The sequence below is a fragment of the Phlebotomus papatasi genome, chromosome 2 (genome assembly GCF_024763615.1).
Source record: "Phlebotomus papatasi isolate M1 chromosome 2, Ppap_2.1, whole genome shotgun sequence".
NCBI lineage: Eukaryota > Metazoa > Arthropoda > Insecta > Diptera > Psychodidae > Phlebotomus > Phlebotomus papatasi.
The window spans coordinates 9,319,992-9,531,414 of NC_077223.1; the positions used below are offsets into that span (position 1 = coordinate 9,319,992).

Sequence of the window (211,423 nt, forward strand, 5' to 3'; positions counted from 1 at the left end):
AAGACTCTAAGACCGTCTTCAGACTAGAGGTTTAGCCTAGTTTCCGAAGGTCGCAAAATCCTAAATAGCAATCAGTTTGATTTGTTCTTCTAATTCAAATAGATTAATTCTCTTTAATAGTCCATTTCTAAGTCAAAATTTCCCAAAAATTTTCGACTGATAATAATCTAGAAAAGTTAAGCCTTATGGCTAAGACTTAGGTCTGAAGCCCGTATAAGGTGATGCCTTTAAAGTCTTTAAAAGAAAGAACTACGAAAAAAGATTTTAAAAAATTCCAAACGTTAAATACTTATAGATTTTTTAGTCTACGAAAAATTGTTCCTTTTGCTATTTTAAAAACAATTTTCTTAAAAAAAATATTTTTGAATTAATTGGGCGTATTTGAGTTTTTAATAAAATTTAATCCATGGGCATTTAGGGTAATAGAAGACTCAATAAGTCTGGAAACTATACCGACCGACAGCTCCATTAGGGAGAAGTGGGGTACCTTTAAATCACGTTTGAAAGAAATTTTCTACTCTTTTCAAATGAAAATGAGCCTTATAATAATATAATTTAAGCTTCACAATAGGTTTAAATTATATCATAGTAAGGTTCAGTTAAAATAAGAGAAAAAAAAACTATTTCAAAGGTACTCCTCTTTCCTCTACGTATTATTCTAAATAAATTTAAAATTAAATTATACTTTGAGAGATATTTTAACCCTTTAAGGACGATTGGAACACCGGTGTTCCATAAAGATAATTATTTTTCCTGACTACCTAAAATTATTTTTCCCTTATGTTTGTACGTTTTTGCTGAGTAGAAGGTTGAAGGAATCTAGGATATTTTTTGCAAGTCACCATTTATTTGTTATATGGTAAATTTTTAAGCTCAAAAATGACGAATTTCTAAATACCCATATTGAAAATTGATTTTAATTATTTTTTATTACTTCCAATTTTTTTATGCAAAACCGTTTTGGAAAAACAAACTACAATACTCAAACACAATATTTTTCATTAGACTGAAAATTATCATTCATTGGTATTCTCAGAAAAATTACTTTTTTAGGCTATTGTTGTCCGTATCGCTCATAGAGGTTAAAAATACACCGAATCAGACTCTGTTGGATTTTCTAAGGCTAGATGTTAAACCTTTTACTGATTTTGTTTATCGGTTTCATTTTTATTGCGTATTTTCGGTCCGCAAAAACTGTCTCGTCGTTAAAGGGTTAATTCAGATATTGAGATTTAATGATCATTAGGAGGAGTAATATGATACATTTTTGGAAATGTATTGAAAGCACAGAATTCACTTTTCCTAATTTCAAATGACTTTCTAAAGTCAGGATACTCTCTTATACTAGGGGAAACTGGGGCACCACCGAACATGGGGTAAAACTGAACACTAATTTTAATTTCTAAACTACTTGGACTATCTCAACTATTTTCACAGTGAACAGGCATCAGTATAATGCCTATAAATTCCTATAGATCTCGTCCTCTGAAGTCTGATTAAATAATTTCTGATTAAAAAATCTCAGAGTTCAGTGATGCCCCAATTTCCCCTACTAAAGCGCCCATTTAAACGGATATATTTGGAATTGCTTTTTTGTGCTATACCCGGAATTTATCTCTGAAAATCTTCCCTAGTGGTTTGTTCATTAGATAAAATCTTTCCATCTCCCTGCTGTGTAGTATAATCTTCCCCAGTGCGTCTTGGCTAAAATAGAAAATCAAGAATATTTCTATTTAATTTCGATACCTTCAAAAGTTGTGGAAAAGCATATTAAGAGAAGTAAATTAAGGGAAAAAACTTGAAATATTATAAGGAATTTAAGATCAGATACTTAGGGGCACCTTTTAATTGGGGCACATCTAAAATCTGGCATAATCGAGCATAAAATCGGGATGTCATTCGGCTTCACAATTGATTTATGTAGCTAAATTATATTGTTGTAAGGTCCAGTTCTATTTAAAAATATTGGTTACTAAGTTCTCGAAAAGGGATATTATTATTTCGAAAGGGGGATTTCGAAACAAAATAGGTGTGATTAGAAGGAATCACATCTAATACACTTAATGAAATTTCGTCATTAAAACTAGAAGTTTTTCAGTTAATAAACACACTGTGAGTGAAGAGTAGAGCAGTATCATTTTTAAAATTATAAAAATAATCTATTAATATTTACAAATTGTACTGGATTTTTTCAAATTCTTAAAACACTAAGGTCATAATTTGTCATAATTAGTTTACAGTACAAGTATATTTTGTCAGTAAATAAGATGATTTGTAAATTAAAAAAAATATCAAGTTGATCAGTAAAACGATTCAGTTTTAGATTGAACTGAAATTACGGATATGATTCATAATTTTTTTAAATTTTTCCTTTATGCCTCCAGCACACATTTTAGACCGGTAAAATTACATGAAATCAAAATTCGTAACCCTTTCTTTCTCAAAAGATCTACATAAGTCTAACTCCAATCAATTTCAATTTCAATTTACCAATCAATTTCTAAATTTATTATTTTAATGTAGGGGAAAGTGACCATGCATGATACGATCCAAGCTTGATAATAACTATTTTTTCCTATGTTAATCAATAGTTATGACTCATCGCAAAATATTTCAATAGCTGGTGCTAAGCCTCACATTTCCTAAAAAAAATTAGGATCCTAGCTCTTTTTTCCTAGTTTCAGGAAGCAAAAATCAAAAATAGGCCCACAACTGTAATTTCGATACATGATATTTCATAAGTATTTCTTAATTAATGTCGCTGTTCACGAAAACTACTATCATAGGCACATAGAGGGGTTATCAGTACTAATATTTATGTAAAAATATTTTTACTTGGTGGACACTGTTTTTGTGGGTGATAACAAATTCATAAATTCTACTTGTGTCCATCCTATATTTTAAGAAGGGTCCATGAATGATAATTTTAATGTGGCAACTATATCATTAGACGTGATTATTTCATAATTACACATATTGCAATCCGCCAATTTTATCGACAATTGACATAATCTTCAACCCTGTTGCGTGAATTTTAAGGTTGCAGAGTGACATTTTCATGGACTCAAAGTGAATAAATGGTTTTCGCTAGCGCCCTAATGTCATAAAAACATGGCTTAGAAAAATTACATAAAAGTGATTTTAAAACTAATAACCACTCATATAGACGATTTAAGCAGATAGATTAGAGTTCCGTCTAAATATTAATGTGAAATTTTTTGTATTCGGTGAATTTTTTGCAGTGAAAATGGGCCTCCGAATTGTTGAATCAATTATTATACAGGAAGGCCCCGGAGCCAACTTGTATAAAAATCGCAACTGAATTTCCATTTTCTTCTTGAGGAAAATCTAAGGATTTCCAGGAACTATTTGAGGTTGGATTATGAACCTAATAAGTGAGACATTTTTTTGTCATAGTGCAAGAATCGCTTCGGTTTGTGTGTTAATCAGAAAATAATCACAAACCTTGGACATCATTTTACAGTATCAAGCATGGTCACTTTCCCCTACCTCTTTTTGATTTTATATCCGCCTTCAAACTCTATTAAAAGTATCAGAAAATCCCTCAAATTGTCCAATTGGGCAGCGATTGACGATGTTAAAATTGAATTTGGTATATTGACATGGTTTAGTTGGAAGTTCCCCATAATTTTTAATGGTCAATTCTTGATCCATTGAGTCATGGAGATCAGAGTGTTGCAGCATCTGGAACATCAGCAAACAGCCCACGCAATTCTGAGTCAGTTGTATTGCAGAAAAATGCCTTGTTTTCCGATAAATGTCCCTCTTTGGCAAATGACACCGTTTTCTTGCATAAACTCTCCCAAAAGCAGAGAAAGACCTCCTGAGTGGGTGGCTTGAGACTTGTCGCGGAGACTTGGCTTGAGACGCTTTTGGTCTATGACGTGCGAATTGGGCAGCACAGGGTTTATCATTTTTGGCGCGAATTTGCAAATCGTAGAGATATTTCTTTGGTTGCGGGGAGAAATGCTGCTGAGACACCCAACAAACAACGAGGTGGAAATCACATAATATCCACCTGTGGATGCCATCATCGAGACACAGAAACTTTCATTTTCACTCTGGGATCCAACGATCCTCCAGCACAATTGCAGTTAGTCAATCGAATCGATCACACGTGGAACATTTAGTGCAAAGGGAAATAACAAAAAAGAAAGAAGTAAATAGGTTGCCAGAATCCCGCAGTGTCAGGCCCAATTTTTGCAGTTCCCCACAAGAGTGGCTTTTTGGGGCCCCCACAGTAACCGTGTGTCGTGGTGAATGAGAAGAAATTGCAGTGATTGAAAAGCCGTTAAAATAATGAAACAGTTACAGGTAAGTGAAGAAGTCTTTCACCTACTTTTGCACCCAATTTTTCACCCGTGCAGCCAATGTTCAGTTCCCTTTGAAAAGAAACCTCTTCTTATTAGTTTTATGCCACGAAAATTCCCGCTGGATTTTACGACATGCGGTTGGGAAGATTCTGTTATGATCACACGCTAATCAAGTGGCAAAGAATAATCCAAAACTGTAAAATGTTCACTTCATTAATTTCCTGATCTTGTCCCATTTCACTTTCTCTCCCACGAAGAAGACTTCAATAAAAAAAAAATCAAAATCAAAAGGTAATTCATCAAAGGCATGTCCACGTGATTTTTCTATCAAAAGTCCATTAATATTTACCAATAAAAGACTTTTTTGTACAGTTAATCTGGGCCCATTAAAATGCATTTTAGATGTGATATTTCTGATCAAAAGAAGCAATTTCACCACAAGAAGCCGCAATTGCAATTAAAAGCCAACTTCCCATGAAATATGAGCAAATATGATGAGTTTTTATCATAAAAGTAATTTTCAACTCAAATTGCGCGCGCTAAAGCCTTACGATCAGATTACATTTTCAATTGGGAATTAATCTCAGCTGTTTATGGACTCCAGGAAATTTATTAGAGGCATATATTACTCCATAAAGGTGTACTTTGCAGCAATAATTAATTTCCTTCTAATTTCCGAAGGGATTGAGATGCAGGAAAAAGAATTAAAAATTTTAAGAGCTGAAGTTTACTTTTACACAGGAAGTTCTCCATGTGTATCCTGCGTAAAAGAAGAACTTGATGAAGACAACACTGAGCTCGTTCAGAAAATTAAACTATGAATTGAATTTTGTAGATAATGGCTTCGGCACACCTTTTAGATCCAGGAAAATTTCATGAAATCGAAATTAGCATCCTTTTCTTTCTCAAACCTTTTGCAAATTTGACTGGTAAAAAAAATTAAATTAAACACCCAAAATTAGATTAAACTAAATTTCATTTGGATTGAAGTTAGAAAGAAAAAGAAAGTACGAAAGAGTAAGATAGACATATGGTAAGTGTGCCAAATTCCGGCCAGCTTGCAATTTCGGCCACCTTTTTTGTTCCTCGAATTTCCATGATCTTTTAGATTTTACGTACACTAGAGATTATATAATGCAAAAGAATAACAAAAAATGTAGCTTCGACAAACGAGATGACGTGAAAAAGACATTGGAAGAATTCCCGAAGGGCAAGGAACTATGAGGATGAAGGTGGCCGAAACAGAGCACCAAAGCTATGTCTACATTTTTATTCATATTAAAATGTATTAAGAATGATTTTAGAGTAAATAGAGACGGTAAACTTTTTACAAGGTTCCAAGAAACACTTTTTAAGAAGAAAAGAATAAAAAAATCAATTTGAATTTAAAATATTACATTTCAAACTTTAGACTTTGACGCTTGCATGCAACCATGCCGAAATTTGGCACACTTACCCTATTCAGAGCTTTTAAGAAATAATGGGATGTAAATTTTGACTTTGTGAAATTCCAATCCTTTTCTTTCTTACACGCTTTGAATGTGTCTATCTCACTCTTTCGCACTCTTCTTCTTCATTTAAACATCATAACAAATTGAATTTAGCTCAACCGAATTTTGAATGCGTAAGAATGAGATATGCAAAACGTTTGAGAAGGAAATAGAAGTGTATTTTGATTTCATGAAATCTTCCTGATCTAAAAAAAAAGGTGTCGGAGCCATAAAGAATTGCGTTGGAAAATTTATCCAGCGATCTTAGTGCCTCTAGCGGTAGTCGCTCGAAGCTTTGTTGTTCTCAAAAGTTACAATATTTCCCAGCACCTTTCATTTGAGCTATAAATGATAAAATTTTGACAATTTCAATGGAAATTATGACTAAATCTCAAACAAAAATTAAATTTCAATTAAAAATTTTGTCTATAGTTTAAAATTAATTTTCCACAACAGCAAAGAAGTCGAAAAGAATCTCTCAAGCATTAATGTATACACGAAAATATAGAGACAATAAAATTCACAATCAAATGTAAATAAGAAAATGTGATACAAATTTTTTATTTTCGAAATTTGTTCTAAAAATTTCTGATAAAAACGATTTTTCTAAATCCCCTATCTAATCTAAAAGGCCCCATGTGTCAGCCTCATAAACTTGATATGTATCAGAAAGCTACTAACTAGAACAAGACTTTCAATTTACCGCTGAAAATTACTGGAATCAGTAAAATAGAATTAGGTAGCGTATTGAATTAAGTCAAATTTTACTTCTTCTGCTAATCCCTTACCTTTTAAAGAACACCACCCAATTAGAGAGTAAAATTACTAAAGAAAAAAAAACTTTTCCTGTCATATAAATTTGCAGAATCTAAGGAAAAATTGTGATTTAATTTAATTTAGCATTCAAAACTACATTTAATTTTTGAAAAGTTGAATTTCGATTTCGAGAAATTCAAAAGTTTCTATGTTTTCTTTTTTCTTTGCAAAATGTTCAATAAACAGTTTTCAAGTTTAGGAAGCAGACTTTCGTTCGGTTTCGGAGACTGGTCAAGAACCCTACTGCAAGCTTTAGACTGGAGATTTAGCCCAGTTCCCGAAGGTGCCAAAAATCCTTGCAAAAATCTATATAAAAAGAAATTTAATTGATTTTTCAAAATCTAATAGATCATAATGTTTTTAATATCTAATCTTAAACAACAATTAACAAAAAAAATCTTACCTCATAAGGAAGTCGAGGAGTTCCCTTATACGAACTAGAGAACCAAGGCTTAGCCATATGGCTTAACTGCTCTAATTTCTTATCAGTCAAGACTTCCTGGAAAAATTTAACTTCGAATTGGATTTCATAAAGGATAAATCATCTATTAAATTGAAAAAAAAAACAAATAAAATTGATTGTATTTACGGTTTTGAGACCTTCAGAAACTGGGTCAGAAAAAGTCTGACTAAAGACTGCTTTATGTCTGAAGACTGTATAAAACGGCTGCGGACGCATAATAAAGAAGAAATAATTAATAATAAATAATTAATAATAGAAATAAATAAATAATACAATTCGAATAAAATTATTTTATTATACTATCAATAAGGGCAGAATCACATTGAAAGTAAAATGCTCATCGTCACTGTCAAAACCTCACCGTATTTCGTTAATTTACGCATTTTCATTGCAATTCTTACGCAAATTCCCAATTACCGTAACCTTATCTCATACTCGGTTGCCCTAGGTGAAAATAATATAAGAAAATTGAAGAAATAAAACGAAAATACGATAACGGTGAGCAAAAAAACTGTACGATTAATTTCTCTTACAGTTTTTTCTTGCTCGTCGTTTATCGCATTTTCGTTTTATTAGGTGAGATTCTTAACAATCTCACCTACTATAATCCTAACAAAATTTCATGTCGTCCGATCGACCTCAAACTTGGCCAAAATGTGTTTCAGCACTTCCTGATCACGAATATATATGTGGCTATTTTACGTTCCCGGCCGGCCGGCCGGCTGGCCGGCCGGCCGCTCTTTGGAGCTTAATAGCTCCTAAACTAAAAGAGATATCGACTTGCGGTATTCGGCAAAGGTTATATATCGGGTGAAAATTGCAACTTGGTGCATTGACCCCCCACCCCCCACCCCTCCTTCCGCCATTTTGAATACCCCCCTTTTTTGTTTTCTCAATAGCTCCGCCCCTATGGCATCGAGCGGGCTCAAATTTTAGTATGTTATAGCTGGGCCTTAGAGCTTTCCATCAATACCAAACTTAAGGTCCCCCGACCCCCCTGACCCGAGCTATAAGGGTCCAAAAAAAATTTCTTAAAATGGCCATAACTCCGGTTCTAATTGTCAGAATTTAAAAAGTGAGGGCTTTTCGGAAAGCTCTCGTGAAATGCCACTTCCCCTTCTAACATCGCAAGTTCATAAAACCACCGCTAGGGGCGCTTTTTTTAAAAAGAAAATTTTTAAATCTTAAAAGTTAAATAACTCAAAAATTCCATTGTGCATCGGGCTGAAAATTTAGTATGTTGTAGCCGTTGATTATACCTATCAAACAAAAAAAACCTTAAGTCGATCCATAACCCCTGACCCGAGCTATAAAGGGTCAAAGTTCGAACATTGACCGGCCTCTATCTCCGGTTCTAATTAACATAGCGACCTAAATTTTACCTTTTTGGTTTCGTCTCAATGAGCACTTTCAGATGGAGGTTCAAAAAGTCACCACAGGTGGCGCTGTGATAGCGTCAAAATTCATCGAAATTCAAAGTCACTTTTCTCAAAAACGGCATTGTGCAAGTTAATGAAATTTTAGTATGTTGTAGTCCAGTCTAGGACGTTTCCAAAATGGTGCGTATGTGCGCTGTGGTTTCAATAGAACCGGAGATATGAGGGGTCAAAGTTCACGAAATTCAAAAAATCATATCTCCGGTTCTATGTGACCGATTTTGATGAATGAGGGCTTAAACGAAAGATCTCACCAAATGCTACAACTTTCTAGAATATTTTAACTTCGTGGGACCAACACCAGGGGCGCCACAGTCGAAAAACCAATTTCAATATTACATAACCTCAATTATCTCGACTGTCGCTGAACCGATTTTGATGATTACTTCAACATAATTGTAGAGCACATTTGTCTCTACATTTCGTCCATACATCATTTTCCGCTCAGACTACGCTATCACTCCGATTTTGCCGTTTATGTGTGAAAAAATTGATTTTTCCCATAATAACGCTTTCAAATCACTCAGATGCCAATTTGACTGCCTCTACTCCACCAAGACACTTAAAATAGGGGTTTAAATGGAAAGTCCCGCAAAATACAACAATTCTTTGATTTAGTTGAAGTTCAACAAATGACTTCTTGGGGCACTCTGGATGAAAAAACAAGTTAAGAAACAAAAAACCTCGCTTATCTTGGCTTCTGAGTAATCGATGAGTTCAAGTTCTACGGCAAAATTATAGAGAACATTCTGGTCTACATTTCACCCATATAACACTTTTCTGTCAGTTCATCCAAATCCTTGATATTTTGGTTTAAATATAAAATTTGTATAATTTCACGAATTTGATTCAAGATAACTGAATGGCGTCTCCCAACTTCAGCTCCAAATCGAATTTGCATGCACTCCGAGTTAGCTCACGTTAAGAATCTCACCTACATAAGCCGGTTAGGATTATCTGTCCCTTTCTTCATATATTATTAGGTGAGATTCTTAACAATCTCACCTACTATAATCCTAACAAAATTTCATGTCGTCCGATCGACCTCAAACTTGGCCAAAATGTGTTTCGCCACTTCCTGATCACGAATATATATGTGGCTAATTTACGTTCCCGGCCGGCCGGCTGGCCGGCCGGCCGCTCTTTGGAGCTTAATAGCTCCTAAACTAAAAAAGATATCGACTTGCGGTTTTCGGCAAAGGTTATATATCGGGTGAAAATTGCAACTTGGTGCATTGACCCCCCACCCCCCACCCCTCCTTCCGCCATTTTGAAGACCCCCCTTTTTTTGTTTTCTCAATAGCTCCGCCCCTATGGCATCGAGCGGGCTCAAATTTTAGTATGTTATAGCTGGGCCTTAGAGCTTTCCATCAATACCAAACTTAAGGTCCCCCGACCCCCCTGACCCGAGCTATAAGGGTCCAAAAAAAATTTCTTAAAATGGCCATAACTCCGGTTCTAATCGTCAGAATTTAAAAAGTGAGGGCTTTTTGGAAAGCTCTCGTGAAATGCCATTTCCCCTTCTAACATCGCAAGTTCATAAAACCACCGCTAGGGGCGCTATTATTAAAAAGAAAATTTTTAAATCTTATAAGTTAAATAATTCAAAAATTCCATTGTGCATCGGGCTAAAATTTTAGTATGTTATAGCCGTTGATTATACCTATCAAACAAAAAAAACCTTAAGTCGATCCATAACCCCTGACCCGAGCTATAAGGGGTCAAAGTTCGAACATTGACCGGCCTCTATCTCCGGTTCTAACTAACATAGCGACCTAAATTTTACCTTTTTGGTTTCGTCTCGATAAGCACTTTCAGATGGAAGTTCAAAAATTCACCACAAGTGGCGCTGTGATAGCGTCAAAATTCATCGAAATTCAAAGTCACTTTTCTCAAAAACGGCATTGTGCAAGTTAATGAAATTTTAGTATGTTGTAGTCCAGTCTAGGACGTTTCCAAAATGGTGCAATTGTGCGCTGTGGTTTCAATAGAACCGGAGATATGAGGGGTCAAAGTTCACGAAATTCAAAAAATCATATCTCCGGTTCTATGTGACCGATTTTGATGAATGAGGGCTTAAACGAAAGATCTCACCAAATGCTACAACTTTCTAGAATATTTGAACTTCGTGGGACCAACACCAGGGGCGCCACAGTCGAAAAACCAATTTCAATATCACATAACCTCAATTATCTCGACTGTCGCTGAACCGATTTTGATGATTACTTCAACATAATTGTAGAGCACATTTGTCTCTACATTTCGTCCATACATCATTTTCCACTCAGACTACGCTATCACTCCGATTTTGCCGTTTAAGTGTGAAAAAATTGATTTTTCCCATAATAACGCTTTGAAATCACTCAGATGCCAATTTGACTGCCTCTACTCCACCAAGACACTTAAAATAGGGGTTTAAATGGAAAGTCCTACAAAATACAACAATTCTTTGAAATAGTTGAAGCTCAACAAATGACTACTTGGGGCACTCTGGATGAAAAAACGAGTTAAGAAACAAAAAACCTCGCTTATCTTGGCTTCTGAGTAATCGATGAGTTCAAGTTCTACGGCAAAATTATAGAGAACATTCTGGTCTACATTTCACCCATATAACACTTTTCTGTCAGTTCATCCAAATCCTTGATATTTTGGTTTAAATACAAAATTTGTATAATTTCACGAATTTTATTCAAGATAACTGAATGGCGTCTCCCAACTTCAGCTCCAAATCGAATTTGCATGCACTCCGAGTTAGCTCACGTTAAGAATCTCACCTGCATAAGCCGGTTAGGATTATCTGTCCCTTTTCACCTAGTGCCACCGAGTATGAGATAAGGTAATACGGTAATTGTGAATTTGCGTAAGAATTCCAATGAAAATGCGTAAATCAACAAAACACGGTGAGCATTTGATTGTCAATGTGATTCTGCCCTAAATATGAAATATTAAATTGAAGGTGTCTTAAAATGTAGCAAAACCAAGAAAAAAACAATAAAAAAATAAATTTGGTTAGCATAAAATTGAATTTTGGTCAGTAAGACACCAATAAAAACGGTTTAGTTTATTATAATGAATTATTATAATATTTATTCTAATGATTCTAATATTTTTATTTTTAAGTAAACTGAAAGCTTTGTAGTTCTCCCTTTTCAAAACTTTGGATAATATTTTCACTACTTAAACTAAAAAGTTTTCAAATGAATACATATCAAATTTGATTTTTGTTTTCATTTGCACACACAGATGGGTGCTCGGGTACTATGTAGATCACGAAGACTAGGGGAGACTGGGCCAAAAAGTCACAAATCGAAAAATTCAAAATTCAATATCTTCCAAGGTAAAAAAGATAGCGGCTCAATTTTTTTCTATATATAGCCTCCATAAACCTTCTTCAATGTCGTAAGTCTCTTAGAATTCGAACAAGGAATTTAGAAAATAAAAAATACCGAAATTTTTAGCCCTATTTTTGAAATATTTTCCTTGCAGAAAATAACAATTACTACCTACATACTTATTTTCCAAATTTGATGCACTGGTGAATATTTTCTAAATAATTTGGATTTTTTGAATACGAATCCCCTATCTATTTTAGAATTTCACAAAAGTTCTTTTCTCCAGAAATCCTATTATTAAAAATGGCCACTTGGGGTAAAAAGTAACAAAAAGCGAAGCAATTTCTGATATTCCACGGTGAAAAGAAACGTCAATGCTATGTGTCGCCGCTTGTTGTTTGCATTGCTCAAACGATTTGCAGTCTTTTATGTGTTTTTTTTCTAAAATATCTTGAAAACCGCTTTTCTCGTTTTCTCACTTTTCTCGCAGAGAAAACAGTGTTTTACAAAGGTGTAGATGAATTAAAATTTCTATAAAAATATGTCCTCTAGGTATTTTTTCAAATTTACGGAAGCCCATAATGAAGCGAATCAAAATATGATAATACCCAATGTCTGTTACTATTTGCCCCAGCATTTTTGAAAATAGTCCCAAAATTACCTTTTAGAAATCGGCTCGATAAACGTATTTCCTTACAAAATAGAGGAATATTACTGACACAAAGTTGTAGTGTGTTAAATTTCCTATAAAACTGCGCTAATTAGAAATTTTTGAAGCGCTCGAGTAGCTTGTAAAAAAATAAAATATCCGTTTTGTGACTTTTTGCCCCAGTCCCCCGTACAGATATAGCATATTTTCTAATTTTTTTCTTCAACGTTTAATTAAGCTTTTAAGCACATAAAAAAATAACACTTAAACCTTTTTTTCGAATAAACTTAATTAGAAATCAAAAAATAAATATTTCTTGTTAGAAGGTAAGTTGAATTCCTACTTGAACGGCACCTCTTGTAACCTACGCCCCTTATTTTTTTTTTCATTTAAAGAAAATCGTCGGTTGTCTATCAGGAGCAATTGGGAAAATTTTTCATTTCCAAAAAAAAAAACTCATTATTTTTCAATGTTTCAAACTAAATTTACAACAAAATAGAAGGAGGTGGGGCCAGATATACAATTTTTTGCGCATATTCCTTAAAGAAGCTGGGCCTTAGAATTATTTTATTTCAAAAAATTGTTTTATAGAGCTACATAAAAACATTACAATTAATCCTTTAAGGACAAGAAGGGCAAAAATCAAAGGTCAGAAAAAACCTTTTTTCTAATTTTTTAGAGCAAAATACAGCTTTAGAAGACCGTAGGAAAAAAATTATTTTTGGGTCACGGGTGACCTAATCGTCCTTACAGGGTTAAGCCCAGTTTACTTTAGAAATATGCGAAAATATGTATATCAATGTAGCCCTAAAGCTTAAATTGCCCTACCTTTCCCTAATAGGTGTTAATTCTAATATATTTTTTTTTGTTATCTTATGCTATAACAAATACTTTCGTATTTTCTTTTTACTTAGCATACTTATAGCCTTTAAAATTAGTTAGGAATCAACTATTTTTTTTCTATCTCTAAAATAAAACTGAACCTTACTATGACATAATTTAACTCCACAAACTAATTATTGTGAAGCTAAATTTCAAAGTGCTTCAAAGTTACCCTACTTCTCCCTAAAAGTATTTTTATTTAATAATTTTTGATTACAGAACAACATAAGGTAAAGTGCCCTCAAGTTGACCGATTCCTCAATTCGACCGGTAGAATTATATATTCAATTTATTTATATTTGCACCAATATTTGGTGTATGATCTAACATTAATAGATCAATTATTCCATAAATAAATACGAATCAGTGACAATTTTATAGAAATTCACTATCAAACATTTAAGTATTGACCACCGGTCGAGTCGAGGAACCGGTCAACTCGAGGGCACTTTACCTTAATTCTGTCAAAAATTAAGATTGAGATCATTTTGTTGAAATATCAAGCAGTTCAATAAAGCTAGACAATTTTTAACTAAATCGAAATTAATTTATTATTTTTTTAATTAAAATCTTTTTCCTCCTGGATCATTTATTGTTCTAGTAATTTAATCTAAATTTTCCCAGACTCATTGAAATCATCTCAGCAGAAAAATTAAGATCTCTAATCTCTCTAGAGAATCATGTCTGAAATTGCCAGTTGTGAACGCAATGATCCTCTTATCTTCTTCAAACCACGTCAATTTTCAATCTTTGTGATAAGATAGATTTTTCAGGGGAAATCTTTCGCGGAAATAATTGTAAAAAAAAAGTTGGTAGCTATCGCGCAGCCGGTAGGATTCGAACCTACGCTCCCAGAGGGAATCTGATTTCTAGTCAGACGCCTTAACCGCTCGGCCACGACTGCCCACAATCCCAGACTTTCCGCGAGACGCCTCCACCTGGGCCAGCGATTTGGCGCGAATTGACTAAATGGCGATTAACTCTGCTTCTCTCGCAGATCTGGGTCATTGTGTTGCTTCATGCAGTCACAGTGTCATCCATTCAGTTCCCAGACGACAGCAGACACAGGCAGCAGCCGCACCAGGCACAGCAGAGATCTCTGAGTCCGGCTGAAGAGTATCGCGTCCACAGTTATCACAATGTTAACAATTTGCTGGGGCTGGGCGGTACGAGATATCCCAAGAGACGCAGGAAGCCCTACAAGAAGCATCCATGCCTCCCTATGGCCTACAGTCGCCAGACAGGAGGCTATCAGGATGATGAACCCGATGAGAATGTCAACTCAAAATTTCTGGGCTTCAATCTCTTCCTCACGGATTTCAATTTCGACGGATCCCCACTCTATAATCCCTTTGGGGGCTATCCATGCAGTCCGGGATTATTCGGGGATAATTCTGGACACAAGCCCCAGAAACCCCATCGACCTCAGAAGCCTCTAAAACCAATAAAGCCGGAAAAGCCAGTCATTGAAGATTACGATGATGGTAAAGTTCTCTTTTATTTCATTGAAGAGTTTTTTTTCTGATGCCCTGAAATCTTCCTGCAGTGATAGTTGATGATGTTGTGACTCCGTCGAGTCCTGAGAGACCAACGCGACCAGGAGGAGGACCACTGGGATTCTTTGGAGAAGGAGGACTCTTTGATTTATCAAATTTTGGCGGACTGAATCGCCCTGGAAGTCTTTTCAACACCATCAGCAATCTCGGTTCCCGACCAGCTCTGACCGGAGGGAATGTCCTGGGAGACTCTGTGGACAGTCTTCAGAAGCCCATCATTGAGATTAATGTCCCAGATACCATCAACAGCCTGGTAAGATGCTTCTTCCGAAATATTTGTTCAATAAAAAACTGAAGAGTCAACCTTTTCAGAGAAACGGTGACTTTAGCGCCAGGAAATTCTTCGAAGGTGTTCTGGATTCTTTCTCATCCCTCACGTCACTTGTTTTTGGTGGATCAGAATGATACTAGGATCAGAAGAAGGATTTTTGTGCCATAAAAGAAATAAATACACTTGAGATTTTCTATCAAAAAAAAAACTAATTTTATTCACAAAAGAAAATTTTTGATCTCGATTTAGCTGATGGTTGGGTTCTCACTGCCCATGATGATTATCTAGTTCTAAAAAATGCCAGGAGTGTTCTGGTAGTTCTTCGGCAGGGAGAAATCCCAGAAATGGCAGGCTCATAATGGGTAGCCAGGGAGAAGAGACGACAGGATCACTTAAGAGCTGAACTGCAAGAAGAAGAATGTAAGAACCATCAGTTTTTAATCTCCGGGCTGTTTTTCGAGAGGGCAAGAAGGGTACCTGATTGTTTGCCGGGTAGACATCGAAGGTTGGCGCTCCCACGAGATCAAATGTTGGCGCTCCCACCAGGTCAAATGTTGGCGCTCCTACAAGATCGAACGTTGGAGCACCTACGAGCTTTTGGTCACACTGCCCATCTTCTTCACAATTTCCGTCCATTGAGCGATAGTGGGAGTTCGAGTAACCACCTTTGCCATGTCCTAGAAACCCAGAATGAATTCATCAGGAATTAATTACTTTATAAATGGATGGTTGTTGTCAGGAAAATCTTTTATCTCTCCCCAAAATGCCAGTATTTTGCAAAATTGTGAAGCTTCTGTGATGGCTCTTTAAATTCTTCCTCCTCTCTCTCTCTTAAAACACGCTAATTGACGGTTATTTCAATGGAAATTAGTGCTAAATAAATTATTCTCACCTCCTCCAAAGCCACCACCGTGACCACCATATCCTCCTTTTCCTGGAAAGCAACATAAAGTAATTATGCAAAACCTTTTTGAACTTTGGGCAATAAGAAATTCCAAATGGCCAGTAAAATATTCCATTTAGATCACTAAATCTTCCGTAACTTCTCAAGTTAGGGAAGTAAAGCACCCTTGCAACCTTTGCCAAAATCTTTAAAGTTTTTGAATAATTAAATTATTTATTAATCTATTAAATTTAACCTTGAAAAATAAGTATTCATCACAATCAAGAGCATAGCGAGGAGCTAGCAGGAAGAGGCCGTTGTCGCCTCTTATTCCAGATTCAAAAATTCAAAATAAAAAACACTACAAATAATTCAAGAATTACTAAAGATATGCCCTGCCGAGGCACTTTCACCGAAAAAAAGCATTTTTACCAGCTTGAAAGGTCTTTTGTCAATATTATGAACTTTATAAAAAAAAAATCCAAAATCATCAATTTGCCTTTAAAATGGATTAGGGTAAGTGTGCCAAATTTCGGCATAGTTGCATATAAGCACCGAAGTCCTAAGTTTGAAATGCAATATTTTTAATTCATATTGATATTTTTTGTTACTTCCTTTTCGAGAGGATTGTGTGGAACCTTGAAAACCAGTTTAACATCTTTGTTTTCTTTAAATCAGATCTTAAAATATTGAAAAATTAATAAAAATATGGGCATTGCTTTGGGTAGTATTCCGGCCACTTTGAGTGAAATACCGGCCACCTTTTTTTCTGACCACCTTTTGTGACGCAACGGATAGAAAATCTCAAAACGTCAAACGAAACAAGTTTAACATTTAGTTTAATACGTTTATATGACCCACAAGCCCTGAAAACTTTCGTGTAATTTGTCCTGAAGACCTGAAGAGTAGCATCTCAAATTTACGCGCAGATTCCCGTAGCAATTTGCCCTTCCTGAACTCTTCCAAGGCCTTTACCACATCATCTTTTTCATAGAAGCGATGGTTTTTTTTTCTACGGACATTGTAGAACTTAGAAATTGAAAAAAAAAAAACATAAAATGAATGAGAAATTTAGGAAAGCTAAAAATGTTGCCGGAATAGGCAACATTACCTCACCGGAGAGACGCTAACAAAGTATATACTTTTTTAAGCGAAATACAGGATCCAGCTGGGAAATTATACGCGAAATTTAAAGAATGATTCACTATTAACATAAACAGAAACAATCTTTAATGAAAACTAATCAATTTTCATGAAAAACACCGAAGGAAAACCTCTTGCACTTCACCACAAATCACAAGACTGCTAGAAACACAAGTGATCTGACATATTTTTTGTAGGATTCTTTCCACACTGAGTTTTTACAACACAATTTAAATTCGAATTATACCTAAAATTTAACGGTCTTTGTGTTAATACATCCTAAAATGAATATTTAAATTTAAAAGCAAAATGAATTCATTGACTATTCAAAGATAACATACATAATTTTAATTAATTTATTTGCTTGGCCGAAATTACACTCAAAGTGGCCAAAATTAGAAGCTGGCCGAAATCTGGCACACTTACCCTAATGGTGATTTTTTGTAAAGTAATCTTGCACAAAATCTTATATAAAAAACTAAAAACTTGATTTTTGGGATGAATGATTCCTGAATGTTCTTTTTCTGGAGTCTGAGGGTAAAAAACTAAATCAAAAAATAATTTATTATGAATTAAAAATCGAATGAATAATGCTCTTTAGAATCTCAAAAATTTCCAAAAATTGTGCAACAAGATTGCTACAGGTCCCATACCAGAACATACTGGAGCACCCTTCATCGCTAGCCTTCCGGAATTGAGCCCCATTGACCATTCTAAGGGCCTTGACAGACCTGAGGATTAGCCGAGAGAAGGCTTAGCGTAATTCTATTAGAAATAAGGTTCAAACTACATTTCTATCATTTTCTACTAAGTCGTCTCTCGGCTTAAGTCGTAAGTGTGTCTAGGGCATAAGACAGCCATGAATCTGATCTCCTCCTTTCTTCAGTGATGAAGACTGACTGAGCAGACGATTCGATTGTCCCTACGAAATAACTTGTCGAACACTCACAACCCCAACTAGCGGAACTATAGCGGTATTGTAACTTGTAGTTAGCCGCCGTTATAGCACCCCTCAAGTCACCACAACAGCTGAACAGTTATTGGTACCGTTGGCTTAGAACAGTCTCCGTCAGGACGGGCTTTCTCCCTCCAACTCCTCTAGGCTCAACAGTTCTACTACAATTGCATCAAATAATTTAATACAGCACCGATATTGACTATTTTAGAGCAGATGCGGAAAACTTGAGAGATTCCCTAAAATAAATAATTCAGGAATCTCCTCAATTCTTCCGGAGTTTGTCAGAAAAATAATCCACTTTCAAATTAAAAGAATCAGGTGTGACATGATAACCTTTTCGATAGTATCGACATCGACTGTCGATTCTGAAAAATTTAAACGATAGCTGCATTTTCTGTAACTAATATAAATGTTTATCAACAGTCTCACATTTTTGAGAATGTCGTAATGAATAGCCCAACAATCCGTCAAAAGTCGACATTTACTTAATCCAACAGAAGATTTATCGATACTTCCGATTCAATAGTGTCGAAAAGTTATCATTCCACCCCAGGTTTTGCCCCGAAACTTTCAACCGAAGAAGGCCCACATCAAGGCTAGAAGAAAGCTTTGGAGAAAAATCTGATTCTTTTAATTTGAAAGAAGATTATTTTTTGACAAACACCGGAAGAATTGAGGATGAGGAGATTCCTGAATTATTCTTTTTAGGGTATCTCTCAAGCTTTCCGCATCTGCCCTAAAATAGTCAAAATTGGTGCTGTATTAAATTTTTTGGTACAATTTTTGAACAATTTTGAGAGTCGAAAGAGCATTTTCCATTGAATTTCTGTTCAATTTCCCGGCATTTTCTTCAAAAAATATTCTTCTTGATGTCTTTAGCAAGCTTTCGGCTTACAAAATCCGCAAGGTTCATTAAGATAAAGTTAAAATTATTAATTAATTAATTCTGGTATCGCAAATTTCTTGTAAACTCGTTTTATTTTTCTCAAAAATTGCCTCATATTTATCTTGAAATTGCCCCGCAATGGGGGACTTTCACACATTCTGCCTTTCAAGTCAAATGAATTTCTCCACATTTATTAACACATTTATTTATTTATTTATCCACATTTTATTAACCCTAAACCCCCTAAACCCAACTGTAATTCACAGAATATTCAAAGTTTTACTTCTGTTTATCATCTTTTTGCAAAATGGTCCCGAAATTCATTTTGCAATTTAGGGGTGAAACTGCCCCACCCTCCCCTAAAATATTTGTAGAATGGAGAGATTTTTATTTGTATTTTGCTTTAGGTATAAATTGAATGTTTTTCTATTAAAAAAAAATAATAAAAATCATCTGGAAAATACCAGTCACCTCTAAAGCGTAATTCAATAAAATAAATATGCCTTTTAATTTAAGCCATATTCTAAAAAATATTAAATAAATGAAGTAGAAATACCGTAAACTGAATATTTTGCTGAACAATTGTTTCTGTTGAGAAGCATTCTGAATGCTTCATTAGAAATTAATGTGAAATAATTGAAACAAGCCATTCTTGACAATAAAATGCAATAATTAATATTATATAAGAGGCTTTTAATAAAACTATAAATCTTCCTCATGTCACAGTAATTGCAGAAAACTTACAAGTCCGTACACTGAGAGAAATCCGAAAAAGTTAAAATAACATTCCGGAAATGATAATTTTACCCTGCATTATTGATCCAAAATCGGAGTAAATATTACCCTTTCTAGGTGTATTATGGGTTAAAGTTACCCTTCTTTCATGTTAATTTCACCCTTAAAAAGGTGTAAAATTAACATTAAAAAATATTGATATATTTTTACACCTTAAAAGTGTTAAATTTATGAGGAAAAAAAGTTAATCGCACCCTCTTTTTTTCTCAGTGTAGGATTTATTAAAAAAAAATAGAAGTCTTTATTATTGAAACACTTCAAAGTTCAAATATTATTTTTTAATTGTCGTTCTTCATAAATTTATAATAAAAATATCCATTCAACAAGTTTAAATGAATATTTCAGTCAATTCTCTCTGGGAATTTGCTAAATGGCAATTAAACATTTAACTTGGTAATTTTAATAAAATATTTAAGAGTTATGTATGGTTTCCTTCCACAAAATTTCCATCAAAAAGGACTCAAAAGTCCTTCCTATATTAGAAATAATTAACTGAGTTTAGCAATTTCAACCCACGAAGAGGAAAACTCGAAGAAGGAACAATTTGCCTCTAACAACTTAATTGGGGGAAATTTGGTAAGTGATTAATTATTCAAAAATAATGTGAAAATTTCTTTCATTAGCATTGATTTTCCGTTCAAATCAAAAAGTTAAACCCTCAATTTGTACATTTATCACTGGCTCAGCTGTTGAATTTAATTTTGAAATATTGTGAGACAGAGCAATAAAATATATTAAAATGCATTTCATGAATAATTCAGTGTATTTCACTATTTTAATTATTTTAATTGTTTATAATTTGGTTATGCGGTTTTTCATTTAAATATTATATTCCCAAATTCCAGCAAAACCACAAATTTCCAAGATTCACCCAAAAATTCTAATAGAATTCTCTCTCTCTAATTGACTTCTATTCCTCGAATGGAATTTGTGTTGTGGATGATGGTAAACCTCAATTTCAAATTCAGTTTCCCATTGTACCATTTTGTGATATTACATAGAAATTATTAGCAGTATTACTCACCACCACCGTGGCCCCCTCCACCTCCCAGGGAGTACACTAAAATGCACAAAATAAATAGGAAAAATACAAATTAGCAATGTGGAACATCCTATTTCAACATTGACAATGAGGAAAAGTCGAATTTATTAAAAGTTAAACAGATGCAAAAAGCATCCTCATTTTCCCATGAAAATTTCCCAGAAACATCAAAAACTTTTACCCCACAGAATCCCCATCAAATGGTACAGACAGAACGACGCATTTAAAAGCCACAATAATGAGCTGCAGCAATTAATTATAATAGTTTAGAAATTTGAACATTGCAGGAAATTGAATTTGAACGCGGAAAAAAACGAGAGAAAATAATATTCACCTTTGTATTTCAAACCACTTCCGCCGTGCCCAGAATATCCTGCAGAATATGATGGAACAAATTAATTTATAGTGCTTCAAAGCAAGGCAATTATCTTTTTTTTTTGTTGGAAATATTAAAGGTCAGTGCAATATTGAAAACTTTGAATATATATTTAGGGTAACTGTACCAAATTCCGGCCAGTTTGCAATTCCGGACACATTTTTTGTTCCTCAAATTTCCATGATTTTTTAGTTTTTGCATACTCTAGAGATTATACAATGCAAAAACTAATAAAAAAATATCACTTCGACGAGCAAGATGATCTGAAAAAGGCATTGGAAGAATTCCGGAAGGGTAAGGAACTATGAGAATGAAGGTGGCCGGAATAGGCGACCAGTGCTATGTCCACAAGACGATAAACTATCTACAAGGTTCCAAGCAACGCTCTTTACAAAAAAAAGTAACAAAAAACTTCAATTTGTAATTAAAAATATTAGATTTCAAACTTGAGACTTTGGCACTTGCATTCAACTATGCCGAAATTTGGTACACTTAAGGTAAAGTGCCCTCAAGTCGACCGGTTCCTCAATTCTACCGGTAGAGTTATTTATTCAATTTATTTATATTTGCACTAATATTTGGCGTATGATCTAACATTAATAGGTCAATTATTCCATAAATAAATACGAATCACTGACAATTTTATAGAAATTCACCATCAAACATTCAAATATTGACCACCGGTCGAGTCGAGGAACCGGTCGACTTTAGGGCACTTTACCTTACCCTAACAGCAATAATTTTTCTATTTTTTTAACACAGGAAAAAAGCTGTTTGAAATGGAAAATTATTTGTTAGAGAAGCTCACCTCCGTGTCCACCGTAGCCTCCATGTCCTCCGTATCCCCCATGTCCACCATAACCTCCGTGTCCACCATAACCTCCGTGTCCTCCATGGCCTCCGTAACCACCACCATATCCTGCAGAAAATTTGTTATTTAATTAAATTTCCCGGAACTCTCAGACAAATGGCGATTCCTGCAATTTTCTCAATTGAAAAGTAGCAATTCTAAATAACCATCCCAAGAAGCAAAATAGCTGCCTTAAAGAACCAAGTATTAAACAAGTCTTTTAGTGCACTCTTAAAAGACTTAAAGTGAGAATTTTCTGTTGAAATTCCTATAGAATCTCTTAAGATCCTTAAGAGTGCGCCACTTTACTTATAGTAATCTCAGTGATGGAACCAAGAGCGTTATAAGCAAATAAAAAATATTTTGGTTCTATAGTGCCTTACTTAAGGAATTCTATAAGACTATATTAAGAAAAAATTGCTTCTTGGGATACGAATAGGCACACCCTGACAACAAAATTTTGCAAAAATGACAAGAAAAGTTTGTCAAAAGGATGTTTTTCTAAACTCTGCAAAGAAGTTTTGTAAAGTAGACAAATATACCTTGTCAAAATTTAAAAAAGGGCGTTTTTTCCCAGTTTAACAAAACTTTTTCTAAAATTTTATATGGAAAAAACATCCTTTTCACAAACTTTTAACAAGGTTCAATTGGCTACCGATTTGGCAGAACTTGTTCATATTTTACATTAAAAAACATCCTGTTGACAATCTTTTCTTGACAAAACTGTTTTTTTTTTTCAGGGTCTAACTCTAAAATGTAGGAAAAAGTTTTGTCAAATTCATAAATAACATCCTTTTGACAAAATTTTAACAAAATACATTTGTTGTGACAATATTGATCATAGGCCGAAAATTTGGCAAAGAATTTTGTGTTTTTCTATCCTGAAAAGATTGCACCTCCTTATAGGGGCTTCAGACCTAAGGTTTAGTCATCTGGCTTAACTCATCTAATTCCTCATCAAGCATAATTTTTTAGGAAATTGTTGTTCAGTATTGAATATTAAGGGCAAATGATTCAATAGATTTTGAAAAACTAATAAAATTGTTTGTTATAAAGATTTTTGAGATCTTCGGGAACTGGGCTAAACCTCCAGTCTGAAGCCGGCATTACGCATCCGGATGGAATTCATCTCCTTAATTTCTTGTGCTATTGCTTCCATCAATATTCTACCAAAAATAAAATAAAACACTGCTCTTGAGCTGATAGATAAAATTGTCAGATCATACTCAAAGAATTTTAGCTGCGACCCAAACCAGTTATCCCGTACAAAATACTATTAATTCGAAATTCGCTCCTGAGTATAATAAAAGTAAACAGGATAAATTTTGTCTATAGTCATCTCAATCTTAAATAGCTCTATACACAATTTAGTTCTTGCAGAAACATCGCCTAAATGGAAAACTCAATTTTTAAATTTTCCTGTGAATTCTGTAAGTTCAAAGTTTTTAGCAAAAGAAATTACCGACAAAATTTAGATACATTTGTAGAAAATTTAGTTAATTTTGAATGAGTATTGGCAGATTCTGATAGAATTCCTGCTTCACAGTATTGAGGAAATTGCGCAAATATCTTTCCTAAAACCGTTTAAGGGATTTTTACCTGAATGTCCACCGTAACCTCCGCCGTGTCCTCCATATCCGCCACCGTATCCTCCACCGTGTCCTCCTCCGTATCCACCACCGAATCCTCTGAAATGTCCACCGTGTCCACCGTATCCACCTCCGTGTCCTCCATATCCTCCACCATATCCACCACCGTATCCGCCGCCGTATCCTCCATATCCTCCACCATGTCCTCCGTGACCTAATAAAATCATAATAATTAATCTATTTTAGAGAGATGGAATAGAATTTGCCATTTAAGTGTAACTTATTTAATGAAAAAAATATACCTCATAACGTTTTAAATAAACTATTAAAAAGCCTGCTGAATTGTGTAATTTAGCCCAGACACACTTAGGGGTATTATAACAGACAGCAAGGTAATATTATCCCATAAAGGAAGCCTTAGGCAGCATCTAAACGGGGGGATTTTATTTCGAAACCGCCATTTTGAAACAAAAATCCCCCACCGAGCGTTAGACCGGTGCATTTTTACCTATCTTTCGGCGCTTAAAATCTCCCTCTTCGAAAGCTCAATTTGTTTATGTTCGAATATTTTGACATTCCAAGCGATTTTAATTAATTTTTTTTTGTTTTCCAAGAGATGTTTTTCTCGTGAACTATTTTCAAAGTTATCAAGAGTCGGAAAGCAGATGAAATAGCGACACGGTATCGGTCACTCTTCTTAATGTATCGTTTAATCTTCATTAGAATATGGTCGAATTGTTAAATAGACATCCTTAAAAAGAAATAAAGAAATAGTTAAATAGAATAAAGTAGATTTATAGAAAAATAAAAACTTAGGATATTTTATTAATTTAGCAACAATATTGGCATAAAATCCTACGGTAGGACGGTTTTGATATAGATGATGGGGATGGATGTCCAATCTCCTCTTCCTTATAAAGTGTTCGTATCCAGGCATAAATAATAACTTTACCACTCTTTAACAAATTGTTTGATTGTAAAATACTGTGTCATTGACATTTGAAACGTTTCGAAATAAAATAGAAAGTCTTCCAGACTATCTATTTTAGTTAGAGCACACTTGGAGAATTTATAACAGAGGGTGGATAATAATTTATCTCAGGAATGAACCACTAGGGGAGATTTCTCGAGACTCACTGGTGCATAGCACAGTGGGATGCATTTCGAAATCCCCCCGTATAGAAGACGCCTTAGTGGACATTTAGGCGTCTTCTATACGGGGGGATTTCGAAATGCATCCCACTGTGCTATGCACAGGTGAGTCTCGGGAAATCTCCCCTAGTGGTTCATGCCTGAGATAAATTTTCTCCACCCTCTGTTATAAATTCTCCAAGTGTGCTCTAACTAAAATAGATAGTCTGGAAGACTTTCTATTTTATTTCGAAACGTTTCAAACGTCAATCACACAGTGTTTTACAATCTAAGAATTTGTTAAAAGTGGTAAAGTTAATATTTATGCCTGGTTTATATCAAAAAGGTCCTACCGCAGGATTTTATGCCAATATTGTTGCTAAATTAAGAAAATATCCTAAGTTTTTATTTTTCTATAAATCAACTTTTTCTATTTAACTATTTCTTTATTTCTATTTAATGATGTCTAGTTAACAATTCGACCATATTAAGAACACTAAACGATACATTCAGAAGAGAGATCGATACCGTGTCCCTATTTCACCTGCTTTTCGACTTTTGATAATTTGAAAATAGATCACGAGAAAAACAGCTCTTGAAAAACAAAAAAAAAATTATACAAAATCGCTTAAAATGTCAAAATATTTGAACATAAACAAATGGAGCTTTCGAAGAGGGAGATTTTAAGCTTCAAAAGATAAGCAAAAATTAACCGGTCTAAAGCTCAGTGGGGGATTTTTGTGTCAAAATGGCGATTTCGAAATAAAATCCCCCCGTTTAGATGCTCCCTTATAGAATATCTAAACGGGGGATTTTCATTCGAAACCTCCATTTCGAAATAAAAATCTCCCACTGAACTTTACCCCGGTGCATTTCTGCCTATCTTTCGACACAAAAATCTCTTTCTTCAAAAGCTCTCTGTTTATCTATATATTCAAATATTTTGATAATCATTTTGATACAAGGATGGGCTAGTTATTCCCATGTCCTGTTAAACTGAAAAGAGTAACGCTTTGTGAACTAAAGATAATTCAAACCCCGGTCAATTGCAGAATTTAGCGAACGTTGTACGAAGCATTGCGTTTGAAATAAAGGAAATAAAGTTACTTACTGTATTCAGGAACAACAATGTGAAGTTGCTGTTTGTGACTGTAGTGATGATGATGGTGCTCCTCCTTCTTCTTCTTCTTTTTCTTGAAAGTCCTGGCATCATCGGGCATGTCATCTTCAAAGGGATCAACTCCGTAGTAGGGTTGAGGATCTCCCACAAAAGGAGCAACTGGCATCATCATTTCCCCCTTTAACATCACAAAATACCAAAAAACTGAATTAGGAATAGGAAATAAATTAATCTTTAAAAAAAAGCTGTACATTTGGGATTTCATTAAATTCACTCCACTGTTCATCAAGGGGGTTGCCTGAGCCAAGGATGGATCCGCCAAAAAGTTTCGGAGCTAGTTTAACACCGGAAATTCCGCCAAATCTGAGCCTTCCGATATGTCCTAACTTCAGCCCACCAATTCCAAAAGGACCACCAACCTCAAAATCGCACAATCCATCAAACACTACCATCCCACTTTTTAGTGTCTCTGTTTTAGGTACTTACCATTGGAGAGTTGTCTACGGCCTCGAGATCATGGTCAAAATCGTTAAAATCGCCTCGGACCCCGGAGAAGCCCAAAGTGACCAGGAGACCAAAAATGGTCAGGAAAATCTGCAGAAGGGATGAAGAAATGAGAAAGAAGTTCATCGGATGAGAATTTCGTGCAACTTGCCATCTCGATTCACTTAAAAACCTTCACTGTCACTGCACTTAGCACAATCCGTCTTCACGGGAAGTTTGAATAGAACTGATTGTGATCGACCAGCGAAAGACCTCACCAAGGAAACCAGGGAAAATGCTACGTAGCATTTCCCAGTGCCAGACAGACATTGATCGCTTCTTGCAGACCCAAAAAAAAAATTCTGTGGATCTCAACATTTTCGGTTCTTTGGGAAATAGGGAAAGAAAATTGATCGAAGATTATGTGATACTATGATAAGCAATACGGGCTTCAGACCTGAGACTTAGCCATATGATTTAACTGCTTTAATTTTTCAACAATCAAGATTTTTTTGGTAAAAAATACCTTAAGATAGGATTATTAAGGACATGACCTATTAAATTCTGAAAAAGCAATAAAATTGGTTGCTATTTTGGATTTTGAGACCTTCAGAAACTGCCCTAAACCTCTAGGTCTAGTCTGAAGACCGCATAACTCTATTAACTGAAGTAACTCGATAGCCAAAATCCCGAATGCCAAATACCCAAATATTTTTATGTTTTTGTTATTATTTATTATTTATTATTATTATTTATAATTTATTATAATATATATATATAATACTCCCTCCGTTCCGAAATAAGTCGTACGTTTGGGAAAAATTCTTGTTCCGAAATAAGTCATACGTTTCGGAAAAATTGGGATTAAGGGAAAGTTTGTTGATAAATGTTTTGTGTATCAACAATCATTTCTTGTAAAGAACTATTGTTAATGTTTAGCACTAAAATTGGGGTCCAGTCTTCATGGTAAGTTGAGGAACGAATGTCTTAAAATGTCCTATTTTTTGCGTTTTATTTTCAATCTAAAAGAGGTGCAGAATGGTGAGAGATACAGACTTGGGACCTTCGGGGGACCCCCCCATAAGTTGACCCAGGGACCATTAATATGTCCTTCATTTTGTTCCCACCCCTCCCCTTCCCCTCCAAAATCATGTTTTTTGGGATTGCTCGAAAACACGTCGTGCGATTTTTTTTTCAATTCTGGTTAGAGAAACATATTAATGGTCCCAGGGTCAACTTGTGGGGGTCCGCTGAAGGTCCCAAGTCCCTATCTCTAACCATTTAGCACCCAGATATTCGTACACATAAAAAAGAATGTTCTTTTTATTGCTTATTCTGCAAAATTTGAGATATAAAAAATGTCGTATCAGTAATAAATGTTGAGTTCTACTTGTGCATACTAAAAATTTAGAACAAATTCTAGCCTGTAATGTTAATCACAGTCCATTTTTTAGTAATTAACTATCTACCGGAGCTCTTTGAAAAAACGCGAAAAATGGACAACTTCAACATATAGATTCCTCAACTTACCATCGTGATAGGATCCTCATATTATCCCTGAACATGGAGGATAGTTCATACACAAGATATTTGCAAAGAACAAGAACATTCTCTGAAACCATTGCTTAATCCCTAATTTTTCGCCAAACGTACGACTTATTTCGGAACGGAGGGAGTATAATATATATAATATATAATATAATATATAATAAATTATTATTTATAAAAATCTTAATTTTTCCTTTGCCATATTACATCTATCTTAGGGGGAAGTGGGGCACCTTTGAAATAGGGATTTTTCACCTAGTTTTAAATAAAATTAAGTCTTATCGTGATATAATTTAGCATCTCAATCCGTTTGTGCTCCTAAATTATATCTCGATAAGGCTCAATTTTATTTGAAAATAGGTGAAAAATCCCAATTTCAAAGCTGCCCCATTTTCATAGGTGCACCACTTCCCCCTAGGTATTTTACATGATTTCCCATTCGGCATTTCAGCTCAATCGGAATTTCGGCTTTTGGGTTTCCGAATAGCTATTCGGGATTTTGGCTATTCAGGATTTTGGGTACCACGATTTCGATATTTTTGGATTTTGCCTTTTGGGATTTTGCTTTTCTGGAATTTTGGCTTTCGGGATTTTAGTTTTCAGGTTTTTGGTGTTTAATGGCTCCGGCACACCTTTTAGATCAAGAAAATTTCATGAAGTCGAAATTCGAATTCCTTTCTCTCTCACATGCTTTGAATATGTCTATCTCATTCTGTTGTACTCTTCTTCTTCTTTTAAACATCACTCCAAATTCAATTTAGCTCAATCGAATTTGCTGTACGAAAGAATGAAATAGTCATATGGAAAACATGTGAGAAAGAAAGGGATTCGAATTTCGACTTCATGAAATTTTCCCGACCTAAAAGGTGTGCCGGAGCCATAAGGATTTTGTTTTCTTTTGGTTTTTTTTTGGTTTTCTGGGTTTCAATCTTTCAAAATTTTGGCTTTCGAGATTTTAGTTTTTTGGGATTTGCTTTTCTGAGATTATCGTTCTCGGGATTTTGGCTTTCAGGTTTTTGGTTTTTAACTCTGTCGCGTCATTAGAGGATCATAAAGCATTATGAAAAACTCAATTTTACATGAATTCATCTGCTGAATAAAAGTGTGACGCGAAAGAGTTAAGGATTTTGGTTTTTTTTTTGTGGTTTTTTTGGCTTCCTGAGATTCTATCTTTCGGGATTTTGGCTTTCGAGATTTTGGTTTTCAATGATTTTGGTTTTTTGGATTTTGTCTTTCGGGATTTTGATTTTAAAGATTTTGGCTTTTCGGGACTTTGGCTATTAGCATTTTGATTTTCAAGGACTTTAGCTTTTATGGTTTTGGTTTTTAAGGAATTTGTTTTTTTTTTTTGGGGGGTTTTCTTTTTTGACTTCCTGGGATTCTATCATTTACAATTTTTTCCTTTCGCAATTTTGGTTTTTTGGATTTTGGCTTTGCGGTTTTTGGCTTAATCGGAATTTTGACTTTCGGGATTTTGGCTTCGAGGTTTTAGCTTTCGAGATTTTGGTTTTCAGGATTTTTGCTTCGGGATTTTAGCTTTCGGGTTTTTAGCTTTTCGGGATTTTGGCTTTTCGAGATTTTGGCTATAAAGATTTTGGTATTCGGGACCTTGGCTTTCAGGATTTTGGCTTTTTCATATTTTGGCTTATAATCGGAATTTTGGTTTTTTGGATTTTGGCTTTGCGGTTTTTTGGCTTAATCGGAATTTTGACTTTCGGGATTTTGGCTTCGAGATTTTAGCTTTCGAGATTTTGGTTTTCAGGATTTTTGCTTCGGGATTCTAGCTTTCGGGTTTTTAGCTTTTCGGGATTTTGGCTTTTCGAGATTTTGGCTATAAGGATTTTGGTATTCGGGACCTTGGCTTTCAGGATTTTGGCTTTTTCATATTTTGGCTTATAATCGGAATTTTGGTTTTTCTGATTCTGACTTTCGGGATTTTGGTTTTCTGGGATTTTGACTTTCGGGATTTTAGTTTTTTTGGGATTTTGCATTTCGGGATAATGGTTTTTTGAGATTTGAGCTTTGCGACATTTTGGCATTCGGCATTTTGGTTTTTTGGGATTTTTGGTTTCGGGGAATTTAGTTTTTTTTTTTGGATATTGGCTTTCGGTATTTTGTTTTTTTCCAAGTTTTTACTTTCGGGATTATTCTTTTTTCCAAATTTTAGTTTTCGGAATTTTGGTTTTTTGCGATTTTAAGCTTTTCGGCATTCTGGCTTTTAAGTTTCTCATTTTCTGGGATTTTAGCTTTCTGGATTATGTTTTTTTTTTTTAGATTTTGGCTTACGGGATTTTGGTTTCTTTAGGATTTAGCTTTTCGGTATTCTTGGCTTTTCGGGATTTTGATTTTCTGGACTTTTGGTTTTCGGGTTTGTGGTTTTTGGGATTTTATCTTTCTGAATTTTGAGACTTTAGCTTTTAGGCATTTTGGCTTTCGGGATTTTGGCTTTCTTATTTTTGGCGTTTAAGATTTTGGATTTTTTACGATTTTGGTCTTTTTTTACGATTTTGGTTTTCTGGACTTCAACTTACAGGACTTTGACTTAGAGTATTTTGCCTTTACGATTTTAGCTTTATGAATTTTAACCACAACCCAATAATTTTATAGAGAAAAGTACCAGAAAACTGAAATACTGATATTTCAGTATTTTATTTTCAATTATTTTTAAAAATAATAAGTAGGAAAATATGGAACACGCGATCCGTTATATGAGTTTTCTATCGTTTTTCTGATGAGACCGATTATGCTAAGCTAGCGGAAGCCGCATTCCAGCCACAATTTTAAATGGTTATGTTTGTATGAGAGCTTAAATTTTTTTTCAAAGATTACACAGCCAATGAAGAAGCATTTCTGCCGTTTGGCTTCGGAAGCTGGTCAACAACGCTAAGACGGCGGCAGACGCATAGTAAGAGGGGAAATGTAGAGCTTGAATAAATTTATTATTATATATATACATATATATTAATCGAGAATAGGGAATTTGTAAAATCAAGTTAATCACAGTTTGATAATCGCTGATGGAACAAAGATCAATGGATTGAAATGTGAAAGAAATGCAGAAAAAATTGCAAAGGCAATCTGAGGACGGAATTGGTGAAAAACGATGCGTCAAGAAAAACAGCAAAATATTCATTTGAACATATACATACATAATTGTATTTATAAGTAGGTATAATGATCAAACATAACATTTTTTCTCAATTACATTCTCATTTTTTTTTAACTGTTAATAAAACTCCTTTTTTCTCATGTTTCTTTTTTTTATATTGTAAATCATGTAATTATATACATAATATTTATATAGTTTTCCATTAATTCTTCCATTTGTTTTACATTTGAATTTTAAAATTCGGTAATTCACACCCACTGAAAGATTTATGTTTTTTTTTTATTCTTTTAAACTTTCGACAAACCGAAACAAAGGAGATATTTAAATGGGGTATTTAACCGATTTTTTTTTGGATTTTCAATTTTTTAACGAATCAGATAGAAGCATATACGTAATATCCGCCGTAATTTCCTCAGAAAATAATAATAATAATAAGGTTCTTTTATGTCCTTACGATACGTATAAAGAATGGAATGCTTTTTTCACTTTAATCTTAAGAGAATATTTGTTACACATTTTTCATTATGATTTTTTTTGGTATAGATTTCCTTTCATTTTTTTATACGATATAATGAATTTTTAAAGACATTAATAGATTTTTCTTTGACATTCACAGAGCACTGTTCTATATTTTTTTCCATTGTGATTTGTTTAATCTTCTTAACTTGTTGTGTTTATTAATTTATTGTTTATGTTTATTTCCATGTAACCAGCAATTTATCCTGTTTGTGAAAATCAGCATCACTGTACATTGTTTTCACGTTTTATTTAAAAAGCTGATAAAATTTGTATCTTCACTCTCGGGCTCGTGAATTTTATGATTGATTCACGTCTTCAATAAAGTTTTTTTTTATTAAAACAATTGTTTTTTGTTATTTTTCAAAACTTCTAAAATGATAAATTTGTGATATTGGAGTAGAATTTCCAATATTTATTCTTTCTTCTTCGTCATTCCCATCATCCCAACCACAATATGCAATATTATTGACAGAATTTATTTTAGACTTTTTTTCATTTTGCTTTTTTAAGAGTTGCTTAGCAAACATCAATTGCTTGTTTTTATAAGAAAAGTAAAGAACGACACAAAGTTTTTTTTTCTTGGTATTTTACAGAAATTCTTGTAACCCATTTCTTTGTCTTTCTCTTTTTTTTTAGGTTAGAGGTTTCTCTCGAAGAAGGAAGCATGAAAGATTGTGTGCAATAGAAGAATTTCTTATTCAATTTTCCTCATTTTTTCTTTCACCCTTACTTAATCAATGAATAATTTTTATTTAACATTTTTTTTTTTTAATTTTCATTGACATTCTAACTAGTGTTTATATTTTTTTTTCGCTACAAAATAATTTATTTTCATTTGTTTTTTAGAATTGCCTTTTTTTTGGTATAAGCAAATGAGATACACTTGTTCATAGATCCTTCTTTCGCTGAGGAATTTTCTCAAAGTCACTAAATGAAACATTTTCATGTGATAGAACTCTTAAATAACCTTCAAAAATAGGGAATCTAACCTTAAAAAATCCCTTGCCAAAACCTCTCAAATCTGCCCTTTCAAAGAATTTTTAACCAATAAATTATCCAGGACGAAAAACTCATTTGAAATTCCTAACCTCAAAAATAGGGTAAATTTCTCTCGAGGTTAAATTGCACATAACCTCAAACTCTAAAATAACTTTTTTGCGTTTTAGTTTTAAAAAAATCCTTCCAGTGCCTCAAATTTGAATCCCATCCTAATTCACGAAAAATAATACTATTTCAATTTCGATTTAAAAGAGAACTACTAAGATATCAAAATCGTTATTCAAGAGCTTTCTACTAACTTTAAACTTTTGAGGTTAAAAAGTTAATCGGAACTAAATTATTTCATCAAAAGATGTCCTTTGGAGAACTTATTGCTCTTAAAAAATGCATAAGACATCATTTTCTTATGCAGTAAAGAGATCTTTTTGGAATGTAAGGTTATATTGCGGCGAACCACAAAAATAAATTATAAACAATGATACAATTTGAGTTAGGCCATTTAAATCAAAATTTGACTGTCTAAGTTAAGCTTGCAAGTTGGACATCTGAAATCCAGATTTGAAGTCGAAACTTCTAAAGTTAAGCTTCGCAGTTGGAAATTCTGAATCAAGCTTTGAATTTGATAACCCCAAATTTAAGCTTTAAAATTAGACCATCCTATTCGAGCTTTTATGCCTTAAACCTTAAGAATTTGGTAGCTTATGGCACAGGCACGCTTTTAAATCAGAAATATTTCACGAAGTCAAAATTTACATCCGTGTCTTTCTTAAAAGTTTGGCATACGTTTATCTCACTCTTTTGCACTCTTCTTCTTCTTTTGAACATCACACCAAATTCAATTTAGTTCAGTCCAAATTTGAGACTGAAAGAATGAGATAGACTTATATAGATCTTTTGAGAAAGAAAAGTACACGAATTTTGATTTCATGAAATTTTACCGAAATCCAAATTCAAATTTAGACCTAATGCCTCCGGCACACTTTTTAGATCGATACAATTTCATGAAATCAAAATTCGCATCCTTCTCTTTATCAAAAGATTTGCCTAAGTCTATCCCACACTTTCGGGCTCAAAATTGAACTGAACTAAATTTAATTTGGTGTGACGTTAAAAAGAAGAAGAGTGCGATAGAATAAGATATACATAGACGAAATTTTTAAGAAAAAGTGATGTGAATTTAGATTTTATGAAATTTTCTTGATCTAAAAGCTGAGCTGAAGCCATAAAAAATAGTTTTGCAATCTAAAGTTCCAAAATAAAGCTTTAGAGTTGAATCCTCCAAATTGAAGCTTTAAACTTGGATCTCCTGAAGTAAACTTTAAAGTGGATATTGAATCTTCAAAATCCAAATTTGAATATGAGATTTCCAAAGTCAGCTTTGAAGTTTGAGCTTCTAAATCAAGCTTTAATCAAGCTTTCAAGTTGTACATTCGAAATCTAACTCTAATTTTGAAATTTCCAAAATAAAACTTTGCATTTAAATCTTAAAAATTTAAACAATAAAAAACTGAAAACACTCAACTGCTACCGTTCGAAACGAATCGAAAATTTAAACTAAAATTGGAAATAATTGAAATCTTTGGCCAATGAGAGAAAGCGAAGCTCTTAAAAATATTTTTTGTCCCATGAAATTCGTTACTGGATACAGCTTAAAAGCTTTAAAAGCTCAAATAGCTTTCCAGTTTTTTAGATAATCAGAAAACTCGATTTGCCTAAAATATTTGAAAAGATGGAATATTTCATTTCCAATGTGTTACCTCATTGAGTCAGCTTTAGAGCTTTCAAAGCTTTTAAAACAATCAAAGCCATACCCAATCAGAGAACGCGATTGGACTGAAGCCTTTGACAGGATTGAACATTTTAGTCTCATCGTATTTTCTAATTGGCTAGATCTTAAAAGCTTTCAAAGCTAGACTAAAACTTTAAAGCTTCCTATGCATTCAAAGCTCTGTCCAATCAGAGAATTCAATGGATGTAAAATACTTAATGGAATGCAATATTTTAATATATTATTTTAAATATTGGGTTCTTGATTGGCCAGAGCTCTAAAGGTTTCATAGTATTCAAAGCTCTAACCAATCAGGGAACGCGAATAAACCAAATCATTTGATGGGTTTAAATATTTTAGTCCCATCGCATGTTCTAATTAACTAGAGCTTTAAAGCTTAAAAGCTTTCAAAGCTTCGTTAGCTTCAAGCTTTTATATTATCAGAGAACGCAATAGAACTAAAATATTTAAGTCATGTCGTGTTTTCTGAATAGCCAGAGCGTTAAAACTTTCAAAGCTTCGTTAGCTTTTAAGCTTTCAAGCTTACCATAAAACGTAATCAACTTCAAATATTTGATAAGATGGGATATGTTAGTCTCATTGCGTCTCAGAGCTTAAAAGTTTCAAAGCATTGAAAGCTTTGTAAACTTCCTAGCTTTCTAGCTTATCATAGAACGTAATGTACCTAACATATTTGATGAGATGGAATATTTTAGTTTCATTGCATTTCCTAGTTGACGAGAGCTTTAAAGCTTTCAAAGCATTCAAAGCTCTATCCAATCACAGAACGTGGTAGTTTATATTTGATAACTTTAAATATTTTAGTCTCACTTTGATCTCTGATTGGCTAAAGCTTAAAACTCAAAGCTTTGTTAGCTTTCAAGCTTTCCAGCTAATCACAGAACGCAATGGGCCTAAAATATTTACCGGGATAAAATATTAAAGTAACATCGCGTGTCCTGATTGGCTAGAGCTTTAAAGCTTTTAAAGCATTCAAAGCTTTATCAAATCAGGAAACGCAATGGATTTAAAATAAATAATTGATGGGATTAAATATTTTAGTCTCATTGCGTACCTGATTGGCTAGAGCTTAAAAGTTTCAAAGCATTGAAAGCTTTGTTAACTTCCCACAGAACGTAATGGACTTAAAATATTTAAGATGGCTTATTTTAGTCCCATCGCGATTGACTAGAGCTTTAAAGCTTTCAAAGCATTCAAAGCTCTATCCAATCAGAGAGTGCGATGGATCTGAAATATTTTATGGGTTTGAATATCTTAGTGTCAGTTTGATCTCTGATTGGCTAAAGCTTAAAGCTCAAAGCTTTGTTAGCTTTCAAGCTTTCTGACTAATCAAAGAACGCAATGAGTCTAAAATATTAAACGGGATAAAATATTTAAGTAACATTGCGTTTACTAATTGGCTAGAGCTTTAAAGCTTTCACAGCATTCAAAGCTCTAACCAATCAGAAATCTTTAAAAATCTGTGAAATCTTTCCCTTGGTGACTTTAGAAAATTCTTCAGTTATTATTCAAAGAGATTATTTTAATGACTATTGCAATATTACCGCGACTAAAATTACATAAACGTCATTTTCCATCCGCTGTGCTGTTTTTTTTTTTTCGGGGCAGAAAAAAATGTAATGACCGCAATGAAACAAGTTGATGAATCTCCTATATTTTCCACGCTTTTTCTCTCACATTTCTCCCTCATATTAACTTACATAAGCAATTTTTCTAGATACAGAAAAAAAATTCGCTGTTCAAATAGGCGCGTTTTGAATGTCATCCTTAAAAAGTGCATCTTCATCAATTCAAGCAACTCCCTTTCAACCATTCATTTTTTTTTATTATTATTTACACAAGCATTTATGGACATATTCTTTTATTTCTTTTTATATTTTGTTAGAAATAAAAGAATGATGAAACTGCGAAATAAATTATTTGTCAAAGAGCTCTTTTTTTTGTTGTAATTAATCAACTTGTTTCATTTCCACATTGATAGATTTTCTATTTTATGATTCCCAATTTATTTGTGAATGATTTTCTCAATTGAGAGTGACTTGAATTGTCTTAAATTCATCTATTTATTGTTACTATTCTTAACTGATTTTCCATCTCGCGTCGAGAAACGAGAAATTGGATATTGGAGGGAGAGGAGATACTTTTAGTTCCTCTTGTTCAAATACTTCTTCCTCGTCATCCCCCTCGCGACCCATCCATTTGTCCTCGAATCATGGCTCTACAAATTATCTCCCTACAATTTACATTGTTGTCTGTAATGCAATTTAATAGATATAGAATATTACATGTAATTAATTTTAATTGTTTATCTGATTTTTTTTTAATTGTAACATCATATAATATACAAATGTATACAACAGGATATCTCATGTCAATCATGTATTATATTTGTATAATTATATGAATCAGTTTTTTTTATTTACTTGTCTGTTTTTCTTTTTATTTTTAGTCACTTAATAAATTTTACTATGTTTTATATTTCTTCCTTTTTAAGTAACTCTTCACTCACTAAAAGTGTTTCCCGCCTTTTCTCCTGATAAATATTCTTCCTTTCGAGCTTCTCCTCTTTCTTTTTCACCTTCTTGTTTATATATTTTCAAAACGAACTTCAAATGACACAAAAGTTTATGCTCAAATAGTTTTTTTTTCTTCAAATGCAATTTTTTTTTTCTGTAAATATAACTATTCACCTAAGTTTAGGATTTTTTTTTCTCTTTTTGGTGTTTGGATCCAAATGAATAAATATATATATATATATTTTTTTTTTCCTAAATATCTCACGTTTATTTATCCTGAGCAGCAAGAAAATAAATAGCAGAAAATTTCGTAAAATTGAGATGGAGGTAGATAGAAAATAGGCAAACTTACCTTGACCCCTCTCTAATTCTCTGTCTCCTGCAATGGATACCTCCTCCTCATCCCCCCCAAATGCTTACTCCTCAGGTGATCCCTGACCCACCCCAGACTCCGTCCCCAGAGTCCCCAGTTCGGCTGCTTGGCAAATAAGCGAGACGCGGTAGAAATAGTTGCGCCAGAAATTTTCCTCTGTGATTATTTTGGGCACCAGATCGAAGCGCATCTTCTCGAGCGCCGGATCCTCAGCCATTATGGCCTGAGCTACAGTGTATGAGACATCATAGTCAAACTGGAAGTCCACACCGGCTGGTGGAGCGCGGACAAAGTTACGCCTGTCCGAGGACAGACAGATGATCTCCTCCTTCACTTTCTCACCATTGGCAATACCGACCCATGGAGGCTGACCAGAGCCACCTTTTCCAGCATTCTCCTTCATGAAGGCCTCCTGTTCCTTCGTGAAGTCTCCCAAAATGCTCTGCTGGGGGTATCACAGAGAAAGTGTTAAAAGAAGACATTTTTTTTTGCCAGTCAATGAAGCATATGCTAAATGCGGAATTAGCAAGGATCGGACTGGGTTTCGAGTGCAGGGGATGACCGGGCAACATTATACGAGCCTTATACGAGCTTTAGACTTAATACCCTAGCCACACTTACAACCAGGGGCGTAACAACGGGGATGGGCAGGGGTACATTGCCCCCCCCTAACCTGTCTCTGCCCCCCCCCTGAGAAGGCCAATCTCTGTTTCAAAATTTGCTAAAATTGTCAATTGTTCTTCTGCAAAATCAAAACTCGGTAAAATATTGCCACATTTTTGTGATAAATTAAGAAAAATGTAATAGTTATTTGGTATTCATGTATTGATCTTTAAAAATATACTATTTTTCAAGTTTCAAAGCAATATATCAATAAAAATTATAAGTTTATGAACTCGAAAGCGCCTTTGTAAAATATATATAAAACAAAACTTTTTCAAATTTGCCTCTGTGGTTAAAGACTTCTTTTAAATGTCAAGGCCTCTACACATTATTGGGAGCAATTTTCGTCAAAAATTGCATTTTTGACAGAATTTTTACGTTTCTATCTACAGCATTGCAGACACTTTCCTTCAAAAACGCAGTTTTTTAAGAAAAGAAATGTTTAGAGTTCATAAGGAGGAATTTCCGTCGAAAGCTGTTCTCTTAACAGATTTTTTGTACATTTCTTCCTGGAGGAAATACCGTCAATTTCTTAAAATAAAACAATTTTTGACATAAATTACTATTATAAAATTTTTGATAATATTTAATTTTTTCGGAGCAACTCGATCTGTCAAGTATTTTTCTTCATCATCGCAACAATCAAATATCATAATTTCTGCATCTATTTACTCTTAAAAAAGTTTGATATATATTTTTTAAATGTAAATAAAAACTCTATACAAAATTCATTAATAGATTTTAACTTTGAGAAGTACAATAAAAAAAAAACAAGAAAAACACAGTTTTGCAATTTGAAACCATGATCAACCCTTAAACATTTATGAAGCCTCTTGGTTTCGTTGATTTTATTAAAAACGATTTTTAATAAAATAATAAAAATGATTGTATTTTCGAAAATACAGAGACGAGAGCCAAAGACTGTCGAGTAAATTTGCATGCACTTGAGCAAACATCAAAAATTTTGAAGCACTGATTTCAAGATTTTTTCTAGTTTTTCTTGGTTTAAATATGAAACAAACTTATGAAAATCGAAAATTATTTTAAATTTTCTTCATATAAGAATTATCAGATACACATTTCACGTTAATTAGGGAGTGCTGCGACAAAACGCTCGAGTATACTTTAGACAACCATTTTGTAATTTTTTTTCGTATGAAAGATCGCGTAAAACCAAAAAACAAGAAAAGTTAATTTTTGGTCTACTAATTTAGACTCCCCCCTAATGCATTGTGAATTAATCGGGGAGTGTAAATAAGAAGGCCAAAACTTAGCTGTTTTTCGGATTTTTTCTTTAGAGGAGAAGGAAACGGTCAAGATTTTTGAATTTTTCTTGTGTGCCTCGTCGCACTACTCCCTTATTTCAGGAAAATCTGCAGTTCGTAATTTTTATCTGAGAAAAAAATCAATTTCCATTAGTGTATTTTATAGTTTAACTATGAAAACCCGAACAAAATCGTAAAATCGGAACTTTTTTTTTCAAGGTTTTGGAAAAAAGATACGTTTTTGGGACAAAATTTTGACTTTCACATGTTGTAAAAAAATAAAGAATAAGTTTCCATCATTTTTTTTTAGTTCAACTAGAAGAGAATTTAATGTTGAAGAGAATAAGCCTTTATTCATTTCATTTGGTCTATAAGTTTTTTCTTAACCTTTCCCGCAAATTCGACAAAAATTTAAAAATGAAAAGTGGAGAAAACACGCCTCAAATTTTTGGATTTGCGTTCCAGCGTATGCTATTCTGATCGGCGCTCATTTGCTTTCAGCTCTGTTACTTAGAATGTATTTCGAATAAGCTTCTGAAATATTTATGATAAATTCTAAGATTGTTTATCTATCGATTTAAACAATAAAAAAATATAGACCACTTTAGATCTTATAATTTACAATCCTCCTTATGACCTCTACACACTAGAGAAATTTATGTTCATATTGGAGCAAATTCCCTACACTTGTGTAGGAAAACCTCTTTAATATGGACATAAATATCTCTAATGTGTAGAGGACATTAAGGAAGAGTATATTTTCAAAAATTTGAAAAGTAAAAAAAAAATTTTTGCCCCCCCGTGAGCAAATTTTCTAAATCCGAACGCTCGGGGGGTATTTTTGACATTTCGTCAGTTAAGTCAGCATTTATCGTAACTTCATTTTTGCGATTTTGAGATATATACATATTTGGAATCGGCGTAATATTGTTTATTAAATGTAAATGCACTTAATTGAGAAAAATGTATAAGAATTTGTAGTAACTTAAATTTTTGGAGAAGTTACGAGAAATTTCAATACAAAATTTTCAGTAATGAGCATTTGCCGTAACTTCTTTTGCTCGTTTGCGTGGTTCGTAATTTGCAGCAGAATTGCAATATTTCTCAATAAAACGTTTACAAACTCTTCCAAATATCGAAAGACAGTGCGAATAATGCAACATTAAATCATTTTAATTCAATAGGGGAAAGGCTCATAATTTTGTCCAGTTTCTTATTTTGGACACTTTGAGGATAAAATTGGACACTAAAAATAAATTGATTAAAATGATGGATTTTTATTCCAATATTTGATGAATAATGAATTCTATCTAAATATTTGTTCTTTTTGGAAGATTTTAACACTAAATACGTTAAATTTTGAATATGATTTGAGTTGAAATTGCTTTGTTGAAAATTCAGTGTGAGCAATTGCTTACGAGAAATATGACAGAACTTCTTGTTTACATCAGTTCTTATTTAGCTGTAGTGAAGTACTAACAATGTTTCTTCGGTTTTTTTGAGTGATATTATTGAATACTCATTGAATATTGTGTTGATTCTCGTTACTGGTGATTTGTACATTTGATCTGAAGTGAGATTTGCCTTGTGAATTAGATTTTTCGTGTGAAAAATGGGAAATGTTTTAATACATTTACCAGTGAGGTAATGGCTCTTATTTTGGACAGGTGTTTTTCTCACGAAATTTCGTTAAGTTTTAGCTTTTGTGATGACTAGGTTGGACAAATGCCTGGAGAAACAAAGGAGCATCATCTCTACGAAAGAGATGTAGCGAGAAAAACCTTGAAAGGCTCCCGGAAAGGTCAGGGAATGAGCGAATCCGCACGTACTTGGAGTATCGAAGTCAACTCACTTTAATGAATGATATGGAAAGTTTCCGAGCTTCTGTGACATTCTACGTTTCCCTTACATGAACAGGAAGAGGACTTGGTAAGATTGGTTCATCAAATGAAGAACAATGGGCATCCTATTGAGGCGGATTAGCTGTCCAAATTTACAGCCAAGGTGGACAAATTAATAAACAAGTTGTCCAAAATAAGAGCCAAAGTCACCTCTACATATCAATTCATTTTTAAACGTATTAAAACTAATTTTAATAAAAATAAGACGATAAATAGCTTGCTAAGTTTCTAAACAACCCTTCTGATAAGAAAGTAACAAAAAAAGTCAATTAGTATTAAAAATATCGCACTTCAAACTTGGAACATCGATGCTTATAAGCAGACTGTCCAAAATTATAAGCCCTTACCCTATTTGTGAGAAAAAATCCCTACCTATCTGTCATTAATTCAAAACAAAACAAGCGACACGGCGCACAAAATTCATTCTATAAAATCTATGAAATAAAAGCTTTTAGGGACAGGGCTAAGAGTTTAATTGATTAATTTTGTCAAATAAAGGCGCTTTTATCACTAGAATAAATCAAATTGATATAATGCATTTTCGAAAATTGTCGTAACTTCCAAGATCTCTATACATTGAAAGTTACGGCTTTATAAACGATGGAAGTTACGATAAAATATTATTGTGTTTCTTCTAACATATATCTCAATATTTCAGCTTTTAACCCTTTAAGAACGATTGGAACACCGGTGTCCCATAAAGAAAATCATTTTTCCTGACTACCTAAAGTTATTATTTTCTTTTGTCTGTACATAATTGTAAAGTAGAAGATTGAAGGAATCTAGAATATTTTTTGCAAGTCTCTAGCTATTTGCTATGTAGTAAATATTTAAGCTCAAAAAATGGCGAATTTTTAAATTCTCAAATTCTTAATTGATTTTATTTATTTTTTATACTTCCAATTTTTTTTTAAAGCAAAACCCTTTTGGCAATAAAAACTACAATACTCATACGTAATATTTTTCATTAAAGCGAAAAATATTATTCATTGGTATTGTCAGAAAAATTACTTAAATTTTTGGGCTATTTTCGTCCCTATCGTTCATAGAAGCACAAAATACACCGAATCAGACTCTGTTGGACTTTCCAAGGTTAGATGTAAGACTTATCATTGATTATGTTTCCCAGTTTAATTTTTATTGTTGATTTTCAGTCCTTAAAAAGTGTCTCGTCGTTAAAGGGTTAAATCATTTTATAAAGATTTTCTCGAGTTAACTTACAGTTTATTAGTGCCACTTTTACTATTTTGACTCAAAAGCATCACATTCGGGACTCATTTTTAAGAAAAATATTGCTGAACTGAAAATTTCGTCTCCTGAAAAGTTGTCAAAAGGAAGTTACGACAAATGCTGATTTAACTGACGATTTCTCACCTCCCAAATTCGAACGATTTTTCCAAAACTAACGAAATTTATGTGAGATTAAATTGTACTTTGAATCAAATTCCTGTACTTTCTCACAAGTTTTAGTGGTAACATACTTCTTTTTCATCTTATACGATCATAATGTATATAAACATTCAGGAAGAAGCACATAAATATGATTTTCATTCATCCAGAATACAAATTTTTTAACATAACCCCACAATTGACATTTTGAATCCAAACGTCGTTCGAATTTGTGAGATTTAGATTTGGGAGACTCTACTGTATAATCAAAATAATGATCAGATCACATTTCCATCAGTTTCTTACTAATCCGTCTCTCGGATTAAGCCGAGAAACGGCTTAATTAGTTAGAAACTGATGGGAAATTAGTCAAATCAATATTTTGATTATAAATACCTTAAGCTAAGTCGCTAATTATTTGTAATTAATTTAATTTGTAATTTTCGTGGCATTGTCACGCGTGATTTCGAAACCTGACAATGCCAATCGAGCTTTTTTTTCATATCATATGAGTTCGAAAATTCAATTCATTGATTTTTTAATGAAATGCCTGTACTTAGTGATATTATACAGTTCATCTTGATTGATTTGTTTAACAAAATTCATTGTCATTATAATTGCCAGAAATGTCAAATATGTGACTTCTGACAATGTCCTGTGAGCTGAAATGACAATGTCACGGTTACAGAATCGCATTTTCGAAAAAGCTCTCCTGAGACTCAAACCCAGTTTGTCATATGCAAGCGCCTGGCAAGTTGGCCTTTTTATATGGAGCTATTTGAAGCCAATTCCTAAATTGATCTCGGACTCAGCTCACAGTGCTCCAAGGAAAAAAATTATTTAAACAAAAATTTAGTATATTTTATCCCTCCATACGGAAAGGTATCTTATAATGCGGAAAAACTTCTCACTTTTTAAATATTTAGCATGACGATCAAAAAAGCAGAAAAATTCCCATACGCATTTGTATGTGAAAGTAAAAAATTGGCTTCAACTTTGAAGGCCACTCGCCAGGGACTAGGTCATATGGCATTGCCAGAGCCTTACAGAATTCCGTTACAGGTCAGTTGTAAACCAGTTATGAACCAATATGCAATTTTTGTACGAAAATCAATTTTATTACTCTTAAAACTGTTTTGTGGGATCTTTTGACTGATTTAGGAATCGGTTTAAATCGGTTGATAACCGATAAACGGTAAATGATGCAAAAGTACCTCAAAAGTACTCATGTGTTTTTTATACTGACAATTTTTAATTTATTTACTAATGGCATTGGCATACCTTTTAGATCAAGAAAACTTCATGAAATCTAAATTCATATCCTTTTCTTTCTCAAATTGTTTGCATAAGTCTGTCTTATTCTTTCACACTCTTCTTCTTCTTCTTTTAAACGTCACAAAAAATCAATTTAGATCAATTCAATTTTGAGTGCGAAAGAACAGGATATACGCAAAACGTTAGAAAAAAGGGGACAAGAATTTTGATTTCATAAAATTTTCTGCTGCAGTCCTGCTGCATGAACTGTCCCATTCTCCCCTATTACAGAACCTTCCAGATGGTTCATTTTCATGCGGGAAAAATTCCAAAAAAAAAAAAAGCAAATGCAAAGCAGCACAATTGTATAATTTGTTGTTTTTATTCAGTTGAACAGAAGACACATGCATGGCATATTTTTGTATTTTACTGAATAAATTCAATGGAAAATTAGATCTACTGGCAATAGAAAATTGTACACATCAATTTTCTGATGATTCAATTTCATCTCTCAAGGAAATAACATAAAGAGTTATTCTAGGGTGAAAGTACGACATTTGTGTGCGATTTGTCTTAACGACATACACTCAACCAATCCTCGATTTCTCATATAATCCAATATCGCCTCATCCAATCTTTAATAGCAATATTGAGTTGCATATGCTCTATAAAAGAGCAAAGACTTCAAAAGAATTCTTTTTAATGTTGCCTTCGTAATGTAAAAAGAGCATTATTTGATTTATGGATTTTCATTGTCTTTCAATAAAATTTTTAAGTAAAGGGTTAGTGCATTATTGGAAGGGAAGTAAAATAAGTAAATATTTATATTATCACTCACATTATCCTTAACGGTCTCTTTAATCTTGGCCCCAGCCTTGTTAACCGATGAGTAGAGGAATGAGCCAAAACTCTTAACCCCTTGAGTCACTTTTGTTGTCACTTGCCCAATTTGTCCCGCCTGATCATCCTGTGGAGTTGTTGGCCCCGATCCAGGCTTTGAATCTGCACCCTCTGTTGCGCTACATTGTTGCAATTTGCAAGATTTTTTTTCATTTAATATTTATCAATACAGAAATAATAAAAAAGCAATCACAAGAGAGAAAAAGAGCAATTAAATAAGATAAAAGAAGACATGCAAATTGCAAGATAAAATAGTAATAAAATAAAGTGAGGAAAAAATGCAGAAAATACTGATTACTCCTCTTTTTTTATACAATCAAATACAAAATTTATAAATAAAGCCAAAGTTGAAGAAAAAGAAAAATAACTAAAAAACTTTGTTCTAATTGAAGAAGAAGCATGAAGGAAAAATCAGAGAAAATAAAACAGAGACGAAATAAACTTATTAACTAATACACTACGCAGCATTGATTGTATCCGAGGTATCATGCTATTTTTATGTTGCTTGAGTCCAAAAATATACGAAAATGCTTGCAATTTTTATTTAAATTTGCTTTTGCGCCTGTAATCTAGGCAAAATCGTTTTTCCCATCTTTTGATACTTAAGTGACATTTGCTCCAATTCTACTGAACCGATTTTATTCTTCACTGGGAAAAAGTTAAAGGTCTTTGAATTATTGACAAGACTTTAGAACAAGTGAAGTTTGTAAAACCAACACTAGAGGCGCTGTGAAGATTTTCATTAGTTATAGTCTCTACACCCTAGAAGCAATTTTCGTCAAAAAATGCCTTTTTTAAAAAATTCTGACGTTTCTGCCTACAAGGATAGGGGAAATTTTCTTTAAAAATGCATTTTTTAAAGAAATTTCTACTAGTGTGTAGATGACATTACGCCAGAATTCGATTTGTAAAATTGTCTATACATTATAAGAAATTTCTATCAAAAATGAGCTTCAAGAACTGTTCTTTAAAAAATTTGCATAGATAATTGTATGAATTTTTGACAAAAAGTTCGGTTTTTGAAGAAAATGTGTCTATAGGCCTCTACACACCAGGAGCAATTTCTTTAAAAAAAAATGCCTTTTTAAAGAAAATTTCCCCTATCATTGTAGGCAGAAACGTCAGAAAAAAGGCAATTTTTGACGAAAATTGCTTCACAAATCACATTCAATTCAAGGTGATTTCCATCAAAAATTTTTGAAAGAAATTACCCGCTACACATGGGAATAAAATTCAACAAAATAATTTTTGACAGAATTTTTGAAGGAAGCCATCATGATTCGAGATTGTTCTTCATAAAACCTTGTTGTTTTCTGCTAGAAAAACTCAGAAAAGCGTTTATGCGTTTGGTAAATTATCCAAAAATGCAAAGGAAGAGTGTTTTTTCTGGAGATGTCGTTCCTAGGCTTCATAAACGGCTAGGAGTAGTGAAATATTCACGACAGTTTGGTTGGGTCTCTTATAGCCCCAACCAAACGTTTTGAGGAGAAAATTGCACTATAATAGTGGCTTAAATGTAGTTTTTACACTTAAACCCTATAATTCTGGAGGGCAGTGCTTATGCGCTTGAATAACAAGGGAATTAATAGTTGTGGGATACTCCCAAGCCTTTTCGACAATCATTTTTAGGGTGAAAGGCTGATATGTGGCCCTTCTACCACAACTGAAACCACATCGTTCCTCAGCCTGGGCTCGATTTTGTCTCGGAATCTTCTCTAATGGACTTTGGCAAACACTTTGCCGGGCAAACTTAAGGTGTCTACACATTGAGAACAACTTTCGTCAAAAATTGCTTTTTTGAAGGAAATTGGCTGCAGTGCTGTAGGCAGAAACGTCAAAATTTTGTCAAAAATGCAATTTTTAACAAAAATTGCTCCCAATGTGTAGAGGCCTTTACAAGGGAAATTTCCCAATAATTGGAGCAATCTTTCTTGTTTCCGTCCTTGAATATGGGTACACTGATAAAAATAAAAGGTTTAAATTGACCCTTTCGCGATCCTTTCGGGGGATCAAATATGATCCACCCTTTCAAATGTTTTATTTTGATCTTTAGGCCTCTACGCATTGGGAGAAATTTTCATCACAAATTTCATTTTTGACAGAATTTTGACGTTTCTGCCTACAGCACCGCAGCCAATTTCTTTCAAAAAAGCAGTTTTTGACGAAAATTGTTCTCAATGTGTAGACACCTTTTCTTTGAAGGATCATATTGACCTTTTACAAAAGTGTCAAATTTTGATCCTTTGAAAGGTTCACTTTAAGGACCCTTTTCAAAAGGATCACCTGCTGAAAACACTCAAAGTACATGAAATTTCTGTGAATTTTTTTTCAGTATTTCTGAAATACTTTATTTCCATGGAAATAATAATTATAATTTTCATTTTTTCGTCATTTTTGCACAAAAAACGCAATTATGCGAATAAATTCAATAAATAATGCATAATTTGCGGTTTTATTGCGATTTGTGTAGTGATTATGTGCAGGAAGTATCTCAACAAAAATCGGTGAATGAAATTAATGTGTTTGTTTGAAATTCCGTCACTGAGGGGCCCTTTCCAAGGATCACTTTTCCGTTTCAAGTGAAGATTTTACACAACAATTTCTTCTAAAATTTGTGCAGTAGTGATCAATAATTACTTCTGGCACCTTGATTAAATCCAAGCGAACGAAATGTTTTCATTTTCCGGCATGATATTGTTTTTCTTTTCTTGAATCACATTAAAATTTTAATGTGCAAGTGTGATAATGCCGTTAGGTAGAGCGCGGGAGGGTCTTCGTTAAGGTTTACCTTTGTGGAAAACTCGAACGTCTTTTAGACAATTCTTCTATCAACACAGGGAACAAGGAGAACAAATACTACCCCAAGAAACTTCCACAAACACTTTACTCAGTTTTTCCAGCAGAAAACAATGAATTTTCATGAAAAATAATCACAAGAACGACTTGGAAATTATAGTAATCTGTCAAAAATATTTGAAAGAAAATTTACTCAGTGTGGAGGCGTTTTTCTTCAAAAATTTCTTCAAAAATATGAATTTTTCTTTCAAAATTTTTTGAAATAATTTTTGATGAAATCAGCTTCAATGTGTAGACACCTTAAAGCGAAATGTAGCCAATGAAAATATCTACAAAATGCAAAAGAGGATGAAAATGTTATTTGCTTCACGATCTCTGTTTAAAACTTCCAACACATAACAGACTACAGCGCTCCTGGTGTTGGTTTCACATACTACACTTGTTTTGCAGTATTGTCCGTCTTTTCAAGACCTTTACCTTTGCCTCTGTAGAGACTAAAATCGCTTAAGTAGAATCATAGTTATGGCTGTCCAAGTATCATAAAACAGCAAAAACAATTTTGCCTAAATTACAGGCGCAAAATCAAATTTCATCAATCATTTCCGTAAATCATTGAACCTAGCCAACAAAAAATTAGCACAAAAACTCAAACACAAAAAAAAAACAATAGCTGCACAGTGTCAATGAATGATTCAAATTTACAAATCCCAACATAAAACCAAATTAAATTTAGGAAGAAATATTAGTAGAAAAATTTCAATAAATTAAATATTTTACAAATAACTACAAGGTCCAATTAATACTAATAAAAAATGTGATTGATGAAGACCCCCATAATTTGAATTTTTTCATCTAATCATGATATTCATTCTCTTTTTTTTTTGGTCGCAAATTTTTTTTTTGTTATGCTGATGTTTTATTTTCTCACTAATAAAATGACAATATGATAATATTCTCAAAGAGAGATTTGAAAGAACGTTCAAAAGTCGAAATATACATTTTGCAAAAAACTTTATATATATAATGTCTGGAATCATATATATGTATATATGGAATAAATAATGTACTTGAAGAGAGAGGCATGAGAAACTTGTGCTTGAAAACACTTAAGAAAATGTCGATTTTGTTCGTTAGCAGAATTTTATTAGGGGGGCCCATACCTAATATACCTAGATTTATCTTCATCATCCACCGCTGCCGCTTCAGTTGCCTCCGCTACAGCTCCGCCCTCGGCCTCCTTGGTAGCCTCTCCGGTTACTTCGGCAGCAGCACCCTCCTCGGACTCGGCATTCTTTTTACTGAAGCCCGGAATTGTTGGCATTGACGGCATTGAGACGGTTGGCATTGACGGTATTGAAGCATTTCCCAGCCATCCCGTCATCTGACTCTTCACATTCGAAAACATCCCGCCACCGGCCTTCGTAGGACTGCACCAATGCATCAATAAGATAAACAAAACACAATTAGTCGCTGTATCTTCCTACGCAATTCCCTAGTTGAACACCAAAGAGTATTTTCCCATTCTTAAGGCAGAAAGATCGATTTTCTTTTGTTCCGGATTTTTTTTATTAATTACAAAAGATTTTAATTAGAGAATACCATTATTGAGAAAGAACAATTAAGTAAGGACACCTCACTTAACCCTTCAGGGAGCATTTCGAAATCTCCATTTCTTTATGTTCAAATATTTTGACAGACGAACTTGGGGTACATGTACCAAATTTCGTCCAGCTTGCAATTTCGGCCACTTCTTTTGTTCCTAAAATTTCCGTGAATTTTAAGCGTTTGCATATTGCAAAAGAGATTGTAAAGAATCTCAGCTAAAAAGAACAAAAAATATCGCTTCTACGAATGAGATGACGTGAAAAGGACTGGAAGAATACCGGAAGGGCAAGAAACTATGAGAATCAACGTGTCCGAATCCGAAACACTACCTAAAGCTATATCTATATTCTTATTCATTTTGAAATGGAGGGTAATTGTGTCAAATTTCGACCAGCTTGCAATTTCGGCAACATCTTTTGTTCCTAAAATTTCCATAAACTTTTAGCTTTTTTATACTCTAGGGATTATACAATGCATTCAAATAACAAAAAAAAATGTCGCTTCCACGAACGAGACTATGTGAAAAAGACTTTGGAAGAATTTCGGAAGACCTAGAAACTATGAAAACCAAAGTGTCCGAAATATTACTCAAAGCTATCTCTATATTTTTATTCATTTTGTAATGTGTTAAGAATGCTTTTGAAGAAAAACATAGACGATAAATTACACAGGTATACAATGAAAAAAATTCTTAAGAAGTATTAGTTGATTATTATGCTATTGGGTATGCTGATTCAAAAAATGACTTTAATTTTTTTCAATCACATCGCAATTCTGAGAACTTAATTATTTTGCATTTTAGCTGTTTTGTTTTACTTTATTAATTATATCTCCGGTTCTAGTGAACGGAATTTAAATTTTAGATATCCGTTGGAAAGCTGAAGAGTTGCCCTACAACTTTATATTAATACATGAAATCTGTAAAAGTACCCCTTGAGGGTGAAATAATGAGGTTTTCCTTAACAATCTCCAAAAAATGCTTTGGAATGAGAATTTAAAAAATCATATATAACAAACTAAACCCGATATTTCGGTGCTCTCTTCGGGAGAACATAGAGGGTCCTTGGGGGTATGTATTTGACTATAGAGACGTCTCCTGTGAATTCTCTTAATGTCTCATTTATTGACCTTAGTAATTTTTGAAAATACAAAAATTCTATCTTACAGCAAATTGTTCTAGGGATTTTTGAGATTCGATTCTTTACCCACCGAAAAGAAGCCTCAAAGTTGTCCTTCTTTATCTCGGAATAATCCCAATACCCAATCTCGACTCACAAAAAACTTCGCGCCTAAATTTGTCGTTCATTCAGAAACTCTATTAAAAATTCAGAAGATAGAATGTTTAGATTTTGGAAATATTTTCGTCCAGAGATGACTTTTTTGTAAAGTAATAAAAAAAACATATTAGGTGAGATTCTTAACAATCTCACCTACTATTTATTTATATGACGCGAGGAGCTCTCTGTCTAGCCATATGCATAAAATTATGTGTGCTCAAAATTTATATTATTTCAAAAGGTATAGGGAAATATCATAAAAATGCACTTGAATGTAGTATGAACGTGTGTTTCATAGGTGTCTCAAGTCTAGGTCTCTAAGGTTTTAATAAGTCTCTATGGTCTTCAGTCGAAAATTAGGTCCTAACGGCTGGATTTTGAAAATGTTTCAATGAACATTTCAGAAAAAATCTTATATGGCCTCTACTGAGATTATAAAGTATATGACCATATTGAAGGAAATTTCTTATGCTTTTGCAGGAGAAACTCTTCAATATGAACATAAACTTCTCTAGTAGTTAGAGGTCATTATGGTGTAATTTATGTGTATGATTAATAAAAAAATCCCTAGAACAATTTGCTGTAAGATAGAATTTTTGTATTTTCAAAAATTACTAAGATCAATAAATGAGACATTAAGAGAATTCACAGGAGACGTCTCTATGGTCAAATATATACCCCCAAGGACCCTCTGTGTTCTCCCATAGAGAGCACCGAAATATCGGGTTTAGTTTGTTATATATGATTTTTTAAAATCTCACTCCAAAGCATTTTTTGTAGATTGTTAGGGAACACCTCATTATTTTACCCTCAAGGGGTGCTTTTACAGATTTCAGGTATTAATATAAAGTTGTAGGGCAACTCTTCAGCTTTCCAACGGATATCTAAAATTTAAATTCCGTTCACTAGAACCGGAGATATAATTAATAAAGTAAAACAAAACAGCTAAAATGCAAAATAATTAAGTTCTCAGAATTGCGATGTGATTGAAAAAAATTAAAGTCATTTTCTAAAACAGCGTACCCAATAGCAAAATAATCAACTAATACTTCTTAAGAATTTTTTAAAAAGATAAATTTTGTAGACCTGTGTTATCTACAAGGTTCCAAGCAACACTCCTTAAAAAGAAGTAAGAAAAAAATTCAATTTATATTAAAAAAAAAAATACATTTCAAACTTAAGACTTTCACGTTTGCACGTAACTATGCAGAAATTTGGTACAATTACCCTATATTAGCCATTTTTTGTTTTTTTTTGTTCTGTAATCTTGTGTAAAAAGAAGTTGGCTCACTCTAAAATATTCAATTGGAATCGCATCTGCCCCAGACTGCGCTCCATCATCTTTTTTATATTCGTTATTTGGCCTATTTATTAAAATTCATCATTTTTCAATCAATTTTTTGATCGTAAAACACCGTACAACTGATGATCGAATTATTTCGAAATTAATTATAGAATAGAAAGTTTTCCAGACTTTATATTTTAGTCAGGACACGCTTAGGGAAGTTATAACAGAGATTGGAGAAAATTTATCTCAGGAATGAACCACAAGGGAAAATTTCCCAAGACTCATCATTGCATAGCACAGTAAAGTGCATTTCTAAATCATTCGCTATAGAGATGCCTGAAAGACTATCTAAACTTATCAATTACAAGTAGATCTTGAAAAACTCGAAGAACTATTTGAAAAGACGAAAAAGAGACATTCTTACATCTTGATACTTTCGAAAGGTGGTTGAATTTCGAAGTGCTCAAGTGTCAGAAAGTCTTGGTCTTCACTTTGTTGTGAGGAAAAACACAAAGCAACAAAATTTATTGTTTCTGTCCCATTATTTAATCACTAAATAATCACTGAGTAGCTCTTTTGCGAGCTTTTTAGTGTGCTATTTGATAAATTTTCCCCACCTTGTTCAAAATTTTAGTATGAAAATTCGAAATTGAATTTGAATTCTTCGAACATCAAGGACTTTTTGTGCAAATAGAACAAAAAACAAAAAAAAAAGAACAAAGAACAAAAAAAACCATTTACCTTTTATCCAAGACACTATTGGAGAATCAAATTCTACTTGTGTTTGCACTCAAAAGGGGAGATTCTTGATTCGAAATCTTTAATTCGAAAGCCTAAACTAAGCTTTAGCTTTGTTTAGTTTTGCCCACGTTTTTGGCGGATAATTCGAAAGTTGAACCTGTTCTGATCACCATACAACTGCGTAATGTTTTGAAATAAAATAGAAAGTCTTCAAAATTTCCGATTTTAGCCGGGACACACTTGTGCGAGAATTTCTGAGACTCAACAGTACATTAGGATATATTTCAAAATTCTCCCGTATAAACCTACAATGGGTTTCCGTCGATAAATATTGTTCCTTGGAAAACACAGGGGATCAACACATTCTGAGCAATTTCTCAGGAAACAGCATCACAGATTCTTTTTTGTTTAAAAAAAATACCTTGTGCACTTTTCCTGGCAAAAAAAAACAATAAACAACGAAAATTCTACGTTTATCCCTTTAAAAATATATCTTTCTGCTCATTAAAAAACAGCTACAGTGTTATCATACTTGCTCAATTGCTTAATATTTAGAATTGATCAATTTTTTGATAAAAAGGTAGATTTGGCCCGCAAAAATTGGTTTCAATTGACTTAAAGCATCAATGCGAAGAATAAATGCGATTTTCATTAATTTTTTTAATGTGAATTCATATTTATGCTTGAGGTCCATTTTAAACAATTTTTTCGGGCTAGTGGATCATAGTCTAAATAAATTATGGCCTCTGCGCAATAGTGAAATTTATGTCCATATTGACGAGTTTTTCCTACACATGCGTGCGTAGGGAATTTGCTTCAATATGGACATAAATTTCTCTAGTATGTAGATGCCATTATGAAAAAAAAACATTAAAATTTCAATGAGGAAGTGTTACTCCAGAGTTATGTCCTCTACACACTAGAGAAATTTATGCCCATATCGGGGAAAGCGCTCATGCTACGTACGGTACAATCCCAAGCTTCGTAATGACAATTTTTTTCTTATCTTTCTGAACAAATGCTACTCCGCAATATATTTTACAAACTGGGAACTTTCCCCTAGTTTTAAAATAAGGATGTGATGAGTCACATGTATTGAGAAACATAGAAAAAAATTAGTTATTATGAAGCTTGGTATCGTACGAAGCATGGGCGCTATACCTATCAATCTTTAAACTTTAAATGCCCTACTCGAAATAAACCTAGTAGATAATTGATTTTTATCCGCATTTAAATTACACTGAATATGATCTAAAATTGTTTAAATAATTAATTGATCAACTAATTGTAACAAAGCTATATTCAACGATTCTTTAATTTATGCTAAAGTTTAATTATAAATGACATTTCGCTAAGAACCCAATGAATTTATTAAGCCCAATAAACCCATTCAAAATAATGATTCTGTTAATTTTATAACCCAGAAATTGAAATCACGCGAAAGTTAATTACGTATGAAAAGGCTTTGTGTTAATCCTGATACTTAAGTTTGTTCAAATGGAATTGACGGGAGATGACAACAGAGTGCAACAGTTTTCTCCCAAAAATTCTACACAACAAATTCAGTGAAAAATGTCACTCAACTTAGCTATGGTCCAATGAAAAAAGCAAGAACCATTTGTATTTGACGAATCCTCAAAGCTTTGTCTCACTCATCAAAACTCAATGAAAATCCTCCCTTTTTATGCTCCTCTCCCAGTTCAATGGATGCTCCAGCATAACAAAAAAAAAGTGACATCAAAATATCCCGTGTCAATAGAAAAAAAAGAGGAATGAGAGGAAAAGAAGGACAATTAGTGTATATCGAACTTGCTGAAACAATTTCCGCCACAAGTTTCCCTTTAATCTTTTGTAAAATCACTGAACTTGATACAAAATAAATCGCTGTCAATATCAGGAAGCACATTCCAAAAATACTCCTTAAAAAACCTTGATGGAAATAGGAATGAATAATCTTCGTAACAGTTCATTACTGATTAACTTGTGAACAATCTGGAGACGATATTATTCTATAATTGGATTATAAACAATCTCAGCTAACCATAAACAGAATTGAAGATTAATTTGGAATTCCGAACAATGCGGAATTCAGGACAAATCAATTTATAATTCCAGAAGTTCAAACTTTCAAGTTGGTTTTTCGCACAACTCCGCTATGTCCAGAATTCCTAAATTTATCTTAGTTAGGGTAAGTGTGCCAAATTCCGGTCAGCTTGTAATTCCGGCCACCTTTTTTCTTCCTCCAATTTCCATGATTTTTTAGTTTTTACATACTCTAGAGATTATACAATGCAAAAGAATAACAAAAAATGTAGCTTTGACAAACGAGATGACGTGAAAAAAGACATTGGAAGAATTCCCGAAGGGCAAGGAACTATGAGAATGAAAGTGGTCGAAATAGGGCACCAAAGCTATGTCTACATTTTTATTCATTTTAAAATGTATTAAGAACGATTTTAAAGTAAATAAAGACGAGAAACTGTGTACAAGGTTCTAAGCAACACTCCTAAAGTAGAAGGAATGAAAAAAATCAATTTCTATTAAAGATATTACATTTCAAACTTGAGACTTTGGTGCTTGCATGCAACTATGCCGAAATTTGTAAAGATTTCAAACAATATGTAAAGATTATAATGCTACATTATATTTTACTGCTCGAACTCAAAGAAATCGCAGTATATACAATTCGCTTTTTTCGAATTTGTCAGCGATTTGGAGCTTAAACAGTAAAAGATATCGACGTCCCGTCTTCGGTAACCCCTCCCACACTCCCAAAACCGAGCTCTTTCGTTTATTTCGAAAATCGCTCCCATCGCTCCTATCATTTATTTTCGGATGTTTTCAGGATAGCCTAGGTAAACATTTCGTCCACAAATACCTATGACCGAAAAAACTTTCGCCATCGAATTTTCAAAGATCAGAATTTTACCACTCTGGAGGATCAACTTTTCAACCGATTTGCATAAGTTTAGATTTTTGGAAAAACCCTGAAACTTTCTATTTATATGCAGCTGTTCCAACCGGTAATGAATCGGTAAAGTATTCGAAATTGGTTTATCTTTCTCAGGAATCAAATATTCACTTCAATCTTTTGTGACCCACTTAAGACAGGATTATCTCAAGACGTTCTTTCCTTGTTTCTTCTAATTACTTGTAACCCTACAAAACCATATTTTTTGGCTTATTTCGAAAACGGCTCCTACGAATTCTTTTATTTTCGAATTTTTAAATGTTAAATGTTTAAGTAACTTTAAAATTATTTCAGGTTGGACTAAAGTTTGAAGGTGAAATCCTTAAAAAATTGCAATTTATTAAAAATTATAAATTTTGAGACGATTTTTTCTTTGTTGAACCGGTTCAAAGTAAACCGTAATTTCGTGAGTTCGAACATTCCTCAAAGCTGGAAAGATTTGATATTTTTCATGTTCAGTGCCTTATAATCGTGCAAAAACGAAAATTTAAACACTTCATACATAACCTATTCCTTACCATAGGGATAGGCATGCTGTCGGGAACAGATTTTTAAGTCACTTTAGTCCTTCAATTGCTAGGAAAAAAGTATCCCGAAAGAGATGGGAATACGTTTTGCTGTTCTTTTCTCGCTTCATGGAAAGTAAATCAATAGAGTTTGTAATGAATTAATTAAAAGAATTTAAATTCAGTGACCGTTAAGATGCGTGCTTGAGAGCGGCTCCCTGCGACCCCATAATAGATAAAAATATTTTCTTCATCACATATTTAAGGCACACTTTGAAAACATAATATTAAATGAGATTTTCATAATAATCCTTTTGAGACGGCTAAAATTACAAAATTAAATTCAGTATCTGATACAAAATAATATCAAATAATATCGGTTTATAACCGATTGGAATTAGTTTAAATATCTCCGGACTCAAAGACCTTTCAGATTTATCCACATTTATCCAAATCGGTAAAGAATTACGCTCTCCAGAGATTAGTAATCATTTGACCTTGAGAAGACATTAAGAGGAACAATTAGCGGTCATTTGAAAACCTGAAGGAAATGCACCCAAAGTGCATTGAAACCTGATTTTGTGGAAAAGAGATGCAGTTGAGGAGAGCATAAATCGTCGAAAATTCCAAATAGCTATCTCTTACTGTTTCACCTTTGCCTTTTAATATCTTGCCAAAATTTGGCCTCTAGACATCTCTTAATTAAATTCTAAAAATTTTACTAGCAATTTGGATTATTTCAGGAGTGCTCTAAACTCCATCAATGCCCTTCAGTAAGAAGATATTCTTAGAAAAATAGTTTAGTTTAGATTTAATTTAAATGCTCCTTAATATATTGAATGGCAAATTGAGTGCTGAAGGTGATTCCTTTAAAATAATCACCTTTCCTGAAGAGAAAAACCTTCAGTTATTTTGCGTATTATCTAAATCAGGATGTTCCCAATGAAAATCCATCACTTTTCTCATCACTCTTTCCTTTAGCAGTTTCCTGGAAAAACTCCGTGGAAAGTCTCTCTTTGACGTTGTCGTCATGAAATTAAATATTGGTTGCCATTTTCACTTCTTGAGGGAAGAAATTGAGAGACAACTGGGAAAAATCAAAGGAGAATATAAGATTCACAAGAAGGGGAGTGCAAAAAAAAAGGAACTCAAGGAGAAACCCTTCTAGTAACTCAATTTAATCCATCTCCCGTCGAGACGTAGGATATCTAACATAAAAGTCTCTCAATTGTGTAATTCTCACATTAAAATACATTTACAAGGCATTTGCTTCCAGCATTATTTCAGCACCATTGCCACTGATTATTTCGAGAGCATAAAATATGCTCTGTTTGTTTTTCGACTAAAATTTGAGAAGTCCTTTTTTCCCATTTTCTAGGCTCTATCAAATTTCCTGCGGTGCAATTATTAAAGACAGATGATAGTTACGATGACTAAATAAATTTATTGAACGGTAATGAAAATGTTGTTCATACTGCCACTCGATCAAATTGAATTAATTACCATCAGCATCTCATTTACCTCAAAAGCAATTTGAGCAATTATTGAGGCCTGAAAGAGTTAATCGATGCAGAGATGGTAAAGGAAATATCGTATCAAGTTTTGAGTGCGAAAAAAATGATATATTTGCACGCACTTTTTTTTTATCAAGTGTTGTAATATTGATTTCTGGTTGAATTTTTTACACAACGACGAAACACAATTTTATTGTCCAGAGTTGTAGGGAGAATAGAAAAAAGATAAGATTGAATTGTGAAGCTGATTGTGATTACTGCTCAAACTCCATGGAGTGAACAATTAGGCATACAATCCCTCGATTTTCTCGCCACCCAAAATTTCCACCTTTCACGTTGTTTGTCCGTCTGTCCGTTCGGCTGTCGCCAGCTCTAGAGGCCAAACGGTAAAAGATAGCGACTTGGGACTTTCGCGGACCCTACCTCTATAAGTCGACCCAAAAATCACCCTCCACGCCTCCCCTTCCCCTCCAAAACCATGTTTTTTTCCCCAGGCGAACATTTCGTCTTTATACGAAAATACCGTTGAACCATTCCTAATAACGGTTTTTCAAGGTCAAAGTCAAAATTCCATATTACTCCTGAGGTGTATTTTGTGCAAGGTTTTGTGTGATTTATAAATCGGTTGTGAACCGGTAATAAACCGGTTATGAACCGATAAGTAATTAATAGTTAATAAACGTCTCATTTTTTTTTGCTCTCTCTTTTCTGTCTTATTCTCAGGCCATACTCAGTGACAAAAATACGTGTTCTTCAAGAGCCCGTTGCCACTTCAATATCAACTGTGTTTCTTCTACGTTTATTTTCCTATTTCCATCCCTATGCCAATTTTTTCCCCTCTTTGGTTGGTCTTTGGCCAGGCGGCTTAACGTAACTATAATTAAAATAATGGCTTGACTGAATTCCTATCAATTTTCCCCTACACTAAATCGTTTCTTGGCTTAAGCCGAGAGATGGCTAAGTCAGAAACTGATGGAAATGGAATCTGAGCATTAATTTGATTCCAATTACGTTAATTCCCTCCAATTACGTTCGAAGGGAGGGTACTTTCCCCTATTTTTATTTCAATAGAACGATTTAGAATCAAAATAGGAGCAGGTTTTGCAGCTTCATAAAAGTTGATTTTTTATTTTAGTTACTAAAGGAATTTCATCCAAGAACACATATTCTAATAGCTAATCCCACATCTCACATTTCCTTAGAAACTTGAGAGCTTAGGTCTTTTTTCCTAGGTTCAAAAGGCAAAAATTAAAAAAAAAATGGGCCAAAAATCGTAATTTAGATATGTAATATTTTATACATTTTTTCACACAACAACTGTCTTTTCAAAGAAACTACTATTCCACGTTATTGAGCATTTATCCGAGTTGATATTTACCGTGAAAATCTTTTGCACGAAGGAGGTCGTTTTCGTGAATGGAGGAAAATTCATAAAGATTACCACCTTTGCAGCACAGAAAAATTGAATTTTGCAGCTTCGTAAAAGCATTTGTCAAAATTATTGACCACCGACTGAGAATTCCTCACTGTTTTGAAGGTTTTGGATCACCACACTGTACACGCCGCTCTGGGATATATGACCCATCAGAGATTCCACTGAATACGTTCACAAGAAAATTGGGATTTTAAACGATTTTCACGAAAATCTCGAAGGAAAGCACACACTTCCCCCATCAAAATGAGACTTCATGAGATATTTTTGTTTTACTTCTGTCAAATCAAACATTAAGCATAAGTCTGCTTATGGTAGGTCTGAATCTTTCATTGCCCATGCGGTGCGTTTTAAGCATTTTTCATTCAATTTGCTTTGTTTTCAAACAGAATTTTCCACATTTTACTTTAAATTGGTAATTGATCATTTTCAGAATGAGTGATGTTCAAAGTAATGTTCTGTAAGACCAATTGGAAGTGTTAGAGAAAATCCAAGGATTATAATAAGTGTGATTATGAGAGAATCACACTTCAACAAGCACTTAACTGACTGTCAGAATGCAGTGCAAAAATGGTTTTCCAAGTGTCACAAAAACAAGTCTTAGAAAAATAGCATAAAATTGATTTTTAACGCATGATACCTCCTACAAACGGTGAAAACAAATAGATAAAAGTTCCATCTAGGCAGTGATGCCCAAATTTTTGTGTCCAGTGTAACATTTCGGGGGAAAATGAGGTCTATATAGGTGGTCAAAATGTTGTACGAAGCTGAGAAAACCAAGGGCAGCTTCGTAAAAATTTCCACAAAATTTAAATTTTCCTGTAGCGGAAAATCCAAGGATTTCCAGAAATTTTATGAGGCAGAATTATGGGCCCAATAAATAAGAGATTTTTTGATATAGTAGTATAATCGATTTGGTTTGCGTGGCTTTCAGTAAGAAATCTTAAATCTTGGACACCTTTTTCAGTACAAATCTGCAATATCGTCCCCTATCCTTGTTTAGAAGAGCTTTCAGGCAGATTATTTATTTAATTTAGAAACCACCGTAATCAGAAGGAGCGTTTATTAACAGAATGTTGCACTTTCTAAATACAATTACAGTAGGCTCTCTCTCAATTGGGCATATAGGGCAAAATGTCATCCAAATTATCGAGAGATTTGGGCATCAAAATCATTGTAAATTCCACAAAAGGCCCTCAATTATAAAGAATCACGATAAAATAAGAGGTTCTACAGCGAATTTAAGCAAATTAGGTTCAAAATCAAACGTGAAAATTGTTAACAAAATTTGTCGCTTTAATATTTTCGATTGAAAAAGAGCCGATTGAGCGAGAGTCTACTGTATTTTAGTAGTATAGAATTTCGAATATTGTTCAAACACATTTTCTTAATGAGCCCAAACAGAAGGAGATTTTGATTCTCCATTAGTATCTTGGATGAAAGGTAAATGGAACTCTATTTGCACAAAAAGTCGTTGAATTTCGAAGAATTTAAATTCAATTTCGAATTTTCATACTAAATTTTCGAACAAGGTGGGGAAAATTTATCAATTTTCACACTAAAAATCTGGCAAAAGAATTATCAAGATTTTATTATCGAGGGTAATTTTTAATTCGAAAAACCAATTTCGTTCAAACCTGGACAGTGAAATTTATTTTTTTTAAATTGTGGAGCTCAGAGGCAAAATGACACATATCCTATGGCTGAAGCATAGGATATGTGTCATTTTGCCTCTGAGCTCCACAATTATTATATGAATTAAATTGTTGTTTTTTAATAAATTTTTAGCGTATTCGGTTAGGCAAAATTTTATAAAGAGCAATTTATGCCTCCTTAAGGAAAGAATTTCATTAAATTAAAATTCATATCTCTTCAAAATTAGATTAACATTAAACATTAAACTAAATTGAATTTGTTATGATATTCAAAAGAAGAAGAAGAGTACGAAAGAGTGAGATAGACTTATGACCAGCGCACAATAACTTTTGTTTGTAAATATGTTTTCAAAATTGCCTATTTGAGTGAGCGAGATGACTAGATCTAGATCTCACTCACTCTTAATGAAATGTCAAAAACATGTTTACTAAACAAAAGTTATTGTGCGCTGGGCATTATCCAAAAATGTTTTGAGAAGAAAGAGATGCAAATTTTGATTTCATGAAATTTTAAAGAGGAAAGCTCAGGGATTTCCAGTGGTTATTTCCATGGGCACTCATGGAAATATCCTGTCTGTCTTGCCCGGGTGGATCCATTTCTTATAGCGATGAAAAATGTTTGAGAAAGAAAGAGATGCATAGGGGGAACTGGGGTAGTAATAAACAGAGGTAGTTGTAAACACTGTGATTTTTTCATTAATTTTGAGACTCCAGAGGATAAAACTCATAAGCATCCATAGATACCATGGGGATGTATGTCCACAGATGAATTGGTCAATAAAATCCTAATACAGTAGACTCTCGCAAATTCGGCTCTTTTAAGATCGGGCTACTTTTTAATTCGGGCAGCGGTTACATTTGAAAAAAGTTTGTTGTCATTTTTCAAGTTTGATTATGATTATCAAATGAATCAAATATGCTCAAATTTGGCATGGCTTGTCTTAGCTTCGATGTGATTTTGCATTATTGAGGAATTTTCGTGCAATTTACGTTATATATGAGTGTGTAAACTCAATATCTATATGAACATGAATAAAAAATCGTTGCATTTCAAAAACTTTGTCGCCCGAATTTCTGTGGAATTCGGCTGACATTTCGGTCCTATATGCCCGAATTTGAGAGAGTCTACTGTACTTTAAAAATAAAAATCATTTTTCCTGAAAATGTTGATACAGTAGACTCTCGCAAATTCGGCTCTTTTAAGATCGGGCTACTTTATAATTCGGGCAGCGGTTACATTTGAAAAAAGTTTGTTGTCATTTTTCAAGTTTGATTATGATTATCAAATGAATCAAATATGCTCAAATTTAGCATGGTTTGTCTTAGTTTTGATGTGATTTTGCATTATTAAGGGATTTTCATGCAATTTACGTTATATATGAGTGTGTAAACTCAATATCTATATGCACATGTCGCCCGAATTTCTGCCTAATTCAGCTGACATTTCGGTCCTATATGCCCGAATTTGAGAGAGTCTACTGTATTTCAATTATTTTGGTCATTTGGATTTCCACCTAGAAATTGAGAACTGTGAAAAATAATCGAAATGTAGCAATACCAGTTCTTTCTTACATCTTTTAGGATTATATTAATGCATTTACTAGAGAAATTGAGACTCTCATTATTTTAAAAGAATTAATAATTGGTCAGAAAACAGCATTTGGGGTAGATATAAACAGACAATTTCCCCATAATTATAGATGTCGCGAATGTAGAATGAATGGCAAAATCCCGTCAAATAATATCTGCAGATATCTTTAAGATTTCTGTAGAGAAAATCTACACCTCTACAGAATATCTGCAGATAAATTCTGTAGATATTCTTACGAATTTTATTTGGGCTTGGGACAAAATTCGTCAGAATATTTCGGCAGATTTTCTGACGAATCTCTAAACGAATTTCTGTAGATATTCTGTAGATTTTTTCTACATTCCAGACTTTCCAGACAGCTGTGTCAGAAAAGATGGAAAATTTTTCACTGAAGTTTGCAAAAATCAATAGAGTGATTCTCTTGGTGATTTCACAGTGTTTATATAAAATAAAGAATTATGCGATGCCGTGTTCTAAGTAGAGAATAGTGAAGTGAAAACTTTAAACAGATTGTCGACCAAAATTTCGTGTTTTTGTATCATTCGATTGGCGGTTTTTAAGAAATTAGTATTTTTGCACGCAGTTTTTTTACTTATCGAAAATGTGTACTCGGTAATGCTTGTTAAGCAGAGCATACAATTTTCTTTATAACTTCTACAGTTTCTTCATAAATCAACAATATTTTTGTGAAGTAATGGAGGTTATGCAGATTTTCTAGGGAGAAATTCTGCCGAGAATCTGCAGATTTTCTCTGAATGTACTAGAATATACCGTTAAAATTCAAAAAACCTCAGAGTAAAATCGGCAGGTAGAGCAATGATTTGACGGGATATTTTGTCTTCTTCTTCTTCATTTCATTCGTTTGACAGCTCCATCTCGTGGAGGGAAATTTTTCGTTGTCCCGCGCAAACTTTTTAGGAAGAAAACGCAGAAAATACTCTTAATTTCTCTCCTATTTCCAGATAAATTTCTAGATCAAATGAGAAACTATAAGAAGTAGAGTATTTACGCTAGTAGAAAAAATACGCTAACATTTTCTTTTCAATTTCACAAAATGAGTAGGTAAAAGAGCAGGAAATTGACCTTCATGCGAAATGTCTAATTCATTGACTATGAAAAAAATTGGTGGCGCTGTGTACAATAAGAAGTCACATGATGTCAAAATATGAGAAACATCCATTGAAAAATGTCTCCCTTGGCTATATGGACCCGAGTGAGTCCGACCGACAGCCTTACATAAAACAGAAGAAGAAGAAGAAGAATGTCTTTGACTTGCATGCTTTTAGTTTTTTTTGCTATTTTAATTATTTTTTGTAAAAAGTGTAGTGATTTTTTGAAAAATATACAGTTTTTATATAGCTCTTAAGTAATTAAAATAATTGAAAGTGGTGCAAAGTTAATTTCAAGGGTGGAAAAAAAGGTGTTTACATCCTCCCCAGAAAGTGTTTACTTCTACCCCAGGTATTTTGTGAAAAGAGAAAAATGCACAGTGACACAAATATTATTTTTATGGAAAACTCAATTGTTTTCTAGCATCCGCATTACCCTCGATGAATTGCCTATACCCAAGGGTAAAACATGAGCTAAGAAAGATTTTCCAAAAAATCACTGTGTCCTTGGAAAATCACCTCAAATTCGCATCTATCGAAAATGTTTACATGTGCCCCAGTCTCCCCTATTTATAAATTTCAAGAAATTTTCCTCCTCTAAAAGGTCATTTAATTTTCAAAAACATTAAATAAGGTATTCAGAACATATCTCTATTTTTTTCGAAATACCTATCCATGTGAAATGCCCTACTCTCCCCTACGAATCATCAACTATCTTTCACCGTTTGGCCTAAAGTGCCATGCCAATGGCCAAAAATCTTTTAATTGTTTTTATTAAAATAAAGCTTTGAAAAATTGAAAAATTATGACAAATTTTTATAGTCAGAAGGGTCGGAAGTCTCTGGAGGGTAGGGAATGAAAATTTATAGTTTTCTAAAGTTTGAACAATAAATTAACTCTTGTAGCTTTGGAATTCTAATCTAAAACTTTCTCCTGAACTCTCAACTCTGCTGCATGTTAACAGGGTTGATAGCCAGATTGAAATAAAACATGCTGTGAAAAATCGTACGGGGAGTCTGTATCCCTGACCATACTCCTGATGACCCCCAGACCAGGGTACGCACTCAGTTGACGACAATTTAATTGGCAGCGAATCTCAATTGACGCAGAGGTGTATTAATTGGGAATATTGCATTTTCGTGAGGGGGTGTGTTAATCATTGCCATCCCCAGCTGTTTACATCATCCCTCGCCACGGCACTGAATCCTGTTTATGTTGGGGCAAGTCAAGGAGGTGTTGATGATGAATATTTGAGCATTTTTTTTTGGCAGAAAGTTCATTCACAAGGAGGACGTTTGGAGGATTTCTTTTCATAAACCACCCCAAAATATAAAACCCCAAGCATTATCCACACATTCTCGCGTCTTTTACATAATCGGGGGTGGCTTCTCAGTGTTTTTTTTTCTATGTATTGGGAAGGGTATGTACATGAAACTAATCGATCCACTTGTAGCCAGAGTAGGCCATGGAGAAATATGCTTTTCGAGGCGATTTCTGCACGATTTTTGGGCATGAACAGTTGACATTGGGTTTGATTTGGGGCTTTTCTGAGGATAGTCATGGGCAATTGGGATGAGACTTACCTCTGTCCAGCATCTTCTGCAACAGGCACAGCAGATTCAACTGGCTGAGGTTGACCCTCTGGCGCAGCTGGAGCCTCCTGGGCAGCTGGCAGTGCACCTTCTTCCTGTTCTCCCTTCTTCCCACCCACCCACGAAGTCACTTGGTTGGTCAAGCCTGAGAACATCTTGTAGCCACTTGCAGCACTTTTCCCTCAGTGTTACCTCCTTCGTAAACGAGACTTTGGGTCTTTTGGGTTTTTTTTTTTCAAGAGACTTCTTCACTGCTCAACACTCAATTGCACACTGATGTCCCTTTTCAAATATCCTTCCAGCCTCACAACAGCTATCTCCACGATGCACCTGGGATGTACCCTTTTATACTCCCCCACAGAGATTCAACGAAAAATGCAATGTCGACTGGCGAGATGTGATTTTTCACGTTAGTGCGCCTCTCTCTCTATTTTCTCGCACAAACCATGCGCATTCCATCAAGACGATCAATAAGGTGGATGTCCTTTTCCTTCCTCCCAGTGTCAAATCTCCTCTTGTCACTACAATCAATTCACTGATCGATTTTTCTCACCAAATTTCAATGGGAAAGCCAAACTTGCTGAGATTCTTCCTAGAATTTTTAGGATTTTTTGGAGAAATCCACCAAAATACAAGCAGAAAATGAAAACAATCCACGACAATTGACGAAGTCAACTAAACCCAGCTGGACTTATGCCCACATAACATTTGCATACGCAGCATGGGAATTAGAGCAGACATGTGAAAGGTTTCCATTTGATTCAAAATTCAAATCATAGAAATATCGAATTAGAAGTCGAAGAATCCTTTTCGCAATTTTTCAACTTTTGAGTCCGAAAAAGAGCGCGACGATAAGTCCATATTCAGAGCATAAAGAAAATTATGATATTGATAAAAATTAGTGCTATATCATATAAAATGAGTGCCCAAATTAAAGTTAAAAGCACAATGATTAAATTTGAGTAGAAAATTTTATAAAGAAATTAGATTCAGAGTGAAATCAGTAAGAGAAATAAAATTTGAGGTTAAATCCGACGGCGTCCCCAATGAATCCATGCAAAAGCAAGCAGAAAAACCTCCACCGGCGAGAAGTGTTGCAAATTTTCAATGTGGGGACAACCAGATGATATTGAAAAAGAACTAGATACTAGAGAAAGCAATAAACTGGGAGCACAAAGTAATTTAGACCGGAAGGAAAACCTTGGTGACCAAGACCAGAGGAAGCCTTCAAACATTAAATAGGAGAACTCAAGAAGATCACAAAATAGGGAATATGACGGTGAAAATAGATTAACGTGGAGCTTGGAATCAGTGCAAAGGGTGCAAAGCATTAGTCAGAGACAAGTAAATGATATAATGGGATAAAAAAAAGAAAAAGTGAGCATAAAAACTTCATGGAAAAGTAAATCAAAAGACAAAGAAGACATATTTTAATTCATTAAATAAACAAAAAGTGAGCATATAATAATTAAAAAAAAAACAGTGAACGTTAGAAAATAAAATAAAGTGATAAATGAAAAAAAAATAAAATTTAAAGTAAGCGAACGAAATGGCTATATGGACCTAATTGAGTCCGACAGCCAAAACGTAAAACAAAAGAAGAAGAAGAAGATTCAAAATTCAAATCATAGAAATATCGAATTAGAAGTCGAAGAATCCTTTTCGCAATTTTTCAACACATAGCCTTAAAAAAAAGTAAAAAGAGATTTTTCTGTCGGAATTTTAAGTGTTAAAATTCAAATCGTTCATTCACTGAGAGAAATCCGAAAAAGTTAAGATAACATTCCGGAAATGTTAATTTTACCCTGCATTAATTGATCCGATATCGATGTAAATATTACCCTTTTTAGGTGTATTAGAGTTTAAATTAACCCTTTTTCATGTAAATTTTACCCTTAAAAGGTGTAAAATTAACATTAAAAAATGTTGATATATTTTTACACCTAAAAAGTGTTAAAGTTACGAGGAAAAAAAGTTAATCACACCCTTTTTTTTCTCAGTGTTCATCTATTTTACATTCTATCGCTCGCTTAACGTCTAGCCGAGAGCGTTTGGAAGCGGGCAGCTTCTCGGCCAGGGGACCGGCCTTTGGCTCCTCACCCCGGGGAGGGTGTGTGTTACCTCCATAAAATCAGGGGTGAAATGATAACTGTCTCGCATAGCAATGTATCGGTAGTGTCGATGGCCGATTATGATGATGATTTGCATTTTCTTGTCGCTAGTGTCGATAATTATCACCACTAATTTATCGACACTTCTGGAGCTGTCGATTTGTACCCCCGAAGTGAAATTTAGGGTAGAGGAGACTGGGGCAAAATTTGTCAAAACGAAAATTTCTATATTCACTATTTTCGAAAATATAAGAGACTGAGGCTTTGAAATTTTTATTTTAGATAGCCTTCATTTACAATGGACCATTGCCTTTGAAAGACACAAAGAAACGTGATCTTATTTCTTTGTGTGAGGGAAATCTTATTCCAAAAAAGCACCACACACTTTATCAAAATCTTGACTTATATTGTAAAAGTAAATATTCGAAACTTGACTTTTTTATATAAAAAATGTCAATTTTATATAGAGTACGTACAAAGAGATCTGAAGAAATGAAATGGATTCATGGACAAATAAATAGAAATATAAATAAAATACACGATTTTTCATTATTTATCTTTAATTTCAATGGGTCTATGATTTTTAAAATTAATTTATGGTCGAACAACAAAAGAAATATTATTGAAATCCAATAAAAAACAAGGGGTAATTCATAATCAATCAGATTGGCTCGGGTTCCCAAAAAAATGTATGTGTTCCCCGGGTTTCCTGAGAAATATGTATGGGTTCCCCAGCCAGATTGGCTCGAGTTCCCCGAAATGAGTTACCCCTCGATAAAAAATAATTCTATTAAAATTTAAATTACTAAACAAGAGGCGTATCTTAAAATCCTTGTCTGGATTTTTAGTATTACAGTGACGTATAATTTTTGCAATTTTGCCGCATAAGTGTAAAAGTGAAGGATCATTTTTTAATTTTTCAAATAACTATATTTTTGGGTAATAGAAGTTCAATATTTCGAGTTCCACATATGTGCTCTATCCAGTGGAATCATATACAGTAGACTCTCTCAAATTCGGGCATATAGGACCGAAATGTCAGCCGAATTAGACAGAAATTCGGGCGACATGTGCATTATAGATATTGAGTTTACACACTGATATATATCGTAAATTGCATGAAAATCTCTCAATAATGCAAAATCAGATCAAAACTAAGGCAAACCATGCTAAATTTGAGCATATTTAATTCATTTGATAATCATAATCAAACTTGAAAAATGACAACAAACTTTTTTCAAATGTAACCGCTTCCTGAATTAAAAAGTAGCCCGATCTTAAAAGAGCCGAATTTGCGAGAGTCTACTGTACAAACAATCTTTAAAATTTGTAAATAAAAATAAGAAAATATTATGAAATTTAGTTTTTGAGGCCGTGTCCTGAAAAATGCTGAAATCTGACATCCGCCATTGTATTATTCAATGTGCGATATGTTTAGTGAAAAAATAAAAATTACAGACACATATTGTTTTTTTTTCTTTTATTTAAGTGTCACTTTCCGTAGTATTCTTCCAAGGAATGCTCTAAGAGGATGTTGATGCCATCATTTACGCAGCGCCCAGGAGTACTGCTTCTCGTAAGCAATTCGTATGTGAAACAGTTTTAGCAGAAGTCAGCTGGGAAATCTAGTACTCCAACTTGCAGTCCGCCATATTTGTGTGACATTGGAGGTTTTTTTTTGGCGAAATTGCAATTTGTGCAATTTTTTAGTATTTTATCTGTGTTAGACATCCTGAAAGTTTACCATTCAACACGAGGCACCTGCAGTGGTGTTTCACCTGTCCAGCTGCATCTCAATCACCAATCTGTACCGGCATTTGCGCTTGGGAAAGTGAAGGCAAAAGTTTGACAGTGCGTTTGGGGGGTTTTTCGGGCAGTCTCTTTGTTTTGTGAGCGGCTTGGGCATAAATTCCTGGTGTCTGTCTGAACCATGGGTAAAGTGTGGGTGTGAATATCCCAGTGAGATTGATTGCTTTAAAGTGACTTCCGACATGAACTCCATCCCCTCGACGGCGCCCACTTCGGCGGACGCTTGCCTCAGTATTGTGCACTCCCTCATGTGCCACCGGCAGGGGGGTGAAAGTGAGGGTTTTGCCAAAAGGGCCATCGAGAGTTTGGTGAAGAAGCTCAAGGAGAAACGCGATGAGCTGGATTCCTTGATAACAGCTATCACGACAAATGGGGCTCATCCCAGTAAATGCGTCACCATCCAGCGCACACTGGACGGGAGACTGCAAGTGGCGGGGAGAAAAGGCTTCCCGCATGTCATCTATGCGAGGATCTGGCGATGGCCGGATCTGCATAAGAATGAGCTGAAGCACGTCAAGTACTGCCAGTACGCCTTTGACCTCAAATGTGACTCAGTTTGTGTCAATCCCTATCACTATGAGCGCGTTGTGTCACCTGGAATTGACCTGAGTGGCCTGACACTGCAGTCTGGACCCAGTAGAATTGTCAAAGATGAGTACTCAGCTGGTGGATTGGTCACAGGTACCATGGAAATGGAGGCATTGGACACAGGAACAATTCAGCATCATCCGCCACTGAATAGTTCTTCTTACTCCAGCTACCAGCAAGCACCCCACACGATGACTGTCCCTCCGGATGCTGGGCTTCCTGCTACAGCCTGCATCCATCAAGGGCCACAGCAGCAGCCCATAGTGTCCTTGGGGCAGAATGTTATGCCCTCTGCTGCTGCTACCCAGGACGCTCAATCCCCCACGCAAAATTACTACGCTGCTGCAGCTGCTGGACCTGCTTCCGGAACTCCAGCTGAACAGCCCCTGTCAGTGGATCCGCAGACGCAGGCAGCAGCAGCCAGCAGCATGACAATCATCCAGTCATCAAATGCCCAGGCAGTTCATCCGCAGAAGAATGGATATGTGGCAGGTGGAACAGGGACAGGGAGTGCTGGAACTCAGGCTGCAGCTGCAGCTGCTGGACAAGTGCAATCGACACAGGCATTCACATCCACAGAAACCATTCAAGGCACCTGGACAGGATCCAGCACACTCACCTACACACAATCCATGCAGCCACCGGATATGAGGCAGAATCAATCAATGTTCTGTAAGTAGATCATTCCCTTAAGCCCCTTGATTGAGTCCCTTGAGTCCCTTAATTAAGGAACACTAAGTACTTAATTAAGTACTTTCCGCTAAGTACTTTTTAAGTACTTACGCTAATGCCTAAAATAGCATTTTTTGTCGACATTTTCCAAACAATTACCTTTAAATTCCCTTGGAAAATTTTCCTTAAAAATTCCTTCGGAAAATTTAGTAGATCATTCCCTTAAGCCCTTTGATTGAGTCCCTTGAGTCCCTTAATTAAGGACCACTAAGTACTTTTTAAGTACTTACGGTAATGCCTAAAATAGCATTTTTTGTCGACATTTTCCAAACAATTCCCTTTAAATTCCCTTGGAAAATTTTCCTTAAAATTCCTTCGGAAAATTTAGTAGATCATTCGCTTGAGCCCCTTGATTGAGTCCCTTAAATCCCTTAATTAAGGACCACTAAGAACTGAATTAAGTACTTTCCGCTAAGTACTTTTTAAGTACTTACGCTAATGCCTAAAATAGCATTTTTGTCGACATATTCCAAACAATTCCCTTTAAATTCCCTTGGAAAATTTTCCTTAAAAATTCCTTCGGAAAATTTAGTAGATCATTCCCTTAAGCCCCTTGATTGAGTCCCTTGAGTCCCTTAATTAAGGACCACTAAGTACTTAATAAAGTACTTTCCGCTAAGTACTTAATAAAGTACTTTCCGCTAAGTACTTTTTAAGTACTTACGCTAATGCCTAAAATAGCATTTTTTGTCGACATTTTCCAAAAAATTCCCTTTAAATTCCATTGGAAAATTTTCATTAAAAATTCCATTGGAAAATTTATCTAGTTCCCAGTGAATTCCCGATAAATTCCAGGGGAAATTTTATGGGAAAATTTCATTCTAGTGATTGGGAAAATTTCCTGGCCATTTTCCTACAAGATTCCTCCAAATTTTGCGAGGAAAAAATCTTCGAATTTTCCAGATCATTCTCGAAGATTTCCCTAGGAAATCTAGGAGAAAATTCTCCCCGGAAGAGGAACATTCCTTCCGGAGATACATGAAAATTCTATGGCGAGTTCAAGGGAAATCCTAGGGTAAATTCTGTAAAAGTTAAGCTTAGACTTCGGGCGAGATGGTTTTCTGGTTGCAGAGAATTCAAGCAGCCGTGTCTGTGTTATCACACTTGCACATTAAAATTTTAATATGATTCACATTAATTGTCGGTGGTGAGAGTCCAAATGTGTAATTTGTGTGTTTGAATCATTTTATATTCAAAATTTGATCTATTTGTTGATAAAAAGGTAAACTTGGTCCGCAAAATTTGATATAAATTGATTTATAGCATTAATGCGAAAAATTAATGCGATTTTCTCTTTAATTTTTTAATGTGAAAAATATTTATGCTTAAATTTAAACTTATTTTTGCAGGTCAAGTCCACTTGTTTATCAATAAATAGAGAAACCCTAAATATTAAGTGACTCAAAGACACAAATAACATATTTGGACGCTCACAAGCGACAATTAATGTGAATCACATTAAAATTTTAATGTGCAAGTGTGATAACGCCGTAAAGCAATAGAGTTTGTAATGAATTAATGCTCAGAATTTAAATTCATAGACCGTTAAGACGTGTGTTTGACAGGGGCTCCCCGCACCCCCTTAATAGGTAAATTTTTTTTCTTTTCAAAAAATTCATCTATTAATCTGTAGGAAACTAATCCCAAAATATGAAATTCTATCTCAAGTATTTCTGGTACATTGACTGAATGGGTTAAGGAACATTAAGTACTTAATTAAGTACTTTTTAAGTACTTACGCTGATGCCTAAAATAACATTTTTTGCCAATATTTTCCAAACAATTCCCTTTAAATTCCTTTGGAAAATTTTCCTTAAAAATTCCATTGAAAAATTTAGCTGGCTCCCAGGGAATTCCCGATGAATGCGAGGGGAAATTTTATGGGAAAAGTTCATCCTATTGATTTGGAACATTTCCTGGCCATTCCTAGAGGATTCCTCCAAATTTTCCAAGGAAGTCTTCGAATTTTCCAGACAATTCTCGAAGATTTCCCTAGGATATCTATGGGCAAAATCTCCCCGGAAGAGAAAAATTCCTTCCGGAGATACATGAAAATTCCTTGGCGAGTTCAAGGGAAATCCTAGGGTAAATTCTGTAAAAGTTAAGCTTATACTTCGGGCGAGATGGTTTTCGGGTTCCAGAGAATTCAAGCAGCCGTGTGAGGGAGCAAAATTGAAGAGACCTAAGAAAAAACATAAATACAAAAAAGGCAAGAAATAATTTTTAAAAAAAATCCAAAAGTAAAGAAAAAAATGTGGGGATTTTTTGTGGGTTTTCCAAAGGATTTTCCTGAGAATTATTCTCAAGTTTTTCCAATCTTTCCCGAAGAATTCCCAAGATTTTTTTGAGAAAAATCCCCTAGTTTTTCCGACCCCAGACCCCAGACTTTTTCAAGAGAGTTCCCGTGGATATCCTTGGGTAAAATCTCTCAGTTTTCCTCACCATTCTCAGAAAGTTCGCCGGGATTTCCTTAAGAAAAATATCCGTTTTCCTGTGCCATATTACTGGGGATTTCTCAAGGAGAACCTGAGGGATCTTCTCCACCGATGTGGGGAAGATTCCCTAGTAAGTTGCGTTACATTCCAATTTAGCTTTGTTACTTGGCCTCCCCCTACTTTTCCCTACACTGAGAAAAAAAAACAGAGGGTGCGATTAACTTTTCTTCCTCGTAAATTTTAACACTTCTTAGGTGTAAAAATGAATCAACATTTTTTAATGTTAATTTTACACCTTTTTAAGGGTAAAATTAACATGAAAAAGGGTAACTTTAAACCCTAATACACCTAAAAAGCATAATATTTACACCGATTTCGGATCGATACTGCAGGGTAAAATTAACATTTCCGGAATGATATTTTACTATCACTGATACAAATCCGAAAAAGTTAAAATAACATTCCGGAAATGTTAATTTTACCCTGCAGTATTGATCCGAAATCGGTGTAAATATTACCCTTTTTAGGTGTATTATGGGTTAAAGGTATCCTTTTTCATGTTAATTTTACGCTTAAAAAGGTGTAAAATTAACATTAAAAATGTTGATATATTTTTACACCTAAAAAGTGTTAAAGTTATGAGGAAAAAATGTTAATTGCACCCTCTTTTTTCTCAGTGTTGGTGTGGCTCAATTTTTTTTACAGGAACTCTGCTCCAGTTTGCACTTTTTGCTACTACATGTCACTAGTAGTGTCCGAAAAATTCATTAATTAAGGACTTAATAAGCACTTATTAAGGACTTGCTTTATACACTTTGTAAAAGTTCATATAATAACATAGCTTATGTTATACGGGTTTCTTTAAAATATTTTTGGTAATTTCCAGTACCAAAACTGACTAGCAGGAAGAGATATCGGCTTCAGATTATCGGTGACCCCCCATAAATCGATATTGTCGCGAGATTTGTATCTCCTGTCCCGTTTTTGTCTCACCAAAACCCCTTGCAACTACCTTCAATTGACTCATGAAAAGGAACGTCGAGATGAACTCCTCTAGGTCCAGGAAAAACACCATGAAGCTCATCTCACCGTCCCTTTGGTCGTCAGGGACCATCGGACGAACCAGGGGGTAAATTCTGTAATTTTGTGAGAACGTGAGAAGTGCTAAAAATGATAAAATACCAAAATTTGTCACTTAAGTGTGATTCTCCATGCCCATTTTTGTGACATTTCTCACGATATTTTCGTGACACTTCTTACAGGAATGATGATTCAGTGACTCAAATATAATTTGGTGAACAAAGTTGTCGATTTATTTTCGTAAGTGTCACTGGTGACCAACTCACGAAAATTAGAGAATTTACTCCCAGGAGAGACCTCCGCAGAGTTCCGGTTTCCCAATCCTAAACTGAAGTGTGAAGCATATTGCATACTTTTATAGTTGGAATTGTGCGTTGCTCGCAAGAATTATAGCCTAAAGGTGAAAAATTGCTTTCTTGCGGAAAATCGATACAGTGTTCTCAAAATTCTCCCACAGAATTTTATTATATCATTTTATAAGCTTTGTAGGTGCACCAGAAGAAAAATTCGTCCATAGAAAGCTATAACAGGAAAATTCGCCATTTTGAATTTTTCAAGTTTAAAGCTAAAAACCGCACTGGCGGGTTTATTTCTCAACCGATTTAGTCAAATTTGGTTTTTATTGAAAGGTCTTGAAATTCCCAATCTGACTGCATCAATCGATAAAGGGTCCCAACCAAACGGTTTGAGATATCGATTTCTGGGTTTCTGCGACCCTCCCCCCCATTTAGATTCTTTTTTAAAAGCCTTTTAATATAAGCTCGAGTTTTCTACAGCGTAACTTTTAAATGTAGGGTCCCATGGGAACTCGCATATTCAGGGCGAGGTGTTTGGGCATCAACGTCTCCTGTCCCGTCAGCCGGCGCCTGAGTACTGGTGCTCAGTGGCGTATTTTGAGTTGGATACGCAAGTGGGCGAGACGTACAAGGTGCCGTCATCAAAGCCAAATGTCATTGTTGATGGGTATGTGGATCCATCTGGCGGCAATCGGTTCTGCCTGGGAGCGCTGAGCAATGTGCACAGGACTGAGCAGAGTGAGAGGGCTCGGTTGCACATTGGGAAGGGTGTGCAGCTGGATTTGCGCGGAGAAGGAGATGTTTGGATGCGCTGCCTCAGTGATCACTCCGTCTTCGTGCAGAGCTACTACCTGGATCGCGAGGCGGGCAGAACACCCGGAGATGCCGTACACAAAATCTACCCAGCAGCCTACATCAAGGTAGGGAGTCTTTTGGTCCTGTCTTTTATTTTCAGTAAGGAACTAACGGATTGCCATTGGCAGGTCTTTGATTTGCGCCAGTGCTACAGACAAATGCAGTCTCTGGCGGCCAATGCACAGGCGGCGGCTGCAGCTCAGGCGGCTGCTGTTGCAGGACTCCCTGGATCTCAAATCGGTGCCCCACCTAGAAGTGAGTATGAAGGCCTTCCTTGTCCTTTTTCTCTATAAAATCCCATTTAAAGAAATACTCTTTGATTTTAAAGAAAAAAAGAATCTCTAAGCTTTCCAGTAGGGGAATTCTGTAACGATATGACAATGTCATATGACAAATTTTCATGGTAAATTCGAGAACAGCACGACATAAAAGCCCAGTGAATTTACTCGACTTTGACTCGGAATAGGAAATCTCTAATTTTATCAATAATATTTGCGGCATACTTCAGGAAAATTTCGTGCAATCAAAATTCACATCCCTTTCTCAAACTATTTCCATTTGCCATCCTATTCTTTGGCACTCAAAATTGGTTCGAACGAAATTGAATTTATTGTGATGTTCAAAGGAAGAAGAAGAAGATTGCGAAAGAAAAGGATATGAATTTCGATTTCATGAAACTTTCCTGATCTAGAAGGTGTGCCGAAGAGCTATAAATATTAAATTTAAATCTTTATGGCTCCGGCACACAATTTAAGATCAGGAAAATTTCATGAAGTCAAATTGGGATCCTTTTCTTTCTCACATATGTCTGTCTCATTCTTTCGCACTCTTCTTCTTTGTTTGAACATCACAACAAATACAATTTAGCACAATCGAATTTGAAGTGCGAAAGAATGATATAGACAGGTGTAAAACGTTTGAGGAAGAAAAGGATATGAATTTTGATTTCATGACACTTCCCTAGTCATGTGTGCCAGAGTCATTATGGCTCCTGCACACCTTTTAGATCAGGAAAATTTCATGAAGTCGAAATTCGCATCCCTTTCTTTCTCACATGTTTTGCATATGACTATCACATTCTTTCGCATACCAAATTCGATTGAGCTAAATTGAATTTGGAATAATGTATAAGAGAAGAAGAACACTGCGAGAGAATGAGATAGTCATATGCAAAACACATGAGAAAGAAATGGATCCGAAATTCGACTTCATGAAATTTTCTTGATCTAAAAGGTGTGCCCGAGCCATTTAAGACCTTTTTTATCAAAGTATTGAGGGAAAAATCAAACTAACTAGAATCACAATCGGGTTTAAACCTTGCCGATAGTATTTGTAAGATCACGAAGTCGTAGCTTAAAACTTTATTATTATCACAAATACGGACTTTTAGGGCATAATGGCTAAGGCACAGCTCTTAGATCAGGAAAATTTCATGTAATCGAAATTAACATCCTTTCCTTTCTTAAACGCTTTGCATGTTTTTATCCTCCTCTTTCACACTCTTCTTCTTCTTCTTTTTTTTCAACATCATAACAAATTCAATTTAGTTCAATCTAATTTCGTGACCGAAAAAGTGAGATAGATCTATGCAAATCTTTTGAGAAAGAAAAGGACGCGAATTTTGATTTCATGAATTTATACTGAGCTGAAAGGTGTTCCAGTTTAATTTTGTTCAGTTTTACAATTTTTTTTAAATAAATTAACCAATATTTTTAATAAAAAAAATTTTTAAAAAAAATTAAAAATATCAAGACTCGAAACTTTTAGATAAATGGCAAAATGTCTAACGGTATATTATTATTCATTTTTATTTATTAAAAAAAGAAATATGAAATTTAGTAAGAGCTTAAGTGGAATGATCAGTATTTTAGTAAAAAGAAAATGATAATTGATAAAAATTCAAATTTGGACAGTAAAAATTCAAACTGATTAGTTATGACTCCGGCACACCTTTTAGATCAGGAAAATTTCATGAAGTCGAAATTCGAATCCTTTTCTTTCTAACATGTTTTCCATATGACTATCTCATTCTTTCGCACAGCAAATTCGATTGAGCTAAATTGAATTTGGAGTGATGTTTAAAAGAAGAAGAAGAGTACAATAGAATGAGATAATCATATGCAAAACATGTGAGAAAGAAAGGGATGCGAATTTCAACTTCATGCAATTTTCCTGATCTAAAAGGTGTGCCGAAGCCATTATACCTCCGAATCACCTTTAAGATCAGGAAAATTTAATGAAATCAAATTTTCTATGCTTTTTATTCTAATCTTACATTTTAGTCTAGATTGAATTTCTTGTGAGGCAAGATGATGTATAAATAATTCCAAATGTGTAAAAGAAATTCAATTTGGATTAGTAAACACTAAATCAATTTTGGACAATAAGGTGCGGCACACCTTTGAAATCAGCCAAATTCCATAAAGTCAAAATTCACATCTCTTTCTTTCTTAAAAGCTTTGGATATTTCTAACCTACGCTTTCATGCTCTTCTTCTTATTTTAAACATCACACCAAATTAAATATAGTTCAGTACAATTTTGAGTACTAAAGAGTTGGATAGACTTATGGAAATCTTTCAAGAAAGATAGCGACACGAATTTTGATTTAATGAATTTTTGCCAATTTAAAAGATTAGATTCATAAAAAATTAAATGTGGTCAGAGGAAAATAAATTTTGTCTCCGGTAAATTAAAAAAAAAATTCATAGGGGAAAGTACTCTACTTTCGAACGTTCATGCCTTTAAATAATGTGAATTTTCTTCTGTGAATAATGTTATTCTTTCTGTAAATAACATTCTGGAAATGTTAATTTTACCCTGCAGTTTTGATCCAAAATCGGTGTAAATATTACCCTTTTTAGGTGTATAAGGGGTTAAAGTTACCCTTTTTCATGTTAATTTCACCCTTAATAAGGTGTAAAATTATCATTAAAAAATGTTGATATATTTTTACACCCAAAAAGTGTTAATGACGAAAAAAAGTTAATCGCAGCCTTGTTTTTTTCTCAGTGTTCGATATAATCAATCTAACTTGAAAAATGTCAACAAATTTTCTTTAAATTTAACTGCTGCCCGAATTAAAAAGTAGCCCGGTGTTAAAGGAGCCGAATTACAGTAGACTCTCACTCAATCGGCTCTTTTTCAATCGGACGTCAAATTTTGTTGACAATTTTCACGCTTAATTATGAAGCTAATTCGCTCAAATTCGCTGTAGTTCTTCCTATTTTATCGTGATTCTTTATAATTGAGCACATTTTGTGAAATTTACAAAGGCTTTGATGCTCAATTCTATCGCTAAACCGGATGACATTTCGCCCCATATTCCCGATTGAGAGAGAGTCTACTGTAGCGACAGTCTACTGTAAATTCTTTCTCTTTTTTTGACAAAATGGAAGTTGATAGGATTTCAGCAAAAGAAAACCTTCAATTTTCCAAATGAAGGACAAACCTGAATTACAGTTGAAATGTTTTTCTCAAATCCAATTTCAAGGTCTCAATGCAGCTGCTGGAATTGGAGTGGATGACCTCCGGCGATTGTGCATCTTGCGTTTGAGCTTCGTGAAGGGTTGGGGTCCGGACTACCCGCGCCAGAGCATCAAGGATACCCCGTGCTGGGTCGAAGTGCACCTCCATCGAGCTCTGCAGTTGCTGGATGAAGTGCTCCACACGATGCCCATTGACGGGCCTCGCACTGTAGAGTGAGAACCTGCCCCACAATCCCCAAATTTACTGACTTCTCAGAGCCATTTTTACAACTATATGTGTACATATTTAATAGTGAGAGAGAAACATTTAATGAATAAAAACATTCACACAGAGTAAAAGGAAGGAGTGTTAGTGATTGCTGTTGACGAAGTTGATGGAATAAGAGCCACTCTTCTCGTCCTTCACCATCTTGAAGTTGTTTGTGGACAGGCCAAAGGGCTTCAGGATGAGATTGCCTACGTCTTTTAACTTGTCCAGCATCTCTTCTTTCAGCTTCTCGTTGCGTTGTTGAACCATTTCGGCGAGTCTGGCAGATGCAAAGCGTGCTTCGGTATTATTGGGATCCAGTGTGAGGATTTTTTGATAGTCCTCGAGACTTTCGTCGAGCTTGTCTAGTTTTTCCAGGACTGAGGCTCGCCTGGGAGGGTGAAAAAAGGTCCCAGTGAGTGACAAAAAAAAAAGGAGAAAAACAGTCTGTCAGGTGTGGGGTTCGAACCCACGCTCCCTCTCGGGAACCAGAGCTTAAATCTGGCGCCTTAGACCGCTCGGCCAACCTGACCGCCATTTAGAGTTGGGAACAGAGTTTCTTCTTAGCCTGAGTGGCTAATTAATTGAGGATAAATCCACTCAATTGCACCTGTACTTGGCCTTGGGGAGGAAAATCTCTAACTTACCTCTGCAGGACCTTCAAGTAGTCTGGCTTCAGTAGCAGCGCAACTGTGCAATCCTCTACAACGCGAGAAAATTCCTCCAGCTTCAAATTGGTAGCTGCCCTGTTTGCAAAGAAAACTGCCCGCTGCTCCAATGACTCACTGGGGCAGATCTTCACGCCAGCACTGTATAAAATGAGGGAATCCTCATAGTTTCCCTCCCTGAAGCACCTATTTCCCTCATCTTTCAGCTGAACTATCACATCTGTGAGGTTAGGAATATTTACGCCCAGTTCCCCATCAAGACACTGGGATTTTTCCACAACACCACTTTCCTCCATATTCACTAGATGGTTTTTGCTCCACAAAATCTATTGATTCGTCATCCAAGTGGAAATTTTCTGGAATTTTCTCAAAGAACAATTTTGCAAAACAAAGCAAAATCAGCTGAGATTTTTGACGCGACTTTTGAATGGTTTCTTTCTCAGTGGACACGTAAAAGGTTTCTTCAGTGGATTGCCGCAGAGTTTTTCTTGTTGCACAAAAATGCTTAATTTATTAGTTTTTTGTCCAAATTCGTGATTATATTTTGTATTTCCTAACAGATAAAGTTGGTAAGTACACAATCAATTTATTAAAACTCTAAAAAATACGTGCAAAACAGTTTATTTGCAATTCACAAATTGCCGGACAAACATAACCTCAATCAGGATAGGAAATTCATATTTTTTCGTGATGTTTTTCCGCGTAACGATCAAAAAATACCCGGAGGGTGAAGAGATAGACAAATTCAAATCCCGTCACAATGCTGAAGCCCAGGAAGAGGCCCAAAATTCCCCCAATTGTCGCCAACCAACTGAGCCAATTTTGATTCATATCCATTCGATATCTCGTCGATACGAGATCCTGGAAAAACACATGAATCAGGGTTTTGTCTCTGAGATCAATGTCCTTGCTGCAAAAAAAATCCTCATGTTACTCTCAGTCTCACAATCTATCCCAAACTAACTCACAAAAAGCTCACTGAATTGAAAGAATTGTTCCGGGAGAAGATTCCTGAAGTGACTTCCGTTCCATAAGACACATACTCACAATCCGGAAGGCAGGAACATTCTGTCTTTGTCACCATCTTCCAGTCCTCCTTATCTATCTCCCGGAATGATATGTTGTACCCAGGAGCTGCTCCACTGTAGATATTCTTGTTACGAACTATACAGTCCAAATCTTTCATCTCACAGAAGCGCCTGGAACCGTTGTTGGGAAAATTTGGCGGGACACAACCGCACAATTTCTCCGCAATGGCACTCCGGCATTCAGCCATGCAATTGAGGTAGGAATACTTCCTCACTGTAGACATTTCCACTTCGTTAGGAGTATAGCAATTCCTCACTGAGACTGGCAAGCCTAGGACGTCCTTGGTAGCGTAAGTTGCTTCTGGAGCAACACTGAGGAAGGCCTCGAGGCGAGGTGCAATGATCTTCATCTCAGCATTGTCGTCCACCAAGTCGTAGGAATTATGAATTAATATCTGCAATGAAGGGACAACGCATAAGCAATCACATTGGCTCGAATTCCTGGTTGTCCCAGGGAACCCCGGTTCCCTGGGTTCCCCGTGCGTTCCCTGAAAACTGTATAGATTTCCTGAGCTCCCCAAGTTCTACGTAGGTTCCTTAAAAAATATTTGGGTTCCCTGAGTTTCCCGTAAGTTCCCTGAAAGTGTACGGATTTTTTGGATTCCCCAAATTCTCCGTGACCTAATTGACATCAGGGTTAACCAAGCCGCTGGAAAGTGTATGGGTTCCCTGGGTTTCCCGTAAGTTCCTTGAAATGTGTATAGATTTCCTAGCCTCCCCAAGTTCTACGTAGGTTCATTGAAAAAATATATGGGCTCCCCAAGCCCCTGAAAAATTATAGTTTCCCTGAAAGTATGTGGATTTCCCGGATTTCCTGAGTTCTCTGTGACTTAATTGACCTCATGGTTATTCAAGCCCCTGGAAAGTGTATGGGTTCCCTGGGTTTCCCGTAAGTTCCCTGAAAAGTTTATGGATTTCCTGGGTTCTCCGAGTTCTACGTAGGTTACTTAAAAAATATTTGGGTTCCTCAAGCCCCTAAAAAATATAAGGTTCCCTGAAAAGTGTACGGATTTCCTGGATTCCCCAAGTTCTCCGTGACTTAATTGATCCCATGGTTAACCAAGCCCCTGAAAAGTTTATGGATTCCCTGGGTTTCCCGTAAGTTCCTTGAAATGTGTATAGATTTCCTAGGCTCCTCGAGTTCTACATAGGTTCCTTGAAAAAATATATGGGTTCCCTGAGTTTCCCATAAGTTCCCTGAAAGTGTATGGATTTCCTGGATTCCCCAAATTCTCCGTGACCTAATAGACCTCAGGGTTACCCAAGCCCCTGGAAAGTATATGGATTCCCTGGGTTTCCCGTAAGTTCCTTGAAAAGTTTATGGATTTCCTGGGTTCTCCGAGTTCTGCGTCGTTTACTTAAAAAATATTTGGGTTCCTCAAGCCCCTATAAAATATAAGGTTCCCTGAAAAGTGTATAGATTTCCCGGATTTCCCGAGTTCTCCGTAATTTAATTGACCCAATGGTTATCCAAGCCCCTGGAAAGTATGGTGGATTCCCTGGGTTTCCCGTGCGTTCCATTAAATGTGTATTGATTTCTGGGCTTCCCAAATTCTACGTAGGTGTTCCTTGAAAAAAATTATGGATTCCCTGAGTTTCCCGTAAGTTCCCTGAAAGTGTATGGATTTCCTGGATTCCCCGAGTTCTTCGTGACCTAATTGACCCCATGGTTATCCAAGCCCCTGGAAAGTATATGGGTTCCCTGGGTTTCCCGTAAGTTCCTTGAAATGTGTATAGATTTCCTAGGCTCCTCGAGTTCTACATAGGTTCCTTGAAAAAATATATGGGTTCCCTGAGTTTCCCATAAGTTCCCTGAAAGTGTATGGATTTCCTGGATTCCCCAAATTCTCCGTGACCTAATAGACCTCAGGGTTACCCAAGCCCCTGGAAAGTATATGGATTCCCTGGGTTTCCCGTAAGTTCCTTGAAAAGTTTATGGATTTCCTGGGTTCTCCGAGTTCTGCGTCGTTTACTTAAAAAATATTTGGGTTCCTCAAGCCCCTATAAAATATAAGGTTCCCTGAAAAGTGTATAGATTTCCCGGATTTCCCGAGTTCTCCGTAATTTAATTGACCCAATGGTTATCCAAGCCCCTGGAAAGTATGGTGGATTCCCTGGGTTTCCCGTGCGTTCCATTAAATGTGTATTGATTTCTGGGCTTCCCAAATTCTACGTAGGTGTTCCTTGAAAAAAATTATGGATTCCCTGAGTTTCCCGTAAGTTCCCTGAAAGTGTATGGATTTCCTGGATTCCCCGAGTTCTTCGTGACCTAATTGACCCCATGGTTATCCAAGCCCCTGGAAAGTATATGGGTTCCCTGGGTTTCCCGTAAGTTCCTTGAAATGTGTATAGATTTCCTAGGCTCCTCGAGTTCTACATAGGTTCCTTGAAAAAATATATGGGTTCCCTGAGTTTCCCATAAGTTCCCTGAAAGTGTATGGATTTCCTGGATTCCCCAAATTCTCCGTGACCTAATAGACCTCAGGGTTACCCAAGCCCCTGGAAAGTATATGGATTCCCTGGGTTTCCCGTAAGTTCCTTGAAAAGTTTATGGATTTCCTGGGTTCTCCGAGTTCTGCGTCGTTTACTTAAAAAATATTTGGGTTCCTCAAGCCCCTATAAAATATAAGGTTCCCTGAAAAGTGTATAGATTTCCCGGATTTCCCGAGTTCTCCGTAATTTAATTGACCCAATGGTTATCCAAGCCCCTGGAAAGTATGGTGGATTCCCTGGGTTTCCCGTGCGTTCCATTAAATGTGTATTGATTTCTGGGCTTCCCAAATTCTACGTAGGTGTTCCTTGAAAAAAATTATGGATTCCCTGAGTTTCCCGTAAGTTCCCTGAAAGTGTATGGATTTCCTGGATTCCCCGAGTTCTTCGTGACCTAATTGACCCCATGGTTATCCAAGCCCCTGGAAAGTATATGGGTTCCCTGGGTTTCCCGTAAGTTCCTTGAAATGTGTATAGATTTCCTAGGCTCCTCGAGTTCTACATAGGTTCCTTGAAAAAATATATGGGTTCCCTGAGTTTCCCATAAGTTCCCTGAAAGTGTATGGATTTCCTGGATTCCCCAAATTCTCCGTGACCTAATAGACCTCAGGGTTACCCAAGCCCCTGGAAAGTATATGGATTCCCTGGGTTTCCCGTAAGTTCCTTGAAAAGTTTATGGATTTCCTGGGTTCTCCGAGTTCTGCGTCGTTTACTTAAAAAATATTTGGGTTCCTCAAGCCCCTAAAAAATATAAGGTTCCCTGAAAAGTGTACGGATTTCCTGGATTCCCCAAGTTCTCCGTGACTTAATTGATCCCATGGTTAACCAAGCCCCTGAAAAGTTTATGGATTCCCTGGGTTTCCCGTAAGTTCCTTGAAATGTGTATAGATTTCCTAGGCTCCTCGAGTTCTACATAGGTTCCTTGAAAAAATATATGGGTTCCCTGAGTTTCCCATAAGTTCCCTGAAAGTGTATGGATTTCCTGGATTCCCCAAATTCTCCGTGACCTAATAGACCTCAGGGTTACCCAAGCCCCTGGAAAGTATATGGATTCCCTGGGTTTCCCGTAAGTTCCTTGAAAAGTTTATGGATTTCCTGGGTTCTCCGAGTTCTGCGTCGTTTACTTAAAAAATATTTGGGTTCCTCAAGCCCCTATAAAATATAAGGTTCCCTGAAAAGTGTATAGATTTCCCGGATTTCCCGAGTTCTCCGTAATTTAATTGACCCAATGATTATCCAAGCCCCTGGAAAGTATGGTGGATTCCCTGGGTTTCCCGTGCGTTCCATTAAATGTGTATTGATTTCTGGGCTTCCCAAATTCTACGTAGGTGTTCCTTGAAAAAAATTATGGATTCCCTGAGTTTCCCGTAAGTTCCCTGAAAGTGTATGGATTTCCTGGATTCCCCGAGTTCTTCGTGACCTAATTGACCCCATGGTTATCCAAGCCCCTGGAAAGTATATGGGTTCCCTGGGTTTCCAGAAAGTTCCATGAAATGTGTATGGATTTCCTGGGTTCCTCGAGTTCTACGTAGGTTCCTTAAAAAATATATGGGTTCCTCAAGCCCCTGAAAAATATATATATTTTTCAGGTTCCCTAGGTTCCCTAGGTTTCCCGCAAGTCCCCTGAAAAATGTACGAATTTCCTGACTCCCCTAAGTTGTCGGCTAAATTGACTCAAGTTCCCCGAATTGAATTACCCCTTGTCTGCAATCGGTAGTATCAGATTGGTCAAGTGGTTTCTTCTTGGGCGTTGGGGGCAGTTGATTTCGTGGACAGAAATAGCTAATTTTCGTGGGCGTTAATACAATAATTTTCCTATTTTTACGACACCTTTAAGTGGATTGTTAATTGAGTTTTTATTGTATCAATAACACCTTAGAAATTATTATAAAAAATGTTTTTGTAATTGTATGAAGATCTTACTTTTAATTAATTTGAGTTTAAAAGAAAAAATTTATTACGGATTTGTTCAAATGGTCTAAATCATATACTAGCACTAGATTTATTTCTTTGGGAAATTTGTATAAAGATTTACCTTGTTGAGCAATAATACTTCATAGCAAAATGATCGCAACAAAGAAAATAGGGGGAAGTAGGGCACCTTTAAAATAGGGCTTCTCTTCAATTCTTAAATAAAATTGAGTGTAATATAGCTTTAAAATAATTTATTTGTGTGGCTAAATTATTATGGCGATAAGGTCTAGTTTTATTTAAAAGTAGAGGATAAAAGCTCTATTTCAAAGGTGATCCAATTTAAAGATGCCCCAATCCTCCCTAGATAAAATCGACTTTAGAGAATAAAATCAAAAATTGAAGGATTATCCCTCAAAGAAGCGTTTTTCGAAACCAAAGAATAAATACTTTCTAAAAAAAAACATTTTTTATGAATTTGATGTTATTAAATAAATCAATGAAATACTCGAAGTACTTTATTAAGGCGTCTAGTCTACACATTGCAGTGCAGTAGGTGGAAACGTCAAAATTCTGTCAAAAATGCAATTTTTGACGAGAATTGATACAAATGTGTAGAGGCCTTTAGGAACTTTAGGATAAAAATCCATTTATGAAAAGTATTCTTCGAAAATATTTACTTTCTTGATTCATTTCTACACCGATTTTAACAATTTTGACGGATTTAGACAAAGATACAGAAACGTTCTTATGAATCTGGATAGCTTCTTTATTGTAACAAACGTTTAAGGCTTATGAATAATATTTTAAAAAATAATTCTAAGCCTGTATACCTAAAAATGGGCATAAATACTACTTTAATCCGATTTTGATCATTTTAACTGGTTCGTTCAGATACTTAATAAATTTTTTCGTTACATTTTCAAAAAGCAAATATTAGCTTTTTTTGTTTTTAAGGAAGAGATATTAAAATTACCTTAAATTTTTCTTTCAAACTTCTTTTGTAAACGTTCTAAAAGGGTTTTTGTTTAAAATTCATCATTAATCCATTCCGAAATCGATTTGACTGCTCGAACTCCACAAAGAGCCGTATTTATATACTGCTAGAGGCAAATCGGTATGAGATAGCGACTTGGTGCATTAGGGAGACCCCTATAAGTCGACCCAATTATTTTTATGATCTCAAATTGTTTGTAAAGACAAGACCATTGCCACCAAAAATTCTTTAAATAAAATATTGTCAGATTGGCTTTACCTGGGTGGACATTCCAAAAAAAAAAAGAAATATGTTCTTTTATTATTTATAAAAATCCAATCTTGATGAAAATCTTAAATTTCGTAAGCTCAAAACTTGATAATGAGATCAAGAAGATTTTCATTGAATAAAATATTGAAAAATTTGTCAAAATTGATTCAAAAGCTATCTGCAACATTTCTTTTAAAAAAATCAATGCTAAACCGATTTTGATTATTATGGACAGATGTGAAAAACTCCAAACGTTCCCAAAGACACTCTTCTAAGACGACATTGGAACTTTCTTTGATAAAAGATGATGATAAAGTTCCATATAAATCCTTTCCAAAAATCCAATTTAATAAAGTTTTTAATATTAGGTTTTGTGCGATTTTTTTTTTGAAAAACTCAAATTATACAATCAACTCAAATTAAACGGTTTAGGACTTTTTGGAAATGCTCATAGGACTCAACAAAAAAAAAAACCTTTAAGCCAGTAAGGCGTTTTTTGGGGTGAAATTGCCCTTTCAAAATGCAAAATATTTAAATTGCCAATTTAAAAAAAAAAAATTAAAAACTTTTATGGGATATAAGGGATAAAATATAAAAATAATTATGTATTCTTATGTCCTAAGTTCTTCAAAAAACTGTTGCAATATGTTTTTTTCAATTTATCGCATCAAAAATTATATCTATTACGGCGCATTTCAAAAACGATTTTACAAATGTTCTAGGATTGTGCGTCAGTAATCCAGAATTAGGAACGGACCAGCCCATACTATTATACACTGAGATTTTAGGATCAGGGATTAGAATTAGACGTTCTTTTCATAAATTTTCTTGACTTGATCTTTTATCGTTAAATTTTACGGTCTAAATATCCTTGAGGATCAGTATGAGTCATAGGGCTTTGTCCCGGGACTTTATTCCGAATTCCTGCATGTTTATATTTATTTTTTGAAAATAATCTTTCGTATTTTGAAAATATTTGATCTTCAATTTTGTCTCAGTTTATGCTCTTTTGAAGACCTCAAGCCTATATCTTTAACTGTTTGCCCTGTCTCGTTACGACAAAGGCCCCACGTATAGACAATAAGGAAATAAATTAAAGTTTCAGTTCTTTTTCTTTCTTTTTTTATTTTTGTTGCTCCTTTTTCACAATTCTAAGAAAAATGACTCTACTAATCGTGATTTAATAAACGTTATTAATATTATAAAAATCAATAGATTTTCGAATATGGGGTAAAACAGGTGTAAGATATAAAGTTCGAGAAACCAAAAATAGAAATATAAGAAAAATTATTCCACTTTCCCCATGGAGTTTTAGTTTGAGCAATAAAATAGAAAAACAAGCAAGGAAATCAATCATAAAGATCCAAAATATTGCATATACTTTTTTTTATACAAGCCAACAGTTAATTTTCTTAAATTCCGCTCCTAATGTGTAATGAGAGCTGCACCTTTTGAGTGGTAATCTATGTACAAACATGAAAAGATATCTTTTGAACAAAAAAAAACAAAATCAATGAGGAAAAAAATGAGAGGGAATTCAGTGTTCAATCAAAATATACGTCAAGACAAACGAAAAAGAACAAGAGTGAATAAATCAATGAGGATCTAAAACACCATCAAATTGAATTAATATCCATTGTTTGGGACAATGAGCACTTGTCATTGGGCTATTCAGGAAATTTTTGGATGGGGGACACCTGGAATGATGTATATGCATTCCCATGAATGGGCACCAAAATGAGAACACTCTGGGGCCAAAGTGTGTTAGAAAATCGATCAAGTAAGATCACAATAAACTATTTATCACTCCAATCGATCTGGGTATGTGTTCAAGGTGTCAAATGGTTTATCCTTGTGCAGAATTAATTGGATGTCAATCTCTATAGCGTATGATTATTTATGGGCTTCCAGCTGATCTTGCAATCTCTTTGATCGCGTGCGATACTTACGCGAAATCCAGAAGTGCCCAGAATTGTTGTGTGATAGTTTTTGAGATCGGGTGAAATGATGACTGTTAGGCCGGTTTGATGACCACAGGCAGTTACCCTTCGGGGCTCCTTGGGAATGCTGTGGAGCAATTTCTTGGGGTAGTTCATCTTTGAGGTGGCATAGTAGTTAAATGAGCAACAAACTCCCAGAGTTGAGTTGACGGGTTGAAAGAGGGTGTCACATCTGGTCTGAGTTCCCTTCCACATGCATCTGTCCAGGGTTTCGGAGCAGCCTGGTGCCAAATCTTGGAGTACTTCAAAGACAGTTAGATTGTTCATATGTAAAACGGAGTCAATTTGATTGAAATTTCCCATGGATTCATGAGTGTATCCCATGAAAATTGTCAAGTCCTGAAACATCTGAGCCAGTTCCTCTGCAGACACATTCTCCGGACGTTTCATATTATTGGCTTTGGCCAGGGCTCTTTTCAAACTGATTTTGTTGAGGTTGCAAATGGTAACGGCTGGAAAAGGTATGTTCCAGGTGGCATAATGCGTACTCTCAATCACTGTTACCACGGGAGTGAGATTGCTCCAATTCCAAGAGAACCACAGAAGCACCATGGCTGTGATATGAGAGGCAAAGGTGCAAATTGCCCAGAAGATCTTTTCAGCGAGACCAGTGTCCTCGCGAACAATGTGCCCAAAGCCATGCAAAGCTGTGACTCTGCAGAAATACTTGAATCTCCTGATGAGCCATCTCACAGGATGAACAGATTTTTCAGGCTTCTGTACAGGTTTTAATTCAATTTTCGAACTTATACTCTCAATTGGGGTAACTTTTATTTGCTTTACCGACGTCATTTCACGGGAAAGACATAAAAGGGACTGATTTGTAATTTCATGGGCATTACCGGGGTTTTCCTGATTAAGGAGTTTGTGTAATTTCATTGAAAGCAATTGTACAAAGCTGAATGCTCGCTATTGTCTTTAATGAAAGTCTGAATAACTTATTCTTGAACTCATCCAGTCGCAAGGATAGAAAGTCTAATTACCCGCTTTTAAATAAAATGTTTATGTTGAACCTTTAAAGGGAATGATAGTCCACCCTTTGAAAAAGTTCTTTGCTACCCCTTGCTGATTGATAGTTTTTTGATGTCAAACAAAACTTTTAAAGGAATCGCCTTTTCTAATCAATTCTATCAATTCAATATTTCTCCATATCTGCTCACCAAGAAAACTTAGAACCAAGAAACCCAGAACGAAGAAAAACACCCTAAAACTGAGTAAAATTCTGGACAGGCGTTCTTGCTTTATATTTATTTATTTATTTATTTACAATGACAATGCGTGCTATTGAAATTAAATGCCATCAAAGCACAGAGACGGTTTAAGAAATTGAGGAAACAGTTATAGCGTCCACCGCCGTTTTAGCGTTGGTGACCAACCTCCAGAGCAAAACGGTGGAAAAGCTCTTTCGCAGGTTGTATAAGCCGTCTGAGCCATCCAAGTTCAGAAAGTACAAATTAAACAGAGAATTAAAAGAAAAAAAAACAAATACACAAGACAAGAGATTAAAAAAAGAATTCAAGACGAAAGAAAAGAGCGAAATATGCTGTCCCGGATCTGGCTATAAGATCTTATAAAAAAAAAAAAAACACAGACTAGGGTGTCAGTGTTTTCTTTAGTTTTATTTTTCAATGGTTTTCTCTCCTGAAGTATATGTATAAGTGTTAATTTCTTTTAAAATGTTCTTCGGTTAAGCCTTTATTTATTGTAGTTATTATATATTATTAAAAACATTAATTAAAAACTTTTAGGGTTTGCCCCACTTACATAGTTTGATTAACTTTTTACAGACTGTAACTTATTGAACTTCTGTAACAAATTTATTGAACTTCTGCAAAAAAAATATCTGAGAAAATTGACATTCTTATAGTTTGCAATAATACACAAGAATCGGATTTTTATCGAACCTAAATAGTACACAAAAATGTGTTTCCAGAATTTCCAATTTTATCCCTTCAATTTATCTCTGTTTCTACTGACCAAAAATCCTGAAAGTATGCAGTATTCTAGGTGAGCAGATCGGATGGGAATTTTGTAATAATATGATAATGTCATATAACAAATTTAAATATTTATATGTGGTAAATTCAGGAATAATAATCGAGAATCAGATTCATATCACATTAGTTACTAAGAGCTTCATAGAACTCCGTGCAATGGCCATTCGATACCCTCTGGCCTTTATGTTATGTTACCCTGTTTTCGAATTTACCACGACCATTTTTGTCGTATGATATTGTCATATAGTTACAGAATTACCCTATTGGCTACTTAAGTTTCTGAAAAAACACCAAACCAAATCCAGAAGAAACATTTATATTGAGATATTCAAGCTTCAAACTTGAGGTTAAGTCATATAGTTTAATTGGTTTAATTGCAGTAATTTCTCAGTAAGCAAAATTTCTACTAATATTAAGTGTTAGGATTATTAAGAACTATTAAACTAACAGGTTTCCAAAAATCACAACAATTGCTTGTTATTTAGAAATTCCACATCATCTTCAGGAACTAGGTCAAACTTTAAGTGTAAAGACCGTTTTAGAAAATTATCCATAGACTTATAAGTTCCATTACTGCTGCTTCAGTGTTTTTAGTTAATACTTTCTAGATTTCGCTCCTGAAGTATACATTTATGCGTTAAACACTCTAAAAGGATCGAATTGAAGAAACTTTTAATGAATTACTAAAGTGATTCTTGTGAAAGGGTCTTCGGTAAACCTTTTATTTTTATTTAGTGAATGTATTGTTTATTAACAAAAACTCTAAATTAAAACTTTTAGGATACGCCCCTCTTATTAAAATTTATATCCATATTGAAGCAAATTGTTTATACGGAGGAAAAACTGTCAAATATGGACATAAATTTCTCTAGGGGGTCCCGGGATAATGCATATTTTCGAGACCGAAGACAATCGTACCAAATAGGTTTATGCACCAAGAAAATTTGCATATGCGCAGGGATTTTCCCTCAAATAAATTACAGACACGCCGCAATATATGCAAAACTTTTTTGAGGCCAATTTTTATCGTTCATGCCCTAGATACACTTGCGACATAAGCCGAGAGACAGCTTAAATTATAATCAAAATAATGATTTGACTAAATTCCCATTAGTTTAACACTAACTATTCCATTTCTCGCTTTAAGCCGAGAGACGGATTAGTGAGAAACTGATGAAAATGTGACTGATCAGTATTTTTGATTATAATTACGTCAAGCCGTCTTTCGGTTTCAGTCGTAATTGTATCTAGGGCATAACTGTTCACAAGAAATGCTTTTTCTAATTTACTTCGTCTAAGAAATTGGGATACTTTTAGGGTTATTTCAAAAATAATTTCACAAATTAGCTCCCAATGGTAGGCAAACAATCATAATTGTGTGTGCATAATACCGGGATTCCCTGTTTTGATTAGAAAAAGACAATTGTACAAAGAAAAGAATAAGGAAAAATAAATAAAATTATGTTTATGAATTTAATCATTTAAGTATTTATCCGAAAACAGAAGAATAGTGCATAAGAAAATTTTAGAAATATAATTATCGTACAATTTTCTAGAACATTTCAAGTTCTTTTTTTAGCTATTAATTTTTTAACACAATACGCAATCGCTTTCATCTTATCTTTGTTTGGTTTCTTATCTTATTGTTTACCTGATTATTATTATTAATCGTGTCGAGGCCTAAAATCAAGTTTGTCTTACTCAAGAACTGACCACGTCAATGACAAGGGGACTTGCCGACACAAATCCCTTGTTTCGTATGAAGCAGGGGACAACGAACAAACACAGAAATGGAGCAAGGAAGGAACCTCCACGTGTATTTAGGGCTTTTTCGGAACTAAATCAGTACTCCTGTACAATCCCCGGGACTGACTGATTCTTCCACCACAAGATTTAAATTGAGTGTCAAAAACACGCGAATACCTTAACCACAAAGCTTACCTGATGAAGTAGTTAAGATGAATCTTTTGGCATACTTGCAGGAGAATTTGCAGGCCTGCAGTCACCCAAAGTCCCCAAGAATTGACCATTGAAGCAAAAGTAATGGCTCCGAAACACCTTTTAGATTAGGAAAATTTCATGAAATTATTATTATTATTTGCATATGTCTATCTTATTCTTTTATACACCAAATTCGACTGAGCTAAATTGAATTTGTTGTGATATTTAAAAGAAGAAGAAGAAGAATGCGAAAGAATGAGATAGTCATTTTCAAAACGTATGAGAAAGAAAAAGATTTGAATTTCGACTTCATGAAATTTTCCTGATCTAAAAGGTATGCCGGATCCATTAATAATTTTAGTGAAATTTGCCATCATTATTCCTACGCCGGATTTACGTCTTGATTTGACCCACATCAAGTTGATTTAACAGCTTATCACTGCTTTTAAGTAATCTCTTCAGCTCCTTCAGCTACAACAAATTCCTTGATTGATTGAGAAGAGTTTCTTCAATCAATCATGTGCGTGAGATAGATTTATCTTCGTTGTTTTGCATCGTGTCTGTTTTGAGAGCCTCTCTATATAAGGAAGAACGCATTTCATCATTCCCATATGAATAAAATTAGCATATAGAGATGTCTCTTTCAGGAAATAACTATACAAGAGATTGTCTTCAAATATTGCAAATACTCTAAGGTACGGAGAGTACTAAATTCAAATTGCACAGTGATTGTATTTGCAAGCAGAAAAGTCTTGGCCTTCGGTATTCTTCTGATGGATTGTAATTGAGCGGTGTTGAGGAATAAATCAGAGAATTTTAATTAAAATGAATTGACGATGAAATTGAATGCGTTTGATGAAATTGAAAGGAATTGCTCTAGTAATTTACACACAGATAAATCAGATGATGAATAAAATATTAATTGAAATTTTTCACATGAAATCATGTATTTCATGTTTCATTAAAGAATCATGCAGGTAAATGTGATCAATCGGATCAATTGTAGATGATTCTTTGAGATTTTTTGGTGCAATTGCGAGATTGTGGTGTGCTATTTGTGTGCGATGGAGATGTAATTAGGGGGCATTTAGCACTCAATTTTATTGCTCGAACTCCATGGAGAGAGCAATTATATTCAATCAATTCTGCGCCCAATGTTTGGTATTTCTTTGGAAATCAGACGATTTCCAGAGACATTGCGTTGCTTGTTGATCCGTTTGCTACCACAGCTACAGGCCAAACGGTTAGAGATATCGACTTGGGGTCTTCAGAACATCATCTTGAATTATTTCAAGACATACTGCTTCAAGTTGTTAAATGAATTTAGAACAGTGTTTTGTATCGTTTAAAATTGACCTTGAAATATTTTTTCAAGGTTATAGGTTAAATAAGCTCTAAAGAGCTTATTTCTCAGCCGATTGGGGCAAGATTAGATTTATAGGAAAGGTCTTTGAATCCTTGACAAGTCTGAGTCAGTTAAAAACGGTTGAAATCTTTCGCCTACCGGTAAACCGGGTTTGCAGAAAAACTTTATCAACCTAGACAAACAACGGAAAACCACTCTTAGGGTATACCATATGAGTCAAAAAGTTCCAGCGTTCTGCAAAGCTGGGGTACCTTGTCACTCCTTTTTCCTGATTATAAGCTCTTTTTCGGTGTCGATGATGTCTGTGGTCATGCTCAAATGACCACTGATTTGATTCACTGAATAATTGAGGAGATAATTGATCAATCAATAAAGTGGCGTGTATTTTTTACAGCCACTGTTTATCCTCCACTTCTTTTTGCCAAACAATGTCAACATTCATTGAAGATGATGAGGCTGGTACCTCAACCATGTCCGGAGGTGCCTCGACAAAGGCATCAGCTGAAGGTGAGGAAGATGGAGGCGGAGAATTGCTCGAGTACGAGAGACAAATGCTAATTGATCTGCATCATACTGATGGATTGGTAATTTGTGCAAAGTGAGTGGGAGATTTATTAACAATCAGCAGAGGTGCAATTGATCAATATTGTATCTCAAGGAGGACAAAAAATCATCTTTCTCTCAAGACATTCAAATCTGTTGCAATTAAATTTTGTAGTTGTAGTTGTACTCTTTTATAGATCAAGCACAAGGGGTTAATGGTCAGAGAATTTTAGCTCAGGTTGAAGAAAACAATATTTTTTCAATCTTCTTGCATTAACTTTCAAGGATGTAATATTTAATTAAACAAATTATCATCTTTCAGACATAATTTTAGGCCACGCCCACTTGATGAATATGCTTAATTCAAGTTAATAATTTTCCTTTTTATTGTTTTTTTTCACTCTTTTTAAAGGGATATTGTAACATTTCAGGGACAAAAGGTACTTCCTTCAATTTGATTAGAATCCTAAATGGTCCTATCTCTATTAAATAAGCCACGCCCCTATAATATTTTCCGTCAATATGTTATTTTTCCTGGGAAAATTTATACTTTATTAATTAATCCTTGAAATCCTTAAAATTAATTGATTAATTCAGTTTTATTAATTAATTAATTTTACGTCTGTGGATTACTTCATGATTGATCTAATGATGAAAAGCATACAGAAAATCCCAAATCACGAATTAATTCACAAAGAAGGCGTGGCCTAAAATGACTTATGGATGAAGATGACTCAGGAAATCTAATACTACTTCCTTGGAAAATAAGGAATTGAAAACTAATTACAATATTGACAATAATGCCAAAATTAATTATTTCCTTATTGTTTTGAAACTTAATTATTTAAATCCAAGATACTATCAACATTGTAACTTATACCGTTTCTACAATATTGTTACGATTCTGAGGATGAGGTAGAAGCTACCATCTCCTCGCAACCACCCACAAATGACTTGTAACAGAAGGAGGGGCAAAATGAGCTCCCAGATCCAAAAAAAAAACACCAGAGTTCCGCTTGTAGACTTTTATTAAATTTCATTTAAACATTTTTCTTTAATCCCCGGGGGCCAGAACACCGGAGATAAGGGGGTTCTTCCCCACAAAAACATCCTCGTACGAACCGGGGTGGACCTTTCCGGGATTACCCAAGAACAAGCCTTGGAAGATCCCGAAAGTCTATTCAAACTCTCGAGTGCAACTCAAAACTGTAAAGTGAAATATTTCACTTTCTTATGTTTGCGATTGTATATGGGTTAGGGTAAATTAAGCTAATTCAAAACCTGCTCCAAATGGAAATTTTTCGCTACTCCAAATGGAAATGTCATTGTTTTCATGATAAATACAGTACTAAATTACTATTTTTATAAATTTTCTATACCTCAGTTTCATTATTTAGTTAATTTTGCTTCAAATAAAGCGAAAATCCATTCATATTCACAAATTTTATTTTGGTAATTTCACAGAAAAATTAAAAGTGTACCTTTTCACCATCGAATTTTTAATAGATCGACCATCTTTTTCAATGAAAAACACAATGAGGTGAATGTTGTTTATTCGTTTTGTTTAACATTTATGTCATATTTCTGGCTAATTTTAGTTAAATTAAGTGCTAATCTTTATTGTTAACGGTACGTGAAGTTTTCAAATGAAACAATCACCTATTTCGTGAACAAAAAGGGTTTTTCTGAAGTGTCTGCAAATGCTTTAATAGGAAACCCCGCAAATTAAATTAATTTATTTAATTAAATTAAATTAATTTTTTGGAGAGATTTTTTTATTGTTTTATATGTGAAAGGTGAAAAGGCCAGGAATAAGAACAAATCCTGCACTCAGGAGCAACTCAACACGCTTTTGGATGCATTTCGTCGCGGTTTCACTTACACGTTCGTCTCCAATTAGAAACTTTCCTTTGTCTCCATTTGGATTAGTATGTTTCCAATAGAAGCATTTTACGCTTGGGTATTTTTCTTGTATTTAAGAAGTTTTCAAATTATATCTAAAGAATTTTCACTAAACAGTAACATTCTAGAAGTGTCAAGGAGCATATATATGTAATTATCTTCAGAAAAAATATGAACTTAATGTGTTAAATCTTTTGTCAAAGTTAAAGGGTTTGGAAATGGTTTTGAATTAGGACATTTACCCTACTAGCAAGAATTTTAAAATTAAAGCGAAAAATCGCATATAAAATAAAATCGTAACAATATTTAGAAGTAAACACAGCAGGTGTGTGAGACAACTTCATGGTAAGCTACTCCACTGAAAAATGAAAGGCGGAAATCTCATTCATGAACACTTTTTAGTACATGACTGTACTCAAGTGCTTCTGCATTATCGTCTTATATTTGTATTGGTTCGTGTCACGACTAATAGGTGGTTTTAAAACATGACGTTGACTGGGAAAAGCAGTACTGGAACCAACACAAAGAAAAGTCAATAACTCAGAAGCACTTGAGAACAGACATGTACTAAAAAAAATGTTCAGGAAAAAGATTTTTCTTTAATCCAGACCTGAATTAAGGTTTAATTAATCCCTAAAGATGGGCATTTTTTAAGGTATCAACGGTAAGACCCCTTACTCGATGTCAGTTGTTCCATTTGCAACGCCCAAATATTTTTTTAAATTATTTATTTCTTTAATTTTATGATCCAGGCATTATTGTACTCATTGGATATTTCATTTTGCTACAATTTTTCATTTGTTGTTTTTTTTTTGCTTAACTCTGTTGTTGCTTGATCTTTCCTATCTTGAAATTTCTTTCTTTCTAATTGATAGTGTTATTCCATTGGAAAATGAAAAGAGGATATATTTTTCCTGAACATTTTTTTAGTACATGGCTGTTTTCTAGTGATTCTGAATTATCGACTTACTTCGTGTTGGTATCTGTCACGACTGTTTGGTTGTTTTGGAACACAATGGAGACTGGGGAAAACAATCGTGACAAGAACCAACACAAAAAGTCGATAATGCAGATGCATTTAAGAACAGCTGTGTACTAAAAAAAAATATTCAGGAGAAAGATTTCCTCTTTTTATCCTTCTTTGGCATGGGCCTCCCGACATTCATTTTTCCATACGTTTTTGCATAGAGGCACTGAAGGCTAATGGCAAGTTTTTTCCTAAAGAGAATTGACTTATCAGTCTGATATATATCAAAATTGTGCATTAAAAGCTGTCTAAAAATATATATTTAATAATGTTCGACGAAATAATACAAGAATTAGTAGCAAATTTGTTTAAGTCGCGGTGCAATATCTGCAACATTTTTACAAGGAAAAGTGAAAAATAGTTTCACTTTTTATTAGGTTTTATGGGCCCCTGGTTCTTATCTCGACTGTTTTCCTTAGTTCTCAGCATCGCTCTTGGCTTTGGGGGCTTCGGCCAGGCTCCTGGAGGACTCCTGGTTCCGAGAGCTCATTCGAGCCAGCTTTCGCGTACTCTTTTTGTCAGGGATGTTGTAATCTACAACTCCCTTCCACTGCGCGTTAAGACGTCGCAGGCCGGCATTTCTGGTGCCTTTCTGTTAGGGTAGATTTTCTTTGTTTCTCTTTTTTTCTCTCTCTCTTCTCTGTATAAATTTTTCTGACTTAATCTTGTTCTCATTTTCTTTTGAATTTCTTGTACATTTTGTCCTATCTAATCAGACATTGTAATAGGGACGGACCCTAATTATGTTTGATTTAAAACAAATAAATAAATTCAAATTCAAATGATGACAGGAATCAATTCAAAGAAAAGTCAATAATGCAGATGCAGAAGCACTTAAGAACAGCGAAGTCCTAAAAATGATCATCTTTTTTAGTACTTTCCTATTCTCAACAGCTTCAGCATTATCGACTTTTCGTAGTGTTGATTCCTGTCACGACTATTCTAGAACACAACGAGTTCAGTCGAGACAGAAAGTAAAACAAAGAAAAGCCGATAATGCCATAATGCTGAGATGATTGAGAACAGTAAAGTACTTTACTGTTCCCAACAGCTTTAGCATTGTCGACTTTTCTTTGTTTTTCTTTCTGTGTCGACTGATCTCCCCAATCTTCTAGAATACCAACACAGGAACCAACACAAAGAAAAGTCGATAATGCAGAAGCACTTGAGAACAGTAAAAGTGCTAAAGAAAACACGTTCATTTTTTCACTGGAATAGCACCATTATTTTTTACTTCTTTTATTTTTTTTGTTTGCTAAATATTTATTAAAATAGTTTCCAATCTTTCTCTTGGATCAATTCAATGGATAAATGTTGGAAAATTATATTTTCCAATGCAACATTTTTGAGTGTGAGCCTTGTCCCCTTGGGAGTGCGAATTAATCAATTGTCCAATTTAATTGCTTGAAAGACTGGACTCCGTGTTAGTTGCACGAGACATTGAGATTGATGCAACTATTTCAGGGGAATCCACTACAATCGCGTGCTATTGGGGCTCTTGGGGGCACTCTGTGATCCCGCCAATCTTGTCATTGTGATGAATTGTTCGGAGAGTGAGGAGAAGTACTATCGCGGTAAACTCAATTCGCGCCATGTGCATGAATCAGCCACGAATGCCAAGGAGAGGGAAAAAGTCTACCTCGAGGGGGGAATTCATTTTATTACGACACGAATTCTCGTGGTGGATCTCCTGAAGAATCGTATTCCCATTGAGATGATCACGGGAATTGTGGTGTTGCGAGCTCATATGATCATTGAGTCGTGTCAGGAGGCTTTTGCCTTGAGATTGTATCGTCAGAGGAATAGGGAGGGTTTTGTTAAGGGATTTTCAAATAGTGCTGAATCTTTTACATTTGGCTATGGACAGGTCGATAGGGTGATTAATAATTTGTATGTGGAGGAGATGTTTGTCTGGCCGAGATTTCAATCGCTCATTCAGGCAACACTGAAGAAATATGAGCCGGTTATTGTGGAGTTTCATGTGCCAATGAGTCAGAAGATGACGTCAATTCAGGCGGATATCCTGGATATTATGAATTATCTGGTGAAAGAGGTCAAGAGGATCAATCCTCATATTGATATGCAGGAGATTACCGTTGAAAATTGCGTTACTAAAAAATTCCACAAGATCCTGCAGTTGCAACTTGATACGGTTTGGCATCAGTTGAGCCAACAGACAAAGATGTTGATATCTGATTTGAAAGTCCTGAGATCTCTAATGATCTCTACGATCTATCATGATTGCATTTCCCTCTATGCAACACTGAAAAAATACAAATCAGCCGAGTACGTGATGAATAGCTCAGGATGGGGTATCCTGGATGCAGCTGATCACATGTTTGAGACAGCTAAGAAGAGAGTTTTCAATGATAAGGAGGAATTTGAGCCAGAATGGGGCGCAAAATGGAAGAGTCTGTCGGAGATTCTCAGAGTTGAGATTCCCAATGATATTAAATTGAATGTAGGGCATAGAAAGAATAAATCAGCAGTAGTTTTGATCCTCTGTCAGGACAATAAAACCTGCTATCAACTCAATCAGTATCTCTTGCTCGGAGCTGAGCGGTGTCTCTTCCACATGGCTCTGCAGAATGATGTTAAAGTTGTGAAAATGGCTAAAAACTACCAGGAAATGATCGATAGTAAGAATATAATCCTGGAAAAAGTTAAGCTCCAAGGAACACAGAAACCCGAAGTTGTTGGCGTGAGTGATCCAGAAGAGTTACAAGGGGAAGTTGAGGAAGATCCAATGGATACTTACCAAGCTTCATATACCATGACAATGAGCCTGGAAGAAGATCCGACTGAAGATCTCGATGTAAGTACTCAGATGGAAGTGGGGAAGTTTTCTCAGCTTCCAGCAGCGGAACGAACAACTTCAGTGGCCAAGCCAATTGTCTGCATTCAAACATTCAAGTCTGACACGAATGATCCACTGTCGCTGGAGGCGACTCTGCGTGAGCTGGATCCACAGTATGTGGTAATGTTTCACTGCAATGTGACTGCCATTCGACAGTTGGAAGTGCACGAGGCGAGGCTGAGGCGTGAGATTGAGAATCGCATGAAGGTGTTTTTCCTGCTGCACGCTCAGACCATTGAGGAACAGAGCTACCTCACTAATTTACGTCGAGAAAAGCAGGCATTTGAACATCTCATCGACACCAAAAAGGTCAGTCAAATTACTCACATTTTTCCACAGCAACATTTTATACTTATTTAAATTTATTACCAAATATTTTGCTTCTAATGTTCTTGACATGGAGGTTTTTGGGAAATTCAAGAGCGTGGGAAGATAAGAGTTACAGAAAACCACGAAGAAGTACTGCTAAAACTGTTAGGAAATCTCAAAGTTCCAAATTAGACATTATTCCGTTCCGAATTACCCCATATTTCCCTACACTACTGAGAGAAATCCGAAAAAGTTAAAATAACATTCCGGAAATGTTTATTTTACCCTGTGCAGTATTGATCCGAAATCGGTGTAAATATTATGCTTTTTAAGTGTATTAGGTGTTAAAGTTACCCTTTTTCATGCTAATTTTACCCTTAAAAAGGTGTAAAATTAACATTAACCCATTCAGTCAATGTACCAGAAATACTTGAGATAGAATGTTCATATTTTCGAATTAGTTTTCTACAGATTAATAGATGAATTTTTTGAAAAGAAAAAAATTTACCTCATATGGGGCCACGGGGAGCCCCTATCAAACACACGTCTTAACGGTCACTGAATTTAAATTCTTTAGACATTAATTCATTACAAACTCTATTGATTTATTTACAGTAACTGTTCAAGAAAACAATTAGGTAACTAGAATTCAAATCAGGACAGAGGAAAGAGGCCAAATTTAACAAATTCGACGGGATGTCGTATTTTCCGTCCGCCATTTTGAGCAAAAATTTTGCACGAACTTCCGCGAAGCGAGAAAAGAACAACAAAATGTATTTTCATCTCTGTCGGACTATTTTTTCCAAGTAACTGAAAAACTAAAGTTACTAAAAATACATTCCTGACTTCAATTTGGATAAAAATTGCCCAGGAATAAATCATCTAAAATCACTCAATTTGCGTATGATGTATAATACCATGGTAAGGAATGGGTTAAAAAGGTGTAAAATTAACATTAAAAATTTTGATATATTTTTACACCTAAAAAGTGTTAAAATTATGAGGAAAAAAAGTTAATCGCACCCACATTTTTTTCTCGAGTGTACTCTCTGAACCGAAGTTACTAGAAATTTAATCATAAATGATATACCAATTATCTCGTACAACACACCATTTGAACTTAATTCGAGACACTCCAAGTGTTCACAGCCGGAGTTCTCCCAAGAGAAAATATATTCGAAGATTAATTTCGAAAGTCAAAGAATGATGTTTACTTGTCAGCATATTTGGCAATTTTCACTTTATTGTGGGGAAAGTCAAAGCAACGAGGCTCATACAACCAGCTTCTTACTCTGGTGCCTCTGGTACTTTAAAAATTCTTATAATCTCGCTTGAATTTTCACCACGAAAATTCAGTTTAATTTTTACGAACACCAATGACATTTTTGTTAATATCGAAAGCTATTTAACTTTTAGCCGAGACACATTTGGAGAATCAAACTCTGGCTGTGAGCACACCGAATTTCCCATTTCTGAAAAATTTGGATTTTGTGACACTTTGATTTAAATATGAGCTGTGTCTGGAAGATGCTCAGAAACACTTAAAAGAACCTAAATAAGAGCCTAAAAGAGAAAATAAATTTAAAAAAAAATGACTTGAAAAACATATTTCCACAAAATTCCTACAAGTTTGTGCTAACAAAAAATTTTCCTAACAAAAACATGTTCGTTTCCCCATATTTTGCCCCGAACTTCCTCTTTTTAGCAATGTTTACGTACTTTTTTCTTAGTTTCCTTTTTAAATTTGTTCCATAAAAATGAGCTATTACGGTGCTTAAGGAAAATTTTACCTTTTTCTGCCACATTTTTAACCACTATCCTCACCACTTTGATAGAATTTACGAAAGATTTTAACAAAATGAACAAATGAAAATCTAATAAAAATTAGAAATTTGTTTTAACGCTTTTAACCATGTAGAGGAAGTGCTTGTAATTTCGAACACTGTGCATATAAGCTACAATGTCCCAAGTTTGAAGTGCAATATTTGCAAGTTCCAAGTTTTAAGGAGAGGATACGGCCTTAAGAGAGCTAATTGATAAAAATGGATGGTCGAAAAGTGGGAAGAGGTTTCAGAGAAATTGCCGCTTTTCGGCCACTCCAAATCAAGATCAAGGTCAAATCGGAATCGTCACGAATGGGACCTATGTCAATGGATAGTCATTGCTATAGTTAGCAACTTTTGTTCTGAGACCAATGTTCTAAAAGTTATAGTGCATAAACACTATTTCTTAGAAGGAAGAATGATCAAAAGTGTATAGGCGCTAGTTCATCTCTATACAGAGATGGGCCAGGACCCAGGACGGTAACCGCTGGGAGTCCATGTAACAAGGCCTTTATCCTTCCGATAAATCACTGTTTTGACAAAGAATTACGCAAGAACTGCTAAAGTGATCTTAATGAAATTCGGTATAGGGTCAGTGTATGACTTAAACTTTTTATTTATGCATACCACCCCCTTCAACTACCCTCCGTTTTGGTAGCCCCCATACAAAATGAGAACATTTTTTCTTATAACTCCTTTCTAAGAAGAGGTAAAAAGCAGAAATTCGACATGAGAACAAAGCTTAGGGAAGCTAAGGGAAAAATACGAATCAACCTTCAAAGGCTGATTCAAAGATCACTAAGGTTTCATTTCAGAATTAAAAAGTAAAAACGATAGCTGTTTCCGCTTTTTCATGTAAATTAATAAATGAATAAATAAATCTTAAAGTTTCTTAATAATTAACTAAGGTAAAGTGCCCTCAAGTCGACCGGTTCCTCAATTCGACCGGTAGAGTTATTTATTCAGTTTATTTATATTTGCACTAATATTTGGCGTATGATCTAACATTAATAGGTCAATTATTCCATCAGTAAAATGAATCAGGGACAATTTCGTGTAAATTTGCCATCAAACATTCAAAAATTGACCCACCGGTCGAGTCGAGGAACTGGTCGACTCGAGGGCACTTTACCTTATTTCCTCCAATTAAAAAATCGTTGATTTTGAAAGCTTTAGGAAATGGCGCGAAAGTGGTTACAAAGGTGGCGGAAAAGTGGTGAAAAATGAGAGAATTTAGCTTTGACAAATTCTTTCTTATTTTTTAACAACTTAGCGATAAACCTTTCAAGTATATCGATAAGTACAATTTCCGAAGCTTTTAATTCAAATTATGAGCTTTTTTTGCTTTGATTCATCTCACGGAAACCTTTCCGGAATAAAAAATTGCAGACAATGGTGATCCCTAAGAGGCTCAGTGAGCAAGAAGAGCGTGAGATGGCTCAAGAGGAATTCAGGGAAGCGACTTCAATGAGAAACGCTGCCCAATCCTCTGAAAAGTCGCCACCATTGATGAAGATTGTGACAGATATGAGGGAATTCCGCTCGGATCTTCCGTGTCTCATTCACAAATTGGGCATTGAGGTGATCCCAATTACGCTAACAATTGGTGATTATGTCCTCACGCCGGAAGTTTGTGTCGAGCGGAAGTCAATCTCTGATCTAATTGGATCCCTCAATTCTGGAAGATTGTACAATCAGTGCACACAAATGGTCAGGAACTACGCAGTGCCCATTCTTCTAATTGAATTCGACCAGAATCGACCCTTCTATCTTCAGGTGAGACAGCTCCTCAAGCAAAATCTCGCCAGAGTGTTCTGAAAATTACTTTTCCAGGATCGCTACATGATCTCCAACGATACAGTCTCCAATTCTGACATCAAGCAGAAGTTGCAATTACTCACCCTTCACTTCCCGAAGCTGAGAATTGTTTGGTCACCGAATCCATACGCCACGGCTCAGCTTTTTTATGAGATGAAGCAGAATAAGCTGGAGCCAAATGAGAAACTGTGCTCAGTGATTGGATCGGACAATCACACGGCAGAATCCGAGGCTCTGGAGAAGTTCAATCTGGAAATCTATGATTTCCTTCTCAAACTTCCCGGAGTCACTGAGAAGAATGTCTTCAAGTTGATGAAATCCTTCAAGGACTTCAAGGAGCTGCTGAAGGCCGATCAGGCTCAGCTCCAGGAAGCCTTGGGGAGTCGAGAGAGTGCTAAATTGCTCTGGGATATTCTTCATGTTCCACAGAAGCCCAAGATTGAGACGTCAACGAGCGGGAAGTTTCCTCATGCGAAATTCAAAGGAAGGAAGTTTCAGAAGGCAAAACAGTAGGATTAGGTGCTCGATCCTTTTTGTACAGTATTTATATTCATTAAAGATTTACTTAAAAATACTTTTTTGATTACTTTTATTTTCGGGAATTATTTTACTATTTTTAAAAAGTCGGTATTTTCGATATTTTAAAGAATGTTAGAAATCAACGTTGAAATTTATTACAAAAATTAGCAACAAATTCAATTTGGTAAGTACCTAATATAAAATAAAAATCACATTTTTAATATCTAAAAAAATTGAAATAAACTTGACAAAGAGAAAATTAAGAAACTATAAACTGACTATGACTTATATAATTGTTTAGTTTAGAGTTTAGGTTTAGAGTACAGGCAGTTCCGCCTTGAGTGAAAACGGATTGAAAGAATTTGATATGAACTATTATTGGAAGCTCATTTATAAAATAATTGTTGAAATGCCCCTAAATGTATGCAAATGTTTGAAATAACATTTCTTATGATTGGCGCTGAAAATAGATTGAAAAATTAGCGCCGAAAATGTCTTGCATACATCACGGGGCTTCCATAACTTACCCCAAAGATGTCTCCTCTTTCAAAGCGGAACTCCCTGTAATTTTTAATTGCGTTACTTACTGACCAATATGAAATAAAATACTGATCATTTAAATTTTTTAGACCAAAAATAATTTATTTTTAAATTTATTCAATTCTAGTCCCCGGCGAGTGGCCTTCAAAGTTGAAGCCAATTTCTTACTTTCACATACAAATGCGTATGGGAATTTTTCTGCACTCGTGATAGTTATGCTAAATATTTAAAAAGTGAGAAGTTTTTCCGTATTATAAGATACCTTTCTGTATGGTGGAATAAATATACTAAATTTTTGTTTAAATATTTTTTTTCCTTGAGGCACTGTGAGCTGAGTCCGAGATCAATTTAGGAATTGGCTTCAAATAGCTCCATATAAAAAGGCCAAATTGCCAGGCGCTTGGTTCAATTACAAACCTTTTCATTTAGGTTTAAGAAAAGCTCTGTGTAATTTCCGTAAAATATGGGTTCTACACCGATTTTCAGCATTTTTGTATATGTCAATTGGAACTTTAGTATTTCACTCATTTAATCTGTACTTTTATTTGACGTAAAGAGCAAAGAACGTTATACTCCGGAAATGAATCTATTTAGTACCAAGGGTTGTAGCTAAGATTTTAGTAAGAGGAGTGACCAAATTGAAGGATTATCTTCAAAAGAAACCGTTCTTCGAATGCAAAAAGAGCTTTGTCGAAAATTTGTAAAAATAAGTCTAATTTTTATTAATTTTAATTTATTTGAAAAAATCAATAAAATCCTTAATATGATCTTTAAGAAAAACGAAATTCACTTAGGACCTTTTTTTAGGAAACTTTTTTTTATTTCAACGATCTCATGGATTTGAGTAGCTTTTTATTGGAGGAAATTGCATTTGAATGAAGCTTTTGAGAATAATGTCCTAATCCCAAAACGATGTTCCGAGGCCAAAAAAAAAGCTTTCGTCTCTTTATCGACATAAATCTTATTTTAATCCGATTTTGATGATTTTAAATCGTTCAAATAGCTTATAAACAGTCTTCAAATGCTTCAATTAGTTTTTCAAAAGCAAATATTAGCTTTTCTTTGTGTTTTAATGAAATGCGATCAAAAGCAGCTTCAGTTTTTCTTTTTTTTTTTTTTAAATTCCCTCAGGAAGATTTTCATAAGCTTTCTATTCAAAGTTCATAAGTTTTTTCTGCATCGTTTTTTTATGATCACAAATTTGGAAAGACGAGGACACTTACAAAAAAATTCTCTAACACGTCTAAAATATTTTTAAAATGGACTTTTCTTGGGTGGAAATTCCGCTATAATGGCCTCTACACACTATGAGAAATTTCTTTAAAAAATGCCTTTTTAAAGAAAATTTCCCCTAACCTTGTAGGCAGAAATGTCAAAAGTTTTTAAAAAAGGCAATTTTTGACGAAAATGGCTTCTAGTCTGTAGACACCATAAAGAAAAGAAATGTTCTTTTTTATGTGTTTAAAATGAAAAATTTAATTTAACTTAAGCTTGCTAAAGCCACCAAGAAGAGTTTTTCTTGAAGGAAATTCCGGGAAATTCCGGGACCGTCTCAAGACGGTCTTCACAAAAATCACATTTACTGCGATTACAAAGTTTTTATTTTAAAGTGCTTTAGTGTCCTTGGTAATAGTCACGGCGTAATCACACTTACATATTGAAATTTTAATGTGATTCACATTAATTGTCGCTTGTGAGCGTCCAAATATGTTACTTGTGTCTTTGAGTCACTTAATATTTGGGGTTTTTCTATTTATTGATAAAGAAGTGGACTTGGCCTGCAAAAATAAGTTTAAATTTACCTAAAGCATAAATATTTTTTATATTAAAAAATTAATGAGAAATTCGCATTAATTTTTCGTATTAATGCTATAAATCAATTTATATCAAATTTTGCGGGCCCAGTCTACCTTTTTATCAACAAATAGATCAAATTTTGAATATAAAATGACACAAACACACAAATTACACATTTGGACTCTCACCAGCGACAATTAATGTGAATCATATTAAAATTTTAATGTGCAAGTGTGATAACACAGTTGCTAACATCTCTTGAAAGTTTGAACTCATTTTAACTCTTCGTTTTGTTGCTATTCCCAGTTTTGTGTGACCAGGTCAGAGAAAAAGCAACAAAAAATATTTGTGCAAAAAAACTCATTTCCAATTTCAATAAAAATACCGATTTAAAGTTATCTGACTAAAATAAATTTATTTTTTACTGAAAGATATGTCGTTCTACTTTGTGTAGGGTGAAAGGAACGTCTATTGACACTTTAAGAACTCGTGTCAGCCATGGGCGTACCCAGCTAGGGGCAGGGGGGGGCAGCTGCCCCCCCCTAGAAGCTTCAAATAAGACAAAAACAAATGAAAAGTAAAAAAAATATACATTTGGTCAGCAAAAATAAATAATTTTGTTCAGTAAAAAAAACAAATCTTTCCAAAAATGGGCTTAATTTTTCGATCCATAAAGATCGAAACTTTGATGAAAATTCTACTTCTTTTAAAAGTTGTAAATTTAGTCACTTTTCAAATTTAGTGTTTTACTGCTCGTTTGTCAATACAAAAATGAGCTAAAAAAACAATTAAAAGCCCAATCGGGGAGGGGGGCAGAGCAAGGCTGTTGCCCCCACTGCACTACATTCAAAAATTAAAAAAAAGTGTAAAAATGGGCAAATATTTAGTAATTATTTTTACTTTCTTTTTATAACGTAATTTCAGTAATATATTTTTCGAAAAGGAGGAAGTTGTCACGTAATGTTTTTTACAGAATTAAAGGATATTTAAGGATTTATAACGAAAATTTAAAAATCCACGGAGAAAGTAAAAGCATAGGGTTAGAATTTGTTTTATAAAAGTCGTCATTGAGTTCTCTAAAGATCGCTTTTAGCACCAACAATTTACCATATACTATTATTGAAAAGTAAGCAAGTTTCTTCTGAACATAATAAAAATTTTATTTAATTCAAGCTCCTAAGCATATAAAAGCATAACATATAAACTATATTTTTTGACATTTTTATTTAAAAAAAATATATATTCGGCCGTTAGGACCTGATTGTCGGAAACGTTTATTGAAAAAACTTATTTTTCGTTAATACCTAATGATTACTAGAGTAGATTCATCTGATCTCAGAAAAACCAATTATTCCCTGTTAGCAGGTGAGTTAAACCGGTTAAGCCCGTTCTTAAACTTGAGGATTTAAAAAGAAAAGAAAATTAGGTCTTTTTTTTGATAATTTAATACAAAAATACGATTTTCGGCGTATTTTGCACCACGTTTTGTCTTAAAAAATAAATCGTTATCAAAGCAACAAAAAATCCATGGTTCAAGTTAGTTTAACCCATCTTCTAATAGGAAATAATTTTTTTTACGTTAAATTAATCTACACTGAGTAATCGTGACTACCGAAAAGTAAGTTTTATTTTCAAAAAGACATTTCCAAAAATTAGGTACCAAGTTACAAGAGCTAAACTTTTAAAGTTGTTAATGAAAATTTGAAAAAATGCAGCTCAACTGTTGTATTTTTACATACTTAAGAGATTATATTGAATTAATTATATCACGTTGACAAAAAAGAAAGGAAACATGCTGTTTTTAGGCTGCGTCATCCATGTAACCCTTTAAGAAGGGGAGACGTGGGTCAAAATATATTAAAAACAGCATAATTTTCACTAATATTTTTACATCGGAATAAAAAGTTTATTTAACCCTTTAAGGACGATAGGAACACCGGTGTCCCATAAAGATTATAATTTTTCGTGACTACCTAAAGTTATTTTTTACTTATGTTTATACGTAATTGCAAAGTAGAAGTTTGAAAGTATCTAGAATATTCTTTGCAAGTCTCCAACTATTTGCAATATAGTAAATTTTTAAGCTAAAAAATGACACGAATTTTTAAATTCTTATAATGAAAATTGATTTTAATTATTTTTTATACTTCCAATTTTTTTTAAGCAAAACCGTTTTAGAACAAGATACTACAATACTCAAACATAATATTTTTCTTTAGAGTGAAAATTATCTGTCATTGGTATCGTCAGAAAAATTACTTAATTTTTTGAGCTATTTTTGTCCCTATCGTTCATAGAGACAAAAAATACGCCAAATCACATTCTATTGGCTTTTCGAAGGCCAGATATAAGACGTATCACAAGTTAAAATCCAGAAAATATAGTTTAAATCTTGTTATTTTTATGCCTAAGAGCTTGAATTAATTTTTTTTTATTATGATAGAAAAGAAATTTGGAAAAAAAATCTGTTTTTAGTCTTCTTGACCCTCGTAGTGGTAACCCCTTAAGTAAATTTTCGTTAAATAAAAATGTCAAGGCTGGAAATTTTCAGAAGCATATCATTAATTCTATATGATAGTGCTTTTTGCCTTGAAGGGTATCACGAAACGAAATGTTAATACCTCCATATTAAATTTAAGAAAAATATATAAGCTCCAAAACATTTTGATGTTTTTGTATATGACAATTGGTATATTAGTGATTCGTTTTACTATATCTAAATTTGCGCATTTATTATCAGAAATTAATAAAGATAGGTGTAATTGTAAAAATGCATCGTGTTCTGCGGATCGGAAGGGACTTAATCAAACGTTTCTCGGATAGTTGGTTCTATAGATTAAATATGAACTAAAAGGAATGTCTTACTTACTGTAGTAATTTGCTAAAAAGTAGCGAATAATTTCTAAAAATTATTTTATTTTTAGCCAATAATATGGGAGAGAGTGTACTGGTCCGAGGAACACTTACGATTGTTCCTTACCAATACCTACAAATTAAGCATAGGCTAGTTAATCTATGCTGAAAAGTAGGGGACCTGCTTTATTATCCCATTTTATTTTTTTATGTTTTTTTTTTTCAAAATAAAAATTATGTACCCCCACCCCCTCGCCAACAAATTTTGAGATTTAGCCCCCCCCCCCTAACCGAAATCCTGGGTACGCCCTTGGTGTCAGCACCTATTGACACCCTACTCTGTACCATTTGGGATATGAAATTTGCACATTTCTGTTTATAGTAAAAGGTATATTACAGAAAAATCGTTATATTACTTATATTTTACTAGATAGGGTGGAATCACCAGTTCTCGCCAGTGCCCCACTTCTCGCCACTTACATTGAAATCGCTATTTTTCGCAATTTATGAAATAAATGAGTCGCATTTTTTTTGTATTGTTTCTGCTTCTACGCATAGAATCGAAAAATAATAATTATTCGTTTTGGATTCACGATTTTGATCACTTTTTAGAGCAATATTTTAAGCAAGTGCATCGAATCCAACATCTCTTACCAAATGTACTAAGTGTCGTCAAATTTTCATCAGGCCAAAAATACCTATTTGGTTAAATAATTTGTCTATTGAATATTTAATTGCACTTGTGGAATACATAAAATTTGTATTTAGTCAATTAATATTTCATTTTATATTATTTTTGTATAAAAATGAGGCATGGCGAGAAGTGGTAATATTCTGGAATTGATTTTACCACCTGTCGCCATATCTTTTCAATAGGCGACGCTAACTTCACTTCGTACATTCTCAGTTGTCAAATCTGCATTGTTTACTTTCTGCAAAAGCCCCATAATTTGATTTCTCAAATAAAAGGGAAGAAAAATCATTTAAAGAGAGTAATAATAAAGTGATCACAAGGAAAGAGAAATGGTGAATGTATTCTTTTCATAGCATTGCCTAAAATAACCGAGTGTGGTTCTTTTCAAGTGGGTGGCGAGAAGTGGTTACAAATTTTACAAAACTGGCGAAAAGTGGTAAAAAGTGGCGACGAAATGGTTATTTTTGCATTATTAATAAAAATCAGTTTTTTAAGTAGTCCAGCGTTATGTTCTAGGATTATTGTTTTCACGTATCTAGAGCTAATACATCTAAGTAACTTTGTGTCAAATTTGACTTATCTTGTAACAAGGATTCAAAAGTTATAATTAAATGAATTTAATTTTTTCCTAAACATGGCGATAGCCGGTTATTCCACCCTACATTAAATAATTTTCAACATTTTGACAAAAGTGTCAATAAGGGTTCCCTGTCGAACAGACGTTCCTCCGACCTTATTTTATTTAAAAAATTTGAAAAAACTAAAAATGTGAATTTTAGAAGCAAAAAGAGTTTCAAAAAATTTTTATATTTTCTCACCTAGCGCCTGAACTAAAAAAGATAATGAAGAATGAATGGTTTTTCCGACTTTATTGGATCATAATTATCCTAGAAAACATTGTTTTAGAACTTTTTTTTTGCATATTAAAGAAAATACTGTTAGAGGGTTAATTCTGAGCCTCCGGACCGGAGAATTAAAAAAAAATCAGAAATATGAACAATTAGCACAATTGCTAATCCAACCAACAGCATTTCAAATGTTCGAGTTTCTTGTGATGGAAGTGGTACAAATTGATCTGAATCATACTTTTCAATTCAAGATTTAGATCTCTAATCTACAAATTATCTAATCTCTTTCGCTTGTTAAACTCTTGTTAAATCATTGTCGTTATCTTGCTGAATCTACAGCAAAATCGGGAAAAAAAATCCCACCCACTGATTAACTGTCGATTGATTTAAAATAGTAATCCCGCTGTGCCTTTGATCGAGAATAGAAGAGAAATGTTGTCCAAAAAATTGCTTCTTTTTTTTTTGGTCTGAGAAATAAGTCTTTTGCAACAGTTTCAAAGAAGTTCAACTGTGTGCAATTAATATTTGTTCGTTTCTCCTGCATTGTTATTCTTCACACGACCAACTGTTCCCCCTTTGTGCCTCCCACCGCATATTTATTTAAATGTTTCATTGCGAAAATCCATCCAAGACTGACGGTGTGTGCGCAAGAATGAAAAATTTAACCTTAGAGGTAGAAGTAACAGACATAATTGGTCAATTGCTCCATATTTTCACCGTTTATTTCATCAAATTGTGTACGCATTATATTTCTCTTCATGTCATAAAAGTGATCTCAGAGTCAAATTCGCTGCCCTCGACAGTGAGTCTCTGACCAGAGGAAAAGAGAAAAAAGACCAAAGAAGGAGTGCTCAACGCAAAAAAAAACACACTGTGGTATTTAGAAAATATTTCTCATTTATTCCTAGCAATTTAAACATCTAATTTTAAGAGTATTTAAAGGTCTCTCTCGTTCTTTTTTTTTCTCAATAGCTTTTACAGCACCAAATATATTTACAAAAATTTTACTTCCTCCACTATCCACTTGTACATTATACCTCTTCCCAAAAAGAAGTATAAAACCTTAGTTTTTTTTTTACACATTTTCCTTTTTTCACCTTTTTTCTTTTAAATTCGAGTATTTGGGTGGAATTTTTGTATCGCAAATTTCACTTATTCTCGCTCTCTTTAACATAATTATTATTTTTTTTTCTTTTTAAATTACATTCTCCATTCCACAAATTCTCAGCAGAATCATTGCATAATGTCATTTCCTTGCGCTTCAGCTCAATCACGTCAATTTGGTGATTTCTATCAGTAATTGGAAAGCGTGTGGGATTTCCCAATAATTTTCCCACGAAATGCAAAAGAAGGAATTCAATATTTAATGAAATGCAAAAAAAGGGCACAAATGGCAGGAACAAATTAATAAATTTCCTAATTAGAATTCAATCATTTGGCCAATTGATAGGATTGAACTGAAAAAAGAAACTGCACAAGGATTGATGATTCCAGCTGAGAATCCGGAAAACTCCTCATTCAATTGATGTGGTATAAAATGGATGGGAAATATTGCAAAGTGGAAATTGATCTTCTATTTTTACTTTTCGTTTAGGAATAATTTGTAAAATTGACAAATATTGGCGAATTTATCAGAGTTTTGTTAATTCTATTATTTGAATTTTGGAATGAAATTGGCAAATCAGCATTAATTTAGTATCAATAATCGATAGATCGAAATACACATTCTAAAGTACCGACAGATCGACACGATCTTTGCAAAACCTCGTTAGTCTGAAAAAAAACTTGCAAATGTTTGACACGGCCTTAGCGAAATATCGACAGATCGACAAGAACTTCTTGAACTTTGACAAGTCTCCGGTAGAATGGCATGATTTTTGCACAAGTTCGACTCGATCTACGCGAAACATCGACAGATCGACACGATTTTGCAAAACCTCGTTAGTCTGAAAAAATTTGGAAATGTTTGACACGGCCTTAGCGAAATGTCGACAGACCGACAAGAACTTCTTGAACTTTGACAAGTGTCCGGTGAAATAGCATGATTTTTGCACAAGTTCGACTCGATCTACGCGAAACATCCACAGATCGACACGATTTTTGCAGAAGATCGACACAGGCTTTACAAAACTTCAGGAGATCGACAAAATCTTTGCATTGGATCGACAAGAACTTCTTGAACTTTGACAAGTCTCCGGTAGAACAGCATGATTTTTGCACAAGTTCGACTCGATCTACGCGAAACATCCACAGATCGACACGATTTTTGCAAAAGATCGATATAAATTTTACAAAACTTCAGCAGATCAACATAGGCTTTGCAAAAGATCGACAAGAACTTCTTGAACTTTGACAAGTCTCCGGTAGATAGAATGGCATGATTTTTGCACAAGTTCGACTCGATCTACGCGAAACATCCACAGATCGACACGATTTTTGCAAAAGATCGACATAGATTTTACAAAACTTCAGCAGATCAACATAGGCTTTGCAAAAGATCGACAAGAACTTCTTGAACTTTGACAAGTCTCCGGTAGATAGAATGGCATGATTTTTGCACAAGTTCGACTCGATCTACGCGAAACATCCACAGATCGACACGATTTTTGCAAAAGATCGACATAGATTTTACAAAAGTTCAGCAGATCAACATAAGCTTTGCAAAAGATTGACTCGAACTTCGTGAAATATCGGCAGATCGACATGATGTTTTCAAAAGGTCGGCAGATGGACAAGAACTTCGCTAAGGTCGACAGATCGACATAAACTTTTGCAAAACTTCACAAGAACCTTGCGAAACATCGCCAATTCGACACAATCTTCTCAAAAGGGCGGCAAACTGCCTGGAACTTCGCAAAAGATTGCCATGAGCGTCACAAAAGGTTGATCTCACAGAAACTTCGGAAAAGGTCGACAGACTGACACGAACTTCGGAAAAGATCGATATGAACTTCGAAAAAGGTCGGCAAATCGACACGATTTTTTTTAAAGATCGAAAGACTAATACGGACTTCGCAAAAGATCGACATGGACTTCGCAAAACATCGCCAAGTCGACATTTTATTTAAAAGGTCAGCGGGCTCACAGAAACTTTGCAAAAGATCGATATGAACTGCGCAAAAAGTCGGCAGACTAATACGGACTTCGTAAGAGATCGATATGGATTTCGCAAAACATCGCTAAGTCCACACGATCCCTTCAAAAGGTCGGCAGATTGACATGAACTTCGCAGAAGATCGAAATGAACTACGTAAAACGACGACAGATCGACACGATTTTTTTTTAAAAGGTCGGCAGACTCACGGAAAACCTTGCAAAAGATCGATATGAACTCCGCAAAAGGTTGGTAGACTAATACGGACTTCACAAAACATCGTTAAGTCGACACGATTCTTTCAAAAAACTCGGAAACTTCACTAAAGATCGATATGAACTCCGCAAAACATCGCCAAGTCGACACGATCCCTTCAAAAGGTCGGTAGAATAATATGAACTTCGCAGAAGATTGATGTGAACTCCGCAAAAGATCGGAAGATCGACACGATTTTTTTAAAAGGTCGGCAGAGGCTCCAAGAAACTTCGCAAACGAGAGATATGAAATGAAGTTCGCAAAAGGTCAGCAGATCGACACATTCAGAACGGCAGATCACAGAAACGTCACGAAAGATCGATATGAACTTCGTAATACATCGCCAAGTCGACACGATCCTTTCAAAAGGGCGGCAGATTGACACGGGATACGCAAAAGATCGTTTTAAACTTCGCAATAGGTCGACAGTTCGACAAGTTTTTTTTAAGAGATCGGCGGACTCATAGAAACTTCGGAAAAGATCGACAGACTGACACGGACTTCGAAAAATACCTTCAAATCGACATGAACTTCGCAAAAGGTCAGCAGATTGACATGGACTTCGCAAAAGATCGATATAAACTTCGCAAACAGTTGAAAAATCGACATGATCTTCTCTAGAAATCGGCACACTGATACGAACTTGGCAAAAATTCAGGTAGATCGACATAAACTTTGCCGAATTTAGCTCGAACTTCGAAAAACATCGCCAAGTCGATACGATCTTTTTACAATAAAACATCGCCAAGTCGATACGATCTTTTCACAAGAAAACATCGCCAAGTCGATACGATCTTTTTACAAGAAAACATCGCCAAGTCGACACGATCTTTTTACAAGGCCGTCAGACTGACAGAAACCTCGCAAAAGATCGATATGAACTTCGCAGAAGTTCGGAACATCGACACGATCTTTGCAAAACCTCGCTGTAAACTTCTCGAGCTTCACAAAAGGTCAGTAGATCTCCACGATTTTTAGAAAATATCGATACATCAACAAAATTTTTGCAAAAGAACAGAAAAAATGCAATAGATCGACAAATTGGTGTTCAATTTACCGACACAGTTGTCTGCCCTTTGAATTTCGAAAATCTTCAATAAAAAAATTAATCACCCTAACAAACTTTTGTAAATTTATGCTAGAAATTTGTAAATCACTGGTAACTCCTTTTTTTACAAACTTTTCCAAACTTTTACAAATAAACTCATATCTAATTATTTGTAAATCTGATAACTTAACAAAAATACTGAAAAATAAATTACAAAATTCGTCAAAGAAAATCAACAAAATATTTGTCAATTCCTTAGAAATATTTCGAAAATTTTACTACTGTTTTATCTTGCCGCTAAATAAAATAATCAATTTCCATTTACAAAATCCCCAAGCTAATGAAAGGTACTCACTCAGGTGGCATCTCCTGGCAGTTGATCCCCAAGGGTCTATCCGACGTAGGGGAAGGGAGCGTAGGGGGCAGGGAAGTAGCCTGGGAAAGCGGCTGGATTGGCCGCAACAGGAACGGAAGTGGTGACGTAGGTTGTGACCAGAGTCGGGGTTACGTGAGTTGAGAACAGCGTCGTATAGGCTGTTTTGGCACCGAATGTCAACTTCAGGACTTTACTATCTGTAACAGTGACTATGGTATTTGTTACGATGGGAGCAGATGTGATCTGGAATTGTGGCTGTTGAGGGAAGAGAGGATTCATGGGAACAGGAGGAATAGGAAGAGATGGTTGGATTGTCGTTGTCTCATATTCATAATCTGTCTTTGTTACTGTCCCAATTGGCCTTGTCAGTGTGCTGAAGATTGTGGAGACGCCATTGAAGATGGGAATGACATGGGAATCGTAAACTGTCTCTAGTTTAACGATTGGCTTAGAAGATGTAATCACTTGGGGTAGATTTGCTGCTGCTGGATTGAGAAGTCGCAGCAATTGCTGGATTTCTGGCTGAATTTCCGTAGATTTGGGCGTTGTGGCCTCAACGGATGTCTTAGTGACTTTCGGCTTGGATTTTGGCACAATAGCTGGAACACGATCCAGTCCCAGTAGATCCAGGTCAGTACCCACCTTGGACAAGTCCAATTCAGCTGGAAGCTCCTGACGTGCCGTCTCATCGTCTTCATCTTCTTCGTTGTTGTCCCCAAATTCCAGTTCCAGATGCAATTCCGATCCAGCCTCATCCAGGCGACTGTTGAACTCATTGAAGGTCTTGCTAGGTACGAAGTGGTAGCTCTCCATGGGAGGTAGGGTCTTCGTGGCGGTGACAAGGCGCGTAACATGGTAGGTCTGGATCAGCGTGTGGCTCTCGGTACTGTTCTCATTGTAAACAATGGGCAGAATGTGGGTTTTCAGAAGCTCATGGGTAGTACTGAAAGTCTCAGTAAGGGTCTCGAGGGATGGAGTTTCACCCTCATCTGTCATATAAAGGGGCGGGAGGGTGGCTATTGTGGAGTCTAGGAGATTGTGTTCACTGTCTAAATGGGATGTCGTAGCTAGAATGTTCTCCGTCAAGGGTCCTGTAAATTAATTGGTTAGTTGTTGTTTCATCGGGATCCGGATCAGCGCGCTCGTCCACCATTGAAAACTTTGATCGTCAGCAGTCCTACAATCTTCGAATACTGTATCTGACGTAATTCTATATTATCTTCAGTTTCTTCCGGTGTTCGTCAGAGGATCGTCTTCTTTTTCTTCTCAAAACCACAAATGTTTCCTCATTGGGAAAAGCCATACCGAGGGTCAGAAGCTTTGGAGAAAATTGAGTCTTTTTGGTTTCAGGAAGAAAACAATCCTCTGACGAACACCGGAAGAACCTAAAGATATGTCCTACAATATTCATTGAAATGATATGCAAGCCTAATGGGACCAACGATGGAAGGGGGGTACAAGCCAGACAACAGTGTGAAGATAGGGGTCAACGAGAGGATTGCAGCTGGGAATAGGTGCTCCCATGCTCTGTCAACAATATTCCGTTCTCGAAACGTCTCCCGGTCATCGAAGATCATAATACATAAGACCATAGCGAGGCCCATTGCCATTTATGGTTTACAGGTAGTACCGATGACTCAAGCTGAAGAACAATCGCTACTGATCTTCGAAAGACGAATGCTGAGACGGATCTATGGCTCTGTGAGGGAAACAATGGAGAGTACAGTATCCAAACCCGGACGAACCATGAGCTGGAACTCCTTTATAAGGAGCCAGACACTATGGCCATCATGAGAGCACGTCAAATCAGCTGACTGGGACACATCCAGCGAATTCCAGCTGCAAGAATGTCTAAGAAACTACTAAATAGTGAACCTGAAGGGACAAGTATGAGAGGACGGCCTAGAAAACGATGTAAGAAAGTAGTGGATAGTGCCCTTAAACAGCTGGGGATTCTGAGGTGCTAGAAAAAGCTAGTGGAGAGTGCCAAGACTGAAGAAGGTTAGGCAAGAGGCCCGGTTCTTAGGGACGTTGCAGCCACCTAAGCAAACAATATTCAATACTGGTCCTGTAAAGGACCCTTTTATATTGTCTTTCCTTCATACCAGGAAAAAGTAGAAAAGGTCCAAAAACGGGTTTCTAACTAATGACCTAATGACCGATGCGAACTATTTGTAATTTCAAGACCTTTCAAATAAATTCAACTTTAAACAAATCAGTTGAGAAATATGCCTTCTAGAGAGGTTTAACTTTAACCTTCAAAAATTCAAGATGGCGAATTTTTACAAACATCGGTAGCTATGGACGACATTTTAGCCTGGACAACTGCTTTAACATAAAGTGGTTTTTAAAACAAAAAGAACACTTAAAAAGTCAGATAAAAAAGCAAACTTAACAAAGTATGATCATGATCTGGGTCTAATCGTATATTAAACGAATTTTTGAGATGGTTAAGTGATGGTGTTGGGCACCTTTCGTGGAAAAAAAATAGCATCGTGATATTTCAAATAAATAGTGCAAAAACAGCCATTTTGAAATGATAGAAAAACATAGTTTTTATACTGTGAAGTTTGCAGCACTGTTTCTGTAGTTGACAGGTTTCTCTCTTTTCTAATCAAAGTCAGAAGGGAAGTGCGTGCATTTTATCTCAGCTCAAGAAAGTGTACGATTTATCAATACCTTTAGAAGCAATTTGGTAGTATTCCTTCTGGTGAATGGTCCTAAAGTCCATAGATTGCGACAGACAATGCGCAAATCCACATAATTGGTGAAACGAGACTAGTTTAAGGCCTAAAATATTGAGGTCCTGTCATAGCCGGTATATTCGCCTGACTTGAATCCTTACGAAGAAAAATCTGTGGGGAATTCTAGATCGAAACCATGACCAAGCTCAGGAATAGGTGTATGACTAATTACTGAATTTATTCCCTAACCTTTCTTCTTGAGGGTTTCACTTGTAAATTTTCAATGGTGGAATAGGCTTGAGAGTTTTCAACTAATTTTATTTCGCCTACCTGTGAGTTCTGTGGTGGTTGTCTCAGGTTCTAGAGTCTTCTCGAAGGTGGAGGTGACTGTAATGAAGCGAGTTTTCTTCACTGGTCCCACCTGGAACGTGTAGGGTGATTTGATAGTGGCAATTTCGTAGTAGACATCCGCAAAGTCCGATGGCGTTGAGATTTCAACTTTCAGCGTCTCCACGGGCAGGGGTTTCTCAATTCCATTTCGTCCGTCATCCTGCAGAATGTCTCCGGTCAAAGAAGGCTGTCCATCGAGATCCCCATCGTCTGACCTTCCCTCGAGATTGGCTGTTTCCGTGGCGGTTTCTTTGGGTTCATCCGTGGATTTGCGAATATTTACTCGAGGTTTCGGAGTGGTTTTATATTGCCACCTTCCAGGAGTTCGATTGAGTTTGAATTTGTAGAGACTCGTGGAAGCCTGTTCATTGTCCACACTCGTCGGATGAGGTTTGGGTTTGAAACCTCGGCGGGTGTATGCTTCATTCTGGCTGACTGTGGATGTTGGCTTAAATTCATGCCTAGAAGCTTTGTTGCGCCTAAAAGCGGGGACTGAGCTCGTTTCCGGAAAGACGGAAACTGTATTGACTTCAGATGAAGGTCTGTTGTACTTCTGATTGCTTCTGTACTTCTTCGTGGTAACCTTCTCCGTAGCTGGAGTGACTTCTTCAGCATAATCTTGGGGCTCTTGGTTGTATTTGCGATTCCGGAAGCGACTCTTGAAATCAGCAGGGCTTGTTGGCGGGATACCAACTGGGCGTTTGCTTAGGCGTCCGGAAGCTGTTGTGTAGCTATCTTCGTAGCTGTCCAGGCTCGGAGTAGCTTCGACGGTATGCCTGTGAGCCTTGGGAATAGCCGGAGCGGCTGTCTTGAGAATTTTCAAGGAAGGAGAAGGAGCTAGCTTGGGTTTATTGGGATTGTGGAAGATTTGTGATGAACTCTGCAGAACCTGAGCATATTTTCCCGAGATATAAGTCCCAATAACACTGGTTTCGTGAATTGTTGTTACTCCGTCCTTAACTACAGTCCCTCCTAGCTTCGTAACCAATCCTGTGGGATGCAAACTGTCCCTTCTTTGAGCTTCCGTCGGCCTGGTTTTAATATGAGGCTTGTTCCCTCTCAAATTGTGCACCCTGTAGGTTTCTTCAACATACTCCGCCGGTTGCCTGGACAGGAAATCATACTCTGGCTCAGCAATATTATTGGGAATCTGTATGGGAATGTCTGAGTTGACATTTGAATTGATCTCAACGATGCTCGATTCAATGATCAAGCCATCGGGTTTCCCTTCAATCTCCTCAGTCTTCTCAGAAGTGCTCTCAGGAATTTCTGTGGGCTCAGAGCTAGGCAGTGCTGTTTCTTTGTGCACAATAACATCGACTTTTGTTGAGACTACATGGGAGGACGTAGCCACTGTCACGGGCTGAACCACATTCACCACACTCACTACTGATGGCCTCTCGGGCTGCTCTACTGCAGTCACTACATTCACAATTGACGACGGCGGGGATTTGATTTCCTTAGTCACTACAGAAATAGGCTTCTTCTCTTCCACTTTCGTAGGTTTCACCTCGATTTTTGTGGATTTAACTTCTACTTTTGTTGGCTCAACCTCAACCACTTGAGTTGGCGTCACCTCCTGAACACTTGAAGACACTGAGAAACAAATTAATATTATTCTAAGTTAAGAATATTCTACACGCAATTAAATATTTTATAGGATTGAATATTCATGAACACATTGATAATTTATTACTCATTTATTTCTATTCGAGATAAATAAAGTCCTGTAATGACATTTGTTTTAGAGATATCATTAAATGTAAAACCAATAAAAAAGTAAACTGTTTGATTAGTTATTTGCAAAGTCTTCATCACCTGGCTTATGCATTTCTGACCAATCATCTAATTATTGGATGTTTGCTTTTAAATCAATGAAAAACATCGATTTTGAAATAGCCACATCCAACAAGGTTATTATATTAATTACAGTATTTGCAATAAATAATTAAATGTAGCGGAGCAAATTAAGTTTTTTTTTCGAAGGAAGAAAAGACAATAAATTTTGGATTTATTTTCGATACAATAAAAGTTTAACGACAATTTTATTATTAAGGTTTCTAAATGTGTATTTAAAAAAAAAACTTATTAACTTTTTTTTTTAAATAAATTGAGTCTTTGAAGCACTCAAAACTTCAAAAGGAAAGCTCATGTTACTATTGTTAGCTTTTTAAATAATAATCTAAATTTTAAACATTGTAAATTGAATAATTAATTTAACAAGGCACTAAAAATTCAGGGCACTATACGAGCAGTAAAAAGTTAGAATTGAACAATAATAAAAACATAAACAATGATATTATCGTAAAGGTTTTAGCAAAGGAATAAGAAAAATGCTGTTCATTTTACAAGAAACTCATTTTAGAAGTTAATTATGTAAATTAGAGCCATTTTGTAAATATTTAGATTTTTACCGATCAAAATAAGACATTTTATTGCTCATTTTTCATTTTTTACTGCTCCTTTTTTGCCAAAATTCCTCAATTCCGGAGGGTGTTTAATTGAAGATTTAGATGATCCATAACAGGCTTGCGATTTTATTGAAAAATCGCAAGAACTCGCGATTTATTTTAGAAAGATCGCAAGAACTGATCATTTAATTTCGAAAGATTGTGTCTACATTCATTGTAAATGACGTACCGCTGTGTGGCATCTACAACGAATGCAGAGTGAAAACACAAACAAGATGCAGGTAACACAGTTGCAGAACCAACCGACGATTTCTTGCTCTAGGATCGCAAGAACTTATGATTTCTTGATCTGAGATCGCAAGAACACGCAATTTCTAGCTCTGAGATTGCAAGAACTTATGATTTCTTACTCAAATATCGAAGGAACTCACGATTTCTGGTTCAGAGATCGCAAGAACTAACCATTTTTTGCTTTCATATTGCAAGAACTCACGATTTCGTGATCCGAGATCGCAAGTACTCACGATTTCTTGGTCTGGGATCGCAAGATAACGCAATTTCTAGCTCTGAGATTGCAAGAACTTACGATTTCTTACTCAAATATCGAGGAAACTCACGATTTCTTGCTCAGAAATCGCAAGAACTAACCAATTTTTTCTTCCAGATTGCAAAAACTCACGATTTCTTTGTCTGAGATCGCAAGAACTTACAAATTCTTGCTAGGACATCGCAAGAATCAACTATTTCTTGCTCAGAGATTGCAAGAACTCACGATTTCTTGCTCAGAGATCGCAAGAACTCATAATTTACTTTTGAAAGATCGTAATTCAATATTTCTTTCTCTAAAATCGCAAGAACCAACGATTTCTTGCTGTGAGATTGCGAGAGTTCCTATTCAGAAATCACAAGATCTATCGATTCTAACTCGCAGGTCAAAAGAACTCACGATTTCTTGACCAGAGATCGCAAGAACTTGCGATTTCTTGTTCAGAGATCGTAAGAACGTAAAATTTTTGCACTGTGATCGCGAGAACTCACGATTTCTTGATCCGAGATCGCAGAAACTAACTATTTCTTGCTCAGAAATCGCAAGAACTCACGATTTCTTAATCCAAGATCGCAGGTTTACGATTTCTTCGTCAGAAGATCACAAGAACTCACGGTCTATTGTTCAGAGATCGTAAGAACATAAAATTTTTGCACTATGATCGCGAGAAACTCACGATTTCTAGCTCCGAGATGGCAAGTACTCACGATTTCTTGTTCAGAGATCGTTAGAACTTACGATTTCTTGATCCGAGATTGCAAGAACTCACGATTTCTTGCTCAGAAATTGCCGGAACTTACGATTTCATCGTCAGTGATCACAAGAACTCACGGTCTATTGTTCAGAGATCGCAAGAACTCACTATTTACTTTTGAAAGATCGCAATTCAATATTTCTTGGTCCTAAATCGCAAGACGATTTCTTGCTGTAAAATCGCAAAAATTTACGATTTCTTGTCCAGAGATCGTTAGACCTCAAGATTTATTTTTGAGAAATCGCAAGAATTCACTATTTCTTGCTTTAAGATCGTCAGTTCTTACGATTGATTGCTAGATATCGTAAGATCGCAGAATTTTTCAGTGATCGCAAGATCTCAGATTAAATAAACTTTAAGTACAGCATTTAATCACCCTTTAGTTGAGACGCTCAAAGCAGAAGTGGACTCTTTTAATAGGGAAATGCACATAAACCACTTCTGCTCTAAGCGCCTCAGTTAATCCTTTAAATACTTTTAGTACATTGTCCACATGTTCTTGGGAAAATCTCTTTTTCATACTTTCTAAACATTTTTAAAATATTCGTTTCTCATCAAATTTATGCAGTGGTCAAAATCAGATGAAAAAAAAGCATTTCTTTTTTTTAAAATGTACAAAACTTCGAAATTGTTTTGTATGAAAAATTATTTTTACGAAATACTTGACACTTCCTGTACAATTAAAATTAACACTTAATAAACTCGCGGAAAAATGAAACAAAAAGTTTGATATCTAAATTTAGTTCTAAAAACAATAATTTTTGTAGTTTCAAGACCAAACTAAAATTCTTGTCGCTATGTTAGAGAAACAGAAGAAGACATGAAAAAAAAATCAGGAAATCCTCCAGAAAAACGCTCTAAATTGATGTCTCAAGTGAATAAAATCAGTCAATCTTGAAAAGTCGTGTGAATAAATCCGTCAAGCTTCGTGAGATTCTCTTCCTGTCCACTCTACTTTTGCGATCTCCTCTTGATTCTTCTATTGAAGTCTAGACAATCATTAAAGATTAAAGAGAGATTGTACGCAGATGGATTTTTATGTAACAGTGCTTTTTTCTCCATCTGCATAAATTGCACACATTCCATTGTCTTTTCCTTTCCGCTTTTGCACAATTTTCCACACCAATGAAGAATGTGTCGCTGCCTCTTTTTGCCTAACTCTACTGAAGAAATTTCCTAGCACAATCTCTGAGGTTGGTGTTTGTTTTTTTTTCTTCTATAAAGTCTCAGGGAGTTGCTCAATTAAATGGCAAATTAATCAATTTTCCGTGGCCTTCAGTAAATACACAAAAGGTGTCTCAAAGTTTGCTCATGAATTTATTCCAGAGCACAGTGGTCTTTCGTGTCTTTCTCAAGATTCCTGGTAACCAAGGGGTTTATATCTCATGGATATTTTAAAAATTAAAAAAAAGATAAGTCATTGGAAGGGATCGTAATTAGGGATCGATACAACGTTGATTGCAAAGATCCTTACACCTTTGAAGAAACACTATGGATGGGACCATAGAAATACCACAGAAATACTGAACTTGTAAACATCTGAATTAGGAGTTAGGCCTTCATCTTGCTGGAATTTAGGTGAGTATTAATAAAAGGCGCTTTGTGAGGGTTTTACAGGTTTGCTATTAATTTATGTTTTCCGCCCATTATCAAAAAGCCTTGATAAATTCTTGAAGAAACATGAAAGAAATCATAGGGATAAGAGAGGTATCTCTGAAATACGTCTCGTTCCCAATTGCAAAATTTCCTTTGTTCTCATTTGGCCCAGTTCATTCCTAGAAGGAGTATTTTGTACTCTCGCATTTTTTTCTCGTATTTAAGACATTTTCCAGGTATATATTTGAAAAAAATATACACTAAAAATAGGCGAAAGGCAAAGAAAATGCAAGAAACTAAACCATTTTCATTTAAGGATAAAATTCACGCGAGCAAGCAATATACCAGCGAGTAGTAATGGAATAATATTGGATGGAACAAGCTAAGTGAGGAGTACCAACTCATGCTCATTGAGCAGAATCTCGTCTCCTCGAGCTCCTTGGGGACAAATTTATTGCCTTTGGCAATGCTCCTAAATTAAACCTCATGTTACCGACTTGTTTCTTTCCTCAAGCTGATCCGGTAGAATTCTAAGGGCCTTGACAGACCAGAGGATTAGCCGAGAGATGGCTTAGCGTAATTATGTTCGACATAATGGTTAAACTTCATTTCCATCATTTTCCACTAAGTCATCTCTCGGCTTAAGTCGTAAGTGTGTCTAGGGCATAAAGCACAGCAAACGCCGACGCTCCGAATCGCTCCCAGTTTAACTTCCTCTTTTTTCCAATGAGAAGACTGGGGTGCTCGAGAGTGGCAAACTTAGCCAATCTCGCCTCTTCAAAACTTGCATTCGGTAAGGCTCATTTTTATTAATCGTATCGGGATATTGGAGATCTCATCTCCATTTAGAGAGCGTACAGAACCGTTTGGCTATGCGTTAAGTCTACAACAAAACACACTCTACATCCCTGTGCCTTTGCGCCAGGTTTCTGCTATTGTAAAATTTTAATGCAAATTTGTAACAACAAATTCATGAAAGATTACACAGTCAGTGAAGAAGCATTTCTGCCGTTTGGCTTCGGAGGCTGGTCATCAACGCTAAGACGGCGGCAAACGCATGGGAAGGTGGGAAATGTAGAATTTGAATAAATTATTATTATTATTATATTTGTTACAATTCAATCATGTTTTCGTGTCCCAGCGAGTACCAAATGCTAATCGATCTCAATTCATCTGAAAACATATATATTTTCAGATGAATTCTGCTAACCTTAACCCTTTAAGGACGATTGGAACACCGGTGTCCCATAAAGAAAACAATTTTTCCTGACTACCTAAAGTTATGTTTTTCTTGTATTTATACGTAATTGCAAAGTAGAAGGTTGAAGGAATCTAGAATATTTTTTTCAAGTCTCCACCTATTTGCTATATGATAAATATTTAAGCTCAAAAATGACGAATTTTTAAATTCTCATATTGAAAATTAATTTTAATTATTTTTTATACTTCCAGTTTTTTTTTAAGCAAAACCGTTTTGGAAAAGGAAACTACAATACTCAAACATAAAATTTTTCTTTAGAGTGAAAATTATCAGTCATTGGTATCGTTAGAAAAATTATTTAAATTTTTGGGCTATTCTTGTCCCTATCGTTCATAGAGACAAAAATACACCAAATCAGACTCTGTTTGCTTTTCGAAATTTAGATGTAAAACGTTTTACAAGTTCTGTTTATCGGTTTCTTTTCTATTGCTGATTTTCGGACAGCGAAAACTGTCTCGTCGTTAAAGGGTTAAAACAACATTCACGAGGCTGTGCCATTTCCATATGTTTTGGTTAGCATTTTTTGTTCAGGAACTGTTAACTGGTCCCCATTTTGCTGATCTATTCAGCAAAAATATGCTGAAAACGCTATTTTTTCAGCTAACTGTGCTTCCTGGGATATCCCGTGTTGAAAGAATCTACTGATCGTAGATCGCCCAGGGTAGGAATTCTCTAACTCTGTAAACGCTTCACTAGTGAAAGGTTTACGAGGTTCCCTTCACGACTTCTAGAAATCTTATTTTGTAACTTTTCGTGAAGCGAGAGGGGAAGTGTGTTGAAATTTTCATTAAATTTACGATTTTCATGCATATTTCAACTAGGGTAAGTGTGCCAAATTCCGGTCAGCTTGTAATTCCGGACACCTTTTTGTTCCTCGAATTTCCATGAATTTTTAGTTTTCGCATACTCTAGAGATTATACAATGCAAAAAAATAACAAAATATAGCTTCGACAAACGAGATGACGTGAAAAATGCATTGAAAGAATTCCCGACACTGAAAGAAATCCGAAAATGGTAAAATAACATTCCTTAAATGTTAATTTTACCCTGCATTATTGATCCGAAATCGGTGTAAATATTATGCTTTTTAGGTATATTAGGGGTTAAAATTACCCTTTTTCATGTTAATTTTACTCTTAAAAAGGTGTAAAATTAACATAAAAAAATGTTGATATATTTTTACACCTAAAAAGTGTTAAAGTTATGAGGAAAAAAAGTTAATCGCACTTCCGTTTTTTTTTTCTCAATGGAAGGGCAAGGACCTATGGGAATCAAGGTGGCCGAAATAGGCCACCAAAGCTATCTATATTTTTATTCATTTTAAAATGTGTTAGAAATGATTTTAGAGTAAATAAAGACGATAAAATATCTACAAAGTTCCAACATTGAGAAAAAAAGAGGGTGCGATTAACTTTTTTTCCTCGTAACCTTAACACTTTTTAGGTGTAAAAATATACATATCAGCATTTCTTAATGTTAATTTTACACCTTTTTAAGGGTAAAATTAACACGAAAATGGGCAACTTTAAGCCCCAATACACCTAAAAAGGGTAATATTTACACCGATTTCGGATCAATACTGCAGGGTAAAATAAACATTTTCAGAACGTTATTTTAACTTTTTCGGATTTCTCTCAGTGAAGCATCACTCCTTTACGGCGTTATCACACTTGCACATTAAAATTTTAATGTGATTCACATTAATTGTCGCTTGTGAGCGTCCAAATATGTTATTTGTGTCTTTGAGTCACTTAATATTTGGGGTTTTTCTATTTATTGATAAAGAAGTGGACTTGGCCTGCAAAAATAAGTTTAAATTTACCTAAAGCACAAATATTTTTCACATTAAAAAATTAAAGAGAAAATCGCATTAATTTTTCGCATTAATGCTATAAATCAATTTATATCAAATTTTGCGGGCCAAGTCTACCTTTTTATCAATAAATAGATCAAATTTTGAATATAAAATGATTCAAACACACAAATTACACATTTGGAATCTCACCAGCGACTAATGTGAATCATATTAAAATTTTAATGTACAAGTGTGATAACACAGTAAGAAGAAGGAATTAAAAAATCAATTTGTATTAAAAATATTACATTTCAGTCTTGAGACTGGCGCTTGCATGAAACTGTGCTGAAATTTGGCACACTTGATACAACACTGAAATTTAGCACCGTGATGTAGGCAAAACCATTTTTGCTATGTTTTGATACTTTGTTAACCATAATTCTGATTCTACTGAACCGATTTCTGTCTTCACAAGGAGAAAGTTAAAGGTCTTTGAAAGACCGACAACTTTCTAGAACTGATGAAGTTTGAAAAACCAACATCAGAGGCGCTGTAGTCTCATAAGAGATTTCTAGACAATTTTCATACTAACCATTTTAGCATGTAAAAGTACAGTTAGATAACGATTTGTTCACAAATTCTTATAAATCAAACAGTGGGTGTTATCAAAAAAAATCCAATTGCACTTCTCGAATAAATCGTGAAACATGCAATTTGATTGGAATTTCAGGCATAATACTTTCAAATTCACCTTCAGTGAACATTGTGGGGTTTCATTTTGCGCAACATCCAGAGAGGTGAAAGAATCGAGGAATTTTAGCAAAGTAAAAAAAAGAAACAATTTCTTCAAGGGTTAGGAATTCAGCATTGAAACTTTTGGTCCGTTCACATAATCTTATGTTTTTTTTCTTTTTTGGGCAAGTTAGATGTGCAATTGTGAGGTAAGTTTAATATGAAAATGTTTGTGCAAAAGTCCCATTGAAATAGTTGATATTATTAAGAGAAAATTCAAAAGAACTTGCACAATTTATGTGACTGAAATCTCTCAAGAGAAAGATGTTGGAGATTAGGTGTCTTTTAATGAAGGCAATGGTAATTAACTCTTCAAAAGTGTTTTGTATTAAAGGAGGCAAAATTTTCTAATCCAAAAAAAGAGATCTGAGATTGTCCCTGGGATTTGTAAATTACACTCTAAATTTGGTGACTCATAAAAGTTTTAATATAAATTGGATTTTAATTGAAATGTTCCTTGCAATTTTTTTTTTTTGGTGTGGCACGAAATTCTTATGTTGTTTATTGAGTGGTCGGTTTTTTTTTGTTTCTTTCGTGGTTCAAGAAGTCTTGGGATTGGGAGAGAGACATATTATCATGACTTTGAGACTCACCCACAGCTGGTGATGAACTTTGTGGCGAAAAGAGCATCACGGTGTTGCCGATGGTAGTTGTGAAATCCAAAAATCCATAAACTGTTTGTGTGACATAATTTATCGTTTGCTGACTCGGCGATGCCTGAATCTCCTGTTCAGGATTCACATAGACAGCACCTCCTGGTGTATAAATAGCCGCATGTGTGGCACTTGCTGCAAAAAAAAGATCATCCTTCCTCAATACCACCTGCTCTCAACCTCCTCAATCAACCTGGGTACTTACCATTGAGGAGCACAGCTAGACACAAACTTGCAGTCACTAATCGTATGTTCATCGTTGATTCTGCAAAAGAAAAATTATTTTTTCCATTTTATTGCATGCAGATGACTTGTTTTTTCTTCAAAAAACAAAACATATCTCCCGCGCAGTATTCCCTCAAGAATCCATTCATTATTTCCACTCAAAGTCAATAGCTTGTATTAATATTAAATTCAGACAATAAATCTTGTGCGTATAATTTATGTCAAGCTGAATTGATTTTTTTTTGCCAACTCGCCGTGGGACTCCTATAATTAATAATTCACTATAGCAAATTATTTCCTTATTAGAGGTACAATCAATCAACGGGAACAATCTACTGTTTCAACATCGTGAAAAAGTGTGAAATAAGACAAAATTCAACCAATTTTGAATCAATTAAATTACCTAATAATTGTTTAATCATTTTTACATATTGCAAGTGAATAGTGTAATAAAAAAAAACTAAGCTGGGGAAATTGAAATTTATTTGGATAATTTGTCGAACATTTCTCACACAGAAGTTTGTTTTAAGCTACTGAAAACAGAAGTTGTGGCAATAAATCTTATTAACCATTTGATGCTATCGAAGCTAACTTTAGAGTCAATTCAATTGAATAAAAATTAATTGAATTGATTTTTTGAAAGTGTCAATAAATTCCCGGCAATTTTAGTTAAAATTCTTTTGGTAGCGAAATATCCAAATAAGACCTCTCCCTAGCTCTAAAATACGCCTTTTTGGGTCCCTAATAGTCCTAAATACTTTGTTTGTGACGAAAATTCTAGTAAATTGTTATTCTTGATTGATTTTGGGAATGGTGTAGAAGCTTCCAACCCCTCGCAACTACCCTCAAATGACTCACGACCGAAAGAGGGGCAAGATGAGCTCCCAGGTCCAGGAAAAACACCGGAGTTCCTCTAATAGATTTTTATTACTTCATTGATACATTTTTCTTTAATTCTCAGGGGCCAGATGGGCCATTTTAAATACCGAGAATGAGGGGGTTTTCCCCCACAAGAACACCCTCGAACGAACCGGGATGGACCTTCCCGGGATTGCCCGCGGATAAGCCGGGACAGATCCCGACTTGTCGATCTGAAACTTTTGAGTTCAACTCAGAATTACGACAGAGAGTACGTTTTTTACACTTAAGTCCTATACTTCGGGAGGGCTACGTATATGCAGTGTGGAACGTCAAGAAAGTCAATATTTGCGAAAGGCCAATACCACATCTGCTGTGTGAATGCAGAATCTCCTGGGTTTGGAATAGCCATGTCAGCCCTTACCATAGACATAGGCTGCCCCCTCCCCCACCTAATCCCCGTGAATGGACGCCACACGGTTCAGTTGAATTTCACTGCAGTGAGAGTATTTGGCCAGGAGAATCTCCATAAAGTTCATTGGGAATCAAGATGCACAACCTCTTCTATTAGGAGATGAGTTATAGGATTCATCCTTGAACCCTCTGAGCTTTGGTGATATTCCAAAGATTGCTACCTTGACTCTTGGGCAATAACATCTGTGACTCGACTCTCACAATTGTGAGATCGAGTCCCGCAAAATGCAAACAAATGAATGTCACGAAAATCATTTTTCAGTCCAGTTTCAGTCCAAAAAACTGAGAGAAAAGATGTTCTTTGGAACTCTCCATTGACCACCCTGAACCTACATCATTCCCTAACTATGTCTAGACGAGTTCAGATGTTAGATGTTATGGTAGGGGATACTGGGGCAGTAGTAAACATGAGTTAGTTCTAAACACTAATTTTTGTGACTAACTACTATGACAGACTACTTTCTTTATGTCAATCATTTCTTCACCCTCAAGCTAGGAAGTAGTCAGTCCGCCAGGGTGCTATTGTGATTGAGGAGGGGAATCCACTACTCAAATTCCTTTTTTCTTAAAATTATTGAAATTCCTGCTGATAGGATTAGTGAAAAATAGTAAGGGCCCAAATAGGCTCAAGCCAATCCTCAAGAATATTTAGCCCATCAAATTTGGTAGTACAGGTCCTTTTCATAAATTTTCTTTACCTATTCTTATACAGCCAAATTTTACATGCTAAATATTCTCGAGGATCAGCCTGAGTCTATTTAAGCCCTAATTAGACTAAATACTCCACTAACTGAACCGAATCTCGATTTAAGCCGAGAGACGAATTAGTCGGCAACTGATGGAAATGTAGTCTGATCATTATTTTGATTTTAAATTACATTAAGTCGTCTCTCGGCTTAAGTCGTAAGTGTATCTAAGGCATAAAGATAGTAAATAAATGTTCCCAATGTTAAGTGAAGATATTTTAAAATGCCTAATTCATAAATAAATTTTATTGTAAGCTTTTAAGGCTTTTGGATGCATTTTTCGCTAAAAATTGCCTTTTTGACGGAATTTTGACGTTTCTCCCTACAGACGGTATCCTTAAAAACGATCTTTGGCGTGAAAATTGGTGCAAATATGTAAAGGGCTTTAAAAATTGCGTAGAGGATAAAAGAAGTTAAAAAGCAAGTCCACAGAAGTATTAGAGGAAAATGTACAGTTTCCGAATAGGACTGCTTTCCAATAAGGTTCAGTTGTCAAACTAGATAATTTTGACAAAATTGACATTACATCGATTTTGATAATATTTTCTTTCATTCTCTTTCCCGATTTGAATTATGTATGATAAATTCTTTTCATAGATAGTTGCACTATATAAATAAATCCTACTTTAGAGAATTTATTGCAAAGAATTTTAATTCAGTGACCGTTAAGACGGGTAAAATTTTGTAATTTGTTGGTAAATGTTAGTCAAATGTTCGTCCAGGCAAACAAATATTTACGAACATTTACGAACAAATATTTGTGAAAGTACAATGCTCATCAAGTGATCTTGTTACGAACAATGTTTGTGAAAAAAGTACAAACTTTTACGAACTTGCTTGTGGGTTTATACGATTTACGAGCATTTCATAAGTATCATAAATATCCTTTTCCGTGTAAGCCGAATTATGAAAATGAGAATGATTAGCGTTTTCGTGGCATGTTGGAGGATGCTAAACGGATATCATATGAAACACTTACAGCATCTAAGAATTTATATGAAAGTTTTTAGGAAAGGAGGAAATTTTGATAAAATGATTAATAAAGGTGATCTCAGATCCATGAATTTCTCACGTGAAAAACTCACCATCTTAGAATACATACCCAGAATACTTAGCTATATTTTTCTTCTAATTTTCTTTTTAATAGTTTTTGAGGAAAATAGAAAATAGGAAAGATTAAGTCGTGGAAAGTGTCTTTTTTAACGAAATAAAAGGTTGTTTTGTTAAAATTGCTAGAAATTCAGCAACAAAAAGCAAAACTTTTAGCTTTTTTTGTTAAATTCGTATCGTTCTTTACATTGTTCTTATAGGTCACAATTCACAATCGCCCTTAAAGTGTTGAAAGAAAGACTAGCGTCGCTTAAATTTTTTTTGGGTGAAATTGTCAATGTTCTAAGATGAATTATACTTGAATAGGAGTACCTTCCATACCATGCGTGACTAATTAAAATTAAATTGATACTCGAAATAAATTCTCTAAAATTTGTCTTCTAAGACGATTTTACTTGGAATTTGCAATGCTCTTAATTATATTAAATTGCCTACGCCAAATCGTGATGTTGCAGTGGAATCTAGTGAAAAATGCTTCTGAAAAAGGAATTATTGTATGCGTAAACAACAAATAGTTTTCGCTCTACATTCTAAATGATCAATTGCCCACCAGCAAAAGACAAAAACTAATACAAAAATTCTCTATATAAATTAGTTGATTTTTCATTGCGTTTGCAAAAAGAAATAATTTCCCACTCTGCTCGCTTTTCCAATTTAGCATTGAGCAAACGACAAAATATTCAGTCTTAGGCGCAATAAAAGCTGAAATACGGACATTAAACTTTTCCAGCCAATAAATTTTCATTTAGAAAAGTGAAATAAAGCTGGAACACTTTGTGGAGTGCTTTGAAAATAAGACCATTCACTTTTTTTTCTTATTAAATAAAATATGCTTAGAAATATTAGCTGCTTGTTTCTTATCCTTCAATTGCGTGGTTCATAGTGGAAATGACGGTGTGTGGCTATGGTTATGCTAAGAGAACGATAGCAATCGAGGCAGTATATTAATGTGAATACCACACCCTTTAAAAGCTCCAGCTAAATCTCATTTTGCCGTCAAACGTCGTCTACACCTCATTTTTTACTTCCAATCTAACTATTTCTGCGTTTTTGGTCCGTCTTGGTTAATTCTGTGGCTTTTTTTTTCTTCTTAAAAAGATAAATTTCCCAGAGTCTTACAGCTTAAGTAAATTCAATAGCGCCAACGAATTGCTCTCTTATAAGGATTTGTGAAATATACACTCAACAGACAACTAATAAACCATGATTCTCTGTGAAGAGTCAGACAAAAAAGTGTAATAATAGTTTTGATAAATGGATTGACACAGAATTATGTGGATTGCAAGAGTACCTTTACCTCACTCTCCACTCTGCCCTGTCCAACATTGCAGAGAGACTGTGCCTTAAAAGTGTACACTTAAAATTTCGTTGACTTGACCTTCCAGGTAAATTTACAATAGCTCAATTTTTTTTTCCCACCTCATCATCTCCTTCATCGTGAGATGTGGAGGATTTGTGGGTGATGGTGGGGCATCTATTAATATTTAATTTATACATCAAATAGACTCATGTTTGAGGTGAACAATTAATGTTTTGGGGGTACTCTGATGGCTACACAGAGGTGCTGAGACACAAACACAAAAGACGGATGAAAAAAATTATGTGAATAAGTCAAATGCATATGAAAAAAAATAGACAATCGTGCTGAGAGAAAAATCACTGAATTCTTAATAAACTTCTCATTATAACAACATTACGATTCTTATGTTGTAATACACGTAACAATTACATAAAGCGAAGGATTTGTAAAACATTAGAATTTATGTAAAATTAGAGAAAAGTGGAGTTTTTTTTATTCAAAGAAAGGAGAATGGTCAAAACTATATGGTCGCTGGTCCCGGAATCGCCACAAACGAGAGTAGGCGCATTTTGTAGGTACTGATATAAGATTAAAAAATTGCCGGAACCCAGGACGATAAACGCTGGGAGTCTTTGTAAAAAAGCGTTTATCCTTCCGTAATATCGCTGTTTTGACAACGAATTATTCAAGAACCACTAAAGCGATCTTGATGAAATTCGGTATAGGGTCAGTGTATTACTTAAACTTTTTATTCATGCATACCACCCTCTCCCCCCAACCTCCGTTCTGGTAGCCCCCATACAAAATGAGAGCATTTTACCTTATAACTCCTTTCTGAGAGAAGGTAGAAAGCTGAAATTCGACATGAGAACAAAGTTTAGAGAAGACTCTTTAACTGGCATACCACCACAACACCCACCTGTCTGATAGTCCCAATATAGAAAGAATTCCTTCGCACAAATTGTTATTAATCCACTGAATTGCATATTAGTACAACTTTTGTAGACAATAAATTGAGAAGCAACTCCAAAACATTGATTACAATATAAAAAAATCACCACTAATGCTAATTAGATTATACAATGAGGATATGTTTCTTTCTTTCACGTACCAACAGATCTTAATGAGGCGAATAATGAAATAAAAAAATCTAGAAAATTATTGTTAACGTTATTACTTATTCAATTTTTTCATTCAATCAAGATCGGTCAAAAAGTTCTGCGTGAGGATTGTTGGAAATACCTCTTCTCAGAAAGGAGTTATAAAGTAAAATGGCCTCATTTTGTATGGGGGCTATCAGAATGGAGGGTGGGGGGAGGGGGTGGTATGCATGGATAAAAAGTTTAAGTAATACACTGACCCTATACCGAATTTCATCAAGATCGCTTTAGCAGTTCTTGCGCAATTTGTTGTCAAAATAGTCATTTATCGGAAAGATAGAGGCTTTTTTACAAGAACTCCCAGCGTTTATCGTCCTGGGTCCCGAGAATTTTTTTTAATCTTATACCAGTATCTGCAAAATGCGCCTACTCTCATCTTTGGATAAAGATGAATCGGTGCCCATATATACTTTTGACCTTTCTTTCTTCCAAAAAATAGTTTTTATGCTCTAGAATTTTTCCTCCATGGTTTAGAACATTGGTCCTAGAACAAAAGTTGTTACCTATATCAATGTATATCCAATGACATAGGTCCCGTTCGTGGCGATTCCGGGACTGGATTTAACCATTCTCCTTTTAATAGAACATTTTTATAAAACGGGACTACATTAAAAATTATTTGAGGAAAATAATTCTGGAGGATTATCACCCGTTTTTCGAACGCACAGTACCAAGAGTTTCTCGAAAAAAGGGATGGCGAGGCATCCCGGGCTTTGCGAAATGCTCGAACTCATGACTTAGATGCTAGGGGAAAGTACTCACCCTTCGAACGTTCATGCCTTCGAATAATGTGAATTTTCTTTCATTTATCTTAGAAGATTTACACATTTCTATTAAAAATTACTTAGCTAATCATCAATTATTGTTAATTACGTGATAATTATGTGTAAGTCTCTTAGCAAAAATAAAAGAAAATTCACATTATTCGAAGGGAGAGTACTTTTCCCCTATAACCTGACGTATCGAGAACATTAAAATACAGAGTTTGGGAAGTGACTGACTATAAATTTATTGGACACAGCCTTTTATCACAGACGCCCTCAACGGGACCTTATACAGGCTTCAGACTTAAGGCTTAGCTATCTGGCTTAACTCCTCTAATTCCTCATCAAGCATGATTTTTTTTAGGAAATTGTTGTTTAGGATTGAATATTAAGGGCAAATGATTCATTAGATTTTAAAAAATCAATAAAATTGCTTGTTATTAAGATTTTTGAGACCTTCGGGAACTGGGCTAAACTTTTATTCTGAAGCCGGCCTTACAGATCCATGGCATGCATCGCATACACTTCATAACCTCAAAAATACTTTCGCATCATTTACTATTTAGGGTAAGTGCTCATAATTTTGGACAGTTTCTAAATTTGGACACTTTGAGGGTAAAATTGGACACTAAAAATAAATTGATTAAAATGATGGATTTTTATTCCAATATTTGATGAATAATGAATTCTATCTAAATATTTGTTCTTTTTGGAAGATTTTGACACTAAATACGTTAAATTTTGAATATGATTTGAGTTGAAATTGCTTTGTTGAAAATTCAGTGTGAGCAATTGCTTACGAGAAATATGACAGAACTTCGTGGCTTACTTCAGTCTTATTTAGTTTTGGTGAAGTACTAACAAAGTTTGTTCGCTGTTTTTGAGTGATATTATTGAAAATTCATTGAATATTGTGTTGATTCACGTTACTGATGATTTGTACATTTGACCTGAAGTGAGATTTGCCTTGTGAATTATATTTTTCGTGTGAAAAATGGGAAATTTTTTAAGACATTCACCAGTGAGGTGATGATTCTTATTTTGGACAGGTGTTTTTCTCACGAAATTTCGTGAAGTTTTAGCTTTTGGGATGACTAGGTTGGACAAATGCCTGGAGAGACAAAGGAGCATCATCTCTACAAATAAAGAGATGTAGCGAGAAATGCCTTGAAAGGCTCCCGGAAGGTCAGGGAATGAGCGAATCCGCACGTACTTGAAGTATCGAAGTCAACTCACTTTAATGAATGATATGGAAAGTTTCCGGGCTTCTGTGACATTCTACGTTTCCCTTACATGAACAGGAAGAGGACTTGGTAAGATTGGTTCATAAAATGAAGAACAATGGGCATCCTGTTGAGGCGGATTATCTGTCCAAATTTACAGACAAGTTGTAAAAATTAATAACCAAGTTGTCCAAAATAAGAGTCAAATTCACCTCTACATATCAATTCATTTTTAAACGTATTAAAACTAATTTTAGTAAAAATGAGATGATAAATAGCTTGCCAAGTTTCTAAACAATCCTTCTGAAAAGAGAGTAACAAAAAAAGTCAATTAGTATTGAAAATATCGCACTTCAAACTTGAGATATCGATGATTATATGCAGACTGTCCAAAATTATGAGCACTTCCCCTACCTATTCTCAACCGATTTAAATCCCTCAAAAGATCACTGAAATACTTTTAAGAGTAATAAATTTGATTTTCGGACAAAAATTACTTATCAGTTTATAACTGGTTCATTACCGGTTCACAACTTATTTGAACCGATTCATAAATCACTCAGAATATTTCCCAAAATACACCTCAGGAGTAATTTAATTGAATTTCATATAAAAATTAGTTATCGGTTATGAACCGGTTCATTATCAGTCCAAATCGGTTCAAATACGCCTGGGTAATCTCTAAATCGTGGTTTTGGAGGAGAAGTGGAGGAGTGGATCCTCCTTAAGTCCTGGGACCTAAGGGTCCCTCTTAGGTCCGAAGTCACTATCTCTTATTGTTTGGCCTCTAGAGCTAGCGACAGCCGGACAAACAGCAGGACGACATTTCTCAGAAATCGTCTGAAACGCGAAGATTTGTAGACAAAAGTGGTCTCCAGAGGGTAGAAGGTGGAAATTTAGGGGAAGGGGGTGAAAAAATATACGGATTATATGTACCGCTCTCTCCTTAGAGTTCAAGCAGTAAAAACATAAAATATCTATTTATCTACTCTTTATGAATTTTAGTTCTTAAAACTCTACTGTGCTTTGAGAAAATTCTGCCCTTTGAACCATTTCTAAACCGATTTTGATGGTTTTGTATCAGAATTCAGAACATAAAAAAAGGTTTTTAGAATTCACCAGAAAAAATCAGCATAATGATGCGATTCTAATGAAAAATTAATACTTTTAGCACTTTACTGTTCTCAAGAGCTTCTAAATATTCGATTTTTCTTTGTATTGGTTCCTGTCATGACGATTTGATGGTTTAGAACGCGGGGAAGACTGTGAAACAGTCAAGACAGACACCAACACGAAGAAAAGTCGATAATGCAGAAGCACTTGAGAACAGTAAAGTGCTAAAAATGAACATGATTTTACTATTCTCAAGCGATTCTACATAATCGACTTTTATTAATTTTTGTTCCTGTTATGATTGTTTGGTGGTTTTACAACACGGCGAGAACTAGGGAAAATGTCGAGACAGAAACCAATATAAAGAAAAGTCGATAATGCAGAAGCAGTTGAGAACAGTGAAGTGCTAAAAAAAAAACAATCATTTTTCGCTAGAATACCACCATAAATCCCTATTTTAATACAATTTTGATGATTTTAAATGGTTCAGATACTTCATAAAATTTTTCATTAGTTTAAAAAAATTAATAAAAGCTTTATTACAAGCTTCCTCTGTTTAAAATTCACCATTTTATATGTTTCCATAACAAATTCTTCAAAAACGTTTTCAAATGGGATTTCTGGTGGCAAAATGAAATTAAAATCCGAATTGTGAAAAATGTTTCGTTTTTATATCTGTTTGAGAATCAAATTTAAATCCAATCATGATGAACCTATCGTAATTTGTAAGCTGAAAACTTGTTAAAGCCAACCAAGAAGACTTTTCCGATGAGAAATTACACGAAAATTATCAGCCTCAGAATATTTTTCTGCGTTTTTATTTTCAAAAATTTTCCAAAAATTCGAAACTATACCGATTTTAATTATTTTAAGCAAATATAGAAAGTTTTGATAGATTCAATGACAACAATTTTTTAAGAACACTTTTAAGAACAGTTGATCAAAAGGTTCTACAAAATCCCAATACTGACCATAAATCCATTGTTGGTACAAATTAAATGGTTTTATAGGCTTCTTGAAAATCTCATTAGACTCAACAAAAGACTTTAGGGGAAGGTTTTCAGGCTTCGCACACATTGTGACTTCGAACACTTCATATTTTTCCCATTAATCTGACCTAACACACATTTCCTGAAAAAAATTAGGAGAGATTCATTAAGAAATTTTGGGAAGAAATATAAAATGTTCGAAGCCAGACTGTGTGAGAACTGAAAGCTTCCTCCACGGCAGTAAAGGCCCTTTTCTTTTTCTGCCCCTCCTTCGCTAAATCCTTGATGGATCAAAAGGTAAATATTAAAGCTTATGCTTTGATAAACTTATTGATTGTGAAACATATCTACATGTTCAGAATTTATCTCTCAAAGAGGATGAAGTATGAGTGGAAACTTACATTTACTGTGCTTATGGGAAACTGGGGCACCACCAAACACGGGGTAGCACCAAACACTAATTTTTATTTCTAAACTATTTGGAATATCTCGACCATTTCTTCAGTGGACAATCATCCCTATAATGCCTAAAAATTTCTATAAGTCTTGTCCTCTGAAGTCGAATAACCTATTAGAAAATTGCAGTGTTTGGTGCTACCCCGTGTTTGTTGGTGCCCCAGTTTCCCCTACTGTTTTTTTTTTAGTAACTTCATCTATAGGAACTTTAATAGCCTACCAGAAATAGATATACATTTCGTTTCTCTTGTCTCGTTGAAAGTCATGCAGTTAGACAACGAAAAGTGTGACATTGCGGCGATTTTGATAATATTTTCCTTCATTCTCTCTTCTGATTTGTATTCTGGCTGGCAAATTCTTTTCTTAGACAGTTACACTATGCAAATAAATGGACTTTATAATGAATTATTGAAAAGAATTTAAATTCAGTGACCGTTAAGGCGTGTGTTTGATAGGGGTTCGCCGCGCCACTAATTCTTTAATTAATTCATTCTCAGTTAAATTTGCCTAGAATCCACTGACTGACCACAATTTTCTCTCCGCCTGAGGGCACTGCTTTCTCCCGCGAGTGGCGCTGGCAACTGTTCTCAATTTTTAGTTTTCAACCTAGTAGCAATTTTCAAATAAATATTCTAAATTTGATTTAACCATAAATTGCAAAAAGACTACCTTGCAGATTGCTTACTCATAAAATTCCTGATAGTTTTTTCAGGTTTATTATTGTTAGTAATCATAAAATGTTTTCACAAGATTTATAGAATACAATCAAAAAGACATTCCCACAAGTGCTTAATCCACAAATCTCAGTTTGATATAAAAATAAAAAAGAAGCTCAAATATCTAAACCACATGTACCACTCCTGGAATTAGTCCAATAAAATCTTGTTAATTGCACATAAATTTTGTTTGTTTAACCATCATAATTTTATTGCATGATTCCCACATACATTATGTGCGAGGGAATTCCTGTTCTTACAATATTTCACACAATATTTATATCTGTGATTTACTGTCAGCATAAATCATCAAATTGACACGAAAAAAACCATAATCAAGCATTAAACCAAAGACTCATGTTGCACTACCTTCCTTTTCCTCCTCAAAATTGCGTGCAAAAAAAAGATGTGATACTTTTGAAAGACATGAGATCGACAAGTAACCAATTAAAAAAAAATAATAGTCCATGATGCTTTCAATGCGTGAGATTAGCAAGTAGAAAAAAAAACATCTTCATCACTAATGAAGTGATGATGGAGGTGCCAAAATTCACTCAAGCTTAATTGCTAGATAATTTTCGGCATGTGATTTTAAGGGTTAAAGACACAATTACCCGATTGTCCTTCCCCAAATTTATTATTGAGCTTATGCGCGCCGTTGGGAAATGTAAATGCCAATAATTGTGCATTTTAGAGTAAGTGTGCCAAATTTCGGCATAGCTGCATGCAAGCGCCAAAGTCTTATGTTTGAAATGTAATATATTTAATAGAAATTGATTTTTTTCATTCCTTCTACTTTAGGAGTGTTACTTAGAACCTTGTAGACAGTTTATCGTTTTTATTTACTCTAAAATCGTTCTTAATACATTTTAAAATAAATAAAAATGTAGACATAGCTTTGGTGCCCTATTTCGGCCACCTTCATTCTCATAGTTCCTTGCACTTCGAGAATTCTTCAAATGTTTTTTTACGTCATCTCGTTTGTCCAAGCTACAATTTTTGTTATTCTTTTGTATTGTATATTCTCTGGAGTATGCAAAAACTAAAAAATCATGAAAATTCGAGGAACAAAAAAGGTGGCCGGAATTGCAAGCTGGCCGGAATTTGGCACACTTACCCTATGGTCTTCACCGTCAACAAATGCCTATTTTTTGCACAATGTCTAATTGATTTCGTATTTGGCAGCCGGAGTTTTAAAAGAAAAACTGATGCTAATTAAATAAGAAATATTTAAAGAGCGGTATTATTGCTCTCAATTTTCATTGCAAATGCTACTGACCCAATAAACCTTTCAATATAGTACAACAAAAGTGATCACGATTTCTCTTTCATGTGAGATATATAAACTTTTAATAGTTTTTCCATATGCATGAGCAAAACGACGAGAAACCATTCGATCGTATTCATTGAAGTGACTCTGGGACTTATTGGACTGGTGTCCGATTGTCTGCACGAATAAAAATGAACCATCATCATCTGGGTTGTGGATGCTGTAAGACGGTATTTTTGTCACTTCATTTTTAATCACATGCGATATTTTGTTTACAAATAATATTGACAAGACATTCCTGACTGAAGAAGTCATGGGATATTTAAAAGAAAAGACAAAAAACACTCTTCTCAAGTTCGCTTTCAAGAAGTCTCTCTCGCATTTCAGCTCACTTTTTTTTGTCTTAAGCTCCAACATTTATGAATATTTGCTAAAGAAACAGACACTTCATAAATGAGGGAGTGACACTGATTACCATGCACAAGATATCTTGTCATATGCGGGATTAAAAAATGCAGAAAAACCATTAAACTCGTGTTTTTTCTTTCCACTGACAATCGATACTCTTGGATTTTCATTGCCTCGGTAATTTTCTTCATCAGGAACAAGTTACACTTTTCAATGCACGATCGCACCTTACATTTTCCACTCATTGGAACTATAAACGGTGGTATTAGACTGATTTGCAATTTCAGCAGATATCCGCAATGGTCAGATGCACTGGAGCTATTCCAGCTAAAATATTTCCTATTCACTAATCGATTTTAATTAAATATACTGACGAAAACGTCGATAAGGTAAGATGGAGAAGAGTAAATGTACCAAATTTCGTCCAGCATGCAATTTCGTCCAGTTTGCAATTTCGTCCAGTTTGCAATATCGTCCAGATTGCAAAATGTCAGTTCAACAAACGAGATAATGTGTAAACGACTGGAAGAATTCCGGGAGGGCAAAGAACTATGAAAATCAAGGTGTCCGAAATATTACCCAAAATATTTATTGATTTGAAAATGTATTTAGAATAATTTTAGAGAAAACAAAGACGATACTTAAAAAGAAGTAAAAAATAAGTTAATTAGTATTAAAAAAAATAAGTTTCAAACTTAAGGCTTTGGCGCTTGCATGCAACCATACCGAAATTGAATACAGTTACCCTATAACAAAAGAAGTCTCTTAGAAAAACTCTCTACTTAAAATTCCCAATGACTTCAGCACAACTTTTAGATCAGGCAAATTTCATGAAATCAAAATTCCCATCCCTTTCTTTCTCAAGTGTTTTGCATATGTTTATCCCACTCTAACGCTCTTCTTCTTCTTCTTTTGAAAATCAAACCAAATTCAATTTTGTTCAATCTAATTTTAACTGCGAAAGAACAGAATTGACACAAATACAAAATGTTTGAAAAGAGGAATTGTAATTGTGAGAATATTATCACACTTCATGTTTAAAAAGAAAACAATATCAATTTTTTGTGTATTTCTCCTTTGATTCTTAACGGAAATAAAGTTATCACACTGCACTGTGCAATTGTAAAATCAATTCTCGTCATACAATTTTTTGAATTTGTTCAACGTCTCGCAAATATAATACAAGTTTTTTTTGTGAAATTAGAATAAAAGTTTTAAAGAAGATTAAAAAGACATAATTAGAGAATTCTATGCTATTATACTTCAACAAAAACATCACAGGATAATTAATTTTCATTGCTGAACACACATGCATAAATTACCTCAAAATTATTTTAAAAGTAAGCGTTTATAGCTCATCCGGATTACGCCGATCCGGATTAGAAAGAGGGCACTGTACGTCTAATTGTGTAATTTTTATTCTTTCCACAAAGTAAACCCTTAATCTTTGATTCATTCAGCAATAAAAAACGAATTTGGGCTTCAAAAATTGGTTCATATCGTTAAAGTTATTTTCAATACCATATTTTTGATATTACCAATTCAGCAAATTAATATGCACTGAGTAAATTAATGAGAAAAATTCTACTTGAAGTTTGCTGAATTTGCAATGTTTTGTAGCTTAATTTACTAAAAATTCGTAAAATGGACTTAAATACAACGTTATAATTTGCGGAATTTGAGGACAATCTGTTATTGAATTCGCTGAATTTTCTCTTACAGCTGGATAACTTGAATATGCTGAATTTGCTTAATTCAGCAGCTGAATATGGTGAAATTCTTTCATTTAATCGAATGATTCCACTATTTTTACGAAATACAGCTTTTTGGTGTGCTGAATTACAGAAAAATCTGTTATATTTGATGAATTTGATTTATTTGTCAGCTGAATACGTTGAATTTGTCTAAGTCTTCAGCTGAATATAATGAATTTCTATTTCTAGACTCTGACGGAAGCTTTGTGCTCTCCTCAATTCTTTCGAAGAGAGCACAACTAAATTGAGTAGGGTAAAGTGGTACAAGTTGGACAATAATGGTACAATTTGGACAGGGCTTTTTGTCTTGATAAATTTAGTACTTCATTTTTATTTGTATATTTTTAATGCTTTAGTTTTATAATTTGGTTCCTTGTGCTTAAAAACAAATTTTGTACTATATTTGTACTTGTACTGGCGAATTGCCCAACTTGTAACACTAATTCCAAATTATATCACTTTACCCTATGAGTGAGAGGAAGAAAAATTGTTAAAAATGATTTTCAAATAAATAAATATTTTCTCAGCCCACTAAAGGACCTACACGAAGGGTCGAAAGCTTTGGAGAAATGCTTGATTCTTTAAATTGGAAGAGGAATAATATTTTCTGAAGATCAAATGAAGAATTGAGGAGAGCATAATGAATTTCCTTTATTTATTGAAATGTTTATGCTATGAATCACAAAATATTCTGTTAAATTCGCTGATTTTACTGAGACAGCTAAATACGCTGAATCTGAACAATTAACAGCTACTCAATATGAGGATTTTTTCCATTTAATTGAATTATTCTATTTTTTTACGAAACACAATTTTTTAGCACGCTGAATTACAGGGTAAATTGTGATATTCGCTGAATTCGCTCCGTCCCCTAAATACGCTGAATTTGCACAGTTCAATAGCTGATTATAAGGAATTTCTCTAATTTAATCGAATGATTGTACAATTTGTATATGAAATGCAAATTTTAATCCGCTGCATTTGCTTTGTTTGTCAGCTGAATATATTGAATTTGTCTAATTCTTTTGCTAAATGCTTTATACAAATTACAAATTTTGATGTGCTGATTTCGAGAATAATCTGTTATATCCGCTGAATTTACAACACTTGTCAGCTAAATACGCTGAATTTGGTCAATTCAACAAGTGCTGAATATCAGGAATTCCTCCCATTTAATCGAATAATTCAACATTTCCTTTTACGAAATAGAGTTTGCAGCACGCTGAATTACAGAACAATCTGTTATATCCCCTGTATTTGTTTTATTTCCAGGCTGAATATGTTGAATTTGTCTAATTCTTCAGCTTAATAATATGAATTTCTTTCATTTACTCGAATGAGTACAATCATTTAAATCATCAAATTCTTAAGAACAATACAATTTTTTAATCCGCTGAATTCGAGAATAATCGGTTATATCCGCTGAATTTGCTTTGCTTGTCAGTCAAATACTCTGAATTTTCCCAATTCAACTGCCTCCATTTAAACAAATAATTCTTCAGTTTTATCTATGCAAAATACAAATTTTTAATCCGCTGAATTTGAGAATAATCTGTAATATCCGCTGAATTTGCTTTACTTGTCAGCTGAATACGCTGAATTTGCCTAATTCTTCAGCTGAATATAATAAATTTCCTTTATTTCATTCCAATGATTCTACATTATTTTAGTATACCCTAAATTCTAAAATAATAGGTATGTCAAATCCGCTGAATTTGAAAAATAATGACAGTTTGTCTAAATTTTTCCATACCTGTTGAAACTAGAATATTGTATGTAATGAAGTCAAGATGTTTGCCATCGACAAAGAATTTAGATGATCATTTAATAAATCATATCGCAAAAACTCCTCAGCAGAATGACTTATTTCTATATCATCAGAATTTATGAGTTTTCACAAAAGCGTGAATAAATTTTTTTTTTATTATTTTGAAATATTTTCCCCTCTGTGTCAAGGCCAACAAGTTATCCGAGTACACGCCTGAGGCGTGGAAAATTCTTACGTAAACTGATTTTCAAGGTGAATTTGCCAGGATTTTCACTATACTAAACAGCCATTATAATTTTTTGTGCATCTAGGAAATTTCTTGTGGCTGTATAGCAAAGTCTCGTGGATGATGAATGTGATTAATGTGGGTGGGTGAAGTATTGCAGTTTGATCTTTCCCATTTCCCAGACACAAACACAACTCTTCGCGAGATGCTTTAAATGCCATGCCAATGCCCATTTGTATGCTCGAGTTGTTGTGATTCAACATAACTTCCAATGAAACTGAGGTCCTTGTACAATTTAATTCAATGCAAATTTATTCACAATTCTACGAGATAATTTACTACTTTACTGTTACTATAAGTCCAACACTATTTTTTCCTCTTCTGTGCATTTCTTTGATCATTTTTCCAAGTGTGACAGAAGCTTAGCTATAAAAATTCCCACAATACCATGTCATTAATTTATGTTTAATTGAATTTGTCTGTACGTGTTCAGAGAGTCATGCACTATGAATTCCCTCTTGTACGCTCTAAAAGGTGACAAATGTAACACTTTTTTTTTCCTCTTTTAGTCGGTGAAATTGTGCGCCTAATGAAAATGTATTTAATGAATTTAATGAAACAATTTGTATAAGTTAATTATTCTTGTGTGACATGAACATTTTTCTCGAATAGAGAAACCGGATAGACTTTTTTTTTGCTTGCGCGGTTCTTTTTGGCGGGAATTTAGAAATCTTTTCGGGGAAATTAATCAAGCAAATTTGTAAAGCCTTTTTTTTACAAATAGAATTTGCTAATCAGATTGACTCCGACACTTTAATAATAACTTATGACCAAATTGAACAAGCCGTCCGGAGGTTTAAAATTTAAACAAAATACGTGACTTTGAATGGACTTTATCAATTATTCCTCCAACAATGGAGGCTGAATTAATTCTAGTGTAGAGAGGTAAAATCCAAAAGAAATGCCTCTGAACCAACAAGTCAATCATCGTCTTTTAGACCTTTTTTTCTCTTGAACCAACTCGCTGTGTTACGCAAGAAATGCAATTTTGTAAGTGATTGATTTCAATTAAACATTATTTTTATCCAACGGCATTTAAGTAACATTATTATTAAGGTTATTTCATAAATCAGTTGTAGGTTTATTAGCTAGAGGGAGTATAAAGCGTTTGGACGTAAAAGAAGTTGCTTTCGTTGTAAGGAAACCACTGGAATGATCGATACTGAAGGTCAGATCGTCACGCCAAAGAAAATGATTTGAGTCCAGAGCTTCCTTTATCTGTAATTGAGGATCTGATCCTTGAGAATACAGGCTGATACTTGAGAATACTCAGCTTAAAAAAAATTAGCGGTTAAAGATCAGCCCAAATTATCATACACTGAGAATTTAGGTTTTAGGATCACAGATTAACGTTTTTTACATAAATTTCTAATAAATGTGCACATTGTGATTTTTTAATGAATTAATGGAAAGTTTGCGATCTTCTTGGAATATTCTACGGTTCCTTCTCATAAACAGGAAAAAAAACTTGGTAAGTTAAGTTAATAAAATGAATAACAATAGGCATTGACTGTCCAAAATTACAAGCAAAGTGTCCAAAATTAGAAGCAAGGGGTCCAAAATTACACTCAAATTTATCTCTACATATTTTAGGTGAGATTCTTAACAATCTCACCTACTATAATCCTAACAAAATTTCATGTCGTCCGATCGACCTCAAATTTGGCCAAAATGTGTTTCAGCACTTCCTGATCACGAATATATATGTGGCTAATTTACGTTCCCGGCCGGCCGGCCGGCCGCTCTTTGGAGCTTAATAGCTCCTAAACTAAAAAAGATATCGACTTGCGGTTTTCGGCAAAGGTTATATATCGGGTGAAAATTGCAACTTGGTACATAGACCCCCCACCCCCCACCCCTCCTTCCGCCATTTTGAAGACCCCCCTTTTTTTGTTTTCTCAATAGCTCCGCCCCTATGGCATTCAGCGGACTCAAATTTTAGTATGTTATAGCTGGGCCTTAGAGCTTTCCATCAATACCAAACTTAAGGTCCCCCGACCCCCCTGACCCGAGCTATAAGGGCCCAAAAAAAATTTCTTAAAATGGCCATAACTCCGGTTCTAATTGTCAGAATTTAAAAAGTGAGGGCTTTTTGGAAAGCTCTCGTGAAATTCCACTTCTCCTTCTAACATCGCAAGTTCATAAAACCACCGCTAGGGGCGCTTTTTTTAAAAAGAAAATTTTTAAATCTTAAAAGTTAAATAACTCAAAAATTCCATTGTGCATCGGGCTGAAAATTTAGTATGTTGTAGCCGTTGATTATACCTATCAAACAAAAAAAACCTTAAGTCGATCCATAACCCCTGACCCGAGCTATAAGGGGTCAAAGTTCGAACATTGACCGGCCTCTATCTCCGGTTCTAATTAACATAGCGACCTAAATTTTACCTTTTTGGTTTCGTCTCGATGAGTACTTTCAGATGAAAGTTCAAAAAGTCACCACAGGTGGCGCTGTGATAGCGTCAAAATTCATCGAAATTCAAAGTCACTTTTCTCAAAAACGGCATTGTGCAAGTTAATGAAATTTTAGTATGTTATAGTCCAGTCTAGGACGTTTCCAAAATGGTGCGTATGTGCGCTGTGGTTTCAATAGAACCGGAGATATGAGGGGTCAAAGTTCACGAAATTCAAAAAATCATATCTCCGGTTCTATGTGACCGATTTTGATGAATGAGGGCTTAAACGAAAGATCTCACCAAATGCTACAACTTTCTAGAACATTTGAACTTCGTGGGACCAACACCAGGGGCGCCACAGTCGAAAAACCAATTTCAATATCACATAACCTCAATTATCTCGACTGTCGCTGAACCGATTTTGATGATTACTTCGACATAATTGTAGAGCATATTTGTCTCTACATTTCGTCCATACATCATTTTCCGCTCAGACTACGCTATCACTCCGATTTTGCCGTTTAAGTGTGAAAAAATTGATTTTTCCCATAATAACGCTTTGAAATCACTCAAATGCCAATTTGACTGCCTCTACTCCACCAAGACACTTAAAATAGGGGTTTAAATGGAAAGTCCCGCAAAATACAACAATTCTTTGATATAGTTGAAGTTCAACAAATGACTACTTGGGGCACTCTGGATGAAAAAACGAGTTAAGAAACAAAAAACCTCGCTTATCTTGGCTTCTGAGTAATCGATGAGTTCAAGTTCTACGGCAAAATTATAGAGAACATTCTGGTCTACATTTCACCCATATAACACTTTTCTGTCAGTTCATCCAAATCCTTGACATTTTGGTTTAAATACAAAACTTGTATAATTTCACGAATTTGATTCAAGATAACTGAATGGCGTCTCCCTACTTCAGCATCAAATCGAATTTGCATGCACTCCGAGTTAGCTCACGTTAAGAATCTCACCTACATAAGCCGGTTAGGATTATCTGTCCCTTTAAGGTAAGTGTACCAAATTTCGGCCAGCTTATAATTCCAGCCACTTTTTTTGTTCTTTGAATTTCTTTGAAGGTGATGCTTTCTACTTTCTTTGAGCCTTTTATAAGCCAGAAATTGTAAAAGAACTAAAAAAAAATTGAGAATTTTGGGGAAGCAAAGGACGTGGCCGAAATAGTAGGCATCACCTCACTGGAGAGTCGCTCAGAAATTGTCTCTCTTTTAACACGAAATAAGTGATCCAGCTGGGAAATTTCACTCGGAATCTAAAGAACGATTCCCTATTAACATGAACTAAACTAATCATTAATGAAGACTAAATCAATACAAACTACTGGACTGTCAGAAACACAAGCTATCTGTCACATTTTTTGTAAGACTCTCTCCACGCCAAAGATTCTATAACACAATTTTAATCCAAATTATACGCAAAATTTAACGGTTTTAGTGTTGTTACATTCTAAAAAGAATAAATAATTTTAGAAAAAAAAATTATTGACTATTCGAAGAATAAGATCCATAATTTTAGTAAATTTAATTGCTTGGCCGAAATTACACTCAAAGTGGCCGAAATTGAAAGCTGTCCGAAATTTCGCACATTTACCCTACTGGGCCTAATAGCAAGTAGCACATTTATTTTAATGAAATTGCAAGTCAATCGTTCTGCCATCCTGAAATTTCAAAAAACTACACAAAAATTCTTCTTCTTCTATTTTATGTAAGGCTGTCGGACTCACTCGGGTCCATATAGCTAACACAAAAATTCACTTCACGTTTGCTGAAACGTTTAGACATTGTTGACGATTGAAGTGTCAAGAATACACAATGGCTCTTCGTTATCCGGCACTTCATTATCCGGTTGACAACTGCAAAACGCAGAGGCGGTTGATGTATTCAAAACGATTTTTTTACGAAACATGCAGTTTGTCCGGAGTGAATTAATATGCTATTTTCATTTTATCAAAGTTTTAGACACACAATCGTGCTACAAAATGAAACATAAACACATCACAAAGAAAATTCTGTTGTTTTTCAACAGAAAACAAGTTCAAACAGCACAAAATATAAAAACGGTTGACCGTATTCAAAAAACCTAGATGTCATTTTGTCCCCATGACAGTTGGATAACGAAGAGCCGGAGTATATTGAAATTCGAAATGGTAAATCAGCGCTAAAGAGGCGAATACGTGAACTTGCACTTTAGGCTACCCGTCAAATAATATCTGCAGATATCTTTAAGATTTCTGTAGAGAAAATCTACACCTCTACAGAATATCTGCAGATAATATCTGTAGATATTCTTACGAATTTTATTTGGGCTTGGGACAAAATTCGTCAGAATATTTCGGCAGATTTTCTGACGAATCTCTGACGAATTTCTGTAGATATTCTGCCGATTTTCTGTAGATTTTTTCTACATTCCAGACTTTCCAGACAAGATGTGTCAGAAGAGATGGAAAAATTTTTCACTGAAGTTTGCAAAATTCAATAGAGTTATTTTTTGTGATATCACGGTGTTTATATAAAATAAAGAATTCTGCGACGCCGTGTTACAAGTAGAGAAAAGTGAAGTGAAAACTTTAAGCAGAGTATCGACCTAAATTTCGTGTTTTTGTATCATTCGATTGGTGATTTTTAAGAAATTAGTATTTTTGTTCGCAGTTTTTTTACTTATCTAAAATGTGTACTCGGTAATGCTTGTTAAGCAAAGCATACAATTTTCTTTATAACTTCTACAGTTTCTTCATAAATCAACAATATTTTTGTGAAGTAATGGAGGTTATGCAGATTTTCTAGGGAGAAATTCTGCCGAGAATCTGCAGATTTTCTCTGAATGTACTAGAATATACCGTTAAAATTCAAAAAAACCTCCGAGTAAAATCGGCAGGTAGAGCAATGATTTGACGGGAGGTTATGCAGATTTTCTAGGGAGAAATTCTGCCGAGAATCTGCAGAATTTCTCTGAATGTACTAGAATATACCGTTAAAATTCAAAAAAACCTCCGAGTAAAATCGGCAGGAAGAGCAATGATTTGACGGGTACCGGTAGATTTTCGAATAGGTTTGGCTTGGCTTCCCGTCAACTCATTGCTCTACCTGCCGATTTTACTCGGAGGTTTTTTTGAATTGTAACGGTATATTCTAGTACATTCAGAGGAAATCTGTAGATTTTCTGCAGATAAATAGATAGATCTGCAGATTCTCGGCAGAATTTCTGCATAGAAAATCTGCATAGTCTCCATTTCCTCAACAAAAATATTGTTGATTTATCAAGAAACTGTAGAAGTTTCAAAGAAAATTGTATGCTCTGCTTAACAAGCATTACCGATTAAATATTTTAGATAACTAAAAAGATGCGAGCAAAAATACTAATTTCTCAAAAATCGCCAATCGAATGATACAAAAAACACGAAATTTTGGTCGACACTGTGTTTAAACTTCACTTCACTATTCTCTACTTATAACACGACGTCGCAGAATTCTTTATTTTATATAAACACTATGAAATCACCAAGAATCACTCCATTGTTTTTTGCAAACTTCAGTGAAAAATATTCCACCTTTTCTGACACAGCTGTCTGGAAAGTCTGGAATGTAGAAAAATCTACAGAAAATCGGCAAAATATCTACAGAAATTCGTCAGAGTATGCACCAGGATTCGTCAGAGTATGCACCAGGATTAGTCAGAAAATCTGGAAAAATTTCTGACGAATTTTGTCCCAAGCCCATATAAAATTCGTAAGAATATCTACAGATTTCTCGGCAGATTTTCGGCAGAGGCGTAGACATTTTCTGCAGAAAACTTAGATATCTGACGAAATTATTTGACGGGTTTGCAGTGGCTTTGTCTCTTCGAAAGGTTATTACTAAACGAAACCATTAAGAATTTAATGAGTTAGCCCGGTAGCGTCCACCGCCGTCTTAGCAGTAACACGCCTCTGGAGCAAAACGGTGGAAGACTTTTTTACGAGTTATAATTCAAAACTTAATCATATTGAACAAACGACTTGAGATTTTAACACAAGAACTTCCAGAGGCCCTGCCCTCATGACGTATAAAGCATTCTAGCATTTAACAAAGTCTCCCCAGCTTCATCTCAGGGAACATAGTCAGAACAAATTTTGAAACAATTTTAATGGGATTTATGAAAAAGTCAAAAGTCACTGTCATGTTCATTCTATAATCACGAAAAATGTGTAATTTTCATAAGAACCTGCAGGTCAAATATTAATCTTCTCAGTGTTTCACACCATCCTTCGCAATATCGTTTATTGTTTCTTCTTCAAATTAAGAAATAGATGCAACTCACCGGTGTTGCTTTGAATTTAATAGCACTCCCGCTGTCAAGCTTCAGGCTTTTTTTTCCCTGTGCTTTTTTTGCCGTGCATTTTGCACCGTGGCAAAAGCTCAAAACAAGTTATCTTGAAGTGGCTTTAAAAAGAGAGATTATATATAGGTGGAAAAAAAAGCAATGCGTCCAAACGACATCATGCCAAATTGGATGGATTTTTATTTTTGTCCATAGTGCGCATAAAACTTTCAAAATCATCTGATTCACGGTTCAAGTTCACGTTCAAGGTGAATTTTGTATATCAAAGGCATGAAGTGATTTTCTGTGCATCTCTCAATGATGTTTCTTTTATCATATTAAATAAATTTATGCTATAAAATGTGCTAAAATTGGCTCGTGTTTCACAATTGCTGCACAGAGTGATTTTCTTTGTAAAAACCTGGGCAAATGAGGAAATCTGTGATGTTGTGAAAAACATCTCTTAAATGTCTTGTTCTTTTCATCCAATATAACATAAAGATGCAATTTTATTGGGTAAGAAGAAGCATATTAGCACATGCAAAAATGCCCTGGGAAATACGTAGAAAAATCTCAATTGCCGCAACATATCTATATAATGTTACTCATCGTAGTGGAAGATGCTGGAGAGAGACCCAAGACATGTTTATGTACTTTGTGTACAGTTTCATTAAATTATATCACAAGTGAAAGTTACACGAAGACCTCACTTCCATTCAGCATCTCTCTCATGGTGATTGTGGAGCTTTTTTTTTCGGCACTCACATATTTCGCTAAACTCTCCACACACCGTCCAAAAAACCGATTGAAACTTTTTTTTCTCAATAGAAATTACGATCTATCATAACTTTGTTTGATGATTTTTTTTCCAAAGATTTTTATCTCAACGATCAAACGGTTAAGAGTTTGATTGAAGAAGCTGTTAAAAGCAGATTATTTGAACACAAAATTAATTCCCTAAATACACTCAACAACTCATCAAAAACATCATAAAATGATATGATTCCATGCAAAAGTGATGATCATTTAATTTCCCATTTGAATTTGTAATAAGAAATGACGAAGAGCTTTTGGAATTGTGCAAAAAGCCCTCTCTTTTTTTGAATTCATAATATGAATATTCTAATTTTTCCCAACGTAGATTATCTAATAAGTGACTCAACTTTAAACCCAGTGATGATTCTTCATTCAAACAAGAATGCTTTTGCGTTTCTTCTATACGAAAAGACACAAAAAAAATAATAAAAGTAAACAACATCAATTAAATATTAATTCGTCAAAATATTGCGGAGGAAATTTCTAAAAACAGCCAAGAGGTTAAATTGCAAAGTCGTTTTTGTGTATAGAAATGACATAACTGACTGAAGCATAATTTAAGTGGCTAAACCTCCTGAATTTCTCGCACGGAAGTAGATGTTATTGACTGTTTTAACATTTTCAAACTTATATTACACCTTTTGGTGCATTTGCATCGAAATTTAGAAACTTCCTTTTTGTAGAAGAGGTTATTATTGAAATTGTGGTTATGTTAAACCTAACCTGAAAGATTTTCAACGCACGAATTTAATAATTGCAGAGAAAAATACAGTAGAGTCTCGCTATAGTCCATATTTGGTTCAAATTTGACACTTGGGTCGCACTATAGTCCATGTAATTTTTTAAAATTATCAACGATTTTTAGTATTGAAATTGCTCGACGGCTTCCACTTTCTTTGCGATTGTGGTACTTGTCCTTGCTCTCTTCAATGTGGATCACAATTATCACAACTACTTAATAAAGTTTGCCAAAAATATTAAAATAATTATGCATGTCGCATACTAAAAAACATAACCTAACTTAAAATCAGTGTTTTGAAATCAACGGTCGATAAATTGTGGACTATAGAGCGATGGCTTATAGCGAGACTCTACTGTAAATTCATCTAGTGTATTGTTAATAAATATTTCAAAGGTCTTCTTTCTTTAATTTGAAACTGAATTTAACTCGAACTTCACGAACGATTGTTAAAGATTAGAATTCTCTATATAAGGCCAGCTTCAGACTAAAGGTTTAGCCCAGTTCCCGAATGTGTCAAAATCATACATCGCGAGCAATTTCATTAATTTTTAATAGCCTAATAGGTCATTTATCTTTAATAATCTAATTTTCAGGTAGATTTTTCCAAAAAATCGTGAATGATTAAAAATTAGAGCACTTAAACCATATGGCTAAGCCTTAGGTCTGAAGCCTGTATAAGTCCCTTAGTTGTAGTCATAAAAATCATTGCAAAAAGCCAAAGTTGCTTCATCAACATCTCAGAATCAACTTTAAAAATAAATTCGGGAACCTCTATTTCACTAGCATGAATTTTAGGTTATGTATAACTTAACCTCACATATCAAATAATTCTTTTTGCAATAATTTATATATTTAATTCATTTGAAATTTAAAGAACTTTAAGATAGGTTTTGTTGCGGAAATACACCACATAACACACCGAATTTGGGTTTTTAAGGTGAAACCTAACCTCTAATTTTTCAAACAAATTTATTGGCTAAGATGTAGAGTAGAGGCCTAATGCCTTTGTTCAATAATGACTTTTCGAAGACACAAATCCACTCCAAAGCCCAGCCATACCTATTCGAAATCAACTGAAAGTCTAAAGCGTAAGTTCACATACAGTAGAGCCTCGCTATAGGCCATATTTGGTTCCAGATTTGACACTTGGGTCGCATTATAGTCCATATCATTTTTTAAAATTATCAACGACTTTTAGTATTGAAATTGCTCGACGGCTTCCACTTTCTCTGCGATTGTACTTGTCCTTGCTCTCTTCATTATGGATCACAATTACAACAACTACTCAACAAAGTTTGCCAAAAATATATAAATAATTATGACAACATTGCATGTCGCATACTAAAAAACATAACCTAACTTAAAATCAGTGTTTTGAAATCAACGGTCGATAAATTGTGGACTATAGAGCGATGGCCTATAGCGGGGTTCTACTGTACGTATATTAGCCGCATTAGCGTTGCCTATTCTGTAATTTCGAATTTTCGGTATTCCTAAGAGTTCAATTGTCAACAACCATAACTACAATACGTAATCGTTTGCTGTTAAACGTGAATTTTTGTGTAGATAAATCGAATTTAAAGATGGCAGAATGTTTGAATTAAAATGTACTTTAAAAAAAAATCCTTTTCAAGAGTTTATTGATATTTCGGCAACTCGTCGGTATTAATTTTCGAACTTCCAGCGGGTTTTTTGGTTTTGATTTATTTTCGAATCGGTGCAGTGTAATCCTCAAATCAAGAAGAGTATTACTGAACGTAAAGCGATCTTCAAACTATAAAGGTTTATCCGGTTTATCCCATTTACCGACCCAATTTTATTAGATTTCTAGAATCTAATGGATAATTTGCCCTTAGTAATCCAATCCTATCCTGAACCATTTTTTCCCAAAAAAAAAACTCGCCTATTTAAAAGTTAGAAAACTTAAGCCATATGACCAAGCTTTAAGTCTGAACCTCATATAAGAAATATGTCTTCTTTGTTTTTAAGTTTATATACAGAAAACACCTCAAATTTCAAACTGACTTCTTGGCCAAATAATAAAACGAGATCTATTCTGTTATTCTAAAGGTAAGATTACAAGTAAGCATATTTTTAAGCTCAAAATCTGCTTTACTTAGTCAATGAGCCTAATCGTTTATTAAGTTAAGAAAATATTTTGCCATGTTACGTTATCCATTGAAAATTTGCGAAAATAATCGACTTTTTCTATTAACGATATAAGATATTTTAAGGTTAAAATATAATAAAATTTAGAATGAAAAGAGATTTAAAATAATGTGAAATGACCTACTAAATTCTATTTCCAAAAGATTTTCTATCTTTTATATGGAAATGTAGTGAAAAACTATATCTTACTTTAGGAGAAAATTGAAATTTGTCTTCTTTCAAGTCTAAGTTGCTTTTTAAAGGTTATATTTAACATAACCTCACTTTGTTAAGTAACTTCTTACTTATCATAAAGGTTAGGTCTGTAGAATTATAAAAGCTATATCATTTAACTTTAATTCGTAAGTTCTCTAATTTTTTTTCTCATTTATTCTAACAAAATTACAGTGTCCGCTCTCTAATCCGGATCGGCGTAATCCGGATGGGTTATCGACGGTTACATTTAAAATAATTTTGAGGTCATGTATGCATGTGCGTTCAGGAATGAAAATGAATTATCCTGTGATATTTTTGTTTAATAAATGAAGTATAATAGCATAGAATTCTCTATGTCTTTTTAAGCTTCTTTAAAACTTTTATTCTAATCCTAAAAAAAAACCTTGTATTATATTTTCGAGGAAATTCAAAAAATTCATCCGGATTACGAAGCGGACATCTGTCATATTGTCTCCCAATCATCCGGATAACCAAGCGGGCACTGTTTATCCATTTTTTATTACGAGGAAGTGAGGTTAAATTGACCTGGATTTTAGCTTAATAACTCTACAAAAAAAATTGTAGAACTAAGTAAAATAATTGTAAGACCCAGTTTAATAACTGTTGTACAGAATTCAGGCTTAGCACATACTCTGACTTCGAACACTTTAGATAATTCCTATAATCCTTTAATGAATCCAACCTATTTTTTTCTAGGAAATGTGTGACTTAAGGTTAGATTCATTAAACATTGAGAGAAATCCAAAAAAGTTAAAATAACATTTCGAAAATGTTAATTTTACCCTGCATTATTGATCCGAAATCAGTGTAAATATTATGCTTTTTAGGTGTATTATGGGTTAAAGTTATCCTTTTTTATGTTAATTTTGTACTTAAAGATGTGTAAAATTAACACTAAAAAGTGTTAAAATTACGAAGAAAAAAAGTTAATCGCACCCCTTTTTTCTCAGTGAAGGAATATGAGAAAATAATGACGCGCGAAGCCAGAGTGTGCGAAGCGAAGCCTAAAAGCCTTCTTCTATATCATTGTACCCCCAAAGCTCAAAATAACCCCACCTGCTCCTACGTTATTTTGAGGTTATGTATAAACATAACCAAAACCACCAATACAAACCATGGTATATTTTATAAATTTCATTCAATTTAATGAAATACAAAATTAAGAAACTATTAAAAAACATTTCCTACTGTATTTTATCAATCCAAAAAAATGTGTTTAATTTCCCGTGAAATATTATTACATGCACCTCACAACAATGTCTGTGGCAGAATAATTTAGTTGGACATTTCACCTCTTGCAAATATAATATTTCGCAGATGGCAATTATGCCTATAATCTCAAAATTTTCCCTCTTCCTTTTGCAATAAAAGTCTTCAATTAAAATTCCATAATCTCCAATGGATTCACGACTTATTGCATGCTGGCCTTTTTTTGAAAGTATAAAATAAATCACAAATTGGACTTTTATTCTAATCTACAATATGTAATAGTTAAATATTTTATTAACGAAGTAAAAAGTCGATGGGCTGCGATTTCCCTGGCACTTTCAAGGATTTTCCTCAGCAACAATCTTAGGTATTTGAAAGTTCAATTCACCACAAATGCAAACATTGACAAAATCTATTTAATAAATTTCTCAGTTGAATATAATTAATTTTAATTTGCAGGTAAGGTGAAAATTGCAATTTTCAGCGCAAAAAAAGGTCTCTATAAAAAAGATGTATTGCATATTTTTTTTGTGTTTTGCACTGGATTTTCACATCTTTTTAAATGGACATGTTTACTATCACTTTTCTTGGACATCTCATGAGGTTTTTTTTTTGCTTTTTCAATGAGAAATTCCGCCAAGTTGATGGAAAAGTTGCAGTCGGATCTTTCTCTTGATTTTAGAGAGAGTTAATATTTATTTATGTTGTATTGGTGACCAATAAATTCAATGCAAAATCGATAAATTTTTTGAATGTTTGATGTGTGTGAAAAATCAATCGAATGGGTTTTTAAAAAGAAAAATGACATAATACAGTATAATGTCTTATTGTACTGTTACAACATAAGACAATGCTATTAAAATTTATAAGCACACGGAATAGCTATTACGTTATAAATTGGCAAATATATTCAATTTGAGAGATTATTTGAATTTAACCAACGAAAGACAAACTCTGACCCAGAGATATTTTCTCTTTATTTCACTCAAGTCCACTGAGAAAAATCCGAATTAAGTTAAAATAACATTCCGGAAATGTTAATTTTACCCTGCGGTATTGATCCGAAATCGGTGTAAATATTACCCTTTTTAGGTGTATTAGGGGTTAAAGTTACCCTTTTTCATGTTAATTTTACCTTTAAAAAGGTGTAAAATTAACATTAAAAAATATTGATTTTTACACCTAAAGTATTAAAGTTTTGAGGAAAAAAAGTTAATCGCACCCTCTTTTTTTCTCAGTGTAGGCTTTCTATTTAAAATGCTCTGATTTTTATAACTTTATCGTGAGATATTTTTATTTCATTTTCTTTTTTTTTTTTTTTTTGGTAATGAACGCAAAAATATGTGTGAAATCGGTACTTTTACAAACATTTTTTCTTCCACTTCTTCACCTACTCAAATATTGATGAGAGCATTATTTTCTGCGGATCATCATCTTTCCGAAAGGTATAAAATATTTTGCAAAAATTTCAACTTTTCTGCCATTTGAAAATTATTGCTCTTTTTTTACTTAATCACTTCTCCAAGATCTCTTCAACTTTCCAAAGAGTCACTCTCATTTGGTATTTATTGTCAGGTTTATTTCTCCACTTAAAATCCATCTCTCTCTCTCTCTGCCTTTTGAGTATTTTCACGAAGAATAAAAGGTAACACGTTTCACAGACTCTGGTGGCTTTTGCAATTAATTGTACCTTCGATGTAGGTGACGATGTGTTAGGAAATCCCTTACTTAAAAAAGAAGTGCTCTCACTTTCAACAATTCCCCGCATTTCTGGGTCAAATTATTAATAAAAAAGTAATCTAAATCATTTCGAAAAATCTCACAAGAGGAAAGAAGAAAAAATAAACTTACAAAAAGTGCTTTATAGATATTGCAGAAAAATTTCCTATCCAGGAGATTAGGAGGAGAGAATCCAAAGAAAAAAAATCCAAACACCGCACACTCTCAACTAAGAAAATCCTCCTCAAGGAATAAGAACAAATCAAAAACACTTGCAATCCAATTTTTTAATCACACTCAAAAGCTTAGAATACCAATAAATGATTACACATTTGTGCAAGAGAGCACCTAAACACTGCACCTAAGCACACGCGAGAAATCCAAGTGAAATTTCTTTTAGAGAGCGGTGGTTTAGGTGAAAGACAGCAACACGAGAAAATCGCTGAGGTACAACTGATGGAGCAAGGTGTTGAGCGAAAAAGCAAGACCCCAGCTTCTCCCACTCTCCCATCTGAAAGAAGGTGCGGACCCCCCTCAAGAGCTCCACGGAGGGCGCTCAGTTTGATCAGGCAAAGTGGGAATTCTTTGTGGAGGAATTGGCGCGCGCGAGAGCTTTTTTGCCTGGTTCTCCGTCATTAAAAAAAAAGCGAAACCATTCCCACAGAACTATAATACAAGAAATCCATCAAGAAAATATGCTTAGCGGCAAGGTGAAGTAATTGGCTAAATCTCTGAACTAAAAGGGGTCCACACAAGACCATCAGGGGCAAACATTATCATCATACACAAAAGTTTAAGTAAAATCCTATCCATAAGAATGCGCTTTATACCACAAGCAATAAAGTTTATTGCACAAGATAACTTCAGTCATCAGCTAAATCATCTAAAATACTTTAATTAAAGAAAAAAAATCAATTACGCATTTACTTAAAAGTCACGTTTAAAAAATATTAGAAAAAAAAATAATAATAATTTTTAATACTTCAAGAGATTTGCTAGAAATACTCGTCAAAGTTTTAATAATTTTTTCAACTGCCCTAAAAACTATTTATTGGCTAAATTTATCAAATTGTATCCATAGGAAAAACTGGGGCAGTAGTAAACACGAGGTAGCAGTAGACACTGCATTTTACTGCTCGAACTCCACGCAGAAAGCAGTACAGGAAGTTCTGGCTTGAAAGAAAACGAATTGAAAAAATTTGACATGAATTGCCTACTATTGGGAGCTCATTTATAAAATAATTTTTGAAATTCCCCTAAAATGTGCGAATTTTTTCAAGCAGTAAATTTGAAATACATTTCCTATGGATCCAACACACCTTTTAGATCAGGAAAATTTCATAAAGTCAAAATTCACGTTCTTTTCTTTCTTAAAGCTTTTTCATATGTCTCTCCTACTCTTTTGCACTCTTCTTCTTCCTTTAAACATCAAACCATAAATTTAGTTGAGTACAATTTTAAAACCGAAAGAATAGGATAGACTTAGATATCTCTTGGAATTAAATCCAAAGTTATTAAGCAGGAATCAATTTTTTTAATTCATTTTTTTTTTTGAATTTACGTAGATATCTCTTGGAATTAAATCCAAAGTTATTAAGCAGGAATCAATTTTTTAATTTTTTTTTTTTTTGATATAGAAAGGAACGCGAATTTTGACTTCATGAAATTATATCGAACTAAAAGATGTGGCGAAGGCATTATGAACCGTTGACGCTGAAAATAGGCTGAAAAATTGGCGCCGAAAATTTCTTGCATTATCACGGTGCTTCTATAACTTATCCCAAAGATATCTCCTGCAAATAGGGTAAGTGTGCCAAATTCCGGCCAGCTTGCAATTTCGCCCACCTTTTTTGTTCCTCGAATTTCCATGAATTTTTAGTTTTTACATACTCTATAGATTATACAATGCAAAAGAATAACAAAAAATGTAGCTTCGACAAACGAGATAACGTGAAAAAGGCATTGGAATAATTACGGAAGGGCAAGGAACTATGAGAATGAAGGTGGCCGAAATAGGCACCAAAGCTATGTCTACATTTTTATTCATTTTAAAATGTATTAAGAATGATTTTGAAGTAAATAAAGACGATAAACTTTCTACAAGGTTCTAAGCAACACTCATAAAGTAGAAGGAATGAAAAAAATAAATTTCTATTGAAGATATTACATTTCAAACTTGAGACTATGGCGCTTGCATGCAACTATGCCGAAATTTGGCACACTTATCCTATGCAATTTTACTGTGTCACTGGAGTTAATTCGCGGGCTTTTTTTCGGTTCCGAAAAATTCTTTCAAAACGGAACTCCCTGCATATATAATCCCAGGCTTTTTATACCCCCTAAAATTTCCACCTTCCACTTCCCGGAGACCGCTTTTCTCAACGAATCCTCGCGTTTCAGATTATTTCTAAAAAATATTGTCACGCTGTTTGTCCGTCCTGCTGTCTCCAGCTCTAGAGACCAAACGGTTAGAGATAGTGACTTGGGACATAAGGAGGGCCCCTCCAACCACAAAGCCATGTTTTTTTGGGATTACTCGAAAACTCGTCCTGCGATTTTTTTCGTTTTTGGATACGTTTTAGAGAATACTCAGGCGGCCAATTGACCATGTGTGAAAATACCGTTGAATCATTCCTAATAACGGTTTTTCATGGTCAAAGGTTAAAAAGGGTCTGGAGAGCCCATTTATTAGGCGAATGGGGTTATTTTTGGGCTCGTTGGAAAGGTCTTGGGATTTCAATCAGTTTTGAACCAATAGTGAACCGTTTCATAGCCGATAGCTAATTTTTATACGAAATTCTATTAATTACTCCTATGATGTTTTTTGGGAAATATTTTAAGTGATTTATAAATCCGTTGAAATCGGTAGTGAACCGATAATGAACCGGTTATGAACCGATAAGTAATTTTTGGAATTTTTTAAATCTCTTACTTTTAAAATTATTTTCTGCAGTCTTTTGAGTGATTCATGAATCGGTATAAATCAGTTGAGAACTGGTCACGAGTTTGAGCACTTCGCAAAGCCTGGGACGCTTAGCCACCCCTTTTTTTAAATTAGATAATAAACTTTAGAGGGCGAGTCCTATTAATTTGTAGATACTATAGGGATCCTTGTCCATTGATGAAATAGTCTGCCTCTGCATTAATCCAAATAGTATAGACATAAAAATCAGTGTTTACAACTACCCCATGTTGCCCCAGTTTTCCCTTTCTCCTGTCTCAGTTTCCTCTACACTTTTTTGCATGTTTACCATTTTAAGCAATCAATAAATTTAAACAAAATAATAAGATAAACTGTTTATATTTTGATACAGCTATTTAGAAAATAAAGTGAGTCATTCCAAATCTTTCGCGCAAGTGAGTAAGATCAGAAGCATAAAAAATTACCGCAGAAAATTACCCCTTTACCACTAATTGAGTCATACAGAGGATTGGTGGGCATTTTAGCAAGCTGAAACTTTTATTGAGACACATTTACAAAACGTTTGTGAAATATATTCAAGCCAACTAAAGCGGTCTTCAGACTAGAGATTCTCAGACCAGTTCTGGAAGGTTTCAAAATCCAAAATAAAATTCAATTTTATTGTTTATTTTTTTTTTCAAAATCTTATAGATCATTTGCCCTAATAATCCAATTTTTAGTTGAAAAATTTTTCAAGAATACTGACTGATAAGCAATTAGGAAAGTTAAGCCATATGGCTAATATTCTGGAGATATCTAGGCTATCTAGGGCTTAAGCCAAGACAAGGCTTAACGTAATTATAATCAAAATAATGAGTACACAATATTGCCATCGCATCGGTTTCCCACTGAGCCATTTCTCGGCTTGATCAGTAAAGCCCTTGACACACTTAGGACTTAAGCCGAGAGACAGCTTAGTGGAAAATGATGTAAATGTAGTTTAACCATTATTTCGAATATAATTACGCTACGCTAATCCTCAGATTTCGGCTAATCCTCAGGTCAGTCAATGTCTTAAATCTGTCTAGAGCATAAGCCTTAGGTCTGAAGCCCGTATAACCCCTCTAATCAAAGTAGGATCAAAAGCATAAGCATAAGAAAAGCATAAGAAACATCTGTCGTATATATTAAAATAGTCGTTTTTGCTCTGAGTGGCTCATTTTAAGAAAACAAATCCCTCAATTCTGAGATAAATCTAAGCGTTAAATCTGTAAATCAGCTTTTAATGATTGATTCATATTCTCGGGTAAATATCTTAATCTTAAAGTGTCAAATTTCTTAAAATTTTTAATTGAAAATTTACTAAACTTCACAGTAATAGAACGAAATGTCAAAATTCTTAGTTTTCTTTCTTTTAAACTTTAAATGCACTGATACTAACGGTACAAGATATCGACTTTCGGTCTTCGATGACCCCCCCCCCCCCCCCATAAGTGAAAATTATCTCCAGACGTCCAATTGCATTATCTCCAAAACCATGTTTTTTTTGGTTTATTTCGAAAACGGCTACTAGATTTTTTCGTATTTCCGAATACGTTTTAGTGGGTGTCAAGGTGAATGTTTCGTGCATAGATACCTATGATCGAAAAACATTTCGATATCGAATTTTCGAAGTTCAAAGTTAAACCAATTTAGAGGGCCTATTTCTCAACCAATTTGCTTAAGCAGGGGGGTGACATTAGCTCTGAAAAATGCAACCAGTTTTAGTGTAATTTTTTTCCTGTTTTCGTACACATTTCACGACATATCTCCAAAACTACGTAGGTTGCCATTTTGGGGTTTTCGGTTGCCCATTCTATATTTAATTGGCTTTTATTTTGTATTTGTATTATTTCCTAATTCGTACTACAATGACCGAAAACAGTTAATAAACTTAAAAGTTTTTTCGGCACGCTGGAAACATATGGGAAACATAGGAAGCGTCATACCCCTGTGCTTAAGTTTGGATTTTTTTAAAAAGGTATTGAAATTACCAATGCAGTTCCATCGGTTTCAATCGGTAATAAGTCGGTAAAGTATCCGTAAATGAATTAACTTTCTCGAATTTACCTTTTCATTTGTCCGTGTGCTTGTCACTCATTGCAAAGTTTTCTAGTTTATAAATCAATTGAATCGGTAGGAAATCGATACGCAATAAGTTAAAAAAAAAAATATAATTATATAATTTTGGATTAATGAGGTTATGTTAAACATAACCTATATTACTAATTAACGTATAATTTTTTTCAATTTCGTGTTTAAAGCCAACTTTTATTTTCCAATGCATTTAAATTCATAAAATTTCTACTGTGAAATGTGTAATGCAAAAAATCCAAAAAATTGAATAAACAATCTCCTAATAAGGTTAAGGTTTCACTTTGCAAAATCTGCACTCACTTTACTGTTTCTCAACTCAATTAAACTAATTTTGGCGATTGAGCAAAGAAAATAGGCTGCTTTTCGGTAAATGAGCTCACAAATGTAGGTATTACTCTGTTTTTTTTTTAAAGCAGTTTGAAAATATGTCTTTTTTTTCTACAGTAAATTATCACACTTCAGAAACTCATTGAATATGCCAAAGGTGTCCATTTCCAAGGAAGGAGCATAAAAGTGTCTCGACGAGAAATATTTTGTAAACCCTTTCAGCTTCTGGAGATTTTATGATTTTGTAGTCTGAACAAGTACGTCAAAAGTCGCGCGCGCGCACATTTGAGTAACATTTATTGAGAAATATCTCTCAAATCCCGACATGCTTTTGTAGAAATTTTTGCAGTTTTTTTTTTTTGTAAAAACTATTTCTCCACTGAATTTGTTCAGCGGAGCACAAACAAGTTCTAGTTCTTGCAAAGAGCAATATGCCTTCACTTTGGCTGCTGCAAAAACTTCCTTCTACGGAAAGTCGAGGGTGGGAGTGAGAGAGATCTTGTAAAACACGCGATTGTATAGTTAATCTCAAGATATAAAATTTTTTTTTTATTTCTAACCAATTGCACAAGAGTACAAACATTGGAAGCACGTGAATGCATAAAAAAAGTGTTAGCAATTTAACATTCTTAAATTGATTTTTTGTTTCTATCATTTTTTTTCTAGCTCAGACGATTGATTATTGAATTCAAAAAGAAAAAAGATCCTATTGAGTTTGTTCGCTGAATATTTTCGACACAGTCAAACAATTTTGTAGTGGTCAGTTCAACGACCACAATCGCCACAAGAGACACTATATAACAATAAAAAACAAACTCGCCAATAAGACAGAACAGAGATGTAAATAACAAAGCAATAATTTTTATGATGTGGTTTAATAGGGTTAGGTTACACCTAACCTCAAATTTCAAACCTACAGGCAATAACCTCTTCATAAAATAAGAGTATCCTATTCATCTAGGTACAGTCGAGTTCCTCAAATTTGAACTCCTCAAATTTGAACGACGGTAGAGTTCAAAATGTAAAATTTGAGGTTATGTGAAGAAAGTTTTTCATGGAGTTCCATTTTCTCTGGTTTTTCCTCAATATTATCGTATTATATTAACCTCCGCAACAAATTCCATTTACTTCACAATAAATTACATCGATATATTCTCTAAAGTTATTTATCTTAATTTTAGGGAAAGTGAATTTTACATGAATACCGTTATGTTTTTGAAAATATTGTTCAAATTTGAGGAGTGAGAAATGTCATCTATACCCCCCAAATGTTCAAATTTGAGGAATTCTACTGTAATTTAATTTTAATATGCCTAATTTGTTTACATTTCGCTATCAAGTTGTTTCACAATGTGAGGTTATGTTCAACATAACCTATAAAAAACCACCTTAATTCGAATTTCTAAAGAACTGCAACAATTTTTCTCCAAATTTGGTATCCTTTCAAAACATGTAAAAAAAAACTATCGTGATTTTTTTAGGTTGAATCTTTAACACAAGCACTGTTTTCAAATAAAAAAGAGGTTAATTTAAAAATATATTAAGATTATGCCAAGCTTAACTCGCCGTATACAGATTTCTTCAGCATAAAACATGATTTATCTAAAATTATGTTTAATTATAAATGTTATAAATAATAATAATAAATAATAAAATAATGCTGGCACAACATTCCATGAAGGAACCCGCAAGAGGATTTCCAGACATGCATTATTATTTTTTCTTGTACGGGATGGGGTTATCAGTCCCATACTCCGTGGAATCAAGTGCAGTGAAGCTTATTCGATACAATTCGAACACCTTTAATGCCAGAAAAAATCCTGATGATCTATAAAGCGGATTCGAACCCGGGACACTTGCATCATAGAGCGAGTGCTCTATCACTTGACCCATTTGAGTGCTCTGTTACAAATTATAAGTTCAGATATATGACAAATATTGAGTGCTTACAATGTTTCTGGAGTAATTCTCAAAATCTGAAATTGGATTTTTGAATCACAGAAAAAAATTATAGTCAAGTGTGCTAATCCGGGCGCTTCGCTATCTGGATCGTTTATGACTACTCCACTTAATATAATATCTTTATTTTTATTTCCGTAATATAGTCACTACAGTAACATAATATAACTATTGAAGTTTGAGAAAAAGCAAAAATAATATTTTTATCCATTAAATAAGTGAGTGTAATCGACTCATTTCAATCTTGTGCCAGCTGGGTTCTTCACTAAAAATTTTCTATCAGTGATATTTTCGCTAATCACAGCTGGTTGATTGAAAACATTTATTGTTTCTTCCTTGTGAAAAAAGGGAAAAAAAGTATTTTAAATCAAAAGGTTTAATTAAAACTGAATTAGCGAAAAGGCGACCCAGTTAGTGCATGCTTACTTATTTAAGTATTATCATTATTTTATAAATTTTCTTTAATATTTTTGATAATTTTTTAATATTATGTTTCTGAATGAAACAGTGAATAATGATATGGATTTAGAAGAAGTAAAAAGGAATTTCATCAGTCCAAAAACAAGTGTTTAAGTAGCACTCTTTGGAAAATGATCCAGTTACCCCACCTTACTATACATGTTACGTTGAATATGACAATTTCATTTTGAGTGAAAACTGAAAACCTTCGTTTTTGAGGTTAACTGATTCATAACCACAAATCCTTAAAAAAACAGTGATCAGTTAGCTAAAAAAAAACAATGTTTTCAGCATATTTTTGCTGAAAACACTGCCTTTTTTAGCCAACTGTGCTCGCTAGAAAATAATCGCTTCATCAAATTATTCTTATTAATCGTATTATGGATGCTTCTTTCATGCTTCCGAAGTTGTTGGGCAAAGGCAGTGCATTTTATTATGTTTTACTCCATGTGAAAATATCTTCAGTTGCTTGCACTAGGCTGGACTCGAACTCACAACTGTGAGAGTCAAGTTAGAGATCTCATCCGCCCAAGAACCAACGGTCTTGCCTATTGCGCCACTGAGATCTCCATGAGATCAATTGAGAAAATTAGACACTATTCGAATTGGTTATTAATTGGAACGTGAATAGTCTTAAATCACCTGTTTCGAAAGATAGATTAATTCGAAACATTTAAGGTTATATTAAACTGAACTTAGTGTCAAAATTCATTTTTGCTGTAGAATCTCCTACTAAATAGTCATCGAGGAATGTTTGATGAATAATTTATTCAATGTGGCATGTAGCTAAAAACCAATTTTAAATATTCTTTATAATTTTAATGAATAAATTGTAACCTCAAAACTAAAAGATCCTGTTTCTTTTTAATGTTCTGAATTTATAGTTAATTTCTATCAGAACTAACTTTATAACAAAATATTGAAATAAAAATTATTACAAGCGTCGTTCTCTTTTCCGCCCAAATAGTTCATTTCAAAAAATTTTAGGTTATGTTAAGCCTAACCGAAAAAATAAGAATAATGTTTTCTGTGGCAGAATCTATTTTTCTGCAAATTAGATTATTATTAATCATGTCGATATTTTAGCCTCATGATGGAAGGATCTGTCAGTCCCCAGGGACTGTCTAGGATCACCGATTTAGTTCCGATAAGAGGTCTAAATATGCGTGGAGATTCCTACCTTTCTCCAAATTTGATGAATTTTTGTAATGAATTTGTGAGCGGGATTAGTGTTACCAGTACGTTTGATTATTATTTCCACTAGAATTACCAGTAGAAATTTCCCGCTCAGTTACTTATGAATCATTTGGTGTTGTAATGTAATTTTCTTTTTGGAGGTTAACAAATTCTGCAGAATATCTGCAAATTTTCCCTCTAGGATGGATCCGATCGTTGTATGAAAAATCTGCAGAAATTTCTGCAGAAAATTACATGAATTTTCGACACTTTCTTCAAGATGGCGTCCTGTCAAAATGGACTTGGAATATTTCCCAGCAACGAAATCTCTTATTAAACTATCAACTTGGTGGAATTTATAAACACGATTTTCACGGTGAACATTTTATATAAAAATATTGCGAGGGTATGATGTCTATAGAAAATGGTCAAATAGGACTATCAAGTATATTCCCGACCGAAAATTCTGCATTTTTGGTGAATTGTACTAAAAATTTCTTCAGAAGAAATTATTTTTTCGCGATGTGATATTTAGTTGACTAATCCGCCGCTGCGATCTCTAGCAAGGCTAGCATTTGATGATCGTATAGGGAAAGAGAATAAGAAGAAAAATTGCGAAATTGCAGGCAGAACTAAGTTTTGCTGAGTATACAAAAAAAACTAGTGATAAGCCTTGATCAGCTTATTGTAGGTGAGATTCTTAATGTAAGCAAACTCGAATTGAATGCAAATTCAATTTGGGGCTGAAATTAGGAAATTTAATGCAATGATTTTGATTTTTTGGAACGCGTTTTTTTACCACAACGCCCCTTGTGGCCAGGTGATAAACTACAACAATATCAAAGGATGATTGAATTTTGTGAAAACTTTCTTTTAAACCCTATTTTAAATAACGTGGTTCAGTAAAAGTGATCATATCATTAGGGGGAGGTGGGGCTACATTTTTATACGATATTTTTTCGCATATTTCTAATAGAAACTGGGTTTTAACATGATGTAATTTAGATAGACAAAATAATTGTGGAGCTCAGAGGCAAAATGACACATATCCTATGGCTAAAGCATAGGATATGTATCATTTTGCCTCTGAGCTCCACAATTGTGGATCTAAATAAAATAATTGTAAGAACCAGCTTCATTTAGAAATAAGCGGAAAAATCGTATAACAATCTAGGCCCACAGCTCAAATTAGCCAAACTTCCCCCTTTCTGTGTACTTTTGCATTGATGTACTCACGAAATATCCTCTAAAATTCGTTGGGTGAATCAGCAACTGTGCTAACTGGATCATCTTTTTGTCTGCCTCGTTGCAAATACTAGGCAGCGGTGCGTTATTTACAACGAATGCAGACAAAAAGCAAATGCAGTACAGTTGCTGATCCAACCGACGAATTATACTTCACTACCGATCTCATCAGGTAAACGGCAGAAACCACTGAATCACTGATCGTATATGCCAAATTTTGTACATGTTATATGTTAATAATTGTATAATTGTTAACATATAACATGTACAAAATTTGGCATATACGATCAGTGATTCAGTGGTTTCTGCCGTTTACCTGATGAGATCGGTAGTGAAGTCGGTCGGCAGCCGCAATCAAGCATAGTGAGAGAAAAAATTGAATTGAATTGAATTGAATTATACCGAAGTCCGGCCCCTGAAATAAAACTTAAAGAGAAGACGAAGAACAAAAAGAGCGGTTAAGCGGGTGCCCAGATAATTGAGGTTAGGTGTTATCAAATTTTGGTTTTCGACTTTCGCGCCCCTGGCGTTGGTCCTACAAAGTTTAAATGTTCTAGGACACTGTAGAGCTTTGTAAAAGCTTTAATTTCCTTACTCATCAAATTCGGTCAAATGGAAACGGTGATACAGAGTTTTGAATTTCGTGGACTTTGAGCCGTCATATCTCTGGTTTTATTTTAACCACAGCGAACCCACGCCACATTTTTGGAAACTTCAGAGCCTAAACTACAACATCCTAAAATTTGATCAACATGCACAATGGTGATTTTGAGAAAAATTAGTTTTAGTTTTTTTTTACAAATCGTCGGTTGCCTCAGCAACTGTGCTAACTGCATCTGCATTGTTTCTACATTCGTTGCAAACGCCGCGCAGCGATGCGTTGCTTACAACGAATGCTGACACAAAGCAAATGCAGTTAGCACAGTTGCTGAGGCAACCGACGAAATATCGCAGCGCCATCAATGGTGAAGTTTTAAACTAACATCTGAAAATACTGATCAAGACGAACCTTCAAACAGAAATTTAGGTCAAAATGTTAATTAGAACTGGAGATATAAGCCGGTCAGTTTTTCAACTTTGACCCCTTATAGATCGGGTCCTTGCTTCAGCTCGATCCATGCCATAGCGGGAAGTGTGGCACCTTTGAAAGTGGGGCACATTTGAAAGTGGGGCACATTTGAAATTTGGATTTTTTTGAGGCCGATCCGAGGATGTAAGATTTTGCGATGATTACAATAGGTGGGATTGTTAAGAATCTTACCTATTCTTTCATTCGACACTCTCCCTTACTCATTCAGTTTGCAACTTTGTGTCGTGCTTGACTACTTTGGTGAGATAAGAATTTTCTCTAAACAATTTACTCAGCATGAAGAAGAAAGGGAATAAACGCAAGTGGACTTTTGATAAAGAGAGAATTCTCCTTTCTTACTACAAAATCCTGCCAGAATTATGGAATCCTCACATTCCTGAGTTCAGGGACAATCGGAAAAAGAGCATAATTCGGAATCAGATTGCCTTAAAGTTATCCAGTGTCTACCCAGAATGTTCGAGCATCTTCGATCAAGGTAAGACACCTTTAAACTACTTCAGGACATTGTACATCAATTGAGTAATCTTTATTTTTTCTAGACAAGGTACACCGGAGATTCCTGACTTTAAGGAGGAAATACAAATATCTGGTTGCAAGAGGTGATGATAGAGCTTCAGAATGGAGACATTTTAAATATTTTGTGTTTTTCGATGGGATCATTGCCCAGACCGCCCCGAATCAGGTGATGCACTCAACCACAGCCGAAATTCCCGCAAGGATTGAAGAATCCCTGACAATAAGGAATGTTGCAAGTGCAGTGGACTTCCAGGAACCTGACTTTGACACCAAAGTAATTATTGAGATTTCAAGTGACGAAGAAAACTCTGTTCCTGCAACGGCTGAATCTCCGAAGCCTTCCCAACCTTCACCAGAACCTGAATCATCGCAACCTGATTCACCATCTCTACAGCCGATGCCAGCGAAACGACAAAGAACTTCCCGGTCCATCTACATAGAATCAACCATCAACTCACTAAATTCATCAAACACTCAGCAGCTTCCGGAATCTTCCGGAGAACCGAATCACAGCTTCTCAGGCATTGCAGATGATGCCAGGAAGCTTGAGAATCAGAAGTTTTGTGACTTCCTTGCGAGTCGAATGAATGGCATGCCTCGGGAAAATTCACGGGACTTCCTCTATGATATCCTAGATCTTCTAAAACAGAAGTACTAGGAAGGAAAAGGACCAATAACAACTTTAGGGGGAATCCTGAATTACAAGGTCAAAAGAGGGCTATATTTTTTGTTACTGATCATTTTTCATTTTTTTTACTGATCAACTTGAATATTTTTACTGATCGGTTCGAAATTTTTACTGCTCATCTATAACTTTTTACTGAAAATTTTTACTTGGCCAAGCTGAAATACTGATAATTTCGAATTATTTACTGATCAGATTTAATTTCTTACTGAACAGTTTCAACCTCTTTACTGCTCATTTATATTTTCCCGTTAATTTGATCAATTGCATACCCTCACATATCGTTTAGCGGTTCACAACCCATTTGAACCGATGTACAAACCAGTCAAAAAATCCCCCAAAAGACCTTGATTTTTGGATGAAAATCACCTATCGGTTCATAACCGGTTTATTACCGGATCATAACCAACAGAAACCAGTTCAAACTTATCAGAAATTCCAAGACCTTTCCAACGAGCCCAAACATTACCCCATTTAATTGAGAAAATACGCCCTGACCTTGAAAAATCCTTGATAACCTTGAAAAACCATTAACCATTTCTGTCAATGTATTAGAAATAGTGAATATACAATGTTCATATTTTAGAATTGTTTCTCACAGATCAATAAATGATTTTCTTTGAAAGACAAACATTTTTTACCTATTATAGGGTCGCGTCAAGCACGCATCTTAACGGTCACTGAATTTAAATTCTTTACATTAATTCATTACAAACTGTATTGATTTAGATAGGGTAACTGTCAAAGAAAACATACTTACAACCAAATTTAAAATAGAAAAGAAAGTGAGGAAAAATATCATCAAAATCTGAGCGATGTCAAATTTTGCATGACTTTTCAAAAGAACAACAAGATGCATTTCCATCTCTGTCTGGCTATTTTGACCAAGTCGACGGTTCTATTTCATACTATTCTATCTCAGAATGACAACTTTTAAGGAGAACCATTTGAATTTGGCGATTTCCTATGCTGCCCGTCTAATATTTTTTTTCGAAAAAATTGAATATTTCGTTACCCGAACGCCGCGCCGGATAACCACCAAATTTTCACCAGTTGTAGATCTTGGTCCCATGAACAACATATCTCTCAGAGTAATATAATTCTAAGTCAACTTAGAATAATATGGAATGGAGCCGTCGAAGTAATTGAAGTAATTAATATAGTGCGCGATAGATGCGAATGGGTTAAACGAAAACCTTCCAAATTAATTTAAGATATCATCCGAATAATTCCGTTTCTGAAAGATGTCCATTGGAGCTGATTTCATCAAAAATTATTTCAAATTTTTTTGAAAGAAAACTTCCTATTTTTGAAGGAATTTTTGGAGAAAAATACCTCCACAGTGGGTTTATTTTTCATCAAAAATTTTTGACAGATTGCTATCATTCTCAAATCTCTTATGCTGTCTACACAGAAGAAGCAATTTTCGTCAAAAATTGTCTTTTTTGAAAAAAATCTGACGTTTCTGTTTACAGATTAAGCATTAAGGCATTTTTAAAGGAAATTTCCCCTATCATTGAGCGCAGAAACGACATTTTTTTAAGTATTTATTGGCGAAAATTGCTTCTAGTGTGTATAGACATCATTAGATAAATTTTGTTAAAAAACCCATCCTTTTGACAAAAACATCATACCAATGTGTAGGTACATTTTTTGAAGCACATTTCTTGAAGCTCATTTTGACAGAAATTTCTCATAAAAAGTGTGTAGACGAGGCCTTTAAAAATTACATTCTTGACAGAATTCTGACGTTTTCACCTACAACAGCCAATGTCCCCGGCAATTCCACTGGATTTCCAGCAGTATTTTCTACCATGTCCGCGGATTATACCGCTAAAAAGCCGCGTGGAGTTTCGAAGAGAAATTTGACGCTAAATTTCCGCCTAGTATTTCATGGACGTTTGCGGAACTCTGTGTAGGACCGTCTAATTATGGCTTCTACACACTAGAGAATTTTATATCCATATTGAAGCAAATTCCCTGTGCTTATGTAGGAAGAACTCTTCAATATGGACATAATTATCTCTAGTATGTAGAGGCTATAATAAGAAATGTCCGCGAGTTTCCATGGACCTTTCCGACGAATATTTCCAAGTCTTTTCCCATGGATTATAATAGCGGTATAATCGGCAGTCAGCCCTTTAAAAATTCGGAAAAATCCTCTTTATTTCCATGAAACGTCCTTAGTATATCGTACATTTGATTATGTCTAGCTCGCAAGAATTATAGCGTTAGGACGAAAAACAAGTGCGAAATTTTAGAGTTTACTTCCATGGAGTCTTGGCCGGAAAGATATTGGAAAAATGTTTTTTTTTTTTCAATTTCCAAGGAATGTTCTCAAATATACAGTGGTGCAAATAAGTATAATTTCACCCCATTATCCTTAAAGAAACTCAATAAAAAATGAAATCTTGAATAAAAGTCATACGTAGTCCATAACGTCCTTTCATGCCAACATAAAAAATTTACATTTTGATTTTTTATTCTAAGTATTTTTAGAAATATAATAGAATTTTTTTTTTAGTCCGGAAATAAGTATAATTCCACTCAATAAATTAAGCTCTAGAGTATTTATTTTTGACCAATTTAAGGTTAATATCTTTTAATATTTTTTTTAATAATTAATAAAATAAATTCCATTTTATAAGCTTTCACTTCAATTTTTGTTCAAATATCTTGGGGAAAAATGCTTAACGAACAAAAATAAAGGAAAAATTAAAGTTTTGATGGTGATGGATCTTAGGAACTAAAAAAATGACTAGGTCCTATCAAATAATTGTTAAATTTGTCAATATATCTGCCGTACATGCCTCTTAAGGTACTCCAACGGTCGAAATTCTTCTATTGTTAGAGGCCAAACGAGCTTTTTGCCTCTAACAGTGTTGCTTTTCAGTGGAAAAAAGGACTTTTCCGCGGAAATTTGATTGTAAAACGATGCTTTTTGTTTAGTCTAGTTATATGCTGATGATTTTGTATCAAAATCGCATTCGTAAGTGACCCTGGGTCATCGTTTAATCAAAATTAAAAATTAATACAAAAAAGGCTTTTAACAGTTTGATCACTATTGAGCACTAGGATTGATTGAGCACTAGGATTCGTCAGAAAATCTGCAAAAATTTTCTGGCGAATTTTATCCCAAGCTCAAATAAAATTCGTAGGAATATCTACGGATTTTTCGGCAGATTTTCAGCAGAAGGTGTAGAAATTTTCGTCAGAAATCTTAAAGATATCTGACGAAATTATTTGACGGGTTTCCCTCAAAAGTGCAATTTTTGACGAAAATTACTCCCAATGTGTAAACGCCTTAAAGCAGACACTGTCTTCAGCATGAACTTGCTCAACTTCTGCGCAAGCATTTTAAACACGAGACTGTAAATATTTTATGCAAGGCGGAAAAGCTCGATTTTTACCATTTTTACATAATGCTAACCCATTTCTTTCTCTTGAAATGTCGCAGAAATTTTTTAGTCTCCTTTTTATGGTCATTCATCTTCAATTTGCATCGTGCAATAGTCAAGTGTTACAATAAAATTATTTAAATTTGGGGAAAATTGCGAGATGAACCTATTCATTTTGCTTTTGTGGGTTTTTTGACGGGGATTCTTGACCATATTTTGGGAAGTGGGAAGAATCAAAGATCACTCACCTTGTCTCGAGCCTTCCATCACTGGTCTTACGATCCCCGGACCCCGGAGAATGCGAGATTTTTTGAAGAAAAAAAACTTTCCTGAGATTTAAGTGTCTGTCTTTAGGATTATCGTCGCTCATCTCATTTGCAATTTAATGTCGTTTATCTCTTCTTTGGCTTCTCTTTTAATCTGACTCTTCTTCATTCTCTTCATCCAAATGAGTAACACTGTACACTTCCAAATTCAGAGTCTCCTTTATGATGTCTTTAACCTCCCTGTTGGAAGTGGCTTCCACGGGCGGTTCTGGGACTGGTTCAGGGGCCGATGAAGAAGATGCTCCTTGGGATGAAACCAGTTGCATCTGTTCAACCTGCATGAGATAAACTTTATTTGAAAAAAGTTCAGGGGGGAAAATTCCTGTAAAAAAAACTTACCAAAGCCGAGTTGAGGTTATCATTGATACTAAGGAGCATTTTCTCAAGGATTCTTTTAGTTCTCACAAGCTGAAGCTGTTCTTTGTGGAGTCTTGAATACACATAAGTGGCTTTTTTCTCCATTTTACGTTGGAATTTCTTCAAATGAGGAATTTTCTGGCGAGATGATCACTTTGGAAGCACAATCAAAACAAAACCGTGATACTGCGTGACAGTTGGTTGGCGCGCATTCTATGTTTTTTCTATGTTTTTTTTATGCTGAGAAGGAGAAACGGACGGCTCTCTCTCCACAGCAGCCCTCTCTCAGTCAGTTTGGAATAATTGTAGTGTGCCCAGTAGTGTGCCTGGCTGTTTTTGGTAATAAGGATTGTCTAAGAACAATTAATCAATTATGGGGAGAAAGAGGAGATCGAGAGTATGGACTTATGAAAAAGAGAGAAATCTCCTTTCTTACTACAAAATTCTGCCAGAATTATGGAATCCTCACATTCCTGAGTTCAGGGACAATCGGAAAAAGAGCCTGATTCTAAAGAAGATTGCATTAAATTTATCCGGTGACTACCCAGAAAGTTCAAGCATCTTCAATCAAGGTAAGACACCTTTAAACTGCTTCAGGACATTGTACATCAAACTGAGTAATCTTTACTTTTTACAGAAAAGGTACACCGGAGATTCCTGGCATTGAAGAAGAAATACAATGATCTCGTTGCAAAAGGTGGTGATGAGGCTTCGGAATGGGAGCATTACAAAGATTTTGTGTTCTTCGATGGGATCATTGCACGAACCGCCCAGACTCAGGCGAAGAACACGACTGCCACAGCCGAAATTCCCGCAAGGACTGAAGAATTCCTGTCAATAAGGAATGTTGCAAGCGCTGTGGACCTCCAGGAATCTGACCCTGACACCAAAGTATTTATTGATATATCAAGCGACGAAGAGGATCCTGTTCCTCCAGCCGCAGAATCTCCGAAACCTTCCCAACCTTCACCACAATTACCACGACCTGAACCATCACAGCCTGATTCCCCATCTCCACAGCCCGTGCCAGCCAAGCGACGAAGAACTGCCCGATCCATCTACATAGAATCTACCATCAACTCACTAAATTCATCAAACACTCCTCCGCTTCCGGAATCCTCCGGACAGCCGAATCACAGTTTCTCAGGCATTGCAGATGATGCCAGGAAGCTGGAGAATCAGAAGTTTTGTGATTTCCTCGCGAGTCGAATGAATGACATGCCCAAGGAAAGTTCACGGGACTTCCAATTCAAAATCCTAATGCTCCTGAACCAAAATTACTAAAGGAAGGACAAAAGACTACCGTCTGTCTTAAAATACAATTTAATTACTTTTTAATCACCCTTTTATTCGCATCACTTAGGCCTGGAATTTTTGTTTTTGACCTGAATTTTTGTTCAGTAAATAGCCAATTTCTGGGCAGCTCTTGAAATTACACTAACTGCCCAAGATCTTAACATTTTTTTTTGACGGGAATCTCTCAAAAATCCTGGTACAAAAACTTTGCAGTAAGTAAACTGAAAGATTACTTTCTTCAAAACCTTTTCGAGAAAAAAACTCTGTCAAGAGGGTAAAAAATGAAGAATATTTAATTTTTATAAAATTAAACCCACCAAATCCTTAAGTATTTTTTTATGTACTGAGAATTTAGAAATAGTAGCTGTTCCTCGGACTTTAAACCAAAAAAACTTGTCTACAAATAAAAATTAAAAAGAAAAAAAGGATTTTTAGTCAGAGTTGCCAAATCCCTTGTCCATTGCTCTTTTTGAATTATTTAGGGGAAAGGAGGGTCATCCTTCACACATTTCTGTTCTAGATTTTTTTTTTCGATTTACTAAAAGGGTTTACACGTTATATTGAAAAAAGGATAACCATCATGGGCATACAAGGTACGGTCAGAGGGAACACTGAGAAAAAAATACGGTGCGATTAACTTTTTTTCCTCATCGTCAGTTAAATCAGCATTTATCGTAACTTCATTTTTGCGATTTTGAGATATATAGGTACATATTTGGAATCAGCGTAATTTTGTTTATTAAACGCATATATGAGAAACAGAAACTTTTATAATCCCAATTAAAATTATTTTAAACAAAAATTATCGTAAGTGCCCTTAATTAAGAAAAATTTATCAGAATTTGTCGTAACTTCCATTTTTGGGGAAGTTACGACAAATTTCCATACAAAATTTTCAATAATCAGCATTTACCGTAACTTCTTTTACTCACTTGCGTGGCTTGTAATTTGCAGCAAAATTGCAATATTTCTCAATAAAACGTTTACAAACTTTTCCAAATATCGAAAAACAGTGCGAATAGTGTAACATGAAATCAATTTAATTCAATATTTGCAAAAAAAAGTGAGAAAAAATCCCTACCCATCTGTCATTAATTCAAAACAAAACAAGCGACGTGGCGCACAAAATTTATTCAATAAAACTTATGAAATAAAAGCTTTTAGAGACAGGGATAACAGTATTATTGACTAATTTAGTCAAATAATGGCACTTATTATCACTAGAATAATTCAAATTGATATAATGCATTTTAGAAAATTGTCATAACTTCCAGAATCTCCATACATTGGAAGTTACGGCTTTATAAATGATGGAAGTTACGATAAAATATTATTGTGTTCCTTCTAACATAATTTCTCAATATTGCAGCTTTTAAAAATTTTATAAAGATTTTCTCGAGTTAACTTACAGTTTATTAGTGCCACTTTCATTATTTTGACTCAAAAGTATCGCATTCGGGGCTCATTTTTAAGAAAAATAATATTGAACTGAAAATTTCGTCTCCTGTAAAGTTGTCAAAAGGAAGTTACGACAAATGCTGATTTAACTGACGTCATAATTTTAACACTTTAGGTGTAAAAATATATCAATATTTTTTAATGTAAATTTTACACCTTTTTAAGGGTAAAATTAACATGAAAAAGGGTAACTTTAACCACTAATACACCTAAAAAGCCTAAAAAGCACAATATTTACACCGATTTCGGATCAATACTGCAGGGTAAAATTAACATTTCCGAAATTTTATTTTAACTTTTTTGGATTTCTCTCAGTGAAGCAGTTGCCCCATAGGGCAAAAAATAAAAAGCACTAACGAGCAGTAAAAATTGGAATTGAGGGGTCAATTCAAAGATTCAGCTGAATAATGATTACACATTTATAAATCCAAGTATAAATCTGAATTCCAATTCAGACATCCCAGCTGATTACTGATTACTGATTTAGCTGATTAAAAAAGTCTTCAAAAAGCTCCTATGCTGTTTTTGTATTCAGATCAGTGTAATCATAATCAGCAAATTACTGATTAGCTGGTGATTTATTCTCGACCACCTTTCGCGGTGACCGATAAACTGATTTATGTTAATTTGACATTTCGTCGGTTCCAAACAAGACTATTGTAAGTCTAAAATGCAACTATTCAGGAGAGAAGTTTAAAGTTTGAGTAAGATATAAAAATTTTACTGCAATTAGTTTATCTCTACATTTTGCAATATTTCGTAGAAAAATGTAAGTGCTTTCGCATAAAACGTGTTACACGATTGTAGTTTTAGTGGAAAATGTAAATAATGTCCATTCATTAGTGTTTTTTGGAAAATTTAACAAAGTCTGAAAAATCTGTAATGTAACTCGACTTATTATAATAATCTAGCGCGGAATTTTTAACAAGATGCATGTGATAAGTCAACATACAATACTATAATTTGGAAAAATCGTCAGAACTCGGTAATTTAAAATGAGTTGCAATAGAAATATTCGAAATATTATTTATATTGGATTTGATATACAGATTTTTTTATAAATATAAATAGAGCGTAGTTACAGCAATTTAGTTTAAATCGTGTGAATGTTTTAACTGCTCGAACTCCAAGAGAGAGCAGGGGTGACATGATAACTTATTTTCGATACTATCGACTGTCGATTCTGAAAAATTTAAGCGAGAGATCCACTTCCTGTTATAAATATGGACATTTATCAATAGTCAAATTATTTTAACACTGTCTCAAAGAATGTCAGAATAATGTGTAAATAGTCGACATTCACTTAATCTAGCAGATATAGATTTATCGATACTATCGACTCGATAGTGTCGAAAAGTTATCATTTCACCACAGTTTTCACAATCGACTCTTTTATATGTAGCAAGCAATACGATTGATTGATAAATTTCTTGTTGAGTATTCTTTAAAACCCATATTAAAATTTCTCTGAGAAAAAAGTTAAATCAAGAGAACAGTAAAGTCAGCGAAATAGTCAAATGTCCAGAAACCTTAATACTTTTCACTTTTTTACAAAGGTTGCTGGAGAAAATAATTTAATACTATTTATTACGAATAACAGAATTCAAGATACAAATTTCATTTAGAAACCTCATATATAAATTTGATTTGTCTATCACATAAGATGACATCTTTACATTTTTATTGCGCTCTTTTCCAAATTTATGAATTCACAGATAAAATTATTATGTACTATTTTTGGTAAATTATAACTATTGCATGGTCAAATTAATTTTTACATACAAATTCACTTTAATTTTTTTTTAACTCTCCTGACTATTTTGATAATGGCGACAATTGACTTGGCGCTAAATTTATAGCCTCTGTTTACATGAAATTATGACTTACAATGGGCCAATCCATCTCAAAACGACCGAAAAAATCGCAAATCGAGGGGTCATGGTCTTAGATGTTTTTGAATTTTACATATGTTAAAGTACACGATAAAATAATATACCCCTATTTTTTTTTTCGTCTGAAAAAAATTGCTGGCCGGAGATACATGGCGTCAAAGATGGCGCCTCGCGCTTCATTCCTCAATTGCGATTTTTAGCAAATATTTTAAAATGCTCTATTTCGGGAACGGGTTGAGATTTCTTCTTACTCTTTTTTTTTATTTGAAAGATAATTTTATACTCTTTAAAACGATATACTTGATTTTGCATTATCTGCTTAAGTTTTTTTGTAACGGTCTTTTAAAAAAATTTTAAAAAAATTTAAAAATTAATTTTTCTCAAAAATCCCATTCTAAAAAAATTTGATTTTTTTACTGTTGATCAGTAACATTGAGTACTACATTCCCTGAAAAGGCGAGCTTCCACTTTTGCACTTACCTTTTTTTAAAAATATTTGAAAAATTACCATATTTTCAAAATAAAAAATAACCAGTTAAACTCAAAATTTTGAGTTCAACTTTTCAGGGAATATAGTACTCCACAATACTTATAAACAGCCAAAAAATCAAAATTTTTCGAAATCAAGTTTTTGAAAAAAAAAATTTTTTTTTGAGTTTTAAATAAAAATGTCTTTTATTGACAAAAATTAAACTTTAAGATATATTTGACACATGTGTCAATATGTAGATTTTTTTTTAAACGGAATTTCAAAAAAAAATTTTTTTTTAAATTTTTTCAAAAATAATCCAAAAAAATTTCCAAATTTTTTTTTTGAAAAACTAAAAGAAAACAAAAAAACATAATTAGTACATGTGTTTAATATGATTTAAAGGCTTATTTTTGTCAATAAAAGACATTTTTATTTAAAACTCAAAAAAAAATTTTTTTTTCAAAAACTTGATTTCGAAAAATTTTGATTTTTTGGCTGTTTATAAGTATTGTGGAGTACTATATTCCCTGAAAAGTTGAACTCAAAATTTTGAGTTTAACTGGTTATTTTTTATTTTGAAAATATGGTAATTTTTCAAATATTTTAAAAAAAAAAGTAAGTGCAAAAGTGGAAGCTCGCCTTTTCAGGGAATGTAGTACTCAATGTTACTGATCAACAGTAAAAAAAATCAAAATTTTTGAGAATGGGGTTTTTGAGAAAAATTAATTTTTAATTTTTTTCAAAATTTTTTTAAAATACCGTTACAAAAAAAACTTAAGCAGATAATGCAAAATCAAGTATATCGTTTTAAAGAGTATAAAATTATCTTTCAAATAAAAAAAAAGAGTAAGAAGAAATCTCAACCCGTTCCCGAAATAGAGCATTTTAAAATATTTGCTAAAAATCGCAATTGAGGAATGAAGCGCGAGGCGCCATCTTTGACGCCATGTATCACCGGCCAGGAATTTTTTTCAGACGAAAAAAAAAATAGGGGTATATTATTTTATCGTGTACTTTAACATATGTAAAATTCAGAAACATCTAAGACCATGAAGGGTACCCCTATGGTCGTCTTGAGATGGATTGGCCCAATAGTAATTGCCATGCAAACGCTCCGATTTTACTCTATAAAACTCCAAGTTATAGTATTGTAAAGTCGTTTTGCAATACGAAACTATTCCTGATTTTTACTATTGTAAAACGAGTTACAATACCTCAAATTTCTCAATTAATTTTTTTTTTATAGATCAAAGTATTGTAAACTATTTTACCATAATTGAAGATTAAATATTTTCCGGTGAATACTATTTTTACTCATTTTACAATAATATTGTTTGGAATAGGTTCGAAAAATGCTCCGAGATATTTTTAATTTTTTTTTAAATAACTTTGCAGGAAAAAATTAATCAACATAAAATTTTGTGGGGATGTAGATCTAAGGTTTCTGCATCCAATGATATCATCTTTCTATACTACTGTAAGTAGACTTACAATAGTCTTATTTGGAGCCGACGATATTTTGATTCGCTTTATTACGGGCTACCGTAAATTTGAAAAAATACCTAGAGGACATATATTCATAGAAAATTTATTCATCTACACCTTTGTAAAACACCGTTTTCACTGCCAGAAAAGTGAGAAAACGAGAAAGCGCTTTTCAAGCAATTTTAGAAAAAAAAAACACACAAAAGACTGCAAATCGTTTGACCAATGCAAACAACAAACGACGAGACATGATAATGACGTTTCGTTTCGCCGTGAGACATCAGAAATTGCTTCGATTTTTTGTTACTTTTTGCTCTACCTTTTGTTACTTTTTACCCCAAGTGGCCATTTTTAATAAAAGGATTTCTGGAGAAAAGAACTTTTGTAAAATTCTAAAATAGATAGCGGATTCGTATTCAAAAAATCCAAATTATTTAGAAAATATTCAGCAGTGCATCAATTTTGGAAAATAAATAGGTAATAATTGTTATCTTCTGCAAGGAAAATATTTCAAAAATAGGGCTAAAAAATTCGATATTTTTTATTTTCTAATTCTATTTCTATTTCTTATTCGAATTCTAAGGAACTTACGACATTGAAGAAGGTCTATGAAGGCTATCTATAGAAAAAAAATTTGAACCGCTATCTTTTTTACCTTGGAAGATATTGAATTTTGAATTTTTCGATTTGTGACTTTTTGTCCCAGTCTCCCCTACCCATTACACTTTTTTGGAGAAAGTTCATAACCTATGAATAGCTACACAAACTTATTTATTAATCTCCAAACAAATCAGCAAAATCTCTGAATTGACCCGTGGATCAGCAAACAATTAAAATTGGACAGTACAAAAATAAGTTGTATCAGTAAAATATTAGGTGTAGCAGGAGGTGGGCTACGTTGATATACGATTTTTTTTTGCATATTTCTAAATGATGCTGAGCCTTACCATAATATAATATAATTTATATCTACAATTGTTTTGTCTATCTAAATTACATTTCGTTGAAGCCCAGTTTCCTTTATGAGAAAAAATCGTATATCAATGTAGCCAAAGTAGCCCCACCTCTCCCTAGGTCATTCAAAAATGTAAATAAAAAGATCTCTGGTCATATCTCTTTGCAGAACGAAATATAAAGAATTTGTTCCAAATTACATTTGTATTTTTCTTTTGTCCAAGACCAATATCTTAACAATTAAATCAGGAAATGATGATAGTCAGCAAATAATGATTTTCTGAGAATATTATCGCATAAATCATAAATGGTCTTAAGTTTATTTATACAATATCTAGAAGAGTGTCTACTTTATTTATTCAGAGCATTTTATCTCAATACAGAGTGAAGACCATAAATCCTAAAATTTTGTTTACCTATAGAGGGGTTATTAGGGTTCAGATGGTCTGAAGAAGTCATGTCTTCTATGTGCGATCGATGAATGTAAGTCTAGTTTGTGAATTTTCTTCCACCCACAAAAAGTGCCTCTTCAGCCTAAAAGATTTTTACATATTTTCCAGGAAATTTCATTTTAGATGCGATATCTCATATTCACATCTATTGTAATTTACCGATTTGATCCATCACTAAAAAGTAAAACTTAAAAATCTTAAAGTTGATAAACAAGAAGTAAATTGACTCAAATAGGCCTCAGTTGAGTAATTGTAAAAGCAATTTTGCATTTCTTTGATATAAAAATATTTTTCAAGCTTGCAAAAACTGGTGCAATGAAAGAAAATCACAAGCTCACACAGTTTACAACTGTAGAAAAAAAATTGTCCGTGAGAAGCTGTTTTGTGAAAATTTTAGCCTGTTCACCTGCTGAAGCTCAATACAGTAGACTCTCTCTCAATCGGGAATATGGGGCGAAATATCATCCGGTTTAGCGATAGTATTGAGCGTCAAAGCCTTTGTAAATTCCACAAAAAGCGCTCAATTATAAAGAATCACGATTAAATAGGAAGAACTACAGCGAATTTGAGCGAATTAGCTTCATAATTAAACGTGAAAATTGTCAACAAAATTTGTCGCCCGATTGAAAAAGAGCAGATTGAGTGAGAGTCTACTGTATGGTATATGAAAGCGTATACACTCAACACTTCGTTATCCGGCACTTCGATATCCGGGTGACAGCTGCCAAACACTGGCGGTTGATGTATTCAAAATTATTTTTACTAAACATGAAGTTTGTCCAGAGTGAATTAAAGTATTATTAACATTGTATCGAAGTTTTTAATATAATTGTGATAAAAAATGAAACATAAGCACATCACGAAGACAATTCTCTTTTTCTTTGTCAGACAGAAAATAAATTCACACGGCACAAAATAGAAAAAAACCGTTGATCATTCAAAAAACCTAAATATCATTTTGTCCCCCAGTCAGCCGGATATCGAAGAGTCTACTGTACTATCATGTAAAGTAAAGAATAAGTAAGTCATATTGTAAGGCTTTCTTTCAATGAACATGTAAATGATACAAAGGCTTTACCATGTATTGCTTTCGTAATATTAACATGTAAGGTATTTGAAAGGGTACATCATCATGTAAGGCTTAACTAAAGTAAGATGTAAAGCTTTCTGTTAATCAACACGTAAACTATTTTAAAGCTTTACCATGTTTTGCTTTCATAAAACTTTGAAATAAGGTATATACCGTCATGTAAGGCATAAATGCAACATGGTGTAAGTTTTTCCCTTGTTCAACAATAAATCATTATGAAAGTTTTACTATGTATTTTTTTTGCATATTATTCATCATGTAAGTTTTATAAAGGATATGTTATCATGTAATGTCCTGGACACACTTACGACTAAAGTCCAGAGACGACTAAGCTCGTTCATAGCCAAGCCAGTTCCTGACACACTACAAACGAGGCTTAAAATTTTCTGGCACTCATGAAACATAACTTTCGTGGGTTTTATGCAGATATTTCTACTGAAATGCACTACTAATCTTTTGAAAATGAAACTACTTTTAAATTTACTTCAAAATTCACGTATAACAACAAGAATTATTCACTAGAATCGCCAAAATTAGCTTAAGTCGCGAGTTAGCTTCCACCTCACAAATAATTGTAATTAACAATAATTATTGGACGTGTACTGAGACATGATATTACAAATAGTTTCATTTTCAGAGGAGTATTAGTGCATTTCAGTAGAAATATCTGCATAAAAACCCAGGAAAGTTATGTTTTGTGGATACCTGTGCGCTAATCCTCATTTGTAGTGTGTCAGGAACTGACTTGGCTATGAACTAGCTTAGTCGTCTCTGGACTTTAGTCGTAAGTGTGTCTAGGGCATAAGACATAAGGATGCCTTACGAATGGTTTTCTGGAAATTTTCACGTTAAGGATATAATTCATGCGAGCTACACGTACACCGGAGTCCTGCTACAAAGGTTCAGGTGAAATATTTTATTTTATTCATCAGTGGGGTTTAGTTCTTAACTAAAACCTACTACTGAATGATTATGAATATGATTCTTATGATCATATTCCAGAGTGACTTTTCTAATGAGAGTCAATTTAAATTTTGATACGAATGCTTTTCATGAAAAGCGTTCGTCGGCCTTAAATTTAAGGCTTACGTAGGTGACAAAAGTGTGGTTATACTGTGTTAAACCTCCATAAGCGATAGTGATTAGTAAGGCTTACATGCACTAACATGTAAAACTTATGTAAGGCATCTTTTCGCTGCTGGGATAGTTGGAGAATCCATTCGGTTTGCTTGGTAGTCAGAAAAAATCACTGAACTTGAACATCATTTTTGTGTGCGAAAGTTCAAAGCCTCCCCCTACCATCTGCCCAACACTCCCCTATACCGAATCAGTTATTTTAAAAAAATCTATGTTTTTCAAATTCCCTGTAACGCATGTCCACCGACATTCCGGTGGAAAGTCGTAGGAATGTAGATACAAACATTCGAATAATTGCCCCCCCTCGCCCTCGACCTTCCTTGGTTAAGACTTTGACGTTAATGTTATGCGTCTTGTGAAATAAAAAATAGTTATTTTCTTAATTTTTGGAATATAAAGCTCATAAAGGAAAAGTGAAAGTGAAGTTAAATTATCAAACTCCATCCAATTCATTAAAGCGACATGAGCATCAAGTTACCTGCTGGTCAGAATCACTAAAAACGCTAAATCCGCTAAATCTCCGGCTAGCCCGGAGTTAGAGATAAAATTGTTCAGGACGAGGAACAACTCAAAATCACGCAGAGAAACTCAAAATTTAACACAGATCAAGCCATATCCTTGAGCAATCAGAAATCAATAAGGACCAACCTTGCGGCCCGGAAGGTTCTAGGAATTCCCATACGTCCTTTGAAGCTCTTAAAGAAAGTGCCGGAAGAAACATGAGAGGAAAAAGGGCATGGAGTACGAGTATGCAAAGGGATCTCATGAGATTTTACAAAAAAAATCCAGAACTATGGAATACCAAACATCCTGATTACAACGTAAAAGAGAAAAGAGATGTGATTTTGCAAAAGCTCAAACAAGAATTATGCAAAAAATATTCGGCAAATACAGAACTCTTTGATGAAAGTGAGTTTTCTTTTTTTTTCCTTTGTGATTATTGTTAAATGAATAAAATCTCTTTCGATATTTCAGACAAAATAATTATAAAATATCTGTCTATGAAGGCATATTACAGAGCACAAGTTAAAGCGAGCAGGGAAGGGGGACGCTGTCCTCCATATATATTCTTTAAAGATTTTGCGAACTTTGACAAGATTATAGCACAAACTAAGGTGGAAGAACCGGAAGAACCAGTAATACCCCAAAATTCTCCCAAACCTGAAGACTTGCTGTCAATCAAATTATCCGAAAGCACCGGAGAACTCTATGACCCTGACACCAAAGTGCTAATACATATTTCAAGCGACGATGAGAACTTTGCTCCTCCAGTCGCTGAATCTCCGAAGCCTTCCCAACCTTCACCAAATCCAGTGCCAGCGAAGCGATATAGAACTGCCCAATCAACGTACATAGAAACTTCTATTAATCCGTCGTGTTCATCGAGCACTCCCGTGCTTCCGGAATCCTCCGGAGAAACGAAAGCCAGCACTGCAGGCATTCCAGATGATGCCAGGAAGCTTGAGAATCAGAAATTTTGTGATTTTCTCGCGAGCCGAATGAATGACATGCCCAAGGAAAGTTCACGGGACTTCCAATTCAAAATCCTAATGCTTCTGAACCAGGATTACTAAAAACACGAAAGGACGCCAGGATCATCATTCTACCCATTCTACCTACCAAGATTTTTTTTACAAATAATAATATCATGAATTGAATTTTGAAGAGTTAAATAAAAAAAAAATGATTATTATTTAAGTTCTGATTATAAAAATAATGTAAGATTAAAAAAAATACAAAAGCTTTTGATTCAGTTTTGAGTTTGTGGCTCGCCCCTGTCCAGTGCAAAAAGATTCACTTGTAAATTGGATAATGCAAAAAATGGCCAAAATGCTCTAAATGGTTGTAAAGTTTGAGGCCTCTATCTCTAATAGTTTCCGAGATAATCGACTTTAAAGATTTTCAGACACTTACGCATTTTTCATTCAATTTTTTTCGTTTTCAAGTGAAATTTTGCACATATCAAGTCTGAAAGAGGCTCTAAATGGATGTAAAGTTTGAGGGCTCTATCTCTCATAGTTTCCGAGATAATCGACTTTAAAGATTTTCAGACATTTTTATGCATGTCTCATACAATTTTGCTCATTTTCAAATGAAATTTTGCACATCTCAAGCCTGTAGGAGGCTTTAAACGGATGTAAAGTTTGAGGCCTCTATCTCTAATAGTTTCCGAGATAATCGACTTTAAAGATTTTCAGACACTTTTACGCATTTTTCATTCAATTTTTTTCGTTTTCAAGTGAAATTTTGCACATATCAAGTCTGAAAGAGGCTCTAAATGGATGTAAAGTTTGAGGCCTCTATCTCTTATAGTTTCCGAGATAATCGACTTTAAAGATTTTCAGACACTTTTACGCATTTTTCATTCAATTTTTTTCGTTTTCAAGTGAAATTTTGCACATATCAAGTCTGAAAGAGGCTCTAAATGGATGTAAAGTTTGAGGGCTCTATCTCTCATAGTTTCCGAGATAATCGACTTTAAAGATTTTAAGACATTTTTATGCATTTCTCATCCAATTTGCCTTTTAAGAATTATTAAACGAAATTTGCATTATTTATGTATAAATATCGTTCGAGTTTTCCACAATCCGAATTTGCAATGAAGGAATCGCACCTTTATAAGCTGATCTAGGCTTATCACTGGCTTTCGTTTTCAAGTGAAATTTTGCACATATCAAGTCTGAACGAGGCTCTAAATGGATGTAAAGTTTTAGGCCTCTATCTCTAATAGTTTCCGAGATAATCGACTTTAAAGATTTTCAGACACAGAAAATTTTAACCTCCAGATCGATGACAAGTTGGAAAAAGCGGTTTATACAACTGCTCACTCTTTCAGTTCAAGCAGTAGTAGATTTTTAAATTGATGAGAAATTTAAAAGTAATACTTGTTGTGAGTGCCTTTTACGGTGCTATTCTTTGGCCCACAAACCAATTGAAATTATGCCTTCCGGTCTATTTTAAATTCCTACTTTCTCTTCTAATTTATATCGCTAAAAATTATGATATTCATGATTTTATTAGGGTATAAGAACACCTGCTTATCTCTTACTGAAAATTATGATTTCCTGGTGATTCTAAGTAGGAAGTTTGAGTGTATAAAAATGGCAAAGAAATGCCCAATAGCTCAGTAGTCGCATCATGAAGTTCTCAGGATTTCTCCTTGTGGTATCAATTTCACTGGCTCTGGCCAATTTTGTGGTATCATCGGCAAGTTGAAAGTTTAATTGATTTTTTTAAAAAAAGTAAATATTTTATGAAAATTATTTTTGATTCAGCCGGTAAAGTCCATATGGGACATTCAACACGAGTCTAGGCTCAATTCAAAGCCAAGTGGAAAAATCATAGAAGGAACACCTGCCGAATTAGGGCAATTTCCGTATCAAGTCCGAGTAACCATGTATGGTCTAACGATTGGATTAGGATGGTGTGGTGGAAGTATCATCAGCGAGCGGTGGGTTGTAACAGCAGCACACTGTGTGCGGGATGCCACTCTGCCCGTCAAATTTATACTGTATTTAGTAGAAGCGGGTTCCTTAAGGGCAGGGAAACCTGAGAAAAAGACCTGGTTACCCGGTACTAATGCCTTCTTTTTTGATGGTTACAATTCCACCACTCTCATGAACGACATAGCCTTACTCAAACTTCGGCAGCCATTTACCTTTAGTGAAACTATCAATAAAATAAATTTACCTCCGAGTGATATCGATTGTGGTGACCAAATCGATTCTGATCTTACAGTTTCCGGTTTTGGTGCCACCTCAAACGGTGGCGAAGCTTCCAATATTTTGCTCTACACCATCCTCAAAATTATAAGCTTTGCCCTATGCCAAGAGCAGTACGTTGGAGACACAATCCCAACCACATCACTATGTGCTGAGGATCCAGGACCACTTCCCAAAAGTTCCGTTTGCAGTGGAGATTCTGGAGGCCCGGCCTCTATATTGTACGATGGGGAACCTATACTGTGTGGCGTAGTATCTTATGGACATAACGATGGATGCAATACCACTGCTCAAGGATTTACCAACGTTAGCAAATTCCTCGTTTGGATTCAAGAGACGATGGCAAATAAATAACTCTATAATGGCCTCTAGAAATTGTGATAGAGGCCATTAACAGTGATAGAGGCCAAAAGTTCAGTAGATTGATTCTTTTAAATGAAGATGTAAAGATTAAGATAGAACAGGAGTGAGTGTGAATAAAATGTTTGATTATCGAGATCAAAAAAAGAACTTTTTAAATTGTGAGAACGGATTTAATTTTAAAGGATTTAACAGGTCTAATGGATCTGCTGTAAGCACTTTAAGGTCTCTATTGGGTACATATACTCCTTATTTGTCGCATTTTGAAGTAAATCTTTCGCAAATATGCAAGTAATTTGCGTCAAAATGCTCCATTTTGAAGTAGTCATCTTCGGTTTGCTGATAATTCGCTATCGATTTCTTTTAAATTTATCAAAAAATAGCTTCATTTTTTTGTAAAGGCCTCTACACACTTCTAAGGGGCATTTGATATCCAAAAAAGATATGTGTCAATTATAGCCAATATATTAGGTGAGATTCTTAATAATCTCACCTACTATAATCCTAACAAAATTTCATGTCGTCCGATCGAGCTCAAATTTGGCCAAAATGTGTTTCAGCATTTCCTGATCACGAATATATATGTGGCTAATTTACGTTCCCGGCCGGCCGGCCGGCCGCTCTTTGGAGCTTAATAGCTCCTAAACTAAAAAAGATATCGACTTGCGGTTTTCGGCAAAGGTTATATATCGGGTTAAAATTGCAACTTGGTGCATTGACCCCCCACCCCCCACCCCTCCTTCCGCCATTTTGAAGACCCCCCTTTTTTTGTTTTCTCAATAGCTCCGCCCCTATGGCATCGAGCGGGCTCAAATTTTAGTATGTTATAGCTGGGCCTTAGAGCTTTCCATCAATACCAAACTTAAGGTCCCCCGACCCCCCTGACCCGAGCTATAAGGGTCCAAAAAAAATTTCTTAAAATGGCCATAACTCCGGTTCTAATTATCAGAATTTAAAAAGTGAGTGCGTTTTGGAAAGCTCTCGTGAAATGCCACTTCCCCTTCTAACATCACAAGTTCATAAAACCACCGCTAGGGGCTCTATTTTTAAAAAGAAGATTTTTCAATTTTTTAGGTTAAATAACTCAGAAATTCCTTTATACATCGGGCTGAAATTTTAGTATGTTGTAGCCGCTGATTATACCTATCAAACAAAAAAATACTTAAGTCGATCCATAACCCCTGACCCGAGCTATAAGGGATCAATGTTCGAATATTTACCGGCCTCTATCTCCGGTTCTAATTAACATATCGACCTAAATTTTGGCTTTTTGGTTTTGTCTCGATGAACACTTTCAGATGGAATTTCAAAAAGTCGCCACAGGTGGCGCTGCGATAGCGCCAAAATTCATCGAAATTCAAACTCATTTTTCTTAAAAAATTCCTTTGTACAAGTTAATGAAATTTTAGAGTGTTGTAGCCAGTCAAGGACGTTTCCAAAATGGGGCGTAAGTGCGCTGTGGTTGCAATAGATCCGGAGATATGAGGGGTCAAAGTTCACAAAATTCAAAAAATCATATCTCCGGTTCTATTTGACCGATTTTGATGAATGAGGGCTTAAACGAAAGATCTCACCAAATGCTACAACTTTCTAGAATATTTGAACTTCGTGGGACCAACACCAGGGGCGCTACTGTCAAAAAAACAATTTCAATATCACATAACCTCAATTATCTCGACACGTGCTTAACCGATTTTGATAATTACTTCAACATAATTGTAGAGGATATTTGTCTCTATATTTCGTCCATACATAATTTTTCGATCAGATAATGCGATCTGTCCGATTTTGCCGTTTAAGCGTGAAAAAATTAATTTTTCCCATAATAACGCTTTAAAATCACTCAGATGCCAATTTGACTGCCTCTACTCCACCAAGACACTTAAAATAGGGTTTTAAATGGAAAGTCTCACAAAATACAACAATTCTTTCATATAGTTGAAATTCACCAAATGAACACTTGGGGCGATCTGGTCGAAAAAACGAGTTCAGAAACAAAAAACCGCGCTTATATCGGCTTCTGAGTAATCGATGAGATCATGTTCTATGGCAAAATTATAGAGAACTTTCTCGTCTACGTTTCACCCATATATCACTTTTCTGTCAGTTCATCCAAATCCTTGATATTTTGGTTTTTAATACAAAGGAAATATTTGAAAATTTATTATGTAAGCCCTTCCGGCACATTTGACAGTCTTTTGTAAAAAAAGCGTGGCGTGACGTGCAGTTGTGTAATTCTTTTGTGAAAGGAATTTGTGTAAGGTAGGATATTTTCTCATGTTAAAAACCTATGTTGCAGATTCTAAATTTGAATTTAAATAATTATGGGGATCAGCCTTTGCAGAGGTGTGCAGGAACCGTTGAAACCGAATAAACGTCAAAATAAGTTTGCTCAGGTAGCGTTTTTGTGACCATTGACGAACAAGCTTTATTTGACGTTTTTTCGGTTTCAAACGGTTCTTGCACACCTCTGCTTTATAGATTCATTAGAGTTGCTTTTATGGTTAGGAGTTGCCAGATATAGAAAAGAAACGTAGAAGTGTCAGTTTTTAGAGTGAATTCTGCTGCAAAGGACGCTAAGAGATTGATTGCAGAAATTGAAAGATTTTGTAAGTAAAATTAGAAGAAAACTAGATTATATGTTACAAGAGGAATTTATTTATAGGATAGAAAATAGAGACAAAGATTTATGAAAGACGAATACGAGTAGGATTGATCTTTGAAAAGTTGATGAAAAGAATTACCTGCGTAAGTAGAAAATCCAGGAAATACAGTGCCCGCTTCGTAATCCGGATGATTGGGAGACAATATGACAGATGTCCGCTTCGTAATCCGGATAGATTTTTTAAATTTGTTCAACGGTCTCGAAAATATAATACAAGTTTTTTTTTGTAGAATTAGTATAAAAGTTATAAAGAAGATTAAAAAGACAATTAGAGAATTCTATGCTATTATAGGGGGAACTGGGGCAGTAGTAAACTGGGGTAGATGTAAACACTGTAATTTTTTTCATTAATTTTAAGACTCCAGAGGATAAAACCCATAAGCATTCATAGATACCATGGAGATGTATGTCCACAGATGAATTGGTCAATAAAATCCTAATACTTTAAAAATAAAAATCATTTTTCCCGAAAATGTTGATATTTCGATTATTTTGGTCATTTGGATTTCCACCTGGAAATTGAAAACTGTGTAAAATAATCGAAATGTAGCAATACCAGTTCTTTCCTACATCTTTTAGGATTATATTTATGGATTTACTAGACAAATTGAGATTCTCATTATTTCAAAAGAATTAATAATTGGTCAGAAAACAGCATTTGGGGTAGATGTAATCAGGCAATTTCAATTTCACAAAGTGAGTAGGTAAAAGAGCGGGAAATTGACCTTCATGCGAAATATCTATAATTCATAGATTACGAAAAAAATTGGTGGCGCTGTGTTAAATAAAAAGTCACATGATGTCAAAATATGGGGAAAATCCATTGAAAAATGTCTTTGATATGCATGCTTTTAGTTTTTTTTGCTATTTTAATTATTCTTTGTAAAAAGTGTCATGATTTTTTGAAAAATATACAGTCTTTATATATCTCTTAAGTAATTAAAATAATCGAGAGTGGTGCAAAGTTAATTTCAAGGGTGGGAAAAAAGGTGTTTACATCCTCCCCAGAAAGTGGTTACTTCTACCCCAGGTATTTTGTGAAAAGAGAAAAATGCACAGGGACACAAATTTTATTTTTATGGAAAACTCAATTGTTTTCCAGCATCCGCATTACCCTCGACGAATTGCCTATACCCAAGGGTAAAACATGAGCTAAGAAATATTTTCCAAAAAATCACGGTGTCCTTGGAAAATCACCTCAAATTCGCATCTATCGAAAATGGTTACATGTGCCCCAGTCTCCCCTACTTCATTTATTAAGCAAAAACATCACAGGATAATTCATTTTCATGGTAGAACAGACATGCATACATAACCTCAAAATTATTTTATATGTAACCGTCGAGAACTCGTCCGGATTACGGCGATCCGGATTAGAAAGCGTGCACTGTATTGTAATAGAAGTTTGAGGGATCTCTATTTATAGGGCAATTAGGATTAAAAAAGTGAGCAGGAATTATGGGAGATTTAAGAGGGCATCTTTGAACGCTCAGGTAAAGAAAGAAAAGATAGGTTGGATGTTCAATGGCTGATCGCAATTTTTTTTCAGATCTTAAATCATTTCGCATTTCGCACCCGTCCACATAGACTTTGATACGGTATTATTTGAAGAATAAAGAATATTTCCGATGGAAGAATTTGTCAAGAACAACCTATGTAATTTAGTAGTATTTATTGTATATAGGTTTAGCTGAACTCCTTCGGAGACGATCAAGCCCAGGTCCTGAGTCAGGATAAAGAGTTTTATAACTTGGTAGTTTGAGAGAAAAATGAGAGAAATTCAATATGGCGATAGTATGAAAATTATTAAAAGGTTGTAAACTCGTGAAATATCTTGAGGTTGATGGAAGCAAACGGAGGCCGTTTGAGTTAAAGTAAGAACTGAATTATCTTGTTTAAGGAAATTAATTGAAATGTAGGTTATATTTTAGGGACCATCAACACACACTTGACCACACGCATTGAATCAGACAATTATTTATTGAATAATTAGCCATTATACCGCCAGACTTAATCAAGCCCTTGCAGTCCACCACGCGTGAAACTCCAGTTGATAAAAATAAATACAGTCCACTATCTCTTGATTTTTTTGGACCCAGGAGACTTGGTCCCCAACAGAATTGATTCATCTAACAATATCAAAACTTATTTTTCTTGCTCTTTTCAATATTTAATAATGAAGCACGTACACGCTTTATGGATTCTCTGCCATTTTCTGGTCAACCCAGCTTCGTAATTTGGACAGATCTGTGCATCCTTGGGGACGGTCATCACATCCTCTGTTGGAGACGTAAGAAATAACTCCAGCCAGTGTTGTAGCACCACTAATAGACAGAGTACATGGACCTCCAGAATCACCACTGCAGAAGCCACTTATGGAAGAAGTAGAGTCATAAATGCAGAAGGATGTTTCAATTGGGATTGGTTCTCTCCCGTATTCGCTTAAGCATTGACTAGAAGTAATCAAGAGAGTATCTGATGTGTAGAGCAAGACTTCAGATAGTGATGCAGTTTGACGATCTGAAGTTACCCCAAAGCCAGATACAGTTACTGGATCTCCCAAAAATTGTGACATATCTGTTCCTTGGGCTACAAGACTTATAGTACCAACCAAAGCACTGATAGTAAAAGGATTGTCTAACTTTAGCAGTGCAATGTCATTCGCAAGGGTTTCTCCATTAAAACCATCATGTACGAAGACATTAGAAGAAGAAACTGGAGATGATTGCTCTGCTTCAGAATTTGCTGTAAAGAAGCCCGCCTCGACTCTATAAGAACTGACACTAACAGTGCAGTGAGCTGCTATGAGGACCCATGCTGTACTTATGATAGATCCACCACAAATACCCTGATTTGAACCACTTGTCAGGATAATTCTAGCTTGGTAAGGAAATTGGCCGTTTGTAGCAGTAATTCCATTGATAATTCTTCCCGTAGAGTTGAGGAACGTTGGATGTTCGCGTTTAAAATCCAACATGGACTTTACTGGCTACAAGAAGAGAAATTTTTAAAGAAATTCTTTTCCTCGGATGAAATATCATTCAAGTTACCGATGATGCCACAAAATCAGTCAGAACTAGAGAACCTGCAGCCACAAGAATACACCCGAAAAACTTCATGATGACACTACTAAATCGTTTGGATACGTTTTGTCATTTTATACTCTCAAAATCCTACTCAAAATCACCAGGAAATTATAATTCTCAACACAAATAGACAGGTGTTTAGTGCAAAAGTAATAAATCTTGCTGATATAGTTTTTATTGCAGGAAACCACGACGATTAGAGAAAGTTGGATTTTCCTTTTATTTATGAGGTTTATGAGAGTCTAAAACCCTGTGATAAGCCTGATAAGCGTATGGTAGCTGTGATTCTTTACAGCTAGCCTCCGAATGCTTGAAACGAGAAATGCATGCAAATTCGGTAAAGATCGAGCAAACCCGTTTATTACTATTGCTAATAGATCGGGTCAGACTGACTACATCTAATCTAGGAGAACATGCGAACCGTAGTTGGAAAGGTTTCAACCTCCGCTACAACACACTAAAATTTCATCGAAAAGCAAACTGTTGTGACGTGAAATATTCGCAAAGTAATCCCAGAGCCAACACAAAATCTTCTGAGGAAAATCAGATGACTTGACGTCCAAATAGCGTATTGACATCTAAGGTAAAATTCATGCGAGCAACTGATACACCAGCGAAAGACATTGAGGCGCTTATGGAATGTAAAAGCAAGCTGGGCTGGAGTGTAAAGCAACTCATGCTAAATGAGCGGCTTGAATGGGCTGCCTGGGCTGCCCATTGAACCGGGACCGTTAGTTCCCAGTCTTGCCTCCTTTAGCTGTGTGAGAGACAGCTATTGCCTTCGGCGATGCTGCGGGATTGGGCTTGAACTGAGAGTGTTCTAGAACCCTCCAGGAAGGGACGAGGCTTTAGCCCTCTTCTGGATTGTGTTATTGGTTCCCCGAGCTCGTCACCCTAAGTGGCGTGGTCACAGCTATTGTCATCGGCAGGATCACCGGAGAAAACTGGGACCTCAAACGCAGTATTGCTTTTCAGGAAGTGACGAGGCTGTTGCTCCCTTCCGTGACCATCTTTATTGCACGAACTCTCCTCCTCGACAATTGAAAGAACGGTTATTATCATCGTCGACTTTTGGACTGGACTTGGAAATGCCATGGTCGTTGGTCGGTCCTGTTGGTGAATCAGTCCCGCAGAGCAGTTCCAAAAAGAGTGTCGATGCTTTTGTCCCCTCTTGATTATTATTATTAATCGTATCGAGATATTTGTACAATGTAATCATGTTATATTGTTGTTCTATCCCGTGTTCTGCTAAGTTCATGTGTAAACCGTCCAGGAGCGCCTTCCCCGTGATGTGGATGCTTCTTCCATGCTCCCGGAGTTTTTTTTTGGGCAGAGGCGGTACATTTTTATTACATTATACTCGAACTCACAACTGTGAGAGTCGAGTCAGAGATCTCATCCGTCCAAGAACCAACGGTCTTGCCTATTGCGCCAGCGCCACTGAGACTCCCGCCCCCTGTTGATGACTTAGAGAGAGAGTCGAGGCCGTTGCCCCCTTTCCTGGTCACTGTCTGCTCCTAAGCCCGCTTTTTCGATGACTACAGCTTGGTATTTGAGTACTTCGGAGTTGGAGTTCTTCTTAGTCGACGTAGACCATCTCCGAGTTTGTCGTCGAGGTCAGTCAGCGAATCCATTTGGGAGAAGCCGCTACACTACAGTTAGAGTGACGAGACGTTTGCCCCCTCTTCTGGATGATAAGTCTAGCCAATTCCTTCTGGGAAGAGACACGAGGCTTATGCCCCCTCTGACTGGTAGAAGGGCTAGCATCTTAATTCTTGGGAAGTGTCGAAGCGATTGCCCCCTTCCCTGGTCGACAAGGTTGCACACTTTCCATATGGCCAAAGGTTGCCCCAAACCATATCATTTTCGATATAAAAACACCATTTTTTAAAGCACAGATGAATTCACAGAATTTCTTATTAAAAGACTTTATTTTATTACAATAGGATCTGGTTTTAGGATTATTGTGTTAAAAACGCTAGGTTTAAAAACTGTACTGAGATGAGTGGCCGTTACGCAAGCAGAAGAGCCTGACATCATGTGAGCAACAAAATTTTATTTATATGTGTACTTATGTGTTGCTCACATGAAGCATACACTTAACTGCAAAACTCACTAGTGTTTAACATATATCTAGTACTAAGCACAGTGTAACATCTCATAGACAGGGTATGCTTAAAAGCAAATCCACAATACAATTATTGAGCAAGAATTGACGGAAACACTTGACTTTTCTTGACTTTCGCAATTTTATTCTTCATAAGGTATCGAATTTTTGTTGGGAAAACCACGTACAGGCGGGAAATGGTTACACTTTTTTGGACTTGGATCACAGATTGCACTTTTAAGTTCACCATTCGACTGATCGACACAGAATTCTGTACCTGATCGATGTAAATTTCGATACCTGATGAAGAGAACATTCATCCTCGAAACGTCGTAAAGAAAATAAAATTGCGAAAGTCAAGAAAAGTCTAGTGTTTCCGTCAATTCTTGCTACACCCCATCAAACCGAAATTCTTCACATCAATACAATTTTATTGATCCAACTCAAAATTTACATTGCGAAATCTCCTAATTTATTGAAAAAAAAATCAGTAGAAAAGGCAGAAAAGGCAAGACATATGTTAATCAGAGACTCACGCTTGGATCCTTGATCGAATGCCACACCGTTAAAAAATAATAATAATAATAATGGTGGCACAAGGTACCATATAGGATCTTAGGCCTTTCCGCAAGGGGATTTCTAGACACGCATTATTATTTTTTTTCTTATACGGGATGAGGTTGTCAGTCCCATACCCGTGGAATCAAATGGAGTGAGGCTCACTGGATGCAATCCGAACACCTTTAACGCCAGAAAAAATTCCTGGTGACCTAAAGGGATTCGAACTCGGGACACTTTCATCATGCAGCGAGTGCTCTACCACTTGACCCATTGAGTGCCCAGCCCAATCAAAAGAAAACTCAAAATATATTTTTCTTGCTCTATTGAATTTTTACTGTTATATTTGAGGAGCAAGTACAGAATTTATGGATTCTCTGCCATTTTCTGGTCAACCCAGCTTCGGAATTTGGACAAATCTGTGCATCCTTGGGGACGGTCGTCACATCCTTCGTCGGATACGTAAGAAATAACTCCAGCCAGTGTTGTAGCACCACTAATAGACAAAGTACATGGACCTCCAGAATCACCACTGCAGAAGCCACTTATTGGAGAAGTTGGGTCTTTAATGCAAAAAGATGACGCAATTGGGATCGGTTCACTTCCGTATTCGCTTAAGCATTGACTAGAAGTAATCAAGAGAGTATCTGATGTGTAGAGCAAGACTTCAGATTCCGATGCAGTATTACTATCCGAAGTTACTCCAAAGCCAGATACTGTTACAGGATCTCCCAAAAATTGTGACATATCTGTTCCTTGAGCTACAAGACTTATAGTCCCAACCAAAGCACTCATATAGAAAGGATTTTCTAATTTCAGCAGCGCAATATCATTCGCTAGAACCCCATCGTAAGCTTCATGTACAAAGACATCAGAAACATCAGAGCTTTGCTCTGCTTCAGAATTTGCTGTAAAGAAACCCGCCTCAACGAAATAATCATTATCACCAATGATACCAACAGTGCAGTGAGCTGCTGTAAGGACCCATGCTGAACTAATGATAGATCCGCCGCAAAGACCCGTAAAAATAATGCTTGTCAGGGTAATTCTAGCTTGGTAAGGAAATTGGCCGTTTGTAGCAGTAATTCCATTGATAATTCTTCCCGTAGAGTTGAGGAACGTTGGATGTTCGCGTTTAAAATCCAACATGGACTTTACTGGCTACAAGAAGAGAAATTTTTAAAGAAATTCTTTTCCTCGTATGAAATATCATTCAAATTACCGATGATGCCACAAAATCAGTCAGAACTAGAGAAACTGCAGCCACAAGAATACACCCGAAAAACTTCATGATGACACTACTAAATCGTTTGGATACGTTTTGCCATTTTATACTCTCAAAATCCTGCTCAAAATCACCAGGAAATTATAATTCTCAACAAAGACAGACAGGTGTCTAGTGTAAAAGTAATTTATTTAACTGATATAATTAGTAAAATATAATTCAAAAGTAATCCAGTGGAAATTCGCATATAAAAATGCTTAAATTTGCAATGTTATCGGAGAAAACTGTTCAAACACAAGACTCTGACGCTATGCTATCAAAAATTTTTAGGACATGCTGTTTAGCGATCCAGCTCATGAGATCGTTTTTTTCGCAAATTTCTCTTGTGCCGTTGGATCTGTTTGGCCTCTGAACCTGAAGCTAAAGAACAAGGAATCTGGTCCTTCTAGAGAGGGTTGGATGGTAATAGCCCTTCCTGTAAAAGCAAGATTGTTATGAAAACTCGCAAGGAGTTTTCGATAGGACGGATTTTTCGACAGCGACCTACGGCTATGCTACGTTTCTAGAGCGAGCTGAAGAAGAGTCGCCAGGACTGGAGGAGTTTAGTGCAAGAGGCCTGTTCCCTTAAATCCCTTCAAGATCCCGAATTTGATTCGTCTACCTTGTTCTAGGTTTACGCCATGGTCAACGTTTCCTCATTTATGCGCTGAAGATGACTATACCAACAAGGTTGTGATCCCTCAACCCGAAGAAGCAACTCCTTGACTCCTAGATCCTCACAGACGGCTACGTTCTTCGACGAGTGATTTCCTTAACCGTCCTGTAGCCCTTCCGGACTACTGACACAGCCTCCCCATGACACACATGACGCCAGGGTGTCATACTGCTTACTCTGTAGCAGGTCAAGGAGGCAACTTAGAGGTTGCAGTACGGAGGGTTGCCAACGGCGTGGATAGTAACGACACAATCGCTACTTTGTCGTTGTCTGGCAGAAGAATCTTCTACAGTTCAGAGCGTTCGGAGGTACCTTATCTAGCCAGCTTGGACTCACTATATTATACTACGGCCGTGATTTGCGTGATGACCGAAAGTATGAGATCGTGAGTACAAGCTGCCGAGATGAGGTACCTCCGATCGGTTAAGGAAACCGTTGAAGTCGAGTGAGGAACGTAACCGTTCATAAGGAGCTAAGAGTCGAGGAGTTGCTTCTTCAGGTTGAGAGATCACAACTTCGATGGAATGGCCATGTTTAGCACATGAATCAAGAAAGATTCCCCAGAAAAGCTATGTAAGCCATTGTGTAGGGGTCTCGACCTCGGTGCAAACCTAGGACAAGGTGACTGAATGGACTGAATCAATTTCAGAATGTTCAGAATCTTGCCTTGGAGCACCTTTTGGGATCTATCGCCAACATTTTTCTGAAGTAGCGGAGAGACAGGCATGAGCTGTTAACCTAGGTCGACCACTACCTTCCTCACCACTCTTCCCTTTCGTTCATGAACGAAATGTCCCATTGAAACAGATTAAGAACTTTAAGTATCTCGGGGTGTTCACGAGTGATGGTAAAGATGGACGTAGAACACTTGTCGCGGATTGATCAGATTTCTGCAGTTATGAAGGAGCTTGGTAGAAGAGTGGTGAGAAAATAGAAGTCGATCTAGGTTAACAGTTCATGCCTATATCTCCGCAACTTCAGAAAAATGTTGGCGGTCGATCCCAAAAGGTGCTCCAAGGCAAGATCTTGAACATTCTGAAATTGATTCAGTCCATTCGGTCACCTTGTCCTAGGTCTGCACCTGTTTAGGCTGGTTTGTCCGCTTAATGACCTTTCCAACGAAACCAAACTTGCCATGTTTAGGCAGGAATTGCGCTTTCTAGGCCCTGTATATTCTTTGACCTTGAAAACGCCTTAGAATGAATTGTACAAGGTCATTGTCGAATACTGGGTAAAATCGATCCAGACAACCATTTAGTTTGATTGATTTTTGGAAGACTACCATTTCTGAAGTCAATAGGATCAAAACGGGTTAACTTTATCGAAAGCTCTCCATCACTTAGCATTAAAACATATTGAAAATGAAACAACATATACCCGGAACCATCTTTGGAATACTTTATTTTAAAAAATACACCAGGAAGTATTATAATTTATTTTTCAATCATTTTCTTATATATCCAGTCAGTAAATAAGGCAACGTTTGTGAGTCCCTGACACGACATGTCACATGCATTTCCGGATCCAAAGGAAATAATGCCGACTAAGGTCATTTTTCCCTTTATAAGTTGTGTCGCTGGACCTCCAGCATCCCCATAGCAGGCAGCAGTATTTGGGGGTTCAATGTCCCGAGCAGTGAAGGATGATACTGGGAGCGTATCAGTGTACTCAGCTTGACAATCTTCCTTAGGGATAACCTTGAGATAGTGAGTGAAAAGTAGTTGATCTGAAGCAGGTCCAGAATTCGAGGTATATCCAAAGCCCGAAATGGCAATGTACTGATCGTCATAGGAAGCAGTTTTTGAGCTTGCGACCAAAGGAATAGGTTTTACGTAGGGTGTACTAAAGTCGAAGGGGTCCTGTGTCCTGATAAGAGCAATGTCGTTTTCTAAAGTGCTGCGATCAAATTCTGGATGAACACTGCAATCAAATGCGAACAGGACGCTCTCCTGGCGAGGTGCATCCCTTGTCCTAGAGCCTGCTTGAATGTAAAAAGCTAGGATCTCTTTTTCGGGATCTGTTGCGCAACTAGCAGCTGTGACAACGTAACGTTTCCCAATGATACTTCCTCCGCAGTAATTGATCACTTCAGGATCAGTCTTGCCACCTACGGCAGTTATCAGGACATGATAAGGAAATTGACCATCACTAGTTCCCTGCCCTTGAACTATCCTCAATTCTGGCAGAGAAGTATTCCCATTGAAGAGATTTCGTTGACTATCCAACACAGATTTCACGGGCTTCAGTGAGAAAAGAACTTTTGGTTTTTCTTTTCATGCAACAAAATATTATTCAACTTACCGTAGGCACAACCAATGTGGCCAAAAGTAAGGCAATCACTAACAAAATAAAACACTTCAAGAACTTCATGATTTATTCTGATCCATTCTAATACTTCTTTGCCATTTTATATACCCCAAATTGAGTACCTTAAAGTGTCAGGAAGTCATAATTCTCCGCACAAGATAAGAGAAATAGCAATGAAAAAAGTTTGACGGTGAAAAATGAAGTTTCACCGGAAAATTATTAGAGATACGCAAAGTTAGGGTAATTTCCATGAACAGAATAATGACTATCAGGTCGAAGAAAGCTCAAAAATTGGCTAAACGGAGAAATTCAATCTAGTAAGAAATTGGAAAGCGTTTTAGGCTTTTCAGAGTGTCTTAACTCCCGATAAAGGTTATTTTATCAGTTGAAGTCGTGGGAAAAGAATCGTATTCTCTATATAATCATGAATCATATTAAGTTGGAACTGGTTTAGAATTATCAGGGATTCCAAGACCTTTCCAACTTGACTAAACTTCCCTCAATCGGTTGAAAAACTTTGACGCTAGAGCTGTTCAGGCTTTGACCTTGAAAACCTGTCAGAAAGAATCATCCAAGGTTATTATCATTGGGATAAAAAATCATCATAGACAATTTCCAAAAAGGTTATCATGTTAATAATGCAAAGGTATTATTAGCATGATATTATTATTATTCAGGGTCCCTCGAATATCTCAAGCCACTATCTCCGAAACGTTCGACTTCTAACTGTGTATTATTTCGAAAACCGCAAAAAAACTTCGTTGAAATGTGAAAAAAGGAAATAATTCAATTATAAAACAAAGACTCTGTGACCATTGGAAAAAAAACAATATTGTGCATTAATACAATTAACAAAACTATATTTCGAACAATTTCTAAAAATAAATAAATACATAAATAAACCCATAATAATCTGTGAATTTGAACAATGCGTGTAATTAACTTTGCAAGTATTAGAGAGATGGAGGAAACACTCCAGAATATCTCTGAAAGCCAAAGGAGTAAAAATAAAAGTTTAACGTAAGGAAAGTGAATGTGTTTTAATTAGTGTCTTGTGAGCCACCACCAGAATTTGTCCCAATTCAGGGTAAATGTCCTATTAATTCAAAATCATTTCCAGACGCTTTAACTTTAATAAAAGATTGAGCACATAAAGTTCATTTTTTTCTGAAAAAATTACATAAATTTGCTCCTTAACTCTTCTAGAATGTTACTATTTAATGAAAATTCTTTAAATGGAATTTGTAAACTTCTTAAATAAAAGAAAAATACACGACTGTAAAATGCTTCTATTGGAAACAAATTAATCCAAATGGAGACAAGGGAAAGTTTCTAATTGGAGATAAACAGTGTAAGTGAAACCGCGACGAAAGGCTTCCAAAACCTTGTTGATTTGCTCTTGAGTGTAGGATTTCTTCTTATTCCTAGTCTTTTTTCCTTTCCCATCAGATACAATAATAAAATCTGTTTAACAAATCATATTTCCGGTGTTTCCATTTGAACCATTTACAGATACAGTAGAGTCTCGCTATATGCCAGCGCTCTATAGTCCACAATTTATCGACCGTTGATTTCAAAACACTGATTTTAAGTTAGGTTATGTTTTTTAGTATGCGACATGCATAATTATTTTAATATTTTTGACAAACTTTATTAAGTAGTTGTGATAATTGTGATCCACAATGAAGAGAGCAAGGACAAGTACCACAATCGCAAAGAAAGTGGAAGCCGTCGAGCAATTTCAATACTAAAAGTCGTTGATAATTTTAAAAAATTACATGGACTATAGTGCGACCCAAGTGTCAAATTTGAAACCAAATATGGACTATAGCGAGACTCTACTGTACTTCAGAAAAACCCTTTTTGTTCACGAAATAGGTAATTATTTCATTTGAAAACCTTACGTACTGTTAACAATGAAAATTAACACATAATTTCACATAATTTTGCCAGAAATATTACATAAATAAAAAAAAACGAATAAAGAGCGATCACCTTTTTGTTTTTCATTAAAAAAACATGGTTGATTGATGAAAAATTCGATGATGAATAGGTACACTTTGATTTTTTCTGAATAATTTATAAATTAAAATTTGTGAATATGAATGAATTTTCGCTATATTTGGAGCAAAATTAACTAAATAATGAAACTGAGGTATAAAAAAATTTATAAATAAAAATTTAATACTGCATTTATCATGGAAAAAATTATGTTTCCATTTGGAGTAGCGAAAAGTCTCCATTTGGAACAGATTTTGAATTAGCTTTTTACCCTAGATGAAAATAATATTAAAAAAAATTGAAGAAATACAAGGAATATTCGATAAACGGTGTGTAAAAAAACTGTACGAACAGTTTGTTTTTTTTTTGTTTCCCCCGTTACCTACCCCCCTTACCAAGGTCTTAGGCCTTTAGGCCTATTTTGACCAGTATCCTATAAAAAAAATTAAAACATCCATAAAAATTGATACCTAAATCATCAAACCATAAAATCACTATCTGACAAATACTGAGGAAAAATGATAAATAGCAAAGACGAGAACCTTACACATTAATAGCTGTACTGATGAACAGTTTGTTTTGCTCATCGTTTATCACATTTTAGTTTTATTTTTTCAATTCTCTTATATTATTTTCACCTAGTGCCACCGAGTATGAGATAAGGTAATACGGTAATCGAGAATTTGCGTAAGAATTGCAATGAAAATGCGTAAATTAACGAAATACGGTGAGCATTTTACTGTCACTGTGATTCTGCCCTTAGTCGAAAACAAATCGTGCGATTTTTCAGGGGAAGGGAAGGGGCGGAGGAAAAAGTAGGGGCATATTAATGGTCCCAGGGTCAACTTATGGGGGGGTCCGTCGAAGGTCCCAAGTCTCTATCTCTCACCATTTTGCACTTAATTTAGATTGAAAATAAAACGCAAAAAATAAAACATTTTTAAGACATTCGTTCCTCAACTTACCATAAAGACTGAACCTTAATTTTAGTTCTGAACATTAACAATAGTTCATTACAAGAGATAATTGTTCATACACAAAACATTCACCAACAAACTTTCCCTTAATCCCAATATTTTCCCAAACATATGACTTATTTCGGAACAAGAATTTTTCCCAAACGTACAACTTATTTCGGAACAGAAAAAGTATTACACATTTATGTAAATTTTACAATAAAAATCAAGGTAAAAGACTCAAATATTTTTTACTATGCAGGTCTTATCCTAGCTTTTCGACTGCCCTTGTAAACCCTGGTTTAGAATAATGAATTATGTGTAATTTACAGCTTAGGCTATAATTCTTGTGAGCAATACTTTTGCTTATAATGATGTAGCATCTTTTGAAGCAGTTCTTCTTTTCATCGTAACCTCTAGCATAAGATATGTATAATTATTATAGCATGGGGAGACTCACCTAGAATTTAGTGAAAAGAATTAATCTCTCCTTGTTGCCGGATTGCGGGTTCAGGCGGTCTTTTTGGGAGTATTGCTATGCACTTTTCTTTTTATATATTTTTTTAAGTATATTTACTTCACTGATTTTTAATGTTCTTAATTCACTATTTAGATTTCTTTTAATAGATTTTAAATTCACTTTATTTAGTTTAATAGATTATTATTTAATTCATTTGATTTAATTAGGGATCTTACTTGCTGTGATGTGTTCCTTTGTAAAGCTCAATTCCAACTAATTTGACTTGCAATTTTCTCACTGACATGACAATGGCTTCGCGTCATTACTGCAGTTATGGCACCACAAGTGGTGCCATCCAACATGTTATTTACAGTTTAGCCTATAATTCATGCGAGCAACACTTTTGCCTTTTCAAATACAATTACAGGTCAGTTCTCCCTTGCTCCTTTCCGAGTTTTTTGCACCTTTTTTATAGTCCAACCAAACACTTAAAATATGCATATTACTTTTTGAAGTAAAGCTATATGTTCTAGTTTTTTTCATTCGTTCTTGCTCACTTAAACAATTTCAATGTATTTTTACAACTTCCTTAATAAAAGAGGCTTTAACTTTGCCTTTGTGACACAATATAAGTAAGCTAAAAGATAAGATCGCAAATTATTTTAAATATTTGGATAGTGAAGTGAAGATTAAAAATGAACCTTGCGAAATTGTGTCTGAGAGATCAACCAATTCTAGTGGAAATGGCTAAAAGAAGTGATAGCGATTTTGTGCTAAAATTCCTCCAGAAGAACTTCTTGCCCTTTACGTACATGTCCAACAAAGGACAATGGCCTCAATCCCAAGAAAATAGAGAATTCTACAAAAAATCAATTGAATCAGGTGGTTCTTTGCTAGCATTCACAAATGATGACAAAAAAGAACTGATTGGCGTGTGCTTAGCGAACATATTTAGAGAAGAAACAAGCCGAGAAAATCTTAGAAAATTCAGGGAGCTCTCAGCTGCTCGTGGATACTTAAGTGATATCGATGGAATGATTTTTGCCGAGGAAATGAAGCTCAAATCACAATTTTGCCATAGATTTAAACTAAAGGAAGCATACTTCTTAAGTACAGCAGCAATTCGCTGGGATTACCAGAAATGTACTTTGGGAACGACACTCCTACAGAAATGTATTGACCATGGAGTACAATCAGGCTTCAAGGTGACTCTTGCAATGGCAGCCACAGAAGGAGGCATGAGGCTACTAAAATCACTTGACTTTCAACCAATTTACTCAAAGAAATACGTAGATTATCAAGATTACCGAAGGATATTTATTTATGAAAATTTTCCACAAGAGGCAAATGCTACTATTATGGTGAAATTTTTATAAACTACAAAAATGTGAATAAAATCTGTAACAAAAAAGCTGTGCTTAAAGTATATTTTACTCACAGAAATTGTTAATTAAAAATTAAATTTGAAGCGTTCAAGCTTCGTAGAATGTTTGTGAAAAATTGTACTCGCGTATTAAAGCTTTCCGCAAAATTCTTTCCCCTTCAAGGTCAAATGTTTTTCAAGGTCAAAATTTAAAGAGATTCTAGAGAGCGTATTTCTCAACCAAATGGAATAATGCTCGGGTTCATTGGAAAGGTCTTAAAAATTCATGTAATTTGGAACCGGTCCCAATCGGTTATGAACCGGTAGTTAACCGACAATAACAGTTTTGAACCGATAAAAGAGTTGACTGGTCTTATAACCCTTTAAGGACGAGTGGGACATCGGTGTCTCAAAAACAAAAAATATTTTTTGACTATTTTCTACACAGTAAAAAATTGTGTGAGAAATAAGGTTGTGTATGGGAAAAGTTGTGTAATGTCACAAGCATTTTGGTTATAAATTGTAAAATTACTATCATATTTGTAGTACGATACTAACATAATGCTAGTAAAATTAAGTTTGTGTAATGAAATTTGTGTATGGGAAAATTTGTGTGAGAACTGTCAAAATTTCATTGTTTACTATTGCAATTTTTCTAAGATTTTAGTCATTTTTCGCATTTCTAACTGTCTAATTGTCTTCTAGAATCATTCATTGGATTCTTAAAATATGCCTCAGTCGTAAAGTAATGAAGAATAATTATGTAATAACAGAAAACATAGGAAGCATCATGTAAATTAGAAAAATTGACGATGCAACTCTTGGCCATTTGCTTAAGAGAAGTAAGCAAGTTCATGGCGCAACCGGAAAACGTGAGACCATCAACGTAAAGGTTATGGGTTCAAGTTTCAGACCCTCTCTTCATGTTTTTTTTTTGTTCTTTTTTTTCTTTTTTTCTTTGTTTAATACAAAGACTTTTCACAGATAATACGCATAAACCGAACAAAATTGCTCTACAATGAAAATTATAGACAGGAAGCCATTTTATAAAATTGACAATACACAACTTTGCCAATACACAAACTTCACAACCATAGCGCTCGTGCAAAAATTACCAACGATAGTGGTTGTAAATTTTTTTACTGTGTAGCAATTTCGTTAATACTCAAATGGACATAAAAACGTTTCTCGGAGCGGCGCTGATTCCTCCTAAGAGCGTTCAAACCCGTCAAATCATTGCTCTACCTGCCGATTTTACTCGGAGGTTTTTTTGAATTTTAACGGTATATTCTAGTACATTCAGAGAAAATCTGCAGATTCTCGGCAGAATTTCTCCCTAGAAAATCTGCATAACCTCCATTACTTCACAAAAATATTGTTGATTTATGAAGAAACTGTAGAAGTTATAAAGAAAATTGTATGCTCTGCTTAACAAGCATTACCGAGTACACATTTTAGATAAGTAAAAAAACTGCGAGCAAAAATACTAATTTCTTAAAAATCGCCAATCGAATGATACAAAAACACGAAATTTTGGTCGACACTCTGTTTAAAGTTTTCACTTCACTTTTCTCTACTTGTAACACGGCGTCGCAGAATTCTTTATTTTATATAAACACCGTGATATCACTAAGAATAACTCTATAGAATTTTGCAAACTTCAGTGAAAAATTTTTCCATCTCTTCTGACACATCTTGTCTGGAAAGTCTGGAATGTAGAAAAAATCGGCAGAATATCTACAGAAATTCGTCAGAGATTCGTCAGAAAATCTGCCGAAATATTCTGACGAATTTTGTCCCAAGCCCAAATAAAATTCGTAAGAATATCTACAGAATTTATCTGCAGATATTCTGTAGAGGTGTAGATTTTCTCTACAGAAATCTTAAAGATATCTGCAGATATTATTTGACGGGAAGCTATAATGCATCCAAGCACTGTCACTGGCCATACCCGTCAAATAATATCTGCAGATATCTTTAAGATTTCTGTAGAGAAAATCTACACCTCTACAGAATATCTGCAGATAAATTCTGTAGATATTCTTACGAATTTTATTTGGGCTTGGGACAAAATTCGTCAGAATATTTCGGCAGATTTATGACGAATCTCTGATGAATTTCTGTAGATATTCTGTAGATTTTTTCTACATTCCAGACTTTCCAGACAAGATGTGTCAGAAGAGATGGAAAAATTTTTCACTGAAGTTTGCAAAATTCTATAGAGTTATTCTTAGTGATATCACGGTGTTTATATAAAATAAAGAATTCTGCGACGCCGTGTTACAAGTAGAGAAAAGTGAAGTGAAAACTTTAAACAGAGTGTCGACCAAAATTTCGTGTTTTTGTATCATTCGATTGGTGATTTTTAAGAAATTAGTATTTTTGCTCGCAGTGTTTTTACTTATCTAAAATGTGTACTCGGTAATGCTTGTTAAGCAGAGCATACAATTTTCTTTATAACTTCTACAGTTTCTTCATAAATCAACAATATTTTTGTGAAGTAATGGAGGTTATGAAGATTTTCTAGGGAGAAATTCTGCCGAGAATCTGCAGATTTTCTCTGAATGTACTAGAATATACCGTTAAAATTCAAAAAACCTCCGAGTAAAATCGGCAGGTAGAGCAATGATTTGACGGGTATCGAAACTTAGTAAAGGGAGTGAGTACATATAAAATTCTCTAGATGGCGCTTCTAAGCAGTCCATTTATGGACAGCCCAGTTCTTCTAATACGGAAAAATTTCAAAGAAATATTACAAACGGTTCAAATCGCTTAAAACCAATTCATAAATCATCTTAAAATTCCCCAAAATTGCTTAGAAATAAAAAAAAATGAATTTCGGACAAAAAAACTGGTTCATAATCACTCGGAACCAGTTCAGATCCTCAGATTTTTTCAGAGGCACTTTAACAACCTATTTTACTACGCATTAAAGATTATGGAAACTGTTCTCTCGTGGAATTTGAGCAGTTAAAAAAATAACTTTATATACAGTGTTATAGGTAAGAAAATAGCATAATTTTTTGTCAATTTAAGATTTACTTTAGCTTTTTGCACGCTGTCTATTTTAATTTGCAAAAACCTCAGTTAAGGGCCTAAATGCGCGGACTGTCCTAAAAACTGAGTCGTTTTGGAAAGGAAAACAAAAACTTTATATTCGCTGTAACTAAACACCTGTGAAATATTTTTTTAAACAGAATATTATCTCCATTGTCTACGATAGCCCACGACGCTTAATAAGTCCCGCGGATTTAGTAGTTGAAAAATAGAGTCTTCTAAATTCGGACGCTCGGGTGTTTTTTTTGACGTTTCTCAGCTCCCAAATTAGAACGATTTTCCGTCTATGTTTCTATTTTTGCCGTATCTGTTCCTATCTCTCTGTATCTGTATCTACTTTTGACGCATCTGTTTCTACTCTCGCTGAGTCTGTTCCTATTTACACATTGTCTGTTCTTATTTTCGCCGTGTCTGTTCCTACTTTCGCCATATCTGTTTCTACTTTCGCCGTATCAGTTTCTACTTCTGCTGCATCTATTCCTATTTCCCCGATTATATTTCTATTTTTGCTGGATCTGTTCCCATTTTCACTGTATCTGTTTCTACTTTTGCCACATATGTACCTATTTTCGCCATATCTGTTTCTATTTTCCCCGTGTTTGTTGCTTGAAGAAGGCCGGAACATGCGGAGAAGCCGTTCGATGACACCTCCGAATTAAGTGTCTTCAAAGGCGCCTGCACAGAATATTCCAGCGAGGATTATAATACAAAAGAGACATTCAACTCTAACTAGGCCACCACCAATAAGGAAAAGCAAGCCTGGAAGTGGAACCCATAAAGGGAAATCTAATACGGGCTGCGACTGGGATTACCAAACCAAACGCCGTAACTGCTGATTGAGTAGAAATAAATGGAAAGAAATAGTTTTACAAATATTTTCTTGGACTTTCCTCTGGACAACGATGCCCCTTCCATATCGCCTCTACTCAGTTTTGAAAATTTCTCGAGTCAGGGTGTTTTCTTGCGAAGAAGTGGTGACCAACTCACTGCCCTTTTATCGTTACACTATTTTCGTTGTGTCTGTCTACTTTTACTGCATCTGTATCTATTTTCGCCATATTTGTTTCTACTTTCGCCGTGTCTGTTTGTACTTTCGTCGTATCAGTTTCTGCTTCTGTCGTATCTGTCCCTATTCTCGCTGTATCTGTTTCTACTTTTGCCTCATCTGTTCCTATTTTCGCCATACCTGTTTCTACTTTCGCCATATCTGTTTGTACTTTCATCGTATCAATTTCTACTTCCTCCTCATCTGTACCTATCTTCGTCGGATATCTTTCTATTTTTGGCATATCTGTACCTATTTTCGCCATATCTGTTTCTACTTTCGCCGTGTCTCTTCCTATTTTCGCTGTGTATGTTCCTACTTTCGCCATATCTGTTTGTACTTTCGCTGTATCACTTTCTACTTCTACCGCATCTGTTCCTGTTTTCACTGCATCTGTCTCTACTTTTGACGCATCTGCTTCTACTTTTGATGCATCTGTACCTATTTTCGTTGTGT

General features: G+C 34.8%; 12 protein-coding genes and 2 non-coding genes across 30 annotated transcripts; 6 read left to right on the forward strand and 8 right to left on the reverse strand.

Moving 5' to 3' along the window:
* Window positions 1-3,806: 3,806 nt before the first annotated feature.
* LOC129803692 (uncharacterized) lies at window positions 3,807-15,437 on the forward strand. Its single transcript, XM_055850443.1, has 4 exons — window positions 3,807-4,335; window positions 14,400-14,886; window positions 14,949-15,211; window positions 15,271-15,437. The coding sequence occupies exons 1-4, from the start codon at window positions 4,321-4,323 to the stop codon at window positions 15,361-15,363; spliced, it is 858 nt and encodes a 285-aa protein (XP_055706418.1). The 5' UTR covers window positions 3,807-4,320; the 3' UTR covers window positions 15,364-15,437.
* Trnas-aga (transfer RNA serine (anticodon AGA)) lies at window positions 14,225-14,306 on the reverse strand. The gene has a single exon. It is a non-coding gene; the product is annotated as a tRNA-Ser (tRNA).
* LOC129803687 (uncharacterized) lies at window positions 15,419-26,780 on the reverse strand. 6 transcript variants are annotated; one of them, XM_055850430.1, is made up of 11 exons: window positions 26,658-26,780; window positions 26,489-26,596; window positions 26,254-26,421; window positions 25,994-26,180; window positions 23,762-23,965; window positions 22,121-22,231; window positions 21,271-21,309; window positions 20,919-20,954; window positions 16,122-16,163; window positions 15,707-15,906; window positions 15,419-15,633 (listed from the first exon to the last, which is right to left on the reverse strand). In XM_055850430.1, the coding sequence occupies exons 1-11, from the start codon at window positions 26,658-26,660 to the stop codon at window positions 15,622-15,624; spliced, it is 1,110 nt and encodes a 369-aa protein (XP_055706405.1). In that variant the 5' UTR covers window positions 26,661-26,780; the 3' UTR covers window positions 15,419-15,621. The 6 variants fall into 6 exon arrangements, with proteins under 6 accessions (XP_055706405.1, XP_055706408.1, XP_055706406.1 ...); XM_055850433.1 differs by lacking the exon at window positions 26,254-26,421 and having other exon boundaries at window positions 26,658-26,766; XM_055850431.1 differs by lacking the exon at window positions 21,271-21,309 and having other exon boundaries at window positions 26,658-26,738.
* Window positions 26,781-31,161: 4,381 nt separating this feature from the next.
* LOC129803689 (synapse-associated protein of 47 kDa) lies at window positions 31,162-65,486 on the reverse strand. Of its 8 annotated transcripts, none has more exons than XR_008751886.1 (5): window positions 64,779-65,486; window positions 48,667-48,933; window positions 44,649-44,829; window positions 37,318-37,783; window positions 31,162-37,241 (listed from the first exon to the last, which is right to left on the reverse strand). XR_008751886.1 is itself a non-coding variant. In XM_055850440.1 (4 exons), exons 1-4 carry the CDS (start codon window positions 64,940-64,942, stop codon window positions 37,382-37,384), a joined length of 1,002 nt encoding a protein of 333 aa, XP_055706415.1. In that variant the 5' UTR covers window positions 64,943-65,480; the 3' UTR covers window positions 31,162-37,381. The 8 variants fall into 8 exon arrangements, 4 of the variants coding, with proteins under 4 accessions (XP_055706415.1, XP_055706414.1, XP_055706413.1 ...); XR_008751889.1 differs by having other exon boundaries at window positions 37,318-37,780; window positions 48,676-48,933; window positions 64,779-65,480; XR_008751888.1 differs by having other exon boundaries at window positions 48,676-48,933; window positions 64,779-65,480.
* A 2,965-nt stretch (window positions 65,487-68,451) lies between these two features.
* LOC129803682 (mothers against decapentaplegic homolog 4) lies at window positions 68,452-78,519 on the forward strand. 2 transcript variants are annotated; one of them, XM_055850421.1, is made up of 4 exons: window positions 68,452-69,967; window positions 74,337-74,758; window positions 74,822-74,948; window positions 78,186-78,519. In XM_055850421.1, exons 1-4 carry the CDS (start codon window positions 68,890-68,892, stop codon window positions 78,395-78,397), a joined length of 1,839 nt encoding a protein of 612 aa, XP_055706396.1. In that variant the 5' UTR covers window positions 68,452-68,889; the 3' UTR covers window positions 78,398-78,519. The 2 variants fall into 2 exon arrangements, 1 of the variants encoding a protein (XP_055706396.1); XR_008751885.1 differs by lacking the exon at window positions 78,186-78,519 and adding an exon at window positions 76,105-76,438 and having other exon boundaries at window positions 68,531-69,967; window positions 74,822-75,531.
* On the reverse strand, window positions 78,466-79,527 carry LOC129803698 (tetratricopeptide repeat protein 1-like). Its single transcript, XM_055850452.1, has 2 exons — window positions 79,075-79,527; window positions 78,466-78,818 (listed from the first exon to the last, which is right to left on the reverse strand). The coding sequence occupies exons 1-2, from the start codon at window positions 79,389-79,391 to the stop codon at window positions 78,530-78,532; spliced, it is 606 nt and encodes a 201-aa protein (XP_055706427.1). The 5' UTR covers window positions 79,392-79,527; the 3' UTR covers window positions 78,466-78,529.
* Trnal-uaa (transfer RNA leucine (anticodon UAA)) lies at window positions 78,876-78,959 on the reverse strand. Its single transcript has one exon. It is a non-coding gene; the product is annotated as a tRNA-Leu (tRNA).
* A 2-nt stretch (window positions 79,528-79,529) lies between the features above and the next one.
* LOC129803678 (DNA repair endonuclease XPF) lies at window positions 79,530-103,987 on the forward strand. Its single transcript, XM_055850415.1, has 5 exons — window positions 79,530-79,664; window positions 93,529-93,732; window positions 98,071-99,772; window positions 102,985-103,371; window positions 103,429-103,987. The coding sequence occupies exons 2-5, from the start codon at window positions 93,563-93,565 to the stop codon at window positions 103,924-103,926; spliced, it is 2,757 nt and encodes a 918-aa protein (XP_055706390.1). The 5' UTR covers window positions 79,530-79,664; window positions 93,529-93,562; the 3' UTR covers window positions 103,927-103,987.
* On the reverse strand, window positions 79,771-92,365 carry LOC129805052 (sodium channel protein Nach-like). Its single transcript, XM_055852866.1, has 5 exons — window positions 92,293-92,365; window positions 91,769-91,823; window positions 87,780-88,506; window positions 80,064-80,578; window positions 79,771-80,005 (listed from the first exon to the last, which is right to left on the reverse strand). The coding sequence occupies exons 1-5, from the start codon at window positions 92,363-92,365 to the stop codon at window positions 79,771-79,773; spliced, it is 1,605 nt and encodes a 534-aa protein (XP_055708841.1).
* A 7,554-nt stretch (window positions 103,988-111,541) lies between the features above and the next one.
* LOC129803677 (mucin-5AC) lies at window positions 111,542-174,787 on the reverse strand. 2 transcript variants are annotated; one of them, XM_055850414.1, is made up of 6 exons: window positions 174,670-174,787; window positions 128,527-128,586; window positions 128,262-128,456; window positions 118,452-120,107; window positions 115,417-116,528; window positions 111,542-111,829 (listed from the first exon to the last, which is right to left on the reverse strand). In XM_055850414.1, exons 1-5 carry the CDS (start codon window positions 174,686-174,688, stop codon window positions 115,453-115,455), a joined length of 3,006 nt encoding a protein of 1,001 aa, XP_055706389.1. In that variant the 5' UTR covers window positions 174,689-174,787; the 3' UTR covers window positions 111,542-111,829; window positions 115,417-115,452. The 2 variants fall into 2 exon arrangements, with proteins under 2 accessions (XP_055706389.1, XP_055706388.1); XM_055850413.1 differs by having other exon boundaries at window positions 111,542-116,528.
* On the forward strand, window positions 169,770-176,509 carry LOC129803693 (uncharacterized). Of its 3 annotated transcripts, none has more exons than XM_055850447.1 (2): window positions 169,770-170,297; window positions 170,362-171,654. In XM_055850447.1, the coding sequence occupies exons 1-2, from the start codon at window positions 170,099-170,101 to the stop codon at window positions 170,994-170,996; spliced, it is 834 nt and encodes a 277-aa protein (XP_055706422.1). In that variant the 5' UTR covers window positions 169,770-170,098; the 3' UTR covers window positions 170,997-171,654. The 3 variants fall into 3 exon arrangements, with proteins under 3 accessions (XP_055706422.1, XP_055706421.1, XP_055706419.1); XM_055850446.1 differs by lacking the exon at window positions 170,362-171,654 and adding an exon at window positions 175,742-176,509 and having other exon boundaries at window positions 170,030-170,297; XM_055850444.1 differs by lacking the exons at window positions 169,770-170,297; window positions 170,362-171,654 and adding exons at window positions 175,283-175,676; window positions 175,742-176,509.
* Window positions 176,510-185,652: 9,143 nt separating this feature from the next.
* LOC129803694 (uncharacterized) lies at window positions 185,653-187,093 on the forward strand. The gene is made up of 2 exons (XM_055850448.1): window positions 185,653-186,249; window positions 186,316-187,093. Exons 1-2 carry the CDS (start codon window positions 186,060-186,062, stop codon window positions 186,912-186,914), a joined length of 789 nt encoding a protein of 262 aa, XP_055706423.1. The 5' UTR covers window positions 185,653-186,059; the 3' UTR covers window positions 186,915-187,093.
* Window positions 187,094-188,478: 1,385 nt separating this feature from the next.
* LOC129805053 (trypsin-1-like) lies at window positions 188,479-189,516 on the forward strand. Its single transcript, XM_055852867.1, has 2 exons — window positions 188,479-188,547; window positions 188,616-189,516. The coding sequence occupies exons 1-2, from the start codon at window positions 188,479-188,481 to the stop codon at window positions 189,414-189,416; spliced, it is 870 nt and encodes a 289-aa protein (XP_055708842.1). The 3' UTR covers window positions 189,417-189,516.
* A 4,765-nt stretch (window positions 189,517-194,281) lies between these two features.
* On the reverse strand, window positions 194,282-195,206 carry LOC129805054 (brachyurin-like). The gene is made up of 2 exons (XM_055852868.1): window positions 195,138-195,206; window positions 194,282-195,076 (listed from the first exon to the last, which is right to left on the reverse strand). The coding sequence occupies exons 1-2, from the start codon at window positions 195,204-195,206 to the stop codon at window positions 194,282-194,284; spliced, it is 864 nt and encodes a 287-aa protein (XP_055708843.1).
* Between the last annotated feature and the right edge of the window lie 16,217 nt (window positions 195,207-211,423).

Excerpts from the sequence above, each read along its gene's own strand:
- LOC129803689 (XM_055850436.1), bottom strand. The coding sequence starts at position 64,942 with ATGTTCTCAGGCTTGACCAACCAAGTGACTTCGTGGGTGGGTGGGAAG. Across the intron at positions 44,830-48,666 it reads GATAAATCTAGGTATATTAG|CGCAACAGAGGGTGCAGATT; the intron begins GTATGGGCCCCC and ends GCAACAATGTAG. Across the intron at positions 37,784-44,648 it reads AAGAGACCGTTAAGGATAAT|CAGAGCATTTTGGGAGACTT; the intron begins GTGAGTGATAAT and ends TGATACCCCCAG.
- LOC129803677 (XM_055850414.1), bottom strand. Across the intron at positions 120,108-128,261 it reads AAGTTCATCACCAGCTGTGG|TGTCTTCAAGTGTTCAGGAG; the intron begins GTGAGTCTCAAA and ends TTTGTTTCTCAG. Across the intron at positions 116,529-118,451 it reads AACCACCACAGAACTCACAG|GACCCTTGACGGAGAACATT; the intron begins GTAGGCGAAATA and ends ATTAATTTACAG.
- LOC129805052 (XM_055852866.1), bottom strand. The coding sequence starts at position 92,365 with ATGCGTTCTTCCTTATATAGAGAGGCTCTCAAAACAGACACGATGCAA. Across the intron at positions 91,824-92,292 it reads CGAAGATAAATCTATCTCAC|GCCTGCAAATTCTCCTGCAA; the intron begins GCACATGATTGA and ends GGGTGACTGCAG. Across the intron at positions 80,579-87,779 it reads TGGGCACTTCTGGATTTCGC|ATATTAATTCATAATTCCTA; the intron begins GTAAGTATCGCA and ends CCTTCATTGCAG.
- LOC129803694 (XM_055850448.1), top strand. The coding sequence starts at position 186,060 with ATGAGAGGAAAAAGGGCATGGAGTACGAGTATGCAAAGGGATCTCATG. Across the intron at positions 186,250-186,315 it reads TACAGAACTCTTTGATGAAA|ACAAAATAATTATAAAATAT; the intron begins GTGAGTTTTCTT and ends TCGATATTTCAG.
- LOC129803682 (XM_055850421.1), top strand. The coding sequence starts at position 68,890 with ATGAACTCCATCCCCTCGACGGCGCCCACTTCGGCGGACGCTTGCCTC. Across the intron at positions 74,759-74,821 it reads ACCCAGCAGCCTACATCAAG|GTCTTTGATTTGCGCCAGTG; the intron begins GTAGGGAGTCTT and ends TGCCATTGGCAG. Across the intron at positions 74,949-78,185 it reads AATCGGTGCCCCACCTAGAA|GTCTCAATGCAGCTGCTGGA; the intron begins GTGAGTATGAAG and ends TCCAATTTCAAG.
- LOC129803693 (XM_055850446.1), top strand. The coding sequence starts at position 170,099 with ATGAAGAAGAAAGGGAATAAACGCAAGTGGACTTTTGATAAAGAGAGA. Across the intron at positions 170,298-175,741 it reads TTCGAGCATCTTCGATCAAG|AAAAGGTACACCGGAGATTC; the intron begins GTAAGACACCTT and ends TACTTTTTACAG.
- LOC129803678 (XM_055850415.1), top strand. The coding sequence starts at position 93,563 with ATGTCAACATTCATTGAAGATGATGAGGCTGGTACCTCAACCATGTCC. Across the intron at positions 93,733-98,070 it reads GGATTGGTAATTTGTGCAAA|GGGAATCCACTACAATCGCG; the intron begins GTGAGTGGGAGA and ends CAACTATTTCAG. Across the intron at positions 99,773-102,984 it reads ATCTCATCGACACCAAAAAG|ACAATGGTGATCCCTAAGAG; the intron begins GTCAGTCAAATT and ends AAAAAATTGCAG.
- LOC129805054 (XM_055852868.1), bottom strand. The coding sequence starts at position 195,206 with ATGAAGTTTTTCGGGTGTATTCTTGTGGCTGCAGGTTCTCTAGTTCTG. Across the intron at positions 195,077-195,137 it reads CTGATTTTGTGGCATCATCG|CCAGTAAAGTCCATGTTGGA; the intron begins GTAACTTGAATG and ends CTCTTCTTGTAG.
- LOC129803698 (XM_055850452.1), bottom strand. The coding sequence starts at position 79,391 with ATGGAGGAAAGTGGTGTTGTGGAAAAATCCCAGTGTCTTGATGGGGAA. Across the intron at positions 78,819-79,074 it reads TACTTGAAGGTCCTGCAGAG|GCGAGCCTCAGTCCTGGAAA; the intron begins GTAAGTTAGAGA and ends TCACCCTCCCAG.
- LOC129805053 (XM_055852867.1), top strand. The coding sequence starts at position 188,479 with ATGAAGTTCTCAGGATTTCTCCTTGTGGTATCAATTTCACTGGCTCTG. Across the intron at positions 188,548-188,615 it reads CCAATTTTGTGGTATCATCG|CCGGTAAAGTCCATATGGGA; the intron begins GCAAGTTGAAAG and ends TTTTTGATTCAG.
- LOC129803687 (XM_055850430.1), bottom strand. Across the intron at positions 21,310-22,120 it reads AGGCTACGGTGGACACGGAG|GATATTCTGGGCACGGCGGA; the intron begins GTGAGCTTCTCT and ends CATATTCTGCAG. Across the intron at positions 16,164-20,918 it reads TGGAGGGGGCCACGGTGGTG|GAAAAGGAGGATATGGTGGT; the intron begins GTGAGTAATACT and ends GTTGCTTTCCAG.
- LOC129803692 (XM_055850443.1), top strand. Across the intron at positions 14,887-14,948 it reads CATTGAAGATTACGATGATG|TGATAGTTGATGATGTTGTG; the intron begins GTAAAGTTCTCT and ends ATCTTCCTGCAG. Across the intron at positions 15,212-15,270 it reads CAGATACCATCAACAGCCTG|AGAAACGGTGACTTTAGCGC; the intron begins GTAAGATGCTTC and ends CAACCTTTTCAG.